The sequence below is a fragment of the Lissotriton vulgaris genome, chromosome 1_1 (assembly GCF_964263255.1).
Source record: "Lissotriton vulgaris chromosome 1_1, aLisVul1.2, whole genome shotgun sequence".
Taxonomy (NCBI): Eukaryota; Metazoa; Chordata; class Amphibia; order Caudata; family Salamandridae; genus Lissotriton; species Lissotriton vulgaris.
Genome location: NC_141685.1, coordinates 407,673,480 through 407,961,837, shown reverse-complemented (window position 1 = coordinate 407,961,837; position 288,358 = coordinate 407,673,480). Strand labels below are relative to the sequence as shown.

The window sequence follows — 288,358 nt, the reverse complement described above, 5'->3', positions numbered from 1 at the left end:
CAAAGCTTTTCTGAATGACATCCGGTTATTATTCTCTCTAAGGGCTAGGGGGAGAGAATTCCAAAGCCTCGCAGCGGTGTGGGAAAAGGAGCGGCCGCCCCATCGGGCCTTGTTAATTTTGGTTGTGGTTGCTAGATGCAGTGAACTAGAGCGAAGGGCTCTAGACGGGGTGTAGGGCACAACTAAGGGGAACAGGATGGCTGGGCCTGTTCGGTGGAAGGATTTGTGCAGAATGCACATGGCCTTAAACTGTGCTCTGGCAACCACTGGGAGCCAGTGAAGTTCTTTTAGGGCTTTCTTGGCTGACTGCCAGCGGGGGATATTGAACAATAATCGAGCGGCACAGTTTTGCGTGACTTGAAGCCTATTGGTCACTGCTGCCGGGGCTCCTATGCATAAAGCATTTCCATAATCCAGGCGGGAGAGTATCAGGGCCTGAACCATGATTCTTTTCGCCTGGAATGGAAGCAGAGGGAGCACTTTGCGGAGGATTTTCATTAGCCCAACACACGTAGAGGCAGTTTTGGTGGCTTGGACCGAAAAGTCTAGAGCTTTGTCGAGCCAGATTCCAAGGCTCTTTATCTGAGGTTTGGGGGGGGGGAGGAGGAATCGAGACATGTGGGCCAGATGGAGGCCAGGGTGGTCGGTGGAGAGTTGCCCAGTAGCATAATCTCCATCTTCTCCCCGTTGAGTTTGAGACAGGAGGATTGCATCCACTTAGCGACAGCCTCTAGACAGGGGCCCAAGGTGTTGGATGACCCCTCAGTGTGGTCCAGAGAGACCACCAGTTGGGTATCGTCGGCGTAGGTGACAATACGCACACCGAAGGGATGGACTATCTTTGCTAGAGGTCGCATGTAGGCATTAAAAAGAGTGGGGCTTAGGGAGGAGCCCTGGGGAACCCCACAGCTGAGTGGATGCCCTCGCGGCCATCGCACGCCAACACAACCTGAACATCATCTCCTACGCTGACGACACATAGCTGATCCTCTCCCTGACCAACGACCCCGCCGCCGCCAGAGCCAACCTTCACGAAGGGATGAAAGACGTAGCCGAGTGGATGACGACCAGCCGCCTGAAACTGAACTGAGACAAGACGGAGGTCCTCATCCTGGGCTCCTCACCCTCCGCCTGGGACGACTCCTGGTGGCCCCCCGCCCTGGGCAGCGCACCCAAACCGACAGACCACGCACGCAACCTGGGCTTCATTTTGGACTCCTCCCTCACCATGACCAGACAAGTCAACGCCGTCTCCTCGTCATGCTTCAACATCCTGCGCATGCTACGGAAGATCTTCCGGTGGATCCCCACCGAGACCAGGAAGACGGTCACCCAGGCCCTCGTCGCCAGCCGACTGGACTACGGCAACGCCCTCTACGCCGGAACCACCGGCAAGCTCCAGAAGAGACTCCAGCGGATCCAGAACGCCTCAGCCAGACTCATCCTCGACATCCCACGACACAGCCACATCTCCGGACATCTGAGAGACCTGCATTGGCTCCCCGTCAACAAAAGAATCACCTTCCGCCTCCTCACCCACGCACACAAAGCCCTACACGATCAAGGCCCCAGCTACCTCAACAACCGCATCAACTTCTACGCTCCCAACCGACATCTCCGATCAGCCAGCCACGCCCTCTCCGCCGTCCCCCGCATCCGAAGAATGACAACGGGAGGAAGGTCCTTCTCCTACCTGGCCGCCAAGACCTGGAACTCCCTACCGACCGACCTGCGCCTGACCCAAGACCACCTCTCCTTCAGGAAGAAGCTCAAGACCTGGCTATTCGAGCAGTAGCAGCACTCCCCCCCTCCCCCCCCCTAGCGCCTTGAGACCCTCCGGGTAAGTAGTGCGCTATATAAATGCTTGTGATTGATTGATTGATTGATTGATGCTTGGGGGAGACTACCTCGCCCTCAAACACCTGGAAGAATCGCTCATCCAGGAAGGAAGTCAGCCATTCCAGAGCCGCGCCCGACACGCCCATGCCCTTCAGACGATGTAATAGTGTGGCATGGTTAACCGTGTCGAATGCGGCACTGAGATCGAGTAGTATGATGGCTGCTTTTCCTCCCCGGTCCAGCACAGCTCTAGCTTCTTCCGTCACTGCTAAAAGGGCAGTTTCAGTTCCGTGTTGAGGGCGGAACCCCATCTGAGAGGCATGTAGCAGATTATTAGATTCTAAATAATCTACTAAAATGTTATTGACGTGCCTCTCAAGTAGTTTGCTCATCCAGGGAAGCAGGGAGATTGGACGAAAGTTGGCCAAGTTGTTCTGGTCCAAGGTAGGCTTTTTCAGTAAGGCTTTGACCATCGCACACTTCCATGGGGCTGGAACAGAGTTGGAGGTGATGGAGGCATTAAGGACATCCAGGATGACCGGGCGAATGGCATCAATGACTTTAGTTAGAGTCTGCGGAGGTGCTGGGTCATTAGGAGATCCCGAGGAGACTTTGAGGATCATTCTGTCTAATGTGATGGAATCAAGGAGTGGGAATTTGTCCAGCAAACAAGGGACGCGAAAGTCAGAATCTGTTGTGGAGGTGAATTCCATGTCGTCACTACCTGTGGTGAATTAGGAATAAATGACCTGAATCTTCTGGGAGAAGAAAGTAGCTAAGTTGTTACAACGGGTTTGTGCGCCGTCAGATGCTCAGAGGAGGGGGAGATTAAAGATTTGGCTATTTTAAAAATTTCTTTAGGGGAGTTCGAAGCAAGATTAATTTTGGATTCGTAAAACTGGGCTTGTGCGGATTTTATTTCATTTCTGTAGAGCTTTATTGCGGCTCTATGCTCTGCCTTCTTCAGTTGTGAGCGTTCTTGTCTCCAGGCTCTCTTAAGTTTGCGGCAAGATTGTTTCATAGTTCTAAGGGCGGGAGAGTACCAGGGGGCGACTTTGGATCTTTTTATCAATTGCAGGGAAACCTTCGGAAGGACTTGATCAAGGGTACTAGAAATCCAGTTGTCAAAGTTGACTACATTAGGATTAGTCACCTTCTGGGGTGGGTGTTCGGTGAGAGCCAGTTTCCATTTGGGGAGCGGGAGCGAGGCCCATTTTCGTCCCAGTGTTTATTGTGATTTTGTAAAGTGGGGGGGGGGGGGGGCGGGGGTGCTTTTGGACCATGTAAAGGGTATTAAAAAATGATCGGTCCAGGGCAGTGGTATGGGTACCTCAACAGTCAGGCTATCTAGATTACTATAAATGTGATCTAGAAGATGTCCCTTGGTATGCGTCGAGTGAAACCTTTTTGGAACAGGTCAATGGCCTGGAGGTTCGATCGAAGGCTGCTGAATCAAGCGGTCGTCTAGATGCAGATTCAAATCTCCCAACAAGGTAAAATTTGCTGAGGTAAGCACTAGGTTAGCAGCTATGTCCGTCATATTTGTGACGAAGTCGCTAAGGGTACCAGGTGGTCTATAAGCTAAAATCCCAGAAAAGGTGGTGGTAGGGGAGAATTCGAGAGTAAAGTGTAGGCTCTCACAAGCTGGCGTAGTGGAGGAAGTGACACGGCATCTATAGTTATCTCTATAAATGATGTCCAACCCTCTGACTCTGCCTGTCTGGCGATCAAGTCGCTTAAGGGTGTAGCCTTGGGGGGTGGCCCATACTGTAGCAGGATCAGTTGCTTGTGCTATGCTTGTGTTTCTGCCTCTCCTGGAGCATAGCCTCTTTATGATCCTTTTGACTGGCTAATTTTCATCCTTCCATTGATTACTTTTAGGGAACTACTGTTTTCTTTTTCATTCCACACTCCATGAAACTGCACGTGTTTTCTAGCTTACTATCTTGTGTGCTGCTTCCAGCCCTCAAACATATACCCATCATATGTTCTGTTTGCTCCCCACCCCTCCCCACTTGTCTATAAAACACAGCAAACAGGGATATGTTTGCTGTGGTAAGCCTTAAGAGGAGACTTTAAAGGTTGATTTTGTTTTATCGCTAGTATTTTACATATTGCATGAAAGCAGACAAAGATTTTAATGATGCTGGAGAAGGGTCACCTGCTGCACTCACTCAACTGGCGCCTGAGGCAGAAGGGGTACTTGCCATGACATTTCTCTTTAAGACCCATACATTCCTGGCTACTAGAGAGGGCCAAATGACTGAGAGGCTGAATCCTGTGGAAAGCAAATTAGGCCTTGGCTAGCATATTCCTTCACGTTTTGAACTTTCTTTTTGCTTTTTAATTTCTCTTCAGAGATACCAGAGTGAAATACATTTGCATAATAAACCATTCCATGCACAAAGCTAGAGGACATTGAACTCAAAGTACAGCTGCAATATACCATAATATGTGTGTTTACTTTTCCTCCAGTATTTTGAAATGTTTTTTTCTTTTCTTTTTTTCAAACAATATTTTACCGACAAAAATTGGCAAATAAGACAGCGTGGCGATCGCCTTATAAAGGCGAGACCTATTAGCTTTGCCAATGCTTGTGTCTTTTATACCCGTGCCTCTACTATGCTGCCGTGGTGCATGAACCAATGTGCCATGGCCATCCAATATAAGAATTCACAAAGGCCTTAACTGGAGGGAGGAAGAAAAGAGTATAGCGAGGAGATAGGCAGATCGAGGGAGAGGAGAGAATTAAGAAAGAAAGAGGGACAGAAGGAAACGGAGAGAAATGAGAGAGAGGACGAAGAGGAGAGAAGGAGGAAACAGAGAGAAATTAAAGCTTATAAGGAGGAGAGGCAGAAAATTGAAATTCTAGTGAGAAAGGACCATAGAAGGTTAAGAGAACAGTGGATAGGGAGGTGACACGTTTAAGGAGAATGGAGGAACGAGAGTGAAAGGGGAAGAAAATCAGGCAGAGAGAGGAATAGGTGAAAGGAGCATGGAGGAGAGAGAGGTAAGAGGGAAAAGAGAGGGAAGGTGAGAGTACTCGAGAAGGAAAAGAGGAAAGAAAGTGTGTGTGGGGTGGCTAATTTGCTGCACTACACGCTGCCAACGCTGATTAGCAAATGTGCCTCATTGCTCATTGAGGTCTGGAGTTAATGTTTGTTACATTCCTGGGTGAACATGTCCACACAGAAGCAGAAAAACTGTAGTGTTTAACGAGGCGCTATATGAATGTCCTTCTTGCTGGTGGTAGAACGTAATGAGGGTGCAGCTGGACATCGCAGGGTGGAGCTTATCTCTCCATGAAGTCGCACTCTGTAGGGACTGCTTGTTTACCCCTGAATCAAGGTTAATAGAAAAGTATATTCCATGACAACACGAGAACTGGGAGAAGTATCTCGAAATGCACACTTCATCGTGTGTGTATTAAACATGTGCTCTCAGAACTCACCTAAAGTGACATCGGACTGGTATTGTAATTCTTAGTGCAACAGCGCCACCAGCAGTCCAAATATCCTCATAACAACGAAGAGCAAGTCACATATATTTTTGCCCGTCCAAATAAAACAAGCAGTGGTAAACACAATAGGACGGACCTTGACAAGTGTGGAAATCCTTATTTTTCTTGTACTCGTATGCAAAATAGAAAAAATTTAAATGTAGCAAAAAGTAAAAGTTTATTCATTTGGGAAAATAGTAAGTAAAAAAGAACCCATTGTAAAAATAAATAAATATTAAATGCAGAGAATATATATATATATATATATATGTATATGTGTGCAAGGGCAAAATGACATCGTTCACAAAGCAGCGAGGCAGACCCAGATTCTGAAATGAATCCGGTAACGCAGCACAGCACTCAAAGATGCCCTGCCTGACAGGGAGAGAGCAGAAGAGCGCCATGTTCACTTTCCAAGTCTCTCCCTATCTGTGGCGCTGATTTCAGCTGCTGTGCATCAGGCACACATCTTAGCACCATAGTGCTAGGATGTGTGCCTGAGTCTAGCATAGGTTGTGTACAGAAAGGGTATCCTTCCTGTACAAAATACTACAGATAGACAAGTTTAAAAGCTGTTCCTACTTTGTATGTGTGCTGTACAGTGCAGCACGCATTGAAAGTCGGAAAAGCAAGAAGAAATTAAAACATTTCCCGTCTAACGCCTGCTTTTCAGCAGCATTAATATTTTATGCTAAACCCTTTCTGCCAATGTTAGTGACTAGGGTTTAGCATCAAAAAGCATTGATGGTTGCATGGGAACACCCATGTACCACCCATGTAACACCCCCTTGACCCCCTTTTGTGCTTCTTTGCATAACTTTTACATGCAAACCAACGTTAATACCAATTAGCCTTGGTTTGTAAATCCCAACACAGGTTTAGCATCGGGTTTGCATTGAAAAAGTAAACAGATCATAGGCTGAAGAAGGCTGATCGAAAAACACTCTCTCTCATATATTATATGGTGTAGTTGTGCGACCTCACCGTGTAATATACTTACCCAACCCTTTAGGACCAGTAGGTTTCGTTTGTCACCCTTCTACTCAACCTTGAGTAGCTGTGACTCTGAGCAGCAGGGCTTATACAAAGAACACGTGTGAAGCATTTAAACAGCACCAAAACAATTCAAGAAGAAATCGACAAGACACAACAGAAATCCGACATCAGGTTATAAAAATAGACTGTATTTTTAGACACTACAATAAAAAGATCCACTGGAGGGTTCTGAAGATATAGAATTTAGAAGGCATAGTATAAAACAAAGCATTGCACTTAACTGCAAACAAACATTGGCAAATTACACAAATTTGACACAAACATTTTCACTAAAACTTTGGCTTAGTTGTACGGCAGCCACTTAGTCACTTTAGTCAACTACCTCCAGTAGGGACCAAGTCAGGGGGACCATTTCGGTCCTCAAAATCAGTTACCTCTACAGGTGAAGCAGTCTCCAGACAGTTATGGGCACTTTATCCCTTGCAATGGATTCCAATGGAAGTGCCCTAGTGCAAGGGCTGAAGTAGGCTTAAGAGTCTCATGGTGCTGTGAAAGAGATGCAGTTGACGTTGTCTTCCTTTGACTACTCCTTGGTCCACGAAGGGGGTGAGGCGGGCCTGGTCACAGGGTTGATGTCCCTCAAACTCCTCTCGGTGCTGGTAGAAGTCCAGTCACCACTGCACTACCAGTTGCCTGGTATCGCTCACAGCCAAATCCTTCTGGGCGACAACTCAGCTTCTTGGTGAATAAGTGTGCTCCGATTACTTTATGGGCCTCAGAAGACTTAGGTGCAAATTTGAGCATTGGGTCCTGGGCTCTTGTGTTGCACAGCGTTCGTTGGCAATGGTCTGAAGATTGTGGTCCACCAACTTGCTCCAGCAGGCTTTTCAGCCCTGTGCTGAGAACAGGAGGTCAGCTAACTGACCTTTAGAGTCTCTTGACCTCGGCTGGGCTCTGGAAAAAAACTCTCCTTGAGCAGGACACAGCAGCCACAGTCCCTCTCCTTTACTAGCCACCAGGTTCAGCAGGTTCGGTCCACAACAGTGCATCGTCTCTTTGCCAGTTCCGCAGGGCAGTCTTGCTTTGGTCCGTCTTTCAGTTTATATTAGGTCTGAGTTCAGGGTGACAAGGTTGCTGTATTTATGCTCAAAAAGTGCCCTCAGGGTAGATGCAATCAGTAGCCTATGGCCTTCAAGGTCCTCTCCTTCCTGATCATCACTTCCTGGGAAGTGTGGCATCTGGCTATCCCAAAATTGCACCATTTTGCCTACTTCCAATATGACAGAACCCCTCTCTCAACATCCCGAGCTCTGTAGGCCAACCCACAGATGTGGGCTACCAAAGGGGCTACATGCCCCTGAAAAACGGGTTTGACAACAGGTTTGCCCTCTCTTCCCTGGGTGCCAACTAGTCTGCCTAAAAAATGGGGCTGCCCCTCTTCCAAGGCTTCCCAATCTGCTCTTCAAAGGAGGCTTCAACTTTTGTGGCTTCCAGCAGGAGGGTGATAACATCTCTCTCCAGTGTAGGCTCTTATTGCCTCCTTTCCTGGGAGTCGTTGGCACATCTCCCCAAGAGGGCAGATACCTGTCTCAGGTTCAAGTTCCATGTGCAACAGTTAGAATTACCATTTTCTTCTACCTGCATCTCTCAAATCTGGAACAAGCTGCCAGCGACTGTACGAAAGGAACACTCTCTGCTCCTGTTCAGGAAGAAGCTAATGACAGTACTCTTTCAGGAGGCATGGAGCACAGGGCAACACACTCCATCCCCGCCAGGGCTAAGGCAGCACCCTCTCACAGAGCTTAGAGACCTGACGGTGATAACGCGCTCTACAAATAACAATTACAATTAGGAGCACAGAAGATGTAAGGCAACAACGTGGCAACTTTGTAAAGGTTGCACACTGTAAGTTGAAAGATTAATTTCGACTTGAGAACCAAGCTGGGCTTAATGTAATAAGTTGTTTGACACGTTGCATTACCTGGATGACATCGCAGTTTTCAGTGTCAGTTCGGAGGAACATCTGCGCCACCTCTGGGGAGTGGTGATGGCGCTGCAGAAGGCAGGCCTCACGTTCAAGTTAAGTGCCAGATCGGACAGGGTTCCGTGGTGTACTTGGGACACCAAGTTGGGAGTGGCCAGGTGTGCCCCTACAACCCAAGATAGAAACCATTGTGGCTTGGGAGCCACCCAAAACCCAGACAGAGGTGAGAGCCTTCTTAGGTCTTACAGGGTATTACAGGAGGTTTGTCAAGGGATATGGCAATATTGTTGCACCCTTGACAGAGCTGACTTCCAGGAAGCAGCCCAAGAAGGTGATCTGGACTGACACCTGTCAGAAAGCTTTTGAGGCCCTGAAAGCTGCCATGTGCACGGCGCCTGTGCTCAGGGCACCCAACTTTTCAAGTGAGTTTATCGTTCAGACAGACGCTTCAGAGCATGGTGTGGGGGCTGTTCTGTCACAGATGAATGAGGAGGGCCTAGAACAACCTGTAGCCAGTAGAAGGTTACTTCCACGGGAACAGAGGTGAGTGCTATTGAGCGTGAGGCATTTGCTGTGGTCTGGGCACTGAAGAAGTTAAGACCATACCTGTTTGGGACTCACTTCTGGGTTTAGACAGACCACAGACCCCTCAGATAGTTGATGCAGATGAGGGATGAGAATCCAAAGCTGCTGAGGTGGTCTATTTTCCTACACGGTATGGACTTTACTTTAGAACACAGCCCTGGTACAGAACACGCCAACACTGATGGTCTGTCCAGATTTTTCCGCTTTAGTGAGGAGAACTCCCACGAGTTAGGTTAGTTCTCCCCACATTTCAGCTGGAGGGGACACGTGTTAGACCTGGCACCACTGGAGTGGGTCTCCATTCCATTTTTGCTGTTGCCTCATGCATTTTTGCTGGTGTTAGATGCTTTGGGCCCTGTGCCACTGCTATCCAGTGCCACAGTGCAAGTGCTCCATTTTGTAAATTGATATATTAATCAGTGGTTCCATGTTTGGCTATTTGGTTTACCTGTCAGACCCTAGTCTAGTGCACTGAGTATGCCTAGGGCATGTAAATTCAAATTCTGCTAGTGGGCCTGCAGCACTGGTTGTGCTACCCACAGAAGCAGCCTTGTAAAATGTGTCTAAGGTCTGCCATTGCAGAGCCTGCGTGCAGTCTGGTACTGTCATGCTGACTGGGCAAGTGCACCCACTTCCCAGTCCCTAAACCTTCCCTTTTCTTCATATCATCCTCTATGGTAGTCCCAAGGGCAGGGTGCATTGTAAATATAAGGTAGGACAAGCCCTGGTGTATGTGGCATGTCCTAATAGTGAATTACAGCCATTTTCGTTTTTCACTATTGCAAGGCTACCTGTTCTCCATAGGACAGAATGGGCTGTTAGATTATTACATATTTATAATCCTAACAGACTCAGAGATCATGGTAGACATTTGAGTTTAGTATGCCTGGACTCACAATAATGAAATACATCTTTTAGTAAAGTTTATTTTAATATTCTGTGTTTGCAAGTACCACTTTTAGAAAGTAGGTATTTGCTTGTCTAACCATTCAAACCTGCCTCTGCTATGTTGTGTATTCCTATGTCTAGTTTTGTGAGTGACAGGGCTGGGGGATTCCAAGAGACAGGCTGGGTCACCCAGTGGTGAATAGAGAGATCTGCATCTAGATGGGAGGGAGGAGTTGCACCCGAACCTTGAATAGGGCTGTGCCTGCCTTCCACAATGCTGGCTCCACCCCCTGGGGAGCGCCAGATGTCTCTGCCGTGCACAATGAAAGAAGAGAAGCAGTCCTGTAAACAAAGTGCTCCAGGACTGTACTTGCCTTCCACAACGCTGGCTTCACCTCCTGTGGGGCGTCTGATGTGCCTGCCCTGCACTGTGAAAGGAAAGGAGAAGTCTGGTAAACAGAGTGCTTCAGAACTGGTTTGGACTGGGCAAAGGCCCCTCTCCCCTCAGAGGAAAAATTATTTTGGGGTATAAATATTGGGACTCTGATCCCATGAAATTAGATCACTTTTGGACTACAAGAAGAAACCTTTACTGAGGAGAGGAACCTGAGGAGAGACTATTCCCAAGCTGAAGTGCTGCTTGGGGGATTGGCCTGCAGTGGTTGCCTTACTGATAAAGGAAGGAGAAAGGAACTTTGTGTACTTTGCTTTCAACTTGTGAAGGATCTCCAAGGGCTTGGAAAAGAGCTTGCCTCCTGCTGAAGTCTCAGGGACAACAGACTTTAACCCCCAGCTTCCCAGAGTTCTTTTGGAAGTGCCTGCTGCTGCTTTGGGCCTTCTGAGGAACTGCATGACGCAAGGAGCTGGAAGCGCGACTCAACTAGAAGAAGCCTATCGCCGTCGCTGTGCCTGCCGTCACACTCTCCGAAGGAGGGTGTCGCCGTTGGAACTGTCACTCTGCACCGCATCGGAGAGAAGCGTGCCGCAACGAAGAGGAAGCGTGTCGCCGTCGCTGCTGTTGCCGTCGCAACTCCGAAGGAGGGTGTCACCGATGTATTTGTTGCACTGCACCGCATCAGGAGAAGAATCTTGCAACAAGGTCGGAACGTGTCGCTGTCGCTATGCCTGCCGTCGCAACTCCAAAGGAGGGGGGAAATGTCGTTTACAACGCGGTCGTTAAATCGCGATGCCATTACATAGCGGTTTTTATAACGCAAGTCGTTACAACGACTTGCGCTGAATGGCGCTCTAGGACAAGGAATAGTATAATTTAGCATCCGACACCTTCCTTACTGTATGTAGACGAGAGTTGTAATAGTAAATTATACTACTCCTAAGTCCAGCGCCCTCCAACGCAAGTCGTTGTAACGACTTGCGTTGTAAAAACCGCTATGTAATGGCATGCGATGTATTAGCATGCGTTGTAATGTCATACAACCAAGGAGGGTGTCACCGCTGGAACTGTTGAACTGCACCGCATCGTCGAAGAGCACCTCGCATCCCCGAGAAGCGCGCCGCCGTCAGAGCTGCTGCCGTCACATCATAGATGTTGCCGCTGTAGTTGTTGCATCGTGCGGAAGCTTTGCACATCGTGGGAGAAGAGTGTCGCCGCTGGAGCTGCTGCCGTCGCATCGCGGAACAAGGGTGTCACCGCTGCAGTCCACGCATCGAACCGAGAACTTCTTGCATCCCAGAGAAGCATGCCGCATCTGGAAGATCTTCACATCTTTATTTCTTTGCACCTGAACTTTGCTGCATTCACATCGCAGCGACATTGTTTGTCCTGGAAGCGCAACGCAACCTAAGGTACATTGACGCAAAGTGTTGCATCTAAGAACTGAACTGACCAAAGCTTAAATCTACCATCTTAAAGTAATAGTATTGTGTATTTTTGTCGTTTATGGTCTTGTGATAACTCTATATGTTATGTTATGTTAATAATATTTATACAGCGCACAGCTGCCCCAGCAAAGGGGCGTCCTAGCGCTTGAACAGGTACTAAAACATAACACGCAGGAAGAGGAAAAAGACGGCTAACCAGGTACAGAGAACAGGAAGGTTTTGATAGCACGCCTAAAAGGGGTCAGATTATCCAGAGCTCGAATGTGCACTGGGAGTGAGTTCCACAAACCAGAGGCAAGCACTCGGTAGGAGTGGCCACCCATACTGCTGAGTTTAAAACGGGGGCAGGCCGCGAGATGAAGAGCCTCCGATCTCAGGGACCTCGAAGTGACATAGGAGATAAGCAAGTTAGCGAGTGCAGGCGGCGAAGAGAGCTTCATGATTTTAAAGGCCAGACAAAGCGACTTAAACTTAATTCTTTGTCTGACCGGCAGCCAGTGAAGGGCGGAAATAGTGCTGGAAACAGATCAATGCCTGGGAAGGCCAACAATGGCCCACGCAGCAGCATTCTGCACCCTTTGTAGCCTAGATGCCTCAGCCTGGTTTATCCCCAGCAGCAGCGCGCTACCGTAGTCCAGCCGAGATAGAACCGAGGCCTGGACCACGAGCTGCCGGGTGGAGGGATAAAAAAATGTAAGGATCGGTCTTAAGCCTCGCAAGATGCCGTAGCAGGTGGCTGCAACCTTCTTCGTATGGCCCGTGAAGGTAAGCGCCGGATCCAGCCATACCCCTAGGTTCTTTACTTCGGAAGCTGGAACGGGAGTGATGCCCAATTCTGGAGGCCACCACTGATCTCCCCAAAGCTCCGCATGTTTCCCCAAAACCATGACATCGGTCTTTTTGGCGTTCAGTTGTAAGCAATTGGTTCTTAAGCAATTTGCTACTGCCACAAGTCCAGCTCGGAATCAGGGGGCATCCATTTCAGGGTCTTCACTCAGTGTCACTAAGTATACTTATTTTTTATATAAAACCTGTGTGGTATCCATTTGTAGTCTTGTCACTGGGTTACTGTGTGTGGTCCCAAGTGCTTAACTTACAACGCCTCTGAAGTAAAGCCTGTCTGCTCGTGCCAAACTACCAAGGGGGTCAGCAGGGGTTATTTTAGGAGTATATTCCCCTTGTCCTGACTAGAGGCAAGGGTCCCTATTTGTCACAAGTACCTACCTGTGCCTACTAAAGACCCCCAAATCTAACATGGACTCTTTTTACTTTTGTCACACTTAGGTGGGCACAATCAACTCTCTAACCTACAGGTCCTGGGTACCATATGCTAGGGGCTTGCAGGTAGCCTATGACAATTGTAAATAAGCAATGTAACATAAACATTTTGGGGTCAGGGCACTGGCACCAAGTTCTGGTTAGCAGGCTTCAGTTCGCTCTCAGAGACAAAAAACCAGCAGCATCATTTGAAAACCTGGGATGACCATACAAAGAGAGGCATTTCCTTACAGTAGATATTGCCACAGATCTAATTTAGGAGCTATTGGGTCACACTGAGGGAGGTGGATGGCCTTGTACCAAGGGATCTTAATATCAACTCAGAATGAAGGAATACATTTTCTTTTACAGCAAAGAATGAAAACCGAACTGTCTGGAATTTTTCCCAAAGTTTTTGCCAACTAATCGACTTGAGGTACAGGGACATAGATTATTTTGCCTAGAATCCAGGGGATGCTGGGATTTAAACCAATGACCCGGTGACAGAGTCTTAATATTTTTAGGTAACATGGTTGCTTTTGTTGTCTGTGTACTTTGAATGTACAGTCTCTGTGTTCCTGCTGTACATAGTTTCAAGACTAGATGTGCCCCAACCAGCTCTGCATTTCCCATTGTCCGTGAGACAATGAGGTCTCCTTCTCAGGACACATATTTCCTCATTACAAATTAAACAGAATATGTGAGACATTTACCACACATGGTAAATACCATTACTCCAAAGTGAGGTATCTACCTCATGTGGTAAATATCTCCTCTTCTGACTTTTTAACTTGCAAATGAGGCATAACATGTGGAATCACTATTTAGCACACTGAATTCTGCATGTTTGCCTACTGTATGAGCCTTTTCCCCGGGGGGGGGGCGTGGCTTGGATGCCGAGGAGGTAGGCTGCGTGAGCCCGGAGCTCCGCGCCCGATCCCGAATATCATCCTGATTATCAGCGCGAATTCCGGTAAAACTTGGACAATCTGTGATTTAAAGACGTCACGGAGGCAGCGGCGTTCAGAGTGGACGACCTGGAGCTGTTCCTCGTCCTGAAAATCGACTTTGAAGGAAAGCACCGGGTGTGATGCCGTCGATCTAAGATAGCGCCCTGAGGCCTGGGCACTTGTCGCAGTCGGCGGTGGTGGTTTGAGGCCTGACTCTCCTGCTGATCCAACATTGGCGGTGATTACCGGACCGGAGGGCCTCCCCTAACCTTCTCGGCAGGCACATGTGGCCTTTCCTCGCTCTGGTGGCGGGCTACGGGGACACGCGACTGCAAGTTAATTCTATGAGGAGGCCCCAAAATGGCAGCGGCTTTGTGACGAAGACCCTGATTCTCCGCGCACAGACTGGCACCTCGAGACCCCGCTGCAGCAGAGGACTCCCGGGAACTGAACCCACTGGTGCGATCAGAGCAGCGTCCAGTGCTCTACAGGTGTCCTAGATCCCTGATCCTATCGCCCGAGGGGCTATCCGGTGGCGAGGTCCTGCAGTGCGGAGACAGCGAGGAGAACAAAGGGGTCCTGGGAGCCAGTGCCGGCCGCAGCCAAGATGGTGAAACCGAAAGGGAAGGGGGACGGAGCGGCTGAATCGGAGACGGTGGATGGAGCGGATCGAGACCAATCTGCTCTCCAGCGCATGCAAGAACGTATACTAGAGGCCATCGCGACCACGAAAGACGCCCTGCAACAGGACATCGCCCAGGTGGCGACGGGCTTGGGTCTCCTGAAAGCGGACCATGACAAACTTAAAGACAGAGTCAAGACTATGGAGATATCTATTCAGGAATTGGCCCCGGACCACGCAGCGGTGAAAGCCCAGATGGCGGATGATTTAGACAGGCTGAAGGTGTTGGAGAGGAGGGCCGAGGATGCGGAAAATAGGAGTAGGCGCAACAATGTTCGCCTCGTGGGCCTTCCGGAAAAAATTGAGGGCGATGACATGGTGGGCTACCTCGATAATTGGCTACGCACTGAGGTGGCGCCAGAGGGACTATCTCCTTTCTTTTCTCTGGAACGGGCCCACAGGGTTCCAGCCCGACCTCCGGCCCCGGGCCTGCCGCCTCGCCCGGTAGTGATCAAGCTCCTCCACTACAGGGATCGGGACTGGCTACTACAGAGGGCGAGGGAAGCAGGACCCTTTCAAGTTGACAACAACAGAGTCACCCTGTTCCCACTACACTTTTGAGACCCAAAGACTCAGGGCCAATTTCTTGTCTCTAAAACCTGAGCTCCGTGGGGAGGGCATAAAATACACCCTTCTCTTTCCAGCGAAGTTGAGAGTCGTGGTGGACGACAAGTTGCTTTTTTTCACTACCTCGGCGGACGCTTGGGCCTGGTGGGACACGTACAAGGTTGGTACGGACTGAACTAGGGCCAGGGCGGAGGAGGCTAGAGAGACACAGCCGATCAGGAAGTCGCAACGTATTCGCAAGAATCGTCGGAGGACTGGAAAACCATCGGTGTCACAGACGGAGACAGAGAGAAAGGCAGCCCTACAGGCGGTGGTGGACCTCTCTGGCACGACAAGGAACCAGTCCGGGAAGGGCACGGACTCTGAGGAGCAGGGCACGGGATCGGAGACGGGACTCTCGGAATACGGAGGAGCCAAGGGCCCCATAGTTACGCCTCAGACATCTGGGGAGATAGTCGAAGCATGAACCACTGGACTTGAGGAGCGACCTGCTGGTCAGACGCTGGGGCGCTGTGCCCGTGTGCGCAGTTTACTACTGTATGGGACTTCGTGAGTCTATCATGGGGGGATCATGGGGCGGGATATGCGGGACTGATTTGTTTTGACGTACTCTCTCGGCATCGATCCGCGCCCTACTGGCCTTTACGGTCATCGCAGTGGAGACTGCGAGTATTAGTGCCTTTCTTTGAGGGGATATTTAGTTGTGATAGTTTGGATGGGTTCACTTCCAATTGCGGGGGGGCCTGTCCTGGGGGGGTGGGAACCGGGAGTAGTTGGGGACGCTCAGGTTGGTTTTGGGGGGATGTGGGGTTCATTTGTTTGGAGTGGGGGGGGGGGCAGCATGTTGTTGGCACGAGCGCATGGTCGATGGCTGTTATTGTTCTGTCTGCGGGTGCAGGGGGATATGGCTAATTCGGGGGCTTTGAAATGTGTGACCTGGAATGTGCGGGGTCTCCATACTATGGTGCGTAGACACAAAGTCCACGCGTATCTGAAACGTAGGGGTGTGAATATAGCTTTTCTTCAAGAGACGCACCTCACCAAGCAGGAGGGAATAGCGCTGCAGAGGAGGTGGAGGGGGCAGCTCTTTAACACAACGTATTCGGCCTTTGCAAGGGGGGCATTGATTTGGATATGGGCAGGGGTTCCCTTCCAGGTCACTAAAACAGTAGTGGATCCATAGGGTAGATTTGTGGCTGTGGAGGGGAGACTCAGGGGCCGGGTAGTGTCTCTTTGTAGTGTATATGCTCCAAATGTAGATTTGCCCGCTTTCCTAACAGCACTTTCGGGCAAACTGGCGAGTTATTTGGCAGGGCCGATGCTCATGGGAGGGGATTTCAATTCGGTGGTGGATACTGATTTGGATAGATCCCATCCCCCATTGCACGCCTCCCCAGTGCACAGGGTAGCGAAATGCCGATTAGATTGGCAGGAGAGCTGGGACCTGGGGGACGCCTGGAGGGCACTGCACCCTACCACGAGGGATTACTCCTTTCATTCTACTTTACATGACCTGCATGTTGGATTGGATGTGTTTCTGTGCTCGTCGCATATGCTCTCAGCAGTGGGAAGCGCGGAGTATTTGGCCCGCACACTGTCGGACCACAACCCTCTGTTGTTGTCCCTGAACTGGATGGTGGAAATCAACTGTGTCCCAACATGGCGGCTGCAACCTGATACATTGGATGATTTGCTCTTTAGGGAGGCCTTGGGGGAGCGAGTGGCATGTTACTTTGAGGAGAATAGTGGCTCCGCCTCTACTAGGGCTGTGGAGTGGGACGCGTTTAAGGTGGTGGTCAGGGGTCACTGTATCGGGAGTGCTGCAGGTGCTCGTAAAACTTTGTTGGATGATCTTGAAAGAGCGGAGAGGCGATTGAGGGAGAAGGAGAGAGAACGCCCGAATCACCCTGAGCTCCAGGAGGGGGTTAGTGGCGCCAGAGAAGCGCTAGCGGTGGAGTTAGAGCGGTTGCGTAGCTTCGACCACAAGGTATATCTGACGAGGGCGCATGCGGAGGGCGATAAAGCGGGGTCGATGCTGGCGTGGCTTGCCAACCCGATCAGGCGGGGTGCTCCAATCATGGCGGTTCAGGAGGAGGGAAGTGGGCTTTGACACACCCAAGCCGGGATCCTGGATAGGTTCAGAGCGTATTACGAGGGTCTATATGAGAGCGGGCTGACGGGCGGGGCGGAAGAATTGGAAACCTTCCTCGGAGGGTTGCAGCTACCACAATTAGAGGAATCAGAAGCAGAGGAGCTGGGTCGGCCTATAACGACCGGAGAGATAGGGATTGCGGTAAAGCAGATGGCCAGGAATAAAACCCCAGGGCTTGACGGTCTCCCGATAGAGTTTTATAGCAAATACTTGGAGTATCTGGCCCCACAACTGCAACTGGTCTATAATGAGGCGCAGTCACGAGGTAGACTCCTGAGCTCAATGTGCGAGGCCCTTATGATCCCGTTGCTAAAACCTGGTAGAGCGAGTGATGCCCTCTCATCCTACCGTCCATTATCTATGCTCACGACGGATTACAAGATACTGAGCAAAATCCTAGCGAGTAGATTGTGGACTCACATGACAGGCCTGATTCATAAAGATCAATGCGGCTTCATCCCGACGCGAAACACTACCCACAATATTCGCAGGCTGACGAGGCTGATGGGGGCTCGGTTGTCGGACGACACTACTCCATTCGTGCTATCTATAGATATCGAGAAAGCCTTCGATAGTCTTGAATGGGACTATCTGTATGAAGTGATGAGGCGTTTCGGGCTAGGGGAGGGTTATATCAACTGGACCAAAGTCCTGTATACAGAAGCCACGGCTAGAGTTAGAGTGGGTTCATTAATCTCGAAGCAATATCCGGTACGACGCGGCACTAGGCAGGGGTGCTCCCTTTCTCCCCTTTTGTTCGCTTTGGCAATGGAGCCTTTTGCAGCGGAGGCCAGGTCCGGCCGCCATTATAAGGGGTTGGTCTACAGGGCCAGGCCGCATGTCATCTCGTTGTATGCGGACGACTTGTTGATGTTCTTGGCCGATGCGGAGGCGGAGTTGCTGGGGGCGAGACGTTTGCTGGAGCTGTTCGGGCGGCTGTCGGGCCTGAGGGTCAATTGGCCCAAATCTTGTCTGTACCCGTTGAGACAGGGAGAGCCGTGCCCCCTCACGGCGCAGGAACTCCGGTGGGAACCTCATTGCCTGCACTATCTCGGCGTTTATATCTACCACACTCCAGCGATATGCTGGATGGTAATATCAATCGCTGTATTAATGCCCTGAGAGGGTGTATGGACTTCTGGGCTACTCTCCCACTCTCACTGGCTGGTCGGGTCTCCTTGCTTAAGATGGTGGCTCTGCCTAGGCTACTATATTACTTTAGGACTCTCCTGATATGGGTGCCGGGCTCAGTCTTTCGGCGCCTGAGATCGCTGATCATAGCGTTTTTATGGGGCACGGGCCGGCGACGAATAGCTCTGGATACTCTCTTGCGACCCAAAGATGAGGGAGGCATGGCGGTGCCTGATTTTGAATGCTATTACCTGGCGGCTCAACTGCAGACTTTCACACAGGAGGTCGCGAAGGTGTATCGAGGCCCGGAGCATTCTAGAGATGAGGGCACTCCGCGGCATGTGCTGGCATATATCACGCTGCATCAGAAGCTATTGCTTAGGGATCTGACAGTGGAAGAACAGACGTTCCGACTTTGCTGGAACTGGGCGCGCAAACGAGCGGGCATCCGCCGCATGTATGCTCCGGAGATCCCGCTGGGAATGGTCACAGCCCTGCCTCATGGTGGAGACTGGTCGAGACTGCTAGACTGGGAAGAGGCTGGGGTTCAGATGCTGGGCGATTTGTATGAGGACGGTGCATTGCTTCCATTTCAAGAGTTGCACTAGCGGTTCGACCTCCCACGAGGTGATTACTTATTACATGCGGCGATAACGGGCGCCATGCAAGACCACTGGGGAGAGGGATTGCAGGAACCTGCGACCTCCATGGCGTGCCAATATGCAATGATGGCGGCCGGAACCTTTAAGGCGGTAACCTGTCTGTACTCCAGAATGTTGCGGGAGGCCTTGCAGCCGCTCACAGCTTTAAAAGCTAAGTGGGAACTGGACCTCCAAATGGAGATCCCTGACGCCACTTGGGGCCAATTATTGCGGGGGCGCGGAAGAGCTCGAGGAACGCTAGGTTCCAACTCATACATTTTTATATTATTCATCGGGCATACCTCACGCCAGGGAAACTACGGCAGTACTTTGGAGTGGAACAGGCGGCCTGTCCTAGGTGCAACACACTGGGGGCAGACCTGGGACACATGCTGTGGGGATTGCCCTACCTTGGGGGAATACTGGCAGGAGGTTGGGAGGGCCTTAAATAACGCCACGGATAGGGAGATACAGTACACCAAAGCAGTGGGGGTGCTACACTGGTTTCCACACACGTCCAAAATAAGACTACCAGTAGATTCATAGATATGGGGTTTGATTTTGGCGCAGAGGGAAATAACAAGGAATTGGAAATCGAAAGTGGGGCCCACATACAAGCGATGGTATGGTGAATGTCTGAGGTGGGCAGCCTGTGAAAGCACTTTAAGGTACCAGATGGCTAGGAGGACCGATGATGAGAAAGCCATGGAAAGGGCGACAGCATGGGATATGATGGTACAGCACTCCGGGATGATAATGATGAGGAGGAAGGAGAGGATGCGGACTCTGTAGCAGCCGACCCCATTAGCGCACATAGGAGCACACCTTAGCGAATGTTTAATTCCTCCTTGCACACACCCAGACCTTATTTCTCTGGGATTCTACTATAGCGCTGTCACGGGGGGGGGTGGAGTTCGGGAGTGTGGGAAGTTGGGGGGGGGGGGGGTGGTTGATAGGGGGTGGGGGAGGGGCGAAAATTTCAAAAGCAGTCCACGTCTTCCTGTGTATATGGCTATGGACATTGAACAATGAAGCGGTAAATGGACTCAGTATGATTGTTGCTCAGTCTTCTACTTGGAGACGTGAATGGCATGTTAGGGGGAACAAATTGATTATGTGCCTTACTGCTATGTTAATTGGATATTTCATAAATATATTGTCTGTACAATTATTTTGGTGCTGCAATAAAAACGATGTTTACAAAAAAAATCTGCTTGGATTTATCAGTGGAAAACTGCAAGGGCTTTAAAAATATCACACAACTCGTTATTCCAATTCCTGTGCAAATACATGCTTGCAAAGGGTTTGTAATTTAGCCCTGCACGTGCAATCAGGTCCCTAGCCCTTTCACAGTATGATAACAGGGAGCTGAAGTAAGACCGCTCAGTCTGCCCCCAACTTCCTATCTCTGAAGACTCCGCCATCAGCAAATGTACAGAGCAGAGAAGACCAGCCAGATTGCTGCCTTTGTAAGATAGGCTGGCAGCAGTGTCAGTTGCACGTGTGGCTCCAGTGACTATCACAGATATAGAAACATCTTCATTGCAGATCTACACCCGTTTGTGCAATCAGGTCCATATAAACATCACTACCCCAAAAGAACACCCCGGCTGCCCTTTCAAGATTCACATACACACCATATACTCCTACATATTTCTCAGAGCTAACCACACAATATGGTACTTATTGTAATACACCTGCACCCAAACACAACAGTGCCAAAGCTATACCTCGGGATACCAATGCTGCTCCCGTAGCACCAACACTTCCATCAAGTAACGGAGAAGGGTGCATCCACATGCGCAGAATAATTCACAAAATCCAAGAGAACATGGATCAACGAACAAAGCATTCTAAGAACCATTTCAGGATTGTTCTCATTGTATGCATGCCACCTAACTAATACTAACCACTGCTTGATAATTCATCTAGCAAATAAGAGCTTTCTATATCAATATAATGACAGCAGACCACCATGACTCTGGTCAATAACAAATCACAGCCTCTCCCACCTTTCCCTTTATCTAAATTTACAGCTTCCAACTCACCTCCTTAAAAGAAGAAGCCAAGCATGAATACTTCATTTCCCATGTCAAATGACACCACAGCACCCTACAATCCCCCCCCCCCCCCCCCCCCAACGCCCCCCCCCCCCCCCCCCCCCCTCCCCGCAGGACCTATTTAATGGCAGCAGCAACACAGACGTGCACAGCGGGCGTGCCACTGATGCACAAAATGCAAGCCCATCACCAGGAACCTGGTCCGATCACCATTCAGCAATACTCTGCAGCACTCCTGAGGTCGCTAGACCCCAGAAGCCATTCCCACAACTTCTGCTGCAACTCACACCAGGGTAGGAGGTTTCATCTGTACCCATGGTGTAAATTAGCCCCCAAGTTCTAAGTCTAAACCTGTGAAGACGGCTGCACTGCGCATTCCTCCGCGAGGCCGGTAGGTGCCGCTGTTCGGCTGCGCTTCTTGATTCTACCTACACCACCTCCAATTGGTCTGAATCCTGTTTTTCTACCTAACATGTTTTAATTTAGGAGTGAAGCTCCTGCAAGCATTATTATAATTCGGGAAAAGATTTTGAAAACAATAGAAGGCTCACACAAGGGTATATATTTCAAAACAAAGAGGACGTTCCTTAAGTTTCCGGGTGGAGTTTTAAATCTTATTATTTTTTTTAAGTAACTTGTGACTGTTTGTCCAGCAACAGTTCCTTTTCAAGAATCCGAGTTCACTTTAACTGTTTTTTCTTAGCTCTTTAATGAATGGTAAGCATCTCATTCTAGAGAAGCCTCTAATTGGTAAATTGATAACATTCCTCTAGGGCAGCTTAAGGTGGACAGTCTTGCAAACAAGCACTGGCAAAGCCAATAGGTCTCACCTCCACAAGGTACTGGCTTTGACAATGATTTTAGCTATGTTGTAGAGCAGCGCGGTGGCTGTATGACTTGGCCAGCACTGCGTCATAGCCATTTCTAAAAAGATAATCAGCCGTGTACAGGATGCTAAAAACAGTGACAAAGCCAATACCTTGCGTGGCAAGACCTATTGACTTTGCAAATGCTTGTTATGCAAGATTTTGCCTAGTAAAACAATTTAATGGTCTGCTAAAATACACAACAGAAAATGTAGATTTCATTTGAAATGTTGATACACAACTCAGAGGGACCAAAGAACCAGGTAGGCGCTATATCTGTGCAATGGTATACCGAGTAGTGTGGCCCCCTAGGTAGGATGACTTAAAGCAGAAGATATGAACGTTATAATCTATAGCTAGCGATCCGTTAAAGGCGACTCGGAGAAGGCCTCTCGAAGGATGTTCAACAATCACCAACACGATTATTCCTAAGTAAAGCAGAGCAAGGTGGTGTGATTGACATGGTTGAAGAGCACTGAGTACATCCAGTATACATTCCAGAGACACAAGGCTTTCTACTTAACTCCTTCGACGCTCATGACGAGCTCAGCTCGTCATGGTGTACACCTCCATACACTCATGACGAGCTGAGCTCGTCATGAACAATGGAATATCCAAAATGTCAGCACAGGAGGAAAATAACACAAGCATTGATGGTGTTTTAATGTACACCTCCTACCAGCAGAACACTAAACGGTCCAGTACTCTTGATTATGGAGTTAAAGTGTATATTATTAACATTGGCAGCTGGAATGCTTCACGGTGGCGGGTAGAAGGGGGGGGGTGAAGAAAAAAAAGATATGTACTTACCTCATCACCGCGTCTCTCCTCCCTCGTCTCTCCACGTCTCTTCCAGACGAGTCTGGCCAGAACGGAAGCAGGAAGCACACAGTCTCCCCTAAGCCAATCACAACGCTGCTATCAGCAGCATCATGATTGATTTCAGGGCTGTGGTTCAGCGCTCAGACCGGGACTGGGAGCCTGTGCACGTTCTCCACCAGGATGTATTGCACAGCCTGGATGGAGAACATGCTAAGTGCACATGACTGCATGACTGTTTGGCTGGCCCAAGACGGCCAACCAAACCATCATGCGCACTCACCGAGTGCCCACCACTCCTCTTCCTGCTCTGTGAGCAGAGCAGCCTAACCCTGCTCCACCCCACTAAACTGCCTCAGCAGGGAAAGTAAAACGATAATAACATTGTGTAGTTATAATTTTATTTTTCCTTTTTTACACTGCTGAAAAGCATTTGAGAGATGTTCCTCCCCCTTTGCAGAGGAGCTGACGCTGATTATTACTTCTCAACTTTCTCTTGTGCGTCGTGTTGTTTTTTAATGTTACTAACAAGGCTCCTATGGGAGATACTCGTTTTGGTTGTTTTGCCTACAGTTTATACACAATGTTCTACACAGGTGCAACAATCTACTGAGGCACAGCACCTGCTAAAATGATATTGTAAGCAACAAAGTGATATAGAATGTACACAACAATGTATACATTGGGGGCCAGATACCCTAAGGGCTTGCATTGCTCTTGCATCACGCAAGGTGATGCAACTCAATCCCTTAGCTGCGATTTACTAAGCCACGCACAGCCACCTTAAATGGTTCTGCGTGGTTTAGTAAATCTAAGGTTACGCAAGACAGCGTATTTCGCTGTCTTGCGTTACCTTGTGGCAGGCAGGCTTTCCATGCGTTTAGAGTGGAGCCGTTCCTACGCATTCACCCATGGATTTTGGCCCATTCCCAGATTTACAAAGAGTTGTAAACCTTGAAATGCATCAAAATTGTACAATTCTTTATTTCTCCTCGTTTTTTCCTTTTTCTATGTGTGATGCAGGATGCACCACAAATTGCAAAACTTAAATGCCTTTATGGATTGTTTTTGTGCAGGAAGCTGTCCCTTCCTGCGCAAAAACAATCCTGCTCATAATACAGGCACCCTTGGTGCTGGGGTGTCAATAGTGCAAGGTGCCTGCATTGCCACAAGGCAGCACACAGTGCACCAGTGCAAGGAGGCAGCAGTAATGCACAATATCTTTGTATACCTGGTGCCTTTCTAATGTCTTCCGTTCATTTAACGCAGTGCAGCAGCTGCATTGCGTGGAAAGTTGGCAAATCAGCCCCTTGCTCTTTACCCATTGTTCAAAAACATGCCCCAAATAATATTATCCCTTTAAGTGCTGCCGTCGGCCAACGGTCATCGCGAGCACTACCTTGCCAGTGCTGCGCACGTCCGTTGGCCGAAGGGGCCGCACCCGTTATTCGAACGTTCAGTCCTGGGCGCTGAACGTTCGACGCTCCTAAGGTGTTATTGTTCAAAATCCTAAACAATACTAAACATATACATACAGCTCATCGAAGTGCTTGAACAGCTTTGAAGCATTTTAAAAATAAAACTGAAATGCAGTAAATAAAATGTATGTGTAAATCACAGTTTTGTATATCATTGTCTTGTATAGGGAGAGGTGTGGTGCAACGGCCAGAGTGGCTGACTCCGGAGCTCAGGTCTGACGATTAAACCCCTGGCGCCGGAGGCATCTCAGCTCAGCATCATGTGACTCTGGGCAATAGCTCCCGTAATCTCCTCGATGGCCCCCAGCGCCTGGATACCCTTAGGGGTGATAAGTCACACTTTACAGATCTGGAATTATTATGTTTGTAACATTTAGACAGCCCTTAATATCCCTAACAGGGTCACAAAGCGCTCCTTATGAGTTTTTGGTTTGATTGACGTATGACGGGTAGGTGAATGTAGGCAGGTTGCGTTCTTTAAATGTGAGCCACCAGAGCGATATGTGATTAACATAGTTTTTCCAGCTTGATTACAATGTAAGACCATGGGCAGATCAATTAATTTTCCTTAGCCTCAATTTATTCAGCGGGGTTTATAAATCAGCTAGATGCAAGTTTGACTGCGCTATACGGGAATCCATGGGCCTCATTTATGAGGTTTTGCCGCAGGGCAGCACAGCAGGCCTTCCTGCTGCGCTTCCCTACGGCAAAAGAAAAGGGCAGGAATGCGCCATATCTATAAGATACGGTGCATTCCTGTCCATTTCCTCTGCGCCGGCGCACAATGGGCTGCCGTGCGCACCTTTGCACCATGGTGCAAGGGTGCCAGCGTTGCGGGGATGATTATTTTTGTATAGGAAGGGAGACCTTTCTGTACAAAAATAATCACAATAGGCTTTTTCCTCTTTCTATGTGTGCCGCAGAATGCAGCACACATAGAAAAAGGAAAACCCAGGAGGAATAAAGATATTTTTCCTTGTTGTGCTTCCCTTACGCCAACCCTGGGGAGGCATATGCTTTTGGCGTTGCCTCAGATTTATGATTTCTCCTAAATCTGGGGCAGTGTCAAAAGGCCATGGATGTTGCTGGGAACGCCCTCAGCAACACCCATTGCACGCCCCTTTAACGCATAACATTGCGTTAAAGGAACTGATATTTATCAGGCAGTATTAAGCCAAAAAGAGTGGCTTAGTGCTGCCTAATATATATTACGCAGGCTTCTGTGCCACGGAAAGTCACAAAAAGTGACGTTCCGGAGGCGCAAGGAGTCTCATGAATGAGGCCCTTTATCGCTGCGTAATAATATTGAGGGTGAATATTGAGACCCTGCATCCTGTAACAGCAGTACTGTTTGATGTGGTGGAGGGAGAGGTGGGCCGTGGGAAGTGTGTGTTCGCATGGGAGTGGGAGGGTTTAAAAATACCTAAAGATCTTTTCTAGGGTGAGCAACATGCGGTAACTTACACGCAACAAGTTGGAGTGGAATGGAAGGGGGAGACAACTTGCATATACATACAATCTCATGGAATGTTACAACTAAAAGAAACAAGCATTGGCATAGCCAATAGGTCTCGCCTTTGGGACCTTATAAGGGTTTAGCCATGCAACAGTTGATGTTGTTGCACCAAGGATATTGTGCTTCACAACTAAATACTTATAAGGTCCCAAAAGCTAGACCTATTAACTATGCCAATGCTTATCTTGCTTACTGCCTAACTTTTATAATTTACATTAACCATTCTACTTAACTGAGTTTTCCATATCACTCTTAGAGTTTGATACTTTTAATTTGCCTAGTGAGTTTTGTGCATCATGGTTGTGTTTCAAGATGGATGATCTACTATTAACCCTCTTTTTATAAACTCTGTCCCAAGCCGAACGTCAGTGGCTAGAGTTTAAGGGTCTGAGCAAACTAAATTTACAACCTAAACTTTCAGTCAATTTGTGTGCTCCTCAATCAACAAAATGTTGGAGTTTCTTCCCCTTGCCCACTTTTAGAGTAATAACAGTCCCCTAATTTCAGTTGTTGAAAAGAAGGCACACTTTAATTTGTGATTTTTTTTCCTTAAAAAATAATGTAGCAAAGCTTTGCAACACAAATCTGATTTGAATTTAATGCTTTCTTCAGGGTGAGCCACGTAGGAACCACTAGAAGCAACAAAGATCTCTGAATGTGGACAAAACAAAATCTTACTGCTCATCTAAAATGGATTCATGCTCAGTTGGAGAACAGCTTCAAGCTATCAATGAATGTCATAAAACATACTATACCCACCAGACCGGATTAAAGACTTTGAGAATGCTCTCATCAAATGACATATTGTTACTTCAACTTAGAACTGTATTGATGGCCCTTAGCAAGGAAAATACAGTCTATTTCCATCACGAACAAGTTTATATTGACAAATTCCAGGACTTGCAGAAGGGGTGCTGTGATCCATTTAATTTACACAAAAGACTTGTAAAGAAAATATTTCAAATAATCGATTTAGATGACGCTAATTTTTTACGTGAAAAGGCTTACTTTTCGTGCAGTATGATTTCACCCATGGGAAATAACTTGCTGCAAGTCCAGTTCCAAAAATTCTTGCCTTTTTTGTCAGACTAGTTTTTATTAGATTCCCAAAAGCATATTGTCTATGGGTGGAAGAGACTAAACAGGAAACCAAAATAAAAAGTGGTTCATTAAATTCCGATTGCTCAACATTGGTCCCCTTTTCTCAAAATTTATGAGCTGTTGGAACCCACAGAATAGAGGACCCAAGTACATTTATTATCTTGGAAAAATTGATGTTTAAACATTGTTTTGCCTAGCTGTGTGCTCCATTCTAGATTTTGTATTGTTTTTTGCATTAGTTTGCTTTTTATCGTACGCTTATAATTCTTAATGATCAGCTTCTGTGCAGTCCACCACAAAGCCGATGCAGTGTCGAGCATTTCCCCTCATTTACCAGCATAGATGCTGGAACATGCGGCCCATTATAGTTTCCTCCTTACTTGCATGTATAGGGACTTCTTTCACCACATGCTCTGAAATAATGAGTGTACCGATCAAATGTCTTGTATTTTTTCTGCCTAAGGAGTGATTTTCATTATGTTACAAGGGAGCAATTCTGAAAAAGGATGCTAGACTCGGGCATAGTAGGGTTCCCTGTTCGAGCCACTCATATACCTCCAAAGGGGCCCAGGTGGCCAAATATTACATAAGTGCTGGCCCAGCCAAATGTCACAGGACTTGTCTTGGGATACCTGAAAGACTAAGCTTGCCATCAAATATTATGCAGAGGTGTGCACCGGCCTAATGCTAGGAGGTGTACCAAGTTGTCTGAAAGATCCAACAGCACTTAAGTGTGCTAAAATGCCTGCGGACTTAAATGAGCTTCATACTTGTCAGGAATCCGCCACTGTGGAGTGTACCAAGGTCTTAAAATAGCGTAAGCACTATTTTAAGTCTACACACTAGAAATCGCCAAATGAGCAAGCCTCAGTCTGTGAGTCTGTGTATATGAATAGACGGGTCAACAATAAATCCTGCGCCGGTTCTCTTCAGATCAGTCTGTCGTGCAAGATGTGCCATTAAAGGACTAAGAAGAGCTACCAAATCAGAGTTCTAATTCTTTGTGCATTTGTTGGTTCTGCAGATATGACTGCAATCATTAATCCTGGATTTGAGTCACGTGATGGAGACTCCGTGAAGGACAGCATGAAGCGTTCAGTGCCACCTAGGTTGATGTTGGTCCTCCCTACTGGTTATTTCCTACTGAAGATATTGGTCTTGAGGGATGTCAATCTCATTCACGCATGGGTTTGTGCATCTGTTAGCAGTTGGGGGTTCATGTCTACTTTCTTTGCAGTCAAGCAGACTTGTGAGAGGTTTTGATCATTTCGGATTTTCAAGGAGGTGTTTAATCTGGGGCATATCTTGTTAGCTCATTTCAGTTGAGAATTGGTTCAGTGCAGGAGCCTTCGGCTACCTACTTTATATATCCTCTTTCCCCTTCAGAGTCAATACATGAAGTTCATAGCATTTGTAAGACTGACAAGCTCCAACACTTTGGCTAGAGTTTGGCTTTAAGGTTTTTGTAATACTTGCATAACTCCAGTGACTGCTCAACTTTAGCAGAATGTTTTCTGTCTTTTTCTGTTATGTTTGGGAAGTCCTAGTCATCAGTTTATCCATGGAAGTATGACACCCAACTTCAGTGAAGACTCTACAGATCACTGAACAACTGAATGGGTATTAGTGCTTAAATTCATTGCCTATTTAGTGTGGTTTGTCTGGTGCTCTGTAAAGTCCCCATGCCAGTGTGCTAGCTCTGTTCTGGACTATTAAGTAGATTTGAATCTGTCTGGATGACTGAATGTGGGACCTATCCTGTTTGCACTTGATGAGTAACATAGGTCCTACTCACTTTAGGCCTCTGACTCAAGAAGGCAAAGTGCATGTTGGTTCTCAAGAAACACCTTTAGTTTACCGCTGTAATCCAGAACAAAATATTTGACTGGACCTTCTCTCCTTGGGAGAGAAACTGCATGGGGACCATCGCAGCTCTAGAAGTCTCTTGTCTTCAGAGCTTTTTGCTTTCAGGTGGTCCTTGTGGTCAGGCTAAACGTGTGACATACACAGCAGCACCATGTGCCTGATGAGGACCTCTAGTTCACTTTCCTTCCATCTTCATTCCGAGGCTTGGTCTTGAAAAATGGCACTAGGAAAGTATTTTCATGCCTGCATCTTTTAGCCTAGTCTTTGGCAGTGTCTCTCCTGGCATTCCTTTAATTTCAAAAGAGGTGCGACCATTGGTAAACTCTGAACACCAAATCTTTCATTATCAGATTGACCTATATTATTTTCCCATAGAGCTGCAAGCAGTATTTTCAAGCCTAAACAGGCTTCTCCGTTAATTGTAGGTAGGATGGTTATGTCTCCAAAAGTTTTAAACTGTTGTGTACTATTTCAATGAGCAGAGGGTAAATGCTCTGTGTAACGTGCCTCTGCATTGCAATGCTGTTGGAATGGCGCCCTTCAGATCACATGGTTTTGTTTGCCACTTGTGTGACTGGGATGATTAATGATCAAGCAGTCTCTCTGTAGGCTACTATTACTACCAATAAGAGCTACAGCAGAAAGTCCTGAATCCTGTGTATGGATGCCTAATTAGAGGCTGCTTTGTTTGCTGCAGTGCATGTGGGCCTCATCCGGGTTATTTCTGCTAAACTAGAGAATTATGGCCCGCTGTGCATGCTCCCAGGCTCTTTGTTTCTAATATGGTGTAGAAATGACTCCAGCAAGTTATGTCGGACATACAGGATCTTCTGTTCCTCGAGTTTACCATCTCCTGGAGGATGTGGTGTCCAAGCACCAAGGTTGATTTCTTCTATCCCTGAGGTCGATCATTTAATTCTGTCTTGAAGATGGAGTATTGACATACTGTAAAAAGTTAGTCACTATAATGAAGTACCAACTGATAGTCCTAATAACACACAACAGGTCTATCACATAAATTACCTTCGTTTGTACAATGCCCTCATCTAAATTTACAGAGCTGTACACTACAAGATTAAGATGAGAGGGGAAATTATGACTAAAAATACAAAGGTTAGCACAGTGACTAACGTGAATTTGATTGCAGGTAAGCCCCCTGTATTCATGTTTTTTATGATGGTTTCAGTCCCTTTGGTAAACAGGTTCCGCAACGTTTTTTCTTTCATTTCTTACCCATAGGGTTGGTTAGTTGACTCCACAACAGTGGGTATGAATTTATTTGTGATTAGGTGGTTTGGGCGTATACATTTAAATAATGTGACAAGGTCAATTTGCTATCCATGGGTTAAAAAGGGAAAATTTTGATATAGTAACTGAAACTTGTGGTTCTGAATTTAGCAGTAAGCCTTGTCCTGTGGTTATAAAGCCCCCCTACAGAAATTACAGTGTTTAAAGTTGATTGAATTGAAGGGCTTAAGTGGCAGACATGAACAATGTTCCTTCCTCTTAAAGCACAGAATACTAATGAAGCTGATGCGGGCCTTTCTACTTGGTATGTTTTTAAGTATTCTGAGCAGATAATGTTTTGTCCCTTAAACCTCTTTCAAAGCATTCATAGTATGAAACTTCAGTTTGCCAACACACATTCGGATTTTAAAATCAGTTTTTAGTTTGCCGATTACACTACTAATTGTATAAATTGTTGCAAATAAACTAAAATCGGTCATTCTTGCAGGTGTGAAATGAACGCCAAGTATGTTTAAAGGTGAGTTTCATACCTATAAAATATACATTCAGAGCAACGTTTTTAATAAACCGGATTGCTCTTTCTACATAGTCTTCCAAATAATTTGTTTTCACTGTAATAGTGGTGTTTCGCCCACATAAACGGCAAGAGTTTCTATTAGTGCAACGTTCCTCATATCACAATGCAATTTTTGGGATCCCTGTTTGGGCAAACCTTTTGCTCTGAATTCCTCCACCCACAGTCACAGCCAGGATGCCTCGTGCTATGCTGCCCTCTCCTCACTCCACGCACCTCTCAGAATTCAATGGAATGAAGAGACCAGTGCATGTGTTGCTGTTTCAGACACTGCACACCTATGAATCCGAAAAGGATTTGAAGAGCACATTTCAGCAAACATGTTTTCAGGTTATTAAATTGCACGCGATCAAAATGGCAGAAATCATCCAGTCATTTTATTACTTTCAGGATAACTTGTTTCTTAGCTACCTTATTTTCACACCCTGTGAAACTAAAAGTAAAAACTTTAGGTGGGGCAGTCGTACCTCTGCGTTAATATAAAGGAAAGTGTGCCTCTTTTCCACCTGAAATGTGCCCGAGAAAAGCAAGGGAAAAAAAATGGTGGCAAACGAATCTCTCTTAGATGTTAGGATCTAATCAAAGTGACAATTTACATTGGGAAAAATGGCGGTGTGATTTTGGAATTTTGTTTTGAGGGCTATTTATTACCCAGAACCATTGTGGTGGGAACTTCCCTCTTAATACCTTCAGTGTGTTTATATGCACGCTGTACTGTCCAAGTTATCGCTATGCTACATCCTTAGAGCCTACGATGCACCGCTTTGGTGAATGTGCTGCCAACCGTTAGCTGCCACAACCTAAGCGTGGTATTAGGAAATAGTATCCAGAAACATGTGTACAGTTTATGCAAATAAAAAGTGGAAATTTTAAAAGTAGATTTCTGTTTATTTAGGATCAAGCTGCAAAAGCATTGAAATCACTGCAGTTTGCTAATCCAGGACGACAGACCAAGTTCACCCCAGAAACCAGTAAAAGGGTGATACTGCTGCCAGAGGCTTTACTTAGAAAGATCGCAAGATGGCGATGTTGCTCTATGCCAGCTTTCCTTACGACCGACAATCGCAGAGTACTTGGATTCATTTAGAAATACATAACACACTAAATGAAGATAATAGTTAACAATCGCCTCTAAATAAAACTTTGCTTTAATTTTAGTATCTCTGTGAAGCCCCGGTCACGAAGTGAGCTAGACACACGCATTGGGAAGCTGCAGTGCTGACCCGTGAGTCTGACTGGCTTAGAACTGCTTGTTTACTGCATTCCTGCGGCAGCAGGGGAAGGGGGGCCTGCGCGATTCCCTTGTGGGAGCGTGCAGCAAGTTGCGACCATATGGTGCTGCGTGCTCCCGCAAGGGAATCCCCAGACGTGTACGCGTTGGCATTGCAAGCAATGCAACAAATGCACGTTTTTGCCTCCAAAGCTGTGCCGATGGCATTAGGTCTCTCTCCGATGCAGCGCATGCACGCTGCGTAGGTGAGACCTAAAAAATAGCTATGGAAGCACGACCAGTGGAAGGACAGTAGGCAAGTGAGTAGTATTTTGGCCGTGCTCCAGGGTAAGGACAAACAGACAAAGAGGAAGTGACGCCGGCATGCACTGACCAAAGAAAAGCAAAGAAATTAGAGTTCTGGTGAAGTCAACCAGTGGTAAGCAATGAGCAGACTCTAAGCCACCTGTAATTAAACAAAATGTCTCACAAGTGACAGAGCATATGCTGTCTCAGGTGAGATCTAAAAAGCAAACACCTGACTTTGGAACAAAAGAGCTATACCAACCATTATACTAAGCTACATAACTATAACAGCCAGCCTATTAGTACTCTATTGTTTTCAGTGGACCTCCAAACCTTGCAATGTTCAAATGATTAATATATAAGCAATATATTTCATGAGGGGTGCAGGGTGCCATGTCGCCTGATTTTAATTTGCACCGCATGCAACTCTTCACCCGGCTCCACTGATGACATGGTGAGGAATCATCCTTTAATACTGCCATGTCTCAGAGTTCATGACACCATGAGACATCCCTTAAAAGTGGATTCACTTCAGATGTGCTCCAGCCACTGAGAGGTATTCTTAGGCCTCTACTTGAGCAGGGCAGTGGAAGTGAAGGATGGTCACAAAGCACATCTTCTTTGTTACACCTGTCCATTGTACAGTAAAACATTTTTGTGGCACACAGAATGTCCTGCTAGAATTGACTCAGTCTGCATGTACGTATGCATGTAAATATATGGAGCTATGGAGCACTGTAAAGGGTTAAAGACAAGCATAAAGTCAGCAAGTGAATCGAGAGGTAGCTGGTGTGTGGACTATTAATGCATTTTAATCTAGTGTTCTTTAAAGAGTGGCATCTTCAACTCTTTCCTAAATTGGAGATGCGGTGTAGTGGTTCTGAAGGACATGGAGATGTTGTTTTGGATCCTGGCTACATACATGAAAAAGGCCTGCTTCCTTGTACTATTTTTTTACGCTTCTCAGTCTGCAGTCTGATGGTGTCCTGGCTGTAGGTGTGCTGAGAAACCAGAGATGGTGAGTGTATCTGCAATATAAGTGGGGTGGTCTTGTTGGCTTTGTAAATGATGCAGCTGGTTTTGAAGATGATGCGGCACAAAAAGATGAGCCAGTGGAGTTCCATCAAAACGGAGGTGATGGGATCATATTACTTCAGGCCCTGGATTAGATGTGCTGCAACGCATAGGAAGAACTCCCAATGTGGACTCTGGAAGGTAATGGAGCAGGACGTTACCACCATCCCAAAAAAAAATGAGAGAGGATAAAAGCTTAAAAAGCAGTTTGAAAGTCACTTTCCAGAAGAAATTGTTTCCCTTTTTTTTTTAAGGAACTTTATTTATCATTTGTCATATGAAAGAACTAAACCAAAAACAAATTTGCATGGGTACAGTGTATAAGGAATACCATTGAATCAACAGTGGTACATAGAACCGGCAGCAGCATCCCGAAAGAAATGCATTACGAGAAACAAATGCTCTTCTAGACATGATTCAACGAAGAAGGGGCCTGAGACATGTGCCCAACACACACAAGATATGCTAACGTTATTCGTCCCCACCCATCTGTTGAGGGAGAGGATCCTCACCTGAGCCGCTCCCCCTGCTGGAACCTGTACGCTGCAAAGAGGACTCCCCCACTGCCAACCCAGTAGTGCACAGTTCGCGCCAGGCTGTAAGGTCATCCTGCAGCCCCTTCGGGCAAGTTTCATATGGGTTTCTTCAGCTAGAGACCACTAGCGGATTTCTTTAAGGCAGGTGCACACTTCTGGGCCTCGCTGGCCCGTCCAAGTTATAGCTACCCTGCGCCTAGCGAGAACTAGCATTAATTGTAGGAGTTTATATGGGAGCTTCTTTTTCCTGGGCTTCCAACAGCTGCCAATAAGCAGTACAAGGGCTCCAGCTGCACACGAATGCCCGTGGCTGTGACAACCCTGCTCACCACCTCCACCCAGAACTGTCTAACCATTGGGAAAATTCCACGCCAGATGTAAAAAGCCTGCCTTCTCCTCAGTGCATCTGGGGCATCTACCCCCTATCACTCGAAATGCGTTTAAGGGCTACCGGTTTTAGATAGGTGTGGTGTAAGAAGTTGAAATGTGTTAATTTAAACCTGGCATTGCAGGAGACCGTACGTGTGAATTGTTTCACTTTCTTTACAGGAGAGAGCTGGTACGAGGCCATCTTGTTTTATGGGAAAGTGTTCCTTGAGGGTGAAGTTAGTGTCCAGGGTGAATCCAAGTGGCTTAGTACTAGTAGTCATTGAAAGTTGAGTTTTGAAGCCATCAAGGTTGATTTCATTGTGCCAGGTTAGTACTGTTTTTTGTTTGTTGTTCTTGGCAAATAACAGGAATTCTGCCTTGGCTGGATTGACCTTGAGGTATGCAGTAGAGATGCAGGCAGAGTTTGAGGTGCTGGATGTTTGAAACTTAGGAGTCTTTTAACATTATATGTGTATTATTAGCATACTGATGAATCTTGATGCTGTCAGAGATGTTTTAAGGCATAGGCAAAGTGGGCAATTATCCCGGCCCCCACCTCCCAAAGGGCCCCCTGGTAAATTGATTTGTATCTCTAGCACACTTCTATTTCTCTATTTCAGCCTTTCTCTTTCTCTGTAGCAACCTTTACCTCTCACTGTCTCTCTACCGAGTGTTATTTTAAGGATTTGTGGAACCTGGGTCATATTTCAGTTGTTCGCAACATAGGGGCTCAAAATAGTCCTTGCCCAGGTCCCCAAAAATCCTTACGATGACAATGCTCTAATCTGTGAGCAGAGTCCCCGGCGACACCATATTGAGGATGAAGATGACAAGGTACAGTGTGTAACCCTGCAGATGATATGGACCATTTGAGACCTGGAAGTGCCCAAGTGAACACACTGGTGTTGGTTGGTAAGGGAGGAGGAGAACCAGTGAAGGACATTTCGAGTGAATCCCATTCTAGACTCCAGGTCACAAATATGGGTGGGATGGTCAACTGTGTCGAAGGCAGCTGAGAGGTTCAGCAATATCAGGAGGCAGGGGTCATGGTATGGCGATCACAAAGGGCTCATCCCTGCCCCATTGTAGATGTTGTGGATTCCCACATGATGTCAGAGGAATAATGGTTCCTCTACATCGACGTTTTATTTTATTTATCTTGTTGACCTGCCTACAATAAAGGTAATTGCATGAGAAGGAGCCTGAGATTTTTAACCCTACACTCTGGATTCTGCACCACTTTCCCAAAAGTACCCCCTGCTAATGAGGGCCCCCATTTGTCACTATAAACATTTCTGACAAATGTAGAGGGCCCATGATGAAGAATGACACCCAGGTTGGTTTGTGAGGCCTTGTCATACAATTCTATTTTAATATGTCCAGATCCTTGCTACACCAATCTAGGTAATCCTCCTTTTTGTTGAGACCTATTTAAAAACCGAGTCGCATATGTTCCTGTGATTCTGTGCTTTTGTAGATTCAACACCTACTGGCAACATCCTATGCTACACTGGCCTGTGATTGGAAGTAAGAATTGGGCAGCATCTGCAACATGAAGGAAAAAGTGGGGAAACGTCTAATAGATTTTCAGTTGTCTCATTGGCAACCACTAGGTTGGGGGGGAGGAGACAGCAAGCAAACACAGTTAGAGAGAGAGAGGCACACACTCTCTCTCTCTCTCTCTCTTTTTCTCTTGTGTGTTTTGCTGCTTCTGTCATTGCATCCAGATATATATAGACAACAAGTAGCATTACACTTACAACAAGCCAGGACTGTTGGCTTTGTCAATGGCTGGTGGTTGCATAAGATAAAAAAGCTGCATCTATGCCTCCGTTGTATATAATATGGAAAACGCTTCAGTTCTGAAATGATGAGACTGTGAAAGCACTATAACGAGTCTCTTTGAAGCTACATCAAAGGCAGTGAAGGGTGGTACTGCTGTACAGTTAAGGTTTTTTTTTTCCATCAAGGGTGAATGCAAAAATGGAGATCCCGATAGGGACCCGTCTCTGCACCTGCTTTTTAGGTCTCGCCTTCTAATGCGCTTGCGCATTGCTGGCGAGAAATATAGGGGCTTATCCAGAGCTTACCAAACTGGCGATTTGATGCTGTTCCCGTGCGCTTTTTAGGTCAATGCGCAAGCGAATTAACCTAAAAAGAGCGTGCACATCAAAGCCAGCCATCTGTTCCCCAGCTTGTTGCTGCCAGCAGCTCTTCCCGCTCCGCCCCCTGCTGCATCAAAGCCTTTCATTCCCCCCAGCGTGCGCTCTGACTCAGCCATTTCTCCTCCCCTAATTATTCACGGCCGGCCGTACTTTCAGTTTCACGGCCGCTAGGCCGTGTCTCCTTTTATTTTAACTTTTTTTTTTTTTTACATTTTTTAGTTACCGCTGGTTCTATCCATTCCACCTCTCTCCCTTTCCTTTCTACGGCGCAACTGGAGGCTTGGCTGATGATAAATTAATCAGTACATTTACGTAATATACCCAATTTTCACTGCCCGTTTCGGTACAATTGTCAATTTTAAGCAATGTACCTCCACTATCAAACACTAATAGGGGCTGACTTTATTCACACATATTGGCACCTAATCGCCAGTTTTAGTTAATGACCAGTATGAGACAAAGAGTCTTTCACCACTCATATAGTCTTTCCTCACTTTTTGCCGCTCTTTTGATTTAACACAATTGCGGTTGACGCTCCAGCTCTTACGTATGTCCTCAACCAATGAGCTTTCAGAGACTTCCATTTTATTCACTTCCTGGTTCCAGCCCGCCCTCGTCCACTACCTGGTACCGAGTGATTTGTCGTGGGGCTGCAAGTTTGCCGTATACTTCATGAAGGTAAGATTCACTGTGTCTTGCGCAGTAATTTTGGTTATTGCATCACTATTGGTGAAAACCTGAGCCAAACACCATGTATTTGATGTTGTGAACACGCGCTACCCACTCGGGAGTAACATAGTTTTAGCAGTGGTTTGCTCACGATTTTCTGAGGACAAGTTGTCGTGTTTTGGTGTAATGGGGCCAACACAACAACAGGTCTGTTATGCATAAAAAAGAAGGTAGAAGTAAAGCCAAGCAAATGCATTCCTATTTGTGAGAGCAATACCAAGCTGTGGCGTGGATTTTTATTTTTTAAACCATCTTTTCGTTTGCTTTTCAAAGAACTGAGCTTGAAAGTATTGCATGTTGCTTCTGTTATGTATTATTCAATTACGGCTTTCTTGCATGGTAACTAATTTCTGTATTGTCTTCATAAGTATTTCTTTATCCACTTTCGTAGAAAATATACTTCTGCATATAACTAAAGAAAATCGTATTAATTTCTCTTGAATCAAAAACAATAGTTATGTGTACGTTGCGGCTAGTTTGTTCATTGCCCCTCTTTTCAATTGTGATTTCTTCCTGTAACCTCATAGGCCAGTACTTAACCTCATTGGAGGGATACCATGTAGAAAACGAACATTTTGAAACACAAAGGCATATAGACTGTGCACCTTAAAATCTGATTGCTGTCTTGCAATTAAGACCGTTCAAAGCTATAAATGGACTGCCATGAATTGGTATGCTGCACCCGGTTCTCACTCTCTCCTCCAATATCCCTCTCACTGCTCTCCTCTCTCTCTCTCTCTCACACTCTCTCACTCCAATCCCTCTCCTCTCCCTCCTTCCCTCTCGTCCTCCCTCTCTCTTCCTCCCCTCACTCTCTCACTCTTCCTCTCTCCGTCTACCTCTCTCCCTTTCCCTCACTTCCCTCTCCCTCTCTCCTCTCTCACCCTCTCCCTCTCTCTCACCCCCTCTCTCTCCTCTCTCCCTCTCTTTACCTTCCCCCAGCTCTCCTTTTTCTCTCTCTCCCCATCTCCCCCTCTGCCTGCTCTCCTCTCTCTCTTCCTCTCTCCCTCCCCTCTCTCTCCCCTCCGTCCTTCGCTCTCGTCCTCCCCCTCTCTTCTTACCCTCCCTCTCTCCCTCTACCCTCTCTACCTTTCCCTCTCTCCCTTTCCCTCACTTCCCTCTACCTCTCCCCTTTTCCCTCTCTTGCCTCTCCTCTCCCCGTCTACGTCTCTCTCTCCTCTCTCCCCCCTCTCTCTCCTCTCTCTCCCTCTCTTTACCCTCTCCCTGCTCTCCCTTTTCTCCCTCTCCCCATCTCCCACTCAGCACCACCACAGCATCACTCAGCACCACCACCGCATCACTCAGCACCACTACAGCACCACTCAGCACCACCAAAGCACCACTCAACACCACCACAGCATCACTCAGCACCACCACAGCATCACTCAGCAGCACCATAGCACCACTCAGTGCCACCACAGAACCACCACAGCACCACACTGAACCACCACAGCACCACTCTCCACCACCACAGCACCACTCTGCACCACCACAGCACCACCACAGCATCACTCAGCAACACCACAGCATCACCTAGCACCACCCCAGCAACAGTCACCACCACCACAGCACCACTCAGCATCACCACATCATCACTCCGCGCCACCCCAGCATCACTCAGCACCACCACATTAACACTCAGCTCCACCGCAGCATCACTCAGCATCACCACAGCATCACTCAACACCACCCCAGCATCACTCAGCACCACCACAGCATCACTCAGCGCAAACACAGCTTCACTCAGCGAAACCACAGCATCACTCAGCGTAACAACAGCATCACTCAGCGCAACCACAGCATCACTCAGCGCAACCACAGCATCACTCAGCACCATCACCGCATCACTGGTTCAAATATGTTCTTTCAATGTTTCAAGCTGTTTTCAAGCTTTCAAGCTGTATTACAAATCACAAAAAGATGTTAATATTTCACTTTTGTTCTTGGATTTTCGTCAAAATAAAAAACACTGAACATAATCTTCACAAAAGTTATTTACAAAACTTAAAGCTATTGACATTACAAATTAAATTAATTATTTAAGTAGTAATTATTTAAAAAATTAAAATCCATTGTTATTTGTAATATCAATACATCTAAGTCACGTAAATACAAAACATGTTGCATTACAAATGCTATAGATGTCACATTTGCGAAAGTTATAGCTATTGGCACTGTAAATGACAAAGCTATTAATTTAGCTATTTTCAAAAACAACACATAAATTTAAAAAAATAATTTATAAGACCAATAGCACAAACTTTCCTAATGCGAGACCTATTGCATTTCGAATGCTTGTTTTTAGAACGGCCAGTGCTGAGCACCGGCAAGACCCGACCTACTTAAAGCCTTGCTCTCTTCCTTTCACCTGATCCATCTCAGTTTCATACTTTCTCCCACCATCCTACCTACTCCCCAGCTCTTCTCCCTGTTGTCCTTCTCCCCTCATGTACCTACATGGGTGAAAATGCACATCTCGCATTCCAGGGCAGACCTCCTGTTGGAAAGTGCACTAACAACGCCTGTGTCAGGAATGAAATTTCTGTCACTAATTAAGGCCTCCTGAAACATATACACCCACCACGATAGGACCATTATACCTACTGTTTTTTAATGAAAGTCTGCCTTTTTTGTGGTGGTCATGGAGGCAACTTCACCAGGCGCAGGGTGGAGCCGCCACCTATCAGAGCTCCGCCATCTGTTTCAACGATCTGCTGGATGCACTGATGGTAAATGTGCACTGACTTGCACATACCACTAAATCATTGTTGATTGTAGCAATGCACTGTCTATTTTAAAAGTATGGGCATCTGTGACCGCCTCAGGGAGACCCCATGACAAGATCCAATCCTGCTATGAAATTCTCATTATAACCAAAAGCTATCTAGTAAAATACTACAAGAAAACTGTGGTATAATATCAAGTTTAGGAACGCCGCTGCCTCAGTTTCAAAGCACTGGGAGTGGGATGCGCCATATTAACAACAATACTACGCATACCTGTGTTTTACCCTGCTCTGGCGCACAATTGCCTGCTGTGCGCCAGAGCAGGCACGCTTGCGTCATGGTGTAAGGGTGCCTGCCTTGCGAGATGATTCTTTTTGTGCAGGAATGGACACTTTATGCATAAAAACATTCATTAATGCCATTTTCCTCTTTCTATGCGTGTTGCAGATTGCACAATTCGTTCACATCCCCTGGGGAGGCACAGGATTCTGACGCATTCCCAGTTTTACAAAATGTTGTGAATTTGGGAATGGGTCAAGTTCCATGTTGTTTTGTAGGAACACCCACAGCAACACTCAGGGAACGCCTCTGTGACGCATAGTAATGTGTGAAAGAAGCCCATCTTCAGAAGGCCATGAAAAGTCATGCAGGGTGACTTTATGTGGCCTTGTATATATGCGCATGCCCAGAGTTTGCTGCTGCATCAGAAAAAGTGATGCACCAGGGGCGCAATGGCTTTGTAAATAATCCCCAAAGAGTATAGTGCGAAAAGCTTTCCAGACTAACAATTAATTTAGTATTGCATCATAATTTCTCACATGAGAGTGTTGACGTAAAAGCCACAGATAAGCCCTCTTTCTGTCCTTAACAGTTATTAGTTATAAGGCACAGCTGCCTTGTAGCAAAGTGCTGTGACCACCCCATGAAAAGTGTGGGAGTCTTGCGGAAAAATGGTAGTGGAGGTCCATTAGATGTCCACCAGCTCTGCAGATGGGTGCTGGTACTGTATTTACTAGTACAGCAGACCTTCTGAAAGGTGGTGGGACTGTTCCTCTGAAAGTACAGCAGCAATACCGAGCTATGCTGTATAACGTGTATTCGTAAAGCGCCATACACCCTGAAAGGCTTTGGCGCTGAGTAATAGATGATTGTTGTTATCCGAGTCAATAATACTGATTTTATCGACCTTGGAAGGTTTGAATACTGAGAGGTCCTGCAGGGATTCGAACCCGTGACAAAGGGGTCAAAACAGATTCGTGGAGTGAACGCATGGGCACGCCCTCACAGTCCAGGATTCTTCTACCCACAATGCTGCAGCCGGAGAGTACGTCATTTCCCCATTTCCTGCACTGAACTAGGTGCAGTGTAAACCCATGAACACCTCCTCTCTGTCCTTCAGGTCAGTCAAGGCACAACACAGCTGATGAAATGTAAACACACACAATCACCTGCCCTCAGATGCCAGATATTTAGGAAACAGTTCCTGGCTTTAAATCGACCTATGATGCCACCACTTCAAGCCGTGTTGTGCATAAATATAAAAACAACTTCTTGGAAGTGACTGTGTTTTTCCTTTCAAAAACAGGTTTACACTGAATGCTTCAGAGGCAAAAGTGACACGTAGGACGACGCTGTCCGTATTTCGAGTTTGAGGTATTTGCCATTTATCCGTCACATGTAGATTAAACGTACTTTCTGTCTTGCAATAAGACTGTGTAAATGAGTGATTTGCATTCCAAAACCACCTTTAGAACAAGCATTGGCAACGCCAACATGTTAGGCACTGGCTCCCACCCTTTTGCTTTATCTAGTTTTGCAAAGGTTTTTGTAAAAGTTTATTGTTGTGGGAGCTGCCAGGCCTTCATAGATATAAAAAAAAAACTGAAACGCACAAAAGTATTTTTTTGTTCTCAAAAGCACATGTAGCCAGAAGGGAACTTCTTTTTGTGTAGATGTGCTCCTGGTGGTAGAGCTGAATGCGTCATTCATGGTGAAGTTAGGCCACTGGGGCTGATCCACTGCCCCATGCTGTATACTTTGGTGGGCAGAATAAAAATGTGAAAGACACAACAACCTAGCAATGAATGAAAAGGGCTGTTTGAAAGAGCATTGAAGTAAGTATATTGTATGGGGAAAAGTACTTCCTGCTGTACATTATATGGACATTGCAAATGACGGATGAGTTCCATGACCATATAGAGAAACAAGGCTGACTATTCATGGAAAAAACCAAACGGTACAGGGACATTATAGCTAGGCTTACATTTCACTCGTACAAAACCAGAGAAATTTAGCCGTTACTGCAATGCACTTCTTATGACCTCACATATTACATCGCTCAAGACATGGTCAGTGACATCACTGATGAATCACTGATGACATCATCCAGTGACTGTGAGTGTATTTAAAAGTTTATGAGTGTCAATATATATATATATATATATATATATATATATATATATATATATATATATATATATATATATATATATATATATATATATTCGACAATCCTCTACTCAAGAGCACAGGAAGACGACGCCATGTTCTGCTTTACAAAGACTTTATTTCACAAGTCGGCTGCTGGGACGCGTTTCGCCTGTTCACCAGGCTTGCTCACCACAGAGGAATTAAAGTTTTCTGTATTTAAAGCCCATTAACGCTGAATCACGTGAATGAAACACCATTGCTATGGAAAACAGACTCGTAGTTTTCACGAGACGTAAATTAAAAAGCGGCTTAACATTTCTCATAAAATGCATATTGGTTCACATTTTCAACATCTTTCATTTTTGTCAACCAATTTAATTATTAAAAGTATGTATTAAATGTGTTTCAATTCAACTAACATCTAATAAAGTGACGTAGTGCCATGGATATCATTGTCTGCAGACGTATTTTGAGCAAGTGCTCATATAAATCATACAATGCATTCAATTAATTTTATGCCGCTAAATATTTGCGTGTATAGCCCAGTCACCCTCTCTACCCACTTGGGATTAATACTTGTGCCACAGCAAATTAACTTTTGTACCCACTTGGGATCTATTGTGCATCAAACTACAACGCCCAAGATGCCGCAGGAGTGGCCGCGTCCCCGCTCAGGGGCGTGTTGGGCAGCAATTAACAAAATTAGCAAGTTCACATGTCAAGCACCTAATGCCACAGAAGAAGGGAGTTGGCTCCCCCCGAAACGCGTCTGGCAGCATTAACTTTGCGGAGTGGTTACCTGTATACCTGCCACAAGATAAATTTTGAACAAACCCATGTTTTCCAAAGAATCTTCCTGGTGGTCCTTTCACTTTGGGACTCTGGTATTGTTGGATATATATATATATATATGGATATATATATATATATATGGATATATATATATATATATATATATATATATATATATATATATATATATATATATATATATATATATACACACACCTAGGTGTATTGGTGAATCAGTGGGTGTATGAGTGACTGTATGGATGACTCAGTGGGTGCATGACTGACTGTATAAGTGAGTGATTAGGTGCCTCAGTGAATGTTTGGGTGAGTCACTGGTTGTGTGAATGTGTGTATCTGTCTGTCAGTTGATGTCTAAGTGGGTATATGGCTGTGTTAGTGGGTACGTGAATGGCTATATGGGTGATTGATTGGTTGTCTGACTATCTCTATGATTGTGTGGGTGTCTGTGTTTGTGGGTGCATATGTGTGTGATTGCCTGTATGGATCAGTGAGTGGGTGAGTCAGTGGCTGTATTGGGTACTGTTGCGTGTGTGAGAAGTTGTATGGGTGAGTGAGTGTCTGTATGGCTGTGTCGGTGATTGAGTGCATGTGTCATTATGGCTGAGTAACTGAGTATGTGAAAGGCAGTATATGTGAGTGACGGGGTATATGAGTGACTATATGCGTGAGTAAGTGAATGTGAGAGTGGCTATATAGATGAGTGCATGCTTCTATCAGTGATTGTATAGCTGTGAAAATATGCGTTACTATTTGTATGAGTAAGTACGTGGGTGTGTGTGCAACTGTTTGGGTGAGTAAGTGGCTGTATGATTGACTGTATGGGTGAGTGTCTAGGTGTGTTAGTAGTTCTATGGGTGACTCAATCAGTATGTGAGTGCCTGTATGGCTGTTTGAGTGGATAATATATGTCAATGGCTATATTAGTGAGTGGGTGGATCTATGAGTGATGTGTGTATAGATCAATGAATCAGTTAGTGGGTGTGTAAGTACTGGTATGGCTCTGTGAATGGGTTTGCGAATGGTTGTGTGGGAGGGGCAGTGGCAGTGGGTGTATAAAAGTTTCTATAGGGGTGTGAGTGGGTGCGCCAGAGATGCTGTGGTGTGGATGATTGCAAAACAAGAATTGTTGTTTTGCATTTGTCACCCCGAGTGGGATGGGTATGCTCAGACGTGAGTCCCATGCTCTCCACACCACTGGAGTCAAGTTATCCTGGCTGAAGACGGCTGATAGCCAGAAACCGGTCAAGGATGCTTGATTGCGGTTCAGGAAAGACAAGACTTGGCAGTTCGGGCTGGACTGTTCCCATGAGGCACAGGCTCAAAGCTGATTTGCATATGGCCATGTCTGAACTGGGGTGGTGTGGAGTGCAAAAAAACGATGGATTTAGGCCCAGATCTCTGTACTGGGGTGAATGTATGACATTGTTCTGCATTCTGTCCATCAATTGTTGTTTTGCATTTGTCACCCCGAGTGGGATGGGTATGCTCAGACGTGAGTCCCATGCTCTCCACACCACTGGAGTCAAGCTATCCTGGCTGAAGATGGCTGATAGCCAGAAACCGGTCCTAGGATGCTTGATTCCGGTCCAGGAAAGACATGGCTTGGCAGTTCGGGCTGGACTGTTCCCATGAGGTACAGGGTCAAGGCTGATGTGCATATGGCCATGTCTGAACTGGGGTGGTGTGGAGTGCAAAAAAATGATGGATTTAGGCCCAGATCTCTGTACTGGGGTAAATGTATGACATTGTTCTGGATTCTGTCCATCAACTGTTGTTTTGCAGTGGTATGGATGATGTCATCAGTGATGTCCTCAGTTATGTCATTTGAGATGTTGTTACTGATGTCATCAGTGATGTCATCAGTGATGTCACTGACCATATCATGTGTGATGTAATATGTGAGGTCATAAGCAGTACATTGTAGGGGCACAAGTTATAGTTAGCTCAGCTAACTATAATGGCTGAATGTCTCTGGTTTTGTACGAGTGAACTGTCAGCCTAACTATAACGTCCCCGTAACCTTTTTTTTTCTGTGAATTTTTAAGGTTTTTTAAATGCTAACTTCTATGGAGTGGTGGAGAAAGAGGATTAGGCCTCCAAACAGGGCTCAGGAAGTCTGCTGCGTGGGACTTACAGGAGGTATCAGGAGGGCTTCTTGGCCCCCAAGGTCCCTCAGGAGTAAAGTAGACTGAAAACCCCCCAACCAGTGGTGCGTCAGGAGGTGTGTTTGCAGAATGGTGGAGAAAGGGGGCCGTGGCCTTAGAAAACCTCGTAGCAATCCCATTGTTTGGGACTTACTGGAGGTAACAGTAGGGGTAGTTGGCCCCCAAGCACATCCTTGGGGGCCAACTACCCCTCCTATTACCTCCAGTAAGTCCCACACAGCAGGATTGCTAAGTTCTGATAGCAGGCAACACTCCCTTTGTCCACCACTCTGCAAACTCACCTCCTGGCACACTCTTGGTTGGGGGATGAAGTCCCTTTTGCTGCTGGGGTCCTTAGGGGCCAACTAGCCCACCTGTTACCTCCAGTAAGCCCCACACAGTAGGATTGCTGAGAGGTGGTCGCAGGCCACACCCCCTTTATCCACCACTCTGCAAACATGCCTCCTGGCGCACTCTTGGTAGGGGGATGAAATCCTCTTGCCTCTTGAGGGTCTCTGGGGGCCAACAAGCCCTCCTGTTATCTCCAGTAAGCACCACACAGATAGATTGCTGAGTTGTGGTTAGAAGCCACACCCCTTTTCTCCACCACTCTGCAAACACGCCTCCTGGCACACTGCTGCTTGGGGGATGAAGTCCACTCTAGTCCTGAGGCCCTCAGGAGACAAGGGAACCTCATTGCCCCACCAGCAGTGCGCTGAAAGGCGCGTTTGCAGAGTGGTGTAAAAAGGAACGTGGCCTCTGACCACCTCTCAGTAATCCCACTGTGTTGGCCTTACTGGAGGTAACAGGTGAACTAGTTGGCCCCTAAGGACCCTCAGCATCGAAGGGACTTCATCCCCCAAAGAAGAGCGAGCCAGAAGGTGCATTTGCAGAGTAGTGTAGAAAACGTGCGGGTCTCCAGCGAGTTGCCGGCTTTGTTTTTTTTGTATTTTAGGAATGGGGCCAGTGTGGCCCCCCTTCCCTTTTACCCTTTTGAGTCCGGGGACCCCATCCGCTGGGGCCTGACCCATTAAAAAAAATTAAATCAAAGGGGAGGTGGGCCGCACGCCCCCTCAGGCCGATTTCAGCCCCAAGGACCCCAGTCCCCAAGGCCTGGACGATTAAAAAAATATATATTTAAAGGAGGGGGCCCCCTACCCCTGGCCTTTTTCAGCCCCAAGGACCGCATCACCCGGGGCTTGGACATTTCTTTTTTGAAAATATAACTTTATTTTAAGGGAGCGGTCTGGGCGGCCCCCCTCCCGGTCCATTTTAGGCCCTCGGGACCCCATCCCCCAGGGCTTGGCAAACTCGTTGAAGACCCCAGGGGACCCTCAAGTATCCAGCGGTCCGTGCCGACTCCCTGCCTCCTGCAGGAGACCACGTTGCTTTTGATCAGAGGTAGCTGCAAACATGTAGGAGGTGGCAGTCCCGGGGCTGCGGGGGCCCATGCTGGCCCGTGCATTATTATTTTTGATTAACCCTGGGACCTCACCCACCCTGGGGCTTAAAGAATATGAAGCATGGCCGCGCACGCTTCATTTTTTTAAAAAAATCATCCGGATTCGTGGTTCCAACGCGAATCCAACTGAAGATAAAAAAAATAAAATGCTTTTTTTGGCCCTAAGGGTCCTTTTTGGGACCCCCTGAGCAGGCCTAGGGGATCAGGGTGTTTCTACACTGCCCCCTTTTCTTGTTTTTAACTGTTGTTTTACCTTTTTTCTTGTGACTCTGTTCAGCCGAGTCACAAGATGGCTGCCAACACTTCCTAGTTTGAAGTGTTGGCAGCCAATCTGATTGCTGGCACGATATCAGGAGGGATCGCAGATCCTCCATGTCCCCACTTGGATATCTGAGAAATATTAAAATTTCTCAGAAAGTACTGAACGGATTTACACTATTTAACAAAAAGAGTGCTTTCTGCCAAATTTGGTGTAATTCCGTTTAGCAGTTGGGCTGTAGCCCTGTCTAAAGTTCCCTATGGAAATTATCGGAGAGAAAATGCGTTTTGGGGCCCTCCCCTTTTTTCAGCACCCACTTGACGAATCACCCCGAAATGTTCAACACACCAGCTAAAGTGAGTTGGCCATTAATTTTGAATTTCGCAAAGATTCGTCAAACAGCACCAAAATATTTTCAAAAGAAAAAATGCTATTTGAATAGAAGCAAGGTCCTAACTATAACTACCTACTGGTGATCGCCAGTAGGTATAATATATATATCTGATGGTACAAGATACTCACTGGATGTTGGTGCCATACAGGGAGAAAGGAAGCAGTTCCCACTGCGTGAAGGTGGTTTAAGTTGGATTACCATCTGCCTCATGTTTTTGGCCTGCCGGAGGAAGTGTGCTTTCCGTGGCCAGCAATGTTTGGGACACCACCAGGTGTATGAGTATGTGGATCACTGTGTCGGCACTTACAGCGGGAAGCACTAAATCCCAACAAGGATCGTTGCAGGTATGGCGCGGAGGATGGATCAATATTGTCAACCATCGACAAAGATCTACTTAGATTTATACCTAACCACTAGGTGCAATATCTTTTAAAGTGAAACGGGCACTGAGGAAAGCCGTGAGGCTGAAACGCGTCTGAACTTTGTCTCCAGCTGGAATTGCAAATAAATTCAACTTTTCTCACCGAGCAGGTGTCAGACCCATTCTTTGAGTGGGATTGGAATATATATATATATATATATATATATATATATATATATATATATATATATATATATATATATGAATTCAATCTGGCCCAAGTTCGGAGGCTCTCGGGTGCTCTGGGGCGGTGCACGCGAGGCGCAGCAGGACCCGCTGCGATTGCATAAATTCAGATTTTCTCCTTGCGGGGAAGTTTGTTCCTCGTGCACTCCCGTGTGTCACACGGGAGTGCACGAGGAACAAACTTCCCCGCAAGGAGAAAATCCGAATTTATATATATATATATATATATATATATATATATATATATATATATATATATATATATATATATATATATATATAATTTTAGGAAAATCAAAAGGTCTTGGCTAATGCAAGGCCTACAAATAATAAGCTACACCTATATGAGAAGTGCAAAAATAGTTTTTCCTTCTATAAAACTACAAACTAGGGCACTACTTTTATTATTGTTCATAGCTGCAATTTGTTTTTACTTCAACATACCTCTAACTCCATAAATCACAGTGTTAGCTTTTTTGAAGACGCAAATACCTTTTATGCCATTGAGTGTGTTTTTTTTTTATTAGAACAGTGCCTTCATCTGGGCATCTTTAGAAAGTAGCTGGAGCTTCGCTGATATCAAAAACGTCTTAAAATGGAAAGAATTTATAGAAGGGTTGATATCCAGCCATTTCCTCATTACAGTATATATTATTTATGTAGTGCTTAATCCATTGTGTATCTACAGGCCTTTGCATGGAGCCATTTGCGGTCACAAATTCTGTGATTTGCAAAAACACTGGGTTTGCAACAGAAAAATTGCCTTTTGCTATGTGTCATTCTAAAACGGTTTTCCGAATCGGAGAATGTGGCTTGTGACTCATTCTGAATTAAAATTGTGAAAGGGCATGAAAGAGCATTCCTTCCTTTGCAAATTCACCTAAATTGAAGCAGCATTGCAGTGGTCTAGATGGATAGGGGATGTAAAGAAAGTGGTAACTCATTTGCAAAGTGGAATCTGTCCAAGGTGGACCACTTTCCCTTTGTGAATTGTGTTGGGTGCCTCTTTGGGAATAGGAGTGCTTCCACCGTTGTCTTCTCAAATGGAAATTTCTATTTTTTTATGAACAGCCTGGCCGAGTATCACTGGCTTAGCCAGCACTGGCATGGCCAAAAGCTGTTCTCAGCAAGTGAGGTAGGAAATTATGATTTGAAAAAGAAATTCACTGAAAAAAAATTTAAAGTGACGTTATAATTAGTTATGGTAAAAATATGTTATCTTAGGTAACAAAAAACCTCAGACATTCACTAAAAAAACCAAAGTTTAAAGTGACGGTATAGTTAGGTAAGGCAATGGGATTTTAGCCTACATTAAAACAACCCTAGAAATTAATTGAAAAAAGACAAAGGTTGAACGTTATAGTTAGGTGTTGAAATAATACAAAAACTAACATTTAAACAACAAATAAAACACTGAAATGTACTAGTTAGAGTTTGCTGATCTAACTATATCTTGCACCTCTGAGGTGCACTGCTTATAACCTTGCATATTTCAACACTCATAACACATTAAATTACATAATCGATGAAGTCACTGATATCTCTGGCTTGTAGTGGCTGCTGGCCACTACAAAAGTCTTCAGCCTCAAGGTCAAGAATTACCTGCTTCCCATTCATCCTGCACAGATCCAACAACTATTACTGCTGCTTTTTTTCTGTAGCTCCTAAAACAAGGAAGCTCATTCCTCATCTCTTTCATACACTATTGAGTACCATCAATATGAAATGCTTACTCCATAGGTAACATTTTCATCAAGGAACATGTGAAACCATTGAAATAGAGCCCTGCTCTTGGGCAGGAATCCACTCCTGGCTGGAGGTGGCAAAGGGCTGCCTTTTGGACTGTGCACATGCTTAGGCCAGGGTTGGGACGTGGAAGCTGTTTATAGATATCTTGTTAGCATAGTTCACATTGTTGCTCCTTGTATATGGAATAAACCTGTGTTTGTTTAGGATAAACGTTTCGGATTTGGTTTATTGGAACAGTGCTTACCTTGATTGTTGTCAGTGTACCTGTGAAAGGGCCAGGTGTTGTGTTCTCTTCAAGCAGGTGCCCTGCCTGGTTAATCTCTTGATGTCCACCTACTTTCCTCACACAGGTGAGGTTACTGCCAGGGTGTAGAGCCCTGTAAAAAGGTTCCAGAAAGGCACACTTCCATGGTAGAAACGCAGTCTGCTTTAGGGGTGATGTGCCTACAACACCCTAAAGAATAAAGCAAGGAGGACTCCTACAGCCACCTGCTACACATATATTTCATTTTTGAGTGCCAAATGTTAGTGGGGGATGGGAGAGGAGAGTAATACCAAATGCATATGTAGCTTCATTGTACAACTGCTTAGCTCCCCCTATTGCTTTAAGTGGCCAAGGAGAACCAGAGGCAAGTTTAACGGTTCAATTCGAGACCAGGCAAGAAAAGAGGGAATCAAGGAAAAGAAGAGTGACTTTAAGGATCGTTGTGTGTTTGCTGAAGAGAGAGCCAAGCAAGTGCAGGAGAGAATGTCAGCCAGATGTTCTTTTTTGGTTAAACCACAAATTGACTATTGGTCTTTCTGTTCATTGGTCAAGGTGACCGTTAGCCAAATTGATTTTCATCAGCTTTGAAATTCTTTAGATTTATATAATATCTCCTTGAATTGTCATGCCTGGTGACACTGTATACGGATCATTCTGCGGGAAGAAAACTGTTAAAGGTAACAGGTCTATTACAAGGTGTTTTTAGATGTGAATGACAGTGCTTGAAACCAAGGACTCGTGACACAATCGGCCAAGAACACACACAGAGTGGTCAGATCACCAGCACCTAACATGCACAGCTATTTATAGTGGGAAAATGTAGGAAGGGGAAGTATACTCTTAGGTATTGACTGGTAGAGCAGTAGAGAAAACAAGCATTGGAAAAGCTAATAGGTCTCAACTATGCAACACCTGTTTGATTTTTGCAATGTGTTTTAGCCATGTTGTACACTAGTGTGGCTGCTGTTTAGAATGGCTAAGCCTTACTGGCTTGGAGTGTCATAGAGTGTTGTAGAGTGGAGTGGAGTGGCTTAAGTGGAGGAGAATATTGTAGAGTGGAGTGTTGTAGAGTGGCATAGTACAGTGGAGTGTCATAGAGTGGAGTGGCGTGGAGTGTCATATTGTGTCATAGTGGAGTATCATAGAGTGACGTACAGTGGAGTGTCTTAGAGTGGAGTGGACCAGAGTGGAGTGGATTAGAGTAGAATGGACTGAAGTAGAGTGGATTCGAGTGGTGTAGGGTAGAGTGCGTTGGAATCCAGTGGAATTGAGTGGGTTGGAGTGCAATGGATTGGAATGGAGTGGCTTGAATTGAAGTGGACTAGAGTGGTTTAGAGTTGTATAGATTAGGTGGACTGGAGTAGTTTAGAATGGAGTGGATTAAATTAGTGTGGATTAGAGTGTTGTAGATTAAGGTAGACTAGGTTACAGTAGAGTGGGTTACAATGGATTGGGGTAGATTGGAGTGAAGTGGATTGAATTATAGAGGAGTGGACTAGCATGGATTAGAGTGGATTGTGATGAGTTGAACTGGAGCAGATTAGAGTGGAGTTGAGTGGATTGGAATGGGGTAGAGTGGATTGGAATAGAGTGGATTGTATTTGAGTGGATTAGAGTGGAGTGGGCTGGAATGGATTAGGTTGGATTGGAGTGTAGTGGATTGGAGGGAAGTGGAATGGAGTACAGTGGAGTGGATTCGAGTGGAGTGTATTAGAGTGTAGTGGAGTGGGTTAGTGTGGAGTGGGATTGGATTAGATTAGAGTGAATTAGAGTTAATCAGAGTGGATTGAAGTTAACTGAATCATAGTGGATTCGAGAGGACTGGAGAGGAATGGATTAGATCAGAGTGGGGTAGATTAGAGTTGAGTGGAGTGGAGTTGAGTGTATTAGAGTGGAGTTGAATCTATTAGAGTAAAGAGGATTAGAGTGGGGCGTGGGGAGCGGCCTGTTCAGGCCAGGCCGCTCCCCACCTGCCGCACAGCTCCACCTGTATTACAGCACCTCTCCCCCCACTGCTGCTCTGTGCGTGAGTTCTTGCCTGCTGTCCCCCTGACCGGGGCTGACTGCTGCTTTTCCCCTGGTGTGAGTGATTCACTGTCTCTGTTTCTGGTCCAATAAATTTGTGTCCTGTTTATTTTCATAGTGCTTGTTTTTTAACCCTTTTTTTTGCTCCATTGCCGTCGCGTTTCCCCCCCTCCTTCCCCCTTTTTTTCCCTTCTGTATCCCCGCCATTCCCACCGCTGCTCCCCTGCGGCCCGCCTTCTAGCATCCCATTTGCCACCCCGCTCCTGCCTCCCAGCTGATCCTCCCTCCCTCCACGCCTTAAATGGCGGCTGCTGCTCGGCAGTGAGAGCGACCCCTGACCCTGTTCAGGTCAGGCCGCACCCCACCTGCCGCAAAGCTCCACCTGTATTCCAGCGCCTCTCCCCCCACTGCTGCTCTGTGTGTGAGTTCTTGCATGCTGTCCCCCTGATCGGTGCTGACTGCTGCTGTTCCCCTGATGTGAGTGATTCACTGTCTCTGTTTCTGGTCCAGTAAATTTGTGTCCTGTTTATTTTCATTGTGCTTGTTTTTTAATCCCGTTTGCTCCATTGCCGTCGCGTTTTCCCCCCTCACTCCCCCTTTTTCCCTTCTGTATCCCCGCCGTTCCCGCCGCTGCTCCCCTGCGGCCCACCCCCTTGCATCCCATTCGCCACCCGCTCTCGCCTTCCAGCTGATCCTCCCTCCCTCCACGCCTTAAATGGTGGCCGCTGCGCGGCAGTGAGAGCAACCCCTGAACCTGTTCAGGCCAGGCCGCTCCCCACCTGCCGCACAGCTCCACCTGTATTCCAGCGCCTCTCCCCCCGCTGCTGCTCTGTACGTGAGTTCTTGCCTGCTGCCCCCCTGACCAGCGCTGACTGCTGCTGTCCCCCTGGTGTGAGTGATTCTCTGTTTCTGGTCCAATAAATTTGGGTCCTGTTTATTTTCATTGTGCTTCTTTTTTAACCCTGTTTTTTGTTCCATTGCCATTGCATTTTCCCCTCCTCCCTCCCTCCTTTTTTTCCCTTCTGTATCCCCCCCATTCCCGCCGCTGCTCCCCTGCAGTCCGCCCCCTTGCATCTCATTTGCCACCCTGCTCCCGCCTCCCAGCTGATCCTCCCTCCCTCCATGCTTTAAATGGCGGCTGCGCTGCTGGCGTGCCCGAGGCGCGCCAGAGGCCAGCCCATTTGCGCCCATCTGTGCCTGGACCGCGCCCAGGGCCAGAACCCCTGGACCCCGCACACGCTACGAAGCCAGACTCCGATATGCGGCCACCACCCTGCGCGCTCTCAACACCGGCCGAGACCACCACTGCTTCCAGGCCGCCCCGAAACACACCCACGGACCCTTCTCCTGCCACACCTGCAATTTCACCTGCGACAGATCCACCAAACCCCCAAGGACCGGGCCCAACCACCTTCGCTGCATACTCCTCAACACCCGCTCCGCACGCAAACACGCCGTCAAGCTCTGGGACCTGCTCGACACCTCCACCCCAGACGTCGCCTTTCTGACCGAAACCTGGTAGAACGACTCATTGGCACCCAACATCGCCATAGCCATCCCGGACAACTACAAGATCACCCACAGGGATCGCACCAACGGAACTGGAGGAGGCTTAGCCATCATCCACAAGTCCACCCTCCAGGTCCACACCCACGCAGACGACACCCTCAACACCACCGAACACCTGCACTTCCGCATCCACACCGACCCCAACACCACCCTCAGAGGAACACTTTTCTACAGACCCCCCCGGACCCCAGGCCCTGTTCAGCGACTCTATCGCCAACCTCGCCAGCACCCACACACTCGCCTCTACGGACTACATCCTCCCCGGGGACCTGAACTTCCACCTCGAGAACAACAACAACGCCAACTCCGCCACCCTGATCGCCAACCTCACCAACCTCGGCATCAAACAACTAATTTACGAACCCACCCACGCTGCCGGCCACATGCTTGACCCCGTTTTCTCCACAAGCACCCATGTCGCCTTCAACCACCCCACCTAACTCCACTGGACCGACCACCGCTGCATCCATTTCATCTTCAAAAAACCAACCACGCACCACCGCACCCAACAGCTACCCCGCCGCTGCTGGAGAAAAGTCACCGAATACCAGCTGACCTCCACCCTTGCCCAGAACCCACCCACTGACCCCACCGACCCAAACGCCGCTGCCCGCAACCTCAGACAGTGGATCAAAAACTGTGCCAACACCCTCGCCTGCTCAAGAAACCCTCCTACAACCACACCAACAAGAAAGCCACCAGGTTCACCGAAGAGCTCCAGACCTCCAAACGTACTTGCCCGAAACTAGAGAAGAAATGGCTACACGACCGCACACCGGATAGCCACTCAGCCCACAAGGACGCCACACACAGGCACCACCAACTCATCAGAACAGCCAAGAGATCCTCCTTCAAAGCCCACCTGGACAACAACGCACACAACAGAAAAGAGCTATTCAGCATAGTGAAGGAACTCTCCAACCCCAGCGCCAACACCAATGACATCCCACCCTTGCAAGATCTGTGCGACTCACTGACCACCTTCTTCCATCGCAAGATCACTGACATCCACGACAGCTTCAACACCCCGACCGCCCTGACCACGGCAGACTTCACGCCCCCCCCGAACACCACCGGCACCAACCTCCTGACCTCCTGGTCCTACGTCAACGACGACGAGACACGCAAGGTCATGAACTCCATCCACTCAGGATCACCATCAAACCCCTACCCACACCACGTATTCAACAAAGCAGACACAACCATTGCACCCCAACTACAGAAGATCATCAACATCTCCTTCGAGACAGCGACATTCCCGGAAAGCTGGAAGCACAAAGAAATCAATGCCCTCCTCAAGAAGCCCAAGGCAGTCCCCAACGACCTCACGAACTTCCCGCCCATCTCCCTGCTCCCTTTCCCGGCGAAGTTCTAAGAAGAAAATCACCAACATGCAACTAGCCCGCCTCGAGGACAACAACATCCTAGACCCGTCCCAGTCCAGATTAAGACGAAACCATATCACCGAAACAGCTCTTATCGCCGCCATAGACGACATCAGGCGCCAATTAGACAACCGCGAAACATCAGCCCTCATCCTCCTGGACCTATCAGCCGCCTTCGACGTGGTCTGCCACCGCACACTAAGGACACAACTCCAAGAAGCCGTAATCCACGGAAATGCCCTGGACTGGACCACGTACTTCCTCTCCGACAGAACCCAAAGAGTCCGCCTCCCACCCTTCCAATCCAAAGCCACCGACATCATCTGCGGCGTACCCCAGGGCTCATCCCTCAGCACAACCCTGTTCAACGTCTACATGGCCCCCCTCGCACAAGTGGCCCGCCAGCACGACCTGAACATTATCTCCTATGCCGACGACACCCAGCTCATCCTCTCCCTCACCAAGGACCCGCACACCGCCAAAACCAACCTCCCCGAGGGAATGAAGGCCGTCGCCGAGTGGATGAGGAGCAGCTGTCTGAAACTGAACTCGGACAAGACGGAGGTCCTCATCCTCGGCCCCACCTCCTCTGCCTGGGACACCTCCTGGTGGCCGACCACACTGGGAACAGCACCGACACCCACGGACCACGCTTGCAACCTAGGATTCATCCTCGACTCCTCCCTCTCTATGTCAAAACAGGTCAACGCCATCTCCTCCTTTTGCTACAACACCCTCCGCATGCTCCGCAGGATCTACAAGTGGATCACGACCGGAACCAGAAGAACGGTGACCCAAGCCCTCGTCAGCAGCAGGCTGGACTACGGCAACGCACTCTACGCAGGAATCCCAACCAAACACCTACAACGATTGCAAAGCATCCAAAACACCTCTGCCCGCCTGATCCTCAACATCCATCGTCGCAGCCAAATCACCCCCCCACCTAAGAAACCTACACTGGCTCCCCGTCTCCAAGAGGATCACCTTCAAGCTCCTCACCCACGCACACAAAGCACTCAACAACACCAGACCAGCCTACCTGAACAGCAGACTCAGCTTCTACACCCCCACCCGCCAGCTCCGCTCCGACAGCCTCGCCCTCGCCACCGTCCCCCGCATCCAACAAACGACCTACAGTGGCAGATCCTTCTCCTTCCTCGCTGCCAAGACCTGAAACACCCTTCCGACCCAGCTACGGCAGACCCTAGACCTGCTCATTTCCGAGGACTCCTCAAGACCTGGCTCTTCGAGCTGGCTCTTCGAGCAGTAGCAGCAACCCCCCTCTCTCAGCGCCTTGAGACCCTGGTGGGTAAGTAGTGCGCTTTACAAGTATCCTGATTGATTGATTGATTGGTTGATAACCACACTTATCTGAAATGGGAATTCATCAACCTACATCTGAGTTGCATGAGATCTGTGCTTGTTAAGAACATTGAGCCAGTTCAGCTTGGTCTGCTTTACCTTATAATGTGTGAACTTGTGTTTTTTTTGTATAACCTAATTCACTGTACCCACAATTGAGGGCAAGTGACATGCAAAGCCATGACAGAGAGTGTCTACTGTGGGAGGGTAAGGGATTCACTGTACCCACAATTGAGGGCAAGTGACATGCAAAGCCATGACAGAGAGTGTCTACTGTGGGAGGGTAAGCTCTTATTTAGTAGTCAAGAATAAGGATTTGCTGGACTCTGAGGGCGAGGTTGCCCTGATTAGAAATTGCTGAAGGTCTATGATCATGACAAAGAGTTCTGCGAAGGAGGCACTACAGGTCCAAAGCAGGCTCTGGCCAGAAATGCTGGCCAACCCCTTGCCACTTCAAAACCTTGAAGCAAAAACTCCTTAAAACTAGCGTGTTTTGAGAAGGGAATCCCCCCTCTCACACATAGATAAACACTTTAGGGTGTGTAGACACATAGTCTGAATCACACACCCACTAGTTTAATTACACACACATTTTAATCTGTCCTGAAGAAAGCCAGCATATTCATAAGGCACTGGCTGAAACATGTTGACTCATCTAAGGATGTGGGAGGTCGTAACTCGCCTCTAACATCCAACAGCCTTATTTTTAACCGCTGACGGTGGCCCAGGTATTAAAGTTTAATTCACCTTCGGGTACTGGGACCTCCGCCAAGCCGTTTTAAACTCACATTCATAACACCCTTCACCGCACACTCAGCGACATACCTGCTCCGCTGTAATCAGGCGTCGAAGCACACCCGGGACACGTTAGGTGTCACTGGGTGGGCCCGATGATAAAGCATGCCACCAACTAAGTTGGTGGGTGAGGGCTTCATGAGCACACCTACCAGGTGCCACTACCCCCTGACGAAACATAACTGAGTCACTTAAATTTAAAAATTAAATTTTGTTAATCCTTCCCCCCCGTAACTTTAGCTAGTCTCTTTTTGATTAAACTCTAAAGAGGGAAGAATGCCAGGATTTACAATGCTCCGTAACACAAGGACTGTCAGACAGAAAGAGGTGGGAGGCTAGCAAGCTCTCACACTTTGAGTACGGCGAGGCCACAGGCAAGGTGTTAGCCTGGAAAATTAAATCAGATCAGGCCAAAAAGTATATCAAGGAAGTGAGAGTGGAGGGGGCAGCTACAGCCAGGACCTCAAATATCGATATAGTAAATGCCTTCCAGGAGTTTTTCCAGAACATCTATAAAGACGAGACTATGGAAGACCCAATGGCTAGGGATGTGTGGTTAGAGAAGGTTGGACTTCCTACTCTTTCTTTAGAACAAAGCGACCGCCTGGGCAAGGAAATATCAGAGGCAGAAGTCAGTAACGCTATCAGACAACTGAAGCGGGGGAAGGCTGCCGGGCCAGATGGTCTTTCTGGGGAGCTGTAGTGTGCCTTGGGCCCTGCCATTATCCCAGTTTTGACTGTCCTGTTTAATGACATCTTATTGAACGGTGCGGTGCCACCCGAGTCGTGGGGTGAGGTAACTATTGTGCTGATCCTGAAACCGGGCAAGGACCCAGCTGACTGTGGGTCCTATCGGCCGATTTCGTTCCTAAACGATGATTACAAGATCTTCGCCGCCATTTTGTCGGCACGGCTTGGGAGCGAGATCGGCACAATCATTCATCAAGATCAGAAGGGATATATACGGGGGCGCCAGTTAGCAGACCTCACTCACGACCTGGTTGGTGTGATTGATATCGCTTCAACCTTCACACTCCCCTTGGCCATTATGACCCTAGATGCTACTAAAGCATTTGATAGGTCAACTGGCCCTATCTGGCCGCGGTAATGAGTAAGTTCCAACTTGGGTCCAAGTTCTGTCGAGCCACCAATCTTTTATATAGAGACCCCAGGGCTAGTCTTTTGGTCAATGGTACCTGCACCGAGCCCTTTCAAATCATGAGGGTTACTAGACAGGGCTGCCCGCTTTCCACCCTCCTATTTAACATATATATTGAACCCTTCGTCCAAATCCTGAGAGATGAGCCTAGCATTCCCTCTTTTGAATTTGGAGGATGGGCAAAGAGGGTAGGACTCTACGCCGATGACATTCTTATCTACACCACCGACCCGGTTCAGGCTTTCCCCATGGTTGTAAAGAGGGCGGAGGAATTCGGGCGGGTCTCGGGGTATGAAATTAATGCGGGGAAACCGAGCTTATGACTTGGAACATAGATAATTCACATCTAGCAGTGACCCCTTCAATCCGCTACTTGGGAGTTAAGATCACCCATGATATCGGCATTTTAGCTCAGACCAATTTAGACCGGGTCTTTCGTGACTGTAAGGCACTATTAAAATCTTGGTCCTTCCTCCCTCTGACTGTGCTGGGAAAATAAATCTAGTGAAAATGTCCATCCTCCCCAAATTTACGTTTATCTTTAATTCCATCCCACTAGCGTTTGACTCCAAACAGCTCCAAAAATGTCAGCAGGAAATCAACTCTTTTATTTGGAGCTATAAAGCAGTAAGGTTGGCATGAAAAAATAAAGGAGGAGGAGGGAAAAGGGAGGGCTTGCATTGCCTGACCTACAATATTACGATTGGGCATTCCAGCTGTCCCACTCAAGGATGTTGCTGAAAACTCCAGTTAGCTCCTCGAACGGGATAATGTTAAGTCCATGTTAATTGGGGCGAACCTTCCACTTGACGGATTTTTATTTAAGTTTGGAGACCAGAGGTTCTTCAAAAAGGTGAGGTTAAAGATCTTACAATCACTGGCGAAAGTTTGGGTGCAAATAAAAGCTAGAGTTGGGTTGGCATATTTTTCCAATCTCGCCCCAATTTGGGATTCCCCGGGGCTTCCCCTCTGCCTAAAGGATAGTCTTGCAGTCCCCTTACTAGAGGCAGGGATCCTTAGATGGGGAGAGTTGCTGGCAGGAGGTTCATTGGTAGAATGGGAGGTGCTCCATGAGAGGGTCGGACCAGCCCTATCGAGATTCAAATATATACAATTAGTCAGCTGGTCCCGGGAGCAGATTAGGAAAAACGTTCAAGTTGGGAGGAGTTCCTTTCTGGAAAAACATCTGGTAGAAAGGCAAACGGGGGTAAGGAAGTAGCCTTCTGGTACTGGACCATTCTGGAGGAGGCAGATGGCGAATTTAATCTCCCGATGGAGTTGTGGGTAAGTGACATGGGGGCACAGGGTGAGGACCTATGGATAAGATCTTTCACTCTCCTGTGCAAAGCTGTTAAGCCAGCTTGGTTGTGGCGTAACCACCTGTTTACAGTGCATCGAGCATACCTTTCTCCCTTAAGGCTATCTAAATTCCAGCCAGGAAAGTGCTGTAACAAGTGACACCTCCCAGCAGCTTCTGATATTCACATGTTTTGGGATTGCCCCAGTATCAACGCATTTTGGGAAGAAGTTAAATCTACCTTGGAATCAATTCTCAAAATATTGATATCCCTCAGTTTGCCATTAATTATATTTGGTCTGGATGATAACATTACTGGGTTGGCAAGGACCTTCCTGTTCTATGCAATCCTCCTGGCGAGACGGCAGATATGTAAATTTTGGGTCGACTCCAAAGCACCAACACATGCAGGTTGGTTGTTATCCCTCTACGAAACATCAAGGCGGGATGCGGCCAGATCCTGCAGTACTCGGAACCTTGCCTTTTGGAATCTGCTGGTTCAGTGGAGATGAATAACTATTAGGGCTTCCGTTTTTTTTTTCCCCCCCTGGGTCCGATGATTATGCGATTATGCCCCTACAATCCATGGTTCAGTTTGGGGTCCCGCCCGAATACGATAATGAACCTGGTCCAATAGGCTGGAATATGCCTTGATGGAGTAAGAACTTCTTGAAACTACCTCCCGCCAATCTGGTACGTCTGTGCGGGTGCGGGAAAGGATCATATTCTGGTCTCTTTCCTAAGGACAAGTAGGTGGTTGGCTGTTTCTTGGAACGAGGGTTTGGCAAATGAGGACACAAAAAAAAAAGTTAAAAAAAAAGGACTGTCAGACACAAGGACTGAGGGGCAGATATACGAGTTCTGGCACATCTCTGCAAATCAGCAGGGATGCGCCAGAACAGATGCGATACGCAATTTCCTCCCTGTCGCACCGTTGCGCAAGGATAGGGCGATGCGTGTCACATCCTGTAGCGTACGGGCGGTGCATTGCTGGAGTCCTGTCGCAAGTGCGACATGGCTCCAGCAATGATCAGGGGCGCCCTACGCCTAACATGCTGTGTCACTCCTTACAACTGCTTCAAGCAGGCGCAGGGTATTGACGCAGCATGGATGTAAAAGTGACTCAGTGAAATCTTGTAGATTTCACTGCATCACTTTTACGAGGCGTTCCTGTGATGGAATGCCCACACTGCGTCGGAACGCCCACATGAAACCTAAGGCAGGTTTCATGTGGCGCAGGGCTTTACAAAGTGACACATCTCCCTAGATGCGTCACAATGTAAATAAAGGCGCAATGTGCCGCATAGTTTACACCGCCACTGTGTCACAGAAGTGAAGCACTCTATTCACTCTACTGCACTTTATGCCAAAGCCCTGTATGCCACTACACTCTACGCCTCTCTCCATTGCTCTATTCTATGCCACTGCACTCTAAGCCAGTCCACTAATCCACTCTACTCTGCACCACTGCAGTCTATGACACTGCACTCTATTCTACTGCAGTTGACCCTGCGCCGCTGGATCCTACGCTAGTGCACCGAAAGCCATTGCACTCTGCACCACTTTGCTCAAAACCAACAGACTATGCCTCTACACTCTACACCAATCTACCCTGCGCCACTGCACTGTATGCCACTATAGTCTACTCTGCAGTGCTCTATGCCACTGCTCTCTACCCCACCCCACTCTACTCTACACTATCGCACTCTACATCACTTCACACTACATCACTCTATGAGACTGTACTCTACACCAATGCACTCTACGCCACTCTACTCCACGCAAGTGCACTCTATAACACTCTTCTCTGCAACACTGCTCCCTCTGTCACTGAACTCTTCACCACTGAACTAGACACCACTCTACTCTGCCCCATTTTACTCTGCGCCACTTCACTCCAATCGGCACCACTCTGCGCCAATGCTCTCTAGGCCAATTTACTCTGCATTACTGCACTCTATACCACTATACTTTGCAACAATTTACACAATTACACTATATGCCACTGCACTCTATGCCATTATATACTATGTCAATTCACTCTGCACTACTCTATGCCACTGCACTCTATACTAATGCACTCTACGCCACTCTACTCTACACCAGTGCATTCTATGACACTCTACTCTGCAACATTGCACTCTCTGCCACTAAACAACTCTACATCACTCTACTCTGCAACACTGCACTCTACCCTGCACTACTCTACTCTATGCCACTCTGCTGCACTCTACGCCAATGCACTGTATACCGCTGTACACCACTACACTCTGACACTCCACTGCACTCTACACCACTGCACTCTATGCCTCTCTACTCTGCTCCACTCTACTCCATGCCAGTGCACTCTACCCCACTCTACTATGCACAACTGCACTCTTTGCCACTTGCCAATCCACTTCAGTCGAGACCATTCCACTCCGCTCCACTCCGCTCCACTATGCACCCCTCCACTCTAAGCTGCTCTAATCTACAACACTGCACTCTAAGCCAAGGCACTCAACCCTACCATTCCACTTTATGCCAATTCACTTTACTCTGAAACACTCTACTGTATGCCACTGCACTCTACACCACTCTACTCTATGCAACTGCACTCTACACCACTACTCTATGCCACTGCATACTGTACTGCACCACTCCACTCTACTCTCCACCACTCAACACCACTGCACTTTACTCTGAAACAATCTACTCTACACCACTGCACTCCATGCCATGGCACTCTGTGCCATTGCACTCTATGCCCTGCACTCCACGCCTCTGCCCTCTACACCACTTCACTCTTTGCTGCACCACTCTACGCCACTCTACTCTACTCTGAACCACTCTACTCTACGCCACTGCACTCTACGCCATTCTACTCTAAACCATTCCACTCTACACCAATGCATTCAACACCACTTTACTTAAAACCAATGCACTCTATGACACTGCACTCTATGCCAACCCCTGTGCACCACTGCATTATAAGCCACTAAACTCTACTCTGCAAAACTCTATGCTACTATATTCTATGCCACGACACTGCACACTTGCCACTCAACACCATTGCACTCTACGTCACTGCACTCTACGCCACTCTTATCTTCTCTGTACCATTATACTCTATGCCACTGTTCTCTGAACCCCTTTGTTCTGCACCACCCTACTCTATGCCACTGCACTCTATGACACACTTCTCTACACCACAGCACTCTACAACCCTATACTCTGCAACACTGAGATCTCCGCCACTGAGCTCTATGCCACTCTACTCTGCACCACTCTGCTCTGCCCCACTGCACTCTACTCTGCACCACTCTACTCTACTCTACTGTACTCCACACCAATGCACTCTACACCAATGCACTTTACGCCACTACACTCTAGGCCACTCTAATCTACTGTGAAACACTGCACTCTATGACACTGCACTCTAAGCCTCTCCACTGTACTTGGCATCACTCTACTCTATGCCAGTGCACTCTACCCCACTCTACTATACGCTATTTGCCATTGCAATTTACACCAGTCCAGTCCAAGCCACTCCACTCTAATCTGCACCAGTCCACTCTACGTCACTCCTCTCTATGCCACACTACTCTGCAACACTGTACCCTACACCACTGCCCTCTGCACCACTCTACTCTGCACCACTCTACTCTGGCCCACTCTGTGCCACTGCACTCTAATGATCTACACCATTGCTCTCTATGACACTCTACTCTACAACACTGCCACTGAGCTCTATGCACCACTCTACTCTGCACCACTGCACTATACGCTACCACTTTATGTCACTGCACTCTACCCAGCACCACTACACTCTACCCTGCACCACTACATTCTATGCCACTTCATTCTACTCTGAAACAATCTGATGTGTGCACCTGCACTCTATGCCACTCACTCTACTCTGCTCCACTCTACTCTACCCTGTACCACTCTAGTCTATGTCACTTAACTCTACTCTGAAACAATCTACTCTGTACCACTGCACTCTAAACCACTGCACTCTGTGCCTCTGCACTCTATGCCTCTGCACTCAATGCTGCGCCACTCCATGCCACTCTACTCTACACCACTCTATGCCACTATGCTCAATGGCACTTTAAACCACTGCACTCTATGCCAATGCACTCAACACCATTTCACTCAAAACCAATCCACTCTATGCCACTACACTCTACGCCAGCTACTCTGCACCACTGCACTCTACCCCACTGTGCTCTATTTTGCAACACTCTTTGCCACTGTACACTGCGCCACTCTACACCATTGTACTCTATGTCACTGCACTCTATTCTACTCTGCATTACTGTACTCTATGCCACTGCTCTCTACACCACTCTACTCTGCACCACTCTACACCACTGCACTCTACAACACTGCACTCTATGACACTCTACTCTGCAAGACGGAACTCTCTGCCACTGAACTCAACGCTACTCTGCTCTGCACCACTGTACTCTACGCCATTGCATTTCATGCCAGGACATGCTATGCCCCTGCATGCTACCCCACTCCAGGCTAGCCTCCTCTACACCACTGCGCTCTACGTCAATGCACTCTATGCCACTCTGTTCTATTCTGCACCACTGCTCTCTACACCGCTCTACTCAATGCCACTGCACTTTATGCCACTGCACTCTGTACGGCTGTACTCTATCCCTCGGCACTCTACTCTTCACCACTCAACACTACGCCATTCTACTGCATTCTATGCTAATGCACTTTATGCTAGTCAACTCTGTATCACTCCTCATCACTCTGATCTATTTTGCACCACTGCCCTCCACACCACTGCACTCTACACCATTCTACTCTATGCCTCTGCACTCTAGGACACTCTCCTGTTCACCACTGCAGTCTACCCTGCACAACTTCTCTCTATATTGCTGCACTCTATTCTGAAAGTCTACTTTATGCTACTGCACTCTACGCAACTGCAATCTACTCTGCACCACTCTACGCCACACTACTCTACGTCACTGCACTCTATGCTAATGCACTCTACATCGCAAGGGCAAAAGGGCCTTTCCTGATGCATCAAAGGCATTGAATTTGCAAATTATGTAATCAAATTTTCTGTGATTACCTAAATTGTGAATACATTTAGGGACCCTAAAGGGGATGCGTAAAGCCTTTCCTAAATGCGAACTGTGCATTTTGGAAACGTTAATTACCATCAACGCATTCCAAAGTGCCTTTTTCAAAGTGACAAGTGGCACACACTGTAGGAGAGTAGGGTCTGCAATCCTATGGTCACCCCCGATTTTTGCTTTTTGCTTCACTGGTTTACAACTTTCCCTGGCTGTGGGCCTGCTAATCAGACCCACAGCCTAGCTGTTCTCTCTCTAAATTGTCAAGCATGTACCTTAGGTGCATTTACCAATTGGTACTGGGCCACCTTATCAGTCTCTGTACAGCATACCTTAGGTATCCAGGGCATAGGTGTACCCAGGGCCTACGTTTTTGGCCACTATAGGTGTGGCAGGGTATACTCAGACATGAGTCCCTTTCTCACTGCACCATCAGGATTCAAGGAAGCTGGGCCGAAGACGGCTGAAATGCCAGAAACCGGTCCCCGGTAGCTTGTCTCTTTTCTGGTGAAGAATTGGCTTGGTAGTTTAGTCTGCCCTGTTCCCATGATGCACTGGGCCAGGGACAGACTGATTTGCATATAGCCAGGTTCTGAGCTGGGATGGTGCAGTGAGATAAATAACGGTGATGGATCAAGCCCTGATCTTTGGACTGGGTAAGAGTGGTCTGCTTAATTCAGACACTCTATTCATCACCACCCCCTTTTCTGCATGTATTATGCCACCCCTGGCTGGCCATCCAAATCTGACACAACTGGCTGAATGACAGCTGGGGCAAGGTGGTGTAATCGCCCTTTGCTTTAGATATAGTTTTCCTATATCTAACCCTAAAATGGACACATATATTCCTATCAGTCACTCCTATGGCAGGCCTTATCAATCCTGAAGGCAGAGTGCTTGGAATTATGCGAGATGGTGCTCGGGCATGAGCTGAGCCCGTTTGCAGCTTGCGGAACCAAGTCCTAATGTTATGTTGTTATGTTATGGGGATTTGTATAGCGCGCGGCTGCCCCAGCCAAGGGGCGTCCCGGCGCTGCGAGCTAACCAGAGTGCGGAATGAAGGTGCACAGAAAACAGATTATTGGAAGAGATGGGTTTTGATGGCCTTTCTAAAGGCTAAGAGATCATGCATCCCCCGTATGGTTACAGGCAAGCTGTTCCATAGCTTGGCAGCAAGGAGGCTAAAAGAACGTCCACCAACTCTGGCAAGTCTAGTGCGGGGAATGATCACTAGATGTTGACCCTCTGAGCGGAGAGATCGGCTGGGAGTGTACTCAGACAAGAGGGGACTCAGCAGTGGGGGAGAGGCGGTTTTAAGGATCTTGAAGGCTAAACATAGAGCCTTGAACTGGATCCTTTTTCCCACCGGAAGCCAATGCAGTTTTCTTAAGGTTCCTGAAACTGAAGAGTGGCGAGGGAGGCCGACCAAAGCCCTGGCAGCCGCGTTCTGGACTCTCTGCAGTCTGGTGGTTTCAGCCAGGTTCGCTCCCAAAAGGAGAGAACTGGCATAGTCCAGTCTAGAAAGGATCGTCGCCTGGACGATGAGCTGACGGGTGCGACAGTCGAAGAACTTCAGGATAGGCCTGATGTTGCGTAAAATGCCGAAGCATGTGGCAGCCACTTTTTTGGTGTGGGTGGTGTATTTTAGATCCGAATCGACCCAGACACCTAGATTTTTGACACAGTCTTTAGGCTTGGGGGGTGGGCCCAGAATGTCAGGCCACCAATTATCTCCCCAGGAAGCGGTGTTTTTTCCCAAGAGGAGAATCTCGGTTTTACCGGCGTTTAATTGGAGAAAATTCGCCGTCATCCAGTTGGTGATGTCAATGAGTGTCTGTTTAAAGAGATGGGCTTCCAGACCACTGTTGTTATTCAAAGCCACCACCAACTGGGTATCGTCAGCATATGATACCAAGGCCATTCCATTCCTTCTGGCCACCTCCGCTAACGGGCGGACATAGACATTGAACAGGGTAGGGCTAAGGGACGAGCCCTGCGGCACTCCCTGTCCAATGCTATGCTCCTTCGAGATGTAAGGGGGGGTGGAGACTTTGAAGGACCTGTTAGACAGGAAGTCTCTGAACCACCCCAGGGCTACCCCTGTAACTCCAATTTCCTCCAGTCTCGTCAAGAGGACCTCATGTGACACCGTATCGAAGGCAGCACTGAGGTCCAATAGGACCAGTGCTGCAGTACCGCCGGCGTCAAGAATGGAACGGAGGTCTTCAGAAACACTGAGCAAGGCTGTCTCGGTGCTATGGCCAGCTCTAAACCCGTGTTGGGAGTCATCCAGGATGTTATTGGTGAGGAGGAAGTTGGACAAGATGTTGTTGACGTGTGCCTCGGCCACTTTAGCAGGCCAAGGAAGCAGGGAGATCGGCCTAAAGTTCTCCGGAAGTGAGGGATCTAAAGTAGGTTTTTTTAGAATAGGGGACACCCATGCCTGCTTCCATTTGATAGGAACACTGGCAGTGGAGAGTGACCGATTGATGATGTCACGGACGTGATCTGTGATGAGTACATGAGCGTCACAGAAAAGGTCCGGCTTTAAGGGATCTGCCGGAGACCCGGATTTAATCTTTCTACAGATTTTAGAGAAAGTCTCACGGTCAAGTGTAGGAAGGGAAGTGAGGGAAGGCCTAGTAGGATCAAAGGTAACCGGTGACTGTGGGCCTTTGGGGAAAGTGTCGTATATCTTCATGATTTTGTCTGTGAAAAAATTAGCCATGTTGTTGCAGAGGTCGGGCGAGGTAGTGATGGCGTTGACAGATTTTTTTGCCGTGAGGTCTTTCAGAATTTTAAAAACCGATTTTGAGGTGTTAGAGCTATTGTTAATTTCACTGGCATAGTATGCCGCTCTTATTCTGCAGACTTTACGGTGGTAAGTTTTTTGGAGCAGGACATATTCTTGTTTAAGGCTGGCATCATAGCTTTTTCTCCAGCGTCTCTCTGCCTTCTTACATTCCTTTTTCAAGGTAGCAAGTTCTGAGTTGTACCATGGACTCGCCGTGTGAATGCGGGCCTTGGTCCATCTGGCAGGGATAAGAGTGTCGAGGGCCTGGGTAATCCAGAGGCAGAACTGATCGTAGCCTGCATCCAGGTTGTCACTCGGGAGTAGAGGATTTAATGCCAGGATATCATGTAGATCTTCAAGGCGGAGTTTTCTCCATGGCCGTTTCTGAACTGAGGGAGTGGATGCTGCTGCAGGACTTGAGTTACAGGGGATGGTTAACATCACTAAATAGTGATCCGTCCAGGTCATGGGAATTGGTGCACCAGAGGACCCGCCGGTGATGTTGGAGAAAATGGGGTCAAGGAGGTGTCCTGCTCTATGGGTAGGGCCACGGACAAGTTGATTGAGTTCGAAAGCCGCAAGATCCGCTAAAAAAGTTGCCGCTTTAGACTCAGTGTTCTTGTCAAGATGCAAATTAAGGTCGCCAATAATCGTGAAGTTGGCAGAGTTAATAACATTGGTATTCAGGTATTGAAGAAGGGAGTTAGTGAAAGGAATGTCAGCGCCAGGAGGTCTATAGACCAGGAGGCCGGTAGCACAGAACTGGGGGTTGACTTTAATCGAGAAGCGAGCACTTTCGCTGCCTCTGATGTCTACTTTATCGAGTTGGCACTTAAAGTGAGATTTGATTAGGAGCGCTAGCCCGCCCCCTCTCGTGCCCCTGTTCACAGTATAGATAGAATAGCCAGTAGGTGTTGCCAGGTTGCAGACCGAGTCCATCTCGTCTAGGAGCCACGTCTCAGTCATGAACAGGGCGTCTAGAGAATGGTCTATTAAGAGATCATGTATTTCTGAATGATGTTTATACATGGATCTTACGTTAAGGTGTCCTAGCCTGAAGGTGTGGACAGGGAGGGGTTTGGATTTACGTTTGGAAGTAGAGCACAATTGGGAGGGAGTAACAAGCGGATGGTGTATGTGGGCAGGATTGCGTCTGGTGCAGGAGCAAGTGGAATGCTGAAAGCTCAGCAGCTCGGATTTGGAGTAACACATCTTACCGCTTTAGTGTCAAGATGAGGAGCAGAGTGCCCGGCGCCTGGCGCTGCCTTAGCGCGGACGGGCGCAGACGGGCAGCTCTTTGGCGGGTCTTCGGCGCGTCAAAGGCGCTCCCGCTGCGCGTTTCCGCTGCGCTAAAAACCAGGGTCTATGTAGACTAATAGCTGTTCCATGATAACGCGTACCATATACTCTTAAGTGCATTATAATCCTCGCGGTTATTTGCTAACTTTGGTATCGCATTATCAAAACATGTCGAGTAAGGTGCCATACGAATTGGAATACTAACCCCTCGCCAATTCTGGCAACGGGGTTAGCATTCCACCCTTCTAGAGGGACACAACATGGATGTAACTGTGAACCCCGGTTAAAGTTAACTCGAGCCTCAGCATCACAAAATGGATGCTGCCATCACAGACACAAGTCTGACCTCCTGCTGCTGGGAGTCCTTCCAGCGAGGGAGGCTCGGACAAAGGGTTTCCTGCCTTGGGAGGTGCTAGCACCACCCCAGACAGGATTTTGTGTATTAGGTAGGACAGGGCTGAAAGGAATGACACATGCCTGGGGCACACAAGGTGTCCCTGTGCATATGCCGAAGAAACTCTGGACCTCGACGTTCTGCTCCACAGAAGACAGAAGGAATCTCCCTTGTGGGCAAGGAGTGTCCACCCTGCATCTGCAGGCACCATCAGCGTACCGCAACTTACCTTTGTCGTCTTCCTGCAAAGGATCCAGACTTCAGAGCCCGACGAGACCCGGATTCCCAGACCTCTCCGACCTCAACCCACGTCTGCAGCCGAGCTGAGACCTGTGGGTGCGACGAGACACGCGGGACCGGCCATCTTGAAAGAAGCAGCACTTCGCTCCAGCACGACTTCCGAGGCCTCCTCATCCAAGTGCTTTGGGGACTGAGAAGCCCCGACCCCGAGCAGCTCCTGCACCGAAGATCAGCCCTCCAGCATCCACAAGATCTGCGTGGGGCCCTTCTGCCTGTTTGCTGCTCGACGCGTTGTCTGGTCACTTGCCGGCTGGCTTGTGACCTCCTAGACGACAAACTCCGACAACTTTGCTGCTGGTCTGGTTGCTCCAGACTGGCCCTTGCTCCCTTCCAAAAGAGGAGCACCCCGGACCCTCCTGGTCCACTCCAGACGCCGTTTCCACTCACCGCGTGGGTTGGCTTTGCCAAGGCCTATTGAACTCGAATCCGGAGACGACACCGCCTACAGCGAGAGCCTGCGTGGGACAGCTCGTGCCTCCATCCTGGTTGTCGAAGACACCACCTGGTCCACGTGGCTGCAGAGGCAAGTGTCCACCTTCACCTGATCGCGACAACGACATCTGGTTCCACTCCTGGTTCCACTCCAGTCACTGGCTAGTGACTTTGAACATTGTCCCCTCTGCTTTCAGGTTCCTCTCTTCACCAATCCGCCCTTGGATTGCACCGGACATCTTCCTCCTGGTCGCCTGCAGCATCTTTCCTCCAGGCTCCATAGACTTCAACGCCGGAACCCGACACGACTTGGCACCTATGCACCCGCAGCCTGTGGGTGAGGTAACACGAGCATTTCGGTGCTCAAGGGTAGCTTGACTCTCCTAGTGTCCAGTTCCACAGTCGTTTTAGTCCTATCTAGTCAGGAACGTCCGTACTCACCTTTTCTTTAATCTGTACTGTCCATAGACGATTGTACGCATCTCGCGTGTGAGTTCACACTCTGCACCCGCGTTCCGTGGGCCTCCTATTACTTACCACAAGTTAGTATAGCGTGGTCCCAGCGATCCTACAACCTCTGGACAGCTCCATTCCTTTAATTGACTTTCGCATTCCATTAATTTAGTATATGGTTTGTCGTGCCCCTAGGGCACCATTGTAAATCGTGCAACTTAAACGTATTTTTCCTAAGAGTTTGTCATGTGCTTAGCCCTCTGACTTCATAAAGAGTTCAGAGGTGTATGTTAGTTAATAAATAACTGTTTATTTTCATAACTACCTGTGTGGTGTCCTTTTCATTTGGTATTCAAAGGTTATATGTGGTAAAACAGCTGGCTTCACATGCCATAAAGAGTTTAGCCTAAAGACTGCTTTTGTCCACCCTACTAGGATAGCTGGTCTATAAGGTTGACTTACAACCAATCACCATAAGGGTTGTTTGGACTGATACAAGGTGATCACTAGAACTAGTGAACATCATATATCAGGCCAACTTCTCACGCACACCTACCCTTAGGGCATGTGCGTGCGCCACTTGTGCACACTTACCTTTTTGTGGGGGGGGTGCATCAGGGGGGCATAGGCCCCCTGTCACCCTTGGAATTGCATTTGCAATTTGCGATTACCAATTTGGTAATCACAATTTGCGAATGCATTCTCATGCATTCCTATGGGCCTATAGGTCCATAGGAATGAATGGAGTGACATTACCTAATAGCGATTCAAAATTTGCGAATCGCTGTTTGTTTAGGAATCACCATTTATTTTGCAATTCCAACATGTATAAAGAATTGCTATTTATGAATCGCAATTCCTTATGTTGATGCATGTGGCAGCTGGTAATCTATTTTGTGTCATTAGATTCTTTAACGTTTTTCTTTCCTGGCAGTGCACACACATCATGACCGATATTCATAGACGTTTGACCATTCCTATTATCAGGTTTTAATTATATTATATTTTTTGTACAAATTATATTTATTAAACAGTTTTTTTTCTTTTCTTTTTATTAACATTCATCAACATACAATAAATCATACAGAGGGATCAGTGTTATTATGGGCCTTGACGAGATTAAGCCATCACTATTCGCAGTTGTTCACAGTAAGGACATGTTACGGGGTGAGTATTTCGTCCTGGTCAATGCTGCGTGGGGGAAGGCATATGTCCCCTCGATATGTATTGTATTGTATTGTAATTGCATTTATATAGCGTTTACTACCCCTGACGAGGCGTCGAAGCGCTTTTTCGGTGAGTAGCACGCTACTCCGGGACCCATAGAGGATTAGTGTTGAATTAGTATCGTGAAACATGCAAGTACATTTTAAGTGGTGGATAGGTTAGTCAGTTATTTGGATTTGGAATGATAGCAGAAGGATAGAGGAGGACAAAGGTTTGTATTTATATAGCGCTTGTTGACGCACGCTATTCAGGAAGCCTACAAAGGATTAGTGGTGAATTAATATGGTGAAATATGAAGTAATTTGTATATTTATGAAATTGTTAATGCAATTGTTTATCTGTGATAACTCTGACAGTCCTTCAGACTGAAAATAAACTTCTGATTCTGACATTCTGCATCAATGGTTCTTCATAATAGTCAACTACTGTAATGAATTCAGACGTGTACAGTGACATTGCAACAATAAATATTCGTAGAGACACAGCCAGTGGAGGTATCTAAAGGCCACCCAGCTCCCACATGAACCACCACAGAACGCTCTCCCCAGTTGAACATCAACATAGGACGTGGAAGAAGGAGCAAAGCAGTGTTCCTTTGTTCCCTAAAGATACAACTTATCTCTTCTTCTTTATAATGCATATAAAAACTAAATATAGCTCCAAAGTGATGAAATGTATCTTAAAGTCTAAAGGAAATAAACCTATATACAAGGACATGCTTAACATAACATGTGCATCTAATGTGCTAAAACGTAGATACCCATGGAAAGCAGAAAAAGCAGCAAAAGTAAAGATATTAACACCATACAAACCTATCCAGCCTTGCTGGAGCTCTCCATTAACTTGCACTTTTCTCGCACACCAATTCTGGCACCTCGGAAAGAACACGTAGGGTAGGTAGCCCCTGACCTCCTTCTCGGTCTTCCGTCACCACAGCAGTAAATCCCAAAATCTTTGCCTGCTCATCCGTGAGGCTTCACCTTCATTATTTCCATCCTGTGACTTGCACCTCCTAATTTCCATTCCTTCTCTGCTTATTCTAATTTCCTCATCACTTATCATCTTCAGACCATTACATCCTTCACTCTCTCTCCCAACCTCACCACATTCTCTTCCTCTCGGAAACAAAGCCACACATCTCCTATTCCACTCCTCTTGTCACTTCGCTATGAAGGACAAGCCACCAGGACCTTTCCTTCACCCGTTTTTAGGGCTCATGCCCTGCGTTGCAATGCGCAGGACTGCTCGCGCAGGCGAGAGCCCTTTTGTCCGGGGTTTGAAAACGGACCCTAGAATCGCACACACTCCTGCATGTGCTTTTCCTTTTGGGTTCCGCTATTGGGCTTTGTTTGCGTGTTTTTTTAAAACAGAGCACGCAATAGACCAAAGGCGGGCGAATTGCTCCACCCATGGCCTATTGGTGTCTGTTACGCGCACCAAAGCCCATATGTTTTCAATTATCGTGCCCAGACACGGGCGCGATAATTGAAAACATATGGGTCGCAGTGGCGCGCGCACACCACTCGCGGGCGTGTTTTTTTTTTTTACAACAGCGATCGCAATCAATTTCAGTGCCGCTTGTTTTTTAAACTTTAAAGCTGAGCTTGGCACTTTCTCTCTTCCCTAGACTCAGCTGACTTTTCATCTGGCATTACTCAAATCTCCTCTGTCTGATGTGGGTCTTAATAGTAGACATTTCCCAAAGTTATTGGAGCACTTTACACCTCCCCCACTTCTCATATGTACTCGGTAATAATATTCCACAGCCGCTTTTATTGCTTTGTTTTTCATGGTGCAGACTCTGCTACCTATTTACATAATTTGAGTGTGTGCAGCAAACAGTCCATGCACGCAGCAACGTAGTGACCAGGGTACAAACAAAACATGCAGCGCTTGCACTGTTTCCCAACTCTGAGGGCTTCTTTGACCCTTCCATCGGAGACACAGTGTTTAGTTTGGGGTTTTGCCCGCAGGCTGGGGCTGCAAGATTACAGCAGCCAGGCTGACAGAAGAAAGTCATCCGGTATTTTACTGTTCCTGCTGAGGGTCAGGGAGAGGTCGGTGAGTCCGACCGTAGTCCGCTGTGCACTCACTGTTTACCCCAGCTTGCCTAAAACATAAGCAGGGCACTCTTGTGCACCTAAAAAGAAGCTTTGCTGTGGAGGCAAACCTCTTAACAGACATTATTTTTGCAACTCTGAATATTACAATGTACAAGTCTGCCAAGGAGATAGCAGTGTAGCAGATGGGAGGAGACGTGGAGTTGGTGAAATTGGACAATAGGTATTTAACAACAGATATGGGTGAATGTGCTCCAGATTGTGTGTGCGTGTATTTGTGTGTGCATTCTCAACCATTCAGGGCATATTCATTACTGAGGGTAAACATTGCGGTTCTGGGTCGTATATACAGAGTCATGCAGATTTGTAAATGAATTTTAGATACCTACTCTGCATATAACATGTTTTGGCAGATTCCGTGGCAGTTAATAAAGGGGGCCCTGCCGTATTGTATCAGCTGCAGTTGTGCTACAGTGACCGGCACGGTATGGTGCAGTGGACACTGGCAGTGGGGGAGGGTACTACGGAGAGTAGTAAATGAGCAATGCTGCTCCAATAGTTTCGAGTCTAGTTTGCGCTATAAATAATTTAATTTACTCATTTGGACGGTGCTATTTATACCAAAGGTTGGTAAATCGCTTCACTAAAACCAAATCGGTATGGACTCTTTATCCTAAAGTAGCCTAACGTGCCAAGTTGCTTAACTAAGAAATAACCAGTAGATTCTTTATACAAAAGGGTGGCTTGGTACGTGAGTCGCTTCTCTAAGACCCAACCAATATGGACTTTTAATACCAGTGTAACTTCATGTAGTGAGTTGCATTGTTGAAACCCAACCAACATGGACTTTTTATATTGCATGTAGTGAGTCGCACCATTAAGGCCCACCCATTACAGACTCTGTATACAAAAATTAGATTCATTTACTAAGTCTCTTTCTTAAGATCCAACTTGTATGGATTCTCTATACAAAGGGTAGTTTCTTGTAGTGAGCTGCTTTGCTAATGCCCAGAACAGTATGAACTCTTGGGGGCATATTAGCAAGAACCTGGTTAAACTTATCGCCGTTTTAGCGGCAGGAAACTGCAGCTAAAACGGCGATAATGGGCTTGCTAATATGCGTTGTAGAATTCCAATAGAATCCCAGGTTAGATGTGCAGGACATTTAACCTGGGCTTCTATTGGAATTCTTGGTTGCTGGTTGCTGTGCTGCATTGTGTGAAACCTTGGTAAATCTGGGCCTTGGTCTGAAAATGTGATTACCTTTCTGTATTAGCTGAATACACAAAAGAAAAGAGGACCACTTAGAAAAATAATCATCAAGGATATTTTATCCATGGGAAGCAAATGAAAAGGGTTTTAAAAATCTAAAGCAATTTTTTTCCAGGGATTACCATGAAGTGGCACAGTTAATAAGTGTATCAATTGGGATTTCCAATATTTAGCAGATGTCAAACACTGGAAAAGAATCAATTATATTTCATACTTGGAATTCAGAGATGGCCACCAATAGTACTGTCTAAGTTTCATGCAAGAAATTGGAACCCCTAGTGATCCTCATGTGCTAGTCAGATTCAGCCATTTTGTAAGGCATCAGGTGGTACAAATAAGTTTTGTCTCATGCAAATCTCTTCAATAACAGAAAGCTCAGAAGCAACATGTACAAAGGTTTTCAGTTCACTCCCTTCCTCCCTCAATTTCGACTCTGGAAATACACTCCTCATTCCATAAGGCTTTGAAGACCTGGCTCTTTACCTGTCCGAATCTGTAAGCCCTGTTAACTATGGACATCTCTGATCTTGATCCCTGTCCGCAACGCCTTGATGCCCCTGGCTAAGTTCACGCTTTACAAAGCTTATATTCCTTCATTCATTCATATGGTATGTAGGTTTTGGACAACCCTCTTTTAGGTATTTCACCACTTTTTTCAGTAAAGAAACATCTTTACAAGCATTGACCCAATCAGACATTGAATCCACATTATTACATTTTTTTAACTACATCAATTGGTGCCACAAAGCATTCCTTATCATCACCCTCATCTGAATCCAAGCATTCTAATGGCATTCGGGAAGGGCAATCAGCCCTATAGTTTCCCATCTTGAATATACTTAACACTCACGTTATACTGTTAAAATGTGAATAAAAATCACACCAAGTAAGCTGATACTTTACCTAAGTTATTTCCACCCAAGAGATGAAACAAAGGTTTGTGATCCGTAAAAAACTCAGAAGTTGAACAATATAATATTATTGTAAACCTTTATACTGCTCACACACAAGCTAAGGCCTCTATTTCGATGGTACTATAGTGCATCTCTAGTTTCTTCAAGGTCCTGGAGGCAAAAGCTAGTTTGGTTTTACATCCTTTAATCTACTGTCCTAAAACAGCTCCAGAGCCACGTAGCCTTGCATCAACTGAAACAAAAAAATATTTTTCAGAGATAAAAGGATGTCAGGCAGGAGGTACAATTATATAATTTTAACCTACTCAAATGCTACGTTTATTTAAATTTCCAAATGTAGAACATAAGAAAAAATGCTACAGCACTGTTAACAACTTTTGAAATAAATATTTAATTAATTTCACTAGATGAAATTTAAAGTATTTTTCTGAAGTATAAATTAAAAAATGAATTCCTAGAAAAAAGTATTGTTTTTCTTATACATTAATAATTATTAGAACTGATGTGTAGAATTAATTCAAATTAGGTTAATTATATTTTAACAAAAAATGAATGTTACATTAGTTGGTGATGATGATGATATGAGGTTTATATAGAGCACAGATACTCCAAGGAGTGTCCCGGCCCTGGATTCAAGGCTATCTACAAAACACTGATCGTCCAATTACGCTTGTTGAAAAATTCCATGTTTTACATTTTTTTCCTTAAAGATGGAGGGCTAAGTTGTGGAACATAGCTCCATAGAAAATTTCTTCCAGGCAACTGGTTCAAGATAGGAAAAGGACCTGCCACAGGTTTTAAGCCGTCAGATTTTTGGAACTCTAGCCAATGGATCGAAGGAGGACCATAGGTTTCTTGAAAGGACATAGTCACAAATCCTCTCTCTCAGATAGCGAGCTCCAGTATCGCGCAGGGCTTTGTGAACAAGGAGCAGGGAATTAAAAAGAATCCTTTTTTTAATACGGATCTAGTAAAGTGTCTTCAAATGCAAGGACATATGGGTTTTCGGGAGTAGATTGAGGATGATTTTAGCCATCGAATTCTGCACCACTTGGAGTCTGTTAAGAATATAATCTGGAAGACCTAAGTATAGTGCATTTCCATAATCCAATCTGCAAGTTATCGAGGCCTCGTTCACCATTTTCTTAGCTTCAACAGACAGTTAAGGAAGACATTTTTTCTAAGAGCATAGCAGCCTGAAATAGGAATCAACCAGTGCCTGGATTTGTATTTGAAAGGAAAGGGCACTGTCAAATTTGATTTCTAAATTCTGTACGGTGTATTGTTGTGGGCCAGAGAGGTGGCGTCCTTCAGCCAGAAGGTCCTCCATAAATCTGGTGATGAAGGGCCAAAAAACACCATCTCTGTTTTCGTCAGGATTACATTTCAATTGATTGATGAACAGCCAGTGAAACACATTAGAGAGGCAGTTTTAATAGCCTCTCCAGTGAACTCTTTTCCCTTTCCACAGGTGAAAAGAAGTTGGGTGTCATCAGCATATGAGATTACCTTATTCCCCAAGGTCTCAGCAAACAAAGCTAAGTGCGTGAATTAAACATTGAATAAGGTGGGTCTCAGTGCCGAGCCCTGAGGCACTCAAACAGTTAGCTCATGCACTGGGGAGAGAAAGGGGGTATCCAAGCACCTTGACTTCTTTCATCCAAGAATGAAGTGAGCCACTTCAGGGCTAGGCCACTAATCTAAATAGACTGAAGGTGGGCAAGGGCTCTCAAGTGGGGGACAGTATTGAAGGCCGCCAAAAGGTTGTTAAAATATTTTAGAATTAAATAATAAATATGTTGCATATTATATTTTTTAATATTAAATTATATTTATTTATGTGTTTAAGTATTTAAAAAAATGTAATTTAATTAAAAATATTTACTATGTTATTTTATTTTAAGTCTCAGTCACTGTTATTTTCTATGGGAGGGTGTTGCAGTATCAGTGTTGACCATGAGGAGAGCTGGACTTATTCCTGTTTCTTTCGGGCATTGGTAATTTACACTCAAAATTTGGCTCCACCCCCTTTTCCAATGGGTGGAGACAGTTAAGTCTTCACTTTTGGGAAACGTCATGCTCAGATTGTGTGACTAGCCTAAAATTGTAAAGTTACTGCAAAGTGTAAGAATAAATTATACATGTGAATTATTTGCAGGTGTAAATTACCTTTGTGAACAGCCTGAGCAATCTCTTGTTGCTAGGGACGGCTGTGACACAGTGAGTGTCCCTTAAAGCATTGCAGTAAGTATAAATACGTAACATTCATCATGTACATATTTTCTTAAAGACCCAGGACCTCATTTATGAAAGCCTTGCGCCACCGATGCGTCACTTTTTCCCATGTTAAAAGTGACGCACCGGCGGCGCAAGGCCTTCATAAATAAGGCCCCCAGCCTTTTTAGACCATCTTTCAATTATAGTGCATGATGGGCCTCTATGAGGTAATAAAACGAGAATATTTTCAAACTCTTACACAATTAACAATTTTCTGCCATCACACATTTTTTATTAATACTGAGCCACTGAGAGTTTATTGGAGTTTTCAACAAATTATGATATGAGAGATGCTAAGAAAATAAACACCCAACTAATGGGAGGACCAAGATCTGAAATCCGGTGATGCAAAAAGGCTTATACCCAGAGACAATGAATGAAGCTCAATGTAAAGCTCCTGCAGTTGAAAACATGCAGAGCACCTTTAGGGGTGTGCCTTTTTAACATATATTATTCACTTGTGTAATAAATCATTTGTAAAAAATAACATACACTCATAAATATATTTCAATATAATTATTTGTATACATTTCTGATTTTATAAATATATTTCTTTCAAGACAGAAAACAAAAACTTAGTAGAATGAAAGCATGGAAACATGGGAGAAGAAATACAATCAATATTTAAAATTCACATGATCTTGTTACCTTCTAAGTCCAATCATAGTGTTCTAAAAATGATGAAGAGATTGCTTTCTATACCTAAGTTTCGCTTCTCAGTATGCATTACATTGCTATGAAAAAGGCACAATTGGTGTTGTATGTGACATTCTTGTGTTACATGTCCTTTTTTGCATCTCTATGAATACATATTTGCTTGCTTTTTTCATTTGATATTGATATTTTGATATTTTAGAAAACAATTCAATCTCTTCTTAGACTTACATTTGCTGTGAAAACATTATATAACTAGAGTTTCAAAGGCATTTACAGAAATATTTACACGTTTGTCATTTGCTTGCATGTGAATGAACGCATTTGCAGAATTAGAGGTTCAATAATTATTATATTGTATGATCAGCATTTCATTTAAGAGTACATTATTTTCTTCTTGGTAGTATTATGAAACCCTGTTGGACTGATAACTCGCAGGCATTGTGTACCTTGATTAGTTTGCACTTGTTTGTAATTTATTGACAATGAGTATATTTCCACTGGATTATGTTCTAGAAGTAAAGACAGAAATATCCAATCTAAAGCCAACAATTTAACAGTCTGACTTGTAATGTGAATCCTCCTACTTACTTCTGCATGGACTGTTTATTAATTTGTTCTTTTAAAGTGTAACCCAGATTCTGCAGCAGTGATGCAAGCCCTTTTACAAACACGATTGGTCATGCCCACTTAAAAAGACCTTCGATGTGTTATGTGATCATAAATGAAAGAACGCACTGTGGCCTTCATCTCATTTTAGACAGACAACTGATCTGTGTTCCAGTTGTTTCAGGCCACATGTAGGTTTTCTGTAGGCATCTGCTTTACTGATTTAGCCACAGTGGAAAATCCAGTCAACTAATAGAAAACGGTGCACACTGGGTCATGGGGCTGAAACATGGGAATTTTGCATATTTAGTAGCTGCTACTCGGAAAAAATTCAGATGAGTACAGCTGCATTTTACAACTGGTTGCTTTAGTGTGATAATACCTACAGGTTTCTGGAGGGATGTTTGTTTAACTAGATGTCCAGAAACTCAAATCCCACAACTGGATCCAACATCAATTTTCACATGAGAACAGTCATGAAAAGCCTGAAAGCTGTACCCTTAACTATGCTCTAATGACCCAGTAACACAACTATCATTAGTGTGTCTGTGGCAGCGAACGTTTTCAGCCATATGTGAAATGGCACAACTCTTGAGAAGATAATCATTTACATCATGTTCGTCATGTCAGTATTATCACAACTAGAAGCACTCAGATGGGCCCTTAATCTCACTTGGTTGTGTGGGTGCATGCTTGTGGACAGTGAATAAGCCTTCAACTCCCTGCTGTGTGTTCCTGCGCTGGGTACTTCCACCAATTAAATGTTGGGGCATATTAGCAACAAAGTGGCGAAGAGAGGTGTTAGCCGCCTTGGCTTAACGCTTCTCTTCGCCACTTCGGAAACGCTAGGCTGCACCATATTACCAAGGATATGGTGCAGCCTAGAGTTTCCCCCTGCGATGGCGATAAGTTTTACAACTTAACGCCAGCCCAGGCAGGGAAGGTTTGTTTATGTACAGGAAGGAGTTCCTTCCTGCACATAAACAAGGCTTAAATGCCATTTTGTAACTTACATGTGTGCTGCTTTATGCAGCACACATGTAAGTTACAAATTGGCATTTTTAAAAAGAGATTTGTTTATGTACAGGAAGGGACACCTTCCTGTACATAAACAAACCTTGGCATTTTGCTTTTTTCCATGTGTGCTGCACAAGGCAGCACACATGGAAAAAGCAAAAACGAGGAGAAATAAAGCATTTCTCTTCGTTTCGCCACCTTAAGACCAGTCTGACCTGTTCTTAAATTCAGCGCTGCCACCTATTATTGCCAAGCTTGATAATAGGTGGCAGTGTCGAAGTGAATGGGTGTTGCGGTGGAACGCCCACTGCACGCCCCCTTTCACGATGAGTTTATTGTGAAAGGGGCCCTATTACCAAAGCAGCGTTAAGTCAATTAGCGTGGCTTTAAGCCACGTTAATTGACTTAACGCTGCCTTGATAATAGGGCGATGCAGATATCGCCGAGTTATCGGCAGAAAAGTGCAGCTAACGGGGCGATAAGGGGCTTGTTAATAGGCCCCCTAATTCCTTACTTTCTGGTCAGCATCAATGTCCTCTACAAAAACCTGTGGACCCATGACAGGGTCAGTGGAGTGCTGTCAACGCCCTTATCAGTTGGAATGCACACCAGACAAAGATGTCCCCTTTCATCCCTGTTATTTGCCTTGGCAATGGAGCTGCTTGTAACCTGGACCAGGCTGGATGCATTGGTTCAAGGCAGCCAAAGAGAGGGGGGGCACTGAGGACCCCATGTCTCTGTACTCTCAAGGGATGCTATTCTTCCTGCAATGCACTAACGGGACTGGTCAAAGACTAATGGAGATCCTAGGGCTCCACGGGGGAGCCTTTTATTAATTGGGAGAAAATTACCATAATCCCAGTTAGAGGGAGAGTGGACACAGTCATTGACAATCCAAGCTGGGCATCTAATAGAAAGCTTTGAATATCTTGGTATCCATATTATAAATAATCCTTAATGTGGTATTTGAAAAAAGACCTAACAACACACTACTAATCTCCATTTTAGGCAGAGAGGTTCTTAAAATTATGGTACTGTCCAAACTCCTTATTTTCTCCAAATTACCCAGCTAAACGCCTTTAACTAGTTCAATTTGAAGAGAACCAATTTATGGGCTGATCTACATCTCTCCCATACCAAAATCAACTCCCCGTGGCAAAAGAAGTTATAGGCTGCTGGTACAGGGCCCACCATAGGAAAGGGTGGTGGATCAAATTAATCATACTATGAAAAGGCATGTGGCTGCTACATTCCTGCTAGACTGACTGGCTTTGAGAAATGGGGCCAAACAGGGATCTCTAGCCTGGGAGACCTTTGGAAGTTACTCAAAATAAAGAGTTTGAATTCAGCAGTTCCCCGTTTTATAAATACTTGCAACTTCGATATGCACTAGAGGTCCATCGATCAGACATGAGTACCATCCCGGAATTTATTTCCTTTAAGGTAAAAGTGACAATAGAAGGAATGAGCAAGAAAGACACTTCAAGACTATCAGGCTCTAATTTCAAATGGTCCCCGTCTCTTGGTGAACTTGCAATCTAAGTGGAAGGGGACCAATGGACATAGAAGACAGGAGGGGTGGATGGATGGCACTCCGAGGGCTTGTCAATACAGCCGGACTGAGTTTGATTTAACTGAACTATTTACATACAGTGTTTTATACTCTTCACAGGCTGTACAAGATGCCATTCCAACTTTGGTAAATTTGACCATTTGGCATGGAGCTGCTGAGTGATACAAGAATATTGTAAATAATATATGGCATGGACAACATGATACTCGATTACAAAACAAATAAAAAGAATGTAATAAAAAAACATAAATGCAAGCACTGAAATGGAAGCAACTAAGAAACTAATTTCCTGACTCTGATGGAATTGCGATGTTTGTAAGAAGTTTCTTCATATCACATTATTTGTTTACAATTTAAAATGTCTTCTGTTTTACAAAAATGTCCAGGTACTCGCTTCTAACATCTAAATTCATTTCTCAAAGTCAGATTCATCATCTAGTAAATTATCAGACTCTTCCTTTAACCCATAATAGAAATCCTCGTCCTTATCCACAGGGCGCTGACTTGTACCGAAATCTAATTGGCTGCATTCTGGCACCATCTCTGATATAAAATCTACGTGATTGGCCACAGACGGTATGATGGGGCTTCCATCATCCTTGCTAGGAAGTTGCTCCTCGCATGGTAAACAATCAATAAGTGCAATATCGTCATAGCAAGGCGGTCCACCAATCAGTTGCTCCACTGCTCTCTGACGCAAAAACACATTTGTTAGCTCCTTGTGGACAGACAGATCTGGGCTGCTTCCATTTGATTCGTCTGAAGATGACGTATTAGCGTCCTCCTTGAAGGATGCCAGCGGTGCTTCTTTATGCCACTCTGGTTGACTGTAAGAAAGAAGAGAACATAAACTCAGAATTAATATCTGGTATTAAAAGTACAATGACTGACTTGTTTTTGCATTTTAACTTTCGGAAATGCAGTTTACTGTAAACGGCAGTTTTCTCGGAACCTGTCGTGAGCGATATGTTGATGGTTTTGCAATGTTCGTTTTGCCTAGCTATAATTGGTGGCTCCACCTTGACACCTGGCATGCTGAGCAGCTGGCCTGCTGAGCTGAGCACACAGGGTGGAAACAACATTTGACTCTTTGAGAACTTAGCTATACCTCTAGCTTTATCTATAATTACTGGAAAAACAAAGGTTAAAGGGACATTATAGTTAGGAATGGAATTAAGACATTAACGTACATAAAAATGAACCCAGATAATCTTTGAAAGAAACTAAGGTTAAAGTGGCGTTAGAGTTAGGCATAGTAAAACGACCGTATCATACAAAACCCCCCCCCACAAAAATTCATTAAAAAGCGAAAGGTTAAAGTGATGTCATACTTAGGTAATAAAGTCTCACGAGCCTTAACGTTCAAAACCCCCAAAAAAACACTGATATTCACAGTTACAGCATGGTCAGTGATGGCTACCGCCCCTCTCCTTGTATGCCCACATCAACCCAGAACACAACGAAACGGAACATGATTTGTCTTTGGAAGGCGGGGGGTCGCAAAACCCCCAGGCCGTATTTATTAAGATACAAAATAATAAAATTGTTAAACAAAATATACAATTTTTATGCAAAATTAATCAGAAACATTTAGATACATTTATATCGACAATTGTGATCGGCTAGCCTTAACAAGATTCTAATACAGCTTGTTTCCTAACCGAATCTAACATCCTCATCTGAAAATTTTGCATAGTAACATTGATGGCGATATGGCAAGGTCGCTAACCGGTGTCAGGTCTTGCAAGCTGCGCCCTTACGCAGGTGCGCGTGCGCAGCCAGGCCCGTTAATTACCCGGTCCATCCCTGCAGCCGAGCCCGTTTATTACTCGGTCCACCCTTGCAGCCGAGCCCGTTAATTACTCGGTCCACCCATGCAGCCGAGCCCGTTACTTACTCGGTCCACCCATGCAGCCGAGCCCGTTAATTACTCTGTCCACCCCGTGAACTTCATTTAACCAGTGAAGGAGGGCCATAACTTGCGTTACCAACTGCCGCTGAAGTTCTAGGAGGGGCCAGTGACCCCTCCTCCTCCTGGGCGGACACCTCCAAAGGATGATGCCGCTCCCTAAGACCTTAAAATAGCTGCTCACCGGTCATAATCTTACCGCCACAGGCCAGCATTGTTACCCGACGATCTGGCCTTCCCCCTTCCTACTCCTCAGAAAGGTCATGTCCCCCTCGCATATCCCCCTAGCCATGCTAAAAATGTTATTTGACCACCGGACGTTCCCAGCCTCAGTCAAGTGTACCCCGTCCCGCAGGTAGAAATGCTCCCCCCAAATACACCCATGAGGAATCGTCTGCAACCGGGGGGCTCGAAAAAATGTGTCCAACTGTGTGTTGATCCTCTTTACCGAGTGATTCAACGCCTTGACCGAGTCCCCGCCTCGCTACTGCCAACGAGGAATAAGTTGCGACCAGACTACCGTGCAAACCACACAAGTCCTAAACACCCACCCCGCAGTGGATATGATTTCATCTATCAGGATGCGTCTCCCCAGTTTGGTCAAATCATTCTCCCCCAGGTGAAATATCACCACTGACGGGGGGGCGGGTTGCTGTGACAATAATTCCAGAAAGTAATCCCTGAACTGCCTAATACCCAGGCCTCCCCTCCCGAAGAATGAGATGGAGAACCCCTCCTCTTCAGCCCTTCTCATCCTGTCACCTGCAAGAAATACATGTTTTGCGCGCCTAACTTAAGAGTGGCCCACAATCCAAGTCACCATGTCCGACGATCTTCCTGTTGCTTTTGTTGCAATGCTGCTGTCTTGTGCCGACATTCGGCAAGTTCCTCTCCCCCGTGACAGGTTAGAGAAACTGCAAAACCAAGAGATACAAGCGTGAGTCATCCGGCCATGTCACAACATGTCAACACGTACGTAGCGTTTGTAACACTCAGAAGACCACCTCCCAATCCTTTTAACTTTTTCGGCTGGGAGTCCCCTTACCACTGCCTCAGTTGCTGCCCCGATTCTAAAAGAATGGGAGCCAAATTTCGCGGGATCCAGGCCTGCTTTTGCGACCGTTAGGTCCAGGACCTTCCTAAACTGGTACCTGGTCAAAGCAGTACCATCCATGTGACACAATAGTGCCCCCCGCCGACGTCCCGTCCCGCTGCCTCCTAAAAGCCTTCACATGCGAGACTGGGCAACAAGGGTTGGTCCGAGCACAGTGAAGCACTATTGTTTCCCCCTTTCCCTCCTGGTCGGACTTCGATCTTTGAATCGTTACCCACATGGTATCAGCATGGATCACCACGCAGCCCACTTGCAGGCCGCCCTTTTTGTCAACTTTGGACGCGGCTACTAGCTCGCCTAGTCTCAGGGCCCCATAAAACGCTAGCGTGAATGCTGCCTTGAAAAGCAGCACCTCCCAAGACGAACTACAGACATCCTGGAGTGCTAACAACAGGGCTGTACTGTAAGCCTTACCAGCCCAATAGGCTTTCTCGAATCTGTCGAGTGTCCCTGAATGCGACGCCAGCCCCTCAACGCCTTGCGCACTGCAAACGTGTTCGTAGGGTCCCTCACGCCCTTGGCCTGTGCAAAGAATAAAACTGCAGCCCTGTGCCTGTTTGCGGCTGCCACTGAGCGCCCTTCCTTGTGCATTAGCTCTAGGTATGCAACAAAACTGTCCTCATGTGCCCAGCTATCCTCCCAACCATGCCCGAGGAAAGTACAGTAAGACAAGAACACCCCTTCGAGTGCTGTTTTGGTCCTGGGGGCTAAGCTAGATGCCACGAGGTACAGTAGTCTGGGGCACCAATCCGCTAGAGAGCAACCGGGAAAGGTGCTGGCGATGGGTCCGCTGCTGGAAGCTGTTCCCTGAACACCTGCATTTTGAAGCGAGAAAGGGCATCAGCTGAATTATTGAGAACACCTGGCACATGTTTGGCCCTGAAAATCACGTTCCATTTTAAACATTGTAGCTCAATCTCCTTTACCAAGCGCAGTATGAATGGACACCGCGCCGCTTGCTGGTTAATGCATTCTACCACGCTCATGTTGTCCGACCAGAAAACCACTGACTGATTGCTAAGGTGCGCCGTCCAGACCATCAATGCTACCCATATCGGGAACAATTCCAGGAATCCAATGTTGGTGGTTAGTCCCCACGACCCCCATTCCTCAGGCCACTTCTGGGCGACCCACTTAGTGCCCATGATGGTGCCAAAGCCCACGCTACCAGCAGCGTCGGTCCATAAACCCAACTCTGCCGATGTCGTGGGGGGGGCTGGCCACATTACCCTGCCATTGAAATCCTCCAGGAATGCCACCCATATCCGCATCTCCTGGCGAACCTCAGCTGACAGCCTAGTGCGGTGATGTTTCTCTCTCAAACCATTCATGGCTTGGGCAATCAACCAAGAGAAGGGGCATGCCATTGGGATGACTCGCAATGCAAAGTTCAATTGGCCCACCGTCTCCTGTAGCTGCTGCAATGTAACCTTCTCCTTCAGAAGGCACTGGCGCAATGCCGCCCTGAATTTTTATACTTTGTCTTTGGTTAACCTAAAGCACCCCTCCAATGAATCAATCTCGATACCCAAGAACTCCAAACAGGTGGTCGGGCCAACTGTCTTCCTGGGCGCTAACGGATCCCCGAAAGCCCGCATGAGCACGCAAAATTCCTGCAATGCCCAGGCACACTCCGAAGTCCCCGCCGCTCCCAGGAAAAGGAAGTCGTCCAAATAATGCATGACCTGTTTGTGGCCCGTGGCCTGTCTCATGACCCACTTCAGAAAGGAACTGAAAGTCTCATAGTACGCACAAGAGATCGAGCAACCCATAGGCATACATTTGTCCATGTAAAACTTTCCCTCAAAAGCGAAACCAAGTAAGTGGTGGTCCAAAGGATGCCCCGGCAACAAACGAAAGGCGGATTCAATATCAGATTTGGCTATGAGAGTGCCCCGCCCCAACCCCTGCAATAGCTCTACTGCTTGGTCAAAGGAAGCATATTTTACACTACAAATTCCTTCATCTATCGCATCATTCAAGGACGCCCCTCTCGGTGCCGACAAGTTGTGGATCAGTCTAAACTCGCCCTTCTCTTTTTTGGGGACTACGCCTAATGGTGAACATACAAAATCCGGCACTGGGACTTCCTGGAATGGCCCGCTATCCTGTCCAGGGACAGTTCTTTTCGGATCTTAGCCATAACTACCGCAGGATTATGTTGTACAGATAACTGGTTCCTACAGTGTGCACTGCCGGTGTATCCCCCAGCCGGGATCCGGAAACCTTGGGAGAAACCTTCCTGCAGTAACGCAGCTGCACCGTGGTCTGGGTATCTATTCAACCATGGAATCATTGCCAGGACATTAACCGGGGAGGGGCTAACTGTGTTTCCAGCAATATTCTGGTTTCTTTACCCCTCTCTGACTCTGGTTACCATTTTTCCTGCATGTTGTCTCGGGATGGGAAGTGTGACCACAGATTGCGCATGCATGTCTGAATCTACATGTGCCGGCCGGTCTAGTACAGGAACGCTTGTTAAAGTCCCAACACACACCCTTTCTTTCCCCGCCGCCTCCCCTACTCTTCCCTGGGAACTCATTCCCCGGCGCTGCAAGAAAGGGCTGCTGGGTCTTTGCGGGGTACACGCTGGCTACAGTCCTGGGCTGGGCAGGGGCCGTGCTCCCTGCGAACTGTTTATGCCACGACAATGAGTCCACCTTGTCCCATGACAACGACGAGTCGAACTCTTTCGACTTCCTGAAATTAACGTCATATTCTTTCCATGCGTCCCCGGCATACTGCTCGCTCCAACCCACGATCCTGCTCTGATAGCAAGCCATTGCCGCATGCACGTTTGGAGGGCGTTCAACAGTGATAGCTGTAAGGATGGAGAAGGCCCGGATCCAATTGGGCAGAGTTTCCTCCACCCTAAACTTCGCACACTGGGCTCTCCATTCACTAGGATGCATCCATTCCTTTAGCATTTTGGCATTTTCCATTTCCCTATTGTCTAATAGCAAAGAGGAAATATATATGTACTTTCCCGCCCAAATCATCTCTTTCACCGCCCAAGAAACATGTTGCCCTAAATCTTCGCTCCTAGACGGAATCGTCCCGTCCCCTAAAAGAGGCAGGGCTACCTCCTTACCGTTACCGGACACCGGGGCTGGTCCTGCGTCGCTTCCGTTCGGCCGAGCGGCATCCAAACCTGCAGAAGAAGGGGAAACAGAGGCCGCAGCCGCACTCGTAACTGTTCCCGCCCTAATCTTCTCCACCATTTCTGCTGCCTCCGCGGCATGGTCTAACGTTGAGGGCATCATACCCCCTTTCTGCAGCCAAGGAAGTATAGCCGCTATCTGTGCCGTTAACTCAGGAGGGATCTGAGTGTCGCAATCCAGTACTGCTGCCGGCACCACCGGCGGTGACGGCGCCATGGGTGCCGGCACGGGAGGCAATGGAAGTGGGCCAACTGGGGCAGGCGGCGCCGGCCCGACAGGAGTGGCCCCTGCTGGCGAGGCGGGAGCCGGTGCCAAGGGAGCCATGAGTACCGGCTCCGGGGTAGTGGGCACCGCCACCGGTGCACGAGTGGAAGCATTGCGCCTTGGCCGTTTAGCCTTGCCCCTTTTAGGCGAGGAATCGGAATCTCCCTCCAGTAAAAGCGCGTCAATCTGCCACTTGGGGCTACCGCGCGGGCCTGCGATATCATCCATCCTTTCCATCATGCGGGCCTCTAGGCCGTCAACCTTATTCAATCTTTAATCCATGGCATTCATCTTACTCATCATGGCCTGAAACATCAACTCCATCTTTGACCCCTTGGCTCCCGGCATTCTTACTATTGATCAATTCGCTCACTGCTCAGATTCGCAACCAGTGCGCCCTGTACCTTTACGAGACGGAGGATGTGCAGGGGGCTATGAGCACCACGCGACAGCGACCGCAACACTGGCTATTCCGAATGTTAGGGGTGGCCAAACTCCAACGTAGACCCACCCGGCGGCCACACGAAGCGATGAAATACAAGCCCCCCCGCTTCCTCTTACTGTCGATGACTTGCGTGTCCTGCACTCTACAGATCCACCGTCCTCGATCTTTTACGGTCAACTCTCTGTCTGTCTGCTTCCAACGTCGCGCTACCACACACTCCACTCAGCAATCCTAAGAAAATTAGGAGGCCCCGAGCGCGGGGCACGACCAGTGTGGGGGAGCGTCAGGCGACAAGAAGGGCCAACTGAGCGCTCCCCCCGCCTTTATTCCCCGGGACGCGGGGAGAGGGCGGGCCGCCCCCTCCCCTCACCCCTCGACGCCCGCCCCTCTGACCCGGAAGACTGCACCACGCCTCCGGATCAGGGATTGGGCGTCGGCCGACCGGTGGTGTGGCGCACACCTCCAGCGTACCATTGGGCGCCGGGAGATCACGCCCCCACACCACCGGGAGGCAAGGGGAGAGGGGATCGCCGCACCGCCATGCGGGCGGGGGGGCCAAGAGCCCCCCCTTTTCATTCAGAGAGCTAACCATAACTTATACCCCCGTCATTCACGGCTTATGACCTCACATATTACAGCACTCATAATATGTTAAATGATATTACTGATGACATCTTATGACATCATTGATGACATCACTGTTAACATCATCCATTGATTAAGAGTACGAGAACATATTTGGGGCATGGTAGTAGTTTTAAAACCCTTCATATGTGCCATGTGCTATTGAGCACAACCTAAAGAAACATTCAGGAAAGATCGCATATTTGTGACGTTACCCACATTTGGTGGATGTCAGCCTCTTTTTACTGGTATTCGCTCCCTAACAAACAAAGGGGCTTATTTATAAGCCTCTTTTGCTGCTGGTGCATCACTTATAGAATGGCAAAAGTGGCTGCGCAAGGGGCTTGTAAATAAGCTCCGAAAGGCCTCAATTGACTTTAAAGCAGTCACCCACATTTTAAACCTTAAACACCCTTAAAAAAACTGTGCATTCTATATACAGTGTAAGTGGTTCACCCCTTACTCACCTCACAACACCCACAGTTTTGAGACAAAAGGTTGACAGGTATGCACTGGCCACTGATAGGGCGCCAACTGGTGGATGATAAGGACAACCCTCTAGTCTTTAGTAAAATACACTACAAATTTGGTATGAGAAAAATGGCATACAACCCAGAGCCATGCTTACAACACCTACATATGTCATCCTTCTAGTATGTGCCATATTATTTTAGAATATGCACAGAAGTTCTGCATGTAAACATCCACAACTCAGAAACCTGCACTTTAGATACAACTTTTGTAGAGAACTGTCTGACATACATTTAACATGCACATGTGGCCAGATATTGACTGGTGCATAATCCATTGTGAATTTTGACAACAGGCTTTGCTTTTAAGCAAGAACCTACTTTTAAATGTGCCTTTGCAACCAATATAATGTGTGTTCAGCCTCTAGGGTGGGCTCATCCATATTTCAGGGAGTACATAGGAGAAGTAGGCCAGGGGGCTTAACAGATGAAACACTGACACCAGATGAACTGGCAGTCCTTAATAAAGGACTTGGTTGTGTCCTCACAACCCAGATTGACAAATTCAAGACAATATGCAAATTGAATGAATTTGTCGGAAAAATCTGAGTCATATCTATTTTGAGGGCAACCCCGTGACAGAGGCATACACTGGTTTTACCACTATTCAGAAGAAATCCAACTTTAACCCTTCATCATCTATGATGCCACCAGAAGTAACCACATTTGAGGAGGCAGTCATCAATGAGGTGGAACAATTACAACCCAGTAGAGACATCTTCAATAACCTTAACAGAATGGAACAAGAGGCATTGAGATCATTGAATGGAAGAACACCCCTTGTGATAAAACCAGCAGAGAAAGGAGGAGCAACCATTATCCAAGACCAGAACAGCTACAGGGAAGCCTGCCTGGCCTTACTTTCAGATACACAACACTCTACTAAACTTCAAAGGGACCGTACGCACCTTCTACAAAACCAGATTGCGAAAATCACAGAAGTGTTGGAAAGAGGTTGGATCTTAAGGAAGGAAAAGGAATTTCTCAACACAGCCGAACCTAGAACATCATTCCAAAGATCCATAAAGTCAGAACTCCACCTCCAGGAAGACCCATTGTGTCAGGGATAGGATTGGTTCTAGAACCTCTTTCCCAGTACACGGATCGGTTTCTAAGCCCATTGGTCACACAGATTAAATCTTATGTGAAAGACAGAAAAGATCTACTTAACATCCTGGCAGAAATTGATTATGAGTATGACCCAACACAAGAAAGGATGATATGCCTTGATGTGAAGGCTCTATACACAAGCATTCCCCAAGAGGAGAGCCTACGCATCATTGAAAACATATTGCGTACACAAGAGTGGCCATGGCATGCCCCAATAGAATGGATCGTGGCATTGATGCACATGGCCTTGACTTAGAATTTCTTAATATTTGAGAACCAACGCTATTTACAGAAGCACAGGACTTCCATGGGCAGCACTTTTGCCCCGAGTATTGCATGCCTGTACATTCGTATCTGGCGTAGGTATATAGATGATATCCTGGTAATATGGCACAGTGATGAGAAGAGCACTGAGACATTTGGCGAATGGATAAACCAAATAAACCCATTCCTCCGCTTCACCATGATGACTCACGATACAAAGGTATCATTCCTTGATGTAAACATCATAGCCAGAGATGGAAAACTGGAGAGCACTCTCTGCACCAAACCCACTGACCGAAATAGACTGCTTCATTTAACAGCGCACACCCATGCTCCCTGAGAGAAAATGTTCCAGTGGGACAGTTCTTAAGGATCTGTAGAAACTGCTCGGACCTGACCAGCTACAAGGAGAAAGCAGTGAAACTCACCAAGAGACTACAGGAAAAGGCGTATCCCAAAAGTATTATAGAACGAGCCCGGAAAAGATCTCATAATACTCATAATTACTTGAAACTAATCTAAAAAAAGAAACCAACTCACTGTTATGTGTTACAACTAATAACTGATTATCAAACATCATAAAGAAGATAATAAATAAAAAGTGGCACATCTTGACCTCAAACCAACTAAAGTTTGAGAAACCTCTTTTATCTTTTAAACGCAACAGGAGTATCACAGATGCATTGGTCCACAATGATTGCTGGAAAAGCCAACAAGACACACAAATGATTCTGTGGAACCAACTAATAAGTGAGGGGACATAACTCATGTGGTTCATGCATAGTCTGTCCATTCACAGCCCAATCTACTCATAATAATTTGGACCTTCTCAAGCTATGGGAACAGCAACACCACACTAAGTGTAGTACTGACAACGTCATCTACATGATTGCATGCTCCTGTAATAGCCTATATATTGGAATGACAACCAGGAAAGTAAAGACATGCATCAGTGTGCATACGAGCACTATACGAAGAGCCAGATCATCAATGAAACTCACAGCCCATTATGTTGAAATGGAGACCAGGATCTAAAATGGACTATGATGGAGAAAATCAAGGGGGACTACTAGAGCAGGAACAACTGTGGGGATATATAAACTCAGGACGCACACACAAGGGCTCAACGATTCAATCCCATGGGCCAACTGACTCACATATGAGATATGCCCTGGAATCGAGATAGCTCACATTTATGACCACCCTTACGCAGTAGAAGACACACGTTAATACAATGTATTCCATTCACATACACTCCTTTGTCTTTAAAATGTAAATAATCTCTGTACATCACAGCACTGATAACATATTTTTAGAAAGGAGTATGAGATAGTTTGACTTCCGTCAGATGACAGTGTCAGCCGGTAGACCTGGACTACCAATAGTGCCTGCGATTTGGAAATAAATACATTACTCAACACCATCAATACTCACAGTACAGTAAGTGATGGAGCACTGAATGCAAACAGCGCTATCTGATATCCCATCCGATATGCCCTGTGTCCCTTTTTGTGTATTTTTGTATTTTCTGCTTCTTTTGTAGCGAAAGTTATAAAAAGAATCACCCATGATATACGGCGTCATCAGATACGCCTACTGCCAAGGTTTAAAGAAGAACCAGTGAGACTGATGAGTTAGGACTACATGCCCCATGCAACTATGGGAGTACGTAGTCCGATTCTTCTGGTTACACAGAAACAGATGCTGCAATGGCGTAATACCGCACGCCGGGGGCAGGGCTCCGCCCGCTAACGAGCCGCACTTACCTCCAGAGACCCAGAAAGCTGGGAGACGTGGGACCGAATAGGTGATTAAGTGGGGCAGTTCCCTTAAGGAAGTAAGTGGAATGGGCATGCCTGAGAGTGTGTTACTACAAGTGGGGGTGCACCAGGTAATGAAGTCCAGTTGACTAAAAGTAGTGTCAAAAAATCCTTTCTTTCAAATTTCTTTATTTCTCTTGTGCGTAAACAACACTCAGCCAACACGTTTCATTCCCTCAAGGGGTAATTCATCAGGGCTTGTAAGGTCGTCAAATGATATCCACAGATGAAATGTTCAGATAGGAATTTCCATATAGAAGCTTTAGACTCATAGAATTTTCTCCAGTGTATTGCTCTGGAAGCCCTTGGAGTTACTGCAGACATAATAAGGCCAACATATAGCGAACTGTCACAATGTCCCTCCGATCAGCTCCAAAGTTGACTGAGAGTACGATTTGCACACTTCGGGATACATAGTTATCTGGCGTGTTGGTTGTATAAGAAGTGATGGTGCCTGTCTGTTTCTCTGTGTGATATGTATGCTTGATAGGTTGTGCGGTGCAAAAGGTAGGGGAAAACAACCTGCAACCCCTAAATTGTGAAATATCAAATCCTACACGTAACTATAACACAAGATCCTATGCACAGGCTATGAGTGTTCTCATGACAGTTCATCAAATGATTAGAGCACAAATATTGATCAAATCTGATAAAGTCTTTTATTCCAAATAACGCAAAGCATCCAGCCAACACGTGTTTCGTCACTCTGGGGATACGGAATAGAACTCACACTCGTGGCCGAGGTCGATCGGAGCGTACTCACTTCAGATCAAGCAACATCTTTCTGCACTGACACGTCATACTAACGATTAACCACCAATTATTTTTCATTTTAGGTTCAGTAACGACCTTTGGAGTGCACTATAAGTTTGACTCAAACACAGAGAATACCCACAAATTTGACTAGCCGGGTCGGAATTACAACCGGCTTGATAAAAATACGAAGACCCAAACAGCCCTGAAGAAGTCAGTGGACATTTCCCCAGAGCGACGAAACACGTGTTGGCTGGTTGCTTTGTATTTATTGGAATAAAAGACAAAGAAAAGACTTCATCAGATTCGATCAATATTTGTGCTCTAACCATATGATGAGCTGTCATGAGAACACTCATAGCGTGTGCATAGGATCTTGTGTTACACTTCGGGATACATGTTTGCATATCCAACGGGCGCATAACTCTGGCAATGCCATCTTTCTTTTCTCTCCCTAAACTCTGTTACACACCACAAGTGTGTGACTACAGGGCTACCCTTGACACCACGTACCCTTGTGAAGCAAGAGGTTCACCACGGAAGGGTGAGTGCCCAGGGAGTGTGGCTTAGCAATTTAAAAAATGCCACAAATGAATGGTTATTGCATGTTCTGGTTTTTAAATAGACAAACATTTGGGTGTATGATTTTTTAATGGTGTATGGCGGAAACAGGAGGTGTAAGAAAGCCTACACCAAATATTCACGAGATGGGTTGGTGTTTGAAGATAAATCAATCACTAATCTGAGTGTGTTTGAGTAACAACACACCCAGCGTCCACTATGTAATGAAATCACTATGAATGATGCATGAAAGTGCGCAATCTCTCACAAGGACTCCACTAACAATAGTAATCATGCAGCATGATATGGGCACATGAAGTGACAGTCAATTTTTTAGTTTTTATTTACAGGTTGGACACCATAACAGATGAACCGGATTAAGGGCAAGTATATACCTGGCTGGTTTAGGTGCAGAATCCTGCAAACTTTCGCCAAAAATAGGTAGTTCCTAAATATTCTCAGGGAGGTAAACTTGAATTGCCCTGAAGAAAGCCCAGGACCCAAATGAGGCCAATTTTAAGGGCTGAAACATGTTGGCTTTATGTTCATAGGACTATTGCATCCTCATTACCCTAACCCGTACTTTTATTATCCCCAATAACTCCACTAATAAAAGGATACCTTGGAGTTAAAGGAGGAAGTTTAATCTTTAAGCCCCCTGGCCTACTTCTCCTAAGTGCTGCCTGAAATATGGTTGAGCCCACCCTGACCTTTAGGAGTCAGGGTGAACCCGATGATGATGATGAAGGATGACACTACTAGAGTGTGTGAGGGTTATATAACAAACAAGAATCCTTTCCTTTTCCTTTTTTCATTCTATCCACTGATATGGGCATGTAAGGTAATTTTAGGCTCAACATCACCGAAGGCCCTTTACTACAATTTAAAGATCTAAGGATGTAAATTCATAACAGTATAGTTGATTATGTCATCAATGATGATGTTACATATGAGGTCACAGCGCATGAGGGGTGCATAGGTTAAAATGAGCTCTCTGAACCTTAACTGGAGAATTTAAGGATTTGTTTTGGTTTTTAAAAGTTAGATCTTGTGTAACTTTGTGACCCAACTAAAACATCACTTTAACCTTTATTTTTTAAACATTGTTTTTTGCACGATAAGATCTTTTTGCCATACCTAACAATAACATCACTTTAATCTTTGCTTTTAGTGAATGTATTTTATTTTTTACATAAGGTAATGTCATATTTCCATACTTAACTATAACGTCACTTTAACCTTTTCTTTTTTCAGTGAGTTTCAGTATTTTTTGAACAAGTTAAGGCCTTATTTCCATGCCTGACATAGATTTGTATTTCTTTTGTTTTTTCCAGATGTCCTTGGATTCTGTGTGGAGATGATCTTCCGTGGCCTTTGAAAATATTTGTTATTAATTTCCCCAGAGGCCAAGCCCACTGCTTTAAGCAGTGCCTGTAGTGCATTACAAAATGTCACTTTCTTTCAATTGTTGACACAGCTCTCTTCCTGTGGAGCAGTCTGTTTTCCTTCAGCCGCTCGACTCTTCTGCACTATAGCATGAGCTAAGCTGTTAGGATACATAGCCTATCAGGTGCTTTCACATCCCACTGATTCCCATGGAATATTGTTCAGATTTTTCCTCTATGAGGTACCTGGTTGCACAAAGTATACATGGCCAGCTGGAAGTTAGAAAAACTGCTGCACTACAGATCCTTTCTCCGTCCTTGGCTGTGGTGCTGCAGAAGTAGATAGGATGACAATGAACAAGGAACTTACCTTTGGTAACAATATTTCAGATGGATACTCTATCTAGCCACAGATTAGTCACCATATAAATATTCCCCAGGAATCAGACTGGATAGAGAAACTGCGTGCCGGTAGGTGGTGCTGTGCAGCTCTATACCAACATTGTTCCATTCCAGAAGTGACATGTAGAACCACATATAAGCGCCACCCATATGCACTGACATCCATTGCTTTTTTACAGCATCCATGCCCTTAAGCACAGAGCCTAGCAAAAGTTGGCCATGGCCAGTGTGCAGATCTATAAATTGGAATCCTTTTAGATGGTAAAAAAGCCCAGTTCACAGACCCAGGAGTTGAGAGGGTCACCAGAAAGATTGCTACTTAAGCTAAGTAACTTGTTCTTCTGCTGGATACTTCTAACCACAAATTCTATACCTTGTGAATATACACCATAGCAGTACCTCCTTAGGTGTTGAGTCTGTGATTTGACACAAACCAAAAAGCCCTGCTAGACCGAGCAATCAAAATACCCCTCTCGATGGGCCTAGTTGTTGAGGAAGTAGTGCTTCGTGAATGTATGTACGGATGCCCACATGGCCATCTGCAAATATCCAGGACAGGCACTCCATGTGCCAGCGCAGTGGTAGCAGGTTAAGTTTGGTGCGAAGTGTCTATAAGCCTTCTGGAGGCTGCTTCTTAGTCAGGGCATAGCAGATCGTAATGCAGAGAACAATCCTTAAGTAGATGGTTCCTTTTTGCACTCCATTGGCCTTATTTTCCCTAGAGAACCCAACAAAGCTGATTGCCAACCCAATGTTCTTTGTTGTGACATATACAAGATATATATATATTTATCTATACCTATATATATATATATATATATATATATATATATATATATATATATATATATATATATATATATATATATATATATATATATATATATATACTCTCTAATGATCCAAATTATGGTGACTGTCTATCTCTTCAGAGGAATAAAGTGCAGCAAAGTATGCTGGAAGTGTGATAGCGTGCCCGACATGAAAAGGAGTGACCACGTTTGGCAGAACAGAAGCTCAGACCCTCGACACCAACTTATTTGGAAAGAATGTTGTATAAGATGGGTTAACAGCAAGAATCTGCAGCTCGCACACATACCTAGCCAATTTCCTGGCAATAACAAAGACCACTTTCAACTTCAGTATTTCAAGGAACAACTCTGCAGATGCTCAAAAGGGTGCCCATCAAAAAAGTGAGTACTAAATTCAAGTCCCACTGAGGCATCACAGAGATTTCAACATACCAGGTGATTTTAATAGAGAGGGCTAATCCGGCAACAGCAAAAAAGCAGAAAGAGACGACTAATAGCTTTAAAAGTATTCAAATCAGGACCTTGCTGGACCAGGGACAAAATAAACAACAAAACATCAGACAATTTAGCTTGCAATGGATCAGTTTGGTGGGTGCTGCACCAAGCCACAAATTTGTCCCATCGATTGCCGTACACCAATTCTGTACAGGGAAGCCTCATCACCAGGATGATATCAATGACCTCAGGTGAAAGGTCAAATGAGGTCAACTGCCCCCACTCAATCTTGAAGCAAGGAGATGCAAACTCTTGCTGAAATAGAAACCCTCTCAAAGTGACAACTTGATTGGAAGACAGATGTTCATGCCCAGGAGTACCATGCTCTCCTGACACAATCTGGTGCCACTAGGATGATTTGGGGCCCATTGTTCCTGATCTTCTTCAGGACAAGAGAGGCATTGATGGAAAGGCATACAGGAGTCCTGAGCTCCACTCTAGGTGGAATGCTTCCCGGAGAGAGAGCCTTTTTGAGAACTTCAATGCACAAAAGGGCTGACATTAAGCATTCTTGGCAGTGATAAAAAGATCGAACAGTGGTTCTCCCCATTGATTCAAGACCCCCTGCAACACATCTGGATGTAACTGCCATTCGTGCTCCACTAAGTGCCGGTGACTGAGTTTGTATACCCTAGTGTTTAGAGTTTCCACCAGGTGGTTAACCACCAGATAAATTCCTTGGTGGTCCATCCATGTTCATAGGGCATGGGAGGAGTGGCCTAGAAGACAGCTGGTGTTTATTAATTGGAGAGCAGGTCTTGTGGTGGGAAATATGCGATTGCCAAATGCCTCTATTCTCTTGGACTCATGGTTGAGTGGGGTGGTGGGGAATACATTGGAACTGACCTTCCTAGTCGCCTCCTGTACCACCAAGCTCTCAGGTGTGGGATATTGTGTGAGAAAGTCGCCTGTGACTGGCGGTGATGCAGAGTGAACTGCTTATTAACTGATTTTAACCTGGTTTCACCCAAGTGCCCAAGAGGGTATCTGTGAGGACCGTATTAAATGGTAATAAAGGTTCCGTAGGGGGTTGACCAGGCTGGAATACCTCTGTCAGAACATTAGTCCTCACCTCCATTGTAAGCAGTTGTAGGTGTAGTACCTTCACTGCCCTTTGCATTAAGACAGTGGAAGGGCTTTTTTGGGGGGGCACGGCTAGACGGAGAAACAAGGCCAGCGTCAAGAGTAGTAGGGAGGTCATCGGCATCTTGTAGTTCTTCATACCAATTTTCTGCATCAATCTCCTTCTTCAAAATTGTCATTGTCTTAGCCAGTGACGAATAGAATGTGCAAAGTTTGGACCCAACACTTGGTTAGGGTAAAGTATGAGAATCAGAATGGTTGTAAGCTGGCTGTGCTCGAGTTGGATCAGCCATGGCCTCGGTCAAGATTGTGGTGGATTCTGCTTGGAGTCAGAGAGCACAATGGGTTGCAAATGAGTTATGGCGTTGGTGGCATTGGCACCCGCAGGGAACCATTGCAGCAGGTGGTTCCAGCATCAATGTCAGCACCATCGTTTGAGGGCAGATTGAAAAGATGGCATAACAACTTGTGGAAGTCCAGCTAAAGGCCCCTGCAGATCTTTGTGGCCCAAAGGCATGCCACAGGGAACCAGTAAAATGCAGAAAATGCACAGCTTGGCCTCCCTCCAGGCCTACACTTGCTGTGACGTTGCTGATGGACCTGCTAATTTGGCATGCATTGGGATGAGATTTGGGTCGGTACCAAAGGAGATCAAGAATAAGACAAGGTGGCATATTGATGTCCTCATGCCTACTCAGGAGTCTGAGAGTTGTGGGAGGTGACTGATTCAATATGTTTGTTCCTGGACTTGCTGAAGACTTCAACCACGATGATGAACTGCCACAAGAAAAACATCATAAGCGGGAACAGGACCAACCTTTCGACTTGACTGATCACAGTGTGTGGACTTCCGATGTTTTGTGAGATGCAGTGACACCTAATGGTCCTGTATTGCATGCAGATTCATCTGGGCACAGTCGTCGCAGGCCCTGTACTCGATCTTTGACCCTGGGCCCCTTTATGAGGGTCTGCCACAGACATTTGTTTGAGACAGTCCCTTCAAGGCTTGAACCCGGTTGTCTTAGGAGGTGACATTTCCCCTTGAATACTGGAAAATTCAAGCGAAAAGGGTCTAGAAATGACAAAGGAGTAGTTCTGGATCCACATTTAAAGGCACGGAAAAAAGGATCGGACAAGAGTGCGCATGGATGGTACTTACATGCGGCTCCACTCATCACTTTCGGAGCAGAACAATATCAGCGCAGAACCAAACGACGCCAGCTACCAGTACTCAGAGAGACCGTTTTAAAGGTTCCGGATCCAGTCTGACACATACGTAATATTCACAATGTGAGGCATCGGCAGTTAGAGGTATCCATGAGAAAACAATGTCATCTTCAGATGCTGCAATCTGATAAACCTGTTCAATGGTGTGCTTGGTGTCTCTTTGTGTCTAGTTTTGTCCCAGGTCATTATGGACTGTGATGCACTTAGACCAAACTACCTCTCTTAAACACCAATTTGGTAATGGTGATCCTGAAAATAATTTAAGGATGTTTCTAAAGGTTATGAGTTTAATTTTTGAGTAGTGTTCCCTGAAAGGCCAAACAAATGGTTGCTTTCATTTTCTTTTTTGTGTGTATCCCCTAGGTGGAAGTCCAGCGAGATTTATAGAGGCAATGACTCTACGCAGGGCCTTTACTTCCTTTTATGGGGTCATGCAGGAATCCACAGGACCCATACATTTTTTGAACAATTTGTGTTTACTAAGAAGGATCATTTAATTTTAACTCTGAGCCTAGGGGTTGTCTCAAAGTCACAAATAACCAAGATCTCTTTTAGTTTTTAGTAAAATGTGTGCGTTTTTAGGTGTTGCTGTACAGCGGGAAACAACACTTACAACGCAACTTTTACAACACACTACCTTTACAACGAAACTTTTACAACGCAACATCCATTACAACGCATGCCATTACAACGCAACCATTACAACGCATGTCACTACAACGCATACCACTACAACGCATGTCATTACAACGCAGTCATTACAATGCATACCATTACAACGCATACTTACACTATCCAACACTTACCCTACTGTTGCACCCTCTGGAGTTAGAATAGTAATTTTTACCCCTACACTATCCAACACTTACCCTACTGTTGCACCCCCTGGAGTTAGAATAGTAATTTTTACCCCTACACTATGCAATACTTACCCTACTGTTGCACCCCCTGGAGTTAGAATAGTAATTTTTACCCCTACACTATCCAACACTTACCCTACTGTTGCACCCCCCTGGAGTTAGAATAGTAATTTATACCCCTACACTATCCAATACTTACCATACATGCAATGTAATGGTATGCGCTGTAATGGTATGCGTTGTAAATGTAGTATGCGTTGTAGTGGAATGCGTTGTAAAGGTAGTTTCAAAGAATTCGTTGTAATGGCATGCGTTGTAATGGAATGCGTTGTAATGGACGTTGCGGTGTGAAAAATGCGTTGTAAAGGTATGCGTTGTAAAAGTATGTGTTGTAAGGACATACATCCCTGTACAGCAGGACCTTAAATGGTACAAGGGTACCTGGAACGTACAGTGAAATTACATCTCATTGGCTGATGTCACTGTATTGATGTAATTTAAAGGTGGTCTCATCCAGTTACTGCTATTAAAGAATGGCCCTTGAGTGCACTCTCTGCTCAGTTGTTTCTGTAGGCTTTACCATTTTCTGGGGATTCAACTACAACTGATAAAATTGCATCTAAAGAAGACTGTGCAGAACCTCAAAAATTCCCCAAAGAACAGCAACATTAGAGGACTTTTTTCACAGTTAACTGTTTGGGACTTCCTTTCAATCCATAGAGGTAAGAAGAAAGTCTGAGCCAAGGTGGTTACCTTTAGCTTCTTCAACCAAGTTGTTTCCAAGGGTACTGGAAAAAAAGTATTAATTTGAGACATTTGGCACAATCAAGCATCTAAATGCTTGGCAATCTCTAAAAAAATAAATGTTCTTTTTAATACCATCTTTCTTCCTAAAACATAGAAAATAAATTGCACTATTTTAACGTGTGTGTCTTAATGTTGCCTTTTGTTAGTATTTTATTGTCCATATTTAATATTCTTTGGCACAATGTTGTGCAATGTACAAACATAAGCCCATTTTGTTAACTAATACTGTGCACAGGCTTTGTGATACTTTTGTAACACAAACCTGGCACAACATGTTGTATTTACTTTTCAGTATGAATCAAAAGGTTTGTTGGAATATTAGCTACATTCATGAAAAGTAGCAGCAGTATGTGTTACACTGCACTTCTATGTGTCAGGGGGAATTCCACAGGCGGTACATGGGCATTTCCATGCAATCACCCATGGGTTTTGTTGCAAGCATCTCTCTACTAATATTGGTAGAGAGGGATCGGTGCCACAACTGTATGCATCCTTGAAGCAGGAGGAAATGTAGACCAAGTTTTAAAGCTCCCAAAATGTTTCCAAATATGCATGCGTGGTACATTCTACACCACACATGCAAAGTGGAAAAGCATAATTTTTGTATTAGAAGTATCCTCTTACAGTACAGAACCTCTGAATGATAGAACGTACACACCCTTGCATATTGGTGCAATGTTGTGTGGTTTAGCACATGGGAGCCTAAAGTACATGACAACAGGAAAAGAAGAACACAGTCCTCAAGTGACAACCAACCCCAGCCATGTGAACCTGAGTGGGTTGGCTGCAGGGCTTGGCCCACAACCAAGCCCTCTGCCCACCCGCTGAGTGGCTGCCAACTCCAGCCACATGTAGCTGTGATGGTGGGCTGGAGGGCCTGGTCACAGGTTAAACCCACTGCGGCTGGTCAACTCCCAGCTGCGTGGTTGGCTGAAGGGTCTGGCCTTGAGGTTCAGCAATACCTTTTCTGTATCCAGTAAAAAAGTCTCATCTCCATAGTACTGCAATATATAAGATTGACCCCAGAACATCGATGGTGCACATTATCGATGACAAAAATATCTGAAAAAAATATTGGCAGGTAAGTCTATATTTTCTATATCTAACTCCATATATGTTACCTACACAGTACATATATCTGCAAGGTACATAGATGTGGAGTTAGGAATAGTAAATGTCTACTTCCCTATATGCAAGTACCTTTTGTCTTTGATATTCTTGTACCCCAATATATTGCCAGTGGATATTTAGTAACACCATCACAAGCTTTCTTGGTGAGGTTTGCACTAAAATGGATTTGGTAAAAGTGGTCTGACCTCTACTGAATACATTTGTATTTCGTGAACCAGCCTATATATTAATAGTTCATATCTCAAACTACTGAATCGTGGTGGGCAACAATTCAACCTACCTCATTAAAGTGCATAAGATAGGTCGCAAATAGCAATCCACTGTGATTGACCACTATCATAGACATAGTGGCCAGCTGGGATCAGTAGACCACCATGCATGTGACAGTTTGTAAAAAAGCTATATTTTTTTAAAGCATCCGTTTTCCTTAAGAAACAAAGGGAAGTGTAAAAATAAAAATAAAAAGCTATGCAAACCTTTTTAAGGAGTATTGCATTTAAGTCCCATGCAAAGGGCTTACCATCTCCTTTGAGTTGGTGGGACAATACTGTTTTGCGACCGACTTCAGGAGACCCACCTTAATACACTCCTAAATATGAATTGGGGATGGTTTTCTAAACCAAATTAACGATTTGAAAAACCTTTTCCAAATCTTTAAGTGAGTTTAGTACCTTCCAAAACTTTTTTGAGCAGTCCAGGCCCTTAGATTTATCAAATCTGGTGGTTTGAGACAGTTGAAACACTTTGTACATGAGTCCTATAGTCCCCTGAGGACATTTAGATGGGAAATTAATGTTTTTCGACCCCTTACCCTTTTTTTTGGCTGCTGTTTAATGGATCCGCGCAAAAACTCCCATGAAAGAGCCGAGGTGGATTAACTTCTTTTGGAAAGTTTAGTGTAGATATGTTACACGGTGATGAAGTTATGAGTGGAAATATACACCCTTCCTATGGAATTTCTGACTGAGCTATAACTACACAAAGGCCACTACCACTGTGTAATTTATACTTATATATCTATATCTAGCAATTGTATCTACTTTAATTTCCAGTATGAGCATCTCTTTTTAAAACTTTGAGGATTCAATATTGCGTTCTGCTAAAGACTCAGAAGGATCCTGCACATCCTTTGGATTTAGGCAGAAGTGAAGCATCACTTGACAAGTGGAGGTCTAGTAAAGTCTAATGGAGACTCCAGAGCCTTTTCCCTTGGTCCTGAGGCATTCTGTGAGTATCTGGTTCATATTGTGTCATTCACCACTAGTGCCTTGGACCTCCAGTATTATTGAATTGCCATTGAATATTCAAGAACCTCCCTTTATGCAGCAGACTCTTCAAAAAAGAGGGTTAAGCAGTCACACCTTATTTCAAGAAGTAGTTGTAGGTTTGAAACTAAGATATACTTAAAAGGTTCATTCAGAACTAAAACTTTTCTTTCTACATTTCATTGAATTTTTTGTTTGTTGCCCTAATTATTTCTACTTATGTGCTTTGTTCCCTTTATTCCCTTTCTTTTTTCTTCTTCCCATTGTTCTTACTTTCTCCTTTCATTCTTTCTTTTAACATACATTCCTTGTATCACACTGTTCCTTTCTTTTTCTCCTTCACTTCTTCCTTTCATTATATTCTTTACATGGTTCTTTCTACTATTTGCTCATTTGTCATTCTCTTCTTTCTTCTGGGTTTATTTTTCTTCTTTCTCCTCTTCATTCCTTTTTGTCTTTATCTTTCCTTTGTTCCTTCCTTCTTTTTCCTCTTTCATTCTATGTTTTTAATCTTTGAATCTTCATTATTCCTTTGCTCCTTCATTTCTCCGTTTATTTCTTTTCATGATTTCTTTCACTCCTGTGTTTCTTCACACTCTTTTTTCCCTTCTCTCTCTCCTTGTTTCTATCTGTTATTATTTCTTGTCATCTTATGAAATTTATATTCCTTCTTAATTTGTTTATCCTTTCTTTCTCCCAGTCATGTGCTCTTTATTTTCTTTTTTTGTTTTTCTCTAATTATTTCTTCATTTCTCTTTGATTCTTTTACTTTCTCTCTTTCTTTCTGCACTTTGATCATTCCTTTTTTATGTATTTTACTCTTTCTCACATTGTATCCTTGTTTCTCTTCTTCTTTTTTGTTTTTCTTGGCTTCAGTTTTCCTTATTCCTCATTGTTCTTTATTTTATTCCTTCTTTCTTTCTTTTGCTAATTAATTCTACTTTCTTTATTATTTACTATCTGTACCCCCTTAATTTCTTTCTTTTTTGTTCTTTAGTCCCTTCCTTCATTCATTCCTTCCAATAACATGTATATATGATGAGGGCCACAATAAGTTACTGTTGGGCTTGGCCCTTTCTGCAGGGTCATCCCCAAATGTTTTGCCTTCACCCTATTGTTTTCTGAACCTGTTTCTGTTGGCTTTTAGGACTGTGCGCCCTTTACCGCTGCTGACCAGTGCTATTGTGCTTGTGCTCTCTCCTCTAAACATGGCAGAATTGGCTTAAACCCAACTGGCCTATTTAATTTACTTTTAAGTCTCTTGTAAAGTGGCACTGTCTGTTCCCAGGAACTGTAAATTAATACTACTAGTGCAACTGCAGTACTGATTGTGCCACCTACTTAAGTAGCCCTTTAACCCCTTCTGTGCTCATGACGAACTCAGCTCGTCATGAGGCATGGTGCTCGTGTGCTCATGACGAGCTCAGCTCGTCATGACCACACCCATTTACATTAAGGTCCAGCACTGCAGAATAATCTCCCAAGCAGCCAAGGTGTTAAACATGTCTCAGGCCTGCCATTGCAGCCTGTGGGTACAGTTTTAAACTGCCATTTTGACTTGACAAAAAAACCTTTTGCCAGGCCCAAACCTTCATTCTAATACATATACGTCACCCTTAGGGTTGGCCCTGGACAGCCCAGAAGGTAGGGTGCAGTGTATTTAAAAAGAAGGACATGTACTTTTAACTTTTCCATGTCCTGGTAGTCAAAAACTCATGAATTCTTTTTTCACTTCTGAAGACCTATCTCTCACGTAAGATAACATTGGAGTTACCTTATTACATTAAATAGCTGTAATGTCCAAATGGGAGCAGGTAACTAGATCATGTTTGGTGTCTTTGGAATTGTAATGAAGTATCCTAACTTATGATGAAATCAGATTTTAAATTACAATTTTGAAAATGCTACTTTAGAAAGTTGTCATTTCCTGCCTTAGCCACTTAGTGTCTGTAGCCTGTCTCTAGTCAGATGGCTGGAGCTGACAGCTGGGCTTTGTGTTTTCCTCATAGACAGCCACACACAATCCACCAGAGCTTAGGTGTGCCTCAATGGGCTATCTCTGGCAGAATGGGAGGGCGGAGCTCGGCTCAGCCATACTTACACTTGAATAGGCTGTTTCCTGCTTCCACACATTGAACAGTATACCACTGAGGGTAGTGTGGAGCAACGGCAGGGAAGGCAGGGTGCCTGAGACTTCAAAGGGAACACTCTAGAAGCTTTCTCCCTACGTCAATGGCACAACTAAGTTTAAATACTGGACCTCAGACACCTCCACCTCAGTACACTTCTGGACCTGTTGATACTGTGCCAGGAAGAAGAACTGGTGTGCTGCTGAAGGACTGCCACTCTGGTGGACTGCTGCCCTGGTTGAGCACTGCCTTGTTCTGCTGCTGCTTAGCTGTGCTGACCTGCTGCCTGAGTACCTTTTGCTTGTGGGAGGACTGGACCTGCGTCTCTTGAACCCAGAACCCCAGAGTGACTCTAAGGACTAGTTAGCTGGCCTCCTGACTTGAGCCTCAGGGCCAGAAGTTTCAGATATTCTTGACCCAGCACCTGGAATCTCTCAAACTGTGAGACTACCCTGCCAAGTGGTGACAATCTAGTCCTGGACCCTTGGAAGTGGGCCCAAGGTACTCTGCCAGCCTCTGTGGAATGGGTGGAATCTAGGCATCCTCTCTGCTGTGCGGCTCAAACCCGAACAGAACTGACTCATAACTACTACTGCGCGGTTCAAAACCGTCGCAAAGACCTGCACCGCATCATATCCCATTGCTGGACTGGAACCTCAGCTGGGCAATGCATCCTTGGTGAAGGCCTATGCATTGCTCATCGATGACAGCCTCGATGATAACGACGGACTCCTCATCACAACCTTGAAGCTCCTCTGCACCGACATATCACCCTGACTGCACAGCGCATCCTCGACTCTGAACTTTGCACTGCAAGCCCTGGTCGACAGAATCTTCAACAAATATGCAGGACCTTGCACTGGAGCCTCGCAGTATCTCAGAACTGCCGCATCACTTCAGCTGTGCAACACATCATCGACTCAGATCCTTACAACGCTCTACAAAACATGATTTAAGGTACTTTGTTCAGTTGCCTAAATGGGTGCCTGTAGCTGGCCTGCACTCCATCAAGGTTGGCCTAAACTTGTGACTCTGTCTCAGTCTGGCTCAACTCGATATCCACAGTTGACGCTTTAGGCCTTCTGGAGCTTTTGTCCCTATAATCCTTAAAATTGAATATCTCCGGTTCACCTGATTGGATTTCTATTGTATTGTATTGTATTCTATTTTTCAAAACTGGAGTGGGCTACATTTGCAATGTGTTTTGTGTTACTGTTGGAAGTGTTGCACAAATACTTTACACATTGCCTCTGAGTTAGTCCTGAATGCTCTGTGCCAAGCTACCCAAGGGTTGAACACAGGTTAATTTAGGGGTTGCTTGTGACTTCACCCTGAGAAGATTTGTGGTCGCTGCTTGAGAAGAGTTTCACCCCTCTCAAACAGTAACCTAATATCTTAAAGTTATTTTACAGACTCTTCTACTGGTAGCCACTAGTTGCCATTCTTAAACCCCTTGGACATTCATTGAAGGATGTACTCTGCTTTCAACACCCAATACCCCTCCAGCCCTACCTACACTTGAATAGGCTTCAGATCTTATCGGTTGTGTGGTAAATATATGCTGTGTGAGTGTGTCTGCTGGCGCCTCGGCGGGTCTTGGGCTCAAAATTCCACGGACCTGATTATTCTCGCCTCAGTGCCAATTCCAATCATGGAGTCCCACTCTGCAACTCTGGGCAATAGCTTGCTTAATCTCCACAACGGCCCCCACAACGCTAAGGATGCCTGGCCTCCACCTTGGGGGTGCCCAGGAGTGGACGCCTCACAGGGAAAGCCAGGATGGGTTCCACAGCGGTATTCGTACAAGCGCCTTGAGACCCTTGCGGGTGAGTAGTGCGCCATACAAGTATCAATTTACAATTTTTTTACAAAGGCAATGTGTGTTCCCTGGGCTTTCACAAAGGAGGGGAATGTCAAGCACAAACTGTTAAAAAATAAACGGATTCCCAGGGAAGCAGGGTAGATTCCCTGAGTTGTGTGTCTATGACTTCCATACATTTGTAGGTGGTGCACCAAGGGTATGTTTACGGATGGCCACAGAATGTGGATTATGCTTCAACTGAACCTGACACACTTAGTGAGAGTCAGGTTATTTAAGTGCAGAGCTGTGAAATAGCTGAACTGGTTTTGCTGACTGTGTTGTGGGGACCACTTTGAGTGCACCTCCTCCCCTCCAGCCTATAGAGGTTTGTGCTCTGCTGGAGAACATCAAATAACAGATGGAAGACACTCACTGGGCTCACAGATTGTCAATTTATCTGAGCAACACAGAGCAGGTCAGGAAAGGGGAAATAAGTGAAATAGAGCCCGATAGATCAGCCGCGATTCTCATTTCCTTGCCCTATGAAAAGGGACACCAGTACACATTTATAACACTGTGCACAAAATTATTTCACAATTTCAGTTAAAAAGTACACTACATTAAACTTGTTGAATTTGCTCTGTGTTTCTTCGATTTCAAATAATTTTTTTATTTGCCTGTGCATTGTAAAATTGTCTTTACTTCAAAATGTTTTCCTTTAGTACTTTTCATTTTATTTGTATTTCCTTAAAATTGTCTTATCTTAAAACTGATTTTACATGATTTGGATTGCTCCAACGGTGGTTTCTCATTTTTCGAATAATTCACATACTTCAGTCTGCACATTGATGGAATTTTCACTTTGACACAGTACATTCCTGAAAATAGCTTATACCAATAAAGGTTATGGAATGAAGCCGTGGAAATCATGAGCAGCATCAAAATCATACGGATTGAGGATTAGTAATTGTTACCTCTGTAATGTGTATGCCGCCCTGTGAATTGTTCAAACATCTGTGCTTGAACCAATCACATTATCAATATTGTTAAAGACCTTACAGTGGCCCATCATTTGAGACAATAGTTTTTTGATATTACTTCCAGCATTATCATCAGAGTGAAAATGTACCTCACTTTTGAAGGTGCGCACAAATACACAACGAAGGGTTCATCATTTCTAAAAACAAGCAGAGTGTAGTTCATTCCCAATATTCATAACTGTGTATGCATAAGTGTCAGTATGAGGCCTCATCTCCCTCCCAGTAAGAGAATTGCTTGTGAGCCCCGTTTCCTGACTTCCTCAAGTTTCTACAGTCCTAGGGGACGTGTGAGAAGGAGGCAGTAGCTAGTGCAGGCGCACGCTGGCCGTCTTCTTACCTCTGAGGGTTGTATGAGTAGGAGGTGGGCAGCAGCAGCCTCAGCCACTTCCCTCAGTGCAAAGAAAACAGCTGAAGTCAAGGAAGCATATTTACAAGGGCATATCGCCACCATAATGTAACTTTTAGCGACGTTCTGGTGGCGATATCCCCTACTCCTTATTCGCAAGCCGCGTTAAGCCACTTACCGTGGCTAAATTCCGCCTTGTAAATAAGGCCCCTTTTCATGCTTCACTTAAGGGCCTACTAGGATGGCAGGCGTACTTGCCACCCTAGCGGTGCTGGGACCAGCCGCCAGTGGTGCGACGGTCCCGCACGGTAATTAGGATGCTACTGCCACAGTGGCGGTGGCCTCCTCCATCCACAACATTGTGATGGGCGGTGCACACAGCACAGCCCGCCACAATGCTATGGCTGCACTGTGCGCATTTGCATGCACAACGTGGCAGGCACCGTGTGGTACCTGTCACGTTGTGCATGCAAATGCTGGGGTTGTATGATAGGTACCCCCCAACATCCTGGGGGCCCCACCGGGCCCCCAACAGCGAAAGGCATATCCCCGCATACATAGTAATGTGGTTGGCGGTGTCTAACAGACACCGCCACCATATCCACACCTTTTCCGCTAGGTGGACTCATCGGCCGAGCGGAAAAGTGGCGGACGGTCTTCCCATCCGCTGGGGTACCCCCCCCCCGATAGCATGATCAGGCGGGAGGTAAATTGCATGCGGGCGGTGGAGAATGGCGGGCGGATCGCCACCGCCCATATGGCGGTGGCAATCTGCCCGCCATTCTTATAGACCCTTAGTGTTAAAGGGGCAAGCAATGGGTGTTGCAGTGGGCGTTCCATCGCAACACCCATCGCTTTTTGCCCCATATCTACAAGGCTGGGACAGCACTAAAAACTAAGGCCAGGTAATATCTGATCTTAGACTGGCGAAATGAGGAGAAATGATCAATTTCTCCTCGTTTTTTGCTCTTTCCATGTGTGCTGCCGCCTTTCAAGATTGTTTATGTGCAAGAAGGCGTCCCTTCCTGCACATTAACAATCAACCGTGCAGCGCAGGCACCCTTGCAACATGGAGCAGTGATGCCTGTGCTGGGGCTAGGCAGCTGTATTAGCGTTGGCACAAGAGGAAACATAGGGGTGCACTGTATATTTGCAAATATGACGCATCCCTGCGTTTAAAAAATGACGGAGCGTGGCGTTACCAACATTTTATTGTAAATATCCCTCCCACAGTGTGTGTCATAGCAGTCGATAACAGCTGCCACCAGACCTGTTATGTACAACTGCTTCATATTTAGAATGTAGGTCTATTACCAAAACGGTTCTACCATTCTTTTGGCATATGAAAGAGTAACACAAGGAATACTTAAGAACACCAGTGGGGAGGAGCCAAGATGGCGACCTGATCGGACGTGTAGTCCCTCGGCTCCGGAGACCGTCTCCTTCTTTGTGTCTATCCTGCCGGTGATCCTGTTTTTAGAAGACACGACGTGGAAGCCGATGTGCCCAGGCGTCCTGCGGTGTAATCCTGAGGCTTGCGACTCTTTGCAAGTGGGAGCAATGTCCGACTGAAGTTTGCGGCCCGCGGCGGACCCGAGTCCGGGGCCTCGATTGGACGCTGGGGCCGGCTGCCGGGTGATCAACACCGGGCGTCAGAAGCGGCTTTGACCCGGTCGGACCATTCACAACAGAAGCGGCCGAATTTGGAACGTGCGCTCCTTTGGACTGCAGGTATTGCGTTGGTTGTGCCTGGCAGACTATCCGCAGAGATTGCATGAGTGCAGATGTCCCCATCGCGACTACGGACGAGTGCTTGAACACTGCCCTGCTAGCGGCGGGAGGCTCCCGATCTTTCTACCCCCTCAATGTCTGGCGGAGCGGCTTGCTTCTGGGGCGATGTTTACGGCCTCTTTTTGGACCTGCTTAACGCCTTTCCTCGAGCTGTACGCTTTTAGCCAATATTAGCAGCTTTGCACTACTCGAGGTGTTTCCAGTGGTGATCACGAAGTGCACAATGGAGGGCAGCTTCGGAGAGACTGTATCATGGAGTGATGGTGGATGTGTGGTGCGAGACGACTTGACCGGGAGGACACATGGAACTGCTCGGGCTATGGAGCTTTATTGGCGGCTATTGTCTCCCTTCACTCCAAAGTGTTACACTCTGCAAAAACCCTGATCGACAAGGTGGACGTTCTAATAAGTGATCGTGGATGCTCTAAAATGGCCGCCTCGTCAGACTGTAGCGGGGCTCTTTGTTCTACGTCTGACCGCGACAAGATGGCGGCGTTGCGTAGCGGTGCCTGCCCAGCGACCCCAGACCCCGGGGTGCCTCTTGCTACTGCTGATTATTGCCCTGGCCGACCTGGAAAGTACGGACTGCAATCACGACGAGTGTTCTATCCCAGCACTGTATCTCCCTCTACCCGGAGATCGCTCCAGAAGGGGCCTGACACTGAGACTTTCATCCTTGGTTCGATTTTGCTCTGTGCCACGGGTGTGGCGTACTCTTGGCCCAGCTTGTTCTCATTGGCCCTGTATGTACGGGACATGGTTGAGTGCTCTAGTCGATGTTCCCCGTTTGGACTATCGTACACATCTCCCTGGATTCTCTGGGTTTCCGTGGTTAGCAGTGGTGGCGGAGAGAGAACTGGCCAGGGGTGAACATTTATTATTGTGGTCTGGGGATCTCCTGTTGCTGACCTGGGCATGTGGGTGGTGTGTCGCTGCCTCTGACTGTGCTATGTGTCGATTCTGCATCTTTAATTTATCCTGATTGTACTGCTTAATATCACCGGGCTTTTTACTCTGTGTTGTTGCTGGACTTACAGGACGGTGGGGCCGGGGGACGGGCGGTGGGCTCCTCCCCACCTTTCTTTATTTTTGAGAGTTATAGATTAGGATTCTTTTCTTACTCTCTATATTTCGGGACTCCTTTTACTGGGCGACAGGCACACTGCTAGGGGGGGTTGGGCCGTAGCCAGCTGCAGGGGTGCCGGGTGGGGGGTCGATAGGGGGGGTTTTCTATTTTTTCTTTTAGGTTCTATGGGCCCTCTATTCTTTTTCTTTTTTCCTTTTTTCCTTTTTCTGGGTTTAGACATTTCGCATGTGTGGTAGGCAGCGAATCTGGCATTTTGTCCTCGATATCCTGCTCTTGTCTATCCTACAGAAAAAATCTTTAAAATTAGACCTCATTATTCCTGTTACATGTCCTTAGCACCTTTTCTGTTGCAATGTACTGTACTTGCTAGCCCTCGGGCTCATTGCTGTATTGTATGTGCGGTTTTTTGTCAATAAAGGTCTTCCAAAAATTAAAAAAAAAAAAAAAAAAAAAGAACACCATCCTCCAATGGCATTGTGACCAAGTGCACGTTTGCTTTGTTGCTCTTCAAACCTAATGTACTACTCTGGGCTGATATTTGTAATAAGATTAAACATCGTCCTTATTTACATTCATATCTAATCTTAGTAGCTGTAGTAAAATCACTTCTGTAATACAATAGGAAGCTAACTTGCCCTAAAAGTAACTTAGTGCTCACTACTAGTGATTGATTTAATTGAAAAGGCAACTACTGACCCAAATATGCTTTTGACAAGTATCCATTGTTTCGAGCATGAATTAATTTCTTTATTGACAAATATGTTCAGTACAACGCATACATTTACAACGCATGCCTTCTCATTGCAACATCCTTTACAACGCATTATTTTACATCGCATGCCATTACAACACATTTTTAGAAACTACATTTACAACGCATTCCATTACATTGCATTATACAATTACAACACATACCATTACAACACATACCATTACATTGCACTTAAGGTAAGTGTTGGATAGTGTAGGGGTACTATGCATTGTAATGGTATTCATTGTAATGACATGCAATGTAATGCCTGCATTGTAATGACATGCAATGTAATGCCTGCATTGTAATGACATGCATTGTAATGGTATGCATTGTAGTGACATGCGATGTAATGGCTGTGTTGTAATTGCCTGCAATGTAATTGCATGCAATGTAAAGGATGTTGCGATGTAATGACTCCCTTGTAAATGTAGTGCGATGTAATGACTGCGTTGTAAAGTTTGTTGCCCGTGTCAGGAATGCTGAAAAAGTACATTCAAATTTGGAGTTGTGGACACTCGTTTATAAAATGCACAGCAAGGCAGGAGGAGAGACAGTGCTTTGGGAGACAACTAGGTTTTGACAATACCAAAGTGCCAGTAATATGGTTTGGAAGAGTGCAGTGGAATTAATTGTTGACAAAGTTATAAAGTTTAGCCTGTGTGGCGCTTTGTTCTGATGTTCTGCTAATTTACCTCAGATCTTGTACAATTGAAGGAATTAGCTCTGTTAAAGAGCAAAATAATGGTATTGGTAATAAAAAATATCCTGGTCGGGGATGACGGTGCAGTGGAGAGAATGCCGAGGGGCAAAGAGGCTGATGGCAATTGATAAATCGCGACAGAAGGTGAATAGGGAGTTGAGAAAATTTATCACAGATCAAGGCATGAGTAGGATTGCAAATCCGGACATATGTTTGGAAGAAAAGCCGTTCTACAGGGATGATGGGTTGAAATTGTCAGTGAGGAGCAAGACTCTATACCTGCTGCAAGTGAGAGACGTTCTGGCAGGTTTGCTGGGTGAGAGATTATGGCAGTGTTTGGTGGTGCAGTTAAACTCCTCTTGGAGGACTTTTCTGGTAGCAGTTTTGGATGGAGTTGCAGAACTTTAAGGAAGGTCGACTATGTTGCAGCTCAGGCTGATCGGTGTGCGGGATAAGGGATGGGGACAGCTGACAGATAAGAATTGATAGGATTGTGTACATAGGCCTTGGAACGTTATTTACTGATTGATGCAAGTACTGAGCGAGGTGAATTGGGCATGTGTACATAGTGATATTTAAGAGTTTGTTCTAGGGGAGATGGATTTGATCCAGACAAGTTTACTTAATTTCTAGCGAGGCATTGATGAAATATTCATGTCAAATGGCAAGGTCTACAATCTGTTATGCCTCCGTGGAATTTCTGGGTTGCATTGTCCTGCCCCAAACAGGTGGCCACACAATCCTTCGCTTCCAAGATTTTATAAACGTTAATTGAAATTAAAGGAATATTAAATAAAAAACATGATACACGGAAACAAGAGATTCAGCCAAGTTAAAGGAATTGCATGGAAAAGGCAAGGAAGCCAGAGCTGCTCTCAACTGCACAGAGGGCCAAAAGCATGTGGTGTTTGTATTATCCTCCCCCGCCCAGGTAGTCACGCCAACACATCTTTTTTCTTCTGTATGTAGCTGTGAACTCAACATTTTAAACCTACATTAACTTCACCACGCTCTAATGCTTATGTTACAGTTCTACAGAGTACATCAGGGGCCATAAAGGTTCCGTCATTACAAACTCACACAACACTACATCTCCCCCTCTGTCAAATAAAGATGACATTTTTTACAAATATATATAATTAGAGCTCTTCAATGAGACTTCGTGGCCCTTTGATCACACATCCTGACCTGTCTTCTTCCGAAGCTTGGGACAGGTATTAAAAAATGTCCATGACTGGTGTTGGTGATGGAGAAATAGCAGCAGTCAGGGGTTCTTCACTTGTCCTTTCCCTGTACTTCTTTTTCTAACCAGGTCACTGACTTCCTCTCACCCCATCTTTCTCTTGCTCCCTCCTTCTTCTCATCACCCTCTTCCACACGCCTCATTCTTACTTCCTCTTCTTCCTTTCATTTTCAACTTCCAGCTCCACCCAACTCTTTTTTTCTTCCCCCTTTTGCTTTTTATTTACTCGCATGTGCAATCCTCTTTCCAAACTCCCTTCTCTCACCAACTTCTTTGTTTATCATCCTTTTCTCCCACTTTTCTCAAAACCATCCGTCTCTCTCTTTCTCCTTATCTCCTCCCTACTAATGTCCTTATCTAACCTTCTTCGTCTTTTTCTTCTGTGTTCTACCATTTCTTTCCCTCCCATTTACTCTTATTAACACATGAAAATGAAAGTAGAGCTATGGTACATGAGTAAGGGTGGGTGAAGTTGGATACCATAAAGGGTCTGTGGGTAAGTGACGATTGGAAATTTTCAAAATGGATGTCCCCACAACACAGGGGGTTAATAGAACTGGAAAAAACACAATGATGAACCTGATGACTTAATATGATTGATGAATAAAAAGTTAGCAGTCAATGAGATGGGGGCACAGTTGTCATCTGCTGTTGTGTTTGTAAGAGGCATAACAAGAGATTTCAATCAATTTATCACATCCACCCACCTCACTCCACAAATGCCATATAGTTGCTTCTTGCTATATGATCTAGGCTGCATATGAATGTGTGGTAATTTCCTGTAATTGTCATGGTCGGGTTAAACGTCACGTGGTGTCCACTTGCAAAATCATCTTTATGTAAAGTATCCTGCTTAGGTTGAAATCTTTTTATTGGTTTAACAACAAACGAGCTGCTGCAAGAAATGAAGCCCAGGTCATGAGCTAGCAACCATCGTATTGCTTCGCAGAGCATCATAAAAAACTAGGTGAACCCTCCTGCCTCCATCCATCCCTCCCCCAACCCCCTCCTCCCCCTCCTCTCCAACCCCTTCCTCCCCACTCCTCCCCCCTCCCATCTCCTCCCACCATTCGAGCTGCTTTGTCAGAAAGATGGTGTTCGGGTCTGGCACGTCACTAATCAGTGAAGTAGCCTGTTTAAAGCATGAAGAAAAATACTTATTTTCAATCATAGAAGTTGGCGGGTATGCAATTAGCGTTTCCTCCAACGAGTGGAGGATTTTAGCTCCCTCCAAACTCTAAATGAGTCCCTTGCAAAATAAATTGTAATTTGGAAAAAGTACTAATAGGTACTGCTGTCAGACCCTTTTATTGCAGTTTTATAGTTTATAAATGTACTTTAGGTTTCAGGCATGTGACTTTCCATTGCTGTGAAGCATGGTTGACTGGCTGTAGTGAAATCAGTTGGGCTCTGATTCTATCTAATCTCGCTGCCTCTGTGTAAAGCGCCTTTGCTTGCAGCTGAATAGAGGACGAATAGAACTAAAACAATATTACCAATGCAGACTTCACTTTATAGGTAAATATGTGGCCTGCGTGTTATTGGTACAGAACGGTTCTGTAATACTGTATTGTCTATTTTTTTTAAACAAGAGCTCTTCAAACCAGAAAGAATCATGAATAATTCAAACACCACATGCACCATACTTATTGGGTATTTATATTTTATAAACAGGGTTCGTCGCATTTTGCTCCCATCAAACAAACAAAACTGTGGCACTACCAGGGCTTGTATAACAAAAGTGCCTTGGGGGTGCAACAGGCATTTACGCCTGCTTTATGTGCACCTGTGGTATTACAGAAGGGGACGCGGATACTTGTGTGGTCCCTTCTGTAATACAGATAACGCTGGCACACATGTTGTGCCAGTGCTATCTCAAGAGGGTGTTCCCTCATTTCCATGAGGCCAGGGAATCTCTTACCTCTGTGCGGATCACTGACAAAATATCGAAGGTCAAAAAATCGACCTACAAAAATATTGGAGCAAGAATATCGATGTCAAGAATATGGACATCCTATCTACAACATGGTAAGTACAAAATTATTAGAAAAAAAATATTGATGTCAAAAATATTGTTAGTAAAAATATTGTTTTTTAGTTAAAAAAAGATGTAAAATAAACTAAATAATACTTAAAAATAAAATAAACATAGTTAAAAATATTTTATAATGTTTAAAATTAATAAGTAATATATATAATTTAATAAAACTCATTCAAAATATACATATAGGGGCAGATGTATCATCCGTTTTTTTTGTCGCAAATGCTGCGATTCGGAAAATAGCAGCGTTTGCGACAAAAAAAACGGGATTTGGAATGTATCATGCAAAAAGCCTCGCAATATTAAGGAATCGCTAATTTAGCGATTCCTTAATATTGCGAGGCTTTTAAGAAATAGCAAATTGCGATTTTAGATTTGAAATGTATCAAGCATTTCAGTGTTGCGATTTTTGACTAAGAATTCGCAAATTACCATCAACTTGTAGTTGGTGGTAATTTGCTAATTCTTTTCAAAAAGCACTTTTTTTTAATTCTAAAGGTACCATATGACGCTCATACATGCCCTTAGGGCATGTATGTGCGCCATATGCATGTACATGTCAAATTCAGGGGTGCAGCAGGGTGTCCTTAAGACACCCTTGCACCCTTGAAATTATTCTCAATTTGCGATTAGCTAATTGCTAATCGCAAATTGAGTATAATTTTACATTCATTCCTATGGGCCTCCTGGCCCATAGAAATGAATGGGAAATTATTCCTTAATTGCGATTAGCAATTTGCTAATCGCAATTAAGGAATTCTAAGGAATCGCTAAAAAATAGCGAAATTCTACATACATACCATTTTGCACTTCTCAAATAGCGATTCCTTAACAATCGCTATTTGAGAAGTGCAAAATGGAATCTTGATACATCTGCCCCATAATATATAATATATACTTACTTAATAATCAGTTTTAATAATTATTTTAATAACTGATACATTATTTAAAAAATATTATAAATTACAAATACATCTATACACATAAAACAATAACATAAATAAAAATTAAATAATATTGTATAACAAATTAAAAAAAATAAACATACTTTTAATATTTTTAAAATAAATTCTATACTACATTAGCTAAAATAATATAACAAATATTAAATAGCAGAGGGAATAAAACTACTATTCCAACTCCAAAAAACACAACAGTAAGGAAAATGTTGGATAGCATAGGGCTTAAAAATAATATTCCCACTCTAGAGAGTGCAACAGTAGAGAAAGTGTTGGATAGCGTAGGGGTATATATTACTATTCCCACTCCAGGGAGTGCAACAGTAAGGAAAGTGTTGGATAGCATAGGGGTAAAAATTACTATTCCCACTCCAAAGAGTGCAACAGTAAGGAAAATGTTGGATAGCATAGGGCTTAAAAATACTATTGCCACTCTAGAGAGTGCAACAGTAGAGAAAGTGTTGGATAGTGTAGGGGTATATATTACTATTCCCACTCCAGGGTGTGCAACAGTAAGGAAAGTGTTGGATAGCGTGGGGTTAAAATTACTATCCCCACTCCAAAGAGTGCAACAGTAGGGGAAGTTTTGGATAGTGTAGGGGTAAAAATTACTATTCCAACTCCAAAGATTGCAACAGTAGGGAAAGTGTTGGATAGTGTAGGGGTAAAAATTACTATTCCAACTCCATAGAGTGCAACAGTAGGGAAAATGTTGGATAGCGTAGGGGTAAAAATTACTATTCCCACTTCAGACAGTGCAACAGTAGGGACATTGTTGGATAGCGTAGGGGTAAAAACTACTATTCCAACTCCAGAAAGTGCAACAGTAGAGAATGTGTTGGATAGCGTAGGGGTAAACATTACTATTCCCACTCCAGAGAGTGCAACAGTAGGGAACGTGTTGGATAGCGTAGGGGTAAAAATAACTATTCACACTCCAGAGAGTGGAACAGTAGGGAAAATGTTGGATAGCGTAGGGGGTAAAAATTACTATTCCAACTCCACGGAGTGGAACAGTAGGCAAAGTGTTGGATAGCGTACAAATTAATAAGTAATATATATAATTTAATAAAAGTCATTCAAAATATACATATAATATATAATATATACTTATTTAATAATCAGTTTTAATAATTATTTTAATAACTGATACATTATTTAAAAAATATTATAAATTACAAATACATCTATACACATAAAACAATAACATAAATAAAAATTAAATAATATTGTACAACAAATTTAAAAAAATTAAACATACTTTTAATATTTTTAAAATAAATTCTATACTACATTAGCTAAAATAATATAACAAATATTAAATAGCAGAGGGAATAAAACTACTATTTCAACTCCAAAAAACACAACAGTAAGGAAAATGTTGGATAGCATAGGGCTTAAAAATACTATTCCCACTCTAGAGAGTGCAACAGTAGAGAAAGTGTTGGATAGCGTAGGGGTATATATTACTATTCCCACTCCAGGGAGTGCAACAGTAAGGAAAGTGTTGGATAGCATAGTGGTAAAAATTACTATCCCCACTCCAAAGAGTGCAACAGTAAGGAAAATGTTGGATAGCACAGGGCTTAAAAATACTATTGCCACTCTAGAGAGTGCAACAGTAGAGAAAGTGTTGGATAGTGTAGGGGTATATATTACTATTCCCACTCCAGGGAGTGCAACAGTAAGGAAAGTGTTGGATAGCGTAGGGGTAAAAATTACTATCCCCACTCCAAAGAGTGCAACAGTAGGGGAAGTTTTGGATAGTGTAGGGGTAAAAATTACTATTCCAACTCCAAAGAGTGCAACAGTAGGGAAAGTGTTGGATAGTGTAGGGGTAAAAATTACTATTCCAACTCCATAGAGTGCAACAGTCGGGAAAGTGTTGGATAGCGTAGGGGTGAAAACTACTATTCCCACTCCAGAGAGTGCAACAGTAGGGAAAATGTTGGATAGCGTAGGGGTAAAAATTACTATTCCCACTTCAGACAGTGCAACAGTAGGGAAATTGTTGGATAGCGTAGGGGTAAAAACTACTATTCCAACTCCAGAAAGTGCAACAATAGAGAATGTGTGGGATAGCGTAGGGGTAAAAATTACTATTCCCACTCCAGAGAGTGCAACAGTAGGGAACGTGTTGGATAGCGTAGGGGTAAAAATAACTATTCACACTCCAGAGAGTGGAACAGTAGGGAAAATGTTGGATAGCGTAGGGGGTAAAAATTACTATTCCAACTCCACGGAGTGGAACAGTAGGCAAAGTGTTGGATAGCGTACAAATTAATAAGTAATATATATAATTTAATAAAAGTCATTCAAAATATACATATAATATATAATATATACTTATTTAATAATCAGTTTTAATAATTATTTTAATAACTGATACATTATTTAAAAAATATTATAAATTACAAATACATCTATACACATAAAACAATAACATAAATAAAAATTAAATAATATTGTACAACAAATTAAAAAAAATTAAACATACTTTTAATATTTTTAAAATAAATTCTATACTACATTAGCTAAAATAATATAACAAATATTAAATAGCAGAGGGAATAAAACTACTATTTCAACTCCAAAAAACACAACAGTAAGGAAAATGTTGGATAGCATAGGGCTTAAAAATACTATTCCCACTCTAGAGAGTGCAACAGTAGAGAAAGTGTTGGATAGCGTAGGGGTATATATTACTATTCCCACTCCAGGGAGTGCAACAGTAAGGAAAGTGTTGGATAGCATAGTGGTAAAAATTACTATCCCCACTCCAAAGAGTGCAACAGTAAGGAAAATGTTGGATAGCACAGGGCTTAAAAATACTATTGCCACTCTAGAGAGTGCAACAGTAGAGAAAGTGTTGGATAGTGTAGGGGTATATATTACTATTCCCACTCCAGGGAGTGCAACAGTAAGGAAAGTGTTGGATAGCGTAGGGGTAAAAATTACTATCCCCACTCCAAAGAGTGCAACAGTAGGGGAAGTTTTGGATAGTGTAGGGGTAAAAATTACTATTCCAACTCCAAAGAGTGCAACAGTAGGGAAAGTGTTGGATAGTGTAGGGGTAAAAATTACTATTCCAACTCCATAGAGTGCAACAGTCGGGAAAGTGTTGGATAGCGTAGGGGTGAAAACTACTATTCCCACTCCAGAGAGTGCAACAGTAGGGAAAATGTTGGATAGCGTAGGGGTAAAAATTACTATTCCCACTTCAGACAGTGCAACAGTAGGGAAATTGTTGGATAGCGTAGGGGTAAAAACTACTATTCCAACTCCAGAAAGTGCAACAATAGAGAATGTGTGGGATAGCGTAGGGGTAAAAATTACTATTCCCACTCCAGAGAGTGCAACAGTAGGGAACGTGTTGGATAGCGTAGGGGTAAAAATAACTATTCACACTCCAGAGAGTGGAACAGTAGGGAAAATGTTGGATAGCGTAGGGGGTAAAAATTACTATTCCAACTCCACGGAGTGGAACAGTAGGCAAAGTGTTGGATAGCGTACAAATTAAAAATAACATACTTATAAATAAAATATTTTTTAAATAATTAATGAATTAATTATTAAATAACTCTAAACTATTTACAAATACCAATAAATAATTATTAAAAACATAATTACCAATAGATAATTAATTAACAATAAATACCAATACATAATAAATAATAAATATTAATTACCAAATAATAAATATTGAACACTATAATTTTAATAACAAAAACATAATAATTATTAAAAAGTAATTACCAACTAATAAATATTGAGCAATTAAGTAATTTTCTATATCAAAAAATAGTAATTATTTTACTTTAATTACCAATTAATAATTACCTAATAATATATTAATTACAAACATCAATAAATAATCTGTAATAATATTTTATGACCAATAAATGATAAAACAACAATAAATTAATTTTCATAGCTAAACAATTATAATTTAAAATAATTACTCATTAATAATTAATGTCCAATAAATTAATTATCAATACCCAACAATACATGTAATAATTACTTAGTTAGATTTCAATTACTTCCAACCCTATTCCCCTATAAACCCACAACACACTCCAATAATAAAATAATATACTTAACATAATTATCAATTAATCAATTAATAAAAATTAATTACCTTATCTTTAACAAAAAAAATCTTTAACAAAAAAAAGAAATTACCAATTAATGAAAATTAATCTAAAATTAATAATTAATTAACAATAATATAATTATCAATACCAATTAAAGAAAATAAATGATTACTTAATTACAATTAAACTACTTCCCACCCTATTCCCCTATTAACCCACAACCCGCTACGGAACTAAAACGCAATTAAAAAAAATATTTAATAATTCCTAAGAATTATTAAATAATTTATTATAATAAAATTACTTTCCACCCTTTTCCCCTATAAACCCACAGCCCGCTACAGAACTTAAATGCAAAAATTATTTAAAATTTGTTTATAATTCCTAAAAATGTATAATTAATTTAGTATAATTAAATTACTTCCCATCCTATTCCACTATAAACCCACAACCCGCTGTGGTACTAAAACACAAAATTACCTTTAAAAACATTATTAACATTTAAAAATTGCATACATATATTTTAAAACCAGTAGAACACTTAACAAAACACAGAGCAGCTTTGAAACAGCCGCTCGGTATTTCACTTGAATGAAGTTCAATGCCCCCCAGGGCAGCACCAGTTCACGGCTGCCCTGAGGGCAGTGTATTAAACCTAATAGGGTTCACTTTCCCTGTTTGCACTTGGCACACCTGTTTGAAGCTGTGTTGTGGCAAACACAGGGACAGTGTGCCAAGTACATAATAAGGCCCCTGACCTCAATTGCTGGTTTAGATAGGTATGGTGAGTTTAAGCACGTCTAGCAATGTAGGTAATCATTCAGGCCATTGCGAGTTTAGGAGCCTTCAGAAATGATGGGCTTTGAGGTATTTCAGGGAAATGAAGGATCAAGTTTAATTTCTTTGATGTAAATGTAAATGTATTTGAGCTTATATAGCGCACAGCTACCCACAGTGGGTGTCCTGGCGCTTGCTTAGGGAACCCGTCCTGGTATTCCCCTGTGAGATAACCCCGGCAGGGTATCCACAAGGTGAAAGCCAGGCATCCCGCCACGAGGGGCCATTGTGGAGATTAAGCAAGCTATTGCCCAGAGTCGCAGAGTGTGAACCCGTGAGTCGAGAAGGCACCAGAGCGAGAATTATCGAGTCCGTGGAATTTTTAGCCCAAGACCCGCCGAGGCGGGGAATTGAACCCTGGTCAAGGGCCAATCTCAGCTTCCGGGTCTGCCGCCTCTAACCCCTGAGCCACACTTCTCCACGTGATCAGATGGAAGAGAGTTCCAAGCTAAGGGTGCTGCCTACGAGAATGATTGCTTTCATGTAATTGTGGTTTTGAATGTTGAAACCTCCAGGAGCAATGGGTCTCAACTGCTCAGTCCTTTAAATCCACCAGAAAGGACAAGTATACTTGCTAGGTGAGGTTGGTTATTGTTGCCAATGGCTCTGTGATCTAGACAACATATCTTTAATTCAACGTTGGTTTACATTGGGAACCATTGTAGCTAGCAGAATATGGAGGGGATGTGATCATATTTGTTTGCAGAGTGCACAAATCTGGCTGTTAAATGAAAGAAAAATTTGGATGGGGCTATGGAAAAAGGTGTGTGTCTGGCAGAATGGTGTTTCCAAATTTCAATCTGGATATGATTAATGAGTATACAGATTTTATGAGGGATGAAATGGAGAATTTTCTACAGGACATGGAGATGAAAGTTCACTGTTTTTGTCATTTTGTTGATGTGTGGTACAGGAGTAACAACTGAGTCTTGAGTGAATCTTAAGGATAGGATGCTACAGAAACTTTGAAGTATTGTAAATGTGAGCAGAATGGATTTGAGTTTTTATTAGTAGCTATATGCTTGGCAAAACTGTCTCTCTATTATCCTAAGGCATGGGTACTCACAAACCTTCTCTCGGAAGCCACATTTACAGTGTGGTTTTTGGCTGAGGGGGCAGGGTCAGTGGGGGAGGGGGCGGGTCTAGAGCAAAACAAAACCTGTGACCAAGAGTTGAACACAGGTCCCTGAAGCGGATGCCTTCATCCACTGAACCACCAGACCCGGCACACACACACACAGCTCTCTCTCTCTCTCTTTCTCTCTCTCTCTCTCTCTCTCTCTCTCTCTCTCTCTCTCTCTCTCTCCCTCTCTCTCTCCCTCTCTCCTCTCTCACCCTCTTTCACCCTCACTCTGACTGTATCCCTCTCTCTCTCTCTGTCTCACTCCCTCTCTCTATCTCCCTCCCTCTGTCTCTCTCCCTTTGTCTGTCTCCGCCTGTCTCCCTCCCTCTGTCTCCGTCTGCCTCCCTCCCTCCCTCTGTCTCCCTCCCTCTGTCGCCCTCCTCCCTCTGTCTGTCTCCCTCTATCTGTCTCCCTCCCTCTGTTTCCCTCTCCCTCTGTCTCCTCCCTCTGTCTCCCTCTCCCACTGTCTCCCTCTGCCTGTCTCCCTCCGCCTGTCTCCCTCCGTCCTTCTCCCTCTGTCTCCTTCTCCCTCTGTCTCCCTCGCTCTCTGTCTCCCTCCCTTTCTGTCTCCCTCCTTCTCTGTCTCCCTCTCTCTGTCTCCCTCTCTCTCTGACTCCCTCTCTCTGCCTCCCTCTCTGTCTCCCTCCCTCTCCCCACTCCCTATCTACCTCCCTTTCCCTCCCTCCCTATCTACCTCCCTTTCCTCCCTCTGTCTGTCTCCTTCGCTCTGTCTCCCTCCCTCTCTCTGTCTCCCTCTCTCTCTCTGTCTCCCTCCCTCTCTCTGTCTCTCTCTCTCTGTTTCCCTCCCTGTCTCCCTCCCTCTATCTCCCTCTCACTTCATCTGTCTCCTTCCCTCTGTCTCCCTCCCTCTGTCTGTCTCCGTCTGTCTCCCTCCCGCTGCCTACCTGCCTCTGTCTCCCTCTCTCTGTCTCCCTCTCCCTCTGTCTCAGTCTGTCTCCCTCCCACTCTCTGTTTCCCTCCCTCTGTCTCCCTCTGTCTGTCACCCTCTGTCTCCCTCTCTCTGTTTCCCTCCCTCTGCCTCTCCCTCCCTCCCTCTGTCTCTGTCTGTCTCCCTCCCTCCCTCTGCGTCCCTCCCTCCCGCTGTGCCCCTCCCTCCATCTGCCTCCCTCCTTCCCTCTGTCTCCCTCCCTCCCGCTGTGTCCCTCCCTCCCTCTGCCTCCCTCCCTCCTTCTGCCTTCCTCCCTCTACCTCCCTCCCTCTGTCGCCCTCCTCCCTCTGTCTCCCTCTGTCTGTCTCCCTCCCTCTCTCTGTCTCCCTCTGTCTGTCACCCTCTTTCAACCTTCCTCTGTCACCCTCTGTCTTCTTCCCTCTGCCTCGAACCCTCTGCATCCCTCCCTCTGTCTACCTCTCTGTCTCCCTCTCCCTCTGTCTCCCTCCCTCTGTCTCCCTTCCTCTGACCCCCTTCTCCCTCTGTCTCCCTCTGTCTGTCTCCCTCCCTCTCTCTGTCTCCCTCTGTCTATCACCCTCTTTCAACCTCCCTCTGTCACCCTCTGTCTTCTTCCCTCTGTCTCCTTCCCTCTGCCTCCCTCCCTATATCTCCCTCCCTCTCTGTCCCCCTCTCTCTCTCTGTCTCCCTCTCTCTTCCTCCCTCTCTCTGCCTCCCTCTCTGTCTCCCTCCCTCTCCCTCCCTATCTCCCTCCCTCTCCTCCCTCTGTCTGTCTGTCTACTTCCCTCTGTTTGTCTCCCTCCGTCAGTCTCCCTCCGCCTGTCTCCCTCCCTTTGTCACCCTCCTTCCTCTGTCTCCCTCCCTCTCTCTGTCTCCCTCTCTCTGTTTCCCTCCCTGTCTCCCTCCCTCTGTCTCCCCCTCCCTTCGTCTGTTTCCTTCCCTCTGTCTGTCTCGGTCTGTCCCCCTCTCTGTCTCCGTCTGTCTCCCTCTGCCTCCCTCCCTCTGTGTCCCTCTCTCTGTCTCCCTCTCCCGCTGTCTCAATCTGTCTCCCTCCCTCTCTCTGTCTCCCTCCCTCTCTCTCCCTCTGTCTCCCACTGTCTGTCACCCTCTGTCTCCCTCCCTCTGTTTCCCTCCCTCTGTCTCCCTCCCTCTGTCTCCGTCTGTCTCCCACCCTTCCTCTGTCTCCCTCCATCCCTCTGTCCCTCCCTCCCTCTGCCTCCCTCCCTCTCTCCCGCTGTCTCCCTCCCTCTGCCTCCCTCCCTCTGTCGCCCTCCTCCCTCTGTCTCCCATTTGTCTGTCTCCCTCTCTCTCTCCGTCTCCCTCTTTCTGTCACCCCCTTTCAACCTCCCTCTGTCACCCTCTGTCTCATTCCCTCTGCCTCCCTCCCTCTGTCTCCGTCTTTGTCTCCCTCTCCCTCTGTCTCCCTCCCTCTGTCTCCCTTCCTCTGACTCCCTCTCCCTCTGTCTCCCTCTGTTTCCCTCCCTGTCTCCCTCCCTCTGTCACCCTCCTCCCGCTGTCTCCCTCCCTCTCTCTGTCTCCCTCTCTCTCTCTGTCTCCCTCCCTCTCTCTGTCTCTCTCTCTCTGTTTCCCTCCCTGTCTCCCTCCCTCTATCTCCCTCTCACTCTCCCTCTCATCTGTCTCCTTCCCTCTGTCTCCCTCCCTCTGTCTGTCTCCGTCTGTCTCCCTCCCGCTGCCTACCTGCCTCTGTCTCCCTCTCTCTGTCTCCCTCTCCCTCTGTCTCAGTCTGTCTCCCTCCCACTCTCTGTCTCCCTCCCTCTGTCTCCCTCTGTCTGTTACCCTCTGTCTCTCTCTCTCTGTTTCCCTCCCTCTGCCTCTCCCTCCCTCCCTCCCTCTGTCTCTGTCTGTCTCCCTCCCTCCCTCCCTCCCTCTGCGTCCCTCCCTCCCGCTGTGTCCCTCCCTCCCTCTGCCTCCCTCCTTCCCTCTGTCTCCCTCCCTCCCGCTGTGTCCCTCCCTCCCTCTGCCTCCCTCCCTCTGTCGCCCTCCTCCCTCTGTCTCCCTCTGTCTGTCTCCCTCCCTCTCTCTGTCTCCCTCTGTCTGTCACCCTCTTTCAACCTTCCTCTGTCACCCTCTGTCTTCTTCCCTCTGCCTCGAACCCTCTGCATCCCTCCCTCTGTCTACCTCTCTGTCTCCCTCTCCCTCTGTCTCCCTCCCTCTGTCTCCCTTCCTCTGACCCCCTTCTCCCTCTGTCTCCCTCTGTCTGTCTCCCTCCCTCTGTCTGTCTCCCTCTGTCTGTCACCCTCTTTCAACCTCCCTCTGTCACCCTCTGTCATCTTCCCTCTGTCTCCTTCCCTCTGCCTCCCTCCCTCTATCTCCCTCTCTGTCTCCCTCCCTCTCTGTCTCCCTCCCTCTCTGTCCCCCTCTTTCTCTGTCTCCCTCTCTCTTCCTCCCTCTCTCTGCCTCCCTCTCTGTCTGCCTCCCTCTCCCTCCCTATCTCCCTCCCTCTCCTCCCTCTGTCTGTCTGTCTACTTCCCTCTGTTTGTCTTCCTCCGTCAGTCTCCCTCCGCCTGTCTCCCTCCCTTTGTCACCCTCCTTCCTCTGTCTCCCTCCCTCTCTCTGTCTCCCTCTCTCTGGTTCCCTCCCTGTCTCCCTCCCTCTGTCTCCCCCTCCCTTCATCTGTTTCCTTCCCTCTGTCTCCCTCCTTCTGTCTGTCTCCGTCTGTCTCCCTCACTCTGTCTCCGTCTGTCTCCCTCTGCCTCCCTCCCTCTGTGTCCCTCTCTCTGTCTCCCTCTCCCGCTGTCTCAATCTGTCTCCCTCCCTCTCTCTGTCTCCCTCCCTCTCTCTCCCTCTGTCTCCCTCTGTCTGTCGCCCTCTGTCTCCCTCCCTCTGTCTCCCTCCCTCTGTCTCCGTCTGTCTCCCACCCTCCCTCTGTCTCCCTCCATCCCTCTGTGTCCCTCCCTACCTCTGCCTCCCTCTCTCCCGCTGTCTCCCTCCCTCTGCCTCCCTCCCTCTGTCGCCCTCCTCCCTCTGTCTCCCATTTGTCTGTCTCCCTCTCTCTCTCCATCTCCTTCTTTCTGTCACCCCCTTTCAACCTCCCTCTGTCACCCTCTGTCTTCTTCCCTCTGTCTCATTCCCTCTGCCTCCCTCCCTCTGTCTCCGTCTCCGTCTCCCTCTCCCTCTGTCTCCCTCCATCTGTCTCCCTTCTTCTGACTCCCTCTCCCTCTGTCTCCCTCTGTTTCCCTCCCTGTCTCCCTCTGCGTCCCTCCCTCTGTCGCCCTCCTCCCTCTGTCTCCCATTTGTCTGTATCCCTCCCTCTCTCTGTCTCCCTCTTTCTGTCACCCCCTTTCAACCTCCCTCTGTCACCCTCTGTCTTCTTCCCTCTGTCTCATTCCCTCTGCCTCCCTCCCTCTGTCTCCGTCTCTGTCTCCCTCTCCCTCTGTCTCCCTCCCTCTGTCTCCCTTCCTCTGACTCCCTCTCCCTCTGTCTCCCTCTGTTTCCCTCCCTGTCTCCCTCTGCCTCCCTCCCTCTGTCTCCCTCTCCTTCTGTCTCCTGTTCCCTCTGTCTCCCTCCCTCTGTATCCCTCCGTCTGTCTCCCTCCGTCTATCACCCTCTCTGTTTCCCTCCCTCTCTGTCTCCCTCCCTCTCTGTCACCCTCTCTCTGTCTCACTTTGTCTCCCTCTCTGCCTCCCTCTCTGTCTCCCTCCCTCTTCCTCCCTCTGTCACCCTCTCCCTCCCTCACTGTCTCTCCCCCTCCCTCTGTCTCCCTTTGTCTCCCTCTGTCTCCTTCCCTCTGTCTGTGTCCCTGTCTGTCTCCATCTGTCTCCCTCTCTCTATTTCCCTCCTCCCTTTCTGTCTCCCTTCCTCTCTCTGTCTCCCTCTCTCTCTCTGTCTCCCTCTCTTTCTCTGTCTAAGGCCCTCTCTCTGTCTCCTCTGTCTCCCTCTGTCTGTCACCCTCTGTCTCCCTCCCTCCGTCTGGCTCCCTCCCTCTGTCTCCCTCTCTCTCTCTGCCTCCCTCTCTCTGTCTCCCTCTCTGTGTCACCCTCTGCCTCCCTCCCTCTGTCTGCCTCTCTCTCCCTCCCTTTCCCCCTCCCTCTCCCTTTGTCTCCCTCCCTCTCCCTCCGTCACCTCACCTGGTGTGCGTGTGTCTGGTGTGCTTATGTCTCAGCCGGGGCTGAGACAACTTCTCAGCCGCACCCGAGTACTTCACAGGTCTTTAAAAGACCATTTTCTTGTTAATGAGGCTTTGTTGTATTTCACCTCTTCTTAGTGCTCCTGCATCTCCACTATGACCTTCGCTGGAATCACCCGGCCCCCATAGAGCGCTGCTGCAACTGGCAGTGTTTGCGGACACTTGTTAAAACAAATTAAAAAAACACAGGTAGGATGTCTGCAAGGTCCGGGGGCCACCAAGGAAGGCGGGCCGTACTATGAGTACCCTGTTACATCCTGTCTTGCCTCTCATTATTAATTATTTATTTATGCTTGTATGACATCACTCTGTTCCACTGATGTTTTCCCTGCATGTCTTGTTATGATTCCAATCCCTACTGTATTCTAGAAGGTTTAAGTGTAATGAAGCAGTTGTACCTTGGATCTTGATCTGTGTACTTGCTGATGCTGTGCTGGACATTAAACCTACCTGCTTCTACAATTGCTTCCTGCTTAATTTCTAACAAATTTTGGCGACGAGGGAAAAAACCATCTTACACTCCTGTCATCTCACCAGCACAGGTACGGAGTGTCTAAAAACTTTAAAAATATCCTTGTTATTTATGTGCTCTGATTGCACCAGCGGCAGTTTTCTGATTTCTAAATTCAATTATATGTGTTTTGATAGCACCTGCGGCTGTATTCTTTATTTGTTACTGTGGATTACCTTGGATTACACCTTTTCTAAATTTTCTACACTTATTTTTCACCCCTGAAGGAAAACAACGTTTTTATTCAACATATCTTATTTTTAGACTAATACTCTTTCAAGCGCTATGTTCCTGTGACTTTCCCACTTTAAACTGCCCATTTTTGTACCTTTTCTCCGATTTAAAACAGTCACCGTCATCTGCATTTTTTAACCAGTGCTCGAGCATCTGCTGCCATCCGCTGCCATCTCACGCGTCATCGCGAGCGCCGTGGCTAACTGTTTCCAAGGTTACGCTACGTCATTGTTGTGGTGTTGCCAAGCATCCAGTTGGTAGTCAAGACGCACAACTTCCTACGCGAGTTGCCTTTCGCCGTCTTCACGCAGCGCGTCATCACGTGCTGCAGCGTCATTACGTCGGCGGCCATTTTGAGTTGCCAAGACAACCGAAAGCAACTTTACACGGACTTCAGTCAACGAAGTGAAATTTCGATCGTTTTGGGCATCGATCGTGTTTTTACACGGCAAGATCATTTATTCACATGTTAATTGACTTATTTAAGAACAAATATTTGCATCTATCATTTTTACAGTTTTTTACATTTCCTCAATTTCTTTTATATTAACCAATTGAATTACATTTACAACAATATTCGTTTATACAGTATTATATTACTTATATATCTATATTCATTATGCAGTTTGACCCTCCAGCAAAATTCCTTCAAACTAAAGGTGACCCTCCTATGCCATGGGTAAGATGGAAAGAGGAGTTTATTACATATATGAAGGCGATTGATGGGGAACGCATGGGAGCAGAAAGGAAGAAAAGTATTTTCCTTCATTGTCTAGGATCAGAAGGTCAGGTTATTTTTAGATCCTTACCCCAAGTTACAGTGCAAAACGATGGTAGTGGTGACAATTTAAATGTGTATAACGAAGCTTTACTACGCATAGAGAAAAGATTTAAACCTGTCACCAGTATTGCCCTCAATAGGTTTAAATTTTATACAAGAGAACAAAAGTCTGATGAAAACTTTGATGATTTCCTTACAGGTTTGAGATCACTATCAATACATTGTAATTTTGGGATGTTAACAGATGAAATGATCAGAGACCAAATTATAGTGCATGTTAAAAATAAAAAAATACAGGAGAGATTGTGGGTGTTGGGTAATCCCACGTTAGCTGAGGCCATTTCAGAAGCTAAAGCTTTAGAACAATCTGAGAAGTGGATGGAGGTTGTTAAAGATAATGCTAGTAAAAAAACTACAGAAGAGGAAATATGCAATGTTAAACTCAGGAATGATAGTCATATGCAACAAACCTATCAACGTCCTCAACCTTCACGGTTTCAACAAAATTACAGGGGAGGTTTCAATAGAAATGTTCAAGGAACTTTTGGTAGTACGTCTGTGTGTTATAGATGTGGAAATAGATCACATTTGGCGTCTTTTCCTGGATGTCCTGCTCTCAATAAGGAATGTAGAAATTGTGGTAGAATGGGACATTTCACCAGTGTTTGCAAAGACGTCAAACGATATTCCACACCCTCTAAGGGAGCAGTATCTGTTCTCACTTGTGACACCACTCACAATAGCAATTCACAAGATTCATGTCAGGTAACAGACATGATAGATAAAGGTTTTGTTGTCTCAATAATTGATATGGTTCCTGCGCACATTAAAAAATCACCTAATGCTGATTTCATTATATGTCAAGTTAAGTTATCCTTAATGGTAGACTCAGGATCACCATGGACCATTATGACAGAACAGTATTTGTTTGAAAAGTTAAGTGACCATCTTAGTATCAGTAAGTTGGAACAACCAGACATTATGGCTGTTAGTTTTGAAGGACACCATATCGAAGTTGAAGGGTATTTTGAAGTGTCCATACATTTTAAGCACAGATCTGCTGACATTAAGCTTTACATTGCAAAAAAAGGTGTCAATGTCCTGGGTTGGCGTGACCAATATAAGCTGGGTATTATACTTAATCCAAGAGCTAAGGAACCAGTTATGTTATGTGATGATGCACTTTATAACGAAGTAGCCACAGTGGAAGATAATTTTAAGACTGATGGTGAAGAACAAAAACTTGTTAACTCTTTTAAAAATGTTTTTTGTGACAAATTGGGGAAGTTAAAGAGTTTCTCACACAAGATTGTCTTAAAAGACAATGCCATACCGGTGAAACAAAAAATAAGGGGTGTACCCATTAGTGTGAGACAAGAACTAAAAGACATGTTAAAAGAATTGTCAGATGAAGGAATAATTGAAACCATTGAGTCAGCGGAATGGGTTTCCCCCATAGTTTTAGTCCGCAAACCGGATCAAAAATTAAGAGTGTGTGTAGACCTCAGGGCTCTAAATGCCAATATTGTCATAGACTGTCACCCTTTACCCAATATCAACGAAGTGGTATCAATGTTTGAAGGTGCAAAAATATTTTCAACGCTAGATTTGCGTTCAGCGTACCATCAGATTGAACTTAAAGAGGAATCTAAGAAACTGACAGCTTTTATTACACCATTTGGTTTATATCAATACACTAGAATGCCTTTTGGGCTGGCGTCAGCTGCGTCAGTTTTCCAAAGAGTCATGTTTATGATTTTCAGAGATTTAGATGAATATGTTAAGTGCTTTCAGGACGATATCCTGATTTTTTCAAGGAATGAAAATGACCATGTAGGACATCTCTATGAAGTTTGCAAAAGGTTGGAAGATCATGGTCTTACCTTAAAAGCCCACAAATGTAAACTGTTCCAACGTTCTGTTGAGTATCTAGGACATACATTATCTGGGGATGGAATCATTCCCAAGAAAAATAATGTTGATGCCATACTCAAAGCACCATCACCTGTTAATAGGGACCAATTACTGTCTTTCACAGGAATGTGTGAATACTATAGCAAATTTGTACAAGGTTTTGCTACCAAAATGGAACCGCTGCGAAGTTTGTTGAGACAGAATGTGATGTATGTTTGGTCTAAGGAACAACAGGAGGCTTTTGAGTCAATAAAAAGGGATATTGTCAATGCCCCCACATTGAAACCTTTCAGGATGAAGAAAGAATGTGTCATAACTGTGGATGCGAGTCTATATGGACTAGGGGGTGTTCTGTCACAGAGAGAAGGAAAGGAGGAGTGGAACGTAGCCTTTGCTTCTCGCACACTAAATGACTGTGAAAGGAGGTATGCAGTGATCGAGAGGGAGCTTCTTGCATGTGTGTGGGCTGTTGAACATTTTCGTTTATATGTCTGGGGCTGTAGATTTATTCTGCGAACGGATCATAAGCCGTTAGTTAATATTCTATCCACTGGTGGTGGATGGAATTCGACTGCCAGAATTGCAAGATTGTCATCCAAGTTACAGGAGTATAATTTCAGTACGGAATATGTCCCAGGAAAAAAAAATGTCACAGCGGATTTTCTTTCTCGACTTCCATGTAAACAAAATGGTGTTGATGTTATTAGAGAGTTTGATTTTTCTGTTTCTATTACTGACGTAGTGGGTGATCAGTTTCAAGAGATTACTGAGGAGATGTGGAATAAGTGCATTAGTGAAGACGATAAGTGGAGCACCCTCAAAAAATTTGTGATGGAGGGTTGGCCCAGGAAAAATGTGATTATGGAGGAGTTGTTGCCTTTTGCTAAAGTTGCAGATGAATTGGAAATGGAGAATGATTTTTTGTTTAAAGCTGGCAAATGTGTTCCACCGCAGGGTATACATGACATGATTCTCAAATTGGCTCACAAGACACACCCAGGTATATCGTCCATGAAGAGATTGATAAGGACTTATTTTGGTGGCCTGGAATGGATGCGTTCATTGACAGAACTGTAAGGGAATGTATTGAGTGTACATCTAGTGAAAAGATGCTTAGAACTAATGTTCCACCTTTAAAGGTGACAAAATGGCCAGAAGTGCCTTGGAAAAAATTAGCTTTTGACATTGCGGGACCTTTCAAGAACTTACCAGAGAATTCACGTTTTGCTATGGTGTTAATTGATTTCCATTCCAAGTGGCCAGAGGTGAAGTTTGTTCCCTCTGCCACCACCAATGCTGTTATTTTGTTTTTTAAGGAGATTTTTGCCCGAGAAGGCTGTCCTTCTGTTCTTGTAACGGACAATGGTGTCCAGTTGAAATCATTAGAGATGGAAAACTTTCTGAAGGGACATGGTATTGTGCACAAATGTACATCTTTGTATGAACCACATGAAAATGGTCAAGTAGAAAGGTTCAACAGGGTGTTGAAGTCTTATGTCGCTGATGTCATTAATACACGTGGAGAATGGTTGAGTGAGTTGAGAGAGAGGTTGTGGGTTTATCGGATAACACCCCATTCCACGACTGGAATTAGTCCTTTCAAATTATTGAAGGGTAGAGATCCAGCCTCCAAAATCTGTCCATGGTGGCTCATGGATAAATGTCAAGACAAATTATCAACTAGGGAATGTGTACATGATACGGCTAAAAGAGTCGAAGAGAAACAGAATAAGACCGTGTGCTGGTACAACAAAAAATGGAATGTCAAAATGCATGATTTTGTTGTAGGGGATTGGGTGCGAATTAAGAAACCTGGTTTAATGACTAAGGGTTCCTCTAAGTTTAGTAGACCTATACAAGTAAAAAAAGTGTTCTCTAATTCTGTTATTACTCAGGATGGTAAGTTATGGAACACCAAAAGAATTGCAAAATGTAACCATGATGCTCAGGGTGCCAGTGCTAAGAATTTACCGTGTTCTGATACTTCAGGGCAGAGTAATCAAGACACCATCGCCTCGAGGATCAAACGTGAGGTGCGGGTTACCAATAGACCTTTGAAATATAGAGACTATGTGTAGTGTATCTTTGTTGTGGAAAAGGGGGATGTGTTACATCCTGTCTTGCCTCTCATTATTAATTATTTATTTATGCTTGTATGACATCACTCTGTTCCACTGATGTTTTCCCTGCATGTCTTGTTATGATTCCAATCCCTACTGTATTCTAGAAGGTTTAAGTGTAATGAAGCAGTTGTACCTTGGATCTTGATCTGTGTACTTGCTGATGCTGTGCTGGACATTAAACCTACCTGCTTCTACAATTGCTTCCTGCTTAATTTCTAACATACCCGTGTCCTAAGGCATCTAGGTAAGATGAGATGGTTTATAGGATTGTGAATGAGTCTATTCAAATTGAAGATGTCAGAACAGTGTTGGATGAAAACATTTAAAGCCACCTTGTTTACTTGCAGGACAACCCCCAACGTTGTTACAGGGAAATCCCCATTTGAGTTGCTAAGAGGCTGCTAAACTGCAACAAAGTTATTTCTATGGTGGTTGTCAAAAAATGTCGGAGGAGTTGTGCATTACATACTAGGAAGTTGAGAAACCAAAGGGGTAGAATAGCAGGAGAAAATGAAGCATAATGTGACTAAAAGGAGAGATGCTAAGGATAAGTAAATGGAAGTATAAACATGTGCAGTCCATTTAGGAGCAATAATGGTGTTGTAGATCCACAATATTAAACGAGGAATAGTGTCTCACAGTGTCATCAACCTTTGATCGATATCGGCACGATGACCATGATCTAAAGCACTCAACACTTATCAAGGTACGCCTTGGGCGTGATGATACTGTGAGGCATTATTCCTCGTTTGATACTTTGGATGATGACACTGTGAGGCATTATTGCTTGTTTAACATTGTGGATCTAGAACACCATTATTATTCCTAAACGGAATGTGAGTGTTTATACTACCATATAAGCCCTGATGAAGTTCCCACGCTTGGGAACAGAACACGTTTGCTGAGCTGTTTTGTTGTAATAAGGAATTACACATGAAAATTAAGAAAATGAATAAATGTTTTTGAAAAATTACTACATCTACCTTGACTTCATCACCTGACGCACCTCCTATTGCTTTATGGATTAAGGATCTGGAGAACAGGGGCTTCATACAACGGGTCCAGAGTGTGTGAAGTACATTTTACAAAAAACAAAGCTAGCGTGAGGTGCAAATTGGAAAGTCCACCGGTGGGCTCTGTCCTTTTAAAAGTCCAGCTTAAAGTCAACCAGTGATAGGAGAGGTAGCTGGTTTATAGACTACTAATGCACTGGGCTGTAGTGTTCTTTAAATAGCTGCATCCCCCGCTCATTCCTAAATTGGAGCAGTTCTGGGGTGGTCCTGATGAATCGAGGGATTTTGTTCCTGTTCATGAGTGCATAGATGGAAAAGACCTACTGCCTTGTTTTTCCTTTTTCACATTTCTTAGTCTACGGTCGGATGTACAGTCTTCAGTGGGTGTGCTGAGAACCACCAGAGATGGTGAGCTTGTCTGTAAGATAATCAGGGTGCTGGTTGTGATAGCTTTATGAATTATGCAGCTGCTTTTGGAGATAGAGCAGCTGAGAAAAGGGAGCCAATGGAAGGGGTGATGTGATCATATTTCTTCAGAAGCTGGAGAAGACTGCTTTGACCCATAGAAAATTATCACTTTTTTTGGTGATAGTCATTACCTCGCCTATTGCCTCCAAGCAGCATGACACTGAATAGTGTGGAAAATAGGTTATTGGCTGGGAAGGTATTCTCAGAGTTCACATGTGAGGCTTGTTGTTGGCTGTGAAAACAACAAACATTGGCACTGAATTATATTTTTTACAATATGTTTTGGTTTTACACTTAACCGTGTTGTTTTATATCTTTTATCAATTTGTAACGGCTTTAATTAGCTGAGCAAAAGCAAATAAACTTGAAACTTGAAACAAATATTGGTAAAGCCAATGGGTCTTCCTTTAATGTGCTAGTGTAAGCAATCACATCTAGTCACCAAAACTGTACATGCATCGCATGCACAAATGCTGTTTGTAACAATAAGTAAACAAACAGAGTTGCCTATACCACAATTATATGTTAAGCTATCATTGTTTTTGCCTCTTGGTCAAACACAAGTCCTTTTTGTTTGAACCGGTAGTTTATTTATACCTTTTGATTTAAAGTTTTTATAATTCTATTTACTACATTCATGTATGAAAAGGAAAAGACAAATGCATTCTATACAAGATTTACAAACAGATATACAAATATTACCGGTAGAGGAAATGAAATACTTGAGGTAGGCGCCAACATTTGGGTCAACTAATAGTATTGTGAAATACCGCCCAGACAGGCTTATACAAATATAATTTCATATTTTTTATAGGAACTGAATAGGGTGGCCATAAAATCTTAAAGTGAACCTTAAATAGGAACACCAATTGGGACAGTGTGACAAGAGTCTGCTACTAAAATCCAGAAGGCTCTTCTGCAATATATTCGAGAGAAAACAAGGACCCCCTGGGTATCAGTAATACACAGACTCCTAGGGCAGGGTAATAACCAATGTCGGTATAAAATCCTAGGCCATCCGTAGAATAAGGGACCAGAGGGTCTAGGACCAGTGGAGAAAAGAATTTTCGAAAAAATGGTGTGTATATTAAAAATTATATGTTTAATTTAACATAGATAAAAATCATATAGAGACTCAAACATATAAGTCAGACTATATGATACAATAAAATACTAACATATAAAATTATTGAACACAATTCAAAGACAATAAGTAAAAAAAACATATACATCATATTAACATTGTAAATCACAATGAATTACAAGTGATTATACATATAAAACCCAAAGATGACATTAGAAATACTGCAAAATTAATTATAAAGACTCAATATATTCAGGTATAAAACGAAGTCCAAAATAAAGTTAGTGTAATGGAGTAAAGGAGAGGGAGTGTTTTCAGAGTTGTAAATAAAACGTTTCTGTCTTTTTACATCTTGTACAGAAAATTGAAAACGCCCTGATGAGAATCTGGGAATTGGTTTTCCCTGGATTCGAAACGCGTCGGCACAATAAAGGAGCACACAAAGATATAAAGAACCAAAAAATTCTTTTTGCTTTGAGATAGTTTGAATTAATTTCTGCTATTATCGAAATTCGTTATTCTTTGGTTGATTGCTCCTTTTGACTAAAAACATTTTGTCTCTAATTTGGATATTGATTCACTCAGTTGTAATCTAAGAAGGTTACAAATTTTTAGTATTTGTTTGGATGAAGGTTTTTTCTATGAATGTAGCATGTTAAGTATGTCTTAGTGAAAATGAAGACAGTAAATGAGTATTGTAAATATTTGTATATCTGTTTGTTAATCTTGTATAGAATGTATTTGTCTTTTCCTTTTCATACATGAATGTGGTAAATAGAAATATAAAAATTTAAATCAAAAGGTATAAATAAAATACTGGTTCAAACAAAAAGGATTCGTGTTTGACCAAGAGGCAAAAACAATGATAGCTTAAAATATATTTGTGGTATAAGCAATTCTGTTTGTTTAGTGATTGATATATGGCCCTGCCTAGACCACATTCCTAACTCCTTAGCTTTTCAAAGTTTGTAACAATAAAGCATGTGCTATATCCTTGGCAAATGTTAGGGGAAAAAGTTCATAAAAAGATTGCTTTCTCTACAGAACCAATGTAGGGAATAGAGAATTACAATCTGAGCTATGATTGCACACACTTTTCAGATATGAATAGTCCCACTTGCACTACAGTTGATGAACGTCCTGGAAGGCAGAATAGCGAATAGCATGAGGTGAGAGGATTATACTGCTCTGGGTGGAGGATGATCTGTACATTTTAAAGAATTGGTAACAATATGTAACAATATGTATGCAAGCAGCGTGCTGTCACACTAGACCTAAAGATTGTGGTAAGAAGCTAAGCGATTCATGCATCTGCAGCAGTCTTTTCTTAAACTAACTTCTCTCTCAGAGACTGTGGTGTGTGGAAGGCAGACGACTCACGGTTTAAATTCTCATTGTTGCATTCGACAGTAGTGAAATTGCTCACTAACTTTTATATGAGAGCAATGGCTCAGCTTAAACTAGGTGAGGCTTCCATTTTAGTGGTTTGTTTCTTTAAACTTTAAACCCATTGCATCTATTGCTGAACAACAGGCTCAATGACTAGATGTAGCGCTTGAGTTAAGTTACATGGTTTTCAAATCACCAACGTAACAGCATCTTCCAGCTTCACAGAAGGATCCACTGGCTGATCTTGCGATTTGCTCCATGTGTAACTATCCATATTATTTTGGTAGTCACAAACTTTCAAGGTTATTATCAAGGGTCAGTCAGATGTGGATCAGCACACAGCTGGGGAGCAGACACAGCTGCCTAGGATTCAATCCAATTTAACAAGATGCAAGGCTGTACTCCACCCACATTAACTGCTGTTGTAGGCAATTGCATAAATGGACACCTGAACAAAAATAAAATATCTGTTTTCCCATTCATTACTGTGTGTATATGTAAATAGAGCCACTCCTGTTCTCAAGTACTACACCAAACAACTACTCAAGGAGCTCCCTGTTTAAAGATTTTAATGTTCTATTTGTGTGGTGCTGCAGATTGCCAAGATCACATGATTCTATTAAGGCTTCACAGTGATGGTCACACTTTAGGATACCAAGGTGGTGTTTGTGCAATACTGATATCTTGATGTGACCTACAGGTCACCATGTTTGAAATTTGCTAGCATATACAAAGACCTTCATCCTTCTAACATTGATAAATTGAGTACCATTATATTGGGGTCCTGTTATTCAAACTGATGTGAAACAGGAAAACCGTAGAAACAAGAGGCATACAAAAACAATTTATTGTTACTTACAATTAGTTAAAGCACCACCATCTCTGGTAATTGTCTTTCTAATTTCCGCTGTAAACCCATAGCCCTCAGTCTTGACACTTTATTAGTATACACATTAAGATCCAGGCATTAAGGCTGGTATAGGACTCCAGAAATAGTACATACTCGATACAGCTGCAGAGGCTCCCTCTAAATGCTCTCACTCCTCAAAAGCAAATAAGAAGATCTGGTAGTGGTCAGAGCCATTTCCTCAAGGATAGTCTCTGATGGAAGAAGTCCGTACAGCCCTTGTGCCAGGGTCAATTAACCATTTTCGCAAGCAAATTCATCGTGAGACACAAAGGTTCTGCAGTTGGGGCAATTTCCGCAGGTTCTCAATGAGAATAACAGACTCCTTTGACTTTCACTGACACTGCACAGTAGCAATCCAAATATGTCCTCTGCATTAGAAAGGACAACTAGGTTATGATTTACAAAATGCAAGGTTTTTGGGCCACCTGCTGCTGAATCCAGGCCCAAATATCCTTACTAGTCATTCATTAGGAAAAGGGTGACTCCTTCCACTGGCTTCTATCAAAAGGATAGTTCCAGAACACTTGTGGGTCTCAGTCACCAAGCTGTTCCCAAAACAAGTAGGCCTTCACTACAGGTTCAGTACTATTTTCCAATACCTGTGAAAACAGGAGTTTGCCAAATACCCTATGATTTGTGACCAATGGACACGAATCAGAGCTCTGGACCCTCTAAAGTGGATGAAATAGTCCAGAGTCACCCAGTTGTTGGTGCCGACTTAATCTACTTACCCCTGAATCCTGGAGCAAAGGAGAGAAGGGATTTGTAAACTGCTGCCATCTCTTTCAAATTTGAAAAGGTTCTTACTCTCCCTGTGTCGGAAGACCCTGAAAGGATTCCCCCTTAGCATGGGACCCACCCTCTGCCCCTGGCCACTGTTGTGAGGACAATTGGAGGGGAAAAGCAAGAGGGGTCCCCGTGGATAAATGTGATGAAACCACCACCACTGAAGATCCTGACAAATGTCGAGTGTGGCGAGAATCATCACCTCAGTTTTTTATCTTGGGTCTCAATTAGTCAATAGGTGGTTTACGAAAGGGGAGCCCAATGAACTAAGACTAGGGCAGCAACCATGCTCCACCCGAGCTCTTCGCGAATCCCAGGTTGATGAATGGGTTAGTTGTAGCAGCGGTGCTAAACGATTCACCAACTTGGGTTCATGTGGAGGAAGAAGTAACACTGTTCCCAGATCCGCCCTGAATACTATCCCAATGTACTCCAGGTTCTGTACTGGACGCAGATGTGACTTAGCCTCATTCAGAAGAAATCCATGTGAAGTTAACATTTCTGAAACTTAAAGAACAGTTTTCACTCTATTTAAAAAAAGGTGCACACATTGGCCAGTTATCCCACTATTGGAAGGCCAACAATGCTTTAGCATTAAGAATACCCACCAGAAGAGCTAGAACCTTGGAGAACATTTGAAGCTGGACCTGGTCTGAATAGAGGGACTCACGACTGGTAGTGTTCACCAATTGCACAAAAGCAGATATAATTTTGGAAGTATGGTTGGATGGAAATGAGTAAATAGGCATCAAGCAAGTCTAAAGAGGCAAATAAATCGCCTAGAAATATAAAAGGAAGAATTCTCTAAAGTATCAGCATTTTGAAAGGATGATGAGGCAAGCAGGATTTACCTTCATTATGTCTAGAACTTGCTGAAATTCCACTGAAGGCTTTTGGACATGAAACATTATCAAATAACAACTTATACCTTTTTTTCCTTTTAGGGACTGGAATGATTGTACCTTAGAGATCCAAGTCCTGGTTACCTTACAGACGATTCTAAAGACAAAGTGGGCATCAGGAAGCAGGAGTTGACTCTGGAGTGTTCTGGAGTGTGATTAGGTAGCTGGACTTGTATATCTAGCGGACGCAGGAGTCTAAAGCAGAAGCTTGCCAGGTACTGACATAGTTTAGAAGCCTCTCTCCAACTCTCTCAGCACAGTCAGGATTATTGAGGAGAAACATGTGAGGTGAGATGGCAAGAAGGAGTGAGGACCTGTTGGTATAGGGGCCGCCCCAGCCTTTTTGCTACACAGGAAACAACATAAATATCAGAATAAAATGTGTCCTGTGCTGCCTGATTAACAAGGACAAGTACAGACCATGCCCTGAAGCAAGGGAATCTATTAGTAACAATTGGAGTGTGTAGGTGCGTTGCCCTGAATGAAACGTTAGCAGCTAGTATCTTCTCTTTATAACTCCTTCAACTTCCTTCTCCGCAGCATTAACGGGGGCAACATCATCAGGTGTGATGGTTTGCTGCCTTGCCAACCCCCCATAAATGAGTCAATTTTAACTACAAACAGGAACTTGTCCTGGAAGTTTGTTAGTAGGTATATGGAGGATAGGAAGTTTGGCTTTTCTATATTGTTAGGACCTTTCTTACAGCAATATGTATGGACAGAGAGTCTGGCTCTTTTCTTTCATACTGTAAAACAAAATCATCTCCATATTCCTAGGTAGAAGAAGCAGGAAAAGCTAAATTTCTGAACAGGTGCTGGATTACTTCAGTAAAGTCCCTGCACATATTTCTTCCTTTGCTTAACCCCTTCGAAGCTAATGACGAGCTGGGCTCGTCATGGCGCTTACCTGCCGTGCGCTGATGACAAGGCCAGCTCGTCATAAAACAATGTAAAACAATAATGTGCAGCACAGGACGGGAAAACGCCTAGCAGCCATGTGGTTAACTTCTTCCTCAAATAGATCCATCACCTGAGTAGAAGAGGTGTCAGGTCTGCCCTTCTTCGATGGAGGAGACCCCTCACTGGCCTGTAAAGAAGCCTTTACAATCTGAATAATTAAGGACTGCAGCATATTCAAAGAAGGAGAGTCCTCCTAATTAGCCACTGAATGATGAGGCAACTCTTCTGCTGAAGAAGCAAACTCCACATTGAGTCACTTACTAGCGCTTACTAGTTTGATTTCAGGGCTCTATAGAACAGCTTTGCGAACTCAGCATATTTTCCTAGAACAGGCGAATGCTTCCAGTGTCGTCTGTTACCCAGAAACAAGAAACTCTAGACTACCACCCCAGGCCAGAAACAGGTCCTACAAAAAGGGCAGAATTCAACTACACCTCCTAATCGCTTGGCAGATGAGGGCATGGCGCATGCCCCCCAAGAGTGGCAGTGCACCATTGTTGATAATAGCATGGAACTCCACACCATCCATACTGTGGTTGGGGAATGAACTCCAGGCATGGCGAATAATGGGGCACTCGGGGATTGAACACTGGCGGCCCAATTTAATATTTTTTCATGCAACACAGCAGCATAACAGCCAAAGTTGCTGCGCTCCGTTGCGAGAAAGGGAGAGAGCAAGAAAGCATCTTATCTGTTAAAATATGACGATGCTTCTGTCACCCCCTTCACTGCCTAGAACACCTCACTTCCCTTTAAAGGGCTTCTGTGCTCAGCTCAGTAGCTTTCTCAGCTGCATGGGATAAGAAGGTAACCTTTAATTAAGACCCTGTCCGTGTTTTACGGCGAGAAACATTAAAAAAATCTCAACTCATCAAAGAGGAAGTGTGCTAAAAAGATTACTTATTACACTGGCTGCCAGGATTAAATCTGCTTTGCCCGTGTCGCTCTCTTGGATGTCTTCCCGGGGTATGATGAATGTTTGTCAGCTAATTATGTAGACTGTCTTTAAACTTTGCCTAATGTCCACTGTTTCATGGTAGTATGCACTGTGCTGTGTGTCTTGGTGCACTGTGCCATTTGTAGGGAGCATTACACAGTGGGTGCAGGTGTGCTATGCTGCAGGTGGTGGTGCAGAGCTCTGAGGGCAGTAATGCAGTGTGCTTCTGGTTGTACCTGAATGTGCTGTGGGTGGCTGCACTACAGTTCCTGTGCTGTGTGAGATACATTATACACAGGCTAATAGTGCATTGTGCCGAGCATATGATGGAACACAGTTTGGCACACCCCTGGTATGATGATCGAGGCTTGTAAGTGTGTTGTATGTGCCCCCTTTGTATCTCTCATTCATGTTTTTAGGTTTGACTGCATAATTGTCCGTGCATTATTCTTGGCACACATATTGTATTCTGCGCTTACTCAAAGGGATTTTGGTAGAGCCTCCTTCAGGCATTAGCTTCTCTGGCTCAAGAACCTTCCGCTACTAGCTAGCGTGGGACATTGTCCATCCTAACTTTGAACTGTCCACACGAGTATTACATCTTTGTTACTGGCTGTTTGGAACCGACAACTTCCATTGTAATGCATAAGGGACTATTTTATATCGGAAAAGTACACACTGTCATTAAACATTTAATTATTTATCTCATCCTTGGGTTGTATATACACAAAGCAATTGTATTTTTATTTATTTATTTCTATTTTAAAAAATGCAGACAGTTGTAATTTGTATTGCGTTTGTCGTGACTCAAGATTGAGCGACAGATCTGTTTTCTTTACCAGTGCTTGTTTATGTTTTATCATGCTGCACTGTCGTTTCTTCTAGCGCGAGATCTTGATGCTCTCACCTGTGGCTGAGTCCTTTCAAGGCTTTTGGAGGCAGCGGTTACACAATTAACACTAGGGAGGGTTGAATGAAAAACATGCCACACACACATGCTCTGTCTCCCTCTCTCAAACGTGCTGTCACCCCTTACTCTACATTTATCTCCCTCTCTTTCTATTCTAGTAGTACCACTACACTACCCTTGATAGTGCCATTCGGGGTAAGGAGGTATGATTGCGTCATAACCATGCCTACTGTCAGCTGTAACATTTTGCAAATACTTGCCAGTTTTTAATCTGTAGATAAGCCAAGCTACATAGGAATATTTGCACAGTACTGCTGTGTACTGTTCGAACCAAAGAACATATGTCTAGTATCACTTATACTTGTGTCTGTTGTCTTTTTACTTACTATTATATTTTTGCTTGATTTACACAGAGGTGTTCATATAAGTGACATTTGGACCTGAATTTTTACAGCCCCTACCCTGAATGTTCCTTTATGGCAGGTAGTCACTGCAAAGCTGTGTTTGTGATGTCTAGAATACTTTTTGTAATGGAAGGGGATATGTCTAGTACCAAATATTATGCTTAGACTAACTTTAAAACTTTTTATACATTGCATGTGTCCTGTAAAATGCAGCACATATGCAATTTGTGAAAATGTATCCTTGCAAAAAGCTGCCTCAAAGAGGCATATGTTTTTTTTTGTGTTCAAACGTTTTTATTGGAGCATATAAGATATACAGCTGAACAAAATATATTAACAGAATAAAGGATACACACATATAGGGTAAACAAAACAATAATAAAAGCTGGTATATGGAAAATACAAATGAGTTGTGTCTGTATTTTACAGTAAATTAAATGAAACAAAAGTTATACAGTACATTGAAAGTACAGGTATGAATAGGGAGAGTTGCCTCTATTGTTATATGACGGTAGGCATACATAGTCATAGAGTGATAAAGTGATAAGATTACCACTACAGCGTGATAAGTAGGAAGGTGGAAGTACGGGATGGTCTCGAGACTGACATGTATCAAGGAGGCTTGTGTAGATCAAAGTATTCATCTAGCGAGGCCCAAAGTTTTCTGAGTGGCGGGCGCCACGGGGTTGAGGCGAGGGCTATGTTGTCAGCTCCTCTTAAGTTGGTGACCCAGTTAAGCCAATGGGGGAAAGAAGCTTTGTTTGTGCTTTTCCAATTATTGAGTATGATTTTAACCGCAGCCATCAGCAATAGGTCGAGTAGGGCTTTGTCATTATCATTGAGTGTGGCGGCTTTGGCGAATCCGAAGACGAGCGTTGAGAATTCCCTTGGGAGGGTGATATGTAGGGCTTTTGATATGAGATCAAACATTCTGTCCCAATAGGAGGTGACGCATGGGCACCTAAAAATTAAGTGTTCAAGGTCCCCTCCTTCACCATTGCAGTTCCAGCATGTGTCGTCGTCCCTGATTTTGTGCAGAAAGAGCCTCCTAGGTGTCCAGAAGGCCTCATGAAGTAGCCAGAACTTGGTTTGTGAGAGTGTAGGGTTTATTTTGTGGCGAGTGGTGGATTCCCAGGTTCTGGCCCATTCTGCCTCTGAGGTAGGTGTGGTTGAGAACGAGTCCCAATAGAGCTGGAGTGGTTTGGTTAGGGGGGACGTTTGTGGGCGAATAAGTTTATATATTCTAGAGACTTGGTGGCCAAGTTTGTTAAGTGAAGTGAGGAATCCAGGGAGGGAGGGGGTGATGTCCTTCAGGTCCGCTTTCACTAGCGCTACTTTGATGTGTAGAAAGTTATAGAATTCTATATGGTGTAGGAGGAATCTGTTCTGCAGGTCACTGAAGGTGAGTAGTAGTGAGTTTTCGGCGAGTTGGTGGGGGAAGATTATACCTCTTTCTATCCAGGAAGAGTAGTTTAGGGGTTTCCCTTTGTATGTAAAGGCGGTATTGTGCCAGAGCGCTCCCAATTTGAATGCCGGAATTGATGTGGTAAGTGTTTGCTAACTTGGAAAGAGCCATTTTGGTGTTTTTGAAGATAGGGCCCGAGCCTAAGTTGGGACGGAGTTTAATGGTGAGCAAGGCGCAGGGGTTGAGACCTTGTAATATGGACCTTTCTACAGAGAGCCACACTGGGGTATACTCCGTCTGTGAGGTTAGCCAGTACGATCCTTGTTTTGCCAGAAAGGCAATTTGATATAGTTTGAAGTCCAACAGGTTGACTCCCCCTAAACTTTTATCTAATCGTAGTTTCTTTAAGCTAATTCTGGCTTTTTTGCCCTGCCATAGAAAGGAAGAAATCAGTTTGTCTAATTTACTGTGGAATTCTTTGGAAAGCATAAGTGGAAGCATGGTGATAAGGTAGTTGACTAAGGGGGATATCATCATTTTTATGGTTTCTATACGACCCCACCAGGTGATGAACTGGGGGGACCAACCGTCAAGCAGTCGTTTGATTTTGCCCAGGGTCGTGGTCTCATTATGTTTAATGGTACTTAGAAGGTCATCGGTAAATTCTATCCCCAAGTATTTAATCACGCTAGTTTGCCAAGTCAGTCCAGAGTTGCCTAACACTTCCCTAGAGGTGTGGACATTTAGAGGTTTTACCTCGGATTTATCTCTATTTAATTTGTAGCCAGATAGGGAGGAGTATTTATCAATCGAGGACATAAGCCCCTCAATGGAGTTAGTAGGGTCTTCCGTTGTAATTAAGATGTCATCTGCATACGCTGCTAACTTAACTCGTGTGTCCCCGAAGGAAACACCCGCAATGTCTTTATTATTTTTGATGTCTGTAAGGAGGGGTTCAAGGGCTAAGAGGAAAAGAGCTGGGGAGAGAGGGCAGCCTTGTCTGGTTCCCTGGTGGAGTTGGAACGGGTCGGAAAGGGTGCCGTTTATAGCTATCCTGGCAGATGGGGCAGAGTATAGGGCCATCACCATTTTGGCAAAGGAGTCGCCGAGGTTGAATGAGTGCATGCAATGCCGGAGGAAGGACCATGAGACCTTGTCAAAGGCCTTTTCCGCGTCCAAGGTTATCGCTACAGTTGGGGCGGAAGAGGCCTTTGCTTTCTCCAGAAGGTGGCACAGCAGTCTAGTGTTGTCGTTTGACATCCGGTGTTATAGGAAGCCAACCTGTGAGGGACTAATTAGTTTGTGGAGGACTGAATTTAGTCTGATCGCTAATATTTTTGCATATATTTTACAATCAAGGTTTATCAGAGAGATGGGACGGTAATTTTTAGTGAGGAGGGGGTCTTTCCCTTCTTTGGGTATTACTATGATCGTCGCTTCACTCATTGATGGGGAAACACTGCCGCTGGACGCTGTGGAGTTAAAAAGGTTAAGGAGCGGAGGGCTAAGTTGATCTGTGAAGGCCTTATAGAATGACGCCGTGAAGCCGTCCGGTCCGGGGGCCTTATTATCCTTATTATTCTTTAGTGAGGTAATTGCTGCCCTGATCTCTGCGCTAGTGACTGGGGAACCTAGGTGAGTCAAATCTATTTCTGAGAGTTTGGGGAAGTGAAGCGATTCAAGGTAGTCAGTGCAGGCTGATTCATCTAGTGGTTTGTCATTAGGTTTTGCCTAGCCAATGCGTACGAAGTACGCATGTGCTAGGAAAAAACCTAATGAGTATAGTATAGGGGTTGGAATCCGCCCCCGTCTTCCATTGGCTAGCTCCATAAATGGAGGCTAGCCATTGGAAGACACGTTTGTCCGTCAATGCAGGACCAGATTCGGGGGCGTTCCCGAGAATTTTTGGCTTTTGGCGACGTCAGCCGAAAGCCTGTTCTTGGGAACGCCCCCGAATCTGGTCCGGCATTGACGGCACCCGGAAGAAGTCCAGGTGAGTGCTTGCTTTTTTTTCTTTGCCCGTTCCCACCCCCTCTCCTGCTCTCCTTGTCTCTGGCCCCGTTCCCGCCCCCTCCCGCTGCCTCGCTCTCCGTGTCTCTGGCCCTGTTCCCGCCCCCCTCCCGCTGCCTCGCTCTCCGTGTCTCTGGCCCCGTTCCCGCCCCCTTCCCGCTGCCTCGATGGAGTATACCCGTCTTGTGGGGTTATGTGTTCAGTCAGATACCTTCTTTATTAAGGCACATTAGTCCGGCGTTTTTCCTTCACCCGGTATAGAGGCAGGCAGTCAGTCATTCTTTAATTTTTTCATTTGATGGAATGATACTGCGCATGCGCAGCGTCTCCTTCACGACTTGCGTTGCATGCAGACACTGCTCACCACTTACTAACGCATGCGCAGACTCTCCAGCGCGATCCCGGAAATGGAGCACACCACACCCGGCGCTACGAGATTTGCGGCATACTTATAGAAGGCCGAACACCGTCAATGTAAGGCAGCCACTGGAAGGGGTAGGTGCAGAAGCACGAGCATCCTGCTAGAACCATGAGTAAAACTCCCCCATTAGGGGGACGAATGCGTGGTATCACTGACTGTAGTACACACATGGGGCAGCAAATGTATTAGATAATGATTCCTCTTTTTCCCAGTATTCCTGGATGCTTGCACGACCAGCGCCGCATAGCCTCCGGAATCTGTACTTTGACAGAGGGTAAGCGTGTGAGAGCTGGTGAACGGGTTATGGCATGCCAATGACATTCCAGCTAACGTGTAATTGTGCTACCTGCACATGTATCCTCGGCACTAAGCATACCGTGGGTTGCGACGCTCATCCAGACACAACGCCCCATGAGGGCTGGCGACCACCGTGTCTGGAGGGGGTCGCGGTCCCACTGTGCTATGTTGTACCCTTTTGCTCTTGTGCGCACGACACGGCACTCTCGTTATAACTATGTGCCCACCATTGCAATTAGCCGGGGTCGTGAGTGTATACTGAAGAGTGTTAGACAGCATGGGCGTCGTCAAGCGTGGGTGCATGAGGAAATGCTTCACTCGCTGTCGTGGTCCCGTGCTCCCTGCCGTGACCAATGCTACATGCCTGTACTTCTACTCTTTGGACACGACTCGGGACCCCCTATACCCCTTCCCTGAGGTCAAGGGAATGTCACTATGTGTCTGTGTGTCTATTTGTGAAGTGTGCCTGGGGACGGCGAGGAGGCGGGCGGCCCGGGGAGGGGAGCGGTAATGTGCAGCCTGTCACTCGAGCGGCTGTGGGAGTGAAGCGAGACGCCTGTCTTCGGGGGATCCTCCGGCAGACGGAGGCGCCCCTCGCTCCCTGCCCTACCTCCCCTCCCCCTCCGCAAACAGAGCCGAGGGAGCAGCCCGGCGCCACGGGAGCTGCACGAGGTGCTCTGCGGCTAGAAATCTGTAGCAGAGGAGTTTGAGCTCCGGGCGCTCTGCGGGGGCCGGAGAGGAGAGAGGGGGCGTTGGAAGCCAGCCCAGACAGGCAGAGTGTGACATGCAATTAGCCTCAGAGCTGTCAGCCCAGGGGTCTGCGCGGCATTAGGAGGTGACTGGCACCTCGCAGTGTTTATCGATCGGGCGGGGGCTCACTTCGGGGGCCGCTGCTCTAATGATGGTGATTATTCTCCTCAGTTTGTCTCCGGGCACGATCACCCCCGCCCCCCTCCGGGGTGAGTCAGAGACGGGCTGGGAGGAGAGCGTTAGAAGGGGACGCCTCAGAGGTTACTTGAATGACGGGGGCGGGAGCGGGTCTAAAGAAGCAGCGGTCATCTGCTTACTCCAGCCCCCAGCCAAATTCAATACTCGTGTTTAATTGCACTGACCTCCTTTCCCCGAGCACCGAGGGAGGGGGCGGCCTCCTTCCGCTGCACATGGCGTGGGGGGTGTTCATGCAGGGCTCTGGCACACGGGGACGCCTGCCCTTACAAACCACACCAGAACACAGTAGGCCCAGAATCAGCATACCCTAATACACCTAATCCAAACACACGATTTGAGGTAACTTCACACCGAACGTTGTTACTTTGCAAGCACACCTTTGGAGACCAAACAACACCTATCCCTCCCTCACCACACACCTTCCTGCTCCATGCATAGCGCATCCCCAAAGCGCAATGCCCGTCCATCCTCTGACACCAAGCAATGAACACACTTACATTCACCTAACATTCAAAATCAATAACATCGGAACACAAAATGTAACCTAGCAACCGACACATAACTCTTTACAGCACACCCTCACACATCTGGTCCTAGCAGACTACTCAGCAGCCGGTACACACATACCTCACTCTACTCAAGGTAGCTTCTTCGCGCGCGCACCCCAAGACATGGTGCACTCAGAGTCCCGTCACACTTTGCCAAAAACATCACACAAACTATACCACAATGTGCCTGGCATGCCTCCACGCACACATCAGGATACCACTCCATGCACATCACACACAGTCACTGTTGTCGCCCTCTGCCAGCACGCACCGACTCCTAGAACTATATGTATGTGCGTGTGGGTATACGTAGAGTGTGAAACTATCTTAAGGGCAACGGAGCACTGAACAGTGGGGTGCTCCCAAGACAACAAATCACAACAAGGAGCAGAGTGCTTGATGATGGCGATCCTCGTGGTTTTCAAAAATACCAGGACACTGGCAAAAAGCAAACAAACAGGGAAGTTGAAGAGCATTCCAATTCTATACCACATTATCCCAGAGTGACGAGAAGCCTGTGGTATTTTAAATAAAACCACAAGACCACACTGAAAACAACAGCAGTGGATGCGTGCTGAACGGCTCGCCTTCTTGATCAAAGAATTAATTCCCACCCACTATGACAACACGTTGTATAAATTAAAAAAATAAATACCTGGATTTGTAGAGCGCGGCTAATCACCCGAGAGGGTAGCCACACGCTGTTCATTTTTGGTAGGCAAGGGGAGATTAAATGATTTGCCCAGAATCACAGGTTGTTGAGCCTAAGTGGAGACTCGAACCTGGATCCCAATTCCAAAGTCAGCAGCTTTAGCTGTTACAACGTATATGGTTTTGTAGAGTGCAACAGCCAGCTGAAGTTATCTTGGCGCTTATTGAAACAGACTCAAACAACAGAGCTAATGTAACATGCAAGCCTTAATTAGTTTGGGTAAGCCAGGGTTTTGAGGCCCTGCAGAAATGTAATGTTTATTAGGTTTTGTCTGGCGAAAGATGCGCTGCAAATGCTGCATTACAATACAATACGCTACAGGGTTTCATTTATTCTGCCACTGCCAGAGGTCCTTCCCTTCGGAAGCCTGTGAGCCATGGCCTCACAGTGCCCTCTCTTCCTCCGGGTCGGCGTCACACCACAGGCCCCTTCCTCGGTGCCAGCAGGAGCAGGCACTTACATGTGGAGCTTGAACCTGTGCCAGCTGAGCGCTCCGGCCGCTCTGCGAGGCTGAGGAGGAAGGGGAGAGGCCGGGAATAAACAGACTCAAGAGTCAGAGAGCAGAGGCAGTTACCGGGCGTGCTTCACTTTTCAGTGCTGCTCGCTCCCATCACTACCGCACCCGGGCGCTGCTTATTGGCTGCGAGAATTGTTATTATTTAGATAAACTTACAAACCACACCAGAACACAGTAGGCCCAGAATCAGCATACCCTCATACACCTAATCCAAACACACGATTTGAGGTAACTTCACACCGAACGTTGTTACTTTGCAAGCACACCTTTGGAGACCAAACAACACCTATCCCTCCCTCACCACACACCTTCCTGCTCCATGCATAGCGCATCCTCAAAGCGCAATGCCCGTCCATCCTCTGACACCAAGCAATGAACACACTTACATTCACCTAACATTCAAAATCAATAACATCGGAACACAAAATGTAACCTAGCAACCAACACATAACTCTTTACAGCACACCCTCACACATCCGGTCCTAGCAGACTACTCAGCAGCCGGTACACACATACCTCACTCTACTCAAGGTAGCTTCTTCGCGCGCGCACCCCAAGACATGGTGCACTCCGAGTCCCGTCACACTTTGCCAAACACATCACACAAACTATACCACGATGTGCCTGGCATGCCTCCACGCACACATCAGGATACCACTCCATGCACATCACACACACTCCCTGTTGTCGCCCTCTGCCAGCACGCACTGACTCCTAGAACTATATGTATGTGGGTGTGGGTATACGTAGAGTGTGAAACTACTCGCAGTGTGTGGGGGGCTCGCAGTGTGTGGGGGGCTCTGTGTGGGTGTGTGTTGGGGGGCTCTCTGTAGGTGTTTGTGGGTGTCATTTGCGAAAGATAAAGATAGTGGCATTGCAAATGACAATGCCATATATTTATGTAAAAAAAAAACATAAATAAAAATAATGTCAAGAGCATTGCCAATAGCTCAAACTTTAACAAAGGCAAAACCATTGCATTGTAAATGCTTGTTTTTGTATAAGTCTTCGTAAAATGATTTGAACTTGTCGAGGATACTAGATTGTTTTGTATGAGTGTTGTTTCTAGAGTCTTTAATGGACGTTATGGTGGACAATTTCTGTTTATGTTTGAGATAGGAGGCTTGCAATTTCCCTGCTTTGTTGCCCTCGCAGAGTTTTAGGGCCTTGAAATGGTTGATCCATACCCCCGCTCCTTTGCTGGTGATGGTGTTGTATTCATACTTTTTTTTGGTTAGTGTTTCCAGTGTCTTAGTGTCCAGAGGGTTGGACTTATGTTGGGATTCTAGCGCTCCAATCTGTTGTTCTAAGGATTCTAGCTCTTTATTTAGCGACTTATTCGTCTTGGCTCTGATGTTGATGATGACCCCTCAGATTGTGGCTTTCAGAGCATCCCACAAGGATTAGGTGTAGTGTCGTGGGTGTCATTTAAGGTTAGGTATTCATCAATGGCATTAGCTATTATTAATTTGTTTACGGGATCTGATAGGATTTCATCATTGAAGCGCCATCTCTTGGGTGAAAGAATCGATTTGGAGCCAGCCAGCTTGGTGCGAATACAGGCGTGGTCAGAGACCAGTTTAGGGGCTATTTCAGTTTCCTCTATCAGGTGTGTGAAGGGGCTTGAGATCAGAATGAAGTCGATGCGTGAATATGATTTGTGTGGGGCGGAGTAAAAAGTATAGTCCCTACTGTCTGGATTTTGGAGGCGCCAGGAGTCTTTCAGACAATATCTATCACAGAGGCGAAGGAGGACGTCGTGCGAGCGGGATGGGTGGATGGAACATTTGGATTGCCTGTCTAGAATCGGGTCAAGGGGGAGATTGAAGTCGCCTCCCACTATCATCAAGTCGTCTGGAGGGATGGGTTCTAATGAGCGAGAAACCGAGTCCCAGAATTCCGGGTTGTCAGCATTTGGGCCGTAGATGTTTATTACATGAATGGGGTCATCCTCCCTTAGTAAGTGTGTAACGGAAAGTCTACCATCTTCGTCATGAGAGTGTGAGACTAGTGTTAGATTAGCTTTTTTCGCTATTTGGGTGATTACCCCTCCTTTTGTATGAGACGCTGGCGAGTGCAATATGTGTGACGCCCAATGGATGTTCAGGAACCGTAGGTCATCTTCAGATAATTTGGTTTCCTGGAGTAAAATAATGTCCCCCTTCGATTTGGTGAGATATTCAAAGACTTTCCTCCTCTTTACCAGATGGTTGAGGCCCTTAACATTAAGTGAGATTATCGTGAGGTCATCGACAAATGATTTTGTATTAGACATTGGAGTGAGGTAAGATCGCTGAGAGGCTGCGTGGTAGACGAAAGATACCTGTGTGTAGGGCTGTGTGCTGGACACAGTGTGGGCCAGTGTGTGTCGATACAACTCTAAGGACAGGACATAAGATACAGCATTGAAATAGGGTTTTGGAATGCAGTGAGAGACGTGTGTCATACCTGTAATGAATAAACATAAGCAAGAGACAGTACAATACAGAAAGAAAAACTGAAATTCTTTGAACTCTTTTAGCTCCATTTTCTCCCCCCCCTGTCAGAACTACCCTCCAACCCTTCCACCCCTCCCGTGCTCCCCTCCCCCCAAATACGTACATAGGAAGTACGACGGTAGTACCGTGCTAGGTGGAAGCAGGAGTACTAAGCTGGTAGCTTGTAAATTCCCTAAACATCGAAAATAGCATATTATCAAACAACCTGAAACTTGTCTTACCCGTCAAGCCGATTTAGCGGCTGCAAAAAGTACCTTAAACATAGCAGTAAACATTGGTAGTGGCGTGAGATCATAACAGTTCACGCTAAGGCGATACTGAGTTAACGGATAGCATTAGTGACTAACAGTATTGAATAACATTGGTGAATAACAATAGTGTGACATTGTGTTGAAGCACAAGGCCTGCATGTAGGAAAGTGGTATAGACCTGCAATCACATATTTGCAAACTGTATAGGAAACAAATGACACAACTATAAGAACAGTAACTCACGATACAGGAGAGTGAAAATGTGAGATGAAAGGACTGCAGTGTTGAAGCGGATGTTATCCGAATACAGAGCATGGGGCTAGCACCATAACAAGCCTATTAAGGACCCGGCACGGCTTATTGGCATGGAGTAACAGCAAACAATTTGGTGACTTGTGAGGTGGATGAGTTCATGTTTTTCTTTTGTTCGAGAGGCTGGACGATAGATCCATTTCTTGTTCGCAGCGATCTTCTAGTAGGTCTGCAAGGGCTCTGGGGTCCGTGAAGAATCTTGGGTGTCCATTCACTACAATTCTGAATTTCGCCGGGCCGGCAAAGGAGAATGCAATGTTTTTGGATCTAAGTTTGTCTCTAAGTGCCAGGAAACCTGTACGGGTCGCCACCGTGTCTTTTGAGAAGTCCTGCGTAAAGATGATTCTATGACCTTCCCATGTGATGGAATGATTTTTCCTTGCGAATTGGAGGATCATCTCTACATGTTGAAATCTGAGTGGTTTGCATATCAACGGTCTGGGGCCTTTGGAGTTCCTGGTAGCGAAGGTAGGGATCCTGTGTGCCCTATCAAGTTCAAGGCCTTGTGGGAATTCTATGAGGGTGATCATAGGAATCCACGATTCGAGGAAGGCCACGCAGGAATCCGCATCTTTTTCGAAGTTCTCAGGAACGCCAAAAATTCTGATGTTACCTCTTCTGTTCCTATCTTCCAACTCCGCGTTGTGGCATTTGAGTTCGTCCGTGGCGTTTTCTAGGCGTTGGATTTCGGAAGCTGATTGTCGAGCCAGGTCCTCCATGTCGCTGATACGTTGTTCGGCTGCCCCCAAACCTGTGTTTATTGTATTCATATCGGCTCTGATCGCTGTGAGTTCTAGCTGCATAGAGTCGGTATTAGATTTGGTTGATTTAGAAAGTTTGTGGAGGTCAGCCAGTTTCCTGAGGATCATATCCATCGTGGCTGCCATGTCTGATTTGCTCTTAATGGGGGATTCCGAGATAAGTGGGTCTGGCTTCACCTTTTTGGTGTTGTTTCTGTCCTCTCTGTTAACCATCGTAGTTTATAGTAGTTTAACTGCTGTAGGAAGTAGGGTGTGCTCCTGTAAAGTCGGTAAGAAGACCCCGTGTAGTGCTGATGCTGGTCACCTATGCCAGTAAGGCAGGATTGCTGATCGTCTGCTGAGTTTGGCTTCGAGAATGGTTCGTATAGCCTGCGAAAGTTACATCGAAAGGCGGACTCCGTGATACATTAGGCTGTGGTCTGTGTGTCCTCGACCATGTGGAGACACTCAGTGGTGAGGTAGAAACATGAAAGGCCACGTGATAGGCAACACTGGACAAGAGCAGTTGTTTCCCAGGTGGAGCCGTTCTGGTGCAGTAGAGACCCTCTAGAGCGGAAGGATTAGCATTGAAAATGCATCAGGAGCACACCTTATGGGCAGACAGTGTGTTTATGCTGGGATCGGCGCCGCCATTTTGGGGTCAGGCAAGATGTGCCGATTTTCAGCTGCAGAGTCGTCTGCAGGGCATCTTTTCCCCCGTGGTGACTTTAAGGGGCGCTGTCCATTGACCGTTTCACTTACCCAGCATGTGGTGGGCGGTTGAAGGCTGTAGAAGAGTCTTTTTAATGCTCGTTGTCAGGCAGTGGAGACGCGACCGGGCGCCGCCATTTTGGATACAGCCCGGGTCTGAGCGCGCTCGTCACAAAAGTCCAAGAAATACTGGAAGTGGCAGCATCAGGCGGCTGTCAACCCGTCGGAGGACTCCTCCTGAGTTCAGGCGCTGGGTCCTTGCGTTTGGCTCATGTTACAGTGGGGAAATAGGGATAATTAGCGGCGTCGCTCTCCCGATCCACGGAGCTCCTGGTTCAGGCGGCCATTTCCCCTGCCGTCCAAGCCATGCCCCCCAAAGAGGCATATGTTTTTGATGCAAATTGATGTCTGCCAATTTATGTAGTCAGATCTTTGCATCAAAAACAATGAGTGGTATCCTGGGAATACCCATGAACCACTCATAGGACATCCCTTGATGCACAGTAATACAAAGCAGTATTTGTGTTACTTTTACGGCAACTTTCCAGAGCAAAAGAAATTGGCCATGGAAAGTAAAAAAAGCATTTACAATGCAATGGTCTCGGCATTATTAAAGGTAGAGCTATTGGCATTGCACATGACATTTTTTTAAAAATCATAAATAAATGGCATTGTCATTTACATTGCCAATAGCTTAATCGTTAAATAAATGGCATTGTCATTTTCAATGCCAATTGCTTAATCGCTCGCAAATGCATGACCTATTGCATTTACACACACACAGAGCCGCACACACACCCAGAGCCACACACACACACAGAGCCACACACACACACACACACACACACCCAGAGCCACATGCACACCCAGAGCCACATGCACACCCAGAGCCACATACACACCCAGAGCCACATACACACCCAGAGCCACATACACACCCAGAGCCACATACACACCCAGAGCCACATACACACTGTAGAGCAAGCACAGCGAGGGGGCAGGAGAGCAAGCACAACCAGGGGGCAGGAGAGCAAGCACAACCAGTTGGCAGGAGAGCAAGCACAGTCAGGGGGCAGGGGAGCAAGCACAGCCAGAGCAGCAAGCACAGCCATGGGAGCAAGCACAGCCAGGGGGCAGGGGAGCAATACACACCCAGAGCCACATACACACCCAGAGCCACATACACACACACAGGAGAGCAAGCAGAGCGAGGGGGCAGGGGAGCAAGCACAGCCAGGGGGCAGGGGAGCAAGCACAGCCAGGGGGCAGGGAAGCAAGCACAGCCAGGGGGCAGGGGAGCAAGCCCAGCCAGGGGGCAGGGGAGCAAGCACAGCGAGGGGGCAGGGGAGCAGGCACAGTGAGGGGGCAGGGGAGCAAGCACAGCAAGGCAAGAAAAACGGCACAATCAGGTGGCAGAAGGCAAGAAAAAACGGCACAATCAGGGGGCAGAAGGCAAGAAAAAACGGCACAATCAGGGGCAGAAGACAAGAAAAACGGCACAATTAGGGAACAGAAGGTAAGAAAAAATGGCACAATCAGGGGGCACCTCCCTAAACCTAACTGTAGGTGGTGGGAAATCTACAAGTGTGACCGATGTTTGCCGAAACTTGAAGCTGCCAGTGGAGGGCTACCATCGACCATTAGAGCTCCTGTGCTATTTGTTCACTATGTCAGACACCTCAAAACAAAATGACCTCATGGGACTCTGAGGAGGCAGGGCTCAGTGACTATTCTCACATAAATGTATTTATAATGAATTAAATACCCGCCGCTTGCTAGAACAGGATTACACCGTGGCCCGGGTTTCGGGTGTGCGTAGATAGGTCTCTTCCTGTTTCAGCAGCTCTGCTCGGCTCTGTGTGAGGCCATATCTTCTTTACCAGGGGGAAGTGCAGACCCTGGGAGGGGGGTGGGTGGGCTACATTTACACCGAGACATGCAGTGGGTGTCACCTCTGCCCATATAGATTTCAGCCAGGCATGAATAAGGTGCTCACACTACGACTGCATCATCTCAATGCCCAAAGGCATCCTGGACACGCGGTAAACGAGACGTCCAAGAAGCTTTGCACAGGATCACACAGGGCATTAATGAAATGAGCTGACAGTACAGTATCTCACAAGCGCTGCTCAAACACCTCGCTTATACACAACTATGAACAGACTCCCGCTCGCACATACTCTCTTATACACACACACACCCCTCCATCACCTGGGCATAGTTTCTCACACACACCCAAAACCAATTTCTCGCGCTCATACCCTCACACGCACACTTTCTCTCAAACACACAGCCTCTCCCAGACGCAAGCACCCTCTCTCGTAAACATGCAGTCTCATGCACAGTCTGGCCCCTCTCGCTCTCACACATCCCACTCACACATGCACCCTCTCTCTCACACATACCTAATCTCGCAAGTTGAAATAAGGTAAAAGGAGCGATACTAAAAGGTGGGATTCAGTAGACAAAATAAGGTGCATGAAGTAAGAAAACGAAAAGACAGTGGATATTTTGTCTGAGCCCGAAACTCCCACACAGCACCCCTTTGTGTAGCTTTTTCCACCGGCTGAAACCAAAAGCCTCTTGCCACGGTTCAGTCCACTTTTTGTATTACCTCAGCTTGCGCACCTTAAAGTTTACAAAACTTGTCACCCGACCCCCATATGTTCTCTAAGCACACCGTGAACGCTTCCTGGCATAGTAACAAGCCTCGAACCCACTCCCTGGCACTCAAACACAACTCACCTCGCTTAGCTTTCATCCTGCTCCGCACTTCAAAACTTTCTCCGGTCGGGAAGAACATAGAAGCAGCGGGGAAAAAGTTTGAGGCGCTGGAATCCGCCTGGCTTTGGAGGGGTTGAGGGCTGCAGGTGCCCTCCTGTCGGTGTGAGCCTCCTCTCAGGGCAGCACGTGTTGCCAGCAGCACCCCTCGGTCTCAGCCAGAATCTGTGCCACTGTCCCCCGGGCTGTCAGAGGGGGGCACAGGGAGGAGGAGGCCGGCCGAGGGAGAGACCCGCAGCAGGAAGGACAGCAAGAGTGGCGGCTGGCGGCCTGGGCCCCCTGCGCTCTGCTGAGGGCTGTGGGCGGTCGCTGCTGGTGCAGTCACGGCTTGGGGCGGCTCCACGTTCCCTCGCAGTCTGCGCTCCAGAGCCGGCTGAGGGAGCCGCGGGCCGGGTGCGCGGAGTTACGGTTCGGCCTCCGAGTAAATTAAGAAGTCCCGCTTCAAATGTTGGCATGGTACAGGGAGGAGGAGGCCGGCCGAGGGAGAGACCCGCACCAGGAAGGACAGCGAGAATGGCAGCGGGAGGGCTGTGGGCGGCGGCTGCCGGTGCAGTCACAGCTTGGGGCGGCTCCAGGTTCCCTAACTTGAGTATGGCTTGTACGTGTACAAGACAAAGCGGCGAGGAGGAGCAGGATTTCGGCTGGGGAAAAAAAAATGGCGGCCGCAAAGCTCCGAACATTTTCGGATTCGGGGGCGTGTTTTGGCGTTCTGAGTGACTGATGACGTCACAGGTGGAAAGAATGCAAAAGACACGCCCCCGAATCCGAAAGAGATGGGGCTTGATTGGAGTGATGACCCTCTCCTCCAATGGCTGGCCTCCGTTTAGGTAGCTAGCCAATGGAGGAGAGGTGGAGGAGAGAGGCGGGTTCAAGCCCCGTACTAAAAAACATTAAATCTCCGACCGGAGACTGCGGCAGCCCAGCCTTTCGGTCCTCGACCTAAAAAGACTTTGAGCTGTTTTTTTGGACAGGGCAGCACAGTATTCACCTTTCTGCCCTGTGTCACAGGGAAAGGGCAGGAATGCGCCACATTAATCCAATATGACACATTCCTGTCCACTTCCCTTGCACTGGTGCAGGTGCAGGTTTGGTAGCCTAGCACCAATGCAGGCACCCTTGAACCATGTAAGGCTGCCTGTGTTGTAGGCAGGATTGTTTTGCGCAGCAAGGGGGACATTCCTGCACAAAAACAATCCTAAGAGGATTTCTATGTGTGCTGCAGCATACATAGAAAGAGCAAACAACGAAGAGAAATAAAAATATTTCTCCTTATTATGCCTCTCCTGGGGATGTGTATCCTTTTGGCACATTCCCAGGTTTACAAGGTCTTGGAAATCTGGGAATGCATCAAAAACCATGGGAGTTATGTGGAAAGACCCATGCAAAGCCCATGAAACTCCTACCCAGGGCAAAGTAAAGCAATGTAGCGATTAGCGCTGCGTTACGTTACTCCATATTTCTGGAGCCACTCTAAGCCACGCAAAGTGGCGTTACGTGGCTTCAAAAATATGACTTATGGTTTGCATCGCTCTTGCACCATGTTGCGTGGTGCAAGAGCGACGCACACCGGGCTATAAATATGACGCTTTGTATGCTTTTGCCCTGGCGCAAAATCTTGATAAATCTGCCTCGTAGTGTCTGATAGTGATGATAATAACAGCACATAAGCAGTGAATTGGGTTAAATGAAAGGTAAGGTTTGGGATGCAATTTTATAGGCATCCTTATCACTGCTTGAACAATATTCTTGGAGAAATAATTTACAGAGCGAGTGTTTATAACTCTTTATTTGAGATGCTAAAAATAAAACCTTTCCAGTTATTATGAGTTTAGGAAATCTCAGAAACAGAGTAATGTCCCAGGCCCGCATCATGTAATCACTTATACAAAGAATACACAATATTTACTCTTACAAAAGGAAGGCTGTAAAATCTTTAAATAAAGCAAACGAAGTCACCTTTATTATCTCATAAATCGAAAGTTTGAAAATGTCCCTGGAAGCACCTCTTAGGACCTTCTTCACATTAGTACAGGAGTTGTTTCCAACAGCTTCAGAATTACTCATAAATTAGGAATTTCTTTTCTCATTCTAGGACATAAAAAAGCATTGCAATGGAAACATTTAGGAAATATTTATACAGTGTATTTAATTGAAACTGAGAGTTTAAAAAAGGCTTTAGCTTGGTATGAAAGAGGTCCTGTATTTTATTTTAATTGCATGTATATAATGCGTCATACCACCATAACTAGGCGCCAAGTCAGGCGCTAATTTACAAAGGCAGTCGGGAACCTCCTGATGGAAGTGTAGTTGATGCCTTGCAAAGATTTACTCCTGCTTACCTCGACTACAAAACACACAGGAGTATGTGTAAATTTACCCACGGTTTCAGAACCTAAGCTGCGAAGTGCAGTGGCGTGATAAGGTTGCCTTGGGCCCTAGTGTAAACAGAGAATAGGGGCCCCTCCATCCCGTTCAGCCATTGACGTCACACAATCAGCCCTACCAGCCCCACTCCATTTTGCTTCCTGGAGTTTGCAGTTTTGGATGCCCCATTATAATTAGAAGTGGGCGACCCAACAAATTACCAGGGAGAGTTGAGCCACAGAGGAGCCAAGGGTCGGCTCTGGCTCTTAACCAGTACACGAGCCGGGCCTTGGAAATATTTGGCATGTGTATCATGCAACAAACATTCTGTGAGAATATTTGAAGGTGTCTTCAAAAGTAAAAAACAGTATTTCTTTAACATGGGCTCCACACGAGTTTCATAAAAAACAATTATATGTTTACATAAAAAGATATACGATGAGACCACATGATAAATATCCAACATATACGTATTTGTAATGTTCCACCTGGCCTGTTATTAGGCCAGCAAGCCCTTGTAGGTTCTTGCAGCATTAATGAGCAATTCTAGATGCTCCAATGCAGACCTAAAGCAAGGCTATGCAGTTCGTAATGCAAGAATCAGGCACTTCTTAATGTAAAAATAATGCAGTTCGCTATGCAACAATCAGGCAGTTCGTAATGCCAAGATAATGCAAACCATAATGCAACAATCAGGCAGTCCGTTATACAAAAATAATGCAATTTATAATTCAACAATAAGGTAGTTTGTTATGCAGAAATAATGCAATACGTAATGCAACAATACAGCATTTTGTATTACCAAAATGATGTACTCGGCACCGATTGCGGTGCTCTGGGCGGTCTCTATGCCACTCTTACTGACTCGTAGTCAGCTACTGCCAAAATATGCAAAGGGAGGGAAGGCTGAGAGCGTTTCTCTTGCAGGCCGCACCCCGCCCCAGGCACGACTCACGCACTCTCGCTGAGCGTTACCTGGGGGGTTGCGATCTCACTCTCCTCTCCTTGTGACTTGGGCCTCCGATGCCTTGGGCAGTGGAACACGGGCCCCAAAGAATACAAGGCCCCACCCATAATGGGGGCCACACACTAGACTTACGTTTTTACTAACATTAATGCACTGGAGTATGACTCACCTTGGCCCCTTACATTGGCTGATCACTCTTTGATTACGTTCACATCAACTCGGCCCTGGCAAGGGCTGAACTGCCGGGCTATTGGTAGTAGTACAACAGTCCAGAGACCAAGGAACAAACTTACCCACCAAGCCTTTTCAGTCAGCTCCTCAGTCAGACGAACAGGGTGTAGGAAAAATGTTGGCAGGACTTAATGAAGGGATAAGGAAGGCTATCCCATGTAAATCTAAAGCCTGCTCCAATCGAATTCGGCCGTCAGCTAAGTGGTTTACCTCCGAGCTAAGCCTGGAAAAGTCTTCCTGTAAGAGACTGGAAAGACGGTGGAGACGTCACAAGACGGCTCAGTCCAGACAACTTTTTAAAGCAGCCTTGATAACATATCATCATAATTTAAAGGCTGCACGAAGCCTATTCATTGCAAGTCAAATCAAGAACTCAAACAACTCTGCCAAAGCACTATTTGATATTGTCAAAGGCTTTGTTGAACCAGAGGTGTGTAAGCAACCCACCATCGAATCCAAAGACCTTTGCGACTCGCTGGCATGATTCTTTCAGGAGAAAATCAAGAAAATCTATGCTAATTTTCCTCAAGAGGACCTGGCAGCTCCACTAGGCACTTCAAACCTATCTTTTGCTACGGCAAGGATTAACTGCTCGTTGGAAAGTTTCAGACCCATCTCCGTAGAAGAGACCCCAAAGGCCTTAGAGCCCGCCAAATCGGGCTCACCGACAGATCTTTGCCCTCCTAAGATCATGGCACTTCTTTCTCAGAGTCTGGCCCCTATGGTGCAAAACATTTTAACCGCTCCATTATGGAAGGGGCTATCCCCTTGCCCAGGAAAGAAGCATTTGTCCGCCCCATCTTGAAAAAACCTACGGCAAACCCCTCGGAACTGGGCAACTACCGCCCTATATCCTTGCTTCCTCTTTTAGGAAAAACACTTGAAGGGTGGATCAACAAGCAGCTAAACTGCTACCTGGAGGCAAACAGTATTCTGGACCCCTCACAGTCCGGGTTTCGGCGGGGGTATAGTACGGAAACTGCCCTTCTGGCAGTGACAGATTCCTTGAGAACAACGGTGGATGCGGGCGGTTCAGCCGTTCTGATTTTGCTTGACCTCTCCGCGGCCTTTGATACCATCTCTCATACAAGGCTTGCGGAGAGGCTAAGCTCCATTGGCATTGGTGGTATAGCCCTTAAGACGGCTGAAATGCCAGAAACCGGTCCCCGGTAGCTTGTCTCCTTTCTGGTGAAGAATTGGCTTGGTAGTTTAGTCTGCCCTGTTCCCATGATGCACTGGGCCAGGGACAGACTGATTTGCATATAGCCAGGTTCTGAGCTGGGATGGTGCAGTGAGATAAATAACGGTGATGGATCAAGCCCTGATCTTTGGACTGGGTAAGAGTGGTCTGCTTAATTCAGCCACTCTGTTCATCACCACCCCCTTTTCTGAATCGTTTTTGGCCACTATAGGTGTGGCAGGGTATACTCAGACATGAGTCCCTTTCCCACTGCACCATCAGGATTCAAGCAAGCCGGGCCGAAGACGGCTGAAATGCCAGAAACCGGTCCCCGGTAGCTTGTCTCCTTTCTGGTGAAGAATTGGCTTGGTAGTTTAGTCTGCCCTGTTCCCATGATGCACTGGGCCAGGGACAGACTGATTTGCATATAGCCAGGTTCTGAGCTGGGATGGTGCAGTGAGATAAATAACGGTGATGGATCAAGCCCTGATCTTTGGACTGGGTAAGAGTGGTCTGCTTAATTCAGACACTATGTTCATCACCACCCCCTTTTCTGAATCTTAAATGGTTGAGACACTTTCTGACTGACCGGTCACAAACGGTCTTCATGGGCCCTCATCAAGCAGTAGCCCCACTTTGTTTAATATCCATATGGCCCCTTTGGCTAAGGCAGTGGAAGCTCTGGGGTTCGAAGTCATCTCGTATGCGGATGACACCCAGCTGCTATTTAACATCGGCCAGAACCTGGAAGTAGATAGACTCCGTTTTGTCTCAGGAATTACTGCTATATCAAACTGGATGACCGACAATCGTCTCCAGTTAAATCCGGGCAAAACAGAAGTCATGCTTCTAGGGCCAGCCACAGCAGTTTGGTCGGAAGACTGGTGCCCATCCCATCTAGGCCCGCCACCAATCAATCAATCAATCAATCAATCATAACATTTGTATAGCGCGCTACTCACCCGGAGGGGTCTCAAGGCGCTGGGGGAGTTGCTTCCTGAAGAAGAGGTGGTCTTGGGTTAGCCGAAGGTGGATGGGAAGGGAGTTCAATGTCTTGGCTGCCAGGTAGGAGAAGGATCTTCCTCCAGCGGTGGCTCTGCAGATGCATGGGACGGCGGCGAGGGCGAGGCTGGTCAACCGTAGCTGGCGGGTGGGAGCGTAGAAGGTCAGGCGGCAGTTGAGGTACTTGGGGCCCAAGTCGTGGAGTGCCTTGTGTGCGTGGGTGAGGAGTCTGAACATGATCCTCTTGCTGACGGGGTGCCAGTGCAGGTCTCTCAGGTTGCCGGAGATGTGGCTGTGTCGGGGGATGTCCAGGACGAGTCGTGCGGAGGCGTTCTGGATGCGTTGGAGTCTTTTCTGAAGTTTGGCTGTGGTTCTGGTGTAAAGGGTGTTTCCGTAGTCCAGTCGGCTGGTGACGAGTGCCTGGGTGACCGTCTTCCTGGTTTCGGTGGGGATCCATCAGAAGATCTTTCGGAGCATGCGCAGGGTGTTGAAGCACGATGATGAGACGGCGTTGACTTGTCTGGTCATCGAGAGGGAGGAGTCCAGGATGAAGCCCAGGTTTCGTGCGTGGTCCGTTGGCTTGGGAGTGGTGCCCAGGGCAGGGGGCCACCAGGAGTCGTCCCAGGCGGAGGGTGATGATCCCAGGATGAGGACCTCCGTCTTGTCTGAGTTCAGTTTCAGGCAGCTGCTCTTCATCCACTCGGCGACGTCTTTCATCCCTTCGTGTAGGCTGGTTCTGGCGGTGGCTGGGTCGTTGGTGAGGGAGAAGATCAGCTGGGTGTCGTCGGCGTAGGAGATGATGTTGAGGTTGTGTTGGCGTGCGATGGCTGCGAGGGGGCTCATGTAGACGTTGAAGAGGGTGGGGCTGAGCGATAATCCCTGTGGTACGCCGCAGATGACTTCGGTGGCCTCGGATCTGAACGGGGGAGGCATACTCTCGGGGTTCTTCCGGCGAGGAACGAGATGATCCACTCCAGTGCCTTCTCTTGGATTCCTATGTTGCTGAGGCGCTGCACTAGGGTGCGGTGGCAGACCGTGTCGAACGCTGCGGAGAGGTCCAGGAGGATGAGGGCCGCTGTTTCCCCGTTGTCGAGCAGGGATCTGATGTCGTCAGTGGCCGCGATGAGGGCGGTCTCGGTGCCGTGGTTGGCTCGGAAGCCGGACTGCGAGTGGTCAAGGGATCGAGGAAGGCGGCGAGCTGTCTGTTGACGGTCTTCTTGATGACTTTGGCAGGAAAAGGGAGGAGCGAGATGGGGCGGAAGTTCTTGAGGTCGGAGGGGTCCGCTGTTGGTTTCTTCAGGAGGGCGCTGATCTCTGCTTGCTTCCAGCTTTCCGGGAAGGTGGCGGTGTTGAAGGAGGCGTTGATGATGTCCCGGAGTTGGGGTGCAATGATGGAGTCGGCCTTGTTGAAGACAAGGCCCAAACAGTGTGTCAACAACCTGGGCATCAAATTAAACCACACCCTATCTATGCAAGACCATGTAGCGTCAGTCGCTGGGTCCTGTTACTACAGGCTTTAGCTACTACGGAAAATTCTACCTTTTGTTCCTACGGAGCATCGCAAAACCCTGACCCAAGCCTTAGTCCTTAGCCGTATGGATTACGGGAACGCCTCACTGGCAGAGGTCGGAAGCACCTCTTTGAAGAAATTACAGGTAGCCAGGAATACGGCAGCCAGGCTGGTCTTGAATATGCCGGCTGGCTCCTCATCGCGCCCTATCCTGAGAAAACTACACTGGTTGCCGATAAAACAGAGAGCTTTCTTTAAAGTCTGTTGCCTGACGTTCTGTGCTCTCCAGGGACAGGGCCCCCAATATCTTCAAAGGAAACTAAAAAAGTACACCCCTAGTCGCCCTATAAGATCAAGCGTGCTCCAGCTGCTTCAGGTGCCCCGTATCAGGCTCCAGAGATCTGGGGGTATGGCTTTTTCCTATCTTGCCCCAAGTACTGGAATAGCCTTCCAGCTCATTTACGAGAATTACCCTCATATTTGAAATTCAGGAAACAGTTAAGCATTCTTGTTCTAGGTTTCCTGTTCCCTCTCTGTGCTGTTCACCCTACTGGAGTACTCTGAGTTAAGCGCCGAGATGTCCCCCGGTGATTCGAGCGCTATATAAAAGAGTATAACATAACATAACATAACATAACCCTGACGGGGATGGTACAAGGTCCCTCCTTTCAAAGGTAGGGTCGGACCGGCGGCACAGCTCCTCTGGGGATGCCAATCTGGGACGATGGCAATGGCGAAGGTGTCAGGCTGCAACAGGGCACGCGCTACACAGTATCGCTAAGACTCACTTAAGCTCCAGGTGCCCATGATCACAGTGCAATCCTCACGAAAGTCTCAGGCTGCACAAAGCACATGCACACAGTGTCGCTGAGACTCACTTGAGCTTCAGGTGTACAGGACAGGATCACAGGGAAATCCTCACGAAGGTCTCAGGCTGCACAAAGCACACGCACACAGTGTCGCTGAGACTCACTTGGACATTAGCGGTACAAAAGGGGGTGGTGATGGACGGAGCATCTGAATCAATCAAACACTCACACCCAGTCAAAAGATCTGGGTTTAATCCATCACCGTTCTTTAGCCCACTCTGCCACCCTAGTTTAGACATGGCTATATGCAAATCAGTCTGACCCTGTGCCTCATGGGAACAGTCCAGCCCGAACTGCCAAGCCATGTCTTCCCTGGACCGGAAACAAGCCTCCAAGGACCGGTTTCTGGCATTCGAGCCGTCTTCAGCCCGGCTTGCTTGAATCCAGTGGCAAAATGAGCAAGGGACTCACGTCTGAGCATACCCTGCCATACTTATAGCGGCCAAAAGCAGTACAAAAGGGGGTGGTGATGGACGGAGCATCTGAATCAATCAAACACTCACACCCAGTCAAAAGATCTGGGTTTAATCCATCAATGTTCTTTAGCCCACTCTGCCACCCCAGTTCAGACATGGCTATATGCAAATCAGTCTGACCCTGTGCCTCATGGGAACAGTCCAGCCCGAACTGCCAAGCCATGTCACATCACATCTTGTGAAAGCTCTGCTCGTTTTGGGCTCAAGGTTCTAAGAGGACTTCGAGCTGAGCCAGAGTCAGGCATCTGGCTTGAGCCTTTCTTGTGCTTTTAGTGGCTCACCCACCTCTAATTAAAGGTATGGGCTAGTAAGTCTCAGTATGCTAAGTGTGGTTGGCTAAAAGGACAGGGCTGGAGACAGGTGACACATTTGTCATTTGTCCATTTTGCAGCAGACTGCCTTTGAATGTGAAGTCTGTTTTTTTCACACACCCTCTTCCTCCGCCTTTGATGCATAAGGCAATGTTGCGCTTCACTACACAGCAACAATGTGATGCAAGCAATGTTTGAATTTATCCCAGCCACTTGCAATCACTCAGGCCGCATTCCATTCCATTGCTTTTCACCCTCTGTACCACTCTACACAGAGAGCATCCATATGCAATCAGTCTTAGTCATGTTCCAAGGAAAGCAGTCCGGCCAGTACTGCAAGGCTAGGTCCACTACAGACAGGAACACAAGCAGTCCAGAATAGTTTTGGCCTACTTGGGACTCTTCAATGAGGTGTAGCTCGCATCTTATGGAATAGTGAGCAAGCAGTACACGTCTGGGCAAACCAGTCACGCTTAGTTCTTTCACTGCAATGAGCAACAATGTGATGGAAGGAATGCTTGAAGTAATCTCAGCCACGCTTGATGTGAAATGAACACTTGACATACGTAGGGCCTCTATTCTCCTGTAAGAGAACCCCACCTCATGATTGTGAAAACTGGAGCCTGTATAGCTCTGGCAAAGCTCCCATTCAGTCCCTCACTGTTCCATTCAATCGCCCTCTCCACATTAATTCCCTCCTACCATAGAATACCACTTTCATTGTACCATTCTCCAACTCAGTCACTCTTCTAAACACCTGCTCTTTCTCCCATTTAACCACCCAATCAGACGCTTAATTTAATTCAAGTGTCAGCCACTAACTTCTCACCCACCCCATCACCCATATGTGGGGCTGCACATTCTATTCCAGTGGCTCAAGCACGAACTACTGGATCAATCATTATATCGAAACCTTTTCCCCCCAGCAAGATACTGTAACGACCCCCCATAATTAATTACCATGCCATCTGCGTGTTCAGTTTACTTATTCAGCACCCCACACTAGAAGCAAGAGCTTTAGTGATACAGTAAACGTCAAAAATATAAACATGATCAGTAGTCATGGTGACTGGGGATATACCAACATTTGACTTTAAAAATAGTGAGAGAGGTGCTGACTTTGTCTGTTGCTGGTCTCAGAAAAATGTAGTTCAACACAGCCCATAACAAAAGGGTGTTCAGGGAGTTGCTTTGTGAGGGATATGCAGATGGAAATTAAGTTCATTCAAAACATAATTATGACCAAACTGTCATCATCACTATTCTCACTCCCTAATTGAAAACAATGGGGCATATTTACAAGAAAATGATGCAGTGTGACTCTTCTGTTGACTGGGAGCCAGGGGAGTTCTCGCAGGTGTACTGAAATGTGGCTGTGGCGGGGGATGTTGAGGACCAGTCTGGCTGCAGTGTTCTGAACATTCTGTAGTTTTCTCAGGAGTTTCTAGGCGGCGCCTGCCTAGAGTGTGTTGCAGTAGTCAAGTGTGCAGCTGATGAGTACATGGGTGAGCTTCTTTATGGCCTCAGTGGGGATGCATCTGAAGGTCTTTCGAAGCAGGCAAAGAGTGTGGAAGCATGATTAGGAGACCGCGTTGGTCTGGCAGTTCATCGTGAGCGAGGAGTCCAGTACGATGCCTAGGTTTCGTGCGTGGTCTGTGGGGCGATCCTAATGTGGCAGGCCACTAGGATCGCCATTGCGATTCTTGTATAAAATATAAGCTTTGCAATTATTAATAGGTAAAAGCAGACTGATATGATTAACAATATAGAAACAGTGAAAAGAATTAATGATTCCACCATTGTGTTAAAAGAGTGCATATATGCTGACATGTAATGTGTATAGTGTACTCCTACTTATGCATTCCATAACCTAGATGCCTAGGGCGGGTGTTCTGTCAAGAATCCCCTATTGGATGATCTAAATCCCCATTACCTGAAGACAAGGTATGTAGGTTCCCATCTTGGTCACAGGTTGGCGATCCCTCCTCGTGGAGGGTAAACAGGAATCAGCTGTGCTGAAACGTCCATGATAGTGATAACCTCGCAATGACAGCAGAACTGCGTGTGTATTTATAACAACAGCATGCATGCTTCCAAGTTGAGGCTTTAGCCGATCTGACACTATTTATTGTCTCTGTGACACCTTATGGGCGTCACCGTCACCTTATGGGCAACTAATAAGCAACAACATTGGCACAATGTATGTTCAGGCCTTATACTGAATGTTCAAGGTGTCGTGATAGTGTACTTACGAGGTGGACTTGTAAGCAATGTGGATTCAGAGAAACTAATTCTGCTCTGTCACTTAAGCAAAGTTTTGTCAGTCTGTAGAAAAAGAAGGCAACTTTAGAAGCGCACACATGTAAAATGGCAGTGTATTTTCCTGAAACTAACCTAGCCATGTGACAGGAAATGCTGTCTTATTTGAGTGCAGTATGTTCCAGTTTGGCTAGAAGCTCTGGGGTGCTGGAGAACTCAGCACCTCCCTTCATCAAATTATATGATCTTAAGCAAGTCACTTAACACACTGCACAGTGTTTTCCTAATCTGTCAGAACTGGGAGCACCTAGAAGTGATTTAGGGCTAGATGTAGGTAATCGTGAAATACCGATTCCTTAATACCGAATTTTACCGATTCGGTATTAAGGAGTTGGTATATCCGATGTACGTAAAGATTCGCTAAAAATTACCAAATCGGTATTAATCGGTAAAAAATAGCGATTCGGAATGGATCAGTAAAAAAATAAATACCGAAACCCCAATACTGAATCCCAATACCGAATCGGTAAATACCGATTCAGTAATTTAAAAATTCGGAAAATGTGGAATCAGCCAATCCTGTGCATCCCAATTACCTCCCAAACAGGAAGTGGCCCCACCCAGGCAGCTGCACTGAACCTGGAGCTTACTGTGCGGCAGGGAGCTGAGCAGAGAAGCCAGGAGCAACACAGCCTCTTCTTGCAAACAAACCCAAGCAAAATGGCAAACCAGGAGAGGGAGAAGGAGGGAGCAGAAAGGAAGAGAAAGCAGAAATTTAGCGAGAGGGAGCTGGAGGTCCTAATCGAAGATGTCACCAAGGACCATGACAAGTTGTTTGGCAAGCAGTCCCTGCATGTGCCCGAATCCCAAGAAAGACAGATCTGGTTTGCCATCCAGAACGAGATCAATGACATCGGAGTCACCCAGAGCTCCATTGAGGATATTAAAAAAAGATGGTATGACCCGAGGAAGACTGCTAAGGCGAGGATGGCAGAGAGGCAGAAGCAGGCCAGCAAAACTGCTGGAGGGAGGAGCAGAGCACATGCACCAACATGGAGCTCATGGTTGAGCCCACCATCCAGCCGGAGAGTGTGAGTGGCGTTGGCGACGCAGACAGCTAGGCCAGAGCTGCCAACAAACAAGGTAAGATGCATGCACAGCATGCTGTGCACCCCCTCCCCACCCTCAATCCCCAGAGAGGCATAGGGACTCCCACTCCAGTCCATGCTTTACTCATAACCTGCAATGCATTATGGGAGATGTAGTCAGTAGTAACACATCTTCAGAACAGTCAGTCTAGCAAATCCAAAGGCACGCGACAGCAATTAGCAAGCAGAGGACAGTCAGTGTGATTGGCAGGCATAATGTTTATTACATTGCAAATGCTGCCAGATAAGTGAGCATATCTACATTCTGTCTTCACAGACGAGACATCTCGCAGTGCAGCAGAGGGGAGCAGAGGGAAGGCAACCAGGCCAGAGTGGAGACAAGAGGAGGAGGACCAGTCGCCTGCAGGGCACACAACACCACCATCAACACCATCAACGCCACCACCACCACCATCATCACAGCTCCAAACAACGCCACCATCAGCCCCATCACCATCACCACCGCCACAATCAACGCCACCACAACCGTCAGGCAGGAGGCATGCAGTGGCCACCCTCCAACAGATGGAGGTGTCCGAGGAGGACAGCACAGGGGGCCAACAGTCGACAGTGGCTGAGGACGGCAACAGGGCAAGATCACAGTCCCCAACAGAGCGTGCCCACACATCTTCCTGACGCCACTGGGCAAGGGCAGCCAGTCCTCACATCCAGGGCGAAGATGACAGTGGGTTTGCAGGGCTTGAAGACAACATGCTGAAGGTCCAGTGCCTGCAAGGGAGAGCGATCAGGTCAGTTTAGCGGGAGATGGCACACATGAATGCTCACATGCATTGCATGGAAAAGGGCATCAGTGCCATTAAAAGCACCATGGCTGAGGGAATAAGTGACATTGCGTCGGCTGTGAGGCAGCTCTGCAGCAAGTTGGAGGAGGACAGCATGTCTAGGCGCAGGGAGAGGTAGAAGCTGGACAATCACACCAAGGCGGTGAACTGCCTGTCCACTGCAACCTCTCTCATGTGCACACGCTCAATAGCCATGCAGGGGGAGATGGCACACTGTAGTCAGGATGTGGCTAGGGGGATGGTCACAATGACCAATGCTCTTGAATTGCTGCAAACAGACAAGGTGGCCACTACAGCTGATGGGGGTGAAAGTGAGGAGGCTACTAGCCAGAGAAGCATTACGCCCTCTCCCACCGAGACCAGGAGGTGCAGCAAACGCCACAGCGCTGGCCCTGGACAAACTGGCAGTGCAGACAGTGGGGCATAGGAATGTGGCAGTGCAGCACGTGGGCACAAGAAATAGAGCCAACCATGCTATGGTTGTACTGAAATGGGTGATGTAACCCATGGGTGTATGGACACTGCTTCTGATCTTGGTGGTGTGCACTGTTCATTAAACACCATCACTCAAATACACTAACTGGCTATGTCTCCTTACTCACTCAGAAATAGTTGCGTGTTATCTCAGCCCGTCTGGATCTCGCATCCAGTGCTGCTGCCACACCAGCTGCGCTGTGCTCCGACTGTGGATAGTCCTCACCCTCTTCCTCAGAGTCAGTAAGTTCCACTGCTGTTCCTTTCTTTGGGGCAAGGTTATGCAGCATTGCACATGTTGCTATGATTTTGCAGCAGATGATGGGGCGGTACTGACGTGCACCTCCACTTTTGTGGAGGCAACAAAACCTGCTTTTTAGTAGTCCAAAGGTGCGCTCCACAACATTGCGCATGCTTTTATGTGCCACATTGTATCTCCTCTCCCTTGGGGTGGATGGGTTGAGGTATGGAGTTAGTATAAATGACCAGATGGCATATGCGCTGTCACCTGAATGGAAAAGAAAGTGCCATTAATTTGGGTCACCAATACGTTCATCCAAGGTATACATCAGGGTGTGTCGCATTGATTTACCTAGAAGGTATCCTTCTCCGAATTCATCAGTAGCCAGACGTGTATAGAACCCACTGTTCCTGAATATGTAGGAGTCATGGGTACTCCCTGGGATTTTGGCCACAATGTCAGTAATGATGAAGTCTGCATTACATATCACCTGCACGTTGATGGAGTGAGTGGATTTACAGTTGCGGTATATGTATTCTGTAGCTGCAGGTGGGCAGATTGGTATGTGGGTCCCTTCGATGTAGCCTATTACATTTAAATGTAATTCCAGTATTTGTAAAGCGCACAGCTACCTGGAGGCATCCCGGCGCTGGGGGCTGTTGGGAAGATTAAGCGAGCTATTGCCCAGAATCACATGGTACTGGGCAGACCCCTGCCACCGGTCCCGGGGATTGAACCGTGATCCCCAGCGTCCGGTGTCAATCGCCCTGGCCGTGGCGCCACACCTCTTCCCTGTGGGAACTGTGCCTTTTGGTAGAAATCCAACTTTGTCTTCTGTGAGCTGAGGAAGCGTATGTAATGATGCATTCTCTGCATCATGGCGTCCAGAAAGGAGTTGAAGAAACGGGACAGGCAGCTCTGTGACACACCACCTGCTGCGGCTATCACACCCTGGTAACTTCCTGATGCCAGGAGGTGCAGGCAACAGAGTACCTGTACATGAGTGGGTATTGTGTGCGCCCTTGGTGTCTGATGCTCCAGGTATGGTTGCAGGTCCCGTTTCAGGTCTAGGATGGTGTGTGGGTTTAGCCTGTACCTGTCATGTATTTCGGGTTCAGTCATTTGGAACAGTGTGACACGCAGTCTGTACACACGCTCTTCCCGTCTCCAAACCCCCTGTCCTGCTGCTCGCAAACGTAGCCGCCTTGCTATGACGTAGAAGGCCGCCATTGTGTTCACACTGTTGCATTTTGGGGCTGTTTTTATGCACTGCACCTGATTACCACCTGCTCTGGGTCAGTAGTAATTACCGATTCTTAAATACCGAATTTGTACAAATTCGGTATTACCGAATTTTGGTACATCGCATTACCGAATTTTTACTGATTCTGTATTTTAGGGTTTCGGTGTTGGCTGATCGGTAAATAAGGAATAGGTAACTGATTTCCCTTTAATTTAACGAATCGTTGTTACCGATGGCATTCGGTAATACCTACATCGCGCAGGGCTAAATACCGGTCGGTAACACTGAAATTTACAGAATTTCAGCTTTACCGACCGGTATTTAGCCACCTACTCTAGCCCTTAGTTTGCAGCTCAGGCATAAATACCACCCATATTTTGCAAAGAGTCAGTGGCGTAGCAAGGGTGAGGCGGTGGGTGGTCCCCTCCGGGCGTCACAAGTTTGGTGGGTGGCGGCCCCCCCCCGCTTTGGTGGGTGGCGGCAAACTCAGGAATCATCGCCAGTACTCCTGCTCTTTAGCATGGCTGTCGCGGGGCGGCATAGGCAGGGGCTACCACGTGCGGCAAAGAACCTTGCTACGCCAAAGTCTTTCCTAGAGGTGTCTGAAGGAGTTCTTCACTATCTCATAACAATTTGAATAAACAGAGTCCTAAACTTTATGGCAGATTTAAAATATGTCAGACAAAGCATTTAAGCAACCAAATTTGGTGAGCTGTGTTGTTAGAGGGAGAGAGCAGGACAACTCCATATTTACAAAGATATAGTGCTGTTTCTATCTCCCTCTGCACTGGTGCTCTTTGACCCTGTATTTGCCATGCATACTCTCTTGTATCAAAGTACAGAAGTGTGTGCATTATGTCTAGCAAACATTTTGTGCTGGAAGGATATCCTCCAGTAGATTCCTAACCTTAGACTAGTTTAAAACCTTTCTCACATTGAATGTGTGTTGTACAGACAGCACACATGCAATGGTGGACTTTTTAGAAGAAATAAAAACATTTTTCCTTTTTAGGGCTCGGCCTACGTCCCACGAAGTGGGCATGGCTTGAGAGTCCTTTTCTGAGGTCTTCGAAAATTGTACCTACCGAATTCCAGAAAGCTCGTGATTTTTGCTGGTTTTTGTTGCCAGCTGCATGGCAATTGGCCCTCGCATGCGTGTGTTTTTATAAGAGAGCACGCAATAGGCCATAGGCGTTAGAGTTGCTCTGCCTAGTGCATATTCCATGCGGACAAGCGCAGCAGAAGGGCATATTTCTTCAATTACCAGCTGTCAGGGCCTGCGGTAATTGAAGACAGATGTTGGGGGCACGTGCGTCAGTCTGGAGTTTCTTTTTTTCTCTGCTGTGTGTGTGCGCATGCCGCCTCCCGGCCAAAGCTTGACTTCAGTCTGACATTTCCTTGAACGTGCAGTGTAAAGTTTCAAGGAACAGTGTTTGTTTGCGGCTGGGCTGCGGGGAAATAATCTTTCTTTCCATCCTGCCGTGCAGTGTTTCTTCTGAGAAGTGTCACGGCACCCTCTGAAATCGAGCACGTCACCCTGAGCGTTTATGTACTGACTTGCCTGATTATGGTCTCCACGGGATGCACGTTGACTTCCACTGCTTGGGTGCAAAATCTACCGATCGACTGAAGCCGCCGCGAGTTGCAGCAGGGATCCTTTCCTCCCTCTCTCCCACCGAATGTGGTATATGGAATGTAAGTACCCGAAAAATTACTGAGGATACTTGCCTTCGGAGACGTGACGGAACTGCTTGTGGCAGGAGGAGGTGCAGGCGACTGAGCCGCGCCACCGCCGGAAGTGTATGCAGGGAGTCTGGAGCTGGTACGAGTTGGTGCCCGGGACACGGACATGAACTTCGGGAAACAGTAGAGCCGCCGCCACTGGTGACCGCAGCGTTGGCGTGGAAAGCCGCGGCGGGCGAGCAGAGCGGAGCGGCAGAGGATTGTTTTTAAAGTCCTCATGCGTAAAGCTGCAGAAAGTGGCAAATCTTATTTGTGGTATTTGCATGTTGTTTGTTTGTGCATGTAGGGGAGAGAGACTAGGTCCACCTTACAGTGGAAACCATACAAAGTAGTTTAAACATAAATTTGCCAGCTTTAGACTTCGTTCAAATACCACAGCCCTCTTACAACGTGCATACAAGCATTGCCGATTGGCATTTGAGGGGAAATGTTCTCTCTTGTAATTAAATGGGCATGTCAGTGATTTACATAAATCACTTTGATTCCTTGTCGAGGGTAGTAAGCGCTATATAAATGCAATACAATACATGGAAATCTAAAAGTGCCGGTACTCACTATTCAGATTACATTTTTGCTCCGGAGAGGGGCCGGTATTGCAGAGGTACTGAGAAGCGCAGCAACTCTCCCTTCCAAATTAAAGGATACCGAGACTGACCTCACAGTCATAGCCGTTGGTGTGACGTCGGTCTCGTGTTGGCGGCGCGTGCTCTGAAGTCACTCTAGCTGGTGGCCGTTAGTGTTTTTTCCATAAAGAAGGAAGGGAGAGACGTGAGTAGGAGAAAAGATTACAGAAATTAAGACTTAGTTCAAGCATCCGACGAACTACTAAAATGCCATTGTTGTAACAGCCATGTACAGAAATTATTTAAAAACCATTTAAACAGGAATATTTATTCCGGAGAGGGCGCATATCTGATATTTGTTCACATTGTGATTTCTTGTGAGTGCAGAGTGAGTGTGTGCAGAGTGAGAGTGTGTGCAGAGTGAGAGTGTGTGCAGAGTGAGAGTGTGTGCTGCAGAGTGAGAGTGTGTTCTGCAGAGTAAGAGTGTGTGCTGCAGAATGAGAGTGAGTGCTGCAGAGTGAGAGTGAGTGCTTCAGAGTGAGAGTGTGTGCAAAGTGAGAGTGTGTGCAGAGTGAGAATGAGTGCTGCAGAGTGAGAGTGAGTGCAGAGTGAGAGTGAGTGCAGAGTGAGAGGGAGTGCAGAGTGATAGGGAGTGCAGAGTGAGAGGGAGTGCAGAGTGAGAGTGTGTGCAGAGTGAGAGTGTGTGCAGAGTGAGAGTGTGTGCAGAGTGAGAGTGTGTGCAGCAGAGTGTGAGTGCAGCAGAGTGTGAGTGAGTGCTGCAGAGTGTGAGTGTGTGCAGAGTGTGTGCAGAGTGAGTGCAGAGAGAGTGAGTGCAGAGTGAGAGTGAGTGCTGCAGAATGTGAGTGAGTGCTGCAGAGTTCGAGTGAGTGCAGAGTGTATGCAGAGTGAGAGTGAGTGCTGCAGAGTGAGAGTGAGTGCTGCAGAGTGTGAGTGAGTGCTGCAGAGTGTGAGTGAGTGCAGAGTGAGAGTGAGTGCAGAGTGAGAGTGAGTGCAGAGTGAGAGTGAGTGCAGAGTGAGAGTGAATGCAGAGTGTGAGTGAGTGCAGAGTGAGTGCAGAGTGAATGTAGAATGAGTGCAGAGTGAGAGTGAGTGCAGAGTGTGAGTGAGTGCAGAATGAGTGCAGAGTGTGAGTGAGTGCAGAATGAGTGCAGAATGAGAGTGAGTGCAGAATAACTGCAGAGTGAGTGCAGACTGAGTGCAGAATGACTGCAGAGTAAGAGTGAGTGCGCAGGAAAAGACCACACACATAAGACCACACACATAAGACCACACCCATAAAACCACATACATAAAACCAGACACATAAGACCACACACATAAAACCACATACATAAAACCAGACACATAAGACGACACACATAAGACCACACACATAAGACCAGACACACACACACACACCACTCTCACCACCACACACACCACACACACACCACCACACACACCACCACACACTCACCACCACACACTCACCACCACATACGCAACCACACACACAACCACACACACACACCACCAGCAGTCACTGCACACTTTCACCGGGCACAAACACCACCAGCCGTCAGTGCACGCTTTCACCGGGCACAAACACCATCAGCTGTCAGTGCAGGCTTCCACCAGGCACACAACACCAGACATCAGTGCACGCTTTCACCAGGCACACACACCTCCAGCCGTCTGTGCACGATTTACCTGGCACACACACCACCAGCCATCAGTGCACGCTTCCACCAAGCACACACACCTCCAGCCGGCAGAGCACGCTTCCACCAAGCACACACACCACCAGCCATCAGTGCACAATTTCTACAGGCACACACACCACCAGCCATCAGTGCACACATCAATTGTTAACGCATCCACAACTAACTATTGTAGCAATTGTAGTATGGTGCACTTTACTTTTAAACATATTCATCTAAAGTGCAGCATACCACCATTTATATAATTCCAATACAACCTACATATTTCTGCTACACACCACATGCATACACTCCATAACACATGCATAAAAGACATTGCCATTTACAATGCCATTGCCTCTAACTCAAATAAATCCGAGACCTATTGCATTTCTAATGCTTGTTAATACTTGCTCCAAGGAGGCATTATTTTGTTGGCACAAATCATGTTTACCATTGTTTGGAGATAGGGCTTTGTGCCAAAACACATGAGTGGTTGCAGGAGAGTGCCCATGTACCACCCATGGAATGCCCTTGACGCAATGTAGTGCAAAGCGTTATTTGCATTAATTTTTGGAAACTTTCTAGTGCAAAAAATATTTTGCTCTGGACAGTAAATAGTTTATCTAGAATATGTGCTGTTTTATATCACTTTTTTGTTACTTAGCTGTGGCCCAATGCCTTGATAAATCTGCTCTTGTGTTTTTTACAACATGGTTGAAAAATGAAAGTAGCTGGTAATCATATCTTACTTAAGTAGCCCTTTAAACATGTCTCAGGTCTGCCATTGCTGCCTGTGTGTGCAGTTTAAACTGCTGTTTCAACCTGGCAAAGTAAACCTTTTGCCAGGCCCAATCCTTCCTTTTTAATACATATGTCACTGCTACGGTAGGCCCTGGCCAGCCCAGAGGGGAGGGTGCAATGCATTTAAAAAGTAGGACATGTACTTTTATGTTATACACATCTTAGTAATGAAAGACTCTTAAATTCGTTTTTCACTACTGCAAGGCTTATCTCTCCTGTAGGATAACATTAGAGTAGCCTGATTTCAATTAATAAATCTACTTTCCAAATAGGAAGCAATAAGATGTTCATGTTTGGTGTCTCTGGAATCACAATTTTAAATCATAACTTATGGTAAACTACGTTTTTAAATTGCAATTCTGAAAATGCCAATTTCCAAACTTTTAGAAAGCTGGCCTTTTCTTGCCTTAGCCATTTGGTGCTGCCCTGAAGCCTGTCTCTTTGTCACATGACTGGGTGTGCGTGAAAGTTGGACTTTGTATATTCCTCCTAGGCAGCCACACACAATGGGGAGTTTAGGTGTGACTGGATGGACCATCACTGGCAGGATGGGAGGGAGGAGCTGGGTGCAGCCTTACTTACACTTGAATAGGCGTTGGTCTGTCCCCACACAAAGGGATGCATACCCCCATGCATACCCCCTATAGTTAGTCTGGAGCCAGGACCAGAAAGGTCCTGGCTCATCTGTGCACTTCAAAGGCCTACCTCTAGAAGTAAGTCAAAGGGGGAATCCCTGGAGTCAACTTGTTCACCTATACCTTCAGCCCTGTCTTGTCAGGGAAGAGGGACCTATAGTGCACTATGTATCAGGTAATATAAAAAGATTTCCACAAAGAAATAGAATCGGTAACAATCTAATTTTATTAAAAACCAATGTCTAAGCAATAAAAAAGCAAGGCAAATTCATACAAATCATTACAATGCAGTTTAAAATCCAAGGAATGTACCTTGAAAGAATCATACACAAATGAAAACAATGTTACACAAACACAATAGTAAAATACACAGCTAATAGAGACATATCTAAAACATATTGGCAATTAATGGGCATAAGACAAAACTACATATCATGACAAACCCCTCGTATCACTGTGGCTCCCAGATATCTCTGCCACTTAATATTCCTAGATCCAACGGCCTAAATCACTTTAACTCATGTAAACATTAGAGATAGTGTTGGATATCCATCTAAAGTTTACCAGGCCCTGACTGGATTCTTTCTGTCAAAAAACAATGCGTCGACGCGTTTCGGTGCAGTACAATTGATTCTGTGGCACCTTCCTCAGGACTTCTCAGGACTTCTCTTGCTGGGGTTTCAAGAAGCGGTTAGTTACACCGAATCCCCAATTAATGTAGGAGACGTTCCAGTATAGGATCTGCTTTGCGTTACACTTTGATTCTGCAAGCTTTAATGTGGATATTTCCTCTCTCCTGACCTAGGAGCTCCTTCTCTCGCGTTTCTGCCTCGTTCCTTGGAGTGAGGGAACGAGGCAGAAACGCGATTCCGGTGAGATCCAGAACATATCCAGTTCTTGGGAATATCGGCGATATTCTATGCCCGTTCAAGGAACGTTTTAAAACACTAAGAGATATACGAAAAATACTGTGAAATAGTTTGACAATACGAAAGGAAGACACCCCAAGAGAAGGAGCTCCTATAACCTAGTGACTGGTATGTATATGTCTTACCTCTTAGTGTTTTAAAATGTTCCTTGAACGGGCATAGAATATCGTCGGTATTCCCACGAACTGGATATGTTCTGTTAGTCAAAGTGGGTACAGAGGCACAATTAATACTTTTTCTATGGTCATGTCTCATTTATCATTCTACGAAGCCTCTTGTTAAAGAGGTACACTCCCTTCACAGTGGTGACCCTTGGTGTTGCTCATAGGCTCTTAAAATTAAGCTTTTGGGCTCGATGTGACCATAAACAGGCCAGTTCGCGCCAAGACCACGCTGCTTGCATCAGAAATCAGCGCGAGCAGTCACAAAGCCGTCTCTTCGCACTGCAAGCACTGATCCCCTGCGGGGCACTGCTAAAGTGAAGATCCAACCTGCCAGCCCATGACGCCTACCCTTCGTGCCACACCAACCACTGCTCCCGTCGCTATCCTTGCTCCCCAAGACCCTCTCCAACGCGAATGGAACTCTTGGTATAACACATGAGAAGGTAAATCTTTAGCAAAACTAATCTGGGACTGAATACGAACTGCCTTCCATCGTGGTCGGCCTGAACTGGTCCAGCGCGGCAGTGGTTGGCACTTTATGCTTTTATCAGACATTTTACACTTTATTCTCTAAAAATACATTACTCCGGTTCTACTGATTGGATTTTTGTTGTCCTCAGAAACAAGCTTCCGAGGACCGGTTTCTGGCATTCCAGCCGTCTTCAGCCCGGCTTGCATGAATACAGTGGCAAAGTGAGCAAGGGACTCACGTCTGAGCATACCCTGCCACACTTATGGCGGCCAAAAGCGGTACAAAAGGGGTCCTCGGAAGCTTGTTTCCGGTCCAGGGAAGACATGGCTTGGCAGTTCGGGCTGGACTGTTCCCATGAGGCACAGGGTCAGACTGATTTGCATATAGCCATGTCTGAACTGCGGTGGCAGAGTGGGCTAAAGAACGGTGATGGATTAAACCCAGATCTTTTGACTGGGTGTGAGTGTTTGATTGATTCAGATGCTCCGTCCATCACCACCCCCTTTTGTACCGCTTTTGGCCGCCATAAGTGTGGCAGGGTATGCTCAGACGTGAGTCCCTTGCTCACTTTGCCACTGGATTCAAGCAAGCTGGGCTGAAGACGGCTGGAATACCAGAAACCGGTCCTCGGAAGCTTGTTTCCGGTCCAGGGAAGACATGGCTTGGCAGTTCGGGCTAGACTGTTCCCATGAGGCACAGGGTCAGACTGATTTGCATATAGCCATGTCTGAACTGGGGTGGCAGAGTGGGCTAAAGAACGGTGATGGATTAAACCCAGATCTTTTGACTGGGTGTGAGTGTTTGATTGATTCAGATGCTCCGTCCATCACCACCCCCTTTTGTACCGAAAAATACAATAAAGGCCCATTCTCTTACAAAAGCCCAGTACATGACCCACGGTCTCCCAATGAGACAATCACCCCCTGTAGAGGAGAACGAGAAATCATATTACAGAGATGGCTCCAACCCGGCAGAGAACTGAGCGGACAGGTATTGATAAGAAGAAATTCACAACATGACAAAGATAGAAGTCAAGAGTCGAATCGGCAGCCTGGAAATGAAAGCCTTAGTCCAGCACCCACATCTCAGTCAAAAACTAATGACCCAACACAACATCTAAATAACCAGATATTATTAACTCCACACTACACATCACAAGGGCCACAAGACTATTTAAACAGAGAAAACGTCCTGAGCCTAATGGCAGCCATCCCAAAATTAAAGAACCTAACTACAATAGACCTACTAGCAATAGAGTTCATCGAACAGGAGGACAACAAAGGAACAGAAAAAAACCCTCTCAACTTGGAACACTGAAGAAATGATTTCAGCTATTCTAAACACTGCTCCACAGTTTGAGGCCTGGGGCATATCTCTGTCTATTCCTACCAAACAACGTTACACCGTACCCCTGCTACACCTGCATACAACTAAGCTCAATCATCCCATCATAAAACCAGGGGGCATATTACCAACAACTAGCGATAATTTTTGTCTCTAACTTGTTTAGAGACAAAAATTATCGCCGCACATCGGCGATTTTTATCGCAGATAAACCTTGCTACTAGCAAGGTTTATCGCAAATGCGATAAAAAACGGCCGCAATGCATGAATATCGCTGAAAAGTCAGCGATATTCATGCATTATCGAGCAAATGCTCTTAGCCATGTTATCCACCTCCCATTGGATAACATGGCTAAGAACTGCTCAGGGCAGGTGTTAGCTTTTGGAGATATTCGCGCTTAGCGCGAATATCTCCAAAAGTTGGTAATAGGAGATAGCGATGTTAGGGACTGTTTCCAGTCTCTAACATCTTGGCACGCCCACTTTGCATGTCATTAGTGATAAATATCACTGACATGCAAAGCGGGGCCCAAGATGGTCGCTATCTCCTTTTAGCTGTCACTAACTGGTGTTAGCGACAGCTTGGTAATAGGGAGATAATTTTATCTCCGCTTTCTTGGCTTTTAAAGCCAAAAAAGCGGAGATAAACCCCCTTGATAATATGCCCCCAGTTCATTCAGTACTACGAAGCGCAAGAGGTAAAGAGGGCGATAAGGTACAAACATCAAAGGCACAAGACACAATACACACAGAACATTTCAGATCAAGACCAGATACACGAAGAGAATAAACCGATAATAGCATGCAGCACAACAGAGCGCCTGCCTATGAACATCCTGTCATGGAATATAGCAGGTGCAATGCGCGACCTGCAAGACAATGCACCTCCCTAGAACTGGAAAAACTATGAAGTTGTAGCCCTTCAAGAAACATGGCTAATAGCCCCAGTCCGGGTCCCAGGGTGCATTCTTCAATATTTTAAAGCTACAAGAACCCAAAGTGTGGGCTTGCCGGTTACATTTCCACAACACTAAACATCACATCCGTCCAATTGCCCACCACAACAACGGACATGCAAATAATAAAAATGAACTTGGGATCTAATAAAGCTGCAAGCACCATTATCCTTATCAATGTTTATGCACACCCGAAACAAAAGATCAAAAAAAGCGTTATTTAAAACACTAATCACTACCATATCAGTACTTTGATTGGAACAACCAGTTTGGGAAACAATACTAACAGGAGACTTCAATTCAAATCTAATATACACCCCAGAGGAAGACAACAACATAACTGCAGTGAATGCAACTTGGACAGTACAAACCCAAGTCCACCCTACCTTAGAACAGTCTGATTTTTGTGGGCAGAAATTAGTGACAGATCTTGAACATCTAGGGATGAGAGTATTAAATGGTACTCATGATCTACAAAAAGGTTTGATGATAGAATCCTGGACCACCTTTTTACCAAACCTTTACCAGGAAGCTGTGAGAACAAATTCGAATTGAAACACAAAGGCAGATCAATGCAAATTCCTGAGCCAAACAGCCAGAAGTTTAAGGAAAAAACTAAGAGGCACTATCAGATCCACAAGGGGCCCCAAACATGTAAAAACGACATGGGAACAAATACAACTTAAGAAGCAGTTTAAAAAACAAATCTGGGAGGATAACAGAACACAGCAGGACAATTTTTGGTTCAAACTCCTACATAATGCTAAACGATCAAACGCTAGAGCTTTTTGGGATCAAGTAAACTCCCTTGTAAGAATGTCAAAAGTAATAAACGTGACCTGTTTTTAATTTTTTTTTATTTGTTTTATTGCATTTTTACAAAAAACAAACAAGCAGAGAGTACACAAGAAATGGACAGATAGTGCAGTCTTGACACATATTGTTGCAGTATAGGTTACTCTCATGTCATAAATCAAAATCACAACAACATAGGAGAATTTTACAATAATAGTACAATAAGAATCACAGTGCATCTGTTGAATCGCATCAGTCTTAATATATCAATGGATCAGTGAGGTTCATTCCAATGTATGTAACAATCATATATCAAGTTTCTGGTCATCTGCCGGGGCAGTCCCACTGGGACAATACATCCTGACATACCCTACACAGTTCCCCCTGATGTTTCATCTACAGGATGGAGCTGCAGGTAATCCTTGCGTGGTTACCAAATGTCACATGGGCGCGAGACCATAGGTAGTAGTGTTACAATAATGTGACCTGTGTTTCAGAGTCAGCTTGGGCACATCACCTAATCACCACCTTCTCAATAACAGCTGAGAGGGAGATCGTGGTGCAGGAAACTCCAACTACCCTCTCGTTAAGTACCAAAATACAATAACAGAGTCAAGATCAACTATTCCAGCCGACCTAACATTACCTATAGAACTAACAGGCTCACAAAAACAGAACAACCGAGCATACACAACAGTTCCGACGCCCAAAGCATTAGGAAGGGCAACACAGCAATAGATCAATCATCCATACAATACTCCGAAGAATACATTTCCAAGGTCATAGCCAAGGGTAAACTAGATGTGGCACCAGGCTCAAACGGCATACCTCAAGCAATTTGTATGCAAGGCCCTAACTTCTGGGCGGCTCTGTTTTCCCACCTGTTCCACGAGGTGGGCACTACAAACAGCCTTCCAGACAGCTGGAGAGGTTCAATAATCAGTCCAGTATTTAAGGGTGGGGAACAAACCGATCCAGCTAATTATCGACTGATTGCCTCAATAGATGCTGAAGCAAAAAATTACACCTCATTGATCCTGGCAGATTTAGTAAGCTGGTCTGAGAGTATCAAGAACATCCCCATCAACCGGTCCGACTTCCGCAGTGGCACTGGTACCATTATGAACGTCCTCGCTCTAGGCCTAATGGCAGACAAAAGCTCACAACAGCAAAATAATCTGTATCTATGCTTTATCGATTTTAAAGCTGCATTCAACCGAGTCAACAGAGGAATCTATGGCACAAGATGCACAAGTTGAAGCAGTGGGGCCTTCTGGAAGCAATACTGAGACCAATAATGTAACGGTACACCAACACGTGGATGCAAGTTATAATAGCAGTTGGAAAGAGGCTTAAAAAACCTACACAAGTAAGGTCTTAAAGCAAGGCTGCGTCCTAGTGCTACACTTGTTCAACTTATTCATGGCCAAACTATAACCAAGGCTAGACGGGACCAACTTGAATCCCCTATGTTTGGGCACACTGCCTATTACACACCTACCCTATGCTGATGACATAGTGCTCCTAAGTCACACAAGAATTGGCCTGCAAAGAGCGATCAAGAAATTAGGAAACTTTGTGAAGACTAACTTGTTAGAAATAAACGTCACAAAAACAAAAGCCACAAAAGTCCACACATAATCATTATTCAAAATCAGCAACACAAAACTGGAAGTGGTTAGTAGTTACAAATACCTAGGGATACATTTGGACAATAGATTAACCTTTTGAAAGCACACTGAGGCTATGCAAAAAACGGGAAATGGCCTAACATTTGCTTTATGCTCAGTATCAAAGAGTCTAAAAGGCTCATTGTTCAAGCCAGTTTTAGCGATTAATAAAGCAAAACTTTTACCAACTTTAGCCTATGAATGTTAAGTTCAGCATGGGAAAAACGCAGCCATCCTGGACAGCCTCCAAACTAGGGTATACAAAACTGTATTTTCTCTACCACGTAACTCCTCACCGACACAACCTGGTATAAAGTCTGGAGCAACCGAGAAAATGAGATTAATAACGCGCTCAGGAATGCATTACAAGGCAATCTTCAGTCCGCCTACAGCGAAGATCTACAATCATCTTGAAAGCCTACTAACATGGTAGACCTTCTTTTCAACAAATACTAAAGAAGGCGGCAAAGCAGCATTCATTTATGGAGGACAAATCCAGGCTAAGCAAGCCATGGATGGTTCTGCCATCGTATACAAAACCGCAGCCAGCACCATATTTGGGTATGTCTTTTCTCCTTATTTAAAGACTACAGGGTAGATTTACAAGCCCCTTGCGACTATTATTGCGCTGCTGTTGCGTCACTTTTGTGAAGCAGCAGCGGTGAAAACAATACATTAGGTTGCAACACATTTACAACGTGACACATCTAGGGAGATGTGTCACGTTGTAAAGCCCTGCGCCACATTCTACCTGCGTCGGGTATAATGTATGATAAGATTTCACTGCGCCACTTCTATGACGCCACTGCATCAAAACCTTATGCCTGCTTGAAGGAGTGATGCAGCACAATAGAAATAGGCATTACTGAGCATTGCTGGAGTTGCGTCGTGCTTGCGACACGACTGCAGCAATACGTTACCTTTACACCAACATATGCGTGACGTATCTGTCAGTCCTTGCGCCACGGTGCGCTGCATTGTAAATGCGACGCATCCATGTTTGCACAAGTTTTGTTTGCGTGTCGCAAGTAAACGGACGCATCTCTGCTATAATGCAGAGATGCATCAGTTTCTTGTAAATCTTCCCCTACGCTGTTAGCAATACGATTTGGAATGCTGCCGTCTAACGCAGACCAGCCAAGCTCGAGATATCAGGGCCCAAAGTCATGTAGCCTTTGTGGATCACCCACACAGGATTTCATTCATTTAATATGTACCTGCCCAGCCCTAAGTCTACACCGTCGCAAACTGCTGAAGAAATTATTCAACGCAAGACGCATTCGTTCGGGTAGAACTGCAATATTAAAATGTAAAGACCCGAATGAACCTCAGCTTAACTGTCATTTCATAAAAATTGTAATCAACTACGACAAAGTATTATAACACGGCTAGTGGCCATGCACAACGGCACTTAAGAGACTATTGCCTGTGTCTCCTTTTCATCATCCTATGCATTGTATAACTTACCTACTCTGTATACCCTGTGTATTTATGACCCACAGATTGACTGTCATTTGGTAAAATCTTTATTTTTAGATACGAGGAAGCATCAAAACATGGTTATGGGCGAAGCACAATGGCACTTTAGAGACTACATCTCACGCCCTTTTATCCGTTATCCTATGCATTGCTCACCTACTTTGATTCTATACAAGCTAACTGAATGTTTATGGTACTGCGGCAACTTGAACATTTTAATACGAATATTTTAATGTACATTTTAATGGTATTATGTATTTAGATTTATTGGTAAATTGTGATGGTTTTAATTAACTAAACAATAAAAATATATTCTGATTCCGATATTTTTTGAAGTCTTGCACAAATACTTTAAACATTGCCTCTAAATTAAGCCCTGACTTCTGTGTGCCAAGCCGGTTGAGCACAGGTTAATTTGGGGTTTGCTTGTGCCTCAGCTTAACAAGGATTGTGGTTGTTTCTTGACAAGGGCTCCACTCGAGTCAACAAAAACTTAATCTCTAATAAGTGTTTTTAATTTAGTTTTTTGTTATAGTTTTATGTAGCAAGTACCAGGTCTAAGAAAGTGTAAGAGCACTAAACAGGGGATAAGTTGAGATACAATGCACACTCTGTTTAGAAAACAGGCGTTATTTAGAGTCGAATACAGATAACTACACACAATAACAGGGAGACAAGTTTCACTTTAATATATATATTCACTGGAGATCACTTTCACTGAATGTAGGATCAAGAGACTATTTTTACTATTCTAAGATAAGATCACAGTTGCCATTTTGCAGATTGTGATCAATGGAACCAAGACCAGTACCAGGCGTGGAAGTGGGCAGTAGAATTATGTATTATGTGCTGCAGAGCGAGACTTGGGCTTGTAGAAGTGTGTGGAAGAGGTAAGGTGGGATGAGATGGGAAAGACATAGGGCCATATCAGAGATCTCTTCAGGGGCCGCCATAGCAAAGGTAATATGCACCTTAATTCAAGAGCTGAAAATGAGACCCTTAGCCAAGGTTTGGCAGTACATGTATGATTTGGGTGAAGTTTGCTCCTCCTGAGTTTGGTGTCACTGCATCCGCAGCACCATTTGTAGCTATGCCCCTGGATATAGGAGGAGGTGAGGGGAGGGAGCTGAAATCTGAGTAGGAGAATTAGGCTGTGTATTCATTAGCAGGTAGAACAAGTATGGCAAAGCCAATAGGACTCTCCTATGCGGTAGTGTCATGTTGTAGGCACTTGCACACACATGCATACAAATTAGGCAGGTATCTTTTTCTTTTTATTTACGGATCTTAGTTGGATTAGTAAATAAAACAAGCATTAGAAATGCAATAGGTCTCGCAGCATTAGAGTTAGTGTTTTTAGAATTGTTAATGGTTTTTTTTGTAAATCTTTAGCATGAGGTTGAGGGTGAGTGAGGGTGAGTGAGGGTGAGGGTGAGTGAGGGTGAGTGAGGGTGAGTGAGGGTGAGGGTGAGTGAGGGTGAGTGAGGATGGGTGAGTGTGAGTGAGGGTGGGTGAGTGTGAGTGGGGGTGAGTGGGGGTGAGTGTGGGTGAGTGTGGGTGAGTGTGGGTGAGGGTGAGGGATTGAGGGTGAGGGGTTGAGGGTGAGTGAGGGTGAGGGGTTGAGGGTGAGTGAGGGTGAGGGGTTGAGGGTGAGTGAGGGTGAGGGGTTGAGGGTGAATGAGGGTGAGGGAGGGTGAGGGGTTGAGGGTGAGGGGTTGAGGGTGAGTGGGGGTGAGTGAGGGTGAGGGGTTGAGGGTGAGTGAGGGTGAAGGTGAGTGAGGGTGAAGGTGAGTGAGGGTGAAGATGAGTGAGGGTGGGTGAGGGTGAGTGAGGGTGAGTGTGGGTGAGTGTGGGTGAGTGTGGGTGAGTGAGGGTGAGGGGTTGAGGGTGAGGGGTTGAGGGTGGGTGAGGGATTGAGGGTGAGGGGTTGAGGGTGGGTGAGGGGTTGAGGGTGAGTGAGGGTGAGTGAGGGTGAGGGGTTGAGGGTGAGGGGTTGAGGGTGAGTGGGGGTGGGTGAGGGGTTGAGGGTGAGTGAGGGTGAGGTGTTGAGGGTGAGTGAGGGTGAGGTGTTGAGGGTGGGTGAGGGTGAGTGAGGGGTTGAGGGTGAGTGAGGGGTTGAGGGTGAGTGAGGGTGAGGGTGAGTGAGGGTGAGGGTGAGTGTGGGTGAGGGTGAGTGAGTGCCATTACCCTATATAGAAAAAATAACAAAATTAGCCTTAGTCTTTGTTGTGAAGCGCTCTTATGTCCATGGGAAAGGTTTGCACTATTTAAAACTGCCCAACATTAAATGTGGATTCTACCAGTCACCCACCTCTTGTCTCAACCTCCAAAATTTGAGGACAAAGCAATAACATTTGATACAAGAAAGAATTAAACCAGGTAGCAGCTAAATTACACAGTGAGAAAAAAGAATGTGGAATTAATATAGCCTTTATTGCTGGAGTAAACTGTGTGATCTTAGGCAAATACCTTATTTCACTGAGGGCCCTTCATATGAGAGTACCTTTAAATAAGTGAGCTGTTCAAAAACCTCTTTTGTGTTTAATAGCTTATAACTTTGCTCCACCTATAATACGAATCTAGGCAACATTTAAGGTATACGTGACAACTGGTTTGCCTCTTCGTTACTTGTACGCAACGTCACCTGACGGGGCACAGGAAGGCTTCTCAGTCCATAGTTAAAAACTCACTTTTAATAAATAATTTTCAAATAAACTAGTGTACCTAAGGTGAAACGCTTACATGCGTTAAAGACATACAGTTCAGCCCTGCCACCCCCCCCCCCCTCCCCTCCCCATCTCCAATATTTCAGAAGCCCCGTTTCAGCTCAAGGCTAATGAATATCTGTGAGACACGGAGCCTCTGAGGCTCCTAATCACATTTTGGAGCGAGGGGGGCAACACCAGTTCGTGTCAGGCCACTGGTCAGACAATGTTTGTGGGAGAAACAACTGAAAACACTGTAGGAGCCACAGTGTAGGATAATCGATTGGAGCAAAGATTGAGAAGGAAGGCTGAGCTATGCAGTCCTGCGGGGAGGGAAGAGTTTAAACTGCAGAAGGCGCGGCCAGGACGAACTTCAACCGTAGACCGATGACCCGAGACTTTGAAAACGAGCCTCGTCACGGGCCAACTTGTGTCGCCGGAGAGACGAGACAGGAATGCAAATTCGGCAGACAAATGCAAACCAGTACACCCCTGAGAAGGGCGGGATAAATATTTGATGCTGTCCAAATGGGAAGTCACGGATGCAGAGGACTAATCCTGAAACAGAAAGCAGGCCCTTCAAGGGAAGTCTGGCCGCTTTTCATGCATGCGGCGCGATGCTCCTTTCCTCTGCAGAGCGCGAGCTGCGGCCGTTATTACAACACAACTCACATGCCGAGCACGAGCAAGCGCTTGGATACTGTGTGTGCAAACACCGCACTGTGGAGAGCGGGAGAGACATCTTTTTTTAAATAATACAACTTTAGAAGCTAAAAAAACATTTTAACCAAGTCAAAACAGCTCACTTGTAAACAACCAGATTGCTCAACAAGCCTTTCACCGTAACACGGCGGGCAGGGGAGGGGGCGGAGAGGGGAGAGGTGCGACACGGCAGGCAGGCAGGGGAGGAGAGTAGGAGGAGGAGGGGGGAGGAGAGTAGGGGAGGCACGGCCTAGCGGCAGGCAGGCAGGCTGGGGAGGAGAGGAGGAGGGGGGAGGAGAGTAGTGGAGCAAAGATTGAGAAGGAAGGCTGAGCTATGCAGTCCTGCGGGGAGGGAAGAGTTTAAACTGCAGAAGGCGCGGCCAGGACGAACTTCAACCGTAGACCGATGACCCGAGACTTTGAAAACGAGCCTCGTCACGGGCCAACTTGTGTCGCCGGAGAGACGAGACAGGAATGCAAATTCGGCAGACAAATGCAAACCAGTACACCCCTGAGAAGGGCGGGATAAATATTTGATGCTGTCCAAATGGGAAGTCACGGATGCAGAGGACTAATCCTGAAACAGAAAGCAGGCCCTTCAAGGGAAGTCTGGCCGCTTTTCATGCATGCGGCGCGAGGCTCCTTTCCTCTGCAGAGCGCGAGCTGCGGCCGTTATTACAACACAACTCACATGCCGAGCACGAGCAAGCGCTTGGATACTGTGTGTGCAAACACCGCACTGTGGAGAGCGGGAGAGACATCTTTTTTTAAATAATACAACTTTAGAAGCTAAAAAAACATTTTAACCAAGTCAAAACAGCTCACTTGTAAACAACCAGATTGCTCAACAAGCCTTTCACCGTAACACGGCGGGCAGGGGAGGGGGCGGAGAGGGGAGAGGTGCGACACGGCAGGCAGGCAGGGGAGGAGAGTAGGAGGAGGAGGGGGGAGGAGAGTAGGGGAGGCACGGCCTAGCGGCAGGCAGGCAGGCAGGGGAGGAGAGGAGGAGGGGGGAGGAGAGTAGGGGAGGCACGGCCTAGCGGCCGTGCAATCAAGTAGTGAGGGGGCGGAGTTGTGGGAAGGCTGAGAGAGAGAGTAGGCGGCTGGGGGCATGTGCACGCGCATTTAAGCTCAATGCGCATGCGCATTGAGCTTAAATTTATCGTGCACTGCAAGGAATCGCCACGATTCCTTGCAGTGTGGATAAAGAGTGGATAACTCGCAATAGTCTCGCTTGCTCGATGCGCATGCGCATCGACAGGCGAGACCTAAAAATGGTCGTGCAATAGCGTTTTTTTTAAACTGGTTGAGGCAAGCAAGAAGGAGACCAAGGATAAAAGTAGCATGGAGAGCACGCTGAGTGGAAGCAACACAGAGGGCTTTGTGATAAGTATATAACATGGGCGAGAGAGAGAAACATGGAGCATTTGAGATCAAAGCACAGGGGCAAGAAAGAGCGCAGCGTGGAACGTGGAGAGACCCACGGGCGAGAAAGCAATGAGGGCGAGAAGTCCACAAGGACAAGCACAACACGGAATGGGTGGGGGAGAAGCATTTGGGTGAGACCAACATGGAGCGCAGAGGAGAGAAGAAGAAAAATACACGAGGGAAAACACATGCCCTTCCATGGAGTATTTAACAAAATGAAAGAAGGGGTGTCTGAAAACTGAGCAGTGGAAACACACAAGTAATGAGGTCATGCTCAGGGAGAGGGACAAACAGAAGAAGAGGAAGGAAAGCCCACACAACCTGTTTTTGAAGCAGGAATAACTGCATATGTACGTTGCTTTATTAAAAGCATTCCACATAATGCAATAAGCCCTATGTTTTCTTATTTCCACTGCACAGCAATAAAAGTGTACAAGATCATCAAATATAAAATGTATGCAAACGTGAATCTGCCCAGTGATCACTCGCCCCATGGTTTACCGCAACATCCTATCATAGAGTTCCTTCTCAACGTCCACATATTGATTTCCATAGAGTAGGCCGAAAGGTCGATAGATAGCTACAGACGATGTGTAAATGTTTCTTAGTTTTTGATGTGATTTAGATTTACTAGATGCATAGTTTCAAGTGAGAACAAATTACTTGAGAGTAGACAATGTATAAGTAGACCACAACTTTCCATGAAAACAACATTCAAGTAATGAGTTGAAAATGGTCGTTAAAGAAAGACTACAGGAATTGAGAATCATTTTGAGTGAAAGAGAGGTAATGGTGGCTAGGGTAGAGAGGTGGTGAGGGTGATGATGGTGCTGGTTTGGGTTGTGGTGGACATGGTTAGTGTAGTGGTCGTGAGCATGGTGAGGTTGGTGGTGGTCTTGAAGGTGGTGGTGGTTAGGATGGTGGTGGTTAGAGTGGTGGTGGGGATGGTGGTGGTTATGGTGGAGGCTACGTTGGCATGTAGGGTGGTGGTAGTGGTTAGGAAGGTGGTTAGGGTGTTGGTTAGGTCAGTAGTGGTTAGGGTTTGCTGGTGATTGTGGTAGTTAGTGTGAAAGTAGGGTAGTTGTATATTGATGTTTGTAGGGAGGAGATGGTGGGGTGGTGGTAGGGTGGTTGCAGTAGTGTGTGGTAGTGGTGGTAGGGCAGTGTGGTGGTGGTGGTAGAGTGGTGTGGTGAAAAGGTTAGGGTGGTGTGGAGGTAGGGTGTTGGAATGGTGGTGCTGGTAGGGTGTTGGTGGTAGAGTATTGATGGCAGTGTGTTGTTGGCAGGGGTTGTGGTAAGATGGTGGTGGTACGGTGATATTGTGAGAGTTGTGGTAAGGTGGTTGTGGTAGGGTGGTGGTTGTATGGTGGTGTTAGAGTTGTGGGTGGCCTAATCAATGCCAGAAGACGTGAATTAATTACTGCTGGATGTTTCAGGCAGCACAAATTCGTTTTTAAATGTTATAGTTCCAATATAGATATCAAAAGTGTACCTTCAAAATTAAAATAGATTTTTGCTAATTATTTAAAGTAATTTCAAAGAGCATTATTAGTATCTTCCTAAATATGATTTAGAGCTGACTTGGGGTGCACCCCTTCTGGGACACAATTGTGGGCACCCTGAACATTACATTAGGTTGTTCTATCACCCCCTCCCCAGACACCTTCTTGCTGGTATTGTTCCCAAGACCACCCAAATGTGAAGTGGGCTATAGATTCATAGATCTGGGCCTGGTGTTAGCCAATGGGTGAATAGTAATGGCCTGAAAATCTACGGTGGGACCAGAAGTGGGAACTTGGACAAAATATGTTACTAAGTGGGGCTGAGCAGAGGATGCTGCTAGGAAGTGTATGCAGACTGTAGGCAGAGGTTTTGCAGGCTTGGGAACACCTAAATGAAGACGTAGATGGAGATCCTGATGGACAGGGAGACTCAACCGAGGGATACGGAGATGACAATCCCGGGGACACTATTGGGAGTGAGACACACATCGATCAAGGGAGAATGTAGAGCTTCCAGCTCAAGTTACGGACCGGGTGCCACTGGATTGTCCCCTCACCCCAGGGCTCCGGCTAATCATACAGGTCTCCCCTGTGGACTATGGAGTGGTCACTGGACCATCCTCCCCTACACCCCCTTCTTATTAGCATTTTTCATTTTCCCTGAACTAATAGAACAGAGCGATCCCTCGATCAGTTTGATTGTTTTAGTTCCCTTACATTTCCTTGCATATCAGATGCTGCAATTCTTTTTGTACTGTCTTTTATTGCCTTGAATCTTGTTTTAAACAACAGCTTAGTTCGAGCCAAAACAATCGACGGGACACTTCGTTGACTGTGTACAAAGCACTATTTAGTAGATCATTGATTGGACGCTACATGACTACTGACAAACTGGAAGGCTCTGATTATTGTCGCCAATATCTAGTACTGTTTTCACCTCGGGGTGATGTTTGTTATAAATGCCAATGAACATATGTTAAAACAAATGATCTTAATTGATTATACTATAAAATGTAACATTTAATTAGAACTAGGCTTCTCTACAAGAAGATTAAACTTTCCCTATACATTGACAACAGCATTTTGTATATGCACTGCAGGGAATATATGACGGTACTACACATACTAATACCACGCATGCTATTACAACGCTGGTATTACTATGCTGGTACCCCTCAGGGCCGGCTATAGGACAGTGCGACTGGTGCAGCCGTACTTGGCGCTGACCTGTGGAGGGAAGCGCTGTGACCTCAGGGGGAAGCTGTGCTTAGCAATATACTATGATAGGAGAGATGAGGGGCACTTTTTCAGGTGGTAGTGAGAATCTGAGGAGGCGGTTATGGGACGTGGAGACACCAAAAGTGATTGTCGCACTGGGCTCCACCAGCGCTAAAGCCGGCTCTCGTACCCCTACAACGACCTACCATCACAACGCTAATGCCTTTACCACACATGCCATTACAACGCAAGGTATGCGTGCTAAAGGCATACACTTGCTAAAAGTGTGTAAGGTAAGTTACACCCACTGACCCTACCATAAACCCATGTACACTACCCCTGCACAACACTCCCCCCAACCCCCAGTCCTCTCCCTACACTAAAATACTACCCTCCACGACCCGACACCCTAGCCTAAACCCTAAAATACTACCCCTGACTGACCCTCTCCCAACCCCCAGTCCTCTCCCTACCTAAAACACTACCCTGCACAACCCCGACCCTACCCTAAACCCTAAAACATTACCCCTGCACGCCCCTCCCCAACCCCCAGTCCTCTCCCTACCCTAAAACACTACCCTGCACGACCCCGACCCTACTCTAAACACTAAAACCCTACCCCTGCACGACCCTCCCCCGACCCCAGTCCTCTCCCTACCAAAAAAACACTACCCTGCAAGACCTCCCCGACCCTACCCTATACCCTAAAACACTACCCTTGCACGAACCTCCCTCTGACCCCCAGTCCTCTCCCTACTCTAAAACACTACCCTGCATGGCCCCCGACCCTACCCTAAACCCTAAAACACAACCCTGCACAGCCCGACCCCTTTTACCCTAAAATAGTAACCCCCACCCAAGACCCAGTCCCCCTTACCTCTGTCTCCTCGTGGTTCCTCTCTCTCCTCCTGGTTCCCCGCCCATCTGAACACTAGACAAATATCTGCCTTAACCACACATGTGCATGGATAAGGCGGATGCGTGGCTCAGGCAAGCTTGGTTAAGCTTGCGGGGAAATGGCACACATGGCGTTGCTCAGCCGGCGTTGTAAATGCTGTTTCCCTTTTCTGAGCCGTGTCCTATTTATTTAAATTTCCCATATTTTTTTATAGTCTTTTCTGTATTGGATTTAAGTTTTTCAAACCTTTTCTGGAGGTGGATTAAGAAGGCACTGTTAATCAAATGCCCCAAACAGCTCCTGTAGGCTCCACAGCCATGATCAGGTTCACCTTCTGACAGAAGTGGACAAATGTAACAATATAGTGTATTTTCAAATTTCAGATAGCATGTTATACCAAAAAAACTAAATATCTTTTGTGTCCTCAAATGACATCTGCAGAAGACTAGCAGGCTTGGCAAGAACATGAGAATGCTTATAATATTTTAAAAATTGCAGAATTACCAACCTGTCTGGCTCCCCTGCTGTGCCTTTCGGTGATAGGTTCTTGATGGTGTCTTCATCGCTCTCTGAGTTCCTGTGGACAACCACCTTCGCCTGAGCTGGTGACTGGGCACATCTGGCCTCCGGCTCTGGGCGTAGAGATGTGGGGGCAGACTGGAGACCTTGGCTCTCTGCTAAGCCCACCACTTTTATCTCAATCTGGTCGTAGGGCGGGAGGCTTGTTTCGTATCCACGAGCTTCTTCGGCATCGGTGTAAGGGGTCTGTGAACTGGAGACCAGACTCTATTAGTTCTTTGCAATAGTGGTACCACACAGTCGTTTCTAATTAGAAAACACTTTTTTAGAAACTAGATAATTGTGCATGGCATCTAGTAATTTCAAAAGGACAACAAATCAAGTCAGGTTGTGTGAATGACGTTCCTTTGTAAATAGCTAATTCTCATCGCAGCTAATGCAGCTAAAGGTACCAAACAAGTGCTTTATAAGGAATAATGTTAGTTTATTTATTATGGGACTCCCTAAGTACGATCCCGTGTTTTTCTTTGGTTGCTACTTGCTTGTTTGAAATGTTAATGTGCTATTGTAGGTATTATAATTTACAATAGAACCAAAAGATAGAAGGTTTTTTACTTGCGCTCAAATGTCAAACCGTATAAGAACAATTATCAAAAGTTGCTACCAGGGATAATAGTGACGTCTATCTAGCGTCATAAGTGGTGTAGTAAACTACACACAAAACATTTTTACACAATATATCCCGAGCAAATCTGAATCGTGTACAAAACAGTAGTTCAATAAAATGACGTGTTCCAAACTCTTGTATCAATTTCTTCTTCTTTAATGTTCTTTTCAAATCACAAATATCTCTTCTGATCACTAGCCAACACGTGTTTCGTCTATTTACAGCAGTCTATGCAATTTGACTTCATCAGGGCTAGAATATGCAATAAAAAACAATAATTATACATTGAAAAAACTGTATATTACATATTTACAACCATTTTTTCTTAAAAAACACTAGCAATGCTATGTGCGTCATCATAATGATGTTATTGTCACTGACAGGAGTTCAATAAAAGTCATTCAAGAAACATTAAAATCTTTTCCAAATGTAAAACCACCAATAAACAAATACAGCATCTTATCAAAAACTGAAAGAAGTGCAGAAGTAATTTCAAAGGCCCTCATTCCAGCCACCAAGTGAAACCAAAGTATAAATCTCAATCATGTCAAATGGTGAAAAGAATACTCCCCTAAGTGTTCCAAAATAAAAGATAGTGAGTAGAGAAAACATAAGACTCCAACCCTAAACCGATCCTAAATGCAGGCATCAATGATTGCATGCATGAAGTAATCTAATTGCTCACCAATTCAATCACTTGCGATATGGTGTTTGTCATTGGCATTTTCGTCGCAGCGATAATATTTATGTATTCTGTATCAAATGAAGCGACAAAAGAGAGTTTTTTTTTAATTCGCTGTCCAAGTTTGTAATGGTTATCGCACGCTTTCCCCCTTAAATAAATACTCACTAAAAACGTCGGAGAATGGTCTCATCATACGAATTAACAGCACCTTCATTTATTCCAATGAACACGACCCGCGTCAGGGCTGGTCCAGATTCCACGTCTAAATGTAAAAATGATAATATCCAACCCATAGGTTAGGCTTTGTTTAATTACTTTTCTCAAGTTTCATTTATCATATATGTTGTCTTTAGGTTATAGTCAGAACGGAGCATTTTATAATGATTGCCAATATTGTAATCTGGTAATGGACCTCCCTTATGACCCTGTCTGTATATATATCTTCCGCCAAAATTGCTCATTTTAATGAAGGACAATCAATCCCTTAATAAATTAAAAGAGATAAAGTATGTGGGGCTTATGGTTATGCAGCAATCTTACCCGTTATGTTCGGAGTATTCAAGTCCACGAAAGGAACACGAGTGCGGCGTCTAGCACCCGCGCCATCTTTAACTTCCAATTTATACTAAAATTCAGACACAAAAGAGGGACCTAGTATTCCACGATCATTTCACCTATCCAAAATGGCGCCCAAAGTTGTTTGTTTACTTTCTTTACTCTGAACGGGGAACTTTATTCGGCACTCGTGAAAACATTTATAATCACGATGCCATTCTTATCGAGGTCTGCATGTCCTTCTGTGAGCACATCATTACTTAAGCTAGTTTCCATCACGTTTTTAATTCCTGACGTAATGATGAATACAAAACTTAAAATAAAAAAGGAAAAATTATAAAGGGGATACAGTAAAAAAAGGAAACATAATTAATACAAAAAATAACCTATATATAGATAGCCACCATTTGTGTAGAGAAAATACAAATAAATTATACAAAGTAACCATTTGAAAGAAGGGAGAGAGAGAATAGGGTTCTTGTAAGATGTATCTTGCTATCAATAGTCCCATAATGATTCAAACAATTTATAATATGAAGCAATACATTGTATAAAAATTGTAATAGAGATGATACATTATACGGACAAAGCATTTGGACTGTACCTGCTCAAGCTCTATAATGAGCATAAAGATACTTAACAAGACAGTAACTAGTATATTTACATCCTATGGCCAACAGAGGAAACACATTTAAATATTATCAACAACCCTATTCTCTCTCTCCCTTCTTTCAAATGGTGACTTTGTATACTTTATTTCGTGGTCGTGGAATACTAGGTCCCTCTTTTGTGTCTGAATTTTAGTATAAATTGGAAGTTAAAGATGGCGCGGGTGCTAGACGCCGCACTCGTGTTCCTTTCGTGCACTTGAATACTCCGAACATAACGGGTAAGATTGCTGCATAACCATAAGCCCCACATACTTTATCTCTTTTAATTTATTAAGGGATTGATTGTCCTTCATTGAAATGAGCAATTTTGGCGGAAGATATATATACAGACAGGGTCATAAGGGAGGTCCATTACCAGATTACAATATTGGCAATCATTATAAAACGCTCCATTCTGACTATAACCTAAAGACAACATATATGATAAATGAAACTTGAGAAAAGTAATTAAACAAAGCCTAACCTAGGGGTTGGATATTATCATTTTTACATTTAGACGTGGAATCTGGACCAGCCCTGACGCGGGTCGTGTTCATTGGAATAAATGAAGGTGCTGTTAATTCGTATGATGAGACCATTCTCCGACGTTTTTAGTGAGTATTTATTTAAGGGGGAAAGCGTGCGATAACCATTACAAACTTGGACAGCGAATTAAAAAAAAACTCTCTTTTGTCGCTTCATTTGATACAGAATACATAAATATTATCGCTGCGACGAAAATGCCAATGACAAACACCATATCGCAAGTGATTGAATTGGTGAGCAATTAGATTACTTCATGCATGCAATCATTGATGCCTGCATTTAGGATCGGTTTAGGGTTGGAGTCTTATGTTTTCTCTACTCACTATCTTTTATTTTGGAACACTTAGGGGAGTATTCTTTTCACCATTTGACATGATTGAGATTTATACTTTGGTTTCACTTGGTGGCTGGAATGAGGGCCTTTGAAATTACTTCTGCACTTCTTTCAGTTTTTGATAAGATGCTGTATTTGTTTATTGGTGGTTTTACACTTGGAAAAGATTTTAATGTTTCTTGAATGACTTTTATTGAACTCCTGTATGTATGTATTTATTGCTTATTGAGCGCATCTGTCACCCAAAGGGTATCCTGGCGCTGAGACCTAACCGTGCATCTATTAAAACAGCTACATTACTCTGGGAAACAGGTAAGTTTTAAGGCTCTTTTTAAAAGTGAGCAGATCAGGGCAGCTCCTTAATGCCAGGGGGAGAGTGTTCCACAGCGTGGCAGCCGCAAAACTAAAAGCACGACCACCCATTCTCGTTCTATTAATTTTAGGGACTTTTGCCAAGAACGCCGAAGATGATCTTAAAGGTCTGGCTGCCTGATACCAGAGGAAGAGAGTCTGAAGAGGTATTGGTCCCAGTCCATGCAGGGCCCTAAAAACAAGGCAGAGAGCCTTAAACGCAATTCTCTGCTGGACTGGGAGCCAGTGCAAATCGGCCAAAGCTGCCGATGAAGAGGCGGACCGTGGTCGAGACAAGGCCAGTTTAGCGGCCATATTCTGTATCCTTTGGAGCTTTAGGACCAGAATCTTCGGGGCACCCAGAAGTAGTGCGTTGCAGTAGTCAATCCTACTGAGAATGGAACTACGCACTACCTCAGCTCTGGAGCCCCGTGGAAGAAGTGGCAAGATTTTCCTTAGAGCACGGAGCAGACCCATACATGTTGCTGCCGTTTTGTTTACGGAGGCATCAAGCTGTAAATTGGGTTCGAATAGAACTCCCAGGTTGCGAGCTGACTCTGCCGCCTCCACCGATCCCGGGATGGACACTGGCCAGAAATCTGCCGGTAGTGTACGGGGAGTTCGGTCCAAGGAGCAGTGGAGTACCTCCGTTTTTGACCCGTTGAATTGCAACGCATTGGCTCGCAGCCATGCTGCTGTGGCTGCCATACAACGGTGAAAGACATCCCTTGAAATAGTCTCTGAACCCTCAAATGAAAAAATCAACTGAGTGTCATCGGCATAGTTGACAACAGATATGCCGAATGACTTTATCAGTGCTATCAAGGGACGGAGATATATATTAAATAGGATCGGGCTAATTGCCGATCCTTGAGGGACTCCCTGTTTCACCCGCCTAGTGGCTGATCGAAAAGGTGGTAATGCCACGGCTTGTTGTCGGTTGTCCAAATAGGACGTGAGCCAGTCTAGGGCCAGGCCGCACACTCCCGCACTCCGAAGACGGCCAAGTAGGACTTCATGGTCCACCGTGTCGAACGCGGCCGACATGTCAAGTAGCACCAAGAATGCAGACTTGCCCTTGTCGACTCGCGCTCGCAGATCATCCAACACGGTGACCAAGGCCGTCTCGGTGCCGTGCGCTGGCCTAAAGCCAAATTGTGCAGCATCCAGACACAGATTTGTTTCTAGGAAGTTGGATAAGGCTCTTGTGACCCATCTTTCAAGGACTTTAATCGCAAATGGTAGTAGCGAAATTGGCCTGTAATTAGCCGAGCAGAGAGGGTCCAAAGAAGCCTTTTTCAACAGAGGTGTTACAATAGCCAACTTCCAGCTGTCTGGAACTGACGCTGTGGTCAATGATTGGCAGCAGATGGAGTGCAGCGGAGGGAAAAGCTCGTCAGTGACAATAACATCATTATGATGACGCACATAGCATTGCTAGTGTTTTTAAAGAAAAAATGGTTGTAAATATGTAATATACAGTTTTTTCAATGTATAATTATTGTTTTTATTGCATATTCTAGCCCTGATGAAGTCTAATTGCATAGACTGCTGTAAATAGACGAAACACGTGTTGGCTAGTGATCAGAGGAGATATTTGTGATTTGAAAAGAACATTAAAGAAGAAGAAATTGATACAAGAGTTTGGAACACGTCATTTTATTGAACTACTGTTTTGTACACGATTCAGATTTGCTCGGGATATATTGTGTAAAAATGCTATTTTAGGTAGTTATGGACAGTTTACCAGAATAGTGCATGGTGAATAATTTCACTTAAGACAGCCTTCCTCACCAAAACACCTATAAATGCTTTAGCACCTTATATATATAGGTGCCACATTCAATGGTTCAATTAATCAATCAAAGTAGAAAACATACCAACCTAAACCACAAGTATCACCAAACATCCACACTCCTACAATACATAAACAAAGTCGCTCACCTGCACACCACACTAAACCCCCCACTGTGAGTGGTCCGCTAATGTGAGCTGGCAATACCACCCTCCATATTAACACTGAGTTGTTGTAAATTCGAAAATCACAAGTTGATCCCCTGCGGCCCTAAATGGAGTGGAGGATGTTGGATGGAAATCGGTGTTGTGGCACGGGTTTCTGCAGGTGAACCTGTAACTCCTTCTGTTTCACAGGGGCTACACAGTCCTCCACCTATGACCTGACGGGTTTGCCACCTGGTCATGCTGCACCATTCAAGAACACAGGGCCAACACAGGGCCAACACAGGGCCACTCATAATGAGAGGCTCAATGTCAGACACGCTTGAAAGCCGGCACCCCCCAAAGACTGCTTATAAACACAAAAACACGCACACCCTACTGGAACTAATGCAAACAGCCAAGAGAAAACCATCGGTATCAACAACAGAGACAAATCTAAACACTATCCAGTTGTTTTACCCTTGTATTCGTATATCAGAAAGAGGCACTGCATGGCTTCTGCATCAAGCAAATGCAAAGAAGTCAGGCTACAAAAATACATATTTCCCTCAACGGCATCCTTCAAAATCGAAGTTAAATTGTTATTTATAAACAAATTTCTGCCCTAGGTCTCACAACTTGACTCATAATCTACTCCTATGATTTTACTAGACTTTCAGATTTTGCCCATTATCCCCTTAACTTGTCCTTGTGATATTGCCTGTCTCAATTTGTGAATTTATGATTATGCGGTTGACTGCTGTCTTATCTGTTCTCTTTTGTCCCGATCTTCTGGAAAACACTCTGATCCCCCCACAGGTTATGTTCGTGCTATATAAAACTTTATAAATAAATGAAATAAAATAAATATTGAAATAGCACAAGGCCCACATATTGCACATGATGCGCGTAAACCTAAAACTTCTCTATGCACAAAGAGGCATGATTATATAAAATAAATAAATTAATACTCCATAAGAAGCACAATAATTCATTTGAGAATCAAGACCAAACATCACTCCGAATCTAACACAAAAAAGAAACAATGCACAGCACACGTCTACAAAATCGTAATCCTCTAACACTGGGACCCACAGCAGATCCAAATATCTAAACAAGTGCAAAAGCATCACCGACCTTTGAAAGTTAGTCAATATCATGGCAGTAGTGTCGAATAGAACTTAGCAGTGAACAAGGCCCGTCTGTTTCATATCATTCACCTCCAATCCAAAGAGAAGGTGATTCATTTGGGTTTAAAGTCTCACACACAAATGGTGTGCAAGTTTTCCCCACCACAAGCAATTCAGGATAGCACCAGAGGAATATGCATCCTCGCTGACGTCATGGGAGAAGTAGAGCTATTCTGCTAGATTTACACGGTTGACACTCAATTACGTAGCTAACAGCAGCGAAAATCTCCAAAATATTGTAATGCTGCTCAGCTCCCAGACACAGAACAAGTAGTGCTATTGTTCCTACATGTAGTGATAAAAACAGAAGGGCAATTCATACAAAGTGGAGGTCTACAGTTTCATGGGGATAAAGACGGTGATCTGCATAGATTATTGCATTTAAGGCATTCAACATAATCCCCCAAATGTAGACAAACTCTACAGGTCCCTGGTGTAGGCCCTCCAGTTCTTGCACTACGACCGCAGATACCCAGAACGCAGACAATCCGCAGGTGTAGTATTAAGGTAACTGTACACTTGCACATTTTTCCTCTTTTTCATTATATACAAAATATTTTCTTGGCAAACATTCACTTGATTTTCCCTGAGCCTTGAAAAACGGGGATGTTTGAGACAGCTTTTCACATTTATTGCTCCGCGTCCACCTCTTTGAAGTAGGTGTACGTTTAGAAATGCACAGAGACTGGGCCAAAGAACTGACACTATTTGTAACTAGGGTTTTGGAACCTTGTTTTACTTAGAGATGGTTGTTTGTGGAGATGTAGGCCGTACAAAGTTGACCTAACAACACCCATTACCCTTCCAATATTTGGGAAAACTGCCACTGTGAGACTAGACTTAAGTCATAGGCAGGATTACCAAAGGTACCCTCAACTCTCTACCAGTCAACCCAGGAATGAGGTCTCAGCAAACGCAGGTGCTGGTGCATCAGCACTCGTGCACCCATAAGATAACCACCCCTAGACAACGAGTAGGAATTTATCTCAATGGAGAGGGGTTGGTTCCATTAGCATGATGCCTGTTTGAGGCACCATCACTCTGGAAGAATGTGCGGACACTGAGCCATTATATCAACACTACTGTGCCTCTGCCCAACTGTGGAGGCCTTAGTCGTGGGGCCTCAGTCTCATTGCAGAGGCTGGCCCTGGTTTACTAAAAGTATGGAAGCGCAGCGCGGATGGAAATCCGCAGCACTGTCTTGAGTAAATAGTGAACAAGCATTTGCAATGCAGCAGGTCTCGCTTTTTTAGAGTTAGAGCTATTGGCCTTGTAAATGGCAAGATTCATCAAGCCGAAAACGTCTCGCAAAGGGCCAGATTCTGAGAATCTGGCCCTTTGCGAGCGCTATTTTTGCATTTGGGATTCATCATCCCAAATGCAAAAATCGCATTTTTAGAAATCGCATATTTGCGAATAATTGCATTTAAGGAATCTCAATTAGAGATTCCTTAAATGGACATGTGTGTGCGCAACATCAGTCTACATTTTCATTTCAGGGGTGCTACAGGGTGTCCTTTGGACACCCCTGGCACCCTTGAAATCGCATCCTTATTTGCGCTTAGCAAATTGTTAATCTCAAATAAGTAATGTCTTTTACTTATGTGTTTTGGTTTCCTTTCTTCATGTGATGTGTGTAATCCGTTGACCTGGCTATGACCCGACAGAAGTGGAGCTGAATTTGTGCATGCGTTTTCATGTAGTTAAATAAAAGGTAATGCATAATAGGCAGTAGTGATGCCTTTGTAATTGATCAGCAGTTGGAGTCTTTAAAAGATGCTCACGATCTTGCAAGTGTTTAGTTTTATTTTAGCTCCAGCCCATCTGTTTTCAGTGACTTCAGGGCAGGACACAGACAAAGAATGCAAACATTTAGGATCGAGGACTGAATAAAACAAAAAAAACAGCAGATGCGTGGTTAGAGTCATGCACCTCGCTGACATGGTACTAACGCGCATATGGGGCGCCAGGGCCATGAATTCCTTGCGCAGCACTGGTGAATTAACATTTTTGCACTGGTGAGAGGTCACATTTGCATAAGCACTTGCAGAGACCTTCTAGTTCAAAAAGTCATTTTGACTGAGCGAGCAACGCAAGAACAACATGTATGTGTTCTGGTCTTCTTTCTTACTCTAACGTGTGTAATCGGTTTACCTGGGGATGACCCGGCAGAAGTGGAGCTCAATTTGTGCGTGCCTTTTTATGTAATTAGATACAATTATAAAAGGTAATACATAATGGGCAGGAGTGGTACCTTTTTAATTGACATGCAGACGTAGGGTTTATAAGATACTCACGATCTTGGAAAAATATGTACATGTGCATGTTTAGTTTCATTTTCGATCCTGCCCATCTCAGGCACACCGCAGACAAACAATGCAAACATTTAAGACTGAGGACTGAATTTTTTAGGTCTCGCCTAGTCAGTGGAGGTGCTGTCTCTTTAGGACCTTTTATTTTTTATCAATCAATCAGGAAATTTGTAGAGCGCACTCCTCACCTGTGAGGGTCCCAAGGCGCTAGGGGGTGAGGGGGTGCTGCTACTGCTCGAAGAGCCAGGTCATGAGTAGCCTCATGAAGGTTAGTAGGTCTTGGGTCTGCCGTAGGAGGATGGAGAGGGTGTTCCAGGTCATGGCGGCAAGGAAGGTTACTCTTTGGATGCGGAGGACGGTCGCAAGGGCGCGGTCGGTGATGCAGAGTTGGCGTTTTGGGGTATAAAAGGTGAGTCGTCTGTTGAGGTATGCTGGTCCATTGTTGTGGAGTGCCTTGTGTGCGTGGGTGAGGAACTTGAAGGTGATCTTATTGTTGACGGGCAGCCAGTGCAGGTCTCTCTGGTGGGGTGTGATGTGGCTGTGTCGAGGGATGTCGAGGATCAGGCGGGCAGAGGCGTTCTGTGTGCGTTGCAGTTGTTTCAGCAGTTTGGTCGGGGCTCCAGCGTAGAGGGCGTTTCGGTAGTCCAGCCTGCTGCTGACGAGGGCCTGGGTGACCGTTCTTCTTGTGACGGTGGGATCCACTTGTAGATCTTGCAGAGCATGCAGAGGGTGTTGAAGTAGGAGGATAAGCGGCATTGACTTACTTGGTCATGGACAGTGTTGAGTCGAGGATGAACTTCAGGTTGCGTGCGTGGTCGGTGGGTGTCAGTGCTGCTCCCAGGGCGGTCGGCCACCAGGAGTCGTCCCAGGCTGAGGGGGTGGAGCAGAGGATGAGGACCTCCTTCTTGTCTGAGTTAAGCTTCAGACGGCTGTTCTTCATCCATTTGGCGACGACTTTCAATCCTTTGTGGAGGTTGGTTTTGGCGGCGAGGGGGTCCTTGGTGAGGGAGAGGATCAGCTGAGTGTCATCGGCGTAGGCGATGATGTTGAGGTCGTGCAGCCTGGCGACGTGAGCGAGCGGGGCCATGTAGATGTTGAACAATGTCGGGCTGAGGGATGATCCTTGGGGTACACGGCAGATAGTCTTGGAGGCTTCGGAACGGAAAGGGGGGAGGCTGACGCTTTGGAATCTGCCAGAGAGGAAGGAGGTGGTCCATTCCAGAGCCTTGTCTCGGATCCCTGCGTTGTGGAGGCCTGTGCGTAGGGTGTGGTGGCAGACCGTGTCAAAGGTGGCTGATAGGTCCAGGAGGATGAGGGTCATGGTTTCGCAGTTCTCCAGCAGGGCCCTGATGTCATCGCTGGTGGCGATGAGGGCAGTTTTGGTGCTGTGGTTGCTGCGGAACCCGGACTGGGACGGGTCCAGGCTGTTGTTCTCCTTGAGGAAGTGGGTCAGCTGTTTGTTGACGGTTTTCTCGATGACCTTCGCAGGGAATGGGAGCAGTTATGTTATGTTATGTTATTCATACTTATAGAGTGCGCAGTTACCCTTGGGCGCCCTGGCTCTCAGTTACCTGGGGAAACTGAGGTCTAATAGTGGGAAAAGAGCCATATTTTGAGGCACTTACGGAAAGATAGGAGATCTGGGGCATTTCTAAGTTGAAACTGAAGATCATTCCATGCTCTGGAAGCACAGTGAACAAAGCTGCTACCTCCCCAATTTTTTTTTTAAAGGGGCAATTTGCACTTGTTTGGACCCAGTAAACCATAATATTCTGCCTGGAACATACCATGAAAGTTTACATTTGAGAAACTCTGGTCCTGTTCCATTAACGGCCTTAAAGACACAATGCCTTAAAGCGTGTTCTTAGCTTTACTGGGGGCCAGTGCAATTTCTTGAGTTCTCCCTTGACAGAGACGAACTTAGGTGTTCCGGTCAGCATTCTAGCAGCCGCGTTCTGGACCAGTTGCAACCTGTTCAGTGAGATGGGCTGGAAGTTCTTAAGGTCCCTCGCATCTGCTTTGGGTTTCTTGAGTAAGGCGTTGATCTCGGTGTGCTTCCAGCTCTCCGGGAAGGTCACGGTCTGAAGGAGATGTTGACGGCCTTGCAGAGATGGAGTGCGACGTTGGAGCTGGCTTTGTTGAAGATGTAGTGTGGGCACGGGTCTGACAGGGAGCCGGATGGTGTTCATGATTTTGATGGTGTCGTCATCGTTGATGTTAGTCCAGGTGAGCAGGGGGTCGCTGTGGGTGGTGGCCGTGGGGTCTGAGGTACCATTGGCTGTTGGGGTGGTCAGGTTGTCAAAGCTGTTATGGATGTCTGCGATCTTGCTATGGAAGAAGGTGGCAAGGGAGTTGCACAGGTCTTGCGATGGTGGGATGTCATTGGTGTTGGAGCTGGGGTTGGAGAGTTACTTCACGATGTTGAAGAGCTCTTTGCTGTTGTGTGCGTTGTTGTCAAGGTGGTCCTTGAAGGAGGTCCTTTTGGCGGATCTGATGAGGTGATGGTGATGGTGTTGACGCATGGCGTTCTTGTGGGCTGCGAGGTTCTCCGGTGTCTGTTCGCTGTGCCATTTCTTCTCTAGTTTTCATCAGGTTTGCTTGGAGGTCTGAAGGTCCGCGGAGAACCAGCTGGCATTCTTGTTGGTGCGTCTGTTGGAGGGTTTCTTGATCGGGGTGAGAGTGTTGGCGCAGTGGTCGACTCAACGCCTGAGGTTGCTGGAAGCGGCGTCGGTGAGGTCGAAGGATGGGCTCTGGGCGAGGGCGGTGTTTAGCGGGTCTTCGTGATTTTGCTCCAGCTGCGGTGGGGGATCTGTTGGGTGATGAGGTACGTGGTGGGTTTCCGGAAGGTGAAGTGGATGCAATGATGGTCAGTCCAGTGGAGTTCGGTGGTGTAGCTGAAGGAGACGTGGGAGTTTGCGGAGAAGATGGGGTCAAGCGTGTGGCCGGAGGAGTGGGTGGGCGTTGTGACGAGCTATCTGAGTCCAACATTGGTGAGGTTGTCGATCAGGGTGGAGGAATTGGTGTCGTTGTTGTTCTCGAGGTGAAAGTTCAGGTCTCCGAGGAGAATGTAGTCCGTGGAGGTGAGGGCGTGCGTGCTGACGAAGTCGGCGATGGAGTCGCCGAACTGGGGCCAGGGTCCGGGGGGTTTGTAGATCAGAGTTCCTCTGAGGGTGATGTTTCAATCAGTGTGGATCTGGAAGTGCTGAGGGTGTCGGAGTTGGTCAAGTCCTTGCGGGTGGACTTGTGGATGATGGCGATTCCACCTCCTACTCCGTTGGTGCAGTCTCTGTGGGTGATCTTGTAGCCGCCTGGGATGGCTATGGCGATGTCGGGTGTCACAGAGGCGTTCATCCAGGTCTCTGTCAGGAAGGCGACGTCTGGGGAGGATGTGTCGAGCAGGTCCCAGAGTTCGACGACGTGTTTGCATGCAGAGCGAGTGTTCAGTAGTATGCATCCTGGGTGGTTGCGTCCTGTCCTGGCGTGGAGGTTGGCAGCCTGGAGACTGGTGAAGCTGCAACTCCGGCAGGAGAAGGGTCCTTTGGTGCGCTTTGGGGCGTCCATGAAACTGGCGTTCGATCGTCTGGTGTTGAGTGCGTGGAGGGTGTTGGCATCGTAGCGGCATCGGGTGTTGTGGCGTTTGCGGGGCAGGGGGACAGGCGCTGGGCGCGGTCCAGGCGCTGACGAGCCTGCCTTAGGCGCAACAGCGGCGCGCCTGCTGCGCGCGGCCGCACTGCAGCCACCATATGAGGGGAGGTGGGAGGGAAGAGCAGCTGGGAGGCAGGAGCGGGGCGGCGATTGTGCGTGCAGGGGAGCGGGCCGCAAGGGAATGCAGCGGCGGGAAAACGAGAGGGAAGAGTGGGCGGGGGATACAGAAGGCAAAAAGGGTACGGACAATATAACAGTGCAAAAAGGAAAATAAAGGTGAAATACAGTTATTTCAATACAGGAGCAGAAGGAAAAAAGGGTACAGACAATATAACAGTGCAAAAAAGGAAAATAGAAGCGAAATACAGCTATTACAATACAGGAGCAGAAGCACAATTACAGCGGGGCTGACAGTGAGAAGGGGCAGAACGAGCGCAGAGAACTAACGGCCTACCACTGGCCACCTGGGATGAGGCGCAGGTGGTAGCCTGTGGGTGGAGGCGGGCCTCGAACCTTCAGACAAGCGGCAGCAGCGGGCTTAGGGCAGCGATACACAGGTGGTGCTGTGCGGCGTTGGAAGCGTCCTACCTGAGAACAGGGTCAAGGGTCCCAGAACAGGGTCAAGGGTCGCTTGATCATTTGGGTTTGAGACCGCTGATTGTTTGCCATTGATTCGCTTGATTGCCACTCTCATTTGATTGCTTCTTATTGGTCAGCTGCCATAGGCTTCTTTCCTCTTTGTGTGTTTGTTTCTCGCCTAGAGCATGGACGCATTCCTTGTATCCTTCCACTTCTTATTTTTTTCACAAGCTATTTTTTCTTTGAATTTAAACACTCTACTTGAGTGCGTCTTTTTCAACTGGCTCACTCGTGTACTTCTCCTCTATTCATGTTCCTCCATTGTGCACCCCCACCTGCTGTCCCTCTATGTGCTGACTGTGTTAGCTTGCCCCCACCCTCCCTCCCGCTCTCCATTTGTTGTCTGTGTTGGCTTGCCTCTACCATCACTCCCTCTGTTCATTGTCTGTGTTGGCTTGCACCCACCTTACCTCCCTCCGTTGTCTGCGTTGACTTGCACTACCATCCCTCCCAGCTTTCAGTCATCGTTTGCTTACCCCGACTCTGTCCCCCCATTTGTTGTCCATCTTGGCATGCTTTCACCCTTCCTCCCTCCATTCGTCTTCTGTGTTGGTTTGTCCTGCCCTCACTCACCGACCCTCCTTCCATTGACAGAGCTGTGCTGATCCATCCCTCCCTCTGCTGCCCGTGTTGGCCCCCATCTCCCATAATAAAGAAAAGCACCATGACGAGAGCACCGCTGGCCGTGTCATGGCACTTTTTCTTTTACCCTCACCCTCCTTCCTCCGTGCTCCTTCCTCCTTGCTGCCTCTCAACAAAAATTAAATAAAAACACTATGACGTGGCCAGCACATAATGCTTTGTTAACTTTCAACCATGCTGCATAGCAGTCCCATTGCTGTACAAGATGGCTAAAGTGAGACACAGTAGCCGAAGTGGAGGTGATCTGATGGGAAAGTTGTGGCCATACTTTTTTAATTTTAGAAAAACAGTGACCCCACTTTTCGTGCAAATAATACCATCACTGGACAGTTAGTTTAGAAGGTTGATATGCTTTAGCCGAATTGTAACACAGGGACACTCCTGTGCTGTGAAACAAAAGGAGTGGCAGACAGCTAAAGCCTTCTTGCTAGGGTGCCTGCTTCCCTGTAAGAATTGTATAGTGTGCAACTGGTCAATCTCCAAATGCAAAGGTTGCTTGGAAGCCAGTATTCGCTTAAATTGGTATTACTAAAATCTAAATTAGGAAGCACTTTATTTTATCTTAAACCTTTTTGCATATTTGATAGCAGCTTATTTTATACTGTGTCAATGCAAGTTTAAAATCACGACTTACATCTTCACATATCTTTCTGTCTCAGGCTAGGACCTTAGAGGACTAAACATACATACACAAGGCACTATTCTCCACTGCACCAATCACGATTCAGTTCTGTGGTTCTCTGGTGCAGTGCATTAACTAAGACATGTTTCATAATGTACCATAGAGCATTGCATAGTGAATAACATAACATGCTTTTAATTTTCATTTAAACTGTGTTCTTTTATATGTAATTACCTGAAGGTGAAAGACCGAAAAAAGTTACCGAATATTTTGTTCGTTTAACCACGCCTTTAACCAAACCCTCGCGCACACACAACCCCCACCCCTCGTCTGTGCAGCATCAGAGTTCCCATACTTTGTTTAATGCACTTCCACCACTGGTAAGATCTGTTGGTTTTACCAGTGCTTGCTGTGACAAGACCAATCTCACTTAATTTAAGCTCTGGTTCGGTTCTGCGTGCAACAGAGAAAGCAGTAAATCCTGTCATGAACTCTTAAGGTCAGAATGCAGCAGCCATAGAAAGGGCTTTTAAATTTCACGTGATTCTTGAACAGAGGCCTTCAGTACTATCTCAACACAAAGGCCTTGTCCGCCAAATCTTAGATAACCTTGTGTGCAGTTAACATAGTGTCCTTATTAAAACATATTAAACACTGTTGAGTAAAAACATGAAGGGTTATTTATCTAGTACATACCACTTCTTTTCAGAAACTCCATTGTCCGAGGACGCGAGCGACTTCTCTGGAAACAAAGACTGGGCCTCAGCCGCAACAGTGATAAAGGTGATCTAAAAAAAAAACAAGAGAACAAAGTTCTAAACCTATCAAAGGACAGCTCTGAAAACGTGTTTTTGATCGCTTTTGTAATGTTTGGTTACAATATGCCCACACCCAATTGTACAATCCTTCACATACGCATGCTCTCTCTCTCTCTCTCTATCTCTCTCTCTCTCTCTCTCTCTCTCTCCCTCTCTCTCTCTCACTGGTTTAACCTAGAACATCACGAATCCCACATGCCTAGTGGTAAATGCTTTCTACAGAACCCAAAACCAACTTATGGGGTTTTCACAGGGCACAAGCCCAAAAAAAACAGAAGTGGGGGGACTGACCAAGCCAGGAAGTATATCATGACAAGTGCTATCAAAGCACATGTCACGACGCGTGACATTCCACGTGGAATCACAGGAAGTGATGCTCTGAGGGCATATTATGTAACATGCAGAGCACTGATTTTTTGTAGATAGGTAAGTGGATTACGGCTATGAACACAGAGATCCTTTTGTTCCTTGCAGTTAATAAATAGTAATCCTTCTAGTAGACCGCAGTGAGCTATGCATGGTATTTGACTCCTACACCTTGTAACCCTGACTGTCTCATGTACATTAATTTACACACATGATTTATTTGGAATTGGTAATGTGTATGTTATGTAAAGTGCTCTAACACTCTGCAGTGGGATGAGTAGTCCAGCTGGAGGTGGGGAAAAAAGTCCTCTCCCTGCCTGCAATGTTGCTGCTGGGAATCAAAAGCAGACAACGTACGTGTCCCTGTGTTTCAAAATTACACTGGGACAAGTTCAACATATTTCTGTGGGGCCCAACTTCTTAGCAGGGGGGACGGCGTCCACCCTGTGAAAAGAGTGGGTGGACGCCGTGTACCTGCCTGTACCTCCTACTCCTCCTGGCTTTTGACATAGCACCCTAAATATCAAGATTAACAACCAAAGCCCATGTTAGCTGGGACGTACTTATGTTTTAGGAGATATTACAACTAGAGCCAGGGGGATGGGGTTGGTCTTGGGTTAGAGTGATTTGATTTTGATTTGATTTGATTGGAGGATTTATAGACCGCGCGAATGCCAAGGGCGTCTTGGCGCTTAAAGATTGTGCTGCCGAAAAGGTAGAGCTGTCTGCACCCATACTGGACTAAGCTGAAAAAAGCCAGGTCTTCAGATTCTTTCGAAAAGAGCACAATGAGGGGCTGTTTTTCAGTTCAACGGGTAACTTGTTCCATATTTTTGCTGTGTTCCCTATGAAACTTCTCCCCCAGAATCTTAGTTGTTTATATCTGGGAGTTATGAGAAGCTTAGTGCTGCTAGATCTTAGCGTCCTAGAAGGTTCGTAGTGTTGTACGTTTTTTTTAGGAAGTGAGAGCCTGATCCATGCAGTGTTTTGTAAGCCAGACATGCTGACTTGAACTCCAACTGAGGGTGGGAAGGGGATGTAATGGGCTGCTCTTTGCAGTACATTTATTCTCCTTATTGTGGAAACAGAATGTATGCTTATATTTCATGTAGGTATTGATGCGGTAGAACAATATAAGTGAAGGTTATTGTAATGTGGAGATGGTTATAGCATGAAACTGCTTCTTATATAACAAATGTATAGCACAATGGAGCCTTATAAATGAAAAACCCAATAAAGTTTGTGTTAAAAAAAACAACCAAAGCCCAAAGCTTTTGCCTTCCAAAGCAGTTTCAATGGTTTCATTTTTTTTTGGTTTGTATTGTAAGTATCTGACGCAAAAGTAAAAAAAAAAAAAACATGCCCCCACCTAAATGTGGTGGCCATACCCTTGAAATATAATTTTTTTTAAAAAATGTCCTCATATAATTTTACTGGAAGACCATGAGTTTTTCCTATCAGTGTTGGCTGGTGGATTACCGAAGTGGTGGGGCCCCTGAAGTCCAAAAGCACTGTGCAGCACTCGGCCCCGGGCCAGGCTTTTAGATCGCGCACACACATACACTTAAACAAGCGCTCAGGAATACAGCCAGACATACATCCACATTTGAAGTCATGCACACAAAGACAGTCACACAGATAGTGGTGTACCAAAACTTGAGGCCCCCTCTCTTTCCCTGCAAAGTACAAAGGAGGCTCCTCCTTCCGGGCCCTCTGCCTGCCACTTTTGCCGAAGGGGCCACCTGGAGCTAAGACCCCTCCCCCCACACCGCAGGGGCTTGGGGGTCTTATGTTACGCCACTGAACACAGACATACACATGCACTTCCCAGCATACAGACAAACACACACTTAGGATTTTAGACACATCACACAAATTTACCGTGGGCAGGCCCACGATTTCTGACTCCTCTGTCCATCTGCAGCATACCAGCGGCCCACCCGCGAGCTTCCACCCAATAAGAAGCTATGATAGGGTTGAAGGTACCAAGGAAGACCTTTGTTCTCTATTCCAGTTTCTGATAAGGCAAGAGGGTGTGTGATTGACAAGCCCTGAAGCTCCATTACCTGACATGCTACGGTTCATGAGGCTAATGCAGCATGTCAGATATGTATTGTGTATGTGTGAGGCCGGGCTGCAACACATGCACATCACAGCTAGTGGAGCCCACTTCTTCTTTTCAAAAAGTAATATAGCAGCTTTTACGTGCACATACACAATCCGTGAGATTGTTTGTTTTCAATGAAAAACTGTAGCATGCAGAGCAGTAGATGGCAGAGGGAGAGTGGGTTGACACCCTGACACCCGCTACGGACAGCTGCTACAGCTTCCTACCTGGCAGATGTCCTTGAACTTTACCATATGCATATCAAGATGAACAACCAACGCCAAAAGCTCTGGCCTTTGTAAGCTGTTGCAACTGTTTAATTTTTTTATTGTTTTTTATTGTAAGCATCTGACACAAAAGTTAAAGAAATCATGCCACCACCTATATTTGGTGGCCATATCCTTGCAATATAAATTAAAAAAAAACGTACTCATATAATTTTAATAGAAGACCATGAGTTCTTCTACCAGGCGGATGTCCTTCTAACAATATAGAAACACTTTTTAGTTTTAATTTACATCAGAGGAAAATGTGATTTTTACAGACGCGTAGAAAAGGTACTATTGGCTTTGAATTACGGTAACCTTAAATCACATTTTAAAGACGCATGCATGACAAAAAAAATGAAAAATGGAAAGAAAAAAAGCAATGGCACAGTAAAATGTTGTTCCACAAGTCCTGGCAATGAAATGTACTTCATTTTCAGTGAATGTGCACATTTGATGAGGCAAAATGCTATAACTCACAGGGCAAGGGAGCCAGTGGCTAACATGGCCTGACCCACAGCACCATGTTGTATGTTGTGGAGGGCGGTTGCCACATATGAATTACAGTGAACATTCCAGTTAATTAAGAGGGCGGACCCAGAGCTTCTCTAAGTATATATTTTTTATTTACGATTTTATTAATTACATGAGCCTGTTGAAATAACGGAGTTGTCTCCAGGACAGACCAGCATTTTGAAATTGTTATTCAGCACTATAAATAACAGGTTTTATTTCCTGTTACCTAAATTTATAGTACTCAGTTATTGCTGTTTCACATAGCACCAGCTTGCCACATATGGTATGTAGTGGTATTATGTAGCACAGACCTAGACGGGGAGCAACAATCAATGTACATTTATAGGGATTTGCACATTTTTAAAACAGGTTTACAATTACATTTTAGCACATTTACAGTTGCATTACATTTTGCAATATATGTTTACAATTTCAGGCAATTAGTAGTTAGGTTATTTGATTACAGTAAGCAAATATCCTTCAAGGGGTGGAGCGAGGATTAGAAACCAGGAGGCATATTACCAAGGGGGGGCGATAGACAATTATCGCTGATTTAGCGTTATTTTCGGCCGCTAAGCGCCGATAATTCTATCGTCCTATTAGCAAGCTGTCGCTAACTGATGTTAGCGACAGCTTTTAGGCGATAGCGAGCGGTTTGGGGCCCGCTTTTCATGTCAGCGATGTTTATCGCTAATGACATGCAAAGTGGGCGTACCCAACCAGTTAGCGACTGAAAGCAGTCGCTAACGTCGCTATCGCCTATTAGCAAGGCTAAGCGCGAATATCTCCAAATACTAACACCTGCCCAGACCAGTTCTAAGCCAAGTTATCAAATGGGAGGTGGATAACATGGCTAAGAACATTTTGTCGCTAATGCGTGAATATCGCTGTATTCTCAGCGATATTCACGCATTTCGCCGCTATCGCTGGATATTATAGCACAATGGAGAAAAACGTTGCTAATAGCATGTTTTCTCCGCTAACATATCCAGCGATAGGCAGCGATAAAAAAAATCGTCGCTAAGCCTATTTAGCGATAAATATCGCTACTTGGTGGTAATATGCCCCCAGGTCCCCAAAGACATCACTAAGGCACTAGATCACATGTCCTCCACACCAGTTCACACTGCTAAGGATTTCATGGTTCGGGATCACCTGTGAATCTTGTGGGCAACTGAGATAGTAATGTTAGTAGGTGCCTGGAAGGCCTGATTGCATGAATTTTGAATGCAAAAACAATTGATGAACGGAATGCAGAACAATGTCATACATTCACCCCAGTACAAAGATCTGGGCCTATATCCATCGTTTTTTTGCTCACCATGCCATTCCAGTTTGAACCCAGCCATATGCAAATCAGTCTTGACCCTGTGCCCAATGGGAACAGTCCAGCCCAAACTGCCAGGCCAGGTCCTTCCTGGACTGGAAACAAGCATCCTAGGACCGGTTTCAGTGTTTTACCCCTCTTCAGACAGGATAGCTTGACTCCAGTGGCATAGTGAGCACAGGACCCACGTCTGGGCATACCCATCAGACTCGGGCTGACAAATGCAAAAACAACAATTTATGGACGGAATTCAGAACAATGTCATACATTCAACCCAGTACAAAGATCTGGGCCTATATCCATCGTTCGTTAGCTCACCTTGCCATTACAGTTTGAACCCAGCCATATGCAAATCAGTCTTGACACTGTGCCCAATGGGAACAATCCCGTCCGAACAGCCAAGCCAGGTCCTCCCTGGACTGGAAACAAGCATCTAGGACTGGTTTTGGGGTTTCACCCCTCTTCAGCCAGGATAGCTTTACTCCAGTGGCATAGAGAGCTTGGGACCCACATCTGGGCATACTCGTCAAACTCAGGGTGACTAATGCAAAAACAACAATTGATGGATGGAATGCAGAACAATGTCATACATTCCCCCCAGTACAAAGATCTGGGCCTATATCTATCGTTTTTTTGCTCACTATGCCATTCCAGTTTGAACCCAGTTTTATGCAAATCAGTCTTGACCCTGTGTCCAATAGGAACAGTCCAGGCCGAACTGCCAGGTCAGGTCCTCCCTGGACTGGAAACAAGCATCTTAGGACCAGTTTCGGGGTTTCACCCCTCTTCAGCCAGGATAGCTAGACTCCAGTGGCATAGAGAGCACAGGACCCACGTCTGGGCATTCCCGTCCAACTCTGGGTTAAAAATGCAAAAACAATTGATGGACAGAATGCAGAATAATGTCATACATTCGCCCAAGTACAAAGATCCAGACATGGATTGGCAGTTCGGGCTGGACTGTTCCATTGAGGCACAGGATCAAGACTGTTTTGCATATAGCTGTGTCTGAACTGGGGTGGCAAAGTGAGCTAAAGAATGATGATGGATTCAACCCAGATCTGTGACTGGGGGTGAGTGCTTGAAAAGTTTCAGCACTCGGTCCATCATCTCCTTGTGTTTGCTTTGGCATGAATTTTGAAAACACAACTTTTAGAGCTTTTTAAATGAAAGCAGAACTACTGAAACCAGTGTGGCTATCCTGCCTCAATGAGCGACTGAGCAACCAGGTGCAATACATCGTGTCCCATTTCTTCAGGTATTCAGGCAGTTCTGTCCATTGGTTAGCAGACAAACGTACACAGTACTTTTAAGGTGATAATTTGTTTGACTGGGAGCCACTGGAGTGCTTACAAATTATTTTTATTTTTTAAATTTCTGCAATTTCTTACTTCCGAATTCATGCATAAATTGAAGTACACCCGTCTAGCCATATTGTGCACTAAATACTGTCCAAAAAAGTATTACTTCATCGGAGATCCGAACCGAAAATCTATATCCAACAAGACCAACAGTTTTGTAAACAATGTTTATGGCGTAATAGTTATGTCAGACTGTATTTCTGAATACAATATTTTTACATATAATCATTGTATCATTGGTTGGGGGAGGCTTACAAGTCCATCCTATTCTTTGTACTAAAAAAAACTAATGACAGACACTCTTTTGAGCATATCCCTAGTGGACAAGGTGATACTAATGATTATTACTTGTGGATGGAAAGATGACACAATGGTGATTGCACCAGGAATTGAAATGGAGAAACAGTAACTGGCAGAAAATCTACTGGAAACCAGGTTATGCTGCCGCCTAGTCATTATTGATTTTACACTTTGTATTTAAGGATATATCAGTAAAGTTCATAATATTTTGGGAAGATGATGTTTAATATAAGTTGCATGGAGAGAATGAATGAAACGATGGCTAGAAATTATAAAAATATTTTGAGAAAGTGTAGACCACTTGACATTTATTGGGGATCCTAAGATAAGTCAATTGGGATAGCTACTATTTTTTTGATACCAAGATGGTGGTAGAATCTTTGCTTCCTATACAAACAAGATAAAATAATTACTCTGGAAGGATCCATGCACTCCACCTGCTTGTTTAGTAAACAAGGGGAGCCTTCATTGCACTGGGACAAATAGAGAAAGGTTTCCCAACATTATGTGTACCCAACAAAGGGGTTGAGAGAACATTGTAACTATTATTACATTGTTCAGGTGCATAAGAACAGGAGGCTTTGGAGCATCTTCTAGAGTTAGGACAAGATGACGCACAAAGTTTAAAAGTGTATGACATATGTGTAAACAAATCTGACATTCATTTGTTTATATAGTGTCAGCACCATTCTTGAAGGATACCATTTAGGATAGAGGATGCAAAAGCAAAAAAGATGGGGAAACTTTGCATAAATTGATTACACCATTAAGAAATGTAACTAAAACATGAACATTTGAAACTATAACAGACATCAATATAAGAGACCAATTCCTACTACACTGCAGTATTGCAAAAATAAAAGTAGAACTTTGGATGAAGGATGAGACATTTTAACGTGAAGTAAAAATGTTCACAAAGAAAGTGATGCTTTGTATTGAGGAGACAGGCAAAAACAGTCTCAAGAAACTAAAGTGGAATACAGTGACTGAAAAGAAGTCTGCTAATGGTTCACAAAGAGATAGAGTAAGTTTAGAGGCCAGTGTTGCTGGTATGGTCACGTAGCATTCAGCAAAAACTGCTGAGCTATAAAGGTAGTGTACAATAAATACGAGAAAACGGGCATCATATGAAATGTTGTAGGAGTGCTGGTCAAGGGTAGAAACAGAGGAGTGAAAAAAATATATTTTACAATTTGGCAATAGAAAAAATGAGAGGATAGTTTCAGAAAACAAAAGAGATCCTTAACAAATTGACAGTTGGTAAAATCTTTGTATCTGTGAAAGAGGACAACAGTTTGGATTAGTCTCATAGGAAGAGTTGGGTGGATTTGTAGATTCTAATGCCCATCCTCAAGTTCAGGTATATCTTGAATAAGAAGGATGTTCAAATTTTGATAGAGATTTCCCAGAATTATTTAAGTCATATTTGAGATGTTTGACAACATAGGTCCAAAATATAAAGTTAAAAAATAAGCAATACAGTTGGTTTCTAAAGAGAGACAATTGCCTATATGTGTGCAGGAGGTGGTAAGAAAGGAGTTGAACTATTTTTGCGGGTTGGGCGTGATTGAGTAGAGAGAAGTCAAATGATGGATTGCACCAATGGCTGTGGCCAAAAAACCTAATGGAGACATCTGGTTATGTATCGACCTGAGGTATTTAAATGAGCTGTTATGATTCACAAGACCTCCTTACCAAATATATAGGAAATGGTGACAGTGCTGACAGAGGCAAAGATTTTCACATTTTTAGCCTCAGCTTTGGTATATCATCAGGTCTATTTGCATAAGGATTCTCATGAACTTACAATATTCATTGCTCCAACAGGTACTTGTAAACTCAAGAAGATACCCTTTATTTGTGTCCGTGGTATTTTTTTTTCAAAGAGCTATTGTAGGGAATATTACAGGGGTAACATCCTATCAAGATGATCTGCTAATTTATGGTAACACTAAAAGAACATAATGAAAGAACCAGTTGGACGTTGGACAGTTAGGAGAATATGGGCTAAAGTTAAAGGGCAGAATAAATGCTGTTTCACAAGTGGAGAGAACAATTACCTTAGTCCTCATATTTCTTCCAGGGATGCTAGACTGAAAAAGGAGTTGGTGGAAGGTTTAGGACTTGTATAATTACAAAAATCAAATATACAAAAAGAAAAAAAATATCGTCAGTGGCACACTGGTTATGCAAACATTTTATAGCATCATTCTGAGTGCTGCAGTTTGCCTAAATGGTGTTCTTATTCAGTTTTAAAACATACATTTCGCCCACGGAATTTTGTCAGCTATGGAGGTAGCATTGCAAATCGATTTTCATTGGTGAATTCTCCTTCAGATGTAGCACTTCTTCCATAAATCAGAGAATGTCTAATTTCCATCCAAATGCCAGTCCTGATCATGGTCTCTCCACTATGCCTTTTAATTTAAAAAATGTGTGATAGGTACTGCCAGATAATCTCACATTTCTTATTAAGAGACCAAAGAAGACAATACATACTACTAAACAATATGTGTAGAGCATAAATCTGTCAGCATAAAAGTCCTCTCATTCAAAAATGTGTTCCGCTTATATGAGATTCATACGTAGACATATATTGACTGTAAATAATGACAGCATTGCTAGCATTTCAAGACTTCTGGGATACAATAAACCCTGTGTTTTGGGTGAAAACACACTGATGTTCAAATAAAAGTACACCACTGTACCGGCATTTTAATTGCTTTGCCAAAGTTCAGCTTATTACTGCCACATACTTGTGAGCAGAGATCAAGTGTTCCACCACAACCCATTCAGACCATGATTTTATACTTGGAATATGTGTCTCTTCGAGTTAATGTTAGGTGTTGCCTTCATCAGAGTACGGCTTGTGAAAGAGCCAATAACAACTAGGAGCACCTCCTTTGGGCTTGTGTGATTTGTCAAGGTCAGTAGGAGAAAAGCACAGGACTATCCAGAATGACTACAGGGGCATGGCAGCAGCTTTCCAAAGCTCTTCCGAGGACGTTCAACCCCTGCTGTATTTCATAGTGTTAGAGAGTAGTGGATCAGTGACCCTAAATTGGATGGGTGTTTTGTAACCAAATCTCAAACACACACCTCTGGACCACGATAAAACACGTCCACCATCAAGGACAGTTACACTGGTGAAATCAAGGTCCAGCAATCTGCTATTTTATTGCTTGAGCCTTATTAATTGCCCTCCTCTAAATCAAACTGATTAGCACACTAAGCCTTTTTCATTCCTCGTACATCCTACACGCCCAGAATATTTACACATTAGCTGTTGGTAGCAGATTCCTTCACTCCAGGAGATTTAGGTTCGGGTGCTGAATCCAATCACACCTCTGCATGCAACCTGACCACATAAAGTTTCGATGCATTCTGAAGACCCACTTTTAGAACTTAGGTGCTCCAACTGCTGATTCGGACCCTCTTATTGTCCTCTCTCGCTTTCTCTCTCTCAAATCTTTCTGTGTGCTCTGCAGTGGTTTTGGGGTGTAATCAGTGCTGTGTAAAATACAAAGACAAAAAGGGTTGATCATTGATTACCTCCTTTCTCTGTGTGGGTGGCTGCCACTCAACACAGGCGCTATGCAGTCACTGGATATGATGGAGGTGTGATTCCAGTCAAGAGGCGCAGGGCTTTTACCAGTACCCCTGTGGAGAGAATGCCTACCAACTCACCCTAGAAAAGTGCAGTATGCACAACTAAGGAACCATTACCTTCATCATATTCGGACATGGCTAAAGAATGCATGCTGTTTGTGTGTGATGTGTGTTGCACAGTAGACTGGTTAATGATGGGGTCTGTTTGGATTCTTTGTGTGTGTGCTGCACTAGACAGTGGTCTCTGTTGTATCAACACAGGTATGTCCATCTTGAAAATACCAGTTAATTCTACACTCTTTTTGTCCGATGCCTGGAAATCTGCTGACCCTTGTGGGTTGGAAGGTTTATAGTCCATTCGCTGTGTCATGTAATTTTTCTCTACCCTGGATGAAACTCACACATCATCTTGCAATCACCCATTTGCTGTGTTCTGCTCATATGATGTGTTGGCAACGGGTTTCAGTCTGAGGTCAATGTACATTATGCCTTAAAATACATTGAGAGTTATTATCAGTCTGACTATGCACTTTAGGCTCCAAATCCCACAACAACTTGCCAGCAACAGGGACAATATGCTCCTCCAGAATAAAAGGAGCTTATAAAATCTCTATATGACTGTATCATCCTGTCTGTTACTGAAACCCTCAGCCAGAACGTGGTTCATCTTTACTATCTTAGCACAGATGGGTCTGCATGCCAACGTAAGTAGAGAAGACACCATGTCAGAACCCTTTCAGAGGGCATGCAGAGGCTACTGGGCCCAACCGTGGAGGTTGAAGCCTTTTACTCCTGATGTCCTGGTGCCCGACCTACTATGGATCCTGAGTAAGTGGGCAGAGTACCCCTTCTGCACTTGATTTTCAGTGGTAGCTGTTGTCGAGCAAAAATAGCTCCCTTGGAGAGGTTGGGAGGGGGGAGAGATGTAGATACAGGTCAGGGTACAAGACTCATAACTTAAAGTGCAAACTGTACAAACAATAAATTAATGTCCAGTCAAGCACTTACTTTTATAAGAAAAAGTCGTATTTTATTTCTAACTCTACACAACCACAGAAATACAACATTCAGAACCACCAACACAATCCCTTGAGTACGGGTTCTAGAAGTTGTCAGGCAAATCCCTGTCCCATTTTCCTTTGTGGTTATTCCCCATCCCCTGGTGGACGCATCTAGGGACTGTTCACTATTTGGACATACTTAAAAGTTCCCCTTTGACTTGTCAGGTTTAAGCCAAAAGTGTCTGTGGTGCGAGACCTGGCATCCTTGGCGTGGTCTTCCCTCTAACTTTTGCCTTCCATCCTCCTGGTTTTGCTGACTTTGTTTTTTCTAGTCTTAGAACTCTGCACACTTTACCACTGCTAACCAGTGCTAAAGTGCTTGTGCTCTTTCCCCAAAAAACGGTAGCAATGGCTCTTACCCAATTGGCACACTGTACACCGGTACAAACTTTCCTCGAAAGGCGGTAGATCTTTCTCAGTGCTGGTCCCTCAGCTCTGGAATAAACTACCGGAGCACCTCCGCAAGGAATCCAACCTGCATTTCTTTCGGAAATCACTTTAAACTCTTCTGTTTAAAGAAGCACTGGGGGGCATATTACTAAGCATAAGCGATAATTATCGCAATGCTTGGTTAGCGGCAATAATTTTATTGCCGTGCTTCGCCGATTTTTATCGCTTAGGAGCCTTGCTATTATCAAGGTTTATCTCCTAAGCGATAAAAATCGGCCAAAATGCATGAATATCGCTGAAAAGTCATCGATATTCATGCATTACCGATCTAATGCTCTTGGCCATGTTATCCACCTACCATTGGATAACATGGCTAAGAACTGCTCAGGCCAGGCGTTAGCCTTTGGAGATATTCGCGCTTAGCGTGAATATTTCCAAAAGTTGGTAATCGGAGATAGCGGTGTTAGCGACTGTTTTCAGTCGCTAACATCTTGGCACGCCCACTTTGCATGTCATTAGCGATAATTATCGCTGACATGCAAAGTGGGCCCCTAAATGCCCGCTATCACCTACAAGCTGTCGCTAACTGGTGTTAGCGACAGCTTGGTAATAGGGCGATGAAATTATCGCTGCATTAGCGGGAAAAAGTCCCGCTAATGCGGCGATAATGGCCCTTGGTAATATGCCCCTAAGTTTAGAGTGACAGAGTGACCTCTGATGACTCCTCAGCAGCCACCTTCTCTCCCTTGGTTCCAAGCGCTAAGAGACCTGTCGGTGATTTGGCGCTATATAAATCGAACTTAACAATAACAATTTACTTATATGTCCCTAGTAAGGTGGTACTGCATGTACCCAGGGCCTGCAAATTAAATGCTGCTGTTGGGCCTGCAGCACTGAATTTGCCACCCATTTAAGTAGTCTGGTAAACACGTCTGAGGCATGCCAAGGCAGAGCCTGTGTGTGCAGTTTTAAACTGCTATCTCAACCTGGCGAAAAAAAACTTTTCCCAGACCCAAACTTTCCTTTCTAATACATGTAAGTCACCCTTTGGGTAGGCCCTGGACAGCCCAAATGGCTAGGTGTGTTGTCTTTAAAAAGTTGGACATTTACTTTTACATTTTACGTCCCAGGGAAAAACCTTTACATGTGTTTTTCATTGCTGCAAGGCCTACCTCTCCCATAGGATACAATTCAAGGTACCGTGTTACATTTAATAACCTGTACTTTCCAAATGGGAACAGGTAACTAGTTCATGTTTGGTGTCTTTGGAATTGTAGTGAAAATCCTAACTCATTGGTGAAGTTGGAGTTTAACCTATAATTTAAAAAAATGCCACTTATAGAAAGTTGGCAATTTCCTCCCTTGGCCATTTGGTGTGTGCTTCCTGTCTCTGTGTCACATGGCTTTGTGTAGTAGACAGTGGGACTCGGCGTATACCTCCTAGGCAGACACACACAATAGGGAGTTTAGGGGAGCCTGGATGGGCCATCACTTGAGGGAGGGGCTGGGTGTAGCCCTACATACACTTGAATTGCCTCCACACAAAGGGCTGCATAGCCCTTGTAAATAACATGGAACCAGGGCAAAGGTCGGGGTGCAGAGCACCAGTGCACTTCAAAGGCATGCATCAAGAAGCTTCTCTCTACTTCAAAGGCACAACTGTCTATACATACTGAACCTCAGATACCAATTCTTCAGTACACTTTTGGCCTGTTGATACTCTGCCAGGAATTAAGACTGCTGTGGTGCTGAAAGTTCTGTCACTCTGTTGGACTGCTGCTCTGAAGCAACTACTTCCCTGCTGTGCTGTGCTATGTTGAACAGCCGCTCCCATAGCCAGTCCCATCAGTTTCCCCCTGAGTGACTTCAGTGGGAATGTGACTGCGTTGGGCAGCCCTAAGAATGTATAAGCAGGGAAACGGGGAATTTCAGTGTCAAATTGTTTGTCAATGTCGTTAAGGACTGCCGTCCAGTATCCCTACACTTCCTTACACTCACATAATAGGTGAGTCAGTGTACCCTCTTCGTCACAGCCTCTCCAGCAAGTTGGGCTGCAATTAGGGTTGCCTCTATTTAATCTTACTAGTGTCAAGTACCAATATGTTGCGACTTTCACCGCTGCTGGCCGCGTTCCTGGCTGTGTGGTTGGCCCTATAGTATATAGCTTGCCATTCTCTTTCTAAGGGATCTCTCCCCAGCTCTCTTTTCCAGTGTTTCTGACTGGCTGAGGGCCACAAAAGAGCTAGAGGACAGATCATCTTGTAGAGTTCTGTGATCAGCTTTCGGTCTGATTGCTTGGTAATTAGCCATTTCTCATAGGTCGTCAGATTTCTGCCTACTAGGGGACATATCTCTGACTGTGTCAACCAATGTCTAAGTTGGAAGTATTGAAACCATTTCGGGGCTTTAATGTTGTATAACTGTGGGAGATCGGAGAACTGGAGGAACCCTTCAAGATCGAATAAATGGCCCGCGGACCTGCAAATCGACGTACGCCACTGCAAGAACACTCATCTCTCCATCCCCAGTGTGAATTCAGGATTGTCGAATAGTGGCGTGAGCGGTGAGGGGAAAGTGGGGAGCCCCCTCTTAACCGCAACTGTGTCCCACAAGTGCATCACTGTGCAGGTGATCGGGGATTTTTTGAGGTAGGATGCCCTGTCAGGTCGCTTCAGGAAAGGTATCTTCCAAAGCGATGATTGCGCCATCACTCTGTCCTGGAAGAGCCATCTCTTCTCCGATTCGGCTACACTCCACCAGGTATCTTAGTTGCGCTGCTTGGAAGTATTGTAGTATGTTTGGGATCCCCAGTCCTCCCTAGTCAGGAGGTCGGTGGGATAGGTCTCTTTGCATCCTTGGTCGTTTCCCAGCCCATATAAATTGTTGCACCGCTTCTGGCAGCCTACGTATGGTTCCCATGGGAGGGCCTACTGGATGGTATTTCGTTAATGAGTAAATTATGTAAGTCAGGGAATTAAGTGCATACTAGGCTAGCAAGAAGGAGATTTGTTTGTGACCAGTGTGTAGCACTAATGACTAGGACGATGAATATTTACAGACAGAACTTAAGTTTGGGTGCAACCATGGAAAGATGGCTCCACAGCTGTAATTGCTGACAGTACCATAACTGTTCTAAGGAGTTTACGAGTTAAGGAGGAGCTGTCAGTATTGAAAAACATGGGGTGTCATTGTGAATGGATATAATCTGTTGTTATCACAGGGATAATTGTTTTAAGATTACTCAAATGGGCATATTTGTTTCATGAGCAGAACATTTTGTGTGTGGGCTAAGGTTTTGTTTCGCATAGAATATTAGGACGATGGGACTCTAAGGATAAATTGGTAGTTCGAATCTAACCTTGGCATGTTTTAAGATCATGGCAGAAATCGGGGTGCTTGCAGTTAGGCAGAGTCTACCCGCTAATTTTACAGTGTCGTCATCATCCCCCCTGCCAAAAACTTGGGCTCCAGTGAAGCAAGCTGAACTCATACTTTTGTAATTTTCCAACACCGAGACACATTCAGCAACGCCTCTGTGTTGTCTGCTTTCCGCAGAGCAACAACGTGCAGGCTGTGGAGTGGCTAATTTTTTTCCCTTCCAGCTGCGCAAGACAAAGGGTTGATGTAAAGGCCATCAGCTCCAAAGCACTGCCCTATGTTTCAACCTATACCTCTCTCAATATATCTTTTACCTCCGCTCTCTGTCTCATCCCGAACCTCATTCTGCTACTATGATCTCCAAAATATAACATTCTACTACGATCTCCAAGATAAACCTTTCTTCCCTCTTCTATCCCTCCTTGCATTGCCCTAAACCCCATTTTATTACTACAGTCTCCCAAACAACCCTTTCTAAATTCTTCCCTCATGTATCCCTCCTTAGACTCATCTGAGACCTCAGTTTACTATTAGGACCTCCCTAATCCAGTTCTGGAGACTCTTCTGTCCTCCATCTCTCCTTTACTCATCCCAAACCTCCTACTACCACTGTGATCTCCCAATAAACACTTTCTAACAGACTTACATTCCCAGCACACAAATTAATTCATATCTCCCTATACTAATTCATTATTAATCCTTTTCGGGTTTCGAAGTCGAGTGCTACTCGCCAAAAAGTGCTTTGATATCTCGTCAGGAGTAGCAAGCGCTATATAAACACAGTTCCAATTACAATTCTTCAATGGGTGTAATTTCAAATGTATGAGATGAGTGGCAGGGCACTAGTCTGGTTATAAGTCGGTCATTAGTATTCGGTTCCACCTGAAGGTGGGACATTTGCAGTACAAGATAGAGCTGGGGCCGTATTACACACAGTGCCATGGGAACACAACGGGTGTGTGCATTTCCTTTTTGCACCCACAGGGCACTATGGTATTACATAAGGGGTTGCAGACGCTTGTGAGTACTGATAGCAGAAATGCGCATGTTGAACCAGTGCCATCGTGAGATGGCGTTGCCTCATTTGCATGAGGACGTGGCCCCAAACTTGGCTTCATGCAGAAGAGGGAATCACTTTGTCTCTGCCTATTACTAACAGGCTCTACAGAGGCGCACGGATAGTGTGCTAAAAGGTGGTACACTGTCAGAGCTTTCCCTAAGGACGCCCTCTGGAAGGGGAGAAAGAGGTCCAATGGGCCCCCAGGGGACCCCTGCAGGCGAGTGCAGTCACTCACTGCACCTGCCTCTAAGGGGGATCTCTGCCACCTCTTTGAAGTGCAGGCTGTTGCTGCCTGCACGGTGAATCACGAAGCGGCTGGTAAACAGCCCCTCCATATTTCACTGAAAGCGCTGTTCTATGGGGCAGCACGTTCATAATAATAGGGAGCACTGTCCCGATCTACGGAAGGCGACCTTTTGGAAGATGCACCATGTCGCAAACAGGGACAGTACGCCCACGTGCAATGCGGCCACTGGTGTAATTAACGTGAAAGCTGATGGAAGAGGTCACCTTTTTATTCAAATATTCAGACTGTGAAACTCTTTTTCAGACTTGCATCAGGGAAATAAAGCACTCAGTCACTTTCTGGTGAGACCTAGTACATGGCAGTTCATCTCCACCAATATAATTCATAAACCATTCAGTGCTGCTCCAACCACCATAGATGTCCAGTGAGAGATGTAGAATGTGGCCACTGCCCACTGAGTTACTCACACCTATCTTGCACAGAGCAAACATGGTCCATAAAGAATGGTGCTGTACACTTGAACCGAGGACTTTTGGATGCTAATCAAGAATGTATATAAAACGCCCTTTCTTTTTCATAACACTTCTGAAAAACAGACATGCTTAAATGTAGCAACAAGTCCTTAATAACACAGTTTGAGCGCTTCGCGAATGATATGCTGCTTTTCCACGTATGAAAACTCTACCTTCACAGCTCTCTAAGCACCTTTCCTCCCTCTCATAGAACAGTTACACCTGTGTGCTACACTTGCACCCTTTGCATTCAACAGAACACTGCTGTCAACCAGACCTTCTGCTAACTATACCTCTAGAGCAGGGTTTTAGCCCATCCCGTCCAGCCATTGTCTTTCTTTGAGTAGCATCTTTCAGCCATTGGCTTGAAACTTTGTCATTCTTGCCTTGGCTTAGCCCAATGAAGTAGTTATGTCTTCCCTCGTTCTATGGTCTCATTAGGGGTAACCTTCCCCCTATACTGAGTGTCTGTATTAAAACTCATGAGGGAATACTGAGCAACTAAAGCCCTCTCTGTCTGCCTTTACTGGCCGCCACCCGTGGGCCATGCTTAAATGTGCTGACGCTACATGCAATAGCATAGGCATCAGGTTATAAGGCTTGTAGAGCTTAGGCCCCACCAATAATTTAAAATAAGAGCACAAGTTTTGGGCCAGAACCTTTCACATTGGTAAATGTTTTAACATAAGCGAGGCTGGTGTATTGCCAGATGCCTGCTTTCTGGAGGATACAGTATAAGACAGTGATAAGTATTCCTAAAGAGACTGAGGTGGGATGCCAGAGACACACATAAGTCTACAACTCATAACCATCTCTCAGTTCCCAGCCTGGTTGCGCCCAAGCGTTATAGCATGCAATACAGGACTCTGCCCTTTTTGAATGCACCAAGCAAAGATATGCCCATGTTTTAAAACGCCATCTTGACTAATTCATACAGTTAACTCCTCAATAAGTGGAAAATATACATGTGATGTACAAAAGGCAATACCCCTTCTTTTTACAATTTAATTTGGGGTATTAGTTGATTTTTTATAGAGCTTGAAAGTCAAGGGGAATTCTCAAGGCACCCATACAAACTAAATGTGATCTTAAATCTCTAAGATCCCTGAAAGAGATCTATCAATGAACATATGAGCTGTAAACAGTGGAGCTTATTTACAAGCCCGTTGCGCCGCCGGCACGTCACTGTTCCCATATTAGTGAACCCCTAGCGACGCACGGGGCTGGTAAATAAGCCCCAGTATATTTACTTGCATATATAAAACAAAAGTGTTTACCTCACCTATGACTGCAAAGGAGAGGGGGATGATATGGTCGTGAGAGCCCTTCCAATGATGAAATGATATAGATTCACATGGCCTGCTCTAATTTTTTCCCATGTGTTTTTTTCTAGGACTTGCACCCTGATTTCAGGTTTTAAGGGATATCAAGCTTGGTTGGCACTACACAAAACTGACACATACATTGCTTCTTTGCTGTTTTTAAATGAGGTTGTCTGCGCATTTCCTAGCTTTTCCATGGAGCCTCGTGCATTTGAGTAATGGCATGCTGCGGGCGCGATCGGCATTCCACTTCCATGGAATTGCTCATATGACCTGGGCCTCACCAGTAATTTGTTGCATCTGGCCTCCATGTTTAATAGCACATTAAACCCAGACCTACAGGCTTTGCCAATGCTTGTTATAAAAGTGATGAATAGGGGTTGAGACAACCCAGCAGGGGACGGAACTGTGACCTGCAGATTGGAGGCTTCTGAGCAGATAAAGTAACACACCAAGTTACTTTGCAGAAAAGTGGCTTGTCCATCCCATCAGGTTGGAGAATGCCTTCAATTGTTCGGGATCGCTCCTGTATGACTTAAAGCTCAGACAACCAGAATAAGCCAGCTGGGTATGTAATGGTCGAGCACTTTATGTGCACTGAAAACATTCTGGCCCAGACTGAAAAATAAATAAAGCAGCGCAGCAGGTAAAGTTGCTGGCTGCGTTGCATGAACGGGAAAGAGCAGAACAGGGCCATACCTTGAAATATGTGGCGCTGTTCTGCCCTCTCCCTGCACTGGTGCACTTTAACCCCTTCGCTGCAGCGGCTATTCCGCCACAGCGCTAAGGGGGCGGGGCGGCCGCGCCTCGGCCGCATGCTGGTGACGGAGCCGCTCCGTCACCAGCCTCAGTTGAGCTGTGCTGATGACGGAGCGGTTCCGTCATGGCCCGCCCCGCTCAATAGAACGTTGAGCTCAGGCACGAAATTCGCGCCGCACATGAGTGGCGAGCGGGCCATGACGGAACCGCTCCGTCATCAGCACAGCGCACCCGCAGCTGATGACGAAGCGGTTCCGTCATCAGCGTGCAAGGGGTTAAGCTGCCATGCACCAATGCGGACACCCTTGCACCAAAGTGCGAGGGTGTCTGTGTTGGTCAGTATAGCTTTTGTGCAAGAAGCAATCTCATCCTGCCCAAAAACTATGCTGAAGGGCTATTTACTCTTTATATGAGGACTGTAGACTACAGCATACACGGAAAGAGAAAAGAGCAAAGAGAACTACAAATATTCCACCTTGTTATGCGAGCCTGGGGGAGGCGCAGGATTTGGGCCTAAATCCATGTCTACAGGTCTTTGTGGATATGGATTTGAATCAAACTGCATGGATGGATGCCCTGGAACGCCCATGCACCACCCATGCAACGCCACCTTTGAACAAACTAACACAAGAGTCAAGACACCACATTGCACTGTGTTGCATTACTTTGGGTTACAATCCAAAGCAAATCGTGATGCGCGTTGGATTGTAAATAACAACACAACACTTTGCGCTGGGTCTGCATTAAAATAAATAACACAATCCCAATGCAAGGCATTTTTAAATCTCGGCCTCATTATGCGCACACCTCTGTGCCCTTGTACAGAAAATGCTTCAAGCTGGTGAGTTAGGCCCTAGAAGAACGAAGTAAAAAAGTAACACACCCATGAGGTCTTTTTTTACCGTATGATGTAACTGCTTCCCCTAATGTGGCTATGTGTTCTCGTGAAGGAAGCACAAACACACAGGTAAACTTCAAGAGTTATGTATATTCGTCCAATGGATACGTTGCTAAAAATGTATGTTCCCATAGGCGAAAACAGGGATATCACAAAAACTTTGCACGCTCTGCGGTATCTTTACATCCTATACTATTATTATTAGTAGTATTAGTTGCTGTCACAGTATTCGTGATATTATTGTTGTATATATATTTTTTATTATTGTTAGTAGTAATACAGGTAGTAGCTGTCGTAGTTGTAATATTGCTGTTGTAGTTGTTGTTTTTGTTAGTGGTAATTCTGTTCTTTGTACATTTTTTCTACAGCTCCATATGACCACCATCTACCCTCGTCCACCTCCCCTCGGGTACCTCCAGAGAGTTTGCAATAGCGACTAAGCTGCACACTGCCAAACTTGGGGAAGTGAGTTCGAATCGCAGCTCCCCCAATTTACAACATTCTGTGGTTCTGGACAAACTGCTAAAGTTCCCTGTTCCCCATTGACTTAGTCGCCGACATTTTGAGTGATTAGAAATCTGGTCATAGAGGGTACCACACGTTACATAACTGCTGACACTGCTAAGAGCAGACACAATGGAGATGCTGGAACAAATTCCACCATTTTAGCTCTTTTGGGTGAGGAGCAGTCGCATGGAGATCTGTCTGCCCCTCCTGCCCCATAGGAAGCTAACAGGGGTTGGCACAAGCAATTCCATCACATTTTGTGTCCTTCAAAGCACATATCTGGGCAGCTGAGAGGAGATTACCACATGGGCCAAGCAGTGCCAGGCTCTGGGGGAGAATGAACGTCTCAAGAATAATTCTATATACCTTCAGCAGGACAGTATCAACGCATCTCACGTAGACTGCTACTACACCCTCGACGGAGCAGTACAATTCCATCTTAGCAAGAGTGCTACTATGCCCTCAAGATGACAGTACACACATATGTCAACTAGATCTGCTGCAATACCTTAACCTTCAATGCAGCAATATATACACATCTCAACAAGACTGCTACTATACCCTCAATGTGGCAGAGCAATTGCATCTTAGTAAGACTGCTACTGTATCCTCAGTATAACAGTATGTACATATGTCAACTAGACCTGGGACCAGGGACGGACTGGCTACCGGGCGTTTTGGCATGCTGCCCAGCTGGGTGCTGATGTCACTGCGGTGGGGGCTAATTTCGTTGATGGAGACCTGCGTGTGCTTCAAAATAAACAAAGCAAAATGAATTTCGTTCAGCTCGGCAGCATGCCAAAACGCCAGGTTGCCAGTCCGGCCCTGCCTGGCACTATACCTTAACCTTACATTGGAAACATACACATACATCTCTATTAGACTTCTACTATACCCGGTATGGGACAGTACATGCACAACTCACGGAGACTGCTACTATACTCTCATTAGGACCGTGCAGACACATATCAACATCCTGCTACCATACCCTCAGTGGGACAGTGCATAAGCATCTCAACAAAACTGCTATTACACCCTCAGTGGAACCGCACATACACATCTCAACAAGACTGCTACTACACCCTCAGTTGGACAGTGCATAAGCATCTATACAAGACTGCTACTATACCCTCAGTTGGACAGTGCATAAGCATCTCAACAAGACTGCTACTATACCCTCAGTTGGACAGTGCATAAGTATCTCAACAAGACTGCTACTATACCCTCAGTGGAATAGCACATACACATCTCAACAAGACTGCTACTACACCCTCAGTTGGACAGTGCATAAGCATCTCAACAAGACTGCTACTATACCCTCAGTTGGACAGTGCATAAGTATCTCAACAAGACTGCTACTATACCCTCAGTGGAATAGCACATACACATCTCAACAAGACTGCTACTACACCCTCAGTTGGACAGCGCATAAGCATCTCAACAAGACTGCTACTACACCCTCAGTTGGACAGTGCATAAGCATCTCAACAAGACTGCTACTACACCCTCAGTTGGACAGTGCATAAGCATCTCAACAAGACTGCTACTATATCCTCAGTTGGACAGTGCATAAGCATCTCAACAAGACTGCTACTACACCCTCAGTTGGACAGTGCATAAGCATCTCAATAAGACTGCTACTATATCCTCAGTTGGACAGTGCATAAGCATCTCAACAAGACTGCTACAACACCCTCAGTTGGACAGTGCATAAGCATCTCAACAAGACTGCTACTATACCCTCAGTTGGACAGTGCATAAGCATCTCAACAAGACTTCTACTATACCCTCAGTGGAACAGAACATACACATCTCAACAAGACCTCTACTACACCCTCAGTGGGGCAGTACAATTATATCTTAGCAAGAGTGCTGCTATACTCTCAAGATGACAGTACACACATAGGTCAACTAGACCTGCCATTATAACTTAACCTTACATTGGAAACTTACACACATTCTATAAGACTGCTACTATACCCTATATGGGACCCTAAGTGCCCATCTTAAGAAGACTGCTACCATACCCTCTTTGGGACCTTGCAGTCACATCTCAAAATCCTGATATTATACCCTCAGCGGGACAGTACATATACATCTCTACAAGACTGCTACTATACACTCAGGGGGAGAGTACATACACTTCGCAACAAGACTGCTAGAAAACCTTCAGTGGGACAGTGCATACACATCTCAATAAGACTTCTACTGTACCCTCAACAGGACAGAACAATTACATCAGAGCAAGAGTGCTACTATGCCCCCTCAGTTGGAAAGTGCATACAAATCCCAACAAGACAGCTACTATACCTTAACCTCTAATGCCACCAAATATAGTTACCTCAACATAAGAACTGCTACTATAACCACAATTGCACAGTGCATGCATACCCAACAAGACTGCTACTACATCCTCAATAGGACAGTTCATGGGCATCTCAACAAGACTGCTACTGTAATGTTAAAGACACAGAACATACACATCTCATCCAAACTGTTACTGTACCTTAACCTCAAATGGAACCACATACACATATCTCAGCAAAGCTTCTACTATACCCTCAAAGGCCGAGTGCGTACACATCTCAACCAGACTGCTACTATACCTTAACCTCAAAAGGAGCTGCATATACATATCTCAGTAGGCTGCTACTATAGTCACAATGGGACAGTACATACACACGAAAACAAGGCTTCTGCTATACCCTAAATGGCATAGTGCCTTCACATCTCAGCTGAACTTCTACTATACCTCATATGGGACAGAGCAGACACATCACAGCATGACTGCTATTAACTCTTAATTGGGACAGTATATTAATCGAAGGAAGGCTGATATTGTACCTTCAGTGGTACAGAACAGTCAAATGCAAAGGGGACAGTAGAGACATCTGTCAGCAAGGCAGCTGCTATTCATTCAATGGGACACAACGACACTGCTCCTGCGCCTTCAATGGACAGTGCGAATGTGTCACTGGAAGGCTTCTACTGTGACGGTAAAGGCACATGTCAGCGATACCGGTGACATACTGTCATGGGACAGTACGCGCACTGGTATGCACTTGTTGACATTGTGCCACTGGACTCTTGTCAGCAAGGAAGCCACTGCAGTCCTAACAGGACACAATAGGTTAAATTAAGGTGTATCTTATAGGCAGGCATGTTCTCATAGGCCCTGAATACCCCACTATGGCATCATTTAGAATCGAGGCGGTCCTAAAATGAAAGTAGTAGTTGCACCCGGTTTAGCATATGACCACATAGGCAGCTGAGAGACCAGTGCGGTTACCACTAAGGTTTTGCGCAGGCGCCTTCGTGGTGCAATGTGACGCAAGTCATTGTGTCCCTCTACTTACCATTATAAACGCCCGTGGGCGCAGCGCAACATAAATGTCCGTGCAATCCTTACTTAATAATCCCCCAGAGCCGGTCTTTGCACAACTATGTACTGATAACTAGTGACCACCAGTGACTTCTGTTGCAAAGAAAGTGTGACGGGGTATTGACTGGGCAAAACGAGTGCAAAACCAAATTCCCCTTTACAACATAATAAGTTGTGGCTATCAGGTGCCAGTGTTATTTGCTGCAAGGTGCTTTTACACCATCACGGTCTAAGTGGCTGAAGTGCGGACAAAGAGTTACTCCGAGACCCCTGCCTACCTTGGGGTAGCACTGGCAGATGCTCCACACGATGCCAAGCAGCACCAGCAGGGCCCCGAGCGTGCAGAAGGTGACGTAGACCTGCGGCCTCTCCACACTCATGATAAACATCCCGATGACGATGAGAAAGAAGCCCAGCACGATGAGCCCGTACCGGAAGGTCTTGTCCTCCGCCATCTCCCCGCTGATCCTACCTGTGGCCGGCGGAGAGCCCAGTGAGGCGTCAGAAGGGACCTGTCAGAGGTGCGCTCGAGCTGCGGCGCGTGGTGGGCGGGGACCAGGGGCGGGGGCGGCTGTCAGTCTCCCGCGGTCTTTATCTCACCTTGCGATCACCTGGACATCACAATAAACTGCGTGTGCGCTTGTATTTTTTTTCCACAGGCTCCCGAGGGCTACGGATCGGCCTCGGAGTCAGAGGCGTCCTGCCCAGGGTTGATCGAACCAGTTTTAATGACCTCTCAATGAATGCAAATGGTTCCCTTCGAGCCTCGCTCCAGTGGAGCCGGACAGCACGGCCAGCCATAACCTTCCCTAGAGGCATGGAATACACAGGGGGCATTCCGGACTCCGCTGCCACCACTCAAAGTGTTGCTTGCTGTGTGCAAGAATAAAGTGTGAACAAACAAAGAACAAAAGAACGTACCCCGCCAGTTGATAACGTGGTCCCAGATCTGGGATCCCAATATATGTGGGGTGATAAACCTAGAAGTTGGCACTGCACATTACAAGATTTAACATGATCCAAACATTTGCACGACAAAGTTTCTTAGCAAAATATAACAATTTTTATTTTAGTGTAGAAAACATTTATGTACACCTATAACACATAATTATTTTATAAATATTACACAACACACATGATCTATTTGAGAAAAGATAAAATTGACAAAATTGCATTCTTTTTTGACCCACCCAGTAACATTTCATGCTTCAATCATACTATCATTCTTTCAGTTTTTCACGGCCTAATCTTACCTAAAGTTCAGACATTCCACTCTCATACCTCAATTCATACAGATTGTTCTGTTGTATGCCACATAAAGATGGTAAATATGTGGCATAGAGCAGAATAACGTTCCAGACAATTAATCTTATTTCGGCACCTAATTGGTACTACATAGTGTGCCGTGTTCCTGGAGCCACGAGCCGACGCGCGTTTCGGTGAATGGCCAAATGGGCCACACCTTCGTCAGGGCTGGGAGATGTTGACTGGGAGGAAGCGGGATAATAAATCTGAGGTAGTTCGTTTGGGGGTTTTTTTTCTCTTTTTTTGAGCAAAGTATGGTCACAAGAAATTTTCGGCAAAGCAGGAAGCTATTAAAGAGAATATGTTTTTAGTTTATATAGTCTCCCACTTAATTTCCTCCCCCAGATTGCCAGTGTATTTTTATTAGTTCCATTACCTGAATACTGGTTTTTGTTCGCCAGATGAAGAATTCCACTGGGTTGCAATTTATAGGTAAACAGAATGCTGGAGATAGCTGCCCTTAGAAGTATTTTCAGTGGTGTCAAGCAGGCGTCCCACGAGTATTGAATCCAAGGCCGCTAATTTGAAAGCTCTATGTCCCCCACCGAGGCCGGCAAATTTCTGCTTGACTGGAGGAGCACAGTCCGTAGCTAGGATTCCGTCGACCCTTCCCCACAAGGGACAAAGTTCAATAGGGCGCTTTTGCTCAGGAGGTCCTTACACGAGGCTGCTGGGCGTTTCTACCGCGGCGTCCATAAATCAGGTTCTATCACAGGCGCATTCGTTTGTAGGTCATTAAGCGGAGCTGCTTCGTATTCTCTCAAAAAACGTCCATTAGTGGGGTTCCGTCGATAGACTCAATCGAGTCTATCGACGGCTGAGGATAGGTCGATTGAGTCTATCGACGGAACCCCACTAATGGACGTTTTTTGAGAGAATACGAAGCAGCTCCGCTTAATGACCTACAAACGAATGCGCCTGTGATAGAACCTGATTTATGGACGCCGCGGTAGAAACGCCCAGCAGCCTCGTGTAAGGACCTCCTGAGCAAAAGCGCCCTATTGAACTTTGTCCCTTGTGGGGAAGGGTCGACGGAATCCTAGCTACGGACTGTGCTCCTCCAGTCAAGCAGAAATTTGCCGGCCTCGGTGGGGGACATAGAGCTTTCAAATTAGCGGCCTTGGATTCAATACTCGTGGGACGCCTGCTTGACACCACTGAAAATACTTCTAAGGGCAGCTATCTCCAGCATTCTGTTTACCTATAAATTGCAACCCAGTGGAATTCTTCATCTGGCGAACAAAAACCAGTATTCAGGTAATGGAACTAATAAAAATACACTGGCAATCTGGGGGAGGAAATTAAGTGGGAGACTATATAAACTAAAAACATATTCTCTTTAATAGCTTCCTGCTTTGCCGAAAATTTCTTGTGACCATACTTTGCTCAAAAAAAGAGAAAAAAAACCCCCAAACGAACTACCTCAGATTTATTATCCCGCTTCCTCCCAGTCAACATCTCCCAGCCCTGACGAAGGTGTGGCCCATTTGGCCATTCACCGAAACGCGCGTCGGCTCGTGGCTCCAGGAACACGGCACACTATGTAGTACCAATTAGGTGCCGAAATAAGATTAATTGTCTGGAACGTTATTCTGCTCTATGCCACATATTTACCATCTTTATGTGGCATACAACAGAACAATCTGTATGAATTGAGGTATGAGAGTGGAATGTCTGAACTTTAGGTAAGATTAGGCCGTGAAAAACTGAAAGAATGATAGTATGATTGAAGCATGAAATGTTACTGGGTGGGTCAAAAAAGAATGCAATTTTGTCAATTTTATCTTTTCTCAAATAGATCATGTGTGTTGTGTAATATTTATAAAATAATTATGTGTTATAGGTGTACATAAATGTTTTCTACACTAAAATAAAAATTGTTATATTTTGCTAAGAAACTTTGTCGTGCAAATGTTTGGATCATGTTAAATCTTGTAATGTGCAGTGCCAACTTCTAGGTTTATCACCCCACATATATTGGGATCCCAGATCTGGGACCACGTTATCAACTGGCGGGGTACGTTCTTTTGTTCTTTGTTTGGTCTTCTTCCCCCCTCGACCCGCCTTCATCCAACCAGAGACCCATTGGGGAACCCCCTTCTTTTGCCCAAGAATAAAGTGTGGTCATAACCGTGCCCACGGTTCAGTGAGTCGCTTACATTACTGGGCACCGGTACAGCTGCACCTGTTGCACCGATGAAGGCCACGAAATAGGTAGAGGGTCTCGGGTGAAAGTCCTACCTTGGGTGTGCTGGACTGTGTGCTCCATTCCACCTTCCAGAGATGGAGAAGACTGGGGAAGTCTGGCCTGGTGGTCGATTGTGCAGAACTGTTCACTCTCTTGTGAGGTGATCAAAGATCTGTGCCCATTTAGCGCTTCGTGGTTACCGTAGCTCTCTGAGGTCAGAGTGATCTTTGACCAGCGACTAGTGCAAAGATAGCTGCACTGAGTTATTTTGTTCACAGTGAGCCACAATGTCTGGTACCTACAGCTGTAGAGCGCGTCAGTGATGTTGGGTTAAAAGTGGGTTACTGATGAATGAGTTTGAGGTTTCGATACAGTGATGAAATGAACATTAGCTTGGATTAATCATTGTGTTTGCCTCCATACTGAGGTGGATTTTGCTATGGTTGGGCCAGGAGAGTGGTTGGTAATCTTAGATGATGAGTTTTGTGTCCATGGAGAACAGGGCATCACGGTTGGGGCTTGCATCACGGATAGGTTCTTCAACTAGACATGGACAGAGCCTAGAATCTCCGTGTCTACTCGTACCCTCTCTGAATGAAATTGATAGGCCATCTTCCCATATGCAAATCATCCCATTGGCCCCAGCTGCAGGTTCCCACAATATTCAACATTTGTATCATATCCCTGGCATCAGTCATTTGGGGGAAGTAGCCTTTACAATGAAGCCGGAACCCCACATGCCTTTACCACACATGACATTACCACGCTAGTCTTTACAACGAATATCAATCAATCAATCAATCAAGATATTTGTATAGCTCGCTACTCACCCGGAGGGTCTCAAGGTGCTTGGGGGAGGGGGGTCCGCTACTGCTCGAACAGCCAGGTCTTGAGTTGCTTCCTGAAGGAGAGGTGGTCTTGGATCAGACGGAGGTGGATGGGGAGAAAGTTCCAAGTCTTGGCCGCCAGGTAGGAGAAGGATCTTCCTCCCGTGGTGGCTCTTCGGATGCGTGGAACGGCGGCGAGGGCGTGGCTGGTTGATTGTAGCTGGCGGGTGGGAGTGTAGAAGGTCAGGCGGTCGTTGAGGTACCTGGGGCCCAGGTCGTGGAGGGCCTTGTGTGCGTGGGTGAGGAGTCGGAACGTGATTCTCTTGCTGACGGGGAGCCAGTGCAGGTCTCTCAGGTGTCCGGAGATGTGGCTGTGTCGGGGGATGTCCAGGATGAGTCGCGCGGAGGCGTTCTGGATGCGTTGGAGTCTTTTCTGTAGTTAGCTGTGGTTCCGGTGTAGAGGGTGTTTCCGTAGTCCAGTCGGCTGGTGACGAGTGCCTGGGTGACCGTCTTCCTGTTTCGGTGGGGATCCATCGGAAGATCTTTTGGAGCATGCGTAGGATGTTGAAACATGACGATGAGACGGTGTTGACTTGTCTGGTCATCGAGAGGGAGGAGTCCAGGATGAAGCCCAAGTTGCGTGCATGGTCCGTTGGTTTGGGTGCGCTGCCCAGGGCAGGGGGCCACCAGGAGTCGTCCCAGCCAGAGGGTGATGATCCAAGGATGAGGACTTCCGTCTTGTCTGAATTCAGTTTCAGGCGGCTGTTCATCATCCACTCGGCTACGTCTTTCATCCCTTCGTGTAGGTTGGTTCTGGCGGTGGCGGGGTCGTTGGTGAGGGAGAGGATCAGCTGGGTGTCGTCGGCGTAGGAGATGATGTTGAGGTTGTGTTGGCGTGCGATGGTCGCGAGGGAGCTCATGTAGATGTTGAAGAGGGTGGGGCTGAGTGATGATCCTTGTAGTACGCCGCAGATGACTTTGGTGGCCTCGGATCTGAATGGGGGGAGGTGGACTCTCTGAGTTCTTCCGGCGAGGAACGAGATGATCCACTCCAGTGCCTTCTCTTGGATTCCGATGTTGCTGAGGTGCTGCACTAGGGTGCGGTGGCAGACAGTGTCGAACGCTGCGGAGAGGTCCAGGAGGATGAGGGCCGCCGTTTCCCCGTTGTCGAGCAGGGCTCGGATGTCGTCAGTGGATGCGATGAGGGCGGTCTCGGTGCTGTGGTTGACTCGGAAACCGGACTGCGAGTGGTCGAGAGATCCGTTCATCTTGAGGAAGGCGGCAAGCTGTCTGTTGACGGTCTTCTCGATGACTTTGGCAGGAAAAGGGAGAAGCGAGATGGGGCGATAGTTTTTAAGGTCGGTGGGGTCCGCTGATGGTTTCTTCAGGAGGGTGCTGAGTTCCGCATGCTTCCAGCTCTCCGGGAAGGTGGCGGTTTTGAAGGAGCAGTTGATGATGTCCCCGAGTTGGGGTGCGAAGACGGAGTTTGCCTTGTTGAAGACGTGGTGGGGGCATGGGTCGGTTGGTGATCCGGAGTGGATGGTGTTCATCGTGTGGATGGTGTCTTCGGTGCTGACCGGGGTCCAGGCGGGGAGGGTATTAGTGGGGGGCGTCGGTTCGGTGGTTGGGTGCGTGGTCTGTGCGCCAAAGCTGTTGTGTATGTCGGCGATCTTGCTGTGGAAGAACGAGGCGAGTGAGTCGCAGAGGTCTTGCGAGGGAGTGATGTTGTTGTTTCCGACGCTGGGGTTTGAGAGCTCTTTGATGATGCTGAATAGTTCATTGCTGTTGTGGGCATAGTTGTCTAGTCGTTCCTTGAATGCTGTCTTCTTGGTGGTGTGGATCAGCTGGTGGTGTTTGCTGGTGGCGTGCTTGAGGGCGGTCATGTTGTCTCTAGTCGGGTCTTTGCGCCAGGCTTTCTCGAGGGTATGGCAGTTCTTCTTGGAGTTCTTGAGATCGTCGTTGAACCAAGAGGCTTTCTTGCTGCCGGGCCTGCTGGGATGGTTTTTCAGTGGTGCGAGGTCGTCCGTGCAGTTGGCGATCCACTGTGTGAGGTTGTTGGCTGCTTAGTTGGGGTCCGTTGGGCTGGTGGGAGGGTTCTGGCTCAGGGATGTGGTGAGCTGGTCGGTGGTGATCTTGTTCCAGCTCCTGCGGGGAACCTGTTGCGGGTGGTGGTGGGTCGTGGTCCTTCTGAAGCTGAAGTGGACGCAGCTGTGGTCTTTCCAGTGGATTCCGGTGGAGTGGCTGAAGGAGCTGTACTTGCTGGAGGAGAAGACTGGGTCAAGCGTGTGTCCGGCGTAGTGGGTGGAGGTGTTCACCAGTTGCTTGAGTCCGAGGTTGGCGAGGTTGTCCAGCAGGGCGGCAGTGTTGCTGTCATTGTTGTTCTCCAGGTGGAAGTTGAGGTCCCCTAGGAGGATGTAGTCAGCGGAGGAGAGGGCGTGCGGGCTGATGAAGTCTGCGATGTCTTCGCTGAATTGTGATCGAGGTCCTAGGGGTCTGTAGATGAGGGTGCCTCTGGGTGTGGTCTTGGGGTCGGTGTGCATCTGGAAGTGCAGATGTTCGACGGCTGTGAAGGTGTCATCGGAGTTGGTCGTGATGCGGATGGTGTTCTTGTGGACGATGGCGATGCCTCCTCCAGTCTGGTTGACACGCTCCCTCCGGGTGATCTTGTATCCGTCCGGGATGGCGACGGCGATGTCGGGCACTGAGGAGGCTTTCATCCATGTTTCCGTGAGGAAGGCGACGTCTGGAGATGTGGTGTCGAGCAGGTTCCAGAGTTCCACGGCGTGTCTGTGGACGGAGCGGGTGTTGAGCAGTATGCACTTCAGGTGGTTGCTGCTGGTGCTCGGCTTGGCGGGTGCGGTGCATGTCCGGATGCAGGTGAATTTGCAGATTTGGCAGGTGAAGGGTCCGGGGTGGCTCGGTAGCAACCGGGGATCCGGCCGGTGTTGAGTGTGTTGTGGGTGGTGGCGTCGTAAGTCTGGCGGGTGGGCTGGCATCTGCGGGGGCCAGCCAGAATATGCCTTTACCACGCATGCCATTACAATGAATTTTGTTGTAGGCATGCTTGGTAAAGGTATATTCATTGTTAAAGTTTTAAAGGTATGTATTTAAGGGTTTTAAGTATTACGTGTTTTTTACATCCATCCATCTATCTATCTATCTATCTATCTATCTATCTATCTATCTATCTATCTATCTATCTATCTATCTATCTATCTATCTATCTATCTATCTATCTATCTATCTATCTATCTATCTATCTATCTATCTATCTATCTATTGCCCCGGGAACTGCCACATCCCTGGGGCACAAATTAGGTAAAGGCGGGGTTCCATTGAGTGGGGACCACCACCTCCCCGGGGCTACAGAGATGATGGGAGGGGGCCGCGCAGCCTCCCTCCAGGAGCCCCCCATGGCCCTGGGGAGTGCCACCCCCAGGGCCGACTCCAGCAATGTCCCGGGGTGCCCACTCCCGGGACATTGCAGTTTGCTACGGCTTGCTCCCGCCAAGCCATAGCAAACTTTATTCCGCTTCATGGAAGCAAGAGCATTAAAAATGCTCTTGCTTCCATGAAGCGGCACAGAATTGCTTTTGGGTAGCGGGAGCTTCAAGCAGCGCCCTCTGCCCAAAAGCAATGCCCGCTCCCGCAGGAGGCAGGGAGCCGGCAGAGACTTTTGGGGCCTTGAGGCTGTCCCCACAGTCCACAAAGATGTGAAAATGCCCGGGGGAATAGGGTCTTGGGGCATTATCGGCTCAGGTAGGGGGACCACGCAGGCCCACCTACCCATTTAAAAAAAAGGAAAAAGTTAAGGCCGGGCCCCTAGGGAAGGGGTCCCCGGGGCCGAAATTGGCCTCAGGATGGGAGCCGCACAGCGCCCTCCTATTAAAAAAAATAAATAAATACAGGGCAGTGGGGATAGGGTGCCCGGGGCCAAAACTGGCCGAGGGAAGGGAGGCCACGCGGTCCCCTTCCTTTTTTTTTAAATTTAAAAAAAGGAAAAGGCCTTGCCATGGGATATTGGGTCCCCCGGGCTGAAATGGGCCTAGAGAGGGATACCATGCGGCCTCCCTTCCTTAAAAAAACTATATATGTGAAGGCCTGGCCCAAGGGGATGGGGTCCCCGGGCCGTAATCTGCCTTGCGAGAGGGCCGAACGCCCCCCATTCCATTTTATTTCAATTAAAAAATAAAAAGTGGGCCATGGCCCGGGGGATGGGGTCTCCAGGGCCTAAAAGGGTAAACGGTAGGGGTGCTACGCAGCCCCCATTTCTAAAAATAAAATATAAAAAAGGAAGCCGGTAACTTGCCGTACCCATTGTCCAGTAATCTGCAAACGCGCATCCTGGCATGCTCTTGGTTGGAGGAGGGAGTCCCCTTCGCTCTTGAGGGCCCTTAGGGGCCAACTAACCCACCTGTTACCTCCAGTAAGCCCAACACAGTGGGATTGCTGAGCGGTGATTGGGGCCACACCCCTTTTCCCACCGGTCTGCAAATGCATCTCTCGGAGCACTGCTGGTGGGGCGATAGGGTCCCTTTGCCTTCTGAGGGCCTCAAGACTAAAGTGGACTTCATCCCCCAAGCAGCAGTACGCCAGGAGGCCCGTTTGCAGAGTGGCTGAAAAAGGGTATGTGGTCTCTGACCACCTCTCAGCAATCCAGCTGTGTGAGGAATACTGGAGGTAACAGGTGGGCTAGTTGGCCCCCAGGGATCCTCAAGAGGCAAGGGGGCTTCGTCCCCCAAATAGTGTGTGAAGAGGTGCTTTTGCAGAGTGGTGGAGAAAGGTGTGTGGCCTGTGACCACCTTTCAGCAATCCCACCGTGTGGGGCTTACTGGAGGTAACAGGTGGGGTAGTTGGCCCCTTAAGACCCTTAACAGCAATGGGGACTTCATCCCCCAACTAAGAGCGCACCAGGAGGCGCCTTTGCAGAGGGGCGGAGAAAGGGGGCGTGGCCTACTATCAGAACTGAGCAACCCTGTTGTGTGGGGCTTACCGGAGGTAATAGGAGGGGTAGTTGGATGTATTAGTGAGTGAGTGGGTGTATGAGTGGCTGTATGGTGGATGTGTGTGTAGACCTATGAATAAGTGAATGGGAATGTAAGTACTGTGAAGGGTGTGTCAATGGTTTTGCAAAGGGTAGTGTGAACATTGGAGTGGGTGTATGAAAGGTTATATTGGGGTATGAGTGGGTGTGTCAGAGAGTATGTGGAGGATGTTATCAGTGATATCATCTGTGATGTAATTTGAGATGTCATCAGTGATGTTATCACTGATGTCACTGATATCACTGAGCATGTCATGAGTGATGTAATATGTGACATCATAAGCAGTGCATTGTGGGGGCACGAGTTATAGTTAGCTCAGCTAACTATAATGACTGAATTTCACAGATTTTGTACGAGTGAAATGTCAGCCTAACTATAACGTTCCTTTAACCATTGTTTTTTTCAGTGAATATATAAATATATATATCCACACACATCCCAACGTTCAGGAAAGAAGAGGGCACTCAAACAAAGTCTGCAGAGTCCAAGCTGTATCTTTATTACTCTACCCAGCAATTAAAAGAGATGAGTCGGCAGATCAACTGCCTTTCTCAATCAAAAAAACAACATTTTGGGGCTCAATTTAAATATGTAAAAAACTCTAAACATAGACAATGTACTTCATTGCTGCTGCAGTTCGCCCCAATTAAAAACATTCTGCACATATATATATTAGGGAAAGGTCTTTTTTAGGGTTTAGGGTGGGTAAGAGTATATGTTTTTTGGTTGACAAGGGAAATGTTAGGGTTTAGGGTGGGTATGGGTTTTTGGGTGGTAAGGGTATTTTTAGGATTTAGGGTGGGTATGGTTTTTTGGGTGGCAAGGGTATTTTTAGGGTTTAGGGTGGGTGTGGGTTTTGAAGTGGCAAGGGTAATGTTAGGGTTTAGGGTGGGTGGCAAGGGGATTTTTAGAGTTAAGGGTGTGTATGGGATTTTGGGTGGTAAGGGTGTCTGCTTGAGTGTATATATCGCCAGTCTGTAGTTATAGTTAGGACCTAGTTTCCATTAAAAAATGCTTTTTTGACTTGCCTATATCTGTGGCGCTAGTTGACCAATTTTCACAAAATTTTCCAAAAAAGGCTCAAAGTAAGTCGTGCATGGCAAGCTTCGGAGTGATCCGTCAAGCGGGGGCCGAGAAAAAGGGGACTCAAATCAATTGCATTTTTCCATGTTAATTCCCATAGGACACATACTTGAGCCTATGGCCCGAACCGCTAGATGGAATTACACCAAATTTGGTAGAAAGGTAGATTGTGCTTTTTGTTATTTGGTGCAAATCTGTTCAGTATTTGGGGAGAAATCGAAGAAAAAACAGATAGATATATCTGTGGTCACGAAGCCTTCGCGAAAAAAGATGAGTTCATGCAAGGAAATGCACAGCCCTGATTGTCTGCCAACACTTCAACCAGGAAGTGCTGGTAGCCATCTTCGGACTCGTTTCACTGATTCCCCTCCAAAAAGTGAACACAAAAAAAGGGGACGGAGAAGGAATACCCTGACCCCCAAATCATGGTTTTGCGATCCCTCTGGGATCTCCCCTTGCAAAAATAGCATTAAAAAAAAATTACAGTGAGGTCAGGACGTATTCACGATAAAAATTAATAAAAAGAAAACACAAGCGCAGGCTGCCCTACTTGTGTTTAAAAAAGCCCCCGGGTGAGTAAGTCCTGGTGGCATATGTACTAGTATGTGCTGCCCCAGGGAAAGCCAGCTGCCAGAGGCAATGAACGATAGAAACACGGGAGGCCCATGCACTTTCCCCTGCAGCCTCAGGGACTGTTACCTCCCTGAGGCAATAAATTAATGAAATGCGGGAAGGGACGCGTGCCCCCCTGTAGCCCAGGGGACCGCCACCTCTCCGGAGCAGCAAATTATAGCAGTGCGAGGGTCCCATATGGCCTCGGGGGATAGGGTCCCAGGGACTGAAATCAGCCCAGGAGGGGGCTGTGCATCCCCCTCCGATTATTTATGTATTCCCCCCCAAAAAAGTGATCGTGTCCCAGGGTATGGGGTCCCCAGGGCCAAAATTGGCCCAGGGAAAGGGCCACGTGGTCCCTCTCCCTGAATAAAAAAAAAGACCAGCAAGTCGCCTGAGGCCCGCCCCCTTTCTTCACCACTCTGTAGATGCGCATCCTGGCTCACCTTTGGGTTGTGGATGAAGTCCCCTTGGCTGCTAAGGGTCATTGGGGCCAACAAGACCTCCTGTTACCTCCAGTAAGTCCCATGCAGTGGGATTGCTGAGAGGTCCACGGACACCAAGCCCTATCCCCTTTCTCCACCACTCACCCATATACCACTAACACACTCCCTCACTCACCCACACAGCCATGCACACAAACAATCATCACCCAGACAGCTCCTCACTCACACACTCACTAACCCATACAGCCACTCACTCCCTCATCCATACAGGCAGTCACACCCCCCTCACTCACCCACACGCAAACTCAGACACCCATACAGGTACTCAGACAACCAATTACTCATCCTTACAGCCACTCACATAACCAATCACACACCCATACAGCCACTTACACACCAACTAACAGGTTGATACATACATTCACACAACCAGTCACTCACCCATACATTCACTAAAACACCTAATCACTCACTTATACAGTCTGTCAAGCACCCACTGAATCATCCATACAAGCACTCATACATCCACTGATTTACCAATACACCTTAGTATATATATTTAACACTCACAAACCTTTTTAAAACACTCACAGTCACTGGATGATGTCATCAGTGATGTCATTTGAGATGTCATCAGTGATGTCATTGTCACTGACCATGTCATGAGTGATGTAATATGTGAGGCCATAAGCAGTGGATTGGGGGGGGGGCGCGAGTTATAGTTAGCTCAGCTAACTCTAACTGCTGAATATACATGTATAAATATATATTTATATATACATGTTAAAAATATATATGTAAAAAATATATATGTATGTGTGTATATTACCTACTAGCGGTCACCAGTAGGTAGTTATAGTTAGGACCTAGTTTCCATAGGAAAAGCATTTATTGATTTGCCAATATCTTTGGCGTCGTTTGATGAATCTTCACGAAACTAATGGGGCTGTTGGGTCAACTGCTGTGTTGAACATTTTGGGTGATTCGTCAAGCGGGGGCCGACAAAAAGAGGGGGTCCCAAAATGCGTTTTCTCCATGTTCATTACCATAGGAAACTTTAGGCACAGCTACAGCCTGAACTGCTGAACAGAATTACACCAAATTTGGGCAAAAGATAAGTCTTGGTTCAAAAAGCACTCTTTTTGTTAAATGGTGTATATCCTTTCAGTAGTTCCTGAGAAATGTAAATATTTATCAGATATTCAAGTGGGGATGTGGAAGATCCACAAACTCTCCCGATCTCGTGCCGGTACTGTGATTGGCTGGCAACACTAGAAACCATGAAGTGTTGGCAGCTCCCTTGTGACTCGGCTGAACGGAGTCACAAGAAAAAAGGTGAAAAAACAAGAAAAGGGGTCAGGTTAGAAACACCCTGACCCCCTAGGCCTGCTCAGGGGGTTCCACAGGGCCACCAGGGCCAAAAAAAGCATTAAAAAAAGTTCAGTGGGATTTGCGGTGGATCCACGAGTCCAGCGGAAAATGTAAATGCTTCGTTTTCTTTAGGCCCCTGGGTGGGCCAGGTCCCTAGGGCAATAATGAAATGAGATGCGGGGGCTTGTGTGGGCCCCTGCATGCCCCTGGGACCGCTACCTACCCGGGGCTTAAATTGAATGCCGGAAGGGATACAATATAAAGTAATATGTGATGTCATCAGCAGTGCATTGCGGGGGTGCGAGTTATAGTTAGTCCAGCTAACTATAACGGCTGAATTTCACAGGTTTTATACGAGTGAAATGTCAGCCTAACTAAAACGTTCCTGTAACTTGTGCTTTTTTCCAGGAAAAAATGGAACAAAAAAAACCTTAGTAGTTCACTGAAAAAAACAAAGGTTACAGAGATGTTATAGTTAGGCTCAGGTTTCACTTGTACAAAACCAGAGAAATTCACCAATTATAGTGGGCACCCCACGTCTTTGCTGGAGCTGGCCCTGGGGGGTGGCATTCCCCAGGGACATGTACAGCCCAGGAGCAAGGGCGCACGCCCCCTCCCATTTTAGAGTTTGATCCTGGGGAGGTGGTGGGCCCTGGAGACTGGGGGTCCATGAGGCCCCCCAACCCAAATATATAAAGCCCCGGGGAGGTGCTGGTCCTCAGTGCAGGGGGATGTCCATGAGGTCCCCCCATATTATTCTAATTAGACCCGGAGAGGTGATGGTCCTAGGGCAAGGGGATTGATGAGGACCCCTAATAATATTGGATTTTTCCCCAGAGAGGTGGTAGTCCCCGGGCAGGGGGGTCCGTGAGGCCCACCATATTATTGGATTAGTCCCATGGTGGTGGCTGTCCCCAGGGATTGGGGGATCTGCAAGGCCCCCCCACATTATTAGAATCAGCCCTGGGGAGGTAGTTACCCTGGGGCTGTGGGCGGGAACAGTGGACCTGCCCGCATACATAATTAAAATTGCCCCGGGTAGGTGGTGGTCCCCGGGGCTTTGATAAGCCCTAGGAGGGGGGCCCGTGAGCTCCCCTCCTGTATTTATCCATTAATATATTAATGAACCAATAAACAATGAATTAAAAATCAGCAAATAGCTAAAATAAAAATTACATGATTTACATGTAAATGTATTTGAGCTTATATAGCGCACAGCTACCCGCAGTGGGTTTCCCGGCGCTTTCTTTGGGAACCCGTCCTGGTATTCCCCTGTGAGATATATCGGCAGGGTATCCACAAGGGGAAAGCCAGGCATCCCGCCGCGAGGGGCCGTTGTGGAGATTAAGCAAGCTATTGCCCAGAGTCGCAGAGTGTGAACCCGTGAGTCGAGGAGGCACCGGAGCGAGAATTATCGAGTCCGTGGAATTTTTAGCCCAAGACCGCCGAGGCGGGGAATTGAACCCTGGTCCAGGGTCGATCTCAGCTTCCGGGTCTGCCGCCTCTAACCCCTGAGCCACACTTCTCCACGTACATAACTATCAATTAAATAAACAAATCAAACTAAAATTGATTATTAACTAAAAATAATATTTCACAAATTAAAACATTTCCCACCATAATTCCCTACAAACCCAGAAACCAGCTACTAAATTAACACTTTGTGATTACATTTAAAATAAACTTACATTTCATATACAAATACAGAATATACTAAGACAAACTAAACACAAATTTTATTACAATCCTAATAACGTATAAAACTGAAGCAACTAAAATGTATCAAACTTGTTTTCAGTTTAATAATTTTATATAGAGAATAAAATAGCAATTATAAAAACTAAATTGCAGTCACAGGTAAAATAAATGATTTTATATAGAGAGAGAAAAGAAAAGAGGCATAGAAAAAGAGCAGAATGAGCAAGAGAGATAAAGGAGGAAGCAAGAAAAAAATAAAAGGAAGAGTAAGAATGATAATTTGCAGTAGTAGAAGGAGAGAGTTGAGTGTGAAGCGAGAAAATTAGTAGGAGGAAACCAAAATAATCCAGATTTCATTTTTTGTTGTAGGTTAAGAGAAGATGATTACCACATACAAAATTTCACCAAGTGAGAATAGGTAATTATTTTCAGCAGGATAGTATCCTCTGTAAATATGGCATTCTAAATTGACTCAATAACCACATTCAGTTAGGGTACAATAGAGTCATAGGCTATAGGGAAAATGGAAATATGTTGCTAGATAGATTAACATCTTAGATTATGTTCAGCTCTAAAACAAGAGGGTAATTGGTAAATTTTCTTTAAAAAGTCAAAAGTAGCAATAGTGCTTACATTCTAAAATTGATAAATATGTAAAATACCCTTTTATCTCCAATGTTTAAAATTTTAAAAAACTATAACAAATCTTTAGAAACGTATTATATCAAATTAACAAATTCATAAAAACATTGATGGGGGAACAATTGATTAAATAACACTATTTGACATGAAACAAGAATCTTTTAAAACAGGACGTTTAGAAATCTAAGTTTAACTAGACATCAGAATAACATTTCTAAACGAAACATCATTAAACAGAGATCTTTCAAAAGTAATCCAATGAGGTATAGAGTTATTATGACAATCAAATATTAAAGCACAAGACTGATTATGAAAGACGAGTGATGTAGTCTAAAATCAGGGAACCACACACTGCCTTCATTCTTTAGTCTCTTTAACTGAGAGATAGCAATACTGGGAGTTTTTGTATTTCATAGACATTTTTATCAGATTGTGTTGAGTTGCTTAAAATTAAAGTTTGACATTTTTACCAGGAGCATAGATATAACATATAAAATATGAGGTAAATAAATACAATCATATTATATCCTTTGTTTTAGTTTTCTTTAGTTTATTTCCCTTACTGTTCATGTTGCTTTATGTGTTGTGTTTTCTTTTAAGAAGTACTGCTTTAGGCTATTCTTATCTATGTCATAGTTGCTTAGCAATGTTGGAATGTTGGGGCTCTTGCTGCTCAATTGAGACTGGAGCTTGACAGAGTTGCACTCTGGCAGTTTGAGAGCTGTACTTGTTCATAAGAATAAATCTTCTTTTAACATACAAGACTGGATCTGTCTTCTCAGGATGCAACATAAATTTGGCGACAAGGTGGTCAAGTCAGCCCTCTTTGGACCCACATCCAACAAAAGACTTTCAAGATTTATCAACATTTTATCAACAACTGCCAGACTACAGTGTTCTCTCTTCAAATACTACTCTTCAAAATTGCTTCACTTGATTTAAATTGAAGACTCAACTAAGATAAGTTAATAAGATACATCATTTTATTTTCTACTTTCTATTGAGAGCTTCGCTGCATTTTATGTGCTTTTTCTTCAAATCCCCACTTAAAGCTTTACTGGTTTCGATGCAGGCTCATAGAAATATTTGACTTTAAACTCTAATTTTTCAAATTCTTGACTTATCCATCGATTTTCATCGATTTTAATCTTCTTCTCTCCAATTTTCCTGCCTGCACGGCTTTACCCTTACTTCAAAACTGTAATACATTTTTTGCCTTGCCCTCCATACAGCTACTGCTTGTTTTGCTCGATTTTATTAAAGTGCTAAGCTGATTTCACTTTCTTTGAACGCTCTCCTGTTCAAAGCTCAAAGCGACATTTAAAACTTTACTCTAAACGCCTACCGGCTCCTTTTTAAACTCCCTGACGTCCTTCTTCACCAGCATCTTCGGAATCCTCCTTGCGCAGCCATTCTCTTCACAGCTTTCCATCGTCCTTCATGTTACGACGTCTTCACACTACCACGCACTTCACGCTACGACATCGGATGTCTTCACGCAACGTCACTGACATCTTGACAGTATCCTAGCAACCACTGTCGACATTGCGCAGCTCGACATCGCGCAACCCTCATTTAAACCCTTTATATTTATTTTTACATTTCGATCTTCGCTGATGTGCACAGCTCCATTGTGCATTCGCTAATGTGTACAGCTACAACATTTTTGGACATTTTATCACAGTTACCCTGCCTTCACGCTGACAGGCACAGCAGTTAATTTCATACTCTATTGTGCATTCGCTGATGTGCACAGCTACGACATTATTGGACATTTCCTCACAGTTACCCTGCCTTCACGCTTACAGGCACAGCTAAGTAAAAGTTCATATTGATATTTTCATTTTCTTTTTACTGCTCTTTGAATTCATACTCCTTATTCTTTCTTATTAATATTTATTTCCTCCTGGCTTTCCTCTTATTTATTTTCTTTAAAATTCTCGTTATATTTCATTACTATGGCAATACAAACTGCCATTCTTCCTGCTCCTTTTCTTTCAGAACCAGGTTGTCCTAAAATAAAATGAACTCAATGGTATAAGTCTTTCAACAGCTATATCATAGCTATTGATGGTATTAAGCTTCCTCCTGTGCGGAAAAATGCTATGTTGTATAATGCTTTAGGTGCAGAGGGTCAGAGAATTTTTGATCATCAACCCAAAATTATTCGCCCACCCTCTGATGATTGGAATGAATACACAGAGGCAGTCCTTAGACTAGAAAAACATTTTATTGATGAACCAAGCATTATTGTTGAAAGACACAAATGTTATACTTGGAAACAAAGGGAACATAAGAATATTGATACCTTCTTGGCAGAATTAAGAGTATTGGCCGCTTCTTAAGAATTTGAAGGCCCTATTGATCAATACTTGAGAGATCAACTAGTCGTTAATTGCCACTCTAATGAAGTCCAAAAGAAAATTCTCTGTTGTAGAAATCCTTCACTCACTGAGACTTTAGAAATTGCAAGAGGTATTGAAAGATCAGTTTCAGCTTCTAAAGAACTTGGCAATAATAAACCTTCTGTTTCAGAAACAGTCAATAAGGTGTCTCAACAAACTTTACAATCTATTTCACAACGAGAAAAAGAAAAAACTTCTAACAAAAGTGAATGGAAAAAGTCTGACAAGTCTCTTCAATGTTTTAGATGTGGTTCAAAATCTCATCTTGCTAATTCTCCAACTTTCCAGCTTTAAAGAAACAATGCACTAATTGTAAGAAAATTGGACATTTTACTTCAGTTTGTAAATTTAGAGCTAAAACAATGTGCGTTGTAACTGAGAGTCCCACTGAAGTCAATTTAATAACAAGAGAGAATTCTGTGAACAAAATATTACTATCTGTGGACATGATTAGTTCACAACAAGATTCAGATAGCGGTGATCCAGTATGTGATGTTAAAATAGGTAAGGTTCCTGTCAGTGTTACAGTTGATTCTGGATCTCCAGTTACCATTATTCCAGATGTATTTTTTTTAAAGAATGGGCTGGGATTGATTTATTACCACCTGACATACATACAGTGGCTTTCAATGGTCATGAAATTGAAATGATGGGGTATTTTATTGATAATATCACTTTTGAAGATAGAACTATTGACGCTAAGATTTATATTTCTAAAAAAGGTTATAAAATCCTAGGTTGGAAGGATCAAGGAAAATTTAAAATGATACTGAGACCAGGTACTGATAATCCCATTTCTTTGGATCGTTTTGAGAATGTTAATTCTGTTACTATTGATCCCTCTTCGTTAGATACCATTATTATTAAATATCAAGGTGTCTTTTCTGATAAATTAGGTTCAGTCAAAGGTTTTGAACACAGGATAATACTAAAACCAAATGCCATTCCCGTAATTCATAAGGTTAGACATGTTCCTCTAAGTATTAGGGATAGACTCAAAACCCATCTTGATCAGTTAGGCAGTGAAGGTGTAATTAAACAAATCAATTCGTCATTATGGATTTCTACAATTGTCGTCGCTCTTAAAAAGAATTGTGACGAAATTAGGCTCTGCATTGATCTCAGGTCTTTAAATAAGAATTTTCAGATTGACTGTTTTCCTTTGCCTCGTATTCAGGATATGCTTGCTCAACTCAAGGGTACAAAAGTTTTTTCTACGATAGATTTAAGAGCGGCATACCATCAAATTGAGCTGAATGATGAGTCTAAGGATCTCACCGCCTTTAATACTCCATTTGGTCCTTTTAGATTCTTAAGATTACTCTTTGGCCTGGCCTCAGCGGCTTCAGTTTTTCAAAAATTAATGTCCCAACTCTTTGGTAATGTTAAGGATGTGTTGGCTTACCAAGACGACATACTAATTTCCACTAACACTGTTCAAGAACATCTTGCTAAGTTGGATCAAGTATTAGGTATTTTGAACAAACATGGTATGACTGTAAAAAAACAAAAGTGCACATTTTTACTTGACAAGGTAGAATATTTAGGTCATGTTATTTCACAAGAAGGCATCAGTCCTAAACAAGACCTGCTTAAGGCTATCCAAGAGTGTGCTCAACCATCTAATAAGGATCAATTGAGGTCATTTTTAGGGTTGAGTAAATTTTATTCAAGGTTTGTACAGAACTTTGCTCTTGTCAGTGAACCTTTAAGACTTTTAACAAGGAACAAGGTCAAATTTGTGTGGGATAATGAGCAAAATGTAGCCTTTGAAAAATTAAAAGACTTTGGGCCAGATGTAGGTCGACATTTACCGACCGGTAAAGGCCGATTCGGCCGTTACCAACCGGTAAATGGCTATTCGAGATGTAGGTGGCATATTTTACAGATTCAGTAAATTTACTGAATCGGTAAATTTACCGAATCTGTAAAATACTGATTCTGTATTATTACCGATTTGGTAATTTTGAGATGTAGGTGGGACTCTTCTGAGTCCCACAGGCCTTACCGAATCGGTATTTTACCACCCAATCCAATTGGGTGGTAAAATACCGATTCCAGGTGTGCATGCACATGTGTGCATGCACACCTATGGCATGTGACAGACAGCATGTCTGTGTGCCACATGTCACACATTCCTTAAATCGGGTGCTAGGGGGTGTCAAAGTGACACCCCCTGCACCCTTGCAAAAATCGGTATTTACCGAATCGGTAAATACCGATTCGGTAATGCCCATTGATTCCTATGGGCATTGAAGCCCATAGGAATCAATGGGCATTACCGAATCGGTATTTACCGATTCGGTAAATACCGATTCTTACAGAATCGGTAATTCAATTACCGATTCTTTCTACATCTCCCCCCTCCTATTTTACCGATTCATAAATACCGAATCGGTAAAATTCGGTATTTATGAATCGGTAAAATTACCTTACCTACATCTGGGCCTTGATTATTTCTGCTCCTGCACTTAAACCTTTTAATGAAGCTCTTACTTCTTACATTACTGTTGATGCCAGCAACACTGGTCTCTGTGCCATACTTAGTCAGTTGGATAATGGGAATGAAAATATTATTGCTTTTGCATCTAGACAGCTTTCTTCTTCAGAAAAAAACTACAGTACTATAGAAAAAGAAGCCCTAGCTTGTGTATGGGGTGTTAAACACTTTTCTACTTATGTATGGGGCAGAGAGTTTGTACTTATTTCTGATCACAAACCTCATCTTCATTTGGAATGACAAAGGTTTAAGAAATGCCAGTCCTAGATTGGTTAGCCTATTCTCTAAATTATATGATTTCAATTTTGTAATGAGACATATTCCTGGTGGAAAAAACTTTAAAGCAGATTTTTTATCAAGATGTCCTTTAAATACCTCAGAAGGTGATTCCATTCTTGATGATAAGGAAGTTGTAGTAAGTTTGGTTGATGGTCTAAAGTTAACGGAAGGGGTCATCTCTGAATCTGACTGGTTACGAGCTTCAGAAAATGATAACTCTCAAATTCTTTTGAAGAAATTGATATCTGATGGTTGGCCGAGAGAAAGTCAAATTGACAAGGAAATGATTCCTTTTTCTAAAATTAAGGATGAATTAAGTCTTGAAGAAAACCTTGTCATGATAGGATCTTTACTTGTTACCCCTATGTCTATTAGAGATAAAGTGATTGCTTTGGCTCACAAGGGGCATGGAGGAATTACTAGTACAAAGAAAAGACTAAGACTGCATTACTGGTGGCCGGGCATGGATGTTTCCGTTGAAACATTGTTGAACAATTGTGTTGAGTGTTCTCATGCTGAAAAATCTTTACGCACGGTCAATTCTCCTTTGTCTTCAGTTACATTTCTTGAAAATCCCTGGGTGAAACTTGGCATAGATTTCTTGGGACCAATTGGGGGTCTAAACCAAGGTTTTAGGTTTATCTTAACTGTTGTGGATTATCACTCTAAATGGGTGTCTTTCAAATTCACGAAGGATCCCAATACTGAAAATGTGATCAGTTTTTTGACCAAACTATTTAGGTTAGAGGGAATCCCTGGTTTTCTTATTTCGGACAATGGTGTGCAATTTGTTTCACACAACATGAGGGATTTTTTAAATAATCTTGGAATCAAACATCTAACTACTGCTTTATACAGTCCACAAGGTAATGGTTTAGTGGAAAGGGTGAACCGCATTTTAAAAGATTCTGTCCAACTCGCCATTTCCTCTGGTCAAGCTGTACAAGATGTTGTGAGTGATAGAGTGTGGTCATATAATAATACCCCTCACTCCACTACGGGTGTCACTCCGTTTGCCATGTTGCGTGGGAGAGAATCTTTTAATGAATTGTCTCCTGAATGGGTGGTCAGTAAAACCAGGTATGAAGGGAGTTCTCTCAATTTGGATCTAGTTAGAGACAGGGTGGAAAATTCTCAAATTCAGTCTAAAATTAGATATGATGACAGTAAACATGTTAAGAAAGAATGTTTTTCTGTTGGAGATAAAGTTAGAATAAGGAGACCATGTAAAGCAAAAGGCTCAAGATTTTATCCTGAGACTACCATTGTCAAAGTTGGTAAACATTCTGTCATGGTTTCAGGTGGGAAATGGTGGAGCAACAGACGTGTTGCTAGAGTTGTGTGTGGCAAGTCTGGAACTTCTTCTGATTCTGATCTGTTGTTCCACTCTGATGAGGGTTTTTATAATATAGTTTCTAATGTTCCTTTCTGTTCTTCTGGTACTGCACTATCTGTAAGTAATGATTTAACAGTTACCAATGTTATTTCGGATGGTCCTGAGCTTGTCTCGAATGACTCTCTTATTAGAGTCAGTTCCAGGCTGAGAGCTACTCCAAAGTATCTTGATGACTATGTGACTTAATTTTTGTTTTTACAGGAGAGGAGGTGTGTTATATCCTTTGTTTTAGTTTTCTTTAGTTTATTTCCCTTACTGTTCATGTTGCTTTATTGTGGTGTATGTCTTCCATTTCTATTGTAGTTTTCATTTATTAGTTTTGTAGTTCTTCTGCTGTGTTAGACTCTTTGCTATGCAATATGGAATTCTGCTATTGTATTCTAGTGATCCAGGTTCTACTTCAGTGAAGCGGTTGGAGCTGAACTGAAGAGATGCCTGGACACTAGCACCAGTGGGTCTATATATTACTTTAAGAATAAAACTATCTAAATCCATTATTTGCCTCCTTCCGCTCTTTACAATGGCGACGAGGTTAATTAATTAATTACTGACCCACTGTGTAGCTATTTTCAACTAAAGAAGACTTCCACTTTCCTGAAGCCCTTTGATCCGGACCCCTGCGTGGTTGTACCGGCTACCATTGTCTTCCTATTGAAGATCCAGGCATCCGCTGTGAAAATCTCGTAATTTTACTTCATTTCAAGGTACTGTTACGAATTCTATTATCTTTAAGGATTTAAAACGGCCCTTACTTTTCCTTCTTGCCGTTAATTGCCGCTCGCGCTGGTTGCCTGCATTCAAGACTTCTCCACGTCTCCCCGCGTTCTGAGCTCTGTGACGCTGCTTGCAGTCACGTATTCACGCTTTCCCAACGCGTGAGCTCACTGGAACGCATCGCTCTGCACGCAACGGGCGGCCATTTTAACTACGCGTCTCAAGATCGTCATGCAAGTATTTTTGAAAAAGTTTGGAGTTAATGCCATTAGAGCTCCTCTTTACAGTCCTCGCTCGAATGGTCAGGTGGAAAGGGCTAACAGATTTTTTAAGGAAGGTGTCCAGGCCGCTTTAGAAAGCAACCTTGATGTTTTACAGTTTCTTAAGGAGAAACTTTGGAGTTACCATTTGACTCCCAATTCTTGCACTGGCATATCCCCTTATTTTTTAATGAGAGGCAGAGAACCTAGATGCATGTTCATGCCTTTAATTGGTAGTGCTAAATCTAATAAAATCAGTTTGGAGGATTCTATCATTAAGGCCAGGGACAATATTTATTCTGCTCGTGTGTCTGGGAAGGCCTATCATGATTTATCCCATCATTCTAAAAGCAAAAATGTTTCTATTGGTGATTGGGTTAGAATTATCAGACCTTCTTTCACCCCCAAGGGTTCGTCTAAGTTTTCTGAACCTTTTCAAGTTGAGGGTGTCACCAATTCCACTGTTCTACTTAAGGATAAAGGTTGGTGGAGCAAGAGTTCTGTAATAATTCTTAAACCTGGTCAAGAGCGTTTCTTTTCTAAAATGGGAGATGGTGCCTTGTTTGATGATACTGCTCTTTCCAATGACAATAACAATGCTTGTTCTGTTCCTGGTTCTGTTCACTCCACCTACAACGCTGAGGAGTCTCCAGATCCTGATCCCGTTCTTTCCAGTGACAATCTTGAGAATTCCCCTATTCCTGTTCCTGATTCTGCTTGCTTACCTCTCTCTGATTCGGTGGGCACTGATCTAGGAAAAGACATTTCGTTGAATTCCCCTGTTCTAGATGCTCCCATGTTACCTAGAAGAAATGTGAAATTACCTAAGAAGTTTTGTGATTATGTTTTAGGTTGATTTTGTTTTCCTTACTTTATTTGTTTCCTTTTGTTTAGAAAGGAACATGTGGTGTATGTCTTCCATTTCTATTGTAGTTTTCATTTATTAGTTTTGTAGTTCTTCTGCTGTGTTAGACTCTTTGCTATGCAATATGGAATTCTGCTATTGTATTCTAGTGATCCAGGTTCTACTTCAGTGAAGCGGTTGGAGCTGAACTGAAGAGATGCCTGGACACTAGCACCAGTGGGTCTATATATTACTTTAAGAATAAAACTATCTAAATCCATTATTTGCCTCCTTCCGCTCTTTACATTTATGTGTTGTGTTTTCTTTTAAGAAGTACTGCTTTAGGCTATTCTTATCTATGTCATAGTTGCTTAGCAATGTTGGAATGTTGGGGCTCTTGCTGCTCAATTGAGACTGGAGCTTGACAGAGTTGCACTCTGGCAGTTTGAGAGCTGTACTTGTTCATAAGAATAAATCTTCTTTTAACCTACAAGACTGGATCTGTCTTCTCTGGATGCAACAAATCATCATTTTAATAGTATTGAGCCTACCCCATCAAGAAAGAGAAAGGGGAGATCAAGTTGAGAATACATTCGGTATTTTAAATTTCAATGTCAAAATATTGTGTTTAATGATTTCCTTTCTGTTTGAAGAACACCAATTGCCTAGTTATTTCATCTTTGAGGGGCCGTATGCACTTTCAGAATTAGTAAACATGTATTGAAGACAAAGAGAGTTCAACAGATGTATTTTGGTTTTTGTGAAGTTTAGTTTGTATCCAGAAACGTTGGATTATAAATACATTTCTTGTAAGGAGATATTTAGAGAAGCAACGGGAATGGGCATATATACCAGTATGTCATCAGCATCTGCAGGTAAGTTAATTTCTTCCAAATCTTGTTGAAAACCAGATCTATTTGAATTACAGCAAATAATTTCCAGGAAAGATTCCAGACATAATAAAATAGTGAAGGGAACTAGCACAGCCGTGTATAGTACCTCTGTGCAAATCAAAACAGGGGAAAAACGATCATTAACAAAGACACTGGCACCAGGGTTGGAGTGCAAGAATTACACAAAAGAAATAAACTTGAGGCCAAAGGCAAACCAGTGAAGGGTCTTTAACCTAAATTGCCAATTAACACAGTCAAAAGCATTCTGAGCATGTAGGGAGAGAGCTGCTAAAGGAATTTTCGTTCTATGAGCTTGACAAATAACATTAGGAAATATACTCATTTTATCATCCGCAACTCTACCTTTAATAAAAACTAGATTGGTCAGACTTAATGAAAAAGGGAATAATATCTTCTAAACAGGAAGCTAGAATCTTTACAAAAATGTTACATCCATGATTAATAAACGATATGGGCCTATAGTATTTGCACAACCTGGGATCCTTATCATACTTAGGAATTATATTTTATTAAGGCCTCCTAAAAGTGCCACTGACAAATGATTTGACCGCCAGATTAATATACCGGGGGTCAGAGCCCTGTGGTTAGAGCCCAGCGGGCAGGGGAAAAGACCACCACCTCCGACAGGCTTAAGGAGCCTGTCGTGGCAGCGGTTGGACAGTAATCCATTCCTTACAATGAAGGCGTTGCCCGTGCAGGCACCGTCATAGGGATTATGATGTTCATTTTCCACAGCCTTTTCATGGTTGTCCCATCATCATGGAAAGGCTGGCGGAAAAGGTCTTTGGGGCCCCCATCCCCCATGGGCCTCCCCTATGTGGCCCGGGGGAGCACATGTGATACCCATCAAACAGCCATGCAACACAGGGTGCCTGGAACATGGTGCATGGATGTTTAAAAACATGCCTTTTAATGCTGCGTTAGCTGAAATAGTGAAAAGCATGTTTGCGACTGCCTACACAGTGATCACATCATAATATGGCAGGTGGAGTCGCACAATACTTGTCAGACAGTCTCCATCCCACTATGATGGCGATCAGATGCTTCTCCAACTGCCATCGTAATGAAGCCCTAAGTAGATAACCATACTAAAAGATAAAGAGTATTATCTCATTTAGCTAAACTTAAAACAGATGTAGCACTGCTTCAGGAGTCACATCTTTCTGAGTTGGAAGCTGCCAAGCTAAAAAAAATGCTGGATTGGAAATGTTTTTGTATCGCCTGCAATGGGGGAAAAGAATGGGGTACTGATTCTTTGTCATAAAAAAATTACATGTCTTGGCTTTCATTAAAGAACATGACACTGAAGGTAGATGGCTTATTCTTAAACTACTTATTGATAACAAACCGATTACAATCTTCACTGTTTATGGCCTAGTCTCTCTTGATACTAAGGGGCTCATTAGGATTGCGGATAATCCACATCCTTCGGGCCGGCGGAAGCCACCGCCGGCCCGGAGGATGCGGATTATCCACTGCGGACTGGAAAAAGACCCCCACCAGATTAGGATGGCTGGGGGATCTATTTTCTGTCCGCCGCTTTTCCGCTGCGGTCGGGCTCTAACATGGCTGGCGGTGTCTATCAGACACTGCCAGCCATATTACGATGGCTGCGGACATATGCCTTTCCACTGCAGCATTTCCGCCGTGGAAAGGCATACGGTGTTGTCTTCGGGGGCCCGTTGCGGGCCCCCAGGGTGAAGGGGGTGCACATGGGGGGTACCTATGGTACCCCCTGCCTTTGCGTGCACGAAGCGGCAGGCACCACGCTGTGCCTGCAGCTTCGTGCACGCAAAGGAAAACATATTTTTTTTAACATTGCGGCGAGTGCTGCTTCAAGCAGCTCCCGCCGCAATGTTAAAAATACAGGATGTGACCGCTAGGGTGGCGGTCACATCCTAATTAGCACGGAGGGACCGCCACTGCCCCTGCAGACGGTCCCTCCTCCTCCGGGGTGGCGGACGGACGCAGGTCCGTCCGCCATCCTAATAGGCCCCTATATTTGGATTACTATCTCTATCAAAGTACTTCAATGTGATGACGATTATATTATATTTGGTGGTGATTGTAATAAAGTTCATGACCCCATATTTAATAGGCACTCTAAAGTCAAATTTGTTCCTAATAAAATGCATAAACAATTTCTCTCAGTCATTCAACTCAAATCCTTAGTTAACAGTTGGAGACTTAGTGATCCGGATCTTCGAGAATATACATTCAGCACCCCATCATTCTCAATATCGAATAGATGATCTTTTTCTCAGAAAATCCTTTGGCTCAACATACCCTTAATACAGATATAGGCTCAATTTTAATATCAGACCATGCTCCAGTGTACACTGATTTAGATGTTATTCCCTTTGCACCACATTCCTAAAAATTGCATTTGAATAACTCCCTGTTGTTAGAAGCTAATTTTACTGCTCAGTTTGAAGATTTTGTTTCAGATTTTACTAACAACACCACAACTGACTCTTTTTTTTGGGATTCCTTTACATCAGCAGCTCGAGGTTTTAATAATAATTTTGCTTCTCATAAAAACAACTCATGAAAACTCAGTTGAACCAACTTCTTGAGAAAATAAAATAATTGGAATACACCTATTATCATTCCAAAAAAGAAACTTCCTTACAAAACGTAATAGATGCCTAGATAACTTTTATACGATTAACTACAAATGCTGCTTCTACTTATTTATTGAAAAGTAGTGGAAGATATTATGGTGGCCAAAATAAGATGGGGAAAGTACTTGTGACTTACTTAAAAGTAAAAAAAGATAGAACTAAAATAGAATCTTTAATAGGCAACGAAGGGGTTGATCTTTTTAAGGACAAAGATATTTTTAATGGATTTATCAGTTTTCAAACAACTCTATACTCCCTCGTAAAACACACCCTTCTCAATCAGATTTGACCAATTATTTTAAATCTAAGGCATCCCCCCAATCTCAACACATTGATTTTGAATCATTATATACAGAGATCTCTTAAACAGAAATCTCTCATGCAGTTTCTACCATAAGAAATGGGAAAGCGCCCGGACCAAATGGTTTTACTATTGAATAGTCATTTTGCAAAACTCCTCCTTCCTACACTTTTACTTTTGTTTAATGTTTTCATCAATCTTGGCACATCTCAATGCACTTTCTAGGAAGCCTTGATGTGCCTAATCCCAAAAGACAATAAGGTTCTCTGAAATGAAAAAATGACCACGCTATCTCTTTAGTTAATACTGGTTACAATTTTTTTTCAACATTTTAGCGCATTGATCCTATTCTTCCGGATCTCATAGGCCCAGAACAGTCCGGTTTTATCAAGGGGCAATTTGCATCTAATAATGCACATCTTTTTCAATATCTAAAGGAGGGCATCCACACTGGATTATCCTTTGGCTGCTATTGGTTCAGATGCAGAAAAAGCCTTTGACAGGATTGGTTGGAAATGTATGTTTCATGCATTGAAATGGATTGGTTTTCCACCTAAATTGCTAGCTTTAACTTCTTTAGTGTATACTGGTCCTAAAGCTGCGCTTTTTGTTAACTGCATCCTCTCTGATTATTTTCCTTTGCTCAGAGAAGTACATCACGGTTGTCCCTTATCACCCATTTTATTTATTATTGTAGAAGAACACTTGTTAACCAAAATTCGCAAAGACCCAAACATTTCTGCATTTTCAATTTCAGAACAGCAAATCAAACTGTCAGTTTATGCTAATGACATACTTTTATACTGTTGCAACCCTACCACATTCCTTCCTCCTTTTCTCAAACAAGTATCTATTTTTCCCAATTAGCAGGATACCGGCTAAATGCTGATAAGTCTGAAATATTACCATTAAATGTTCAATGTAATAAACAGCTTTTTGCTCATTCAGATTTCATGTGGCAGCCTATAAAAATAAAATATCTTGGATTATGGTTCACACACACACAATTAAAGGCACAATCAAATTAAATTTTAGATCATATTACCCGCGTTTTCTTTCTTGGAGTGGCATAATGGATTCTATTAAAATTATGCTCACTCCTAAGATACTCCACATCATTTCCATGATCCCACTTCATATACCTGGTTACAATTTAAAAAAATAGACTCTCTTTTATCTACATCTCATTTGAAAACTAAATCTCCTCGTATAGCCCTATCAACGTTACAAAAAGATACATTTGAAGGGGGTATTACATTTCCAAATTTTAAACAATATCATTATGCATTTTCCCAAAAGCAATCAGCTGGTTGGTTTCCATTAGAATTCCTCTTCCAATACTCCTTTATGGATACTCCTTTATGGATACTCCTTTATGGATATTGTTAGATATTGTTAGAAAAGTCTCTTATTTTCCCTTTTGATTTTAAAGGAAGATTGATTTTAAAGGAATATTGGTTTTTACAGCAAATATTTCACAAACACTTAATCCACTCATTGCTCATTCTCATAAAATTGTGACTCCTTTCATTCCTTCTACCTATCCTTCGGTTGCTCCTCTTCAACAACAATCCATTTGGTATAATAGATACATTAGGATTAAAAATCGTTCTATATATTGGAAGACTTGGGGGTATAAAGGATTATATTCCCTGTCACAACTTTTCTTGGTCTCCAAACTAAATTTCCCTTGCTCTCTACATTTAGAAAAAAATATTAACTCCTCCGGACCTCCTTAACTGATCATATCTGAACATTACCTCAAACATCTTATCCTTCCTCTAAATCTGTTAAAATGTTTCCACTGTTAACTTCCAATCGAACAGCCTCTAATATTTATTACCTACTAAATGCTACTACTGACAGAATTGAATCAAAGCTTGAGAGAGTTATTTACGACCCCCCCACCTGAGCCAGTGGAGCATTACTTTTGTGATGCACTGGCGGTGCAGAGTACAAAATGATATCTATGAGCCGAGACAATGGTCTCATAGAATGGAGTAAGGCAAGGCTGCACAAATCGCTGCATTGCCCTACTCTGCACTCTGGATGCATTCCATAAGTGTTTCAGTTCAATCTCTCCATAGATACCACACCATTCTGACAGCCACACCATTATGTGCCCCACTTGGTTGAGCCTTTGTCCCTGGTCTGTATCACGGTAATCTAACTATTCTCATTATTCTTCCATCTGTATTGTTACCTAACTATTCTCATTCTTTTTTAACCTATAGTTTTACCTATCATGGCTCTCTCTTTTGTCTGTCTGTACCATTTGTAACATCTTTATGCCCATTACTTTTGTCTTGATTCACTTACGATTGGAGCTTGTTTACTCTCTCCTTCCCCAATATAGCACTCATGAATACCTTAACCTGGTTCTGATGATGACATGAAATTAGAACTGGTCAAAACGTTGTCGACACCTTCAGTGCAATCCTTGGCGCTACCTTCATGGTTCCCTCAAAATGAATTGTACTTCTAAATGTATTAATGTATGGGGGCCACTAAGAGTCTCATGTAAATATTTATGTTCTTTTCTGTGCCGTCTTTCACTGGATATAACCCTTCACTTATCACCTGCGCCGTTCACTTTATTTTTCACGAGCACTGTTGTGCACAAGTCTATATAGGTTACGTGTGCATTTAATGTAACTGAGTACTGCTATTTTGCCTTTTGTCTAAATATCCTATAATAATTCTTAGCATAGCTGTAAAAGACCAAAAAATGGTGTTGCTGATAAAAGGGTGATAAATCTGTAAAGCCCTGCCAGACATTGTGATAAATTCACGGAAATAAAATGTGCTTCTATGTCATTGCCAAGAGTGGTATTAAATTACAGTAAAAGTGAAGAGGAAAAGCACAAACAGTCAAAGTATATGAGATAAAAAAGATTGAGAGCACTCCATTTATTATATACGGAACTCTCCACCCTGACTGAAGTCTCCGCAGTCGTAAATTTACTATCAAAGTATTTGCTTGTGAATCCCGAAAATAAGTAAACTTAAACAAAATTGTGAGTATAACGTTGTGAATTGGGCCCAATATCCTTAGCTTCTATTGTCTGTTCCAGAATATTCTTGACATCATGATACTTTTGATATGATATTTGTGTCTTGCAATCTTTTTTACACAATATTTTGGCAGAATACTTCTCTAAAATATTTCCTAAAGGCTAAGAGGGCAAAGAAATAATCAGTGACAATATCAAACCTATCTAGTGCATTTAAGTTCCTATTTTGACCAGATCATGGCCATATGGTCTGGGGTGAGCGTTGAATGCTCTTAAAAGCGGGAGAGCTGGCTGGCTGTGACTTGCATTAAAGAAGCCATTGTCGGCCTGCAGGCAGCCCTGATTGGATTGGTGGATCCTGTGCTGCTGTTTTTGTATAGAAAAGTGTACTAAATGGTGCCCATCAGGTACAAATTCTACACGCAATACTGCTGGCTTGCATTTGCACAATGGTACAAACCATGCTTAACACTAAATATCCTTTTTTGTACAAGTACAACCAATGACATAATCAGCAAGGGACTCCCTGTACATCTGGTGCTGCGCGGTTTTCTATTTGTGCAATGTAACTCAACTGTTTTTCACCCAGCACTCCGTTATGTGAAGTATAGTAAATGTGTGCCTTAGTGCTTTTGCCAAACAGGATCTTCCAGTCCCCAGACACCAGTTTATAAACCTCAGCATGTAAACAGAACATTTGTCTCCACATGCCTTATGACAGGATATAAGTCTATAAATTAGTAGGACCTGTTATTTATAGCGTTAAGACAGTACCATAATCTCAACCGGCTATTTACGAAAAAACAGCACCCCAAATTTACAAAAGTAGGAGGCTGTAGTGTGAGACATAGGGATATCTAGGGTGTGCACAGTTTCTGGGTTCACTCCTGCAAGTACTTCCGAATCACCGAAATGGGAGAGCCTGTGCGTAAATAGTCATGGCCTACTTACCTAGTAATAACCAGTGGTCAAAGTGGATTTGAGGGGCCCAACGTGCTCATAATTTTGAAATGTAAGTAAAAACATTCCCCTACTTTTTGTCAAAGGTCAACCATCCCCGGACAGTTCATTCAGAGAGTTGAAATGCTTCAGCTGAAGTGACAGCCAGGGAGTCTCCTGTGCTGTGAAAACCGTGGAACCGAGGGAGGTGCAAACAGCTAAACAAGCCTTCTTGTCAGGGTGCCTGCTGCCTTAAAGAAATGTAAATGTGAACAACTGCTCAATTTGCAAATGTTAAGGCTGCTGGGAAGCTGGTAATGGCATTAATTGAATCACTTGAAGCTTCCCCATGACCCAGATTTAGACTTTTTGAGGATATTACATGGGAGATACCTGCCGAGTTGTGAATGTGTGCTTTTAAAGGACAGTTATAAAACAAATGTCACTATCTACAGTCTGGGTATTACTTACATCTTCATTTTAGAGACACTTTTTTTATATTGTATCTTTTTGCACATTTTGAGGCGACCCATCTTATACTGTGTGTAATGCAAGTTTAAAATAATGACTTACATGTTCATAGTGCTTTCTGTAACAGACTGGGTCCTGCTACCATTAAACAAACACAATTCACTATTTTCACTGCTCCAACCAGGATTCAGTTATGTGGCCCTCTGGTTACACACAGACCTCTGCAGTGCATTAACGGACAGAGATTTCGCAATCTATGATATTTCATTTCCCACTGATTAATTTAACTTGCATTTATTTTTCATTTAAGCTGTGGGTTATTTTATATGTAGTTACCTGAAGGTGAACGACTGAAAAAAGTTACAGAATATTTAGTTTTTTTAGCCAGGCATTTGACCCCGCCCCCATGCTGACTGCCCCTGCACCATTGCACACACCGTGACAGTTCCCATACGTTTTGTAATGCACTTCGACCACTGGTAATAAAGCATACTGTATAAAGACAATGAGGATATTCTAGACATGAATCATTGCAAACGGAAACCGAGCACTGCCGCTGTCTAGGTTGGAGACGTTCTAAAACGTGTTTCCAAAACATGAGCAGACAGGTGTGGCTTAGCTGGTCCAAGCAACAAGGTCACACATGCACATTCTCATCTGGTGTATATGCATTTTCTTTTTATAAGCACTAGATTTTTAAGAATGGATTCAGACAAATTATCAAAAAGATGTTTAAAATTCGCAAAAGTTCAGGGTTATTGGGTGAAATAATTATTTACCAGAACGACCGTGCATATGTTTCTAATTTAGACACGTCAATGCGGTAGTTACACATTCCTGTCTTTGACCTCTTAACGTCTGTTCCTTTGCGAAGGCTGCAGTTTAGGAATAGCAGCACCACCTTGTGGGAACAGGAGGCCGCCGCAGAAAAAAACACCTCTTGCAAGGCACCTTATTAACTTACCTTTTGGCTCGTTACAAGTGACAGGCGAATCCCCTCGGCACCTTGTGTCATGAACGCCACGTAAAGAAAGTATTCAGTTCTCGCCCGGATGTTAATAATTAATATTATGTCAAGTGGCAACATTTGAATCAATTTGATTTGCATTACTTTTGCTGTTCACATAATAAAAAACCTGTATTTTGCTCCTGTTCTGAAATGTGAAATATAGGTCTGAGATAAATGCACTGCCCACCATTTCGTAACACATAAGCGATGTCACAACCGGCACAAGGGGGGCTTGGGGGAGGGCAGCCGACCACCGGGAGGTCTCCTCCCCCGGGCGGTTTGGGAGATCTGGGTGGGGTATCCTTTCTAGCAGGTTCTTTTTGGGCGTTTTTGGGCTGGTTTTAGTTGTTTTGTGCGCTCCCCTATAAATGGGCGGGGCTCCTCGCTCCGGGCACCATTTTAGGCTTGGTGACCTGGTGGCCGGTTGAGCTTAGAATTTTTTGTGTCCATACTTTGGTAATTTGTTCTTTTTGGTCTGATTGATATCATGTCTGGTGAAGATTATCGTGTGTTGGAAGCTATTCGCCTGCTTAGCGAGGCGGGGCGTTTGGACCTGGTCATTGGCGACCGGGGTCGGGCTGAGACCCCGCGCCCCCAGCGGGAGGCCTCTGCGAGGGTGTCGGCTGCGGTGGCAGCATGTTACTCCCCGAAACGTCGGAGGCAGGATGGGGTAAGTGAGCAGGGTCGTTCTAGGACCCGTCGGGCGGGTTCCAGGGCCCGGCGGGGGAGTGAGGCTAGTTCTTCTGATCCGGCCGTTTCTTTGGATTCCTCGTTGTTGGAGGGGGCTGGGGTTGGGGGTTTCCCTCTCGGGGAGGGAGAGGTCTCTGAGATCGGTCGGCGGGAAAGAGCAGCCTCTGCTCCCGTTTTGCGGGGCCGTCGTGCTTCCAGGCAACGTGGTTGCACGCGGCGTTCGGCTTCTGCCTCCGCGGGGGTGGGGACTGACGTCACTCAGGCGGGGCGGGCGGAGGCCATTTTGGATGTGGTTTCTGTGGCGCAGCAACCGTTACGGGGTGCCCCGGATCGGGACATTGAGGAGGTGGTCGCTCCCCTGAGCGTTATACGCCACCATGTGGTGCAGGTCCCGGTGACGGTTGACGGTGGTGCGGTTGGTGGGCAAATGGCGCCCCCTTTGGTATCTACTGCGGTTGTCGGAGGGCCTGAGGGCCGTGGCGTTCTTGTTCGCTCTGTGGGGAGGGATCTGCAGAGTCCGTTATTGTTTTCCCCATCTGGGTCTGTTGTGGGGGGGGAGGCCGTGTCTGGGGGTTGTAGCTCCTTGGGGGAGGGGGAATGGGCCCAGATGGGTCTGGGAGAGGGTGTGGGGCGGCCTGACTTGCTGATCCCTGGTGGGGAGCTGGGCAGCTCGGGCGGGTCTGTGGGAGATTCCCGCCAGTTTCGGGTGGTGGGCGACCTTCCCACCGGAGGGGTTGGGTGTGGTGAGGATGTTGCTCAGCGAGGTGTGGGGGGGGAAGGGGCTTTTTATAGGCTGTCCGGGGATTTTCAATGTCATAGTGGGTTGGTGGGTTCAGGGCCTGCTTCGCGGGGTGCTGTTTCAGTCGGGGGGTTCCAGGATTGGGACCCTCAGGGGACGGCTTCGAGAATTATTCAGGCTGTGTTGGATGCTAGCTCGGATGAGGAGGTCTGTCCGCCGTCTCCGCGGCTTTGCGATGCTTTAAAGAGAAAGAGTGTTGTTAGTTCTGGAGGTTTTAGGATGTCTGGTAGGGGGGGCGGTGCTAATGTTGGCGGTTTCTCTTCCGCACATAGAGTTGGTTTTTGTGAGGGACCCGGCACACCAGTCCGGCCTTTTTCTTTACAGGAAGAAGCTCGATCTACGGCAGCAGACTTGGCAGGGCGGCAGGCAGCCCGGGTACGCCGAGGAGAAGTGTGGGTGGAGCCTAGCGCGGCACGTCCCATACCTTCGAGGGATCCCGCCGTGGCCATCGCACGCAGGTTTAATACGACCTCGATGGTCCCAACGAGGGATTTCTACATGGGCGGTGCCTCCGGGTCCAGTACGACCTTCCCGGCCTCGGCGGTGGATTCCAGCGTTGCTCATGGGAGCGGGTTACGTACGACCTCTCCCGTGCCACGTGGTGTTTTGACTACTGGTTTATCCTTTTCTGGAAGTCAACAGGTTGTCAGTAGTTCTGGTGGGGGGGTGTATAGACGAGTTCAGTCGTCCTCCCCACCTAGGTCCAGAGTGCGGGCTGGTAAGGCCCATGGTCGTTCAAATACAGTGGTCCCCCCCCCTCAGTTGGAGGACTCCCTGATCTTAGATTATGATGAGGATAGCCCTGAAGAGGGTGAGGTTCGTGATTCTGTGTCTGGGGGGGGGCATGTTAATGTTTCTCGTGACATGTTACAGGACCAAGTGGTTCGGAGTCGTGTGGAATCGTCACGGCCACGAGTGCTCGGCCCCGTGGTGAGGGCTCCTCGAAGGGCAGATGACGGTGCACGGGCGGCGTGGAGGACGGAAACCAGTCAACCGCCTCTTTTAAATCCAGGTGAGAATGTGGTTCAGGCCGTGCGGCCCAATATGATCTCTATTGGTGTTGGTGTCGATTTAATTTCGACGGAAAAGGATGGTAAACTGTATAAAGGACGTGTGGTACGAGATCAAGGTGTTGGTACTGATGGTGATGAGGTTAATACAAGTCACATGGTGGATAGTGGCACGTCCACTGTTGGTGTGGGTACTACGACAAAGGTGCTTCACAGTAAGGAACTTAAAATCAAAAAGTTGCCGTACATGGGTGTTACAAAGCCTTTGGGGGCTCATTTGATGCTTAGTACGAAAGAAAAGATATGGAATGGTGAGTATGTGGAACTGTTAAAATTGCTCCACAGGGAAGTCCGTGCTAAGGAAGGTTCTAAAGAAGAAGAGTTCGAGCTAGCTAAACGCCCTAAAGTTCCCCTGAATATAAGAAAATTGGACGGCGGCCTTTATAATTTTTGCCAGCGTCTATTGTGAGAAATTCCCTGAGCGCTGCGTGTCCCTGTTTAAATACATGGATGTTATCCGTAAGGCTCAGCTAACCAGGAATGATTATGCGTGGGCTCAATATGATGAGGAGTTCAGGGCACGAATGGCTTGGGATCCCGAGGCGAAATGGGGGGAGTTGGACTCTGACCTTTGGCAGCAAACGATGGGATCGTCTGCCTCTGGTAAAACCATTTTTACGGCCAGTGGTCTTCCTATATTGTATCGTCCCTTTCAGTCCCGTCCCACCCGGGGAGGGGTGGGGGCCGTCTCTTCCGCCCAGCCGCCCATCGGCACATGCTGGGATTTTAATACCGGGACCTGTGCTAGACAGTTTTGTAAATTCCGCCACGAATGTTCCCAATGTGGGAGGAAGAGTCATCCGTTGTCCCGCTGCTGGGGTCCTAGGACCCCAGGGCCCCAGGGTTCCCAACAGAGTTCAGGAACTTTCGTGCCACCACAACAACCCCCAGCTCCCAGGGGAGGGAAATCTTCATCTGGGGCTGGGCCCAAAGGCTCGTACTCCGGTTAACGTAACCAGATTGGCCGCGGCTTTGCGGGACTATGAGCCTGCGGAGCTGCGGTCGGTCTTGTTGTTGGGTTTTCAGGTGGGGTTTCGCTTGGGGTATGAGGGACCGCGTTTCAGACGTTGGTCCAAGAATTTAAAGTCAGCGAGCGAACACCCAGACATTGTACAGTTGAAATTGGACAAAGAAGTGAGTGAGGGTCGGATGGCGGGCCCGTTTGATGACTGGCCTCTGGCGAACCTTATCGTGTCCCCAATTGGTGTGGTCCCCAAGAAGGAGCCTGGTCAGTTCCGGCTCATTCAACACCTGTCATGGCCGGACGGTGAGTCAGTAAATGATTTCATTGACCCCGAAGCTGCATCGGTGTCTTATTCCTCTGTGGATGTAGCCATGCAGCTGGTTGTCTCGGCGGGCCCTGACGCCCTGATGGCAAAATGCGACATTAAGTCCGCATTTCGGCTCCTTCCAGTCCATCCTGAGGACTGGTGTCTTCTGGGCATCCATTTCCTTGGGAAATGGTACGTGGACAAGGCGTTGCCAATGGGCTGTTCTATGTCCTGTGCTCTGTTCGAAACTTTCAGCACCTTTCTTCAATGGTGGTTTACTACACAGAGTGGCCATGACCTTGTCACTCATTATTTGGACGATTTCTTTTTTGTAGGTGCTGCCAATTCCTTAGCCTGCCATGCGGCTCTCACATCTTTTCAATCACTGATGAGTTACTTGGGTGTGCCATTGGCTCCAGAGAAGACCATGGGTCCTTGCGCGACCATGTCTTTTTTGGGGATCGAGCTTGACTCTCATTTGATGCAGGCTCGTCTTCCATTGGACAAAAAACAGAAAATGCTTGAGCTGGTTGGAACTATGTTGGGGAAAGAGAAGGTGTTTGTGAAAGAGATACAGGTTTTGCTGGGACACCTGAATTTTGCCTGCAGAGTGGTTCGGGCGGGTAGGACTTTTTGTAGGAGGTTAGGCAGAGCCTTGTCTGGTCATTCCCTTCCACATCATAGGGTGAGACTGTCTGCGGGGGTGAAGGAGGACTTACGTATGTGGGTCTTTTTCTTACATTCTTTCAATGGTGTGCCTTTGTGTTGGGAGGTGAATTGGTGTTGGGAGGTACAGATCTTCTCTGATGCCGCCGGTAGTGAGGGTTTTGGTCTCTACTGGCAAGGACGGTGGTGTGCTCAACAGTGGCCCATGCCATGGAAGAATGGTGGTAGAAGTATTGCCTTTCTGGAACTTTTTCCTGTGGTTGTGGCGGTCACACTGTGGGGGGCGGAGTTGGCACACAAAAAGGTCCTTTTTCGGATCGATAATATGGCTGTGGTTCAGGTGATTAACAAACAGTCGGCCAGAGATCCCCAGATTTTGAAACTTCTGAGAGTGTTTGTGTTGGGTTGCCTGAAACATGATATTGGTTTTCGGGCCCTTCACGTGCCTGGCGTGGACAATGACATTGCGGATGCTTTGTCTCGTTCACAGTGGGAGAGATTCCGTGGGCTTGCTTTGGAGGCAGACGAGGAGCCGACTCCCATGCCGGAACACCTTTGGACGATAGGAAACACCGGGTCCTTCACTTGGTTTTAGGTTCCCTGGCCCCTTCCACGAGGACGGCGTATGAGTTAGCCTGGAAGGAATTTTTGGAGTCAGGCGCTTGTCGGAGGGATCTGGATTGGCAAAGGTCGGAAGATGTGGTACAGTTTATTTTGGTATTAATGGATAGGAAGTTGTCTAGAATTACTATATCTGGAAAACTAGCTGGAGTTTCTTTCATGGGTAAGCTTTTGTGGGGTTACTCTCCGTCGGCTGGGGAGTTGGGTAGGAGGATGTTGGAGGGATGGTCTAGAGAGAGTGGTGTTATTCGCACTTTGCGATCTCCTTTGTCGTGGCAAAAGCTGTTTCAGGTTGTTTCTGTCCTACCGGTTGTGTGTACTGACCGAGTGGAAGCGTGTTTGTTTGCCACGTTGATGGTGTGGATGTTTTTTGGAGCTTTTCGTGTGTCTGAATTGCTTGGCAACAGATCCTCTCCTGGCCTCCTGTGGGGGGATGTTCAGATCACGGAGCGGGGGGTCCACATTTGGCTCTCACACTCCAAAACGGATCAGAGAAGTGTGGGCAAGGGTGTCTGGTTAGAATCGGTTTTACCTCAGGAAACGTGCCCTTTACATTGGGCCCTTAGTTGGAGGAAACTGTCGGGTGGGTTGGTGGATTTTCGAGTTTTTCAACATGCCAATGGGTCTAGTGTGACGAACTATCAACTGCGCATGGTACTGCGTAAAGCGCTGCGACATGTTGGTTTGGATGGGTCTTCATACGGTACTCATTCTTTTCGGATTGGGGCAGCCACAGAGGCCTTCCACAGGGGATGGTCGAGGGAGGACATCATGGGTCTGGGGCGCTGGACTTCTAACTGTTTTCGGCGCTATGTTCGTAATGAGCCTACTGGAGCGCTGGCGTCCACCTCTGTTTTGCCTGTCTGACTCTGTTTTCTTTTCCAGGTTCTGTGGCTGGTCCTCAGGCTGCTTACGTTACAGTTTGGATCGTAGGCCATTCGTTCATTAAGAGAGCTCAAGTCCAAGCCCGACAGAGTTATTTTGGTTCCTCGTTGGGGTTCAATGACAGTTTGTTTAATGTGGTTTGGAAGGGAAAGGGGGGTATGTTGTGGAAAGACCTTATACCTGCCTTGAATTCTTGGTTGGTAGGGGGTGTTTGCCCGGACGTCCTGGTGATTCATCTGGGTGAGAATGACATGGGCTCTGTAAAAGGGGTTGTCCTGCTCCGGGCGATAAAAAAGGACTTGGCCTTGCTACACAGTCAGTGGTCGGGTTGTCATGTCATTTGGACGGAGATGGTGCCGCGGAGGGTTTGGAGGTATGCGGTGAAACCGAAGGCGGTGGACAAATCCCGGAGGAAGGTGAATTTGGAGGTTTCCCGTTTCTGTAGAGACCTGGGTTTCGGTCGCATCGTCCATAGTGACATTAAATACGATGCGGTGGAATTTTTTCGGGGGGATGGTGTACACCTGTCCCGTTTGGGTATGGACCTGTATCTTCTGGAGTTGCGGGAGGTTCTATCTCGCTGTTTGACGGTTCGTCAGTTGGTTGGTGAGTAAGTGGTAGTCGTTTCTGTATTCTGGTTTCCCCCTCCTCTTCTTATTGGGTCTCCCTCGTACCCCCTCCCACCCCCCCCCCCGGTTTTAGGCGGTTGGGGGGGCAGAAAGGTGGGGCTCTCTCCGTATCAGTCTTTCACCCCACGGCTTTCTGGTTGGCGGTTTTGCTATGTGATCGTCAGTTTTGGGCCAAGTTGGACCCGTTAGTTGTATCGGTTATTGTTTGGGGATTGTTCATTCTGATTGACGTGGGTTTCGGAGAATATGGATCGGGGGATATGTTCTGTTGGTTTATAGTCAGAGATGTAAGATTATATTTATTAGGTGATGTTATAATGTTATAATGTTATTGGGGTTTGTATGGTTTTGTGTTGGGTATGTACGGGTGGGGGTGGGTGTGATGGAGGGTGTGGGGTGGGGGCGGGGTTTTGGGTTTGAAATAAAAACGAACAAAAACTTGGGTTGTGGTTTAGATTGTGAGGCGGTTGCCGAGTTGGTGTATTTTGTAAATGTGCACCTGTTCCAATAAAGCGGCCTTTTTCACACTTGAAGGGTTTTTTGAGTCTGCTCACTCTCCCCCCACCCCTCTCTCCCAAAGGGGGGCTTGGGGGAGGGCAGCCGACCACCGGGAGGTCTCCTCCCCCGGGCGGTTTGGGAGATCTGGGTGGGGTATCCTTTCTAGCAGGTTCTTTTTGGGCGTTTTTGGGCTGGTTTTAGTTGTTTTGTGCGCTCCCCTATAAATGGGCGGGGCTCCTCGCTCCGGGCACCATTTTAGGCTTGGTGACCTGGTGGCCGGTTGAGCTTAGAATTTTTTGTCCCTCCCTCCCTCCCCTTTTTTAAGGGATTTTTTATTTATTTCTTTCTTTCGTTTGGCTGCTGTTTGAAACATGTGTTCATGGGATTTTACGTTGTGCTTTGTCGCTTGGGACAGGTGCGTGGCGGTTTTGCTATGTGATCGTCAGTTTTGGGCCAAGTTGGACCCGTTAGTTGTATCGGTTATTGTTTGGGGATTGTTCATTCTGATTGACGTGGGTTTCGGAGAATATGGATCGGGGGATATGTTCTGTTGGTTTATAGTCAGAGATGTAAGATTATATTTATTAGGTGATGTTATAATGTTATAATGTTATTGGGGTTTGTATGGTTTTGTGTTGGGTATGTACGGGTGGGGGTGGGTGTGATGGAGGGTGTGGGGTGGGGGCGGGGTTTTGGGTTTGAAATAAAAACGAACAAAAACTTGGGTTGTGGTTTAGATTGTGAGGCGGTTGCCGAGTTGGTGTATTTTGTAAATGTGCACCTGTTCCAATAAAGCGGCCTTTTTCACACTTGAAGGGTTTTTTGAGTCTGCTCACTCTCCCCCCACCCCTCTCTCCCAAAGCAGTCCATGATGACTCGCTGCAGCTTCTGGCAGTTTACGTTTGCTGCGTGCGTGCGTCCTGCCTAAATGTTTGATGGGTATCTGAGAGCCAGCGAGAGGGCGCTGATGATTTGTATTGGAAACTCGCGCCGGGAAGGGCTCACGCGCCGCCCACAGCTGAACGAATGAGTTAAACTGTGGCTGCTGTTCCCCCGGTGGCGGGGATACCCTCTGTCTGACGTCAGTCACCACATTCCTTCGGAACCATGATGTGATCTATCAATTCCACTCTTGTGGTATGTACCAGCTGGTTTCCTGTTCCCGTGAGGGGAGTGTCACATATGTTTATGTCTGGGAAGTTGGGGGCAAGACTGCGTCAAAATCGTGCATAACTTCTGCGAGTCTATTACATCCATGATCCCGGACAGCCCTGGAAACTGTCAAAGTCTCATTAGAGGTGAGAGTAAGGCAAATTGGGCAATGCCATCTGATCGTTTGGTAACACCTATTTGGTAACACCTATTTGGTAACACCTATAATAGCATAGATTCATAACTAACTATTTCATCATAACTTTAGGACTGTAAACGACAACCAAGAATCATACATGAGAGAATGTGAAGTCAACCACTGGAACTAAGCTATACCTGGTTTAAGAGCCCTAACTAGTGTGAAACCCACTGGAACCTAGTTATACCCGGCTGAAGAGGCCTAAGTAGGGTGAATCTGGTTCTAGGTTGCTTGTGTTCCCGTTCAGGGAGGACATGGCCTGGCAGTTCGGGCTGGACTATTCCCATGAGGAGCAGGGTCAAGACTGATTTCCATATGCCTGGGTCCAAAGTGAAGTGGCATTGTGGGCAAAAACAATGGATTAGGATGCGAACCTGAGTGATTGACAGTGGCTGAGATTGATTCAAGCATTCCACCCACCAACTTGTTGTTTTAACTTTCGAAAAGTGTCATTTTCAGAGTTGTGACTTCAAATCCTACTTTACAATTAGACGATTTCAAAATACACTTTATTTGAGTGTAACAACATTCCTACCAGCACCCAATCAAACGTTATCAGTTATTATATGTAATAAAGTAACCAAATGTTATCCTTTAGGAGAGGTAGGCCTTGTAGTAGTGAAAAACACAGGTAAGAGTTTTGCACTACCAGGACATGTTAATCTTAAAAGTACATGTCTAACATTTTAAGTGCACTGCACCCTACCCTATGGGCTGAGTAGGGCCTACCGTTGGGGTGAGATGTAATACCACTGTACTAGGGAGTTATAAGTAATTTCTATTTGCCTATTGGGTTTAAGCCGTTGCTTATCATGTTTGAAGGCGAGAGCACAAACACTTTAGCACGACTGGTTAGCAGTGGTAAAGTGCACAGAATCCTAAAAGCCGTCAAAAACGGGTTTAGGAAATAGAAGGGGTGAAGGCAAAAAGTTTGAGAGAAGACCACCCTAAGGATGACACTTGTATAGTACACTTGAAAGTTTCCATGGCTAAGCATTTTGGGAGTCGTAGTACCAGGAACCGGAACTGCGTTTCCAGTGTGTGCCCGATACACTGCACCTCATTTTTTGGAGTCAAAGAGGATCCATGGATCCTTCTTGACCACTGAATGACATTGATTGGTTCCTGGGAAAGTGTAGTTCTACCTTCAAATAGTATCTTTTCACATCATTTTACACTATTTACCATTTGAGAGAGAGAGAACTCTTTAGCATAGGAGACTTTCTAGTTTTTTTACTTTGTTTCAAGTTTTGGGACCGCTGTGGTCCCGCCAAGCATATTAGGAGTTTCCTCTCCGCTGCGGTTTTTAATGGCGGTTCCTCCTCCATGAAAATTCTGGTGGAAAGGAAACAAAGAGGGCCCTGCAAGTCCCCCTAATGTCTCTGGGCCCTGGGGTGCATGCAGGGGGCACAACATGTGCCAGCCTGTGTGCATTCACCCCAGTTCCTGCACAGCATGGTGTTTTGAGTTTTTGACATTCCCATTGCGGTGTCCATTTCAGGGCATATCCGTGGGACCGTCAAAACAAAATCTCCCCAGACACGAGTTACAATCGTAAACTGGCGGGCGGGCCGACCATGGCTTTGGCGGTGTAGCAGCGGGGCAGACCCTATGCCACACCGCCAAAGTCATAATTAGGCCCCAAGTGATCAAGATCGCCACCAGAATCTATTGTGTGTGGAAAGTTTACACTATTCCATCTGTTGAAAAAAAAACTCTTGGCCAATTTCATGACATCTACTTTGGGCAAACAGAAGCTGAGCATTTGCAGTCCAGGCAATTATTGATTTGGCACATGTTCGATATGCAAGCATTGTAATGTTCAATGCAGAGAAGAAGAAGAGGGACGAAGAAGAGGCATATACATTGGCCCTAGCGTTGCAAAACTCCATCCCACCTGGTGAGAAATTGGCACAAGATGTCCTGCTGCAAGTGCAAGAAGAATCGGATCCCTGCTTTGCTACTGTGGGCTTGCTCTGCTTAGTGTGTGGCACAGCCATCCCCTGTGGAGGACAAAGTGGCAGAGCGTGATCAAGAGCTCCTCCACCAGAAAATCTGATACACTTTTTTCTCCAAGTTCCTATCCCATCATTGAAAATGCATTCTTGTTTTAATTCCCCGAAACACAAAACACCCTGTGAAAGTAAAAAAGAAAGAAAGGTTCTTGCCAGAATCAACTTAAGATGACACAAAAAAGATACAAATGTCCTTCTCTTTGTGAGTGAAGCTCTGTCATCCGAGGTGCTGAGGCCGAGGAGGACACAGACAAAGGCCCCCAGACACTGTTTTTACCGCTGGGGCTACGGGGACGCTTGCACGGGACTCCCAGGACCAGGAGTCCATGCAACAGCACACCTGCGGAGAGCTCCGCCCCTCTACCGACGGCCATCAAAACGCCTCGCCAGACCCGCTGGCGCGGGTCCCGCTTTGCTTCGTGAGTGAAGCTCTGTCATCGGAGGTGCTGAGGCCGAGGAGGACACAGACAAAGGCCCCCAGACACTGTTTTTACCGCTGAGGCTACAGGGACGCTTGCACAGGACTCCCAGGACCAGGAGTCCGTGCAACAGCACACCTGCGGAGAGCTCCGCCCCCCCTATCGACGGCCTTTAAGATCTTCCTCCGTGTTACGCAGCGCGGGACGAAGCCCGGACAAAGGGCGGACAGTTTTGAGACAGTCCGGGACAGGAGGAGGCAGGGCAGGGCCAGAGACCCTGTACCGTGTCCGACAACATTCTCACAATTTAAGTGGACCCATTTCTCTCGTTGTTTTTAACGTTATCTCTGCATTGCGTTTAGTCGTACCTCCGTGTTCCCAATTTGTGACTTCCTGTTACTAGTGATCAGTACTCGACACCCTATAAGCCCCAGATATAATGGTCAAGCAGATATCTACAATGGATAATTATCTAGTTAAAGTCGTTAGCAATATAAACAATGACCCGAGAAAATCGCTGGGATTGGAAAACCCTTCTACGTTACTCGCGGAGCTTCCTGTTGCTGGTACTGAGTTGACTCGGGAATTTCCTTGTACCCCTGATACTGTGCCGATGGAAATACCGGTACCTATTATGCCAATACAGGATCTAACCACACAGGATTCCCAGGATGTCTCAGATGAAACCCCGCCACGGCGCTCTCCGGCTAAGAGAGCAGTGAGGGCTTGCAGGAAAGTACAAATCAAACGTGGTGGTAATCATCATAAAAAAAGGGTGGAAACAACCCCGAAGAGCCCTCTTAGAGGCCATGGAGACTTTAACTAATAATAGTGGAGCCAACATGAACCCGGAACAATTTGATCTTTTAATGAACATGTTTGAGGCAAGGTTTGAAATACTTGTTAAACCTTTAGTTGACAAAATTGATTTTCTGACATCGGAAGTGTCTAGACTAGGTAGTCTTTTGGCTACCAACATTGATAAAAATGATAGTTCTATGACACATGAGAGTGCAGCATTGGGCAGTACTAGTGTTTTAAAGCCTTCCCAGGGAAGTTCCAATATTATTAATTCTGGTGGGGTTGGTGGAGCGGGCAGTCTGATGGTACAGACCCCAGCAATTCCCGCTAGTACGGGGGGGGGTTCCATTATCTATACACAGGAGAACCCGTTCTACTAATCTCCCACCAGACTGTGCCCCTTATGTAGTAGTGCTCTCTAATGTTCCACCTTTAGACTCAAATTTGACCCAACCCACACAGGAAACACATGAATCACTTAAAAATAAAACAGTTTCCTGGCTGAACAAGCATTGTGGGTTCCCAACCAATTATTCAGATCAGATACTTACCACCAGAAGGGTAAATTGGATTGGGAGTGCTAGGAATAATTGTAGGGGCGAACGTGTTATTGTGAATTTTAGGCACCCCCAAGGCGAGGCGCTTTAAAATGGTTTATGTTGCAACTGTTCTTCTTAGAGCTGCATCTTTGACACCAGGAGAGAATGATGTACATGTGCACCCATTGGGCTTTTTTTACAATCATCTTAATAAGGCACCCCATACTATAAACCGTGCTAGGCTCCCCATTCGCAACCAAGGTATGATTTATGAGATTCCAACACAGAATAGGTATCAAGCCTTAAGTACACTGGACCAGAAGGATTGACTTTCAAAGGTCAGTGAGACCAGTGAGAGTGTAATCCCAAACACATGGGCTAGTAATCGGAACAGGATTAGTACAGACCCTAGGTTATCCTTGGCCGTTAACCCTATACTGAGCTCTGGAACCGGAATAGAACAAGTGAACGGGGGAAAGAGGGAGGTAAATACAGCGACTAAAGTGTGTGGCAAGGATCCTAATGTAGATCTACTTGAGGTTGTGCCCTGTGAAGGCAATGGTACTTGTGGTCCAGCAGAGGCTATGCCTCGTGTAGGTGAGGGCACACGTGGCAATGCCCTGGACCAAGTAAAAAATACCCCTATAGAGGGCTTATCCATTGCGAGCTAGAATATAGCCGGTTGGGTGTCAAAAGGGGAAAAGTCAGGATGGGTGAATACGATTAGGACACATGATATTTTATGCTTTCAAGAAACCTGGTGTACTTTTAAACCCAGCTTTGAGGGATATGTGTGTTACAGTATTGAGGATACAGAGTCACAACATGGTAGGGCTAAGGGTGGTCTACTTGTTTTGGTGGCTGTGGATTTATTATTGACTGTGGTTAAGCATGTCACAGTAGGAAATCATTCCCAAATGTTATGGGTACACCAGAAGGATGGTCCAGAGGTATATAATTAATTTTTAAAATAATATTTTTGGTAATTTACGGCACAAGGTTATTGAGGAACTGGAAAGTGCCCTCATGAAGTTTGCATCCGATGCCAAATGCCTTTTTACTTATATTTGGTTGGGTGATTTTAATTCTTTAATCTGCCAATTGTCGTCCTCCAGGGCTTGCGGCGTGTCAAATAATAATGATGAGAACATATCACATTTTCCACACAATACATATGGGGAGGCTATTAATAATACTCTTATAATATTCGCCCTTGAACTACTCCAGCCAGCAACAGACAGTAGGGGTTATATTATTCCGACATTTACTGGGAGAAATACAAACTCTAATATTGACCATGTTATGGTCTCATCCAGTATTGTGCCACACTGTAAAACCATGGTTATCGAGGATCCCTCTTTAAGCGATCATAATTGTATCGTATTAAGACTTGAGTCCTGGAAGCGTATAACACAAGGTGTGTCAAGAACCCTAGTAAATGCTGAGCCATATAGGACAAATGGAGTTAGGCTAAGGTGGAAAGGGGAAAATCCTCAGTGGTAATACCTATGATTGTATCAAAAGCCCTGGCAGATATTAATTGCATTCTGGCGACAGGAAGTACGCCAGTTGCCATTATGAATAATTTTATAAATATCAGTAAAATTATTGATTCTATATTTACAGGCCGTAGTACTGGTAATACTACACACACAAAGGGTTGGTTTGATCATACTTGTTCAGCCCTGCTTACTCAACTCAGGCATGCCCTAACATTTAAGCCAAGGGACCAGAACCAAGTTACGCTTCTGAGACGTGATTATAAATTGTCACTCTCGAGAAGGAAGAGGGACTTGAGACAGGAAGCATGGGATAGTCTATCCCGTGCTGCGGAGACATCTGACAGTTCCCTGTTTTGGTCCACGGTTAATTCGCCTTTTCTACAGGATGAGAAAGCCCCCCACCTTGCATCCAATGTAAGCAGTGAGACCTGGGTAACCCATTTTACGGCTATTTTTTATGATGGAGGTCCCAAAGAGGGAGAGCATAGGTGCTGGCCTGTAGTCCCATTGGATATTACCCTCAATGAGGTTGAAAGTAGTATAAAGGCCAGTAAGGGGGGTAAAGCGCAAGGGCCTGACGGAGTCCCCATTGACATGTATAGGGACGTCCCACTGCTGTGGGGACCTATTCTCACTCTGGTCCTAAACGCAGCGGTGACGGACCGGATGCCGCCAACTTGGGGAGACTCTATCATTGTCCCTATCTATAAAAAGGGGGATAAGTCTGCAGCAAGCAACTATCGCCCAATTAGTCTGCTCGACTCATCGGTAAAAGTTATGAGTAGAGTGTTATTGTATAGGTTGGAAGCCTGGGCAGAGGAGAAGGGGGTTATTGCGAACTCCCAATATGGTTTTAGAAGGGGTAGAGGGACGCTAGATCAATGCCTGAATTTAGAACTTTTAATTGGTAAATATACAAGGGCGAAGTCCGGCAATTTGTACCTCTGCTTTGCGGACTTGAGTAGCGCATTTGATCTGGTTGACCACGCCATTTTGCGGTCCGTCCTGTTAGAATTAGGGGCCCCTGAGCCGATAATCTTCTTCTTGGCTAGACTATATGGTAAGCTGCAAGCTTGTGTGCGTTATGGGGTAAACGGCGAGTGCACTCCCAATTTTTTTTTTTTTTATTTCTGTAGTTTTTTATTGTATATAAAAAAATATATATTTACATGGAGCATACATGAGTGAAAGAAGAAAGGGAGGAAAAAAAGAAAAAGACGGCGCCGGGGGGGGGGGGGGGGGGCAATATTGTCCTGCAATAGTTCGGTCTTTGCAATGGTATGTGGAATCGGATAGTTCGAATAGTCCAAAGAAGAAGAAGTCCGTTTTCCGAGTCTTGCTTGGCGTTGTTCCCCCTTTTGCACTGCCTGGTTGGTATAACGCCCCGGACGATAGAGAGGATAGAGAGAGATAGAAGTAGGAAAGGAGATAGGAGAGTGTTCTTCCTCGCAGGTTTCTTTTGTTAGAGTGTGGGTCCCTATATTGTGTCCCTTGATGGATGTCTGGTGTCTAGTGTCTGCGTCTAGGGGGGTTTATGAGATGAAAGGTAGAGGTCTAGGGGCCCCCATATGTTTGATTGCCTGTGTGTTTTTGGTGAGTGTTTCGCTGTGATGTTATCTGCCCCTCTTAGGAATGTGACCCAGTTGAGCCACGCCTGTGGTGTAGCTTTTGTGGTGTCTTTCCAGTTGCTTAGGATTATTTTGACTGCAGCTGTCAGCAGTAGGTCAATGAGGTTGCGGTCTTCTGTTGTTGTGATGGACGGGGATGCAAAGCCCAGGACTAGGCTTGGGAAATCTATGTGTATGGCTACTCCAGTGATTTCATTGATAAGCTTCCCAGTTCTTTCCCAGAAGTCCTTGATCTGAGGGCAGCTGAACAGGAGATGCTCTAAGTCCCCCCTCCCACTGTCACAATTCCAGCATGTATCACTCTCTCAGATCCCTAGGGTGGATAGGCGGGCTGGTGTCCAGTATGCCTTGTGTACTAACCAGTATTTGGTCTGATTTAGTGAAGCGGTTATCTTTTTTCTAGTGGTAGATCTCCATAATTCTACCTTTTCGGTCTCGCTTAGTTCCTTCCCTGCTGAGGTCCCCCAGAAGTTTGTGACCTTATCATTGAGTTTGGTGTTTTTGGGTTGTAGGGCTTTGTATAGGTGCGCTATTTGGTGTCCTAGTGTGTTGAGATTGGCTGCAAGTTGTAAGAGCGAAGGTGTCTGGCTGTGAAGGTCTGCCTTCCTAATTGCTACTTTTATTTTCAGGAAGTTGTATAGTTCTATGTTTTGCAGGTTGTGAGATTCCTTGAGTGTATCGAAAGTTGTGTTCTCGCCCTGTCTTTGAAGGTCTTGGACCGTGGATATACCATGTCCGTACCACTCAGGCATAATTTTAATGTAAAGCGCGGAATTAGGCAGGGATGTGTTCTCGCCCCTTTTTTGTTTACTCTTTTTGTTAATGCTGTAGACACCATTTTAAAACAAGTGGGGGCGGATGCCCCTCAGGATTAGGTGTGCCAGTCCTGCTTTACGCAGATGAGGCTGTCCTATTATCACGAACTCCGGTGGGCCTTCAACGCCTGATGGACAGGTTCTCTGCTTTTATCAAGGAAAGAAAGTTACTGATTAACAAGAGTAAGACGCATACGATGACCTGTGGTCCCAAAAATAGTAAAAAGCATGCCTTTTTTATCGATGGGGTTAAAGTGCAGCAAGTCGAAACTTTTTGTAACCTGGGCGTGACTTTTACGAGTAGTGGAAGTTGGACCCAAGAACTATCAAGTGTGAGGACTAAAATGGCAAAGAGTGCAAAAGGTATATTTAAATTTGCTTCCAAGATTGGTGAGAGGCGGATCAGGGACATGATGATGATCTATAAGGCAAGAACTGTCTCAATTGCGCTATATGGGGCCAGTATGTGGGGTTACACTAATATAGATCCCGTGCAAAGGGAAGAAAATTTATTCCTTAAGAAGCTTCTATGCCTACCCACCTCTTCCCCAACTGATTTGATTCACAGGGAACTGGGTGCCGCTTATCTAGGCGACCTTATTTCACTGAGGCCACTAATGATATGGCGCGCAATTTGGAGGAAGGAAGAGACAGCCTTTAATCAAAATGTAATCAAGGATTGTCTTGATCTTGATAAATTTAACAAGATCCCCTGGCTCAAGTATGTAGTAGACAGCTTTCGGGATATTTTTGGGCTTGATATCTTGTCGGAACCTGGTTCGGCTGGAGATATTCCTAAACAGGAGATGAAAAATATTTTTATGCAATATAAAGCCCAGAAAGGCTAGCAGCTAACTGTCGACTTAATACAGTATGTCTTTATAATAAATACATAGAAGGGGATGGGTTTCAGTGGTATCTGACTATGGTTACTAGACCTAGCCATAGGTTTGTCTTAACCAGGCTTAGATTTGGAACAGCCCATGTCTTGGTGGCCTTTCCCCAACTCAAGAAATATCCTGTTGGGCCATGTCCATGCGATGGGTGTTCCAAGCAGAGTACCTTGCACTTTATGTTAATTTGTACTCTCTTTTTGAATGTTAGGCTGGTTTATCTAAAACCTATGTTTGTAAAGTATGGTATCAGTGGTGTGGAGGACGCCATGAAGCTGATTTATAATGTGGACTCACCTGACAAATGTTTTTATATTGCATCCTTTTTATGTAAATCTATACAGCACAGAAAAAGTATGGTTTTTTAAGTTATTTATTCTATTAACCTGTATCTGTATTGTATTTTATAATGCATTTTGCTTGTGTGCTTTTATGGACATTGTTTACATGGGCCGAATAAAGCTTCATGAAATGAAATGAGATACAAATGTATGATGTTCATTTTGTATGAGAGTAGTCCGTGCAAGTGAGGCCATGAAGAGCGAGGGGTGAGTGAAACCATTCGTGAGAGAGTCCATGACAGTGTGAGTGAAAGTGAAGAAGCGACTGAGAGGTATTGTACAGCGGGGCTTGGCTACAGGGCCTGGCAAAACTCTGCGGCCAACCAGCCACAGGCAGTCAACCCCCGCTGTGTATGGACTTCGGCCGTGCACTGCAGGGATTGCCCACAGCTCCTGGCCTGTGTCTAGGCACTGTGCCAAACCTGCCAGAGGATTGCAAAACCTTGCTGTGGTGGTCTTTGGTCATGTGCAGTGGGGGTTACCCCCAGGGCCTCCGCCCAACCCTCAGCAGGCAACCACCCCCTGCTGTGCACGCCTTTGTGAACAGGGCTTGGATCACACAACTTGCCCTTTTTAAAAAAAAGCATAACATCTGGATTTTGTGGCTCCTTTATTTGAACTGTGGTGCGAGGGCAAGTCTTCCAAACTGTAAATAAGGCCCTTAGTGTTGGGAAAAGAATTGTGAATTTGGCCCAGCGCCAGCCTCTGGAGTGCATGACTCTTCTGATTAATAGTCAACATTGCCTGTTACAGATTCCTTTTCTTTGACTGTGCAGGGCCCATGGTGTATTAGGGCGGTGTGGTGTTATGTGGAATGTGAGATTCATGATGACACTGTGACCTGTATTCACTAGGATAGTGGGTTGTGGAATTCTATTTACTTAGGAATTTCCGGCCCCTTGCCAGGAACAGAGACGTCAGAAACATAGCACTCCTGCTACAAAAAGCAGTGTCTACATCACATTTAATTTTTACCGTCATCCCTTTTCATAATTTGGGACATAGCTGTGACACACAAACAAATCTCGCTGGTTTTTGACATTACAATTCACAAATCACACCAGCGCGAGAATAACATATTTAAACAGTAATAACTTTGCAAAATGTTCTCTGTTGCCAACATTCCTCTAGACTAGTGTGATGCACACGCGCATTCAACATACATAATTCTAAGAGGCTGGCTCCCTCAATTCATGACTTCAGTTGGAATGTTAACACAAAGGAAGAGTTTATCTGTAGTGCTCGCAAATCAGGCGTATGCAAGTGTCTTTGCACACTTAAAGCAAGTGTGGGTTCATAAGGTTTGAATCAGTGTGCAGCCAGTTCTTGAATGTGTTAGCAAAAAGTAAGATAATAACTTAAAATAACATAGAATAACAAGACATGTTGTGCATCATTGGCATGGACCCCTGAACCATTCTTCTCTTCCAAAACACTGTCTGACAGACTAAATCTAATGTTTGGATTTAGTTATAAGCTCTGGCACGACAACAGAAGGATGGTCCCTATCAAGAGATATGGATGTAACTGGGAGTATTGCGCAATGTTTTCGTAAATGTTAAATCTGGGGTATTTTAGCTTTATTGCTTATCCCTGGCTTGTTTACAAATGTATGCTCGGTGTTGCATCAGTTGCCTACATGCCTACATAAAGCTCATCTTAAACAAGCATTGTCAAAGCTAATAGGCCTGACTTTTTGTTAGTGAAAGTGCTTGTTAATTGAGGTTGAGTTTGAGTCTGAGGTTATTCAATAAACATGTGTGTTTGTATGCGTTAGGGAGGGGACATCGGAAGGGGACCAGTAGTAACACAACGGGGAGTGACTGGAGGTGTCTTCTCACTGGCGCACTGTTCATGTTTATGCCACAGTACACCTTTAAACAGGTGCGCTGGGCGCAAACATGAACAGTGCATCAGATTACAACGAATCCACTGCCCGCATTGCAGCTATGAACTCGAGCTGTCCTGGGGGCAGCTCATTTAGTGAAATATGGAGTGGTTGTTTTAATCAGCTGCTCCTTATTACCCTGTGCAGGTGGCAAACTGCCTGCACTTCTGAGAGGGGACAGAGATCCCCTTGTGGGGGGTGAAGTGAGCGACTAAACTTGCTTACAGGCGGATGACTGGGTGTTCCATCGGAGCCCCTTTGCCCCTCTTGAGGGCTGCCCTCTGGGGGCGCATTGACAGTGCAATCTGTTTTGTGATGCACTTTCAGTGCTCATCCTGGCACTTTCTTTGCTTTTGTGCTCATTTTCATATTATGGACCGGGTGCTAAGGCAAAGAGATTCGCTCATTTGCATGAGACCACGCCCCCATTCAAATCAGGAAATGCCCTCTAGAGATATCTCTGGCGCTACACCAGCTCTATCAGTATTACAGAAGGGGCTATACAAGTGTCTGCGCCCCACTTCTGTAATTCGGGCGCACACATCTGTTGTGTCCCCAGGGAACTTGTATAACATGGCCCTGGATCCAATCTGAGTGCATGTGATAAAAGCAGGACAATCCACATTCTGTATCAATAAGTCACTGTTTGCATGACTACAAAACACAGCTTTATTGGAACAGAAAAGAGTAAAACTGTGGTTTTAATCAAGGGTAACATTTCTCGCACTGACTACAGCTTTCATGGATATACCCATGTCAGTGTGTGTATCACAACGATGAGGAGATGCAGCCCAGGCTATAGGTTCTTGGCAGTTTCTCAGTGTATATGCTACAGAAGCCATACCACAGATGCAGAGAAGAGGGCAGTTCAATGCCAGTGGTGGTACAACAGGCATGCTAAAGCCTGCGAGCAGTGGCGGCTGGCATGTGCCGAGGGTGGTGTGACGGGGGTCACAAAAAAGAAAAAAATAATAATAAATAAAATAAACTTACCTTCCTGGTTTGCAGCATGACGTCCTCCTCCCTCGTGTGTCTTCTCAAAGCTTTTCCGCCCCGGCCGCAAGGTGACCGGGGCGGAAAAGCAGCGGACAGCCTATCCATCCGCCGCGGTCCCCCCGGCCATACTACTATGGTGGGGGGCCATTCCGGGTAGGATGGCGGGCGGATCGCCCCCGCCAGGCTAGCGGTGGCTACCGCCAGCCTGGCGGGGGCAATCCGCCCGCCATCCTAATGGGTAACCCATCGGGATGGGTTGCTGAAACATAAAATGTTAATACAAAACTTTATCATTTTATTTTTCAGCTCTGTGGCTTGTGGTGCGATGCTTCTCTGCTCAAATAGAGGAGCTGCCCGGCCTACAAGCGGTAAGAAGAGGCTCAGTGCCATGAGGGATGCCTCCAACACTATTGTCTCCTCATCAACTTCTCCTGAGCCAGGAAAGGCAGCCATACCTAAACAAACTGGGTTATCCTCCCAGCACCCCTGAATAACACCAACATACACGGGGGTCCTGAGAGCATCCTGGCCGACCCTTCAAGCTTCTTGGAAGAGTTTGAGCAGCAGACAGGCAGTAAGTGTATTATTTCTATATGTATTTATTTAAGAGCATTTGTGTTTTGAGAGTGGTGTCCAGTCATGTGTTCGATCTGAGCA

General features: G+C 45.5%; 1 protein-coding gene and 1 pseudogene across 1 annotated transcript; one reads left to right on the top strand and one right to left on the bottom strand.

The window, feature by feature from the left end:
- The first annotated feature begins 26,442 nt into the window (after nt 1-26,442).
- Nucleotides 26,443-57,618, top strand: LOC147747277 (ARL14 effector protein-like; annotated as a pseudogene).
- A 20,469-nt stretch (nt 57,619-78,087) lies between these two features.
- BSND (barttin CLCNK type accessory subunit beta) lies at nt 78,088-234,986 on the bottom strand. The gene is made up of 4 exons (XM_086952688.1): nt 234,776-234,986; nt 211,008-211,099; nt 195,525-195,788; nt 78,088-82,557 (listed from the first exon to the last, which is right to left on the bottom strand). Exons 1-4 carry the CDS (start codon nt 234,950-234,952, stop codon nt 82,140-82,142), a joined length of 951 nt encoding a protein of 316 aa, XP_086808814.1. The 5' UTR covers nt 234,953-234,986; the 3' UTR covers nt 78,088-82,139.
- Nucleotides 234,987-288,358: the final 53,372 nt, after the last annotated feature.

Coding starts and splice junctions, on each gene's coding strand:
- BSND (XM_086952688.1), bottom strand. CDS start 234,952: ATGGCGGAGGACAAGACCTTCCGGTACGGGCTCATCGTGCTGGGCTTC. Junction 195,789..211,007: donor GGAGTTTCTGAAAAGAAGTG/GTATGTACTAGA, acceptor TCTGGTCTCCAG/TTCACAGACCCCTTACACCG. Junction 82,558..195,524: donor ACAGCAGGGGAGCCAGACAG/GTTGGTAATTCT, acceptor TCTTTCTTACAG/TCAACCAGAGTGGCATAAAG.